Below are 288,358 nucleotides of genomic sequence, written 5' to 3' on the forward strand. Positions count from 1 at the left end.
ATTAACTTTTTGCTTTGTGTGTGAGGCTACAGTTTGGTTGCTACTGGGCAAGTCACCCGCTCTGAACAAGTCTGGACCGCAGAGCACAGGGACCAGGGCACCCCATTATCTCTCTGGCCTTTCCCCCATTATTCAGCCCTTATTATATCAAAATAAAACAAGTCTCCAAGTTGATGGAAAACAGGTTACTGGGGTGGAGTATCACTCTTCATCACTCTAACCTCTACTCCCCTCTTTTCTATTAGGTGACCTCTTATAAGCGATCACACCAATTCAGTGGCACAATGAGAGACTTTCAGTGGCAATCTTTGGGCATTTGAGGGACTTCTTAAGACTGGCTATGTGAATCTCTTCCTCCATTACCACATTAACCCCTCCCTTAAAATCCAGAGACATCTCCAGAATACAAAATTGCCCAGCTAACTTGCAGGTTATGGATTCTCTAATTTCCCCCTATTCCAAATGACTTTGGTCAGAACAGAAGAACCCTCCTGGATGAGAAGCGAATCATTTTCAAGGAAGCCCAAAGGTACTTTTTCAAGAGGCAACTGGATTTTCTTGTTTTTCTTTGAAGACATTTCACTTGTTCTGACTGAAGTCAGAACTGAAGAAGCTTCAGCCAGAACTGAAGAGGCCTCTTGGATCAGAAGTAAAACATCTTCAAAGAAAAATAAAGTCCAGTTGCCTCTTGAAAAGGCACCTTTGGGACAACCTTGACCTGGGTGTCTAGAGAATCTCTATAGACATGTAACTCAAGGTGGTGAATATACCTAATGCTCTCCCCCCTCCTCCCATTTTCTCCATAACAACCCTGTGAGGAGGTTTGGGCTGAGAGTGAGTGAGTCACCCTTTCATGCTTTAAGGTAGAACTAGAACTCAAGTCTCCTGGTTTTTCAGCCAGCACCCTTCCCTACTAGACCAAATTGGCCCACTTATTCCACGGCTCCCGCACCGAATTCCCTCCCTCCCTCCCTCCTCTTTTAGCCAACGGCACCCGAGGGCAGAGGGGCTTTCCCCGAATCCGGTAAATGAAGGGCACGGCGGTTCGTTGGTTGATGGAAACCGCCTACAGAATTAACGACCTCGCGGAAGCTTCGGGGTGGGTGGGAGGGAGGGGAGGCAGCCCTTTTTCTTCCTTCTCCTCAGCGCATTACCAGCATGGCTTTCGGCGGCGCGCGCGCAACGCCACCACAGACGCCGGCTCTAAAGCGGGAGCACGAGACCGCCCCCAGCTTAGCGCGTGCGGAACTGCCCTGTATCCCTCGGAGAGCAAACCTTTCCCTGAAAGATCAATCCCTTAATGCAAGAGGGAGCGCGGGGTTTTCCGCGCTCTGTTAGACTGGGGGAGAGGGAGAGGCTGGCATCCACCACGACCCAATTTCTTTCGGACTGAGAAGTCGGTTTTCCTCCTCTTAGGAGGAAATATGCACAAGTCTTCCCCCCGCCCCCCCCACTACCACCATACACACAAACACCCCGGAGAGATGCAACGTTGTGGTTCCCGCAGCCCCCCCTACCCCCACGACCGTTAAGGAAATCCTAATCCCGTTTGCAAAGCAACCCAGCGAGCAATTGCCCGGCTGTTCTTTCAGATGCAAGAGGAGGAGTGGGCTGCTGCGGCTTTTCGTTTGCAATCCTTCCCGCCACTTACGGAAAAACTGAAAGCGAAGGGCATTTCCCGTGCAACACCCGCACACGAGAGAAACACGGGGCAAGTTACGGTTCGCTTTTTTGTAACTGCCTAATTTAAAATCGTCGGTGAGAATCGTTTCATCAGCGGTCCTGACAAACTGGCAGTTACGCTTCTCGAAATTTGGCAGATTTACGTTGGAAATATGCGGAAGACCACTAGATGGCAGGGACGGCTCCTGTTATCTTTTTCTGGGTGGTCGCTCGGACTTCTGCAATTCAGGCCTGACAGCACTAGTTTCCCATAGGAACGCGTTTCAGTTTCTCTTCTCGGGATTGTTCATCCCTGTTTCTACAAACAACCCGCTTTCTGTTGTTGACCCAACCTCGCATTTCCCCGAGCATTCCCCCCACCCACCCCCATTCACGCCTTCGCAGGCTAAAGCCGTCTTTCCTCTTCCATTTCCGCTTGGTATTTTTCCTCAGTTAGGGAACCCGAGTAAAAAGTGGCCCGAGAAAGGAAATCCCACTTCATTCCCTTTCGTAACAAGCCGCGACGCGGCGCCATCCCACGTGAGGCACGGACGGGGTTCGAACCCGCGATCTTCGGTTTACGAGACCGACGCCTTACCACTTGGCCACCGCGCCTGACGGGCTAGCAGCAGGGAAAAGCAGCCAGTGGAAGGAAGGTTCCGGATTCGCGGTTCCACGCGCCTCGTGCTCGGGATCCAGCGGGTGGGGGGTGGGAGAGATCCAATCTAAACAGGCCGACGTTGTTCTACTTTTGTTTTTCTTCCTCCCCCCCCCGCCGCCCCTAGTTTTGCAACCCCAAAACGAAAAGGAGCAGCGCCCGGCGCCTTCCCCCCGCGAAGCAGCGCGGCGATTTTATTGCACACCCAAGCAGAAGAAACAAGAACGGCAACCCGCGCCATTGCGATCCTCAATTCACTCCGCTCCGTGGCCGCGCATCAGTTCCTTCAATTGGCGCAGAAGCGAATCCCGGGAACCTTTCTCGCTTTCTCCTGAGGATACGGAATAATCCTCCGAGGTGAAGGAGCCCGGGCGGCCGCCTTTCGCGCCGCCGGATTTCCCACCGTGCAAAATGCAAAAGGCAGAAACCGCTTGCGATTTCTCTGGGATACCTGGCTCCGGCTTCCTCCGGCCGCTCGGAGTCGGCGTAGCGAGGCGGATTACAATTTCTGGACCAGGGGAAGCAGCCATTTTTAACCTAGCCATGCAATGGCGGGAGACGGGCTGCAACGCCGGCTTGCAAGCGGGAGCGGCGGAATTGCTACGCTTGCACTTAACGGGAGCGACGCGTTTCCCTCACCGGGCAGGGCAAATGGAAAAAAAAAAAAAAAAAAAAGCTGGTCTTCGTTGCTTCTAGAAGCCGAGCTGGGCTCACTTCAGACGAAATGGTTTCTCCACACGGGAGTCCCGGCACAAAGGCTGTCAAAAAGACGGCTTGATCTCTTCTGGTCACAGCCGCTGGTCGTTCTTTGCATTATCGCTTCAGGGAGACAACATTTCTTCTTCTTTGGATTCGCCACATGCTTTATATGTTTAATTGATTTGGGTTGCAGAGTTTGATTTGCTTCATGGGCAGGAGTTTCAAACAGGAACGCTGCCTTGGATTGGGTGCCACCGAGCATATGCAGAGCGCGCCTTCCCTTTAGAGAAGTCGGTGCTAAATAAAGATGTTTTGTTATTGTGATTTTTTTCTCTTTTCCCCTTCCTCTCACCCTTCTCAATTTATACTGGCCTTTTAATTTTGTTCCATTATAAAGTCTACTCAATTAAAAGCAGTCCTAAAGCATGTTTTGCTGTGGTTGCTTATTGGTTTTCTGAAGAAAATAGCTTAAACTTTTAACCTTAAGTGACAAAGCAGCATATCTGAACAGTTGCAAGCAAATCAGAATTTCTTTTTCCACACCTAGATCGCTAAACACTTCTCTCTTCCCACTTTTAAAAGTTATGAAGGATCCCCCAAAAATATTGTTTGAATGGGTTATATCGATCAATATTTACTATATTAAAATAGATCCGTTTGCTGCTGCCACTGCTCCTCAAGATTGTTGATGGGGTTTTAATACTGTATTATTTTTTCAACATAAGTTGGCAAATAATTTCGATTTCAAGGACCCCTGAAAAGATCTTGGGGAACTCTCAAGGGTCATGGGACCACATTTTAAGAAACATTGCACTAGAACTTGTGGAAAAAGCAGGGCAACTTTGGAAGAGATACCCTTATACTCAAGATTTTTATGTACAGTAATTGGAATATCCATGTTGACATCTAACAGCAAAGATTGCCACTTTGAATAATGAACTGTCTCAAAACAGTTTGTAGCTATTAAAGGTGGCTGATTGGGTTATTGAGTTGATGTCAAATCTTAGCACTACACAGCACAATTGTGTACCAGTTCTTAAAAATAACAGGTAAACAACAAAGTTGCGATAGGTTGTAAGTGTTATTACTGCACTCATTCCCCATCCTATATTCTGGATATGCTGGTTCCCCATTCCCATTACTGCCTACCAATATGCTCAGATGCACAAACAGGCATAGCCAATGTCAACAAGATAGGCTTGCTGAAATGGATGAGCTGTTATAAATGACACCTTCCAAAGTGCCAAATATCTAAAAACAGAAATGCCAAAACATCTTAGGGGGGCATTTACCCACACAAGATTTGAGCAGCTAGGTACAATGATTAAATGAAGTTCATGATAACAAAAATATTTTTATTTGTAGAACTCCAGCAATAGAAGACCTAACATTGTTTTGAGTATCCGATGTATAATAAAGAGAGAGACTGGCATCTTGGATTGCTCATCAGACAAACTATTGAAATCCTTATATTAGAACTACATATTTCATGTGTGGTCAAAACCCCCAAATTGCATACAATGCAACCCTTTCTCTGAATAAAATAGCTGAGATCTACATACTGTATATGGGTCTTATAGAAGTAAGTTGTCAGGAATATTGCTTTCCATATTTATTCTCTAATTTGTTTCCTGTACTTCTCTTTTATATATGATTCTGCTGTTTTAAACATATTTTATGTTTTATTCTGAATATTTTATTGTATATTTTGATATGGCCTATGGACTAATCGGTAACAATAAAGTGACCTACCAGTTTGACCATTATGACAGGCATCATGGAATTGTAGTCCAATACATCTGAAGTTGAAGGAAGTTCTGAGCATTATAAAGAGGGCAGAACCTCATCAAGTTAGATAAGATCAGATTTGGATTGTTAAATGCTTGGAAAGGTGAATAAATAAATGTAGCATTGAAGATGCTCTCCCCTAGTCTTTTTAAATATTTTTTTATTATGGCATAATTTTAATTTTTGCTTCTTTTATGATTTTGTGTTTATGGTATGCTGATCAGAGTCATGTTTATGAGATAGGCAGCTACTGCATATAAATGTAATTGTCAAGATTAAGATAGGCGCTGCTGTGACCTCACTAAGAATTATCTGCATGCCTAAAACAGCAGTAACAGGGATTTAGATGACTTCGGATGACTGGATCCAAACAACCAATTGATGCAAGCATTTCTCTTTGTTTAATAAAGACAGAATGCCTCTCAGATACACTGATAGTGTGTGCTTTTCTAAAATGGGTTTCTAACATTCTCCATTCCTCTTTCAGTTTTCTTTTCCTTGCTTCCCTCTTTTTGGGGAGGGGTAGTAGCTGCTGGTCTGGCTTCCAAGTATGTATGGCATACCAAAATGAATATAGAGAACTGGATGCTGGACTAGTACAGTACTAGTTATTATTTGTTTGGAATGGATGCTGAGCAAATAAATTCAACTCTGTAAAAAACAAGGTGTTTTAGAAACTCTTAAAAGAAAATATCTTCAAATAAATTCTCAAGGTTACAGGGAATATTATTGAACTTAGTAGTGCTGTAGTGTCCTGTCTTTCCTTGTTTAATTTTCTCTCAGGTTCAGCAGCCTCCTTGAGGAATTTCTGTTAAATCCCCGAGGAAGATTTTCATTAGCAGAATTACCTAAACAAAAAAGTTTTGTCCCCGGATAATTCTTGGAGATTATCTTCTTCCTCTGAGAAATTATTCACTTAATTTGACCCTAATTTGCTGGACAATCTCAAAAGGATCCTTCAGGAACTAGTTGTTTTTTTCTTTTTTGGCTGCATATTAAAACTTAGAGGAGGTGTATTAGGCATGTGGCAAATCACTTTAAAGCTTTTTTTGCCATTTTGCCACAACATCCCCTTGAATGGGATTTTGTTATTTTCTTAGATGCTAGCTCCGCTTATACACAATAAAACTTATTTCTGAATAAAGTTAGCCTATTTTGGAACTATATGATTTGTAATATATTGACTATGAACAGAACTATAAGCGGTTAAACTAATTGGCTTAAAAAGAATTAAACTACAGCCGGAGCTAATTTAAATTAATCCCCACTGGAGTGAGGGAATTTATTCCTGGGCAAAAAAGTATGTGTGCAATTGGACTTAAATTTTAATTATTCCACAGAACATAGATTGGACTTTCACAATGAGATGGCTGCAAACTTCACTCCATGATGGTTAATATCTGAAATAAAGACTATGATTACTACAAAACAGATTCTGATGGTTGGCCTATTTGGGGACTGGGATAGATCAATTTGAGGGAGCTGCTGACAATAAAGTTTTTTTTAATTAAAGAAAAAATGTTCCATAAATATGGCAGGTTCCCAAAGGCAGCAGAATTAGATATTGGAGACATTGGAGCTTTGTTTTCTTTAACTATGCTTTTGTGTTACTCCTTCTGTTTGTTGCACAGGCAATTAGGATGACCAAAAGTTCACTGGAAAAAATAAATCAAGAGTTATATCAGTGATAGTGAGAGATGAGCAGTCAATTCAAATAATTCTTATGATTCTGAGCAACAATTTCCAAGGCTTCATTCGGGAGTAACTCAAAAAATTAAAAAGACTCTTTTTGAGACATTGGCTTAGTACTTTCTAACTCATTTCTGGAAATATTTTAAACTCCAGCAGGCTCATTCAAATAGAACCCTGGCATAACAGTGTCACATTAGAAGACACTTAGCTGCCAATTTTATTTCTCTCTTGATGACCTTTTGGCAAATAGACAGATCAAATTATGCTGAGAAAGGGCAGGCTTTTGCAAAAGATGAATGGGTTGTTGGATTCTGTATCCTATTCTCTCTGCAAATGTGGGAATAAAAGTGCACGAACTGCTTGTTTGCCTAATACACTGTGCCTTGGTAAGGTATGCTCTTATTAGCATTTTATTATCAGGAATAATGAAATACAACTTGGGTTTTTGGACTGCTGTAGGATTCTAACTGCTGTGGCCCCTTGGTTCAGGTCAACTCTAATTATGTGAGAATAACTGGGTTCAAACATTGTGCTGGTTCACTCCAATGATGCTTGGCTCAATAAATCCAGCTGTTTGACACTCTAATCCAACTGCATGAACCATGTTTAGGTCCAGTTCAATGCGCGAACCTAGCCAGTGACTACAGTAGTGCAGACAGCAGATAAATCATTTTGCCTCCACAGATTAAGGACTACCTTTTTCTGATACAGAGATTAGTGAGAAGGACTAAATTTGTACCTGGAAAACTGAGAACAAAAGTCAGAATAGAAAATGATGTAGCTTGTTAAATATTTTAAGGATTTCAGCTACAGGCGATAGGATGGATGGTAAAATCACTAAACAGTATTCTGAAAGATTTCAATCTCTTTGGGTCCCCAGGCCCCCTGCCAATATTGCAGATACCACGGTGTAGCTATGTTTCTTAAAAAGAAAGCTCTTATCCTGTAGAACATTGATGCTGGATGAATATGTGTACATGATGTACAAGTAGTCCCCCGTTTACAACTACAATTGAGTCCCAAAATTTCTGTTCTGACCAAGGCTTCCTGAGACTGTAATTAAGCACATGCTCTTGTTTTATTTCAACGCTGGGAATTATGTTGATTCCCAGCCCGTAACAACTCCCAAACAATCCCTCGAGATAAGCACCCACCTTTATCTTCTTTGAATTGCTGTCAACAACTAAAGTGCCAAATTAACTGTAAAAAAAACCATCCAAAGTACAAAGTCCACACAGAACTTCAAGGTTTAATCCGAACAGAGCAAACGACTTTGCTTCCTGAAAAAGTTTATCTACCTTTGTGTCTCCTTTATACCTTAGGGGAGGGGCAATCACCTCCAAGCCTTACTCCCGAGTCGCCCCCTTTGACTTTGCTGCTCTTGCCTTCCAGCAGCTCTGTGCACACGTGCACTGGGAACAGGCTCCCCTTCTTCCTCTGCCTTGTTGCTGCCAGACTCTGGAGGCTCCGGAGTCAGCACACAACTCCCAAATGGTCCTGGCCTCATATCTGCATCGGACGCAGGACCCTCGTCCAAGTCCTCTCCAGACTCCCGGACTGGTCCCCGTTCTTCCCCACTGTCCGATTCCGCTGCTGTCTAGACTGGCTGCTGGCGAACCACAACAATTTCCATGCCTGAGCAAGACTATTGTTAAGTGAGTTTTGCCCCATTTTACAAACTTTCTTGCCACAGTTGTTAAGCGAATCGCTGCAGTTGCTATGTTAACAACATAGTTGTTCAGTGAATCTGGTTTCCCCATTGACTTTGCTTGTCAGAAAGTCTCAAAAGGTGAGCACGTGGCCTGGGATACTGCAACCATCATAAATACATGCCAGTTGCCAAGTGGCTGAATTTTAATCGCATGACCATGGGGATGCTACAACAGGCATATGAAAAACAATCCTCTCTTTTTTTTTTCAGTGCTGTTGTTCTTTTGAATGGCCATTAACTGAATGGTGAATAGATTTTATTTCAGCGGTGGGAAAATAGATTTCACCCAGGAATGGAAAGATTAAATGGGGGTAGTCTGTTGTGGTTCCACTGTCTTGAAAAAGGGCCTAATGACTTTATAAGAAGGATTTCCCTACTGAAGTTCACCAAAGTAAATCTCGGTGAGATTGGAATCCAAAGCCTCTTATTAGCTGCTCAAACATTTTGAACTTTTGGGAAGTAATTTCTGGTGTCATACATGAGTTTAGAGGCACCTGTTTTTTTCCTATAACATGATGCTTGTGGATGGAAGAATTGAATTCTGCTGCTGTCACACATAATTTCATTCAATCTGTGTACTGTACAGTTGCATTTCACACTTTTAAAGGTGGGGGAATATATTATGATGGTGTGTTTCCCAGACTGAAGCATTTTTCTAATAGCCCTTGGTCTTGCATCCACACGTGCTTATGTTCAAATTATGGACATCTTTAGAGTTATGTTATGTTCTAATCCTGGACATCTTTAGAAAGCATTGCTTGGTCAAATGGCAGGTTCCTGGGATGAGGGAGCTCTTCTTCTATAGCAAATGTTGCCACAGAAATTAGAAATCTGTATGAGTATATGTAACATTTTCTTTTGTTTGGGAATTAGTGTGAATCTATTTTCATAAATGGTCGAGTCTTATCTTAATTTGATATCTGTGGGGCCAAAATATTAGTAGGTTCATGGTATAAACCTTGTAAGCATTTTAAAATGCATCTTCAAATTCTCTCCAAGCTCCTGACATCCTAGCTAATCATTGTATAGTTGATCAGCAATGTGGCAATCTAAGATGTGCAGTTTATATTCCAATAGAAATCTCACTGGCATAGGTGATGATGCTTACTGTTTCTACTCATGAAAACAGGAAGGATGGTTTACAGCAGGAGTCTCCAAACTTGGCAACTTTAAGACTTGTGTACTTCAATTTTCAGAATTCCCCAACCAACACGGGGAAGTCCAGTTCAAGTCCACAAATCTTTAAAAAGTTGCCAAATTTGGAGACCACTGGTTTACAGCAGCAACACTCATAATAGGATAAGTTTTTAAAAAGCCAGGATGGGACAGGTTTTTAAAAAGCCAGCAGCCTCTTGGCCTTTTTTGTCCCCTCCCCTTCGCACATTGCTTGATTTCACGCACATAATGCTAAGCCAAACTCTGCCTTGATTATTTATGGAATGGCTTGTATGAACCCCATAAATTGAAGTTTGGAGGTTGTCTTCATCTCAGATGCTGGACACAAGCTGGAGCGTGCTTTTACATTTATGTACCCCTAATGAGTTTTCCAGAGGAATCCTGAGTTAATTTCAAGTTAAGGCAGACCCATAGAGATGTATTTTTAAAAAATCGTGTTAGTAAATTATCAACATACAGTCTTAAAAATGTTGATGAAAATCCCAGAAGTTTCAAAAATTATTCTGAATTGGGGACATATTTGGTGATACCACTGAAGAACATTAACTAATGCAATAATGAGGTCCTAACTCTGAAGTTATGCTCAGCTTGGCAAAGGATTCTGTACTAAACTGGAATATTAAGGTGAAAACATCAGGCAACAGGAAAGCTTTCTCTGCCATTCTAGAAAGCCACTGTCAAGTTAGAAAAAGCTGATTGAGCTTCAGTGAACAAAGTTTGGTATAAGGTAACGTCCCATAATATTCAGAATTGTAATGCAATTTTGTTCCTCACAGACTGGAAAAAAACCACTCCTGAAAGCTGGCAAATATTTAAGTATTTGCAGTATATTTTTCTGGCATTCAACAAGTTTATTAACTCAGCAATCTTACAAGTAAGGCAAGAGAATTATTCCCTTGTGGTGGGATAAATGAAGGGAACTGAAGCTGAGAGAAGGGCAGCGGAACTCAATATTTAATTGAGGGAGATTTTGCTTTAGTTCATCTGACACAAAGCGTAGAAACTTCACAATCCCTCTTAGAATGAAAGAAATAATGTAATTGGGATAAGCATCAATTTAATTTGCTGTAAACTCTAAAATGGGGCAGAAATGATGCAACCCATTATAAATAAAGACAACAAATCAGGAAGGATCATAGCTTGTGTATGTGAGAGTGAATGAATGTGAATTGGATTTTTACAAAAGGGCAAGAGATAATTCCATTTAACACAGCAATGCTAAAAGAAAACAGATCTAACCAGTTATTTCACTATGTGCTCAGGACAAAAAATAGTGCATCTAAGTAAAAGAAAGACATTTTGTACAAAATGAATATGTCTTTTTTTACATTCTAGTGAGGCACATGAAATACAAACTTAGTTCTATTTTATATATACACATTTACAGTAGATTGTTTGGGTAGGGATGACAAAATAAAGACTGAATAAAAATAAAAGACCTCAAACATATAAAACCTGTGGCCAATAGCATGAATTTCAATAGACATGAATCCTGTACACGGTCAAGTAGAAGGCACAAAAATACTAAAATCATGCAAAATATTTTTTTTAAAAAAATCCAATCCTTACACATAACTACATTCTGTGCATTAAAGCGAAACTACAATAGTGGTTCCCACAATAAAAAAATACAACAATTCTCAATTTCTATCAGTACCAAAACACATTGGAAATTGAACATAACTACTGCCTTGTAACATACAGATCAAAGGTCCTTATTTTTTTTCTGCCCTGCTCATCTTGAAAGACCAGCTCACTAAGTTGGGGTGAGCAGCAGTGATAAATCTGCACTCAGGAATTGCGTAATTATAGCTCCGGTCTTTAATGGTGAAGTGTTCCTACCTTTTCCTCTTATAATCTTACTTATGTACATGCATGGGCATTCTGAACAGGCCCTATCTGTAATTTTGAGAAATTGACATGCCACTGCAGAAGTACAAGGATAACACTGGATTAATTTTCCAAAAAAATGAACTCTTAAGATCAGAAAGCAGAAGAGGAACACACTCTTATTTTTCCTATCATCAACAAGGGGAAATCTAGGGTTCCAGGGAAGCTATACCGTTTTTTCTTGCCAGGAATACAATCACAGCCAAAGGGAACTCAACTTGACCCCATTTATCAGCCAAAGAGAGAGCTGCTACAAGGGCCTCACTTTGCCAGAAGCAAAACTCAGCTACAGGTGACCATTGCTTTGGGAACAGAGTGAAGGAAATAATATGTACAGCCAATTCTTTGTCCTAAAGGGTTAAAATCCACCAATGCTATTTAAGCCAAAACACCAGAAGTTCAGATTTATAAAGTACAATTTTTCTTTGGCCTCTCTTTACTTTCTCTTCATATCCCATAACTCAACACTCAAAAGCCAAATAATGGTTGTCAAGGCTTCTATCATTATTTGAAAGCTAAAATTCAGAATCTGAGTTTTGGAATGAAGATTGATTGATCAATTCTTAAAAATTAAATATTTTGATAACATTTTAGTTTTCACTGAGAGATTCAAACTTGTGCCCTACTATACAGACTACTGGGTAGGAAATTTCTAGTTCATTTGTTGCTGAGATGAATAATGCTTTCCTGAAATTCACAATTTTAAATAATGGATATAGGAAAAGTGACTAAACCACCCATATCATAAATTCAAAATAGAACAGTACAAATGTATCCTGTTCAATGTAATATGCAACTGTATTCATGATTTCAATGAAAAATCAAACCTACAACTTTAGTGTAAGATCCATGGTGGTCAGGATGTCTTAAATCGTACTAAACGTTTTGAGAGTTAATTGTTTTAACCTCAGGGATTACTTGTTGTCCAGTGAACACTTGCTGCCTTTAGAGAAGCAGTTATTTTTTGCTTTCACAGAATACAAACTGGATCAAAGGCGCTCCAACAACTAGAAGTCGGGACGAGAACCAATAAGGGAGACAGAGAACCAAGTGTCTCAGGTTCAACCAGCTGTTCATCAACCTTAGCAGAATTTTGAAGTTCTATTAAAGCCTCTGGATCAAGTGAAAGCAAACTATTTTGTTACAACTATGTTTGAATTGTTACCTCAGTGCCTTGCCCCACTGTATAAATACACAAGAAATCCTGGCTCAATAGGCAAGCATACACTAGCATACTTTAATCTAAGCAAGCATAAACGTGTTTTGATGGTGTGATGAGAAATTATCTTGAGAAAACACTACTATTGGTAGGTTCCCATTGGTATATTCCATTTCTTAAAAGTTATTCCTATCTATTTAGCAGCCTCTCATACTCAGGTTTACACATGGATTAGGCTGACCTCCTTACAACATGCACCTTGCACTGGTGATCTACAAGAGCTGACAAATTATTCTGCCCAACAGACAGCAACAGAAATTTACTTAAGGAACCACTGCAAAAAAAAACCTTGCGTTCTTTTGATCGTAGAATGATAACTACTGTTTGAAGCACAACATTGAACTGGTCCCTACTGGGTAATCTCTAAAATATGTGGACTTCCAAAATTCTCAGCAGCTAACGTCTTTAAAAAAAATAAAACTTCCAGTGATGAAGATCCTGCAGTTCAATGGGAACATCTGTAACCCTTAAAATTAGGACACCTTTCCTAGCAAACAAGTGTTGTGCCTACAGATTAAACCCAATTTTAACTAGCAACATTCCTTTTCCTGTCCTGCATGGCATTTTTTTTTTTTTGTATAGCACAAATGTATCCATGCCTATTCAGAAATAGTGACTTTCTCTCAGCTAGAGGCCTATCAGCTATAGTTTCAATGTAATCCAGCAATCCACTCTGCTTCCATTTTCCACTACTAAAGCCACCCAACTCCTGCAGGCTTGACTCAGAGGCATGTAAATGAACCTGTCTCAAAATTTCCCATCATATTCAATCATAAGTAAACAGTTACCCTCTGTTAATGTGCTACAGCCCCTCCTTTTTGGCCTTATTACTGCATTACAACACAATGTTGTACTGCTGTCCAAACACGTTCATCAGAAGAGCTGATCAGCTTTTCAACAACTCCTGATCTGAAGTCATGCTGGAAAACATTACCATTTGTATAAACTTATGTCCAGGGAAATGAATTCTAAACAAGCTATGCTGACAAACAGGCCTCAGGTATCTGCATTTGTTTCTCCCAACCTGTTGTGCTAAAGCAAAGGCAGTCATATAATACAAACAGACAACTGGCTAAAGAAATTGTTGACCCCTAGAAACATCACCAAAACATTGCTTCACATTTCTATGGATCATCTATGAGCAAAGAAGAAAGCAAATGGGCACAAAGACTCATTTGAAGACAACCATGAATACTGTGTGGATTGAGGTTTGGTAGTAAAGAACTAATTTAATACAGTCCCCTGACTTGTAAGGGAATCAGGTTATCTAATCCAGCCGTTCTTGACTTGGTGCTTTTTGGGAGGACTGGAGGATAGCTTACTGCAAGATGCACCGTCCACCTAAGAGGCACCACATTGGGAAGGTTTTTCTCGATGCTTGCTAATCCAAACCAATTGAATCATTTGCAAGCAAGACTGCCTTTCTGCCACCTCTTGGAAACCACTTTACTCTCTTCGGTCAGAATTACTCCCGTGTTTCATATAAAGCCCTTCCTTCAGTTTCTATCCATCCGCCTCTTCACTTCACCTAACTCGTGGAGATTTTTTTTCCCCTCTCTGTCAGAACTTCTCCCCCTCAATCTTCCCCAAAGTCAACATGCCTAATTCTTTCAGCTTTCAAGAACTTTCAGATACATTTTGCTTCCTGCCCTGTCCACTCAACTGACGAAGTCATCAACTCTCACCATTAAAATATCAGCAGCATAAACCAAAAACAAGCTGGAGTAAGTAGCCTTAACCTCACTCTTGAAAGGCAACCTGTCAAAACATAAATTCTCCAGAGGTCTGTGGTTGCTACATAAAGCATCACCTCCCTTTCCAAGCAGAGAAAAGAAGCATTGCTGCAGTTTGCAGTGGGTGGATATTGTAGGGGGGGGAAAGGGTGTGTGTGTGTGTGTGTGTGGTTCCTTCAGGAGCAGGATTCCTTCCAGCCTATGCAAAGGATTGGCAAATCCTGCTGGGAAAAGAATGTGGGATTCTCCTGTATTTGATCATGACTGGACTACTTAAAAAGAAGGTAGTGATGCAATGGATTCAGTTTCATTCTCACCAAACGCAGAAGATCAAAAGCAAAGGAGGCATTAGAAGAAGCTTAAATGTTGAATAAAAAGTAGGCTCTAGCAAGTACCACCTTGCATTAACTATTAGCTCTCTTTGCTACTAATTAGAAAACACAGCCAATAGAGACAAGGCTCTCTGCCTCCCCCTCCCCAGTTTTTCCCCCGATGAGATTCATACTTATGCAGAAACACACTTGCTTGGATGTGAACTACTAAAGCACAACATCATTTTAGAGTTTATATACCATCCTGACACATAATTTGGAAATGGGGTTTCAATGCTTAGAAGCTTCAGCTGTTACAGTAATCTCAGATTCAATCTTTTTATTCTTTGAAGAGACTCTCAAATTTTACTCAGGACACCCCCAGGGGAAAAAAAAAAGACAGCTTCATTTGAAATGTGCTTATGGAAGAAAATACATACGAACCAATAGAGGGTTTGTTTTTTTATGTTACACAGAGCATGCAGTTCCCTTTCGCATGTGATGGGAAAGGCCATCTTGGGGCTTCCTAGATATTTTTAGGCTACAGATCGCATCATACTTGGACACCACCTATATGGAACAGGACGTCTGGAACCGTAATACAGATATCCAGGGAGGATATCTTGTCCCTACCTTTGGTGTGGGAAGACCTTGAAGCCTGCACACAGGTCATTATAGAATAACACACTTCTCTTCTCTCACATGCATGTGACTGCACATATATCCATGCACCTGAATTGTTACTGTAATGCACATAAAGACTTTATCCTGTTTTTTTGTCTTTTTATCAAAACACATCTCAGATGTGGAACAATCTTTAAGTAAAAAGGACAAAACTCATTTTCGCCATGGTCCCTGCACAAACCCTCACTTAACTTTACAGATTTCCTTACAGCTCGCCTAGGTGGCGATATACAAAAGACCAAAAGGTCTTCCCACACCAAAGGTAGGCACAAGATATATCCTCATGAGGATTTGCTCTTAAAATGAATGCCTATGTTACAGAAGCAAAATTGAAAAGAAAAAGGGAGGAGGAGGAGGAGGAGATGGTGACAGTGATGATAACAAGGGCAAGAGACGTGAAGAGCCTGAATCGATGTGAGAATATTTATTGATGGCACAAAGTGAGCTGAGTATTTTCCTGTAAGTGCAGGAAGCTGTGATGCTTGATGAAGTCGTTTCTGGCTTTTCTGCCCTAATCACCCCCCAGTGGAGCAGGCAAAACTTTTCAGTGAAACTCCAACATTGCATCAAATAAATATTAACGTGTATAAACAAACACCTTTTCCCTAAACCTGTAAAAGAACCATTTAAAATGTTGCCTTGCCTCTAAGAACAGGGTGGGGGTCACCCATGAGTGCCTAAAAAAATCTTTCTCCACTTCTTAACTGCTTTAATTAGCAGATGGGGCTTTTGCAAATGCTGACATGAAGCAATATAAAACAAAGTGATTTAAAAACAATTGGTTTCTATTTGTTACAGTGGAAGCCCTGAATTCTCATCAATGAACAAACCCTTTGTGTGGAACCAAATAGCTACCTGAAACCACAACTTTTAATGCTGCTGCTGAAGCTGAAATAGGGCTGGGACTATTTTGTAACCCCGATGCATCTCACATTTACAATCCCAGTTCTCTCACCACTAAGTCCTTGGTGATCTTGCGATAAAATCCAAAGCCAGAAAAAGCACCTCCGGAATAGTCAAGTTCAAGGAAATAAGGAACCTCAAGACCCATTGTTTTCTTGGGTAGCCCAGATTCCCCTGGAATACAACAGACTGGTTATCATCCCAAAAGATTCCTAGCCAATTGGGTTTGAGATGTATAAACTGCTTTCTGATTAAAACAGCTCAGGTTCAAGCAGAAACCTGTAAATTTTCTGGAATACCCATTTTGCATCATACATACATTCCGATCCAAGGAGAGGACTTCAGAAACATAACTTGGGCAAAAGTTAAAACAACACAGCCAGCAGCACCAGTGAGAATTCAACCTGATAATACAAGGTATTTCTGAGATGATGACAGGGAGGCAATTCATAAGACATAAACACTCAGTATTGTTTGTAGGCTAGGAAAAGGCCTGGCACCAGTTAGTTTCCATCGTGTTTTATCTTTTCATCTAGAGGTAGTATCATTTTTTTTTTCTGTCCAGTATCTAAAACAGTGCAAATCCAGTTTCGTGATTTTTCGGTTATAATCCCTAGCATCCCCACAGAGAAAAGGGCATGGAAAATGGATCGATGGAAATTATGAGTCACAAAATATACTAAGCTCATATAAACACGCCCTGTGTATCCACACAAGTTTTTTTTCCTATTTATATATATATATAATATATATATGTGTGTATGTGTGTGTGTGTGTTTGTGTTTTGCATGTCCTGTGTATTGAGAGAGTTATATATATGTATATATTTATAAGTTCATATACACTGGCAAATAGAGATGCTTGAATCTAAAGGCATCTATCTGCCCACCTCCCTTCCCTTCCCAATCTTCAATTCTTTATTTCCAGGATGGACGGATTGTGGTCTAGGATGGCCAGGATGATCTTGTCCATATATTGGCGCAATCTGTAGTTGATCTCCTCCTGTTCTTTGAGGGCTTCCATGAGCTGAAATGAAAAAAAGAACTAGATTAAGACATCCTCTGGAGTCACAACAATAACCGAGATCCTCTGTGTCCATTTTACTAGAGTGCTCCCGAACTTCAAAAGTTGTTTTCAGCATATTTTTCTTTCCAGATTATTTTAATGGTGATTCATTTGGATGGATGGAAGAAGGGTGGCTATTTGTTCACCCTCGTTCTACAAATTGTTGAAGCCCCAATGAATTCAACACTACGTTTTCAATCAGAAGCATCACCTCATCCTTGTGCCTCCGTTAATTTATCCTCTTTTATGAAGAAACTCATTGGACGCCACTGAGAATCAATTTATCCTTTGGTATGAATCTCAGTTCTTGAGCGTGTAAGATGGATACAAACTCAGTCATCTGTCTTCTCACAGGGGGAAAAAAAACACCCTAATGTGCTCTAAATCTTTTGGACAACTCGTAGAATTTTGCCACTGGTCATTGCCTTTGAGCTATTAGGGGTTGGTGCATACATTTATTAAGGTGGAAGCTGTGGCTAGGAGGACCTTTGCTCACTTTGTGACAGTTGTACCCATGCCTAGATCTGCAGATCCTGCTTGTAGTCATGCTTGCCCTAGTCAATTCCAGATTGAACTACTGCAATATGCTCCCCATGGGGTTGTCTTTAAAGAGTGCCCAGCTTCAGTTGGTGCAGAATGCAGGGGTGCAGCAGTTATATGCGTTCCCAGAGTAGCACATATGACACCTCGGCTCCACAAGATGCATTGGTTACCATGAGCTTATCAACATGCTCAACATGGGCTCTGCTCCTCTCCGAGAGTTAAAATGCCAAGGATCGTTCACTTCTTTTAAAATGAGAAACTTCTTTTAAGATGAGAAATTTGATAACATTACTTTCCATACCACACCCAGAGTAGCTTTGGCAAACACAATTTATGCTTTATAAATACACAGTTGCCCAGCAACATCTTCAAACTACAGTATTTGATAACAAATCTCACAATCTTTGCTCAAGATTTACTTACATAACAAAGTCTGAACCAGATTTTTTTTTTAAATAAAGGCATCGGGAATAACTTTCTGAATGTGTAATGGTCTTGCTGCACAAAGGACAGAAAGCTAAATCAAAAAGCTGTGAGCTAAATCAATTGAGACTGGAAATGAAATACTGGGGGAGGAAAAAAAAAGAGGAGACAGGTTGAAGGGAAGGCAGGATAACAGAACTCAATGGTATCTAATTCTCAATTGTTGCATTTTTGTATCTCTTTGCTGCCATCCAGTGGTCATACAGATTTCTACAGCCCAGGTCTGGTAGCCTTAAGATTCAGGAAATTCTCCTGAACAGTTCAATTCCTGTAGTGGTGCCCAGAAACAATTTTCAATGAAAAATAACTTTTGTTGTATAAAAGTACAACAGAAGAGAAATAAAAAAAGTCAAGAATTTTAGCCAATTCTGATGCCTTAGTGCCTCTGTATGCTGATGTCATCCAGGCTAAATGAAAATAAAATATCCCAAAGCAAATATGGCACTTCTAAACCATGATTTTCAAATGTCAGAGTTCCCCACCAAGTTAGGTTTTTAATTGCTGAAAGATATTTTGCCAGCCCAGTCATTTAATTAGTTGTAAAGAGATTGCTACTGGTCCCTTTACCTCATCCCTGGAGGCAGAGTCAATCTCAGCTGCCAGTGACTGGGCTTTTGTCTGCGTTGCGAAAAGGTTCTTAGCTTCATAAAGGCTGAGGCTAAGGATTTGTCCATTGAGGTCATCATTCTGGTCATGGAGTTTTTGATTCTCCTGTTGAGAGAGGAAGGAAAGAATTAAGTGATTAAGGCACCTGATTAGAGCGAGTTCTAGTCCTGCCTGAAGCACAAAGCTAGTTGGGTAATCTTGGGCCAGTTTCTCTCTGGGTCTACGACAACTCACCACAGCCAACTTGCCATGACTAACTTGCCACGGCAAACTCACCGTGGGACAAGAGTTACACTAATATCAAAGAAATAGTGGAATAGAAACATTAAAGAGAGGGTGCCAAAGGAGGGACAAAATGAAATGTGAATGACAAAAATTAAAATATTTTTTTAAAAAAATGATTTTAAATAATTAAATTGAATTGTTGAATTGTCCTGTGGCGAGTTGGACCTAGTGAGCTGGCCATGATAAATTGGCCATGGCGAGTTGTCCCATTCTGCCTTAAGAAGCAGGCAAGCACAAATCACTTCTAAAATCTTGCCAAGGAAGCTGAAGGACCCTGTCCAGGCAATCACCAAGACTGGAAGACTGACTTGAAGGCATTTGCACAGACGCGGGATTCAACCAGTGTAATAGTCGGTTCGGTGAGCGCGCGCTTTGCTATTGCTATTTGTAATCCCAGACTATCAAAAGCTCAAGGGGAGTTGAGGAATCCTTGGGCTTCCTACTGCTTAGCTGCTTTGGAGAGAGAAGGTTGCTCCCTCCTCCTTCAGCCCCAGCTGTACCTCACCTGTTTTAAACGTTTAATTTCATGTTCCATTTCCATTTCTCTCGTCTTGGCGTTGAATTCACTCAAGCTGGAAGAGCTTCTTCCTCGGCCGGGACGCTCACAATCAAGCTTGTACAGCTGAAGGTGTTCCAGCTCCTTTCTCAGATCCTCAATGAGCTGCAGAAAAAGGCAGGACACAATGAGCCGTTGTGGCTAGGAGGACATCAGGATAATCTGGGGTACAAAGCCAATTCTGTCCCTCTGATTAAAATTAAGATCTAATGTAGGGACATGAAGAGTCTTAGGAGTGTTCTCAGCTTCAGTGCTCACCTTTTGTTGAAATACAGGTAGTCCTCAACTCACAACAGTTCATTTCGTGACCATTCAAAGTTACAACGGCACTTAAAAAACTGACTTGACCGTTGTTCACGCTTACAACTATTGCAGCATCCCCATGGTCACATGATCAGAATTTGGATGTTTGGCGACTGGCTCATATTTATACAGTGTCCCGGGGTCAAGTGACCTTCTGTGACAAGCAAATTCAATCAGGAAGCCAGATTCACTTAACAACTGTGTTACTAACTTAGCTGCAGTGATTCACTTAAGAACTGTGGCAAGAAAGGTCGTAAAACAGGGCAAAACTCACTTAACAACTTTCTCACTTAGCAACAGAAATTTGGGGTTCAATTGTGGTTGTAAGTGGAGGACTACCTGTACTAGTTATGATGGTACTAGTTATGACAGTACCTGAACAAAAATTGTAATGGTTGTTCCTATGCTGGCAACCTGTTCAGGCTATTGAAATGACCTGTGTCATGCCCCTGTTGGAATCTGATTCTGAGGGGGAGGTAGAGCAGCTGACAGGGAGTGGCAGTGTGGCTCCAGAGGCTGTAGAAGAAATTGGGGAAGGGCACAGTCTGGCTGCGCCTTCAGAGGAAGACCCAGGGCCACCTCCTTTTCATCCAGATGGACTCGCATCTGGCTGGCAAACTGTACTCAACGAGTAGTCCTTAATGGGTCTAAGTCTGCATGGAGGGAAGTAAGCAGTGAGGTGCCACAAGGTTCCGTCTTAGGCCCAGTACTCTTCAATATCTTCATTAACGATTTAGATGAATAAACGATGAACGATTTAGGGAATAGAAGGGGAACTTACCAAATTTGCAGATGATACTAAGCTGGCAGGAATAGCTAACACCCAAGAAGATAGGCTCAAGATCCAGAGGAATCTTGACAGACTAGAACACTGGGCCATATCTAACAAAATGAAATTCAATGTAGAGAAAAGTAAAGTCCTACACTTAGGCAAGAAAAAACAAAAGTACACATATAGACTGGGTGAAACCAGGCTCAATAGCAGTAACTGTGAGAGGGATCTTGGAGTCTTAGTGGACAACCAGCTAAATATGAGCCAGCAGTGTGCAGCAGCAGCCAAAAAAGCTAATGCAATCCTAAGTTGTATTAACAGAGGGATACAGTCAAGATCAAGGGAAGTACTAATACCACTCTATAAAGCCTTAGTAAGACCACATCTAGAGTACTGCATCCAGTTTTGTTCACCACATTATAAAAAAGATGTTGAGACTCTAGAAAAAGTACAGAGAAGAGCAACCAGGATGATTAGGGGACTGGAGGCTAAAACATACAACGAACAGTTACAGGAACTGGGCTTAGCTAGTCTAGTGAAGAGAAGGACCAGGGGAGACATGATAGCAGTCTTCCAATATTTGAGGGGCTGCCACAGAGAGAAAGGGGTCAAGCTATTTCTAAAGCGCCTGTAGGCCAGACAAGGAATAATGGATGGAAACTGAACAAGGAGAGATTTAACGATAGTGAGAACAATCAACCAATGGAACAGCTTGCCCTCGGAAGTTGTGGGAGCGCTATCACTTGAGACTTTCAAGAAAAGATTGGACTGCCATTTGTCAGAAATGGTGTAGGATCTCCCTCTTGGGTGGGGGGTTGGACTAGATGGCCTACAAGGTCCCTTCCAACTCTGATCTGTTAGATCCAGATGGATCTTGACAGACTAGAACACTGGGCCATATCTAACAAAATGAAACTCAATGTAGAAAAAAGTAAAGTCCTATACTTAGGCAAGAAAAACCAAAAGTACACATATAGACTGGATGAAACCAGGCTCAATAGCAGTAACTGTGAGAGGGATCTTGGAGTCTTAGTGGACAACCAGCTAAATATGAGCCAGCAGTGTGCAGCAGCAGCAGCCAAAAAAGCTAATGCAATCCTAAGTTGTATTAACAGAGGGATACAATCAAGATCAAGGGAAGTACTAATACCACTCTATAAAGCCTTAGTAAGACCACACCTAGAGTACTGCATCCAGTTTTGTTCACCACATTACAAAAAAGATGTTGAGACACTAGAAAAAGTACAGAGAAGAGCAACCAAGATGATTAGGGGACTGGAGACTAAAACATACGAAGAACAGTTACAGGAACTGGGCTTGGCTAGTCTAGTAAAGAGAAGGACCAGGGGAGACATGATAGTGGTCTTCCAATATTTGAGGGGCTGCCACAGAGAGGAAGGGGTCAAGCTATTTTCTAAAGCGCCTGTAGGCCAGACAAGGAATAATGGATGGAAACTGAACAAGGAGAGATTTAACCTGGAAATAAGAAGAAACTTTCTGACAGTGAGAACAATCAAACAATGGAATAGCTTGCCCTCAGAATTTGTGGGAGCGCCATCACTTGAGACTTTCAATAAGAGATTGGACTGTTATTTGTCAGAAATGGTGTAGGGTCTCCCGCTTGGGCGGGGGTTGGACTAGATGACTACAAGGTCCCTTCCAACTCTGATTATCTGTTATCTGTTATCCTAGGACACGCAGGGAGGAACGGAGAAAGGAGCAACGTGAATTACATGGTTTATGGGGGAGGAAAGGGCCCTGACTCCCTTCATTAGCTGCAGCTGAGAAAACAGGATTTAAAAAGGGCGTTTGCGCACAGCACCTTGCTGGAAGCAAAGCGTGAATTATTTTTGTTTGTCAAGTCTAATCTGGGTTCCTGAGTCCTCCCAACTGTGTGTGTGTCGTTATCTGTTGAAGTCTGCAATTCCTTATTCTGACCTGTCTCATTAATTGCCGCAGCATGATTTGTGTTGGTTTTTATTTATAATCTATATGTACTTTGGGTTCAGACTGAATTTCTTCCCTTTAAAAAACTGTTCCTGGGAGTTTTTTCTCCAGCCGATGATAACTGGACATTGGGGGCCAAGTTGGAGGTATTAAAGGGACTTTACCTACTTTTGTGACTTTGTTGCTTTTGTGCCACGCCCCGGGTCATCACAATTTGGAAAATTCAGTTAGTTCAAAACAGGGCACAGCTAGCTTGCTTACAGAGACTAGTTCAGTACTACCATGGAAGTAGCTGTCAGTCTACTTCTAGACCTTCTATAATCTATTCCTATTAACCTTTAAACCCCTAACTGACTTATTGAAGTAAATGTTCTGACTTTAAGTCATTTAGAGGTTTATAGGTTAACATAATCCAGGTTATCTATCTGGAGCCTGGATTTTCTCCTGAGGCCTTTTTTCAGCTTCCTGTGTTCAACGAGGCAAGATGAGTGGCAATCGGTGATGGAGTTTGCATTATGCAGTTTGCATAGTGGAGTTTGCTTTAAGAATCTTTACTGTACAGGTTTTACACCTTTAATGTTTTATGGCTATTTTGTTTTTATTATATGTTCCATTTATTGCCATTGATTTTGCTGCTTCTGATTTTTATCTTATCTCTTGTATCGTTCTCTACATAAGATTTCCCATTTTTATATTGCTTCAGGCAGCTTCTACACAGACTTATTTTGTATTCTTTTTCATCTGCTCTTTTATAGAGGTTGATTTGGTGTATGTTTTAAACAATGGTACATCATTCAGAGGACATCTGCTATTGGACAGTATTAGAAATATTGCCTAATTTTTTTCATTACAGGAAAAGGCATTATAAGACAAGAGAAGTAAAATAGTCACAAAAATCAAGGCTGGAAAGAAAAAAAAACCTCAAGGACAGTATTTTACAGGTCTTTTTCTAAGCCTAAAGGCTGTCTATAGAAACGTCATAACAGAGTGCATACAAGGAACAATTTCAATTTCAATCAATTTCAATTTCAGTCAATTCAAGTTTCAACTTTCCAGATTTATCACCATGAAACCACCATGGCATCCTCTGGGAATAATCACTATAGCACATCTAAAAGGTTTTTAGGAATGCATTTTTGAAAACAGTTGCTAGCCAGCCATTATTCCTAACAACCCCTGCTTCAGTGACACAAGGCAAACCACCATGCAGTTTTTGAAACCACATTTTGTTTTTATTTTGAAAACACGATTTTGTTTAATCTTGGTATAAAACATCAGCATCAAGAAAGGACATGGAAGACGTACTAGTTGTGTGCCACCAAAATTTTTACCAACCTCCTGAGTGGCTTCTCTCTCCTTGTTAAATTCCAGCCGGTTCTGCCTCAATTTGTCCATCATCCTTTTGTACAAATCCATTTCATCTTTCAACCTCAGACTGGTATCTTCTAATCTGTCAGACATTCGCTGCTTCTCCTGATGAATGTGAAAAGAAGGTTACAAACTGCCAGCCATTCTAATGGGAGTTTTCAGGGTATAGGAAACTATCATTTCAGGGACTTGATGGAAGAAATTTGCATAGGCATGTAGAAAACCATCATGGTAGGTTAGAATCTTTCAGGAAAATAGGCTATTTTTTTTTTCAAAAAAAAATAAAAAATCTGGGTATGTTCAACGTTTGGTACTTTATGAAGAGAAACATGATTAAGCCATGCAATCGGTTGCTCAGCCCTCAGATTATCACTTCAGTTCATGGAATAAGTTAGTTTTGGATCTGCAGAACAAGACAGACAATGGTTGGCTGTTTTCTAAATGTCAACGCGACTGCTATATTGCCTTTTGTTTTTTAAACTGTATACCTCTTTCTCTTTGAAGATCTTGCCAGCTCTGTCCAACTATAACTTTTTTACTGTTCCCCTTGTTTTTTCATGTTTTGCAATTTCATCATTCCCTCAAACTACCTGAACATACTATTTACTTTTTTTCTCTATTTCTTCATTCTATGTTCATTCTTGATACTACCTCTTCTAGTTTTACCACACATTCTTCTTAAGTCATTCCCAGTGCAATCAATTCTCAGTTCTGTACAAGGCGAACAGAAATGTTTTTACACATAACCATTTTGGCTTCCTTTGACTGACCTACAGTCATCCCTTGCAAGAAAGACCATATCCTAACTCTTAATGTAAATGTAAAAGTTTCCATACTGCCAATCTGTGTGTCAGTTGCAGCCAATTCAAACAACTGACCAGACAAAAGATAACAATACTATATCTAAGGGCTGCTTCCTCAAGGTATTTCTGATAACCTATTTGTCTCCTATGATTGCTTCTACTTAGAAATCCCCTTTCCTGGTTTTCTGGTCAGACATGTTGGCTCCACTAGCATCAGTCCTGCTCAGGTAACATCATTAAAAAAAAAACATGCAAGATTGAAAGCATTTTAAAAGCCCAGAACCCTACTAAACAACTCTGCCTCATTTTATTATTCTTGTCTTACCCTATCAATGTAGAAGGACTAAAGGCCAAGATTTTTATACTGTTTTGTATACGTTTTGCTTCCACAGCCTGATCACAGCAGTACTGCTGCAATGGAATACTATGTCTTGACCTACAAACCAGTCCACCCAGATAATTAAAAATCAAGCAGGCTAGGCTGAGACTACAGGCTGGCTTGGAATAGGGGGATTATATTAGCAAACATGTGCAAACTCTGTTACCTCGTCCAGTTTCTCAGTGTGTGATTTCAGTCGTAGGACAGTAGTTTTGAGCTCACAGTTTTCCTCTTCCAGTTGCTGAACCCTGAAGGTTAAGGCAGAAGTTTGGTAATTGAATGTCTAAGGAAAAAAAGCTGTTTATCTGTTCTGCTAGGATACATCTCAGTTTGATTCACCATAAGAAAAGTCAATGGTAAAAGCAACCACATATCAATTCTTGAAAGTACTCAAGTTTCTTAATAACTGGTGAATTTTTGAAAACATAATTTTCTCATATTCTAAGATGCATCAAATAATTGAAGAAATCAATCTTCTTAAGGGCTTAGTTTATACTCCCTTTCCCTTGCTTGGGTATGCATTCCCAGCCATCCCCAGAAATATGAATACCCAGAAAAAATGAACATGTGATGATCACACATGTAGCAAACTGAAAAACCCAATGAGAGGCTGTATAGTTTAGGATTATTCAGATGGATAGCATTGGATATAGTTTAGGATTAATAAAATGGGCAGCATTGATAGTGAGATGAGAAACATATAAATTTAATACATAAAGAAAAATTAAGGGGGGGAGGACGGAGTTTCTACTCCGTGTTCCCCTAAAAAAAAAAGGGCGCTTTTTTTTTTTTGGAATTAAAAAAAAGTTAAAGGGCCATTTTGGCCCCAAAACACATTCCCCCTCCCCCCCCCCCTCCCCCCCCCCCCCACCCCCCCCCCCCCCCCCCCCCCCCAACCCCCCCCCCACAACACCACCCCCCCCCACCCACCCCCCCCCCCCCCCCCCCCCCCCCCCCCCCCCCCCCCCCCCCCCCCCCCCCCCCCCCCCCCCCCCCCCCCCCCCCCCCTCCCCCCCGCGCCGCCCCCCCGCCCGCCCCCCCCCCCCTCCCCCGCCCCCCCCCCCCCCGCCGCCCGCCCCCCCGTCAAGCCCCCCCCCCCCCGCCTCCCCCCCCCGCCCCCCCCCCCCCCCCCCCCCCCAACTCCCCCCCCCCCCCCCCCCACCCCCCCCCCCCCCCCAACACCCCCCCCCACACCCAAACCCCACCCCCCACCAAAACCCCCCCCCCCCCCCCCCCCCCCCCCCCCCCCCCCCCCCCCCCCCCCCCCCCCCCCCCCCCCCCCCCCCCCCCCCCCCCCCCCCCCCCCCCCCCCCCCCCCCCCCCCCCCCCCCCCCCCCCCCCCCCCCCCCCCCCCCCCCCCCCCCCCCCCCCCCCCCCCCCCCCCCCCCCCCCACCCCCCCCCCCCCCCCCCCCCCCCCCCCCCCCCCCCCCCCCCCCCCCCCCCCCCCCCCCCCCCCCCCCCCCCCCCCCCCCCCCCCCCCCCCCCCCCCCCCCCCCCCCCCCCCCCCCCCCCCCCCCCCCCCCCCCCCCCCCCCCCCCCCCCCCCCCCCCCCCCCCCCCCCCCCCCCCCCCCCCCCCCCCCCCCCCCCCCCCCCCCCCCCCCCCCCCCCCCCCCCCCCCCCCCCCCCCCCCCCCCCCCCCCCCCCCCCCCCCCCCCCCCCCCCCCCCCCCCCCCCCCCCCCCCCCCCCCCCCCCCACCCCCCCCCCCCCCCCCCCCCCCCCCCCACCCCCCCCCCCCCCCCCCCCCCCCCCCCCCCCCCCCCCCCCCCCCCCCCCCCCCCCCCCCCCCCCCCCCCCCCCCCCCCCCCACCCCCCCCCCCCCCCCCACCCCCCCCCCCCCCCCCCCCTTCATTCAGCCATAAATCTAAAAGCAGTCACTCTTATCTCTGCCTAATCTGGAGTAAAAAAAAAAAATCACCCAATTGATGTTACCAATAGGGATGGCTATCATTATGTGTAGGATGCTTCTCCATTCCCTGTAGTCATATTTATATTTAATTATTTTAATAGTTTTTTAGACTTGATTGTTTTATTGCGCACTGCACAGAATCACCCTTGTGAAGTTGAGTGGCTATGTAAATTTGATAAATTATTGCTCTGAGTATCTGGAAAGGAGTGGGCTTCTTAGCCACTGCATGGTGTAAAACAGTGGTTCCCAACCTTTTTTTCGCCCCGCACCCCTAAAGAAATTTTACTCGAACCTCGCACCCTCTGGAATAAAAATGCCAACACAGAGCCAATATCCTATTATTTACCTGGACTTTTCTCGCACCCCCTGGAATATCGTCTCGCACCCCCAGGGGGTTCGAGCACCCCAGGTTGGGAACCCCTGGTGTAAAAGGAGAAACCATGGCAAGTGTGCATGTCATGGAACCACTCTTAATCTGAGATAGAGGGGGCGGGTGGGAATCAAGAAGCATTCTGGCCACTTCGAGACAAAGCCAAAGGTAGTTTAAAACAGGAGTGGGCTGTTACCGTGTGTTTAGCAGCTCAATCTCCGTGCTCTTCTCTTTCTCATATTTGCTGTAGGCTTCTCTGTGCCTCTTGATCTCTTCTTCCAGGGTCTGCTGAGCTGAAGTCTCCTGGTCTTTCAGCAGTTCTTCCAACTCATGCACTCTGGTGTAATTAAGCCACATAGATTTCACTCAGTTTGGTAGCAGCATATCAGAATGACTTTAGCTATCCCACTGGATTTAGCATTTCCTACGAAGGTGGTTTTCTTCTTTATATGGCCTTCTCCAATTTCCTGCCACAGATACAGCCCCTTGCTGAGCATTCATGACACCCTGTTTACTAACATTTCTGCAAATAATAGGTCCTCCCATTCCCAAGCCTCTGAAACAACAGTCCAAAAACGTTTAGTTCTCTCTCTTCTGATGACATCACTACATCACTTGAGACCTCTTGCAAAGACCTAGAAGGCCCCCAAACTCTAAATTGCCCCACTCCCTCAATGGAAAACACTGACCTGATATGATGTTTTGACACATTAAACTACCAAATACATCTAGAAAATATCCTTCTCTTTCTTGCACGGAAAAAATAAAAATAAAACATTGCTTCTTTTGTCCACCATAATGCATGTTCACTAGCCTTTCTCTCTTGAGAGCACCTTCTCTGTTAATCCAGAGGACCAAAGAAAAACATTATTGAAGAAGACTTTCTCTCCAGTTTATAGGCAGTCCTTGATTTACAACAATTTGTTTAGTAACCATTCAAAATTACAACGGCATTGAAAAAGTGACTTATGGCTGTTTTTCACACTTATGACTGTTGCAGCATCTCCACGGTCACATAATCAAAATTCAGGCACTTGGCAACTGATCCATATTTATGACCGTTGCAGGGTCCTAGGGTCCTGTGATCCCCTTTTGCAACCTTCTGCAAGCAAAGTCAATGGGGAAGCCAGATTCACTTAATATCCACGTTACTAACTTAACTGCAGTGATTCACTGCGACTTAACTGTGGCAAATAAAGTCTTAAAATTCAATTAGCTGTCTCATTTAACATCAGACATTTTGGGCTCAACTTTAGTTGTACATCAAAGACTACCTGTATAACGTTGCCCCGTTTTCAAGCAATCGTGATTCAAGTCAGAAACTTTTTCATTTTCGAAAGCAGATGGGAAATAAGTTAAAACTGGAGAATTCTAATGAGAGCTACCAGTTTCTGCAAACTGGCAAAAGGCCAGGGTGGGTAGCAGATTAAATTACCTGTGAACAAGCTGTGTATTCTCCTGCTTCAATTTGCTCTTCATGTCCCCGTTTGTTACAGTATCATTTTCCAGCTCTGTCACTTTTTTTTCTAAGTAAGTCACCTACAAAAGAAAATAGGATGTGAGCTGGTTAAGCCCCTAGGAAATTAAGGAGAGGAGAATGGTCAGAATGGGTCTCATCCATTCCTTTAGTATCAGACTATCTTTCTAGACAAACTTTGCATAATTCTTGCATTCTTCCATCTTTGATCTAATTAAATCAATTATAAGTTTTCATACAAATTAAGCCTAGATTATACAAGTACAGATTTCCCAGACTTCCTCACCAGATAATTTAATAATTCCTCACCAGATAATTCAATGATTCAAATATGTGCTTGCAACTGCAACTCACAGAGTTTTTGTATTGATCTAGATCAGTGATAGCAATCCTTGGTGTGTCAAAAGTCTGGAAAATGCCTTCATTCTTTCTCTTTTGTACATCAACCAATTCCTCAGTGTTGTTTTTTTCTTAAGTGGGATGCAGGACAGCTTACCTTTTCGGTGATATCATTGTCACACGAATCTATGCTGTCTCTGAATAGATCCTCCGTGCTGCCATTACTACTGCTGAAGTTGCTGTTGTGAAAAAGCTGCCTGTAAAGAAAAGATTAAAGACCCTTTGGAAAACACCTGTTGCAAAAAGGATTCCAGAACATGATTTCATTGGGATTTCTGCCTTTAGAAGGATAGGGTGGTCTGAATGGTCTCAACTCTGTAATTCAGGAGGAGGGGGGAAGCTTCCAGTGTTGACAAACAACTGAAAGTGTCACTAGCATCCAGGGCAAATATTTCATATTATGTAATTCTAAAATGATTTTTTTTTAAATAAGGGCAGGGATGTGAACTTGCAGAGAGTGAATGGTCCAAGGTGACCCAGCTGGCTTTCATGCCTAAGGCGAGACCTGAACTCATAGCCTCCCACTCTCTAGCCTGGTGCCTTAAGCACTAGACCAAGTTGGCTGTCCTGAGAGTAGGGTGTAGGGCCCCCCTCACTGCATTCTGCCCACTTTGTACAGTGCTGAGATATCCTTTATTTTTACAGTGGAAGGAAAGAAAATGCAAATGCAAAATCATGATAATTGAACCACAGCTGTCTTAATTGCTTATCTACTCACTGAGGATTTTTTTTCCCTCAAGGAGAAGATTCTTCCCCCCCTCTCTCTTCCCAGGCAACATCTCATAGAACAGAGGTCGTGCCCAGTCCATGGACCGGCACTGGGCCGCAGCATGCCAGCAACCGGTCTGCGCAAATAAGCAAAGCCCAATCTGCGGGATGCAGGCAGCATGCAAAACCACACCCATCCAGTCCGCAGAAAACCCTCTCTCCTTGGAACCTGTCCCTGGTACCCAAAAAGTTGAGGGCCACTGTCATAAAACACAAAAAACTAAATTTGCTTAGCTTCTGCCATTTTAGTTCTGATATGATGAAGTACCTTGAGACAGAAAAATGTTGCCCTTTACTACAAGTCAAAAAGTGCCCTGATGGCTCTTCCTTCCCCATGGAATTGTCTAAATGTGCTTGCAGCTGTAAATGGTTAGATTTGATAATAATCTACTATGTCTCTTACCTGCCAAAAGCTGTACTAGAGATCTTTCTGTTGGGGCTGGAATAAAAAAAAAATAGATGCAAGAGATTTTAATTGCAATAAATGTTCCCATTCCAATAACTTTGGAATATAGCTGAGTCATTAAAACATAATAAAACTACAACTTCAAACCCTTGTATTAGGACAGCAAGCCCACAGAATTTGATGAGTAGGCTCCTGGATCCGGTATGGAGGCCTGTACCACAGTTATCTGCTCACAATTAGACCCTTTTTACACCAGGCTGGGGTAAGCAGCATTTAAAAGATTGAGAGTTATCACTCAGCTTCCAGACCTTATGAAAGGACAAAGAAGGCCACTTAGTGATGCTTTAATAACACATCAGAAGTGATGTGACCAACCCCTTTTCGGTTCAGTTTTTTTATTTTGGAGGAGTTCAAAATGGGGTGGCAATCTTGAAATCGCTTAAAACCTTTTAAAATGCCCCCAAAATGCAACACTATACTGGGAGTAGGTCCCAATTGGCATGTTGTGGGGAGCTGCACCATGTTCAGTTTCCCCCATTGTCCATTTCTGAGAACAGGTAGCTACTGGGTAACTTCAAGATGTAGTATAGATTGATTGTGCTGTATCTATATAAGAAGGGCCTTGCCTGATCAGTCCAAATGTGTATCTAATCCAGCATCCTGGGCCCTTCCAGTTTTTTCTGGAAGCTGACAAACATCACTTCACTAATATCCTGCCACTCTTGCTTCCCAGATCCTCAAGCACTCGAGTAACTATATTTTTGCTTCTGAAAACATGTTCCCTTATAACTGATTGTCACGGATGATTTTATCCTCCATGATTTTTATTCTCTTTTAAAACTATTCTCATTAATTACCATCATCATAACATATAGCAGTGACTTTGATAATTAATGTGCAAAGCAACTTTTAAAAAAATTATCAACGGAGTAAATACATTCATCATTGAAAAGCACTGAACAACGAGAGCAACTTTTATATGTTAAATCTGTTACATATAGTTCCATGGCGATTAAAAAAACTTGGATTACTGATTTCTGAAATGAAAAGTTAAAACTGCCAAAAGAGATTTGGAATCTTTCTTTAATTTGTGTGTGTGTGGGGAGGGGAGGTTTTGTATATTGAGATGTGCATTTTATCATTGTATTCTTCTTTTATTTTCATTTTCATTTTTGTTATTGTTAGCTACCAAGTTCACTGTCCTTTTGGATGGAAAGATGGGTGCAAGATAAATTCTGAGGAAGAAGGGTAGATAAAAAAAATATGAAATATAAATAAATACATATATAAAAACCAACACTTGGAAGGGTTTTACTTGATGAAACTAAGAATAATGGCAGGAATGGTGCAATTCATAGGCTGGTGGCAAAGTAACCAAAACAGAACCATTCTGAAAATAAATCTCAGTATAAAATGGAAGAAGAAAAAGAGCCAACAAGGCAGGCCCTGTTCCACTATGGGGAGTGGGGAGAAACTAATGTTCTTTCTGTCAGTAAATGATCAGAGTTAATCCATAAATGGGAATCTCAAATAATCAGAATCTTCCAGGCTCAGACTGAGTTCACAGTGGTAACACAGTGGTAATGTATCTTGGGACTGAGCATAAGATAGGTGTAAAAAAAGACAAATGGTGAAGTTATATCAATAATAACAGTCTCATCTTAAGGCACAAAATCTTACACATTTTCCCCTAAACTTGGTCAGGGACTGAACCTGGAATTTCCAGGCAAAAGAGGGGTAGGGAGAAGAAGCACGAATTCTATCACGTTGTCCCTTCTATTAACTATTTAAAAGGCTGTTACATGAATGATGGGAAAAAGGCCAATCACTATATATTCACATAAAGCACAGGGGGAAATACTGTCTTTAGACAGATATAGCAAAGTGACTCATTTTCCAGTGCCACAGTAAACACCAGCCTTTTTAGCATTGTTCCAGCATTAAGACAATACAGTATAAACTGAGCTTCAGCTAAAGTCTTTGGCAGCATTTAGTGTGGGGATAAGAAGCTGAAATCTTACACGGACACAGGAGCTGAGTCGTGTAGCCATCAACACACATATATGTACTGTAGACCAGGGGTCTCCAACCTTGGCAACTTTAAGACTTGTGGACTTCAACTCCCAGCTATGCTGGCTGAGGAATTCTGTGAGTTGAAGTCCACAAGTCTTAAAGTTGCCAAGGTTGGAGACCCCCACTGTAGACTACAGACATTCAGAAACCCCAAAGCTTGAATCAAATCAGCAAGGCCAATTTTTTTTTAAATAAAAGTTTTATTTAAGTTTTCACAAAACATACAAATACAAATAAAATATCTTTTTTTGAGAACAGTGTGCCCCCGGGTTATCATTTCTCCATACAGACATAAACTCAATGCATATTTATCTTACACATTCTAATCCATATCTTATAACTATTTTCACAATTTTTCATTTTTTTCCCTTTCTTTACTTCCTATAGCCTTATTTTAAATTATCTCATTCCTTTCTTAATTCAATTACATATCTTTTTCTAATTTTTAAAATCTTTCTAATCAATGTTTTTATACTTTCGTCTGTCCTGTTTACAATTTCATATTATCTTTTCTCATAAAACAAATTTTCCCCTGTAATTGCTAGAGTGGAATATAACACCTTTGTATCTTTTTTCAAATCTTGTTTAAAAATTTAAGTTACACCTTTACAGTTATAACATTCAATTTCTAACATCTATTTTATAACACATACCTATTTTCAATCGAATTCTGCTTGGTACATTCCCTTAAAAATACACACTAAATTCTTAAAAGAAAAAAGTATATATGTATATATATATCTGTGTATATATGTATAACAATAGTAAATGGAATAATTATTCTATTCAAGTACAGCTCTGCCATTAATATTAATAACAATCTTTTACATTTCTATTTCTTTTAACAAACATTACCTAGTAATATCAGTTGTCTTTCACTTTCATCTATATTTCACATTTTACTTATTTAAATAAGTAAAGTCTTTAAATAAAAAAAACCAAACAATAGTTATTAACAGTAGTCAATAAAGTTATTATTCTTATTCAAGTTCATCTTGTCAACTGATAAGAATCTTCCATGTTTCTTTTCAGTTTTTTTAAATTTTCTTTTTAAATCATTGAGAGCCTTATTATTTTTACAAACAAATATTCCACTACACATCAATATAATTTTTTTCTATCACTTTAATCATCTAAAATATTTTCTAACCCTTTTCTATTTCTAATATAACAATGCTATCCCATGTACCCTTGCAGAATCCTCTCCTTAAGTTAAATTTTAACCATTGTCTCTGTGTCTTTTAAATAGGTTTATACCTTTAATTCTTGTACGCTTTTCCTGTACCTCTATATCTTGTTTCTGTCCTTTGTAGCTTCTTTTCCTTTCCTTCCCTCTCTTCTTCTCCCTCCCCTTTTTATTCCCTTTTCTATCTGATTCTCCCTTCTGTGATCCTCCCTTCTGCTTCTTCCTGATATTATGATTACTTTTCAAATTACTCTTTTTTTTTGGTTGTTGCTTCAATGCTTAAGTTTTTAACTCCCTTTCACCCCTTTCCCTTTTTTACCCCACTTAAAATTGCTTGGTCATTAAAGATGGCTTCTTCGTTGTCCCGCCCTTCTTGTTCTGCCAGCATTTCTTGTTGTTTTTCATAGTTCAAGATCTCCATTTCTAAAAATTGAAATACGAAGCCAAAAAATCCTCTTCCCTCTTGTGCTTCTTCTTTTTGTTCTTTAAGTCTCATTTTTAACTCTTCAAGAAGTGATGCCATTTTAAAAAAAATTTAAACAACCCCCAATTGATTTTATTTTATTTCATTAGGATTCTCCATCCAAAGTTCCAAGAGTCATCCAATAATCCAAAACTGTTTCTTGCTTCTTTTCTCACTTTCTCTTTCCAGGGGCTTTGTTATCTTGTAACAAAGTTTCAGCTACAATGTATCTTTTGCAAGCCTTGTTAAAATTCCATTATCAATTTTTTTTAAGTTCCAGGTGGTCTCCTCCATTTTCCAGATTCCACCCTCTTTTTTCCTTTTTCCCTCCACTTTCTTTCTTTTTTTAAAGAAAAATTTTAAATTATCCAAGAATCTTTATCCCTTTGACACTTTGTTTTCAGCTAGAAATAGCCTGTTAATGTCAAAGTGGATTAATATCAATTTCTTATTCAAATCTCTTCTTCTTAGCGTTCCAAGTCAATTAAAACTGTCAATGTGAGAGGAAAAAAAGCCAATTCCGTTTCCTTTCCCTTTCTCTTTTGCTGCTTAAAATCTTTTTTAGGAATAGTATTAGTCTTTAAAATTCAGGTTCCAGGTACCTTAAATAGATGTTCTCCGTTCAACCCGGTCAGTCAAACTTTCTCCTTTAAACTTTCTCCTGCACAATCTTGTCCGGTCAGGTTCTTTTTTGAGATGGCCATTTCTGACCACCACTGCAACCGCCTTTGGGAAAGGGAGTAATGGCCAGCCGAGGAGGAGAGATGCGGCTCTCCTCAACCCCGCTAGTGGCTCCCACTTCTTCACTACCTCTACGGGGTGGCTTCAGCCCCGAATCCGGGCGGCTCGGGGCACTCCAGCGGCGAGCACAGATCAAAACCGCGCACAATTGCGATTTCGGTCCGTTGCCGAAGAAGCCCAAACTGGAAGTCCAGCAAGGGCAATTTTTGATCGGCGAGACATGCTGGCTTATTTCACAAAACTGTTGAGGCACTAGTGCTTTCCTCGATGATTAAAAAATGTATCCTTTCAAGAGAGCCCATCCTTCTAACAACAAGAAATAGATTTTGCTTACTAAATTATAAATTGAATAACCAACTTCTACTGAGTATCTCTCAAAAGGGATTTGCAAATGCAAAAAGCATTCAGTTAAAAGGCTAAATTCACTCTACAAGTTTACTTAGAAGCAAGGACAACTAGATTCAATAGGACTAACTATCATGAAAGTGCACGTAGCCCTGTAACAACAAAATAATTGGTTAACTACCACCAATATAAAGGGTCTTACCCTGGCAAAGCTTGTTTCACTAAAGAAAACAAACAAACAAACAAACCAGAGATAGCTGAATATACTCATTCCCAACATTCTTTTCAGCAGATTCTTAGTGAAGCTTCATTGGGCTTACATACCTGTTGCCTTTTAGGTTTTTCAGCCTGGCTTCCAAATCATTAAGGAGGTTGATTTTCTTGCAGCACTGGGTGCAGTAGACATCTAAGAGCTCACTGTTATAGATATGCCTCATTTTCCGTGGGGTTTGACCAGCACTGTTGGTAGAAAGACAATGAGTTACTAAATTAGATCCTATAGGCATTATGAGCTCAAGCTAAGTTTTGGTTGTTTTTGTTTTATTTTCACATGAAACTCTGTACTGCTCCTTATGGCCATAAATACAGTAGTTGCTTTTTAAAATCCCATTATTCAAAGATTTACAGGCATTTCCTTACTCTCAGAATGCCCCTGATATGTCTATATATACCTTCCACTTTTTTTTTAATCCAAAGGGGAGACTTGCAACCAAAATGTCTCTCTTCAAGCATTTAGTGACTATAAATTAACACTTATTATTTATATCATTTTTTTTAATGTGGACTTCAGAATTAATAGCGGTGATATTCTCAGCCATGTTCCTTTAAGGAAGATTATTCAGGTAGCCAGCCTCTGGGAACAACCCACTTCCTTCACTACATCAATTCTCTCTCAGGAGGAAAACCAGGAAGAAACAAAATTGTGAGAATTTTCCTCCAGAGGGAAGGAGGAAGAATGAATTTGACTTTCCACTATTTTTCTCAATGTCAGTTCTGCTCATAGGCATAAGTAGAGCTCTCTAGATCAGTCTTTCTCAACCAGGACAACTTTAAGATATCTTAAAGTTGTCGTGGTGGAGAAAGACTGTTCTAGATCAAGGGTGTCACACTCACTGCATCACGTTGCCATCACATGATGTTTCATGACATTTTACCCTTTCACGGAGCTGGGGTGGACATGGCCGGTGTATGATGCATCCAACCTACAGGCTGCCAGTTTGACACCCCTGTTCTAGATCATCAGATAAACCCCATCAGATGCCCCCCTCCCCCAGCCTCTAATAATGAGAGAGATCTGGTGTTAAGCACTTCCATCACCCAGCACCAACTGAGGGCAGCTGGAATAAAAGGGGGGAATTAAGAGTTGCCTCTTTTGTTTTATACTTGAAGGATCTGAAGTGGCTCTCCTGTTTTGACTACCCATACATTGTTACATCAATTTATTTGGTGAAGTTGGGGAAAAAAATACTGTAGAAACTTCCAGTCCACATAAGCAATAACAATTCCCAATACTTTAACAAGACTAAAGATTTCACACTGAATTATCTTGCTATTCAGACTTTCCATTAGTCTTTCAGTTCTGATATTAAAAATCACACATATGAAAGTATTTTCCAGGTCAACCTGCAATATTGTTGTTATGGTTATTGTTATTATTATTTATTTATTTATTATTTATTATTTATTGTTATTAAATAAGATGACATGTTGCATTTCCAATTCACTGTCTTGGGGTTTGAACAAGATAATTGCAAGGTTTCTGCCAAAAGAGGACAGAGGCAAAAGGTGGAATTAGTATTCATGAACACCAAAGCAACTAATTGAGTCGTGGTTATCTTCCTAAGTCCTTTCTCCACCTCCAACATAAAGTGAGGCATAGCATGTATTAAAGTAGCCAACCTGGAAGAAACAGATGAGCCAAGGTCAGAATATGCATGTGTCCTGCTTTCATCATCAAGACAAGGACTGCTGGGGGTGAAGTCTACATCATCTCCTTCTCCATAATCTTCAAACTGTTCTTCATTACTGATCAGAGAGGCAGTGGAATAGGTGGAAAGATCAGAAGATGCAGGATTCAGCAGACTTGATCTTGGAGAAAAAGATAGGACACATCATGACACAATCCCAACAATAAGCTTTCTACCTTCAAAACACAAAATGCTTCCAAAACTCGGAGGACGTCACTTTGAGAAGGTGGGCTAAAACTGGCAGAGAAATGTTAAAACAGCCAGCTAAAAGACAAGACAATTCAGTTCTTGAATTCAAAAAGAAGGAGACATGTAGTTAAAACTCATTCCTTGTCTAATGCAGAGTGACATTGCTACAAACAATTTTTATACCATAAATATATAGTCTCCTCTCATTATCTTTCTAGACACATCCATGTAATTTTCTTGGCAATAATACAGAAGTAGTTTGCCATTGACTGAATGTTTAAACTCACTTGAGAAGGCTGTATAATTACAAATACACATTCCTAATATATACCACATTGTGATTCATATACACATAATTATGAGTTCCTAGAACTTGCTGAAATTTATTCTTCCCTTCCAATCTCTCCTTCATCCCACAAGTGCTTCACATTTTCCTTAGCAATTGTCTCCACCTTCATGGGGAAGCTCACATCATTCTTATAAAATGAGTTCGAGACTGGGGTAGGCAGCCTTTGGCGTGTGTGGGATTCACTGGCCCACAATGAACAGTTCAGCAAATGCACAAATGCCAGGCTATAAATATACTGATTAAACATACATAACATCTCATGCACACAAAGATGCCCCAGCAATTTTTCCTGTCAGAGGAAGAAGATAGACTCTAAATATGTACTCCCCTTTAGATAGACCAATTCAGCTTTTGACCCTAACATACTTAATTGCATCCAGCTATCAAATACTATTTGGTTCTTTTAAATCAGAAGTATCAAACTGGATTTCTTCAAGGGCTGAAAGCCCTTTCTTCAGCATTGTTAGTTCTCTTCCGCGGGCCGGCTTGGGGGGAGGGGGAGACGGGACAGAAGCCTCCTGCAGCACCCTGCTGGTCAAATGGGGTTCGGAGAGGTGCGTGAGGCCCCTCCAATGCCCCGTTTTCAGCCTGGACGGCTTCCTGCAACACCCTGCTGGCCAAAAGGGGGCATGTGGGGGCCTCATGTGGGCCCCCCGCACCCCATTGTGGCCAGCAGAGTGCTGCAGGAGGATGTTTTAGCTGCCAGAGGCACTGCATTCTGGTCCTTTGCTATTTCCAGGCCGGCTCCACTGACCATATTTAAGCACCCCGCAAGCCGAATCCGGCCCACGGGCCTTGAATTTGACACTCCTGTTTTAAATGATAGAGAAATGCAAGGAAAGATTTATACAACACATATTTACATAAGGTAGAAGACTTCGCAGTTTGCATGTTGAACTAGGTCTTGAAAGAGCTAGATTTATATTCTTATTTAGATGTGACACGTATGGAGTGACTTTAGGCTAATTAACTGAGTTCAGGAATGGTGTGAAGCTGGAAGAAAATTACCTATGATGCCCTGACCAACTTGATGAAAAGGTGACTTAGAAATAAGGTACAAGTAGAAGACAGGTCTGAGGAGAATTCAAAATCTGACCTGGGAAACCGTGCCCCCAAGACAGGTCAGGAATAAATTTAATTCTGGAATAGGCTAGGATTGATGGGCTATAGATCCTTTATAAAGGATCAGACTTCAAGATCACAATTAACTTTTCTTAAGAAAAGCCCATAGCAGTTTGTAGTACTATATATGAAATTAATGATAATATAAGTACACTATTATATTAAAAACTATATACCATAAAAACAAATATATAAAATAAGCCATGTGGTGAAGACAAAAGAGAAAGAAAAAAGGTAAAAACCTTAACCGTCTCAACTTCCTTGAGAAAAAAATATATCTAGAAAATAGGAAAATAAAAAAGAATTATAAGCAACTAAGCAAATTAAAAGTTCTCTAAAAATCCCTACACTGTAGCTAATGTTTGTGTGTATGTTTGTCTATCCTCATTTAATGAATATATCTATTTATGTCTATCAGACTATTAAATTAAATATGTTCCTTTGTCTTTTCTCCAACATTTTTATTCTATTTTAAACAGACTCAATACATTTTGAATTGTATGGTCTGGTTTCTCCTTTCAAGATAAAGCCAAATGCTGAAAATTGACACATTTCATTAAGGCAGCTTTCGGAGCACAGGACACAAACATCCTTCCATTTAGTACATAATCACTTTTGGGGCAACAGTCCAAAGCTGCATATATTTTAATGTTCTTCATAGATGGAAAAATTCCAGATTTGGAGAATGGAACAAAACATTGATATATTTAACCTTTAACTGCTTTTAAAAATTAGTGCACTATAAACAAAAAAGTCCAACCAAGAAAGAACGTCAAGCAGATCTTTCTCATTGTCTACCTCCTTATGTTACTTTAGACATAAATCATTTCCAAACCGGAAAAGAGGTTTAGTGATGGCAGCAGAGCAAAAACAAACAGTACCTACAACAAGGAAGGGTATACAACAGAAACTATCTATGTGGAGGTTGTCCAGGCTAGTTGAGTAGCAATCTAGGAGCTGCCACTTTGGAAGCATTTTAACCAGGGATGAGAAATAAAGAGTGATGGGAAACTGTCTCCTTCAACTTTGATCTGATACAGTTCAAAGCTTTCCAAATTGCTTCAACAAGATGAACTGGGTGGCCTTTCTGATTCAGTGAACCAAATCAGGTCACCTCCACAGCTTTGTCAAAGCAGATTTCAGTTGCTTTGCACTGGCTTATGGTGCATATCACTACAGCTCTGGGATACTCACACAAAGAGTCTTTTGACATCATGCCAACACAGCTACGAGTGTTAGGCAACTATATTAGTAACATTATTTTGTACATGCTGGTGTACAAGTACCAGTGGAAGAACATGTTATACTGTACAGATGTATATTTGTACAAGAACTATTGGTTACCTCAATTCCTGGACCCATTATTTGCTGTCCTAGAACTAGTTTGGTTTAGTAGTTAAGAGTGGTGCAGAGAAGAAAGAATTCCTAGAATATTTAACATGCCAGGCTAGAAAGCAGTAGTTCTAGTTCTACCTTAGGCATGAAAGCCAGATGAGTGAACTTTGGGCCAGTCACTCAATAATCTCACAGGGATGTTGTTGTGGGGAAAATAGGAGTAGGAAAGAATGTTAGGTATATTTGCCACCTTGAGTTATTGATAAAAAATACTAAAAGGTGTGATTAAAAATAAAATACCGCATCATGTTGCCGTCACGTGATGTTTTGTGACAATTTTCCCTTTTGCGGAGCTGCAGTGGGCGTGGCCTGTACATGACGCATCTGGCCTGCGGGCTGCCAGTTTGACACCCCTGCCCTAATTCTATCCCAACCAACTGCTTTTCCTCTTGCATCACCTTTATTTAGTGCTGCCTTTCTCTACTTCCAGCCAGTGTGCTGTGCAACCCTGCCCCAAACATCAGAAGAACAATTCCAGGTGAGCGCTATTCAACCTCCTATTACCATTTTTCCACCACAGAAATCAGCCAGGGTTGCTTTAGTGCTGCACCTTGTTGCCTGGCATGAGAAAAGCTGGAGAATTAATAGCAAGGAGAATGTAAAGACAGAGCAAAAGAAAGAGGATGAGTAGACTGGCATATTTTGCATTTAGCAACTGCAGGAATTGGATCAAACTGGTTAGCTAACATCCTTATTGCTCTTACTTTCCACTCACTTCTTCCGTTCTAATATATCAAATCTAGAGCCCTAGTGATCATTAAGAATAAGTCACAGATCGTATGCTTTCACTTTTGTTCTACGAGGCCTCTATGAACATTAGGCCTTATAGCAGCTGAAAAGCCCCCAAATCACAGAGCTCACTGTACAATATCTAGTATGTGATTCTTTTTTGTATTTGATTTGTTAACTGAGAAGACTCTAGAACATGGGTATCAAACTCACCGCATCATGTTGCCATTACGTGATATGTCATGACATTTTCCCCTTTGCAGAGCTGAGGTGGGCGTGGCCTGCATGTGACATACCTGATCGCAAGCTGCCAGTTTGACACCCCTGCTCTAGAGCAATGTTTCTCAACCTTGGCAACTTTTAAGATGGATGAACTTCATTTCCTGAATTCCCAAGCTGGCAATGGGGAAATCACTGGGTTAGATTATTGTAGGATTTAAATTAGGATGAAGTGGGTGAGGGAAAGGTTGTTGAAGATTTCCATGTAAGCTGCCTTAAGCTTGAAGTCCACCACCTTAAAGTTGGCATGGTTGAAAAACACTGCTAGAGCAGGGGTGTCAAACTTGCGGCATCATGTTGTCGTCACGTGACGTAACACACCTTTTTCCCCTTCGCTAAACCAACACATGGTGCATCTGGCTAGTGGCCACGAATTTGACACCCCTCCTCTAGAGGGATAGATTTTTCAAGAAATCAGTAGAAGCAGCAACCATCATCATTTTTGCCAGGGGGCACTGGATCAGGAAGACAACAAGCAGGGAAGTTGTGGGTAGCTGAAGGACCGAAGGCATCTGAAAAGCAGGAAGTTATCCAATTATATTTACAGTGCTTCTGCCAATCTGCAGCCTCTATCTGTACAACTGTGTTGTGCTTCCAATTACTAGCCACTTTTAGTTTTGTCCTCCATGTTAGTCTAGCAGAGCTTCTTCTATATTTATCTCAGTTTCTCTGTTAAATCACAGGCGGAACACTATCCACAAAATATCTGGACTAGTCCTTTGACAACTCCTACAAAGGCTTTGATTCCTTATTTAAGAGCCTGAAAACAAAGGCCAAGCAGAATGATTGATCCTCTCAAGAGTAATGCAAAAAGTTAGCAAAAATTAAAGACTGGAAGTTAGTAAATTGATAACTCTCACATATCTGTCTGTCTGTCTGTCTGTCTATCAGTCTGTCTATCTATCTATCTATTGATCTGTCTGTCTGTCTATCTATCTATCTATTGATCTGTCTATCTGTCTGTCTGTCTGTCTGTCTATCTACCTATCCTGCCCCCTTTATATATGCTGTAACTGAGAGATATTTTCCTCAGCTGTGCTGCCATTGGTAGACAACGATGTGGAAGCAATGCATCCATCAATACCTATCACAGGGAAGGGACCTGGCCTATAGCTGAAGGCATTTTAAAAGAATTTAAAAAAAACACAAACCAATAACTTTTCTAACAGTATTTGTACTCACTTATCTCCAGGCAGGAAGAGGCCATTCAACACACCATCCTTCTCAACCTTGCACACAACTGATGCTTCTGAACCATGGTTACTTTCAATGGCACTGTCCATATCAGACTCATGATGGAGTTCTTGCTGGGCCAGGGTCATGGTGTCTTCATCTGGAAAGAGATCTGATTCCCTGAAGGCACTTTCACGGTCCCCGTAGCTACTCTCTGGAGTTTCAGTGCCCTAGTAAAGGAAAATAAATGAGAAAGGGAAGAGTCAGCAAGCACGTGGGATTGCTCAAGGACTGAGTACTTAGTAATCATGACAGGGATAGAAGCTACTTTTTGCAACCCTCTGGTTTCTTACACCTTGTAAATCCAGGATGACACAAGAAGGGTCAATTCCCAAGTTCTTCAGAAAGGCAAGGTTACTGTACTCCCCGATCACTTCAAGTCATATGTCAAAGAAAGAGCCTATGGGCCTGATTTTGAATCTGTTACTTGTAAAACCTGCCTAGCAGAACTGCCAACTCTCCAGTTTGCTGATCTCCATCTTTTAAAAGCTTTACAGAGCTATATTTCAGGATGAAAAGTATGCCTCTCCCCCCTCATTCAACCTCATGTAGGTCTAGCACTCTTTTCTCTTGTGCTTTTAGGTCTGAGCAGCAAGATGGGTTCACTGAGCCTTGTATGGACTTGAGAAAACACTAACATGTTTCAAATCTGAGGTTGATATTTCCCCCCCCCTTTTTTTAGACAGCAAGATATTTTAAAGGTTACAATAAGTCCTTCTGCCCTCAAAATCCAACAAATCTTCCCAAAACGGATCAACGGGGACTTCCCTTTTTATTTACTTTTCTATTCAGAAAGGGAGTGAAGAAAAGATATGCAGTGACAGCATTTTCCCATTCTTTATTAGTCAATTAGGTATCATCAAGTCAGGCTTTGGGTAGAAGGTTGCAAGCCTTTAAATCTTATTAATTGAAACTCCCACTGGAGTTTTACCAGGCTTATTTCTGCGTAAACTATATAGGACTGTATTGTTCAGCTCTTTTTCTCTCACTTCTGATATTGAAAGTATGCACTAAGAAATGATTCTGCCAGCCTGATATCCTCAGATATTAGGCTACGTTATTCCCACGGTATGCCAAATCTGTACTCAGATAATGAATGAAGTTCTTGTTTAGTGATCACTTTTGGGACCAATAACTCAGTTGTTAAGCGAAGCGGCCACTAAGTGAAATCCTGGCTGCCCTTACAATCTTCTACTTTACTAGTTTGCAAAAGCCGTAAATGTGGGGATTGATTGCAACTTTTCATCACTGTCATAAATGCAAGCAATTGCTATCCAATACAGTCAGTAAACAAGGACTATCTGTAAGTACAGATGTGTGTATTTGTCTATGTGTGTCTATATAAATCTACATCGATCTAACCTTACTACTAAAAGCTTTTCATTTCAGATTTCACATGCTTCAGAATGCACTTAAGTCTAGTTAATTTCCCACACAAGTGAAACATGATACAATGAGCATCGCTTGTATTTAAGTTTCAAAACATACTGTAACAAACTGCTTGACAGCAAGTTCTTATCTGCCCATTTCCCGGGCAGACTATCAACAAAACCATTAAATGTGAGGTCACATCTAAAACATTAAAATAAGCAAAACTGGATGAAGGAATAAACACATTTTTATTCAAGTTCAAATGTATGCCAAAGATTAGAAAAAATACTGTCAATCTTAGAGGTTGATAGAATTGTAAGAAAAAGTATGAAGCTTTTCGGGGGGGTGACAGCAAGGCAATAAAAAAGAAACACACAAGAACAGCCTTGCTGGATATCATGCCAAAGGCCAAAGATGCTTTTCACCAGATGCTTCTGAGGCACTTCCCCACAAAAAAAGATATAATAAGTGCAGTACAGTTTTTAAAGGGGAAAATATTTGATATAAAATAGTAATCAGAAGCAATTTTAATGTTTATAAATACAGGTAATTTCCAGTTGGGTACAATGCGAGGGAATCTGGAAGCTGATACTGTTTTTACCCATGGTTTTTGGTATTTATTTTTCATCTTTTTTATAAGATGTATGTTTCTTGATTTGTTTTATCATACTTAAGAACTGCCCATCTCCCTCACAGGGGAATTCTGAGTGGTATAGACTTTATTGTAGGTAATGATAAATAGTGGTGACATCCATACAATTATTAATGTTCAGGGTTTTGTAGTGTTTTTCAATGTGTAAAGATGAGGAATCTAGTTTTACATATGTTCAATTTAATTATTTAATCAATGAAATAAGGACATAATTTTTAAATTTTATGACAATTGTAAATTCTGTACTTATTTATGATATTTTGTTTTCCTTCCATTATGCCCTTATTCCAGAGGTCTCCAAACTTGGTACTTTAAGACTTGTGGACTTCAACTCCCAGAATTCTCCAGCCAACTGGCTAAGTTTGGGGACCCCTGCCTTATTCATTTTCTTCTTATGTTGAAAGGCTGTCAAAATGCCTTTCTTCTGAGGATTCGATTTTCCCACTGGGAGAGCTCCGGTGCAAGGATACAGACAACTGCTTGAAAGCTGGATCTTTTTATTTTTCAGGAAGGCAAGAGATAGCAAGAAGTCTGCGTTCCTGGGCTAGCTAGCTTTGTATGATAAGTCCCTGATTTTTTATACCTTTTCTCCTTTTGTGTGTGTGTGCTTGTGTTTGTATTTCTTAATGTTTTAAATCCTGTCAGGGGTTGTCTTCATTTCCGCCGGAGGGTAAACTCCGTGGGGTGCAAAAGGCAAACTTTGCAGGGTGGTTTGATTGGATTATCGGTTTCGTCCTAATCTTTTTTTTGCTTAATGGTTTCTTATATTTGTTTTGTGGCAATCTCCTGTCTGTCTCCTTTGCAATATATTTTGTGTCTTTTGTCTGTTTGTTTTGCTGATTTGGCATGTCCTGTGTTTGTAAGGGTTTTCTTTTCTTGTTTCCTTAGTTTTCTTAATTATTTGGGCTTTTGTCTAAGGGGCTTCTTTAATGCCTTTTATTTGATTCCTTTTCCTATGCAAGTTTGTTTTATGGCTGGCTTGATGTTCCCTTTGGGCTTTTCCTGCTTGGGTGACACCACTGTCCTCATGAAGTTCCCTTTCCACACTTATATGCAGTTATTTTATTCCTTAAATGTTACAAAAATTAAAATCTTCATTTAAAAAAAGGAGTTGCAGACATACTTATCTCCTCCAATTTTCCCTCTGAAACTAGTATTTGGAGGCACACTTTCTCCAACCTAGAGGTACTGTCTCCCTAAATTTCTCCAGTCCTGGGTTAAGTCATCCAAGTAAGTAGCAGGGGCAATGTTAATTATATGCTCTGAGAAGGATTATGGTTTATTTGTTTTTGTCAAATCAACATTGGATTATTCCCCTCCTGGTAATCAAGGAGGAAGAACATAATTTACTCAAGAACCTTTGGTGAGAAAGTTTGATGAAGAGCCCTAATTTGCTTAGAAGAAACAAAAGACAAAATAAATTTTAACAAAGATTGGGAGGTGCATATGAATCAGGCTAAGACCCAAGAGAGAAAAGGGTAATTATGATTGAACCACTAGAAATAGAAGTGTCATAAAAGAGGGTAAGTAATAAGTGGATAAGTCAAGATAAGTGGACTTCAGTTCTCAGAATTCCCCAGCCAGTATGCTAGCTAGAATTCAGGAAATTGAAGTTCACATCTCTTCAAGTTGTCAAGATTGAGAAACACAGATCTAGAATTAATAATGAAATGGCCCGATTGTCCCCAAACAGCAAATTTTTAGGGTTATTAAAGAAGATGGAAGAACTCCAAAATTTGCTATCCAAGAGAACGGATATTAAATCAGCAATTGCATTTAGTATCCAACAGCATAAAATGATACAATGCACATATGGGCATGTAGAATCCTAGTTTAACGCTAATGGTTCTTATCTGTAGTGATGATCAAGTTGCATTTTGGAGGGTACTGGAAACTTAACAAAACTCCGGTCAAGTGTGGGAATGCTGTAAAGATAAGAATTCTACCCTGGGAATTATTGGAAAGGAATTGTAAATAAAATTACTAATACTGTAACATTTTGTGTAAATAAATTTATTATTATATAAACATCCAACATTAAAAATCCAGTTTTAACACAATAGGTAAAGCACTAGAAAGCATTATATAAGTCTGAGTGCTATTCCTTAAAGGGCAAGTTTTCTTTTTTCCTTTCTTCATTAGGATGTGTGGACTTCAAGAATTCTCCAGGCAGCAATTAGGGAGTTCAGGGAATTGGGGGATTCTGGGAGCTGAAGTCTGCACATGTTGACATTGCCAAGTTTGAAAAAGATTGCAGTAGATTATACACTAGTCTCCCATAAGTGATATTTGTAATACTTAATACCTTGCCTCTGGTTCACTTCAAGGTGAAAAAGTAATGCAAAACGTTGGCAAATCTCTACTAAGGACACATTAATATTCAGGTAGTTCTCAAGTTATGGCTGTAATGGAGCCCGTCATCATGATCATAACTTGTGACGGTCATACAGAGTCATGGGACTAACCTGCTTTTACAGCCTTTACAGCAGTGGTCGTTAAGTGAATACAACAATTATAAAGCTGCTCCTGTGGTCATTAAAAATTGCTGTGGTCATTAAGCAAACCAACAGCTTCTGGTTTAGCTGAAAACTGAAAGTAAATGCCAGTTTTTGACAAAACCATCATAAAACTCAAGTCATGTGACTGCAGGATGTTGCAAATGGCCATAAATACAGCCCATTTGCCAAGCATCCAAAGCTGGTGATCAAAGTACAGTTACACAACTATACACAACACAGTCACACAACCCCCAACTGCTGGAATGTCAAATCCAGATCACCAGTACCCTCCCCAGGTAGGTCTGTCGGATCAGAAGTCAAGGATTACCTACTTTCAACTCCAGATACCAGAATAGACAGAAGACAATCAAGTTCACTGTATTACTGCAAAGGAACCTGTTTTTCAGGGGTATCCCGAGATCTCTTTGCTTTCACAGAGGAAAAATGTGGGGCAGAGGGCAAAAAATGAAAAGTGGCTTTGTGTTCCTCTTAGCAGTTTTAAACTGAGACAGACTATGAGTTTCTGGTGCCAGAGAGGGAAAAGCCAAAACAGGACTGATCTGGAATCCGGAAATAGGTCAGGGACCACAGGAATGTTTGCATTTGCCCAACCTGTTGTTTTGATGGGGGAGGGGGAGACTGTTTTAACATGCAAGTTGCCATTCAAAGCAACTATTGGAGGCAAGTTTCTTTGAATAAACTATAGGAATCTCAAATCAGAAAGAAAAAAAAACAACCTTATGTGACACTGGAAAAAAAAAGACCGGGCAGCTTATATTCAGGTTAAATAGGTAATTTATTATTTATAGGGTGCGGTGGCGATATGACAAAATTGTTCTAAACAAGGGAATGCAAAGTATACCTAGCCAAATGTGTGTTGTTGTTGTTTTAATTGGTACATTTCTTTTTCAAGGGTCATGCAGGATCCTCAGTTTAACACACAACTATCCCGAGCTTTGACAAATGCACAGAGATGTGTTCATTATTAAACTCTGCAGAGCCTTCTGATAATTCCTAAAAACAACTCTACACTTTGATAACATTGTGTGGCATGCAACTACAACTCACCATTCCAAAATTCTCCCACGCCCCCCACACTTTTTTGTGTGTTTCCAGTTCTGCTAGAGACTGTTTTATAAAACCAAATTAATAGAAGTTATTTTTGGATCAAGTCATCCTCATGATCTAATAAAGAACCTGGGTGGGTGGAGGCTTAGAAAGATTTTACATAAACTCTAAGAAAGCAAGAGTCTATTGGGTTTGGGCCAAAGGAGTCTCCTGTCCCCACTTCCTCTCACCCCCAATCACAAGTGTTCTCCCAGCATTGATAATCTGTGGCAAGATAGAAAGCAAAACAAATGTTGTAAGAGCTATTTTACAAAGAACACATCTCCTATCCTAAAAAGAATAGTTGGATCTATCAACACTTTCTCCTTCCTCGCTTTTCCTTTGAATTTTCCAGACAGTTGCAGCCAAATTATTTTAGAAACTTGTTTTACTTCATATCAGTAATCCCTCTTTCTTCTGCAGTAGGCAGTATTTTTCAGTTTTCAAAGAATGATTTAAAAAAATCTAGGAAATATCTGGGATTGAACCTGGAAACTTTTCTAATTTAAAAGCTGAAGCCTTCCTCAAGTCAAGCTTGACTCCTGATGACTCCCTGAGCACTTCTCGGTAGTTTCCTTGGCAGTAGTAAGAAAGCAAGTCTCTATGAGGATTTATTTCCAGGTTTTCAGCCTAGCCCACAGCCTCGGTACACCTAAAAGTCCTGCAGACAAATACTAACTAAGGTTTGACTCTTCTTAACTCGCAACTTCAGGCCCAGGCTAAGCAGACCCTGCAAAACATCCCAAGCTTAAAACATGTTTCCTAATATTTCAAGCTCTGACCAAAACACCCATGCTCCAAGTATTTTATTTCAAAACACTTGTGTTATTCCAAGCTCTAGGGCTAAAGAGGACCATTCTGAGTGGCACTATTCAAACAATCTAAGAGTCACAATGCTTGGGTTTTTTTTTTTTTTTTAAAAAAGTTTTCTAGCATAGCTTGTAGAGGGGGACAGTTTATCACTGCCTACATGTTAATTAGGGACACATCACAGCATCTGAGTATCTTTCACTGCCTTCTACCTAGCAAGCACTCTCCTGTAGCACAACTCTTGACTTTTGGTTCCTCAACAATTGATAATTAATCCTAAAATGATAACACTATCCATCAGTACAATGTCTTCATTGTAAATTCTGAGGCCAGTTGCTGGATCTGTTGTACTTTTGGTCTTCTTTGCAGTTAATCATAGTTCTATTTCTTCCCCCATGCTCTTTGGCTTTCATTATTCACCCTTGAAGAACATATTTGCATTTCTGGCTAGCACAGTAGTGTCATTGGCGCACTGATGATTCTTCCTCTAGTTATGCTCATCTTTTCCCATCTAGCTTCCCTCAATATATATATTCAGCTACTCCCTCTGCGTAGTTTATCAGGAGAAAAATATATGTGTCATAGCACATTGCTGCTCATTTTGCTCACATAATAAGCTGCATCTTTGCTGGCTTAGGCTATGTTGCTATTTTCATTTAACCAGAGTCAATAATTCCTTGACTGTTGCACTGAAAATACAATCAATTTTTTTTTATCAGAGTAGTGTATTCAACATACCGCAAATTACTGATGTTACTTCCTCCAATTTTAAACACTCATCTTTTTCCAATCTAACCAATCTATGGAGAATAAGGAAGATGACCATAACAAAGACAGGTGAGATCCATCACCAAAGCAATAAGGGGGAAAACATATCTTAGTTTGATAGTCAGAGAAGGCTCCCCCCAAAACTCCTTCTGTGTTTTTTTTTTGTTTTTTTTTTGCACCATAGATTAATATGGCTCTCCTACATTGTAAAAAAAAAAAAATGAGTATCCTTTAAGGCACATTGCCATCATGTGACGTTTTGTGACCCATTCACGGTGCTGGGGTAGCTGTGGGCTGAGCGTGACGCATCTGGCCCGCCGGCTGCCAGTTTGATAACCCTGTTTTAAGGTATCTTGCATATTGGCATATTTACTCTATAGAATTTCAACTTCTTTCATCAATGATTGATCCTGTGAATCAGATCCACTGACATCCTTTAGCATACTAATCTGAGATTGGAATCTCCTTCTGAGTTTGGAAGTCTTGTTTTCCCATGTCCATTTCCATTTTTGGTATCTTTACTGATATTGTTATACTATTGCTCCATATAAGCAGTTCTCTGAAATAGTTTGTTAAGTTCCTTCCAATTTTTTTTTATTTTTATACAGCCATGGTGATGCAGTGGTTAGAATGCAGTACCGCAGGGCTAACTCACTGCTCACTCCAAGAGTTCAATTCTGAGCGGTTCAAGATTGACTCCATCCTTCCAAGCCTGGTAAAATGAGGACCCAGATTGTTGGGAGCAATATGCTGACCCTTTAAACCACTTAGAGAGGGCTGTAAAGGCACTGTAAAGCAGTATATAAGTGCTATTACTATTGCTATTTTCTCGACTTTGGCTTCTCTTCTCTTCCTGGCAATTTCCACCCTGTTGTTTTAATATCCAATTTGGGTTCTTCAGTTTCTTGGCCATTGGCAGTTTGTTTTCACCTTCATTGTTAACAACTTCTTTTTTATTCCATATTTTCTTGCATTCCCTATCAATGAGAGTCAATACTTCAAAGTAATTCCTGATCTTCTCCTTGAAAATGGGGTGGGTGTGTTCAAGATCATATTGTGGACACTGGGTAATTGTTTTCTTCCACTGTAGTTCAATTTGGGACTTGCACATTATGTGTTCCACAATCAACCTATGGCCGTATGTATGTTGTTAAAAAGGAGCTCTTCCACTCCTTGTTATAAGTCATATTGTCAGCTTGATTTCTGGGTGCTCCCTCTGATGATATCCATGTATGCAGGCATCATTTTCTTTGCTTGAAGAACGTGTTAGCAAAGTAGCCATTAGACAATGGAATATGTGTCCTATACACATTACACAAACATTCCTAATAATGCTCCTGAAATCTGTAGGCTCTAAGTTATAAAATGCAAAACTATACTGCTTTTGTTTTATTGTTGTGCTTTGGCATGTGGACTTTGTTCATACTTTGGGGCTTTCATACCTTCGCTTGCTAAGTGCTGCTGTCAAACTACTAAATGCAGACATATATTCTATAAATGTGTATTAGGAAGGAGAAGAAGCTTCAAGCAAATAGCCTGATAAGTGTATTTTTGTTAACATGTTTATGGGCTCTGCTGAAATGAATCATACTGGAGGCTGCAGTTTCCTAGGTTTGTGGTCATCTGTGCGTACAGAATAAGAGGGGGGAACTGTACTTAAAAAATTGCTTTGTTTTCTATGAGAATTTTTAAAAAATATTTTCATTAAAAACAAAAACAGAACAGCTTCCCTGGAGTTCAACCAGTAAGTAACAATTGATTACCTTGCAAACTGTTTCTGTGTCCTTAAAATAAAAACAAAGAACAAGGCCATTCTTTTAAAGATTTCAGAACATTCAAGGTGTTCAGTTACATTCCATTAAAACTCTGCCAATTCTGAACATTCCAAAGAAGCATTCTGAACGTTTTCTCCCAGGCTTGAAATAATGTTTTTATATTTCGTGCACATTCTTATAAATCATATATTTTACCTCTCAGTTCTGTATCTACTCCTAAATTAAAGCTAATGCTTTTTAGCTTCTAAGCTAATTTATGTTTGTATCCTGCATTTAGTTCAGGGAAAACAAGAATTCCAAATAAAACTGAGATAGCAATACTGTTTTGTTTATTAATAAGTGGAATTAGATTAGATTGTTCCAACCATTCCCTGGCTCAGGAAAACAAAGTGTGGCATACTAATTTATACTATTAAACATAAGGAGAGAACACTTTGTGCGGATCCAGTATAATATCTCTGTACTTGATGTCACTGCACTAGTTAATTCTTTTTTAAAAGGAGGAGGAGGAAGAGGAGGAGGAGCGGGGGAATCTCGGCCTCTTAAAATATTTCATTTTCATTAGGAAAGTACTCCATATTCTCTCATGGCTCACGGGAATACATAAAGGTGTTTTTTTTTTTTTCATTTCTGTAAGATATTTAGGTTCATTGACTAAACTATGTATACCTTTCAACCCCACCTTTCCCATTTAAAAATGATGCAAATATTTTCTAAACAATACTAATAAATGCCATAATCTCAATTAAGGACAGGGGATCTAATTCAGATGCTGCTGAGTTATATCTCCAGTCTATCTGATGACTGGCCATGCACTGGAGCTGCTGAGAAATAAATTCACTGGCATCGAGTAGCCACAGATTCTCCAGCTCCGATATACACTGGTGCTTCAGTGCATTTGGGACAACTTCTTAAATTTCAGCAGGGAGCTGAATATGCCATTGCTCTGTACTTAGTAAACTGAAAATGGGTGAGAAATCCACACTTTTTTCTTTCACACCTACGCTAAACCTGTAGATGTTTTTTCCTCCAGCAAGAAGTAACCTTAGTAACAGTTGTGAAAAATGCCTAAGGTACAAAACAGCCATTATAGCACAGAACTATCTTCCCACTGCAATCCTAAAAATATCCAATATTCTAGACAGATCAACCCTCAGCAATAGTCACCCTGAATACTGGCAAGGGAGAATAGGCAGCAGAGATTGAAGAGCTTTCCAAAAGGGAGACAAAAATTGTTAACAGGAAGAATAAAAAAATCTGCATCTAATATGTAGAAAAATTCGCACAGAAAAATGCACAAAAATGCATAATGGGAAGAAAGAAGTGATAGGGAGACTCACATAATTGGATAGGAGGATCCCACCTGGTTTTGACAAAAAGTAAAAAGAATCAAGAAGGATGACAAGAATGCTGTTTGAAGTGATACAGAGAGAGTACACTCGAAGTATAATAGACTAGCAGAATAAAATCTACAGGACTTGTAAATTTTTTGCTGTTGTTCATAGGGCCACGATTTCTTTGCTGGTAGCCTCAGTTTGCTAGTGGAAGGATAGTTCTGAAAAGTAGCTGGAGTAGATTTATTAATGAACTTTACTTAATTCATTTGAAAAAATAATATATTCAAAATATAAATCAAAGACCATAACTATGGTTGTGTTGAAAAGATTCACAATGACGGAATCAAGCTGGTACTGTGTCCATTATGTCTGTTAAGCCATTTTCAGAGGGTGTTTTTTTAATTGCTTATTTAACTGAAACAAAAATGCAATTTGTTTCAAAATATATCCTGTATCCTTTGTACTCACTCACCAAATATAAGGCAAGATAAATGGAAGGAAGACAAATGATTTGCTTGATTTTATAAATCATTAGGAAATTTGCTTTGGTGCTATGGAAAAGGATGGATAAAGCGGTGTATTCTTTCTTTTCCTTGAGAAACCCCAGGGTTGAAGAACTACAATCAGCACTGTTCACCTGCTGCAAAGCAAGGACATGGCAAGTCCTATGGTATAAAGAAGGCATTGAGAGAGGAAATTTATTGATTTAGAAAGCCTAAATATGTGGAGAAAGACATATCAAAAGTATCTGTGTGCATGAGTCAAAACGTGACGATTCCATCACCTTGTCTAACTGTCCATATATAAGCATATATAGATATGATATCTAAATAGGAGGGAGGCGTGTTGGATATGTTTGCCACCTTGAGTTATTTGTAAAAATAATAAAGGTGGGATATCAATAAATGAAATGAAATTTAAATATATACTGAAAAGAACTATGATGCTGAGGTAATTTAGCAAGCTGCATTGGTTGCCTTCCCCATCCAATTCAAGATGCTGGTTTTAGCATTTAAAGCCCTTCATATCATAGGACTGGGCTATTTGAGGGATCATCTCTCTTTGATCCCATCAGCCCACCCAATTCAATCTGGCAGAAAGGGCATACTGTGGGATCTACATTTGAGGGGGTCCCTGGGGATGTTTCTTCTCTGCCAGAGTGTCCATCTTATGGAACATTCTTCCCCCCAAAATTCGACTGGCTCCATCCATTTTGACATCCCGGAAGCCCCTCAAGACCTGGTTATGTTATCAGGCCTGGTGCTGCCAGCAAACTGGAGACATGTTTAGTTGGCTCCATTGTTGAGGTAGCCATTTTTATTGTCCCTTTGCCCAGGGTTTGTGTATTTCTTTTTATAATCTTTATTTTTTTAATCTGGACTTTGCATTTTCTACATTTCTTGTTTTTATGTGCCTTGGGTTCAGTTGTATACTACCCAGAGCCACGTTCTGTAAGATAGTTAGCTCTACAAATTTGGCTCATAAATAATAATTATGGCTAATTAAATCCAGAGGGTTTGAGGGAAGGAGTCCAAAATATCATAGTCTACTCCATCAAAGTTGTTCTGACTGACTGTGAGAATAACTGAGATGCTTCTATTATTAAACCAATTTTTTTTTTAAAATCTATTATTAAACTAAAGCTTTTAAAGATCTTCCTAAAGTTTCCACAATTTTTTTAAGTGGTGTCCCCCGAGTTTGCTCCAGAGCGGCATAAAACATTCCCAGTTAACAGAGGACAAGTCTCTTTGTAACACAATGAGACTGTCTAAGTTTTACTTGATTTAGAGCAATTAGTGGGAAAGCATTTGCTATTATGTGAGATCATGCAGATTACACAATGGTGCTCTGGGGCCTGAAAAGATTACCAGTCTTTGCTATAAACAGGTCGTTCAGATCCCCCCAAATCCCAAAGGATGTCAACAATACTTCTGATGCTTAAAGGTTTTCACACAGATTGTTTCTCTCTCTCTCTCTCTTCTGCCCATGATCAGATGAGTATCACCACAATCCAGATTTCTGTACTTGTGGGAGAGGAGAAAACATGGGCTTGGCATGTGATCAGAGCCACAACAAAGAAAGAGTCTGATTAAGTGGCTATGACACAGCCTTCTACTTTTCCCTTCAGATGGTTGATCAAAAGCCAGGTACACGTATGGTAAACTTTTTGTTTGGTCTGCTGCTCTTAGTAGATTATGGTATTGGATTTCCCACAGGAAAATTCCACTCCCCAAGTCAAAATTCACAGGCAGAGGTCTGTTATCTAGTTTTCATCCCACCAGCTAAAGCACCCAGCTTTGTTTTGCAACAAATGCTTCTGAAGAGGCATTTACTGTGGCATTTACCGGTACCAGTTTTTTCTCCATTTGCTCCCACTCAACCACCGCTCAAAACAGCTCACACCTCACTCCACTTTGCAAACATCAAGAAAAGAACTTGATAAATCATAGCGGAATGAAAGAGTTTGAAGAGGAAGCCCAGGGGGGGGGGGCTTTCCCCCCAACACTTGTTAAGAGAACTCCCTTGCTTCCCACATTACAAAAGAGCCCTTTCAACTCAGGAAGCTTAATCTGGATCCATCCCCATGACAGACTACAGGAATACCTCACCTGGGCAAGCTGTAAGTACTGTGACATCACCTTAGCTTAGCTTCAATAAGAGTCTGAGTGCTATACAAGAAAAAGTGAACGTCTATATTTGGTAGGTAAATATTGTGAAGACAAGTTTGACTCCTGATGACTCTATGGAAACAACAATCAAGTTTCTTGGCAACAATATGGAAATTGTTTGGAGATTACCTTCTTCCAATAACCAACATACGTTTCCAAGTCCTAATCAGGCACTGATTCTGCTTTCCAGATAAGGTCAATCTGGTGATACCATCTGATATCATGTGTGTTTTAGTTTTTTGCAATTATATATAGACAAGTTGCTTAAAGGATAGGAATTTAAATATCAAACCTATGATGATTTTTAACTCAACACAAGCAAGATGATACAAATACCACAAATACTTTTGATATGGGTTGACTTATTCATACAGGCTACAATCATAACTGTAACAGTGCATGCACATAAACCAGTTTCAAACTGCGTATAGATGGACATATTTTCACTGGACATATTTTCATTGAAAAAAATCTACCTATCCTGACTTAAGACTTAAAATTACAGCAATATGCCCCAGTGATCAAAAATTTGTTTAACACATTTTTTGCACCTTCACAAAAGTTAACAAGTCACTTAACTTTTGGAACTTATTTAAATGTTTAATTATAGCTTTCTGCCTTGACACAAAGGATGGAACTATGCACTTTTAAGATTCACAGAATCTATCACATAATTTGCATCTTATTCACACACTGCAAGGTGACATTTGTAAAAGTACTATAATAAAGTGTGAATATTGACAAAGTATGTTTGGAAGGATTGGAAACTATTCAGACTGCAAGATGAAGAGAATGTCAATGTGAGCAATCTTGGGTGCCCTAGACAGTGCAGGAAACACCTCTACTGCCAGAACTGCATTGGGGCTGGGTTTTTTCCAAATCCAATTCAAGGTATTCATTAGAGCAATAGCACATAGACTTACATACCTCTTCACAGTGCTTTTACAGCCCTCTCTAAGCAGTTTAGAGAGTCAGCATATGCCCCCCAACAATCTGGATCCTCATTTTACCGACCTCGGAAGGATGGAAGGCTGAGTCAATCTTGAGCCTGGTGTGATTCGAACTGCCAAATTGCAGGCAGCAGAAGTAGCCTGCAGTACTGCATTTTAACCACTGAACCACCACAGCTCTTTTTTTTTTTTAATCATTTTTAAAGCCCCTACATTGCAGGGGCCTAAGCTACCTACGGAACCATCTTTGCCCCCATTACATCAGCCCATCCCATTCAGTCAGGCAGCAAAGGTATGATGTGCAGCCCACCAGATAAAAAATCCCAACTGGCATGGTCTTAAAAGGCAGCCTTCCTTCTCTGCCATTGCCTCCCCATTTGGAGCCTTCTCCTGCCTGAGGTGAGGTGGGCCCCCACTCTCCTGGCCCTTCGGAAATGTTTGAAGATCCAGATCTATTGACTGGCTAGAGCTCATAGAGCTGTGGAACAGGTTGGCACTTCAAAGCCCCCCACACTGCCTTTTTAACTTAATTTTAATTATTCCATTCTTGTTTAAATTGCCCCCTAATATAATTGCCTCCTAATGTAATTGTACATTGCCGAGTGTCGCGCTGGGAGTGAGATAGGCAGTCTCTAGTTTTGATATATAAATAAACAGAAAAAAGCAGCAAAACACAAATATAATTCCTCCCATATTTAATTATAACTTTTTTTTTCTTCAATATACTTTGCATCGGATAGGCACAGGAAAGGGAGGGACAGAACACTAGTATGTAAAAGGAGAGAAATACATTTCCATGTTTCCCACTTCTAACAGTAAGTCAACTATCTTTCAACCACCTACAGCCATATGAATATATCATGCGTGACTTTGAAAGGGAAAAATTCGCAATGGACACCCAGACCATCAAAGGGGTGACTGGCTATGTGAAGGAGTAGTCATTGTTTCTCAAACCCCAAATAGGAACAACCTTGATTGGAGCAACTCTATCCCTCCAGGAAGCATTACTGAAGGCCAGCTCTTCTTTGCAGAACTAACAAGAGCAATCCCTCCCACATTCACAGCCTCTTGTGAAATTTAGTATTTTCAGTAGAAAAAAGAGGAAGGCAGCAGAATGGTTCCAATTTTCAGTCTGGTGTGTTCATTTACTTTACTAATTCAACAGGAAGCTGAACAAGAGATGTAGCATAACATGGAGTTCAGTTCAGTTCAGTTCATAGGCAGAGAGATATGAAGCTCTCAAAGTATTGGGCAGAAGAGACCATCTCTGACCCACCAAGCCTAATATTCACTCTTCCTTTTGTATTTCCACATGAAGATTAGCTTAACAGAAAAGTCTGGAAAAAGGGGGAGGGTTCAATAAGTGCACTGGCCAGATTTTTTTTTTTTGCCTTTTTAATTTAAATCCTCAAAAAGTTACTTATCAAATTTGAAAAATGCAATAGAACATAGAACAACAACAGATTTGGAAGGGACCTTGAAGGTCATTTAGTGTTCAAGCAGGAGAGTCTATTTCAAATATTAGCCTATACCTAGGATCGAACTCACAGCTTCCTGGTTGTGAGGCAAGAGCTCCACCTCTAGGCCATTGCACTGGACTTATAGCCCTACAATAGCCATACCAGGAAATCCAACAAAAATTATTGTTTCTTATGGCACTAAACTCCAGCTCCAGGCTCAATTTCAAATCATCCATTAAACACCACTATTACCACATTCAACAACTGTCATGATTTAAGCCAATTGCCTTTATCTTACACTTTCTCCAAATCAACCATCATCAATACCTTTTCTTGTTGCTTTCATGTATTTCCCAATGACCTGTGGAAAAGTGAGTATCTGCTTCACACATCCCTTGCTTGGCATGAAGCCACATTACATTTCCCAAATTTTGCTGACTGTCTTGTCTCTTAGCTTTTCAATGAAATTCCTGCCAAACTCTTTCCTGAGCACTTTCACCAATCCTTCTGTAATTAGAGACCGATTCTAATGGAAATAACATGTTTGGTAAGTGGGCAAAGATAGTTAAACAAGTCCTCAGAAGAGTGAATGGAATTAAAATTATTTGCAATCAAACTGAAGTGGGAGAATATTCAAATAAATATTTTAGGAATATTTATGGGAACAGTGATCAAAAAGTGGAATTGAAACAATTAGTTTAAGTTTTTGTGTCAATGATGGGAAGGAAATAATAAATATGATAATGTTTGAAAATGGTGAGACTGCTGGCAGAGATTGTAAAAGCTGAAGCAAAGAATACTTTTGTCCTGTGAGGTTCCAGTGTAGCTTAATATAAGTTTGTATCTGGAGGTTCAATCTGTGCCTGATAATCGGAAGAAAGTTTTCTCCCATATGAAAGGCAAAGTAACAAAGGCAAATGCAAAATTTTCTGTGTTTTTAACCTTAACAATACCTTACCCTGCTTGAGTATGTTCTTTGCAACTATATTTTTAAATCCCCTTTCCCCCATTTTTCCTATTCATAGCCTCTTTCCCTTCATTGCTGCATCTCATCCTTCTCTAATCCTATCATTCTTCCATCCATAAATAACTGATTCAATGAGCTTTTAGATTAATATTTTTCTCTTTTCTAAGCAGATTGTCACCAGTCACATTTTTATTCATTCTTGAATCTGCATTTTTTCTACTCATCTTCTTCCTACCTATCACTTTGTGTTTGTTACCTAGCATAATTTTCCATTCAGTCCCAATCAAATTAAAATGTAGCACAATTTTTCCCCAAACCAAGTGCTGATTACTTCTATTATCACCATTTACTGAAATATATAACATTCAATTATCACCAACCTACAGAATCTTATTTTCCTATGCCCTCAAAATCTACTTGGCATAAATCCTTGTGTTCTAGCACATATTTTAGATCTATATCTTTTCTTTAATTTCATTTTTTTAATTTTAGCATTTACATCTCTTATATTTAACATGCCATGTCCATTACAAATGGATACTGACCTCCAACTGGCATCATAACTAGTTAATCAAGTTAATCAGTCAATTTCATATAATGCCTTGTAGTAATATAGAGAAGCGATCATTTAAGCTACCAACCTTAGTTACACTGTTGCTATATTCAGCATTCCTTGCTAAAACATGGATAGCATCAATTAGATTTGTCACATTTTGGCATGTACATCAAAATGTACCAAATAACCCAACTCCACCCTAATCCCATTCCGCTGCTTTTGTAAGCCGAATCAACCACTACCTTGCAGGACAATTATTGTCCATAACTCAACAATACAAGCAGCACACTGGCACACACTCACTGCCAAACATTGACATACAAAATAAGATCAAGCTAATTTAAATTAGGCACGCTAAACTAACATCCCCAGCAAGTCATCTAATATTTTTTAAATGCCAATAGAATTTACAGTCACACAGAAAATGACTAAACCTCCCAATTGGGTAGAAATGTAACCTTTATGTTGTGAGACAGGTTCACCGTTTTCTTAGAAGCACTTCCCACCAACCAGAAGTCAAACATTAAGCTATACTGTAGTTTCATGTTTCATTTTTAGACGGTTACAGAAATGACAACCCTACATAAGCCAACTAGGCTTTCAAAATCTCTTGGCTGAAAATCTAAAATGGAAGCCCAGGAAGTGAGAATCCCTGCGTTCTCAAGTCTAGTCAAACAGCCCTTGCAAACACAGGGGGTACGGTTAAATACATCAATCTTTTGCAGAATATATACCCAACAAAAATGCTTTACCACCCACCCAGTCTGTTTCACTTTTGATTATTATGTGGTTACAATCCACTTTCTTACTTTATTCCCCCCACAACTGGTTTATTGATAGGTATGATAAAATTATAATCTATTAAACTGGAAAGCCAATCAACTACCATAAGGATCATCCTGGCATCGGGCTACTGAAGGCTCAAATAATGTATCAGTCATGCTCAATAAGAATGCACCTGACTAATACTGAGCAGACATACCTCACACAGCTGATGTGAAAAATTTATAATTTTTAAAGCATTGTGAGTATTGCTACAAAAATAGATGACTGCACACACAGCCTCAAAGCAATGTTTTTGAGAACACATTCTTGCTGAAAACTATCAGGTTATTTCTATAGAGTATTTCTTACCATTTTAACCGTAAGCACTAACAAACCCCAGTGCCATAAGGACAAAATGCTTTGTTTAACTGTTACCAGGTTTGGCAACAAACCCCAATGATATATATATAGGAATGTTTTTGATTTCTCACAGCATATGCATAAAACATGCCTGCCCATAGCACAAACATAAATTAATGCAGCACCCTTCCAACATACAGCATACATACCAGCATAGATTTATTTTTACCATCCGATGAGAGCAACTAAGGCAATTTCCACCTTATTCGGCTAAGAGTGAGTCTAGAGTAGTCATTAAATTAAAAGAAATCAATCCTGCATTGTCAAGAAAGTATTTGTCCTAGTACAGTAGAGAGATGCAAAGCCTCCGCATTCTTAGATCTACCGAATTTTAAATTTTTCTTTCCGGAATCGTTCCAAAGCCACTGTAGGGGGAATCTTTATAAAAGTTCTATTCGATTCACACATACAACTTTGCCCATTCAGCCACGATCAAAATGCAGATGGGAGAGGCTATTATGCGTCTCTTCAATGCCTGGACGCTTTCCTCCTCCCCAAAGGGGGTCCCAACAACAGAAAACCTCACACTCGGCAAAAGCAACCCCCCCAAAGGTCACGGATCAGGGCTCTCGCTCCCTTCCCCACCCAGGCTGCGCTCTCAGCCTTTCTCTTCCAAACCAACTCGGGTCGCAATTTCAGAAATAAAAAAATAATGCAACCCCCCCCCAAAAAAACCCCATTCCGATATTCAGCTTTGCACGATGAGCTGCCGCCGCATTGGGTTTTCGACCATTCTCTGCCCCCAACCCCACCCCCACCCCTCGTCCCGCTCCCTCGAGTCAGAAAACTAACCAAGCGCTAACAAAAGAGGGTTTTTAAAAACCCTTTTCAGTGTTTTTTTTTTTATTCCCCCGATGCCTTGAGGTACCCAGCAGAACAATTTCTCTCACGGCCGACAGAACAGGCTGCAGCGAAAGGTGGTGGCGTTGAACGGGCTAGCCCCTCCAGCCCGCCGCCCTCCAGATCGGGAGGGCTAAAACTCGCCCGGACAGTCGGTGCAGTCCTGGACGCTTGCCCGGGACCAGATGCGTCGGAAAGAGGGATGGCGCGAAGCCATCCCCGATCGCCCTCAAACTTCCCAGCAGGTCCGAGTAGAAGAAGGGAGCGTTTCTCTTCCCCCCCTCATTCTTCCGCCTGTCCGTAACTCCGCCTCTCCTTCGCCCCATTCATGCCGGCCGGCCTGCCTGCCTTCTCTTCTTGCCCTCCATCCTTTTTTCTTACCTGGCTCGGCGTCCGCCTTCTCCCAGCCGCTCGGAGAGCGAGACGAGGCTCAAGCCCGCAGCGCCGGCGAAAGCCGACAGTCTCTCTCTCTCTCTCTCTCTCTCTCTCTCGCCCGCCTCGCTCCTCGACCCGCTCGTCTCTCCACCTTGGGCAACAGTTGGTAGTTGCACGAAAGCCACGCCCCCCGCGGGTTCCTGTTGCTAAGCGCCCCGAGCGCTTCATTGTATCCGTCCGGTGAGCTCACAATGGCGGGGTTTGCGAAGATTCCAAAAAGGGGCGGAGCCAGGAGTCGAGAGGTAATAATCACTTGAAAAAGAGGTCAAGGCCGGCCGACCACCCGGCGTTGCTTGCGGCCGGCGGGGAACCGGTGTCTTAGCTGTAATGCTAACCGGCCGACCCTTGGGGAAAAAGCGGTCGAAATCTTTCGCTGCTTTTAAAAAGGGATAAATGTCGAAGCTGGGTCTTTTTGGGGCTGCGGTGCCGGGCAGTCGCGTTAAAGGGGGAGGTCCGGCTTACCTCATAAGGGTTGAGTGTTGAATAGTAGCGCAGGTCCAAAACGTTTCATTTATACTTTGCCTCTTCATTCCTCGGACGGAGTAAAAGATAAGAGGGCAGTTTACGGACAGCTAAATTCAACCCGGTTTGCAAGCTTGCGATGGAAGAGGAAAATTCTGAAGAATTGTTTTTTTTTAAAAAATCTCTTTTCTTTCTCAAGACCTTCTCCTTTGGACTTCCCTGCAGTAAAGTTCTTAATAATTCGGATTTGAATTCATAATTGGGAGCCTTTGTTTCAGCGGGATGCAACATTTACTTTACTTGGGTGATAAGAAACAGCCTGATATCTTACAGCGTCTTGGTGTTTGATTTTAAGTTTGCATACTGTGTAAATTCGGTCAACTGTAGTTTACTCAGAAAATCATATTTAGCAGTCTGAGTAAACCAGTTAAATGAGCCATTTTTTCCTCTCTTTTTTATTATATTGTTATACATCTCAATGAGAGCACGTTTGGTTAAGGCATCAGTCTAGAAACAAGAAGATGCTGAGTTCTAGTTCCACCTTGGGCAGAAAGCCAACTGGATGACCTTGGGCCAGTCACTTTCTCTCAGATTTAGGAAAGAGTTAATGGCAAATCACTACTGAAAAACCTTCCCAAGAAAGCTGCAGGGTGTTCTCCAGAGTCTCCAACAACCCAATACAATTGAATGGAAGAAAAAAAAATGTCAGAGTAATTGTAGATTTGAAGATTACTAACACTCCAATGTTAAATTGTTGAGGATAAGAAAAGTACTTCAATATTAATTACAATTTGGAATGTGAGTGTTGTGGGTGCTCCATCACTGCAGCTTTTCAAAAATAGACAGGATAACTCTTGACTTTTTCATCCAGAATTGAACATAATGTTAAAAACAGATTATGTCAAAGTATTTGTTATATAATAAATTTTGATCTTAAACCAATATAGTAACACCCCCATTGTATTGTTACTTGATGTTTTTGCACATATCAGTAAAAGAATAAAGTGGATAAACAAGTTTGAGAGCAGTTAAACTGCCAAAAAATATGGAATAGAAAAGAAGAAAAACTTGGTTTTTTAACATACCTCTTTTCGTACATCAATATATACAATCTTTGTAAACATTTCAACCCTCTTAAAAACCAGTCTAAATCAGGGGTCTCCAACCTTGGCAACTTTAAGACCAGTGGTGGGATTCAATTTTTTTTACTACTAGTTCTGTGGGCGTGGCCTGGTGGGCGTGGCAGAGGAAGGATACTGTAAAATCTTCAGTCACAGGTGGTATTTGCCGGTTCTCCAGAACTGGTCAGAACCTGCTGAATACCACCTCTGTTTAAGACCTGTGGACTTCAACTCCCAGAATTCTGGGAATTAAAGTCCACAAGGCTTAAAGTTGCCAAGATTGGAGACCCCTGGTCTAAATGATATTTTTGCCATGCTATTTATGCTAAATGAGCCACATTGTTGACAGTCCTTTATATATTAATTGGCAGCAGCCAATAGTAATTCTACCTCAATTCTGACTTGGCATCTTATTTAGTCTCACCTGGAGGTGGTGGAATTTGAATCTGGTCAGAACTTGGCATGCAAATCATTTGCTCTGTCATTCAGCTGCTCTTCTTTCTCTCTTGGGTTTCTTTGTTGCCGGGAGCCTGATCTTGTGGAAACTACTGTTTTAAAAAGTCATGGGGAGCTGGCAGCACAACAGCCTTTTCTTTGAAGGCTGACACTGAGTATGCCACCTTCATTTTAAAATTTGTATGGCATCATTTTCAAATCTTTTGGCCACCTAATGAGAAGGAAGGACTCAGTGGAGAAGAACCTAATGCTGGGGACGACTGAGGGCAAAAGAAGAACAGAATGACAGAGAATGAGGTGGTTGGATGGAGTCACTGAAGCAGTCAGTGGGAGCTTAAATGGACTCCGGGGGATGGTAGAAGACAGGAAGGTCTGGAGGGACGTTGTCCATGGGGTTGCGATGGGTCAGATACGACTTCGCAACTAACAACAACAACAAATGGCATCATTTGAACGGAGAAGGTAATGGGCATGGTTAATAATGGGTTGGATGGAACAGCTCCAGTGAACCCCAGAACTGAAGGCTAGCTTGGCATGTTGAAAAGCTACTCAGGAAGAAAGCATAGACTTGAAACCTATTTCCATATGGCTGCCAAGAAGGCTACCAACTGAACTAGTTTGGCCTAGTGGTCAAGGCTCCAGGTTCTCACGTGTCTTAAATCAGGGGTGTCCAACCTTGGCAACTTTAAGACTTGTGGACTTCAACTCCCAGAATTCCTCAGCCAGCTTTGCTGGCTGAGGAATTCTGGGAGTTGAAGTCCACAAGTCTTAAAGTTGCCAAGGTTGGACACCCCTGTCTTAAATCTTGGTTTACCATTTATGCATAATATACATTATAATACTCTTCTAAATGTTCTTTAAATACAGTATTTTCTTAAATATCTGACTCCCACCAAAACAGCTTAATCCAGTATCTTTAAACTTTAAACCTTTGATTTGTTGCATATATGAATCGGTATTCACAATCCTGATGCTTTTATTTTTGCTTGAGACCCTTATCTGAAAATGAAAAATTAAGCAGCAATGAAGTTATAGCCAGTAAACAGGTATTTAGAATCTCTTCACATTCTATCAGTCCACATATTGCATATTTGGATGTATGACAGAGTTAGGTTTTAAGAAAAATGTATTGCATTTTGAGTATAGCAATTCAAGGTTTACTGTTTACTCCAATATTTACAGCGTTCACTCTTTTTCTTCAGAACAGTAGGGGAAATAACTTATTTCTATAAAATGCCTTGCTAAATTAAGAAAAAAGTGCCTCATTGAGACAGATCAACTATCCACCACACTGGAGATCCTTTCATTCAGCTCATATTCCTTATTCAGATGAAATGCAACAAGTTTTTTTTTCTCCAAAAGAATAATGTCAACCTTCCTAGGTACACCAGACAGTAAACCCAACCAATGAGATAATTCTACTTTATTGTAAGGCTATATTAACAGAATCTTGCAAGTCCAAAAATACAAATCTCCCACCACCATCTCCTTTAGACCCTTAGGGAGGGTTTCTGTCCATTATGAAACTGTCAGCTATGCCCTCTCTCATCTAATGGCAGTATCTCTTTGCCCTGGTCTTTCTCACATATCATTCCATTCTGGGAGATAGGGTGGGCTAAAAGAAAAACTAGCCCCAAATAATTCAACGAACCTCTGTAAGGGAGGGTGGATTTGATTCTGGCTCTTCCCACTCCTAGCCCAACACCTTAATATTTATGCTACATTAACAGATGCCATTGAAATCCACATGATAGCCTTAATCAAAATCACATTAAGTTTAAGCATGGCTTTTTAACTACAATTGGCTGTATTTGGACAGTATATTAAGCCATATGTTATGGTCTAGAAATCCCAGAAGTTGAGTTTACAGAGCAGGCTAAACCAAACTAAAAAAAACACATCACATTAATGTTTGTTCATAACATGTGAGCTCATTCAGTGATCACTGATAACTGATCAGTTTTACCATACAAATATATGATAAAACTCACTCCTTATGAAGTTCATCACTTTATTGGAATACATCTAGTCAACACTCCATAAAACTATCCAAATGTGCTATACTTAAACCCCAGATCCTTAGACCTGAAGCCAAGCAAGTTCTCTGTTAAATGCAATTTTACTTGAAATATTTGGTTCTTGAGTGGAAGCATGGATTCAAAGCTAAAACATATTTTACAGCAGGCTTGAATATGCATGTTCTACAGAGGAATTATTGAGTCTGTCATCTGCACCTCTATAACTGTCTGGTTTGGTTCTGCAACAAGACACAGACTCCAGAGAGTAATTAGGACTGCAGAAAAAACAATTACTACCCACCTGCCTTCAATCGAGGACCTGTATACTTCACGAGTCAAAAAGAGGGCTGTGAAAATATTTACAGACCCCTCACATCTCGGACATAAACTGTTTCAACTCCTTCCCTCAAAACGACGCTATAGAGCACTGCACACCAGAACAACTAGACACAAGGACAGTTTTTTTCCCAAAAGCCATCACTCTGCTAAACAAATAATTTCCTCAACACTGTCCAACTATTTACAAAGTCTGCACTACTATTACTATTAATCTTCTCATCACTCCTTATCACCCATCCCCTCCCACTTATGACTGTATGACTGTAACCTTGCTGCTTGTATCCTAACGATTTATATTGACTGTTTTCTAGTATGATTTGATTGCTTATTGTACCCTATGACTATCAGTAAGTGTTGTCTTGACTCTTGATGAATGTATCTTTTCTTTTATGTACACTGAGAGCATTTGCACCAAGACAAATTCCTTGTGTGTCCAATCATACTTGGCCAATAAAGAATTCTATTCTATTCTGCTCTGCTCTGCTCTGCTCTGCTCTACTCTACTCCTATTCCTATTCTATGCTCCACCTGATAAGGCATTTGGAAGAAGGCTGATTCTCTTTACTTAGCCACACGATCCTAGGAAAATACACATTGAATGAAAGAGCCACCAGCAAGGCACCCTCACCTGTTCTGAACCTGTTACTGAATCATGTTGTTACCTCTAAGTCAAATATGTATTTTCCTGGAATTGCATAACTACTATGCAAACAGGAAATGTAGCTTTTAAGGAGGCATAAACAGGTATGCTGTGTGCACCCGTGCCTCCTCTTCCTTTTCAACTTTGGAACCAAAGTCCTGCTGATCCCTATTTCTGATCATTTTTCTGAGCTTTGGAGTACTAGGCTATCAAAAGTTACATGAAAGACGACCTGCTGTGTGAAACAAAGGTGATTGGTTCTCAGGGCATGCCTCTAGAGGTAGTCCTTGATTTACAACTGGTCACTTAGCGACCATTTGAAGTTAAGATGGACACCCCAAAAACCACTTGTTCCAAAGTTCCACTGACTATCCTCCCCCCTAGTCACATGACTGCATTTGGGGCACTTGGCAACCAGTCTGAATTATGGACATATGTAGTATCTTAGGGTCACGTGACCACAATTTATAATGTTTTTGCCAAAAACAAATGTTTACTTATGGTTTTTGACAAAAATGCCCCATGGCAAACAATGGGTTTGCTTAACGACTGCAGTGTTTAATGAACACTGATTCATTTAGCAACCATGGTGATTTGCTTAATCACTGTCACAAAAAAGCTGTAAAATTGGTTACATGATAACCTGCTTTACGCCTATAAATTGGCAAACTCCATTATCAGTGTAAGTTTTTATCACTGTATTTCTCAGTGCTGATGCACAACCAGGGCTGCCTCACTTTATTCTTCTGCTTTCAGTAACTTCCTTTTTTTGGGTAGCATTTCTCAAACTCTGGCTTCTGTTGTGTAAACCATTAATTTGCTTGTCTACAAAAACATATTTGAAAGGAAGTGAAAATAAAATGAAAATGAGAGAAACAGAAATTTTCTGATAAAGTTTTATCCTTCAAAGCATCTTCCTAACTGCAATCCCTTCATGATGATCATCTCTTATCTCCTTGGCAATGGACTCAAAAGGGAAGGTGCTCTGTCCTTCACTCTTTTCCTGAATTTTTTCTCCAGAAAATACCAAGTTATAACTGTAGTACAAAGGCCACAGTTTCTTAATTTAATAAACCCACAATGGACCGAACCATGTTTTGCTGAATTACACCAATTGGCTCACATAACACACGGAGATATAAAATACAGTAATCCCAATAACTAAGTTTGTTCAACGCTTCAAGAATACAACTGAAATTTAGCTCTTTGTGTCTCACCAAAGAAGCCATTCAGTGTCTTTCTTGCAGAATTTTTCAATGAGGGCTGTGAAAAAAAAAATATGATAATTGTATTCTGTAGTAATCAAAGCAATCGATTTATTGTTGCTGTTGATATAAAACTATTTTTTTCTAATACAATTGTGAATGTGGTTTTGGAGACTTTGCTTCTTTCAGCATGAGTAAGCATGGACTGCATTTCCATAGTACTGCTGTTTCATCCCCGCTTCCTTTTGATTTCACATTTTGACTGCACTGAGGCTATCCTGAAGCTGCATCCAGTTATTATCTTCCCATGGAACACAATTTGAGATGCAAAGGGGGGAAATGCCAGGGAGATGGGAATTACACCTCTTGGTTAAATTGGTGGAAGCTGTTTCATCAGTAGAAGAGGGTACTTTCTGTATATTCATTATATACTCTTCACCACCTTTTATAACTTGTTAGAAATGAAGCTAATAAATAATCAAAATAGATAAACATAGAAAACGTGACAGATGTGTTGAGACTTCAATTCCCAGACTAATTATTTATAGGTTGCCGTTCCAAAAATTTCATTTTATTTTGCAACTGTAAGCTTTTGAGGCATTTCCACTGTTCAAATATATATATGAAATTCGAGATCCATGCAAAGAGCAGAGAAGAATAAAAACAATTCGTTTTCCTCATCCACTTTAATTGGATTTATTTTTTAAAAAAAAATCCTAGATCTAACATATTTTGTTCCCTAGATTATTAAAGAGGGTTTCCCCCCCCCCTGAAATATTTGGCAATGTTATAAATAAACAAACCATAAATTACATTTTCTATTTAAGAAAATGCATTTACATGTGAAACATCTCAAGATGTTTGATAAGCTAACATTATTTTAAATCCTGCTAGATTATGAAAGTCAGAACAAAGCAAAATGTTTCAATGACTTGAGTTGCATGCTAAAATGTATAAGTAATAAATATTGAGAACCTGACTGAAAATATGTTTTATTTGTGAAAGATTCATAGATATTCTGTATCAGTGTATAATGCATGAATTGCTCAGATCAGGTTATACAATTTATTATGTCAACTGCATAATTAAGAATGTATAGACATTCATGGTTGTTAGAAATCTATCCAGCTTATTACAAAAATATAACTCTCAATCCATTATAGCCTCTATGTATTGATGTTTATGAATGTGATGAAACTGTAGACATTGGAAACCTATTTTCCCTTAGATTGCACCAAAGCCCTGATTACTCCTTCATTTTTACTAAGTAACATTTCAAAAATCTCATTGGTCACTATAATATAAATTCCCAAAATACAATTCTCATTCTTATGATTTATTTGCAATCTATACAGAAACTCCATTGGTTTGATACACTGAATTAAAAATCAGGATGTGAATAAGTATCATGCATTCCGCTTTTCATTTCTCTTTATGTGGGTGAGACATCTAGCTATGACTCAGCACTTAAACATATTTTCTCATAAGGCATAATGGTAGGTTTATGTTCTTGCAAACAAACTCTGATTTCAAAGTGAATATGTTCTGGTATAAAGCCAGTTTCCTGTTCTAGCTTTCTTTTTTAAACCCTCAAGCTCAGTTCATACATTGTGCATATTTAAACCATGATTACAAGGTGCCTAAATTTACAAACTATAGATAAATTCATTATGAACTTAACATCATATTGCTTAGGATTTACAGGAATTGGCATTCAACAATAGCTAGAAGGCTGCCTTTTGCCAAGCTTTGATTGATTGGTTTGATGTACCAGCATGGTTGAAGAATTAGTTATTACAAAACAGAGGAACCCATTTGAAATGACATTGGGGAGGACAGTTATCTTAGAAAAAAATATAAGGGAAAAGGAGATGATGCACATAGCAAGTTATTGTAAGATGTCGCACAGTATCAAGAATGTGCTAAATAATAAATATTTGCTGCAGAGGGCACTTCCAAACAACAGCTCTATTCTGATTAGTACTCACCATAAACAATCACAGATCAGATAACTGCACAAATGACACCTCTGATACCCTTCTCCCCCCCTCCAATTTGGGAGAAAGCAGTAGCAATAAAAAGAAAGCTATTTCTTAACAAGTTTTGATTGTTCAAACTGCTAGTACTAGGAATGTTGGCCTGTGCCTTAACTAAAGGAGAATACAGCTCAGTTGCTTCTTAGTGAATCATTCATGCTGTATCACAGTATGACAATCTGCAGAGAAATCCAAATGAGCATTGTGAGCATGCCAACCTCAGCAGCTGCACATGGTATGAGTAGAGAAACACAGCAGAATGCAACAAAAATGTGCTGCCTTTTTTTTCTTTGAAGATGAGGAAAGACGATGTGGAGTTCCTGGTGCTTTCTGAATTTGGTTGTTTGCTTACATTATCTTTCATGACCCAAATAGATATCATCGGTGTGATGGTGGGGTTATCTGCCAATTTACACATAGAATTTGCCCTGCAAGATTTGCTGGGGTTATGCTTACCTCTTTAGTGGTTCCTTATTTAGAATATTGTTTTCTATCTGTTTGGTGTTGAGTCTGGCTTGTTGGCTGTGGGAAGTGAGGGGTTCTATTCTTTTTGTTTCCTTCCTATGTTTTTTTTATTGCTTACTTTGAATGGTATGTAAATGTGGTTTATTTCTATGTGTCTATGGATGGATGATTTGTCTGAATTCCAAGCTTCTACAGATTCCAGATGGATGGATGGAGAATATTTATCTATCTATCTATCTATCTATCTATCTATCTATCTATCTATCTATCATCTATCTACCTATCTACCTACCTACCTACCTACCTACCTACCTACCTACCTATCTATCTACAATATCTATCTATCATACACCTATGTCTTGGGGGAGATTTATACAAGAAAGTTTTCAGATTGACATAACAATCCTGGAGTGGTTTTAGGTGTACCAATGTTGAACATCCCCTTTTCTCAAAAATATGTTGGAGGAAAAGGCTATTAGACATAAGTACCTTTGAAAGTGCTCACAGAACTCCTTTTAATTGTTCAGGCAACACTGTTTCTCCTTAGAACCCAGTTTGCTTAGTTAAGGGTCTCAACAAGTGAGATGTTCTTTTGTGCCACTGCCAATGGGAAGAAAATGTCATAGCAGTCAAGGATTGGGCTAGCATAGGACATCTGCTTCACCTTGGCACCTATAATAGAGCCATGCTAGGGCCATGAGGAGCATTGGAAGGAACAAGACAATGGGCATGCATGTGCTTAGCTAGCAATTGCAGAATCTTATGGCCTGATTGCTCCCCGAAGAATGGATGTCATTAGGAGACAAGCTGTTATAATGTAGCATTCAAACAAGACAATGGCAATCTTCTTTTTAATGGAGATGTCACTGCAGTGAAACATGCTTCAGGGATCATCTTCTTGAGACAATTTCAAAGCTCCAATAGGACTGTGGACTTTCAGATTTAAAATTGGCTTCACCAGCCAGTGTGGACATGGAAAAGACCAATGATACAGAGATGTGGTACATGTGAAAAAGTGTTATTTTTGGAGAGGTATACAAAAATAATTCCCAGATAATATGCATTAGCTTTTCTACTTCTGTACCCTTATGGAATCTTCAGTAAAGTTATATTTTTGGTAAAAAGAGATCCCAGGAGCTTCCTCTGCTGGTTTAGCCAGTGGGACGGTTGACATAAACCATCACATAAATATGCATGCCTATCCCTGAAACCTACACAATCTGATAGCGAAAGTGTCACAGAACATTGTCACTTTGGTAGCTGAATACTAGAAGAAGTTTGTTATCCAAAGTCAAAGCAGCCTTCCCCAATTTTATATCTTCCAGGTGTGTTAGGATAATGTTTCTCAAGATTCTCAACCAGCCTACTTAGAAAAGACTTTGTGGAGTCTGACTTAAGGTGGGGTGGTGGTAGGGTGTGATGCATGCAGGACTGTTGGAGGAATGCTGAAGGGAGAGTAGCTGAAGCAGCAGGACCGATCCTGCAAACATCCATATCCTCTTCATAAACCATTCCTCCTTTGTGAGTAACACTGACACTTTCCGTCTTTATATACACAATAATCTTGCTGCAGTTATCATGCACAAAAACAAAGTTGCATAACTTTTTCCAACTGTTTGCCCAACAATCCCAAAAGAAAAACCTTTGGTCTCAATTGATCTTTAAATTCCTCTGGTTTTTTTCATTTATTCATCAAATTTCAACACAGCCCATCTCACCTAAGTGACTGGATGGCTAATAAATAAAAACTGTAAAAAGCTACATAATGAAAAACAGTACTAAAACACAGCTAAAAAGTTAAGAACTACAATGGTTGAAAAAATTATAAAAGACGGAGGGAACACCCTGAAGCCACCAACTATGCCCTAGGTTGTATGCCACCTCATGCCAGTTGGCGGAGCCAGATCCTGGCACTTTTCCAAGGCCTTCCATGAGGCAGGGGCAACAGCAGAGAAGGCTTTCTTCGGTGTATGTATTTGAATCCAGAATTTGCTAGGTTTTTATTTTTACACAACTACCAAACATGATAAAATGCCCCTTCTTGTTTTTTACATTTCCCTCATGAGTTACAGGTAGTCCTCAACTTACAACAGTTCATTTAGTGACCGTTCAAAGTTACAACAGAACTGAAAAAAAAAGTAACTTATGACTGTTTTTCACAGTTGTGACCTTTGCAGCATCCCCTGATCACGTGATCAAAATTCAGGTGCTTGGCAACTGGTTCATATTTATGAGGGTTGCAGTGTCCCAAAATTAACCTTTTGCAACCTTCTGACAAGCAAAGTCATTGGAGAAGCCAGAATTACTTAACAATTGGGTTACTAACTTATCAACTGCAGTGATTTACTTCACAACTGGGGCAAGGAAGGTCGTAAGATGGGGCAGAACTTACTTAACAAATGTCTCACTTAACAACAGAGATTTTGGGCTCAAATGTGGTCGTAAGTCTACCCAGGGGTGGGATTCTACCAGTTCACACCTATTCGCTAGAACCGGTTGTTAACATTCTAAGCAGTTCTGAGAACTGGTTGTTAGAAGAAATTACTGGCCTAATCCTGTAAGGAAGGCAGGAAGGAAACATTCTGGTGTTGCTTACAGAAACTGCCTCTCCATTAACCCTTATTACATTCTTGGCAGGACTAGACTTCCTGTCTCAGGAACGTCTCTGGAGTTATTTTTCCTCTCCTTTGCTGGTACTTTGCTTGTGTGGAGTGACCATTCAAAGTTACAATGGCACTGAAAAAAGTGACTTATGACCATTTTTCACACTTACAACTGTTGCAGCATCCCCACAGTCATGAGAGGCCAGGCGAGGAGATGCGTGCCCCGATATGAGTGATATTGAGTTCGCCACACCCAGCCAATAACATGACCACCAAGCCACGCCCACCAACTTAGCCACGCCCACAGAACCGGTTGTTAAAAAATTTGAATCCCACCCCTGAGTCTACCTGTATATCATAGTATAAATTTCAACCTTTCAGTCCCGTATTTTCCCATTTCTCCATCTGTACATTATAACCCAAAAAAATTAGCCCCCTTTATCATATATTCTTTCACTTGTTCTGTTTTAAATTTCAATAAAAATGTATACATTTTAGCAGTTACGTGGTCATCATTTGTACACATTTCTGAAAATAAAGGAGCGACATTACACATTTCTGAAAAGAAAGGAGTGACATTATGACCTAACGTGATGTGATGTATAAATCCAACATCAGGTCTGATTTTAGCCCTAAGGTGTTTTGGCTGCAGAATAATCTCCAAGTGAGACATTTCTTTCTTTTGGCTGAACCCTCTTCTCTCCCCAGGCAGGAATTGCAGATTTCAGAAGCAATAGAAACTTTGCAAAATCTGTTTGGCCGAAGATTGATTGATCCTGGTTGGATCCTATGTTAGCTAACCACAGTAAAAATATATGAACCTTTCCCAAGCTTGGATTGGACAGGAAATGCAGTTTATTGAAACCCCAAAATAGAAGCTTTCAACCAACTCCTCTTCTTCTGTCTGGAGGAAGAGAGGGAGGAGAAACTATAGACAAGCTGAGATTTATCACCATGTGCTGACATCTTTGAACTGGGCTACAGAGTAAAAAGACCCCCTTATCTGACACACTCTGTATTTTTCTTATAGCTGCTCTTACTAAGACAGAAAACAAAGCACTAAGTTGCCCAGTTTTCCATTTTGCTTCTAAAATAAATATTGCATGCCAATGTGTAAGGATGTATCGTATATGCAGAATTCAATAAAACACAAAACTGCCCCCAGCTTAGATTAGCTTTTTACCAGCATTAACAATGTTTTATTGGATTTGCCTGAAATATGAATCAAATGGGCTAAAGAAAATCCCCACTGAGTACTTTATTTCACACCAAAATCATATTTAGGAGGCAAATATACTGTACTTCAGGTCTATTAAATGGCTTTACACAGCAGTCTTACTATACTACTTCTGGACTGCCTCCACAGACATGCAGTAAAATATACAATATGGTCACCAGGAGGATAAAATAAAGTAAAAAAGGGGGGGGAGGGGATAAAATGTATCATCTTTTAAAAAGAGTGCCTTAATTATTTTTACAAATGATTCATCTGAAGTTGCAAGAACAGAAAAAGAAGGCAGTGATGTGTTTCAGACAGCTGTTTCATTTATTTAGATGAATAAATTAAAGTAGAAACACATACTCAGAAGGACGATACCATTTCTGTCTTTGCTTTTATATCCATGTTCCTTATTTAATGTTGGGTTGAATGCAGCAGGCTGAATTTAGTTTCCAGTGACAGTTGTCTGAAATTGGAGGCTTTTGTAACAAGAAACTAAATGAGAACCTACATACCAGGTTAGATGAAAGTGAGCATTTGATGGACTCATATAAAAAAAATATATCTACCAAATGGTCTCTGGAACAATCTTTGGACAATAGGGCACTAGGAATGGTAAATGTTTAATTTTTTTCTTTGCACACTTGTCTCCTGACAATCCATCTTTCCCCTGGGACATTATAGTAACAGCAATAGCACATAGACTTATATGCCGCTTTACAGCCCTCTCTAAGCAGTTTACAGAGTCAGCATATTGCCCCCAACAATCTGGCTCCTCTTTTTACCGGCTTCAGAAGGATGGACAGCTGAGTCAACCTTGAGCCTGTCAGAATCGAACTCCAGGCTGTGGGCAGAATCAACCTGCAATACAGCACTGCATTCTAACCACTGCTCCACCATGGCTCTTATGAGATACCTTTCTTCAAAGCTCTCTGTCTACAGCTTTACCTACTATTTTTCTTGCTGCTATGGTGGCTGTAGAACCAGGGCCACCCACAACTTGGAAATCTTTATGGTATTTCACCCAGAAGATTTGAGACAGCACACATACACACACACCCAAAACCAAGCCTTCAAGTCCAGTAGACATTTCTGTAGTGATGGTTTCCTCCTTGTGGCAACCTTCATCCCAGTGAGGAAGAAGCTGCCTCTAGAGTGGGCTTCTAAAGCAGAGCTGCATGACCCATGCTGCAATAATTTGGAAACCATCTCCGGTCTTGATGACTGTTGCGTTTTGCAACCCAGATCTGATCACCTTATTCTACAATTTTTGTTTTAACCCTTTTGTGCTGAGCCTCTTCTGAGCTTATGCTCCGTGCTTCACTCTTCAGAATAGGCAATGTGCCTGTCAGGAGCCCTAGACACTCTCTTCTGGCCATTGAGTATTATGTGTGGCCAGAGGGCTGCCAACTCACATTCAGCCCAAAGTCTTCAAAGTACAAGAATAGCTGTGCACAATTAGGATTAGTCTGGGATGAGAACAATTTATTTAGCATGATGAAATTGCTCTTGGCTAAAGCAGACCTCTTAAAGAATATAACTTTGGGTAAAATGTACTTGGCACTTGCAAACAAAAAAAAGGGGGGTATTGTAGTATATGTAAAGGATTGGTTGCAACATAAACAAATATACAAAGATCAAGAAGGGAGAATGCTCTTTATAGAAATAAATGTAAAACAGGAAAAGATGTTATTAGTCACAATATATGCCCCGAATACAAACCAAAAAGACTTTTATATAGGCTTCACCATAAGATAATAGAATTTGAGTGTGTTAATGTATGCATTGTAGGAGACTATAATGCAGTCCCAGACAAAGATAAAGATTATAGAACTTCAAAAACAAAAAAAAAAAGGAGAATACTCCCTTCGTCTTTTTATAATATGGTCAGAGAACTTAACTTGAAAGATGTGTGGAGAGAATTAAATCCAAATAAAAAACAATATACCTTTTTTTTGAACCCCCACCACTCTTGGTCCAGAATAGATCAGATATGGATGGACCCTGGGTTAATGGAGAATATTGAAAGGATCGAGATTTTGCCAAATCTATGGGCTGACCATAATCCTATTCAAATTAAATGGAAAGGAAAGAGAAAAATTGGAAGATGTACATTTAACAATACCATATTAAGAGATAAAGAATATATTGAAATGATAAAGAAAGAATTGAACGTATTTTTTGAAATAAACAAAAGAGAACATACCTCTCTACAGAATCTTTGGGATATGGCCAAAGCCTATGTGAAAGGTCTAACTATTGCTTATAGTATTAAAAAGAATAAAGAAAAAAGACAGCAACAAAACATATGGAGGGAGAAACTGAAAGATTTGGAAATAAGTAGACAAAAGGACCCAAACAATTCAAACATTAAGAAAGAAATTGATCTGGTAAAACATAAAATAAATTTAAATGTACAGGAAGATTTGGCCGAAAAATTAAATTAGCAAAACAAAATTATTTTGAAAACGCAAATAAGCCGGGGAGGTGGTTAGCCCGTAAAATTAAAAAAGAACAAGAAAATAGAACGATCGTAGCTCTCCAAGATCAGGAAGGGAAATTATGCACGCAGACCCAAGAAAAGAAAGAAATTGCTAAGGAGTTTTTTATGAAATTGTATAAACAGGAAGAAATACCAGAAGAATCTATTGATCAATATTTGAATGAAAAGAACTTGCCCGAAATTACTGATGAAGAGAAACAAAATTTGAATAATAAAATATCTATAGAAGACATTAGGAAGGCAATTGGAACACAAAAAGCAAATAAGACCCCTGGCCCAGATGGAATTCCTTCGGAATTCTATAAGGAATTCCAAGAAACAATAGAGGAGATTTTGGTGGATTTGTACAATGAAGCCCTGGAGAATGCTAACATGCCTAAATCATGGTTGGAAGCATATATTACCCTTATTTATAAAGAACAATCAGACCCACAAAAAATTCAAAACTATAGACCAATATCACTTTTAAATGTAGATTACAAAATAATGGCTACAATATTGGCGGAAAGATTAAAGAGAGTATTAAGTAGAATTATCCACACTGATCAGAATGGCTTCCTCCCCCATAGGCAAATAAAAACAAATACAAGAACCATTATGGATATATTAGAATATTATGAAGTACACTCAACCAAGACAATGGCATTGATATTTTTAGATGCCCAGAAGGCTTTTGACAACCTGAATTGGAACTTCCTTATTAAACAACTGATAGGCATGAAATTTGGTGAAAATTTTATAGGATTTATTAAGACAATTTATAACATGCAAACCGCAAAAATATTAATAAATGGGGAAAATACAGAAGCCATAAAGATAAATAAGGGAGTAAGACAAGGCTGCCCCCTAGCTCCTCTACTGTACATATTGGCAGAAGAGACTCTCTTAGCACAAATTAGGCAAAATCAAGAGATTAGAGGACTAAAAATTAAAAAAGAGGAATATAAACTCCAGGCATATGCCGATGATATGGCATTTACATTAGAAGAATCCTTAGAAACGAGCCCTATACTACTAAGAGAAATAGAAGAATATGGAAAGGTGGCAGGGTTAAAAATTAACAAAGAAAAAACAAAAGTGTTAACAAAAAACTGTACAAAGGAGCAGAAGGAAGAACTAGCAAATAAATTAGGTATGCAGGTGGTAAATAAAGTAAAATACTTAGGGATCTGGTTGAGTGCTGGATGTTCGTTGATTAAAAAAGATAACTATGATAAGTTAATAATGCAAATAAAGATTTAGATAATTGGGCCAAATTGCAGTTATCGCTATTGGGACGTATTTTGACAGTAAAAATGAATATTTTGCCAAAACTGTTGTTCCTGTTTCAGACAGTGCCAGTCAAGTTGGAAAAGAATTTTTTTGTAGAATTAAACAAATGTATATCTAAATTTATATGGCAGAGGAAAAAACCCAGAGTGAAATATAAGTTATTACAGGATGCCAAGAAAAAAGGAGGATTTGGCCTTCCAGATTTTGAATTATATTATGATGCTGCTATAGTAAACTGGCTTAAGGATTGGGTTAAATTAGAAAATAGAAGGTTATTGGTATTAGAAGGTTTTGATCTCCAACTTGGCTGGCACGCCTTCATGTGGGATGGAAAATCTAAACAACATTCATATTTCCAAAGGCACCATGTAAGAAATGTGTTCTTCAATATCTGGGGAAAGATTAAAAAAAACCACTACCCAAAGGTCCCATTGTGGCTATCTACATTGGAAGCAGTCACATATCCAAATCTATTGGATTATGAAAATATTGTCAGGTATAAAGATTTACTATATAATACTGGAGAGCTTAAAAATAGGAACCAAATACAAATTCAAGGAAAGGAGATAGCATGGTGGCCCTTTGCACAAATACAAACCCACTATAAAAAAAGATAGAGAACAATTTGGCTTTAATATGACCCCACAAGAATTAGATAAAATATGGCTAGGAGAGGAAAAGAAAACAATTAGTAAAACATATAAATATCTTTTGGATTACAAATTAAAAGAAGAAATAGTCACAGAATCTATGATAATTTGGGCTAAAAACGTAAGTCATAGTATTGAATTAGATAAGTGGGAACACATCTGGCAAACAAATTACAAATTAACCATGTCAGTCTCGTATAAAGAAAACTTATATAAAATGGTTCATTGCTGGCACTTACCTCCTGCGAGACTGGCTAAGATGTTCCCCAACCTATCACCCAACTGTTGGAAATGTAACTACGCACAAGGAATATATTTTCACATGTGGTGGACTTGCCCATGTGCTCAGAAGTTTTGGAGAAATATTAGAAATTGGATTTTAAACATAACAAAACAAAATTTAAAACTTGAACCCAAAACCTTTCTGCTAAGTATGATAGATTTAAACATGGACAAAAAATATCAATATTTAATTTTGCACATCATAACTGCGGCCAGAATAACCTACACACAAAACTGGAAACTGTCTTTCATTCCTTCAGAGGATATGGTAATTAAAAAAAATACATGAATGTGCTGAGACGGATAGCCTAACCAAATTGTTAAAAAATAAACAAGATAGTGACTATTATGAAATATGGAACATTTGGTATGATTGGTTAAAGAAAAGGTAATATTTGATATTTGGATAAGTTATGGAAATGACAGAAGACGTGCATTTAATTATAAACTATATAGAGAAATTACAACATTAAAAGAATGAAGGAGTTATTGTAACAAGGCAGATCACGTCAATGATAAAGATAAAGATTTTTTTTTTAACCATTGCTCAATATACGCTGTAAAATGTATATATGTATATGTGTGTGTGTGTGTGTGTGTGTGTGTGTGTGTGTATATATATATATATATATATATATATATATATATATATATATATATATATATATATATATATATATATATATATATATATATATTCGTAGATTTTCACGGGTACAGGTATGTAGGTCTAGGTGTGTTGGTCTTTTCCCGTGTAAGATTAAGAGTATTTTGGCGACATTTCGGCGAGGTTGCCGAAACGTCGCCAAGATACCCTTAATCTTACACGGGAAAAGACCCGAACACACCTAGACCTACATATATATATATATATTTGTCTGTTTTAAATGTATGTCAAATAAATGGTTTTTTCTAGAATAAAAATTGAAAAAAATTTTAAAAAAAAGAAAAGAAATTGCTCTTGGCTTTTTTCCTGTCCAACAAATCTGATATTGCATTTCGTTGTGGCTGCCATTGCAGTGCCCAGTATTTTCAATCATTCTTGGCTGCTTCCTATCTAAATCATGAACAATACTCACATTTGTGTTAAGCTATATCAAGCACTGCATTAGTGAAAATTGGGGGGGGGGGATTGGATATGTGATGCTTGAGAAAAGAGTTATGTGCCAAACCAGACTGACACAGCCAAAGCCTTTATTTGCCGTGATCTGGTAAACATCCCCCCCCCCCATATTAGTCCTTTGAAAGTTGAAGCATGGGCACAATTATGCCAATTTTTTTCTCATTCACTCAACCCAGCAGTTTGTTGCACACCTCGGGAAAAAAAAAGGAGTTAAAGTGAAAGCTTCTCCTTACCATCTTCACAAACTAATATCCAGTATATAATAACCCGGGATGACTCTGAAAAAATACTATGATAGGAATGATATAACATTTACATCCCTTCATATCTAGGTATTTGGTGGGGCAAATGAATATCGATAGAAATACCTGATTATCCCATCCCTCAAACTTGTGATGACCTGGGGCATGGCACAAAGGCAACACAGTCAAATAAGCAAGAAGAGTCCCTTTATTATCTCCAACTTTGCCCCCATTGTCCAGGTTACCTTCGGCTGGAGAAAATTCAGTCCAAAACAAAATACATACAGACTGTAACTAAAAATCCAAACAAACTAAGCTGCAATAATTAACTTGACAGGGCAGGAGAAGGAATTTCAAACTTGAAAGCACGGCAAAACTCACACAGTTGGGAAAATGCCAGGAACACAGATAAGCCACAACAAGACCAGATAAACTCATGATTTGCTCCCAACAGTTTGCTGTGCGCAGCTTCCCCTTTTAAACACTGTGTTCCCAGCTGCAGCTAATGAAAGGAATCAGGGCTCTTTCCTCCCCCGTAAGCCACACAATTCACTTTGCTCCATTCTCCATTCCTCCCTGTGTGCCCTAGGATGAAGAGGGGGTGGGCCTGGGTCTTCCTCTGAATTCTCTCTCTCTTGCTCTACCTCTCTCCTGCTCTGCCGAGCCAGACTTTGCCCTTCCCCAGTTTCTTCTACAGCCAAAGGAACCACACTCCCACTCCCTATCAGCTGTTCGGCTTCCCCCTCTGAATCAGATTCTGACAGGGGCATGAAAAATCTAATGTATAATCAGTTTATATTTGATTTCCTGAAACTTCAACAGCTGGTGACTGGTACATGTAACTTAAATATTTCATAAAGTCATCACACAGAAGAATTTAAAATTTTCCCCTAATAGGTTTCTGGCATGCAACAATATATCACAAGAGGCATCAGTTATAACAAATAGTTTGGGGTTACTTTGATCAATCATCATGAATTGTAATTTAAATGGGAAAATGCCTCTTAGGCAAGTGCATTTGTGAGCCATATTGTGTGACAAATTTCTGATCAAGCATTTGTATCAAGCTATTAAGATTTCCCAGAGCACAGATCCTATGTTTATCTGTTGTCGTTATTTAAAATATGGCAGGGCAAAGTAAGGCAGTAATGACTAATTACATTGACACAACATGACATTTCTTGACAGCGGATTAAAGAAAATGGAATACATCGCTTTGTTGCAGGATTCATTATGCAACCCACAAGAGGCAACACTTGCAGTGAATTTTTGTTTTTGTTGCTGTAAACAAGAACACAAACATGCACCCCTTCTGCAATTGTGTTGTAAATTAAGAGATTATCCCAAGAAACCATTGTTCTACAAAGCACAGCAGTTGTCATGCTATCTTTTTAAACAGCTAAATCACATCGATCTGGCAAATAAAAAGATTCAATTCATAATTTGCCATCGCCCTAACCAGAGAAGGTGTGAAAAGTGCCATACCTCCTTCCCTTTGAACGTGATCCTTTCGATAGCCACTTAAGGCATACAACTCTAGATAAATTTTGCTGATGATATGCAAAAATGCTTAAATCATTATTACCATATAATTCTTCAAGTAAATGATAACTTACTTAAAGAATTCAATACCATATGATGAGTGATGGCCACTAACTTGGATGACGTTAAAAGGGGATTGGATACATTCACAAACCACAGTTTTACTAAAGGCATTTAGAATTACCTATGTAATTCAATGTTAGCTCTGAACTGGGGGGAAATTTATAAATACATTTATAATTTTATAAAATTGCAGAAGAACAGTGGTAGTAACTGTAACCCCACCCATGATTTTCAGAACTCCAGAGTTGTCAGGTTGATCATTAGAGGAAATAGAATACTGGGTTAAGGTAATCTTTGTTCTAACAGAGCAAAGTCAGTCTTTCATTCTTGTGAAGATATTCCAATACAGGAATACTATAGTAGAAAGTGGTGGGAAGTGTATGGAAACAAGTGCTTCACACATAATTCTCTAGTCTAGGACAATCCACATAAGAATGGATTCAATAAGTAAAATCTGAGAAGTAGGAGCTGAGTCTCTCCCTGTCCCCCCCCTTCTCTCTCTTTTCTTCCCTCCCTCCCTCGGTGTTATAATTGTCTCTCTTGACATTCCCCAATTCCTATCATCAGTGGATTTGGGCTATACATGTCAACAGCTGTAAATGCAAATTGCTTTGGAGATGAACTAATTTTCAGTGTTTAATTGGCAATGATAATGATTTAATGTCTTTGATTTTATTAGTCTCTCTGGACTTCCAAAGCTGACATGCTATGATAAAGGGGCTTTGTTGTTCCATTAACACATGTGCAAACTAAGCTCCCATACCGAAGGCACATAAACATTTTCCAGAAGTTGATAATGATCCCAGTTTAAAAATTCAATATGAAACACTAATGTAGAAGTTATTATCTATATTATAGGAACAATAATTTGGAATTTGGAATGCATTTTGATCCTCTCTTAATAGCACTGATTAGAAAGCATTCCTTACTCAAGGGAAGCCAAAAGAATTACAGGCATTTCCCCTAAATTTGAATGGATCACTATAACAACAAACTAGTTGGAGCAGAGTAGAAATGCAATGGGAAGCTTGACAACAGCAGATGAAAAAAACAACTGGCATCCTTCCCTCCCTTACACCCCCTTCTATGATTTTATATTCTTTTTATATTGTGCAAACGGAGTAACGTGGTTATTTGAAGAAGAAGAGCAGCACATAGTGTCATTTTTATTCTAGCCAGTTAGTAACTTCTGAGAAGCCTAGCTTTTATATATGGGAAAAATATTTCTAGCTGTGAAAATATATCCTGATGACTCAGAAGCTGAGGTTAATAAGAAAGATCCCACACAATTGTATGAAGAATTGAATGAATATGGCAAAAAGGATTCTAACTTCCTGTAAAATAATTAGTATAATCCCAGCTCTTTTATTTTTCAGTGTCATTTAAAATCCCTTACACTTTATTAGCCTTTTCACGATGAAGGCATTGTCATCAGATGTTTGCAGCTATATTTTCTTTTTTATGATTTCAGATTTCCTTCAAGAGGATTCAGGAAAGTATTTTGAGAATAGATAAGAACTTGATGTTAGCCTATAACTATTCCTGTCTTTAAAATGGCCAACGGTTAGGTTTGGCCAAAAATGATGCAAAACACAATGATCTGGTAAGTGACTATAGCCTTCTATGTCAACAAACATATATTTATTATTGTCTTCTTCAGATTTTTGGCTCAAGATAAGGACAACTTTCCTGAGCTTAGTGCCTCAATATTGAATGAATAATACTATATTCCCAGCCAGGGGAGCTGGGATTCTGTGAATTATAATCTCAATGCATTTGAGGAAACTACCTGAGGAAGATTCTAGCAAATAAGCATCAACACACTACAAATTATTATAGTCTTTGATAAGCCAAAGGCTCCAATTTCTTTTTCTTTTTCAGTTGTACTTAATGAGACAATATCTCCAGTCTTTATATCTTTATATTTATTGAGATTTTATTCCATAAATTAAAAAAAAATGTTTTAAAAAAAGAAAAGGGGGGCGGGGGAATGAAACCAAAAATATGAAAGAAAGAAACTAAAGGAACATATAGGTAACTTCCAACATTTTCAACATACTTATTGTCCTTCATCTCTCTTAATGTCCCTTCAGTGCCTCATTTAATCCACATCTGTGTTAATCTTCAGATCAGTTCAGATGTTATTTCCTTTTTCTTTCAGCAAAAAAAGTTTATATACAGTTTTTGTTGTTTTTTCTCTCTGACCAAACAGGTCAGTTTTGTTATTTCTGTGATTCTGACATTTTCACAATCTGTTACTCCACTGTAAGGATTTCATTCTTTCATTGTTGTGCATACAATACTGTAATCTCATTGCAGTACCATATAGAAAACATTAATTTTTAAATTAAGTCTATCATGCATCTTTTTAATTCATTGTCCATAAGTCCCAATAAAAAGAGTTCTGGTTTCTTTGCAATGTTAATCTTTAAAATCCTTTGCATCATTGTGTGAATTTGTATCCAAAATTCCTTAGCTTTCTCAAAATTCTACCAAGGATAACAAAATATTGTCATGTCTTTTCACATTTCCAACACTGGTTTGTATTACTTGCCACATCTCTGGTTTTAACACATGTAGAGTTGTAATTGCAGGAAAGTCATTATCTTGATGGCAAACCTCAGATAAGGACAAAAGCAAATACAACTCAGGCAGACAAAATCACTAATGCAAAGAAGGATTAGAGAGAGGAAGTAAACATGTGTTAGACTTTAACTAGAGATAATTAATTGTGTTAATTATTATGCTAAACAGTAACAAAAGTTGAGCAACAACCAAAGTTAACCAATGTTAGAGGATTACTAAAAATGTGTATATATGTAAGACTAGACTCCAATAAAGTTCATCATGATTCAGTTGATCATGATCAAACACCTCGACTGCCTCGTCATTGCAACAAACACAGTCATACATCTCTCATATTTACCACAATACTCCCTGAATTCACTGACTTTTCATAAAACATATGTGCAACAATGCTCCTTCTGTTTCACATTGGTTGATTAAAGCTGGAAGATACTAATAACAAGACATTGTGATAAAACATCCGCAGTATAGCCCCAATTTCCCTTATACACACCTGCTTATAAAATAATACTTAAGCTAAGGTTTTATAAAATGTAGGAATGCTGTGCTTATGGTTAATGAACCAAATGCAATATGGAATTATTTTACAGACTTCCAGCATCTTCACCTACCACAGTTAATTAAAAGAAATATTAAGAGATGCAATTCAACAATATATGGAATGATCCTGTTTGCCTATTCTGTTCTAGTCTCTTTCAAGTGATTGAATTGGCGCCCAGCCCGTCAGTACCTTAGTGAATTCACAACCCAGTTTAACATACAGTTTAAGACTTTAAGTAATGTGAAATCCCCCTCCTCCCCCTGCCCCCACTTCTTCCCCTTGCCTGCTTTCTAGGCCTTACAGCTGGCTTTGTGTCTAAGGAGGGGCTAGAAACACTTCCAGTTTCTAGCCTGAGGCCTTAACCACTACACCAAACTGACTTCCTTTTAAGTACTCTAAATTTCTTGTCTTTCACTGAATAATGGAAAGGGGGAGGGATATGTTGAGAGTCAACCACACAGCAAAACATCAACCTCCTGTGGCTCACAGTTAACCATTAACTTTTAAGAATAAATGAATTTCAAAGGTGTCATTGAAATACATTTATCAAAAGGATCAGTTCTAAGTCCTGTGGCTCAAACTGTGCTAAGTAGCTTACCAAATGCCAGGATGTTTGCTATTAATTATTTTGCAAATGGCCCTCTCTTGGGTTTTCCCATGCCCCAATATAGTATCTAACAGGTCTTTCTCAAGTTTCTATTCCATGCAACTAGTAGCTTATATTAAATTTGTCTGTAAAGTACCACAAAACTCTGTTGCTTTTGCTGCAGTAGACTTCACTCAGTGACCTTTTGGCAAACAATTGAGCTGGGTTTGTACATGCCAGGTCATGTAAACATAGCTTTGCATTCATGCCTCATGCTAAGCTTGCTTAGTTTGAATTGTGCTTTTTGTTGTAATCAACATGGGCTTTTAATTCTACATATCAAAGTTGTTTCAAGAACAAACCTAGTACTACCTCTGCTTTTCAATCCTTTTTGTGGGAAGTATACCCCAAAAGGACAGTGCCAGAAACATCATACAACCAGAAACCTCAGAAAACAGTGCCAAGAGACTCAAGCCAGCACTTCCCCCTTTAAGAAAACCAAGAAGCACCAGCTTAAAGGTAAAACTCAGAGCAGCCCTACTAATGGCTGTTACAAAAGTAACAGAGCTGACAACAGAAACATTTAACTGGAGCCATTAAGATAAGGAAATCAGGCTAAAAATAACTCACCTGGAACTTCCCTTTTCCTCTTTCCTGGCAGAATTAACCCCCAGGATAGGAAAGACAAAGCCTCAGGAATAGGATTAACCCATTAAAGCAGGAAGACAGAATTCAGAGCAATCACCTTAAATAAAGGCACACACAAAATCTCATCAAACCACACAAACTTCAAAGGGAAAATGGGTATAAAAATCCATAAACTTATCATGCCACACTGCTTGCAAGCCAGGAATCCTCCAGCTGTGTCACTACTTTTCTTGCCTTCCTACATTTAAAAAAAATCCACTTTCTGGCAGCTGCTTCTGTATCCATTTCTTCTTAGCGTCTGCGGTGTGTCCTAGCTGGGAGTGAACCAGGGAAATTTCTTCCAACAATTTGGACTTCCCTCCACCCCCAACATTATCTATGTAGTGTATAGCTATTATAGCAACCCAGGTTATAGGGCATAAGATGGTGATCATATATGTCTGTTAAATAAAAGAATGGTCAGGATACCATTTTATTTATCTGACAAGATGGGTTCTGCTTTATTGAAAGCAGATGTAATTCATAGTAAAGGTATTTCAGCAGTTCTTAGGCTGTTCCTTGTCCCTATTGTAGTTATATAAAGAAAGGCTCCTCAGTTAATTTCAATTGGCCATAATAGTTAACCTGTTTGATGTGCAATTGCCCCCCCCCCAAAAAAAACAACAAAAAACAACTGGCCAGAAATAGAACCTGATCTTCCCTTCTTTCACTCAAGGGAAATGTAAGGAAAGGCACTCCAGGAACAAGCAACTCATGGTTCTTCATGCAAAACCAGAAGTAGAAGAAGAGGGCGGGGGATCACAAGTAGCAGTTTAGAGAGCCAGTTTGATCTAGTGATGAAGGCACCAGGCTAGAAACAAGGAGGCAGTGGTTCTAGTTCTTCTTGGGCACTAACCACCTGGGTGACCTTGGGACAGTTGTCTCGGCCCTAGGAAGGATGCAACGGTAAACCACTTCTGAAAAACCTTGACAAGAAAACTGCAGGGACTTATGCAGGCAATCCCTTCAGTTGCCAGGTGTCAAGATTGACTCAAAGGCACCCAAGCAAAGAAACAGACAAAAACCAGATTAGATATAGTAGACAATTGTTTTCCACTTTTACTAATGAAGAACAACAGTAATGTAGTTCAGCTAAACAGAAACAGCATGCTTGTTGTTATAAGTTCAGTCAATTCTTTTTTTACACAGTAGAGCACACAGTTACAGTTCCCATACTTCCTGAAATGTTCTTTTATCCATCTGTTGAACTCATAGCACTTTTATATTTGACATAGATAATTTGAGATAATACTGTTTCCAGGGTAATTCTGATCAGTGGTGGGATTCAAATTTTTGTACTACCTGTTCTGTGGGCGTGGCAGGGGAAGGATACTGTAAAATCTCCAGTCAGAGGTGGTATTTGCCGGTTCTCCGAACTACTCAAAATGTCCACTACCGGTTCTCCAGAACTGGTCAGAACCTGCTGAATACCACCTCTGATTCTGATGCAACAAAAAAAAAGCAAAGCAACTTGTTGCATCTTCTAGATCAGGGGTGTCAAACTGGCGGCCTGCGGGCTGGTTGCATCACATGGAGGCCATGCCCACCCCAGCACCACAGAGAGGAAAAAGTTGTGATATGTCATGTGACAGCAAGGTGACATGGCAAGTTTGACACCCATGTTCTAGATTTATACCATAAACTTTAATGACATAGAGTTCATCAGATATAAAAACAAATCACCTTTTGGAGTAAACAATAGTATATCTGCTGTGGTTACCAGCCTCAGCAGTACCCATGTCACATTTGACATTCCTTGGTTATAATAAAGGCAATTAAAAAAATTGTTTTTATTAATTTTCTATTAGTTAGTTAGTTCTATTACTTAATGCTTAATAAACATCATGTTGTCTGGGTATTTAATTTGCTTAATAATACAAATGCCATTCTTACTCTCCATTCCTTTTTTTCTAACCATTGGTAAAATAAATTCCAAGTTTGATAATATTCTATGTCTTTCTGTTTGGTTTTCAATGTAAGCCTGTCCATTTTTGCACAGTCTAATATCTTCTTAATTTGCTCTTCATCTTGAGGTGTTTCTTCATCTTTCCAATAGTGTGCAAAAATAATCCTCACTGCTGTAAAACATGTAATACTAAATACATATTTCCAGGGGTGGGATTCAACCGGTGTTACTACCGGTTCGATGATTACGATTCTAGAGAGGGTAGTTTTAAAAAATCACTAAGATTAATGTAGTTAAAAGAAAATTAAAATTGTAGAATTTCAAAGAAGAATCTCATCATCTCTGCAGGTTTTGTGACCATCTGACTTTGTAAGAATACATATTCGGAGGCAAATGTGCTGGCGTTGATTATTAAGGGACTTGTTTTCTTTATTCATGAGAATAAAGAATAAATGTTCAAACGCAGACAAGGAGAAATAAGAAACAAGCAGCTTCAACTAAATGAAATAAGTAGAAAATCCTCTTGAGGCATTTTCAAGATGAAGCAATAAACAACCCAGTTAGGTGACACTTGCTGGGGAAAAAATGGGAGTGGGTGGAAAGGAAGAGGGGAAGGAAAAGCAACTAAGAAAGGCCCTCAATATTCATCAGCCCAGTCCCAACTGGCATTATCCAAGGGTAATGCTTTATTTAGCAAATGCAAGAATGTGCATTGAAGCATAATGGTGAAGAGAAAGAAGAAACGGGGCTTGTCCTGGGCCTTCTGAATAATCATCTCACTAAATATATTCAGGGAGGGAAAAAAACAATGCATGAACCTGGAGAAAAAAATGAGGTTATAATAGCAGCATTGCTGTTTTGGCTGCTGAAACAGACCATGCAAAGACTCATACTTGCTCAAGATCAGCGCTCATAACAACACCATACTGCACCATACAATAGGAGCACAGCAGTTTTGGGTCCGAGGCAAAGGTGGTATTCAGCAGGTTCTGACCAGTTCTGGAAAACCGGTAACGGAAATTTTGAGTAGTTCAGAGATCCGGCAAATACCACTTCTGACTGGTCCCGCCCCCATCTATTCTCTGCCTCCCGAGTCCCAGCTGATCAGCTGGGTCTTCTTTGGTTGCCCTGCACAGGAGAACAGAGCTGGAAAGCAGGTTAGTGAGGTGGTGAGGGAATGGGATTTTGCAGTATCCTTCCCCTGCCATGCCCACCAAACCAAACCACACCCACCAAGCCACACCACGCCCACCAAGCCATGCCCACAGAACCGGTAGTAAAAAAAATTGAATCCCACCATTGGCCTTAGGGTCCCATTTGACTTTTGAGTATCCTGCTGGGAACTACAGTCCAAAATGTGAGTTGGTCCATGACAAAATCAAATTTGATTCAAAATTAATGAAAAGTAACTATGGTGCAATCAGTAACATGATTGCCTACTATTAATTCCCTTATCGGTTACATTAAAAATCAGTGGCAGTGTATCTTAAGGTTATACATGAAATAATTTGGGGCAGGAGAGTGTACATGTCCAACTTAAAAAAGTGCTAGCTTGGCAATAAAAATTATGGTCCGCTATACTGTGTCAATCCAACTACTCTCTCCCTCACTCTCGCTGCCTCTCTCTTTTCTTTTTCTTTCCTTGTGTTCTTTCCTTCCTCTTCCTGTGTTCTGTTCAGGATTAGGGCAAGCTGGTTATGCCACACACAAGGAAGCCTGCCTTTGATTGAAGGAAATCACCAACCTAGGCTGACCAACTGGCTGTTGCCTGTACAAAAGGTGTGTTGTTTACTGCTGTGTCTTCTTGAATAGCAACTTTGATTCATTATTTCTGTCGTGAGCCTGTCCCTTGTGGGGTGAGGAAAGGGGGACCAAGAGGAAGAAAACTGTTTACAATGCTTCTGTCCTAATAAAGTGAAGTACTTCTTACTTACTTACCTAATTGCCAATTCAATCATCCAACTAAGTCTAGGGCAGATTACATACTTCTCATACTGCAAACCAAAGTATCACACACACACACACACACAAAAACAGTCACCAACTTGGATAGTATATAAAAAGAGCCAGGTTACCTTCACGGAGTTCACAGAGTCTTTGCATATCAACTGCCCTGTTTGGCGACCATTTGAAGTTATGGGGAAAAAAAATTATGACCAGTCCTTGTATTTAAAGCCATCGCATCCTCCCCACAGTCACATGATCGAAATCTGGACATTTTGCAACCAGTGGCATTTATGACCATTGCAGCGTCTCATGGTCATGCAATCACCATTTGCATGCTTCAACTTCCAGCAAGCAGAGTTAAAAGGAGAAGCCAGCAATGAAATTGCAAGCCATGATTGTATGATGTCTCACTTAATGACCTGTGGATGCCTGACTTAATGATCTGTGGGGCTTTTGCTTAACAACACAGTGGGAGTGATGGTGTAAGTCTGGCATGGTCACATAATTTTTTGCTCAACTGGACCATTTAGTGGCAATCCCAACTGTGAGGACAGGCTGAATATACAGGTAGTCCTCTACTTATGACCACAATTGAGCCCAAAAATTCTGTTGCTAAACGTGACAGTTGTTGCATGCCCCATTTTATTTGCCATAGTTGTTAAATAAATCATTATAGATGTTAAGTTAGTAACAGGTTGTTAAGTGAATCTGACTTCCCCATTGACTTTGCTTGTCAAAAGGTTGCAAAAGGGGATCACATGACCGCGGAACTCTGAAACAGTTATAAATATGAACTGGTTGCCAACCAGTTCAATCACGTGACCATGGGGATGCTGCAACAGTCATAAGTGTGAAAAACGGTGTGGTAATATATTTTATTAATCATTTTATCATTTTCTGTAAGGCCTTTGTATAACTAGCAGTAAGTCTAGGAGATGTGGGCATTCTTGGTGGGGGTAGGAGTATCTTTGCTCAGAGTGCCTCATTCTGTTTTGATTCTGCCAGTTTAGAAGGAATAGGAAAATGGGTGAAAGTTCAAGGTACAAGATACACAGTTGTGCTTTCTCATGGGACTTTCCAAACTTTCCCATGAGACTTTCTGTGGCTGTATGTATGATCTCATCCTAGCAAGGTAACATCTGGGACTTTCCAAGATTGTGTGTTCTCATGCTGGTGAAGTAATCTCCTGTTGAGGTCATTGTTTTCTGAATATGCATACTGTATTTTGCTTGTGTTTTTCTCAATAAATACTGCTACCTGAGTTCTCTCAGGGTTGGCATTTTTCTCAGAGACAGTTCCCTGTGTCTCATTTCAATGTCAAACCACCATAAATGGTGACCCCGACGTGATAGCTTGAAGGCTATACGCTTCCCGCATCCTATACTCATCGTCGCGGACGTCGACTGGGCCCTCATCTTCTTCGCTGGACGAAGATAGATTCTTTTCGTGAGTATGGGGGAGATCTCTCGAAGGCTCAGAAAGAGCACATCAGGGAATTGAGAGGGATCATTGGGAATAGTTTTGGGTTTGGAATTGGCAGTAGGGGTTGTGCTGTAGGAAAGAAAGAAATTGAGGACTTACTACAGTATGTTTGGAAAAATATTAAGTCATATCCGGAGGGAGGTAGTATTAAAGTAGAGTCCTGGAAAAGATAGGGAAATTTTTGCACGAGGAGCCTCGTGCCCCTTCTTCAATTTTGTTAACCTGGAGAGTGATTATGGATGCATTAGCTACTTATGAACAACCGCTCCTATCACCCCCGAAGAAGGTTTGCCGCTTTACCATGCGGTACGTTTGTTGCCGCTTAACGGCACCTCCAGATAAATCTGGGGGACTGTCTGGCGCTAGAAATACTTTGTCAGAAGATAAGAGTTTACCTTTAAGGGTTCAGGTGGATGCAGTTACTGCAGCTATTCAAGAAGCAAAGAATAGAGGGGAATTATCAGGAGATGATTTGGTGGAGTTTGGAGTAGAAGTTCAACTTAATCCAGTAGAAATTGTCATGGATGCTGCATTAAATCCGCAGCGGGAGTGGAAGCCTTTACAGCTCAGAATTTTGAGGGAAGTTAAGCAAGCAGCAAAAGAATATGGTGTTAGAACGCCATATACTCAGGCATTGTTAGAAGCAGTTGGTTATGGAAATAAAATGATTCCGGCTGACTGGAAAGCTCTGTTGAATATGATTTTAACTCCAGCTCAATATTTGGTGTTAGATCAGAAATGGAGACAGCTGGCAGTCCAGAGGGGAACAGCAAATGTTACCCCAGATCAGCTTTACGGAGCTGGTAATTTTACAACAGTGGAACAACAGAGAGATGGTATGCCTGAGGAAGGGTTCATTCTTCTCCCACAAATAATTTTTCAAGCCATAGGGTCTCTCCTGACGGCGAAGGTGGTGAGAAGACCTTTACTAACATCAAACAAGGGAACAATGAACCCTATGAAAATTTCATTAGCAGACTGAAATTGGCTATTGAAAGACAAATTGATAATCAATTCGCCCAGAAAGAGTTGCTTTTTAAGTTAGCAGTAGAACAAGCTAACACAGATTGCAAAAAGATTTTAAATCCACTGGTAGCAAGTGGAGAGAGAGAAATCGCAGATTTGATTAATGCATGTAGAAAGGTAGGGAGTCAGTCTTTTAACATGGAAACTTTAGCTCTGGCTTTACAAACAGGACATGCTCAGAAGGGAATTGTTTCAATTGTGGGAAGCTTGGACATTTTAAAGCACAATGTCGGGCTCCTGGAGGAGGTCAAAGTCAGCAGAATAAGAGATCAATGGGACAGGGTGTTCGTCCTAAATCAGTGTGCCCAAAATGTAAGAAAGGATACCATTGGGCAAATCAGTGCAGACTTCATTCGGAGGGAAAAAACTAGGAAGCAGGGATCAGGGCATTCTCCCTACTCTGAAGAGTGAAGTAATGTCCGAAGGGTTGGAGCCACCAGAGAGAGGTACAGCTACTAAAGGTTCAGCAGGAATTGATCTTCCATTAGCCGAGGATTTGGAATTGGGGTTTCCGCATGTAGTTTGTTTGGGGTCAACAGATTTCTATGGACCGTTGCCTCCGGCTTCTGTGGGTCTTCTTCTTCCTAGATCATCGGCTCATAGGCGTCAATTGTTTGTGGTTCCTGGGGTTATTGATTCGGATTATGAGGGTCAGATCAAAATTCAGGTTCACTCACCTGTCCCTCAATCTTTGAAAAAAGGGGATTGTTTTGCACAGCTTATAGTTTTGCCAAATATGTCTTTGGGAGAGTCAGATGGAATTCATCAGGGTGGATTTGGATCTATGGATAGGGAGTCTAGTGTGTTTTCTATTATGCAAGGTATTAGGCAAAATGACAAACCAAAATTAACTCTTTTGGTTGAAGGCAGAAAGTTTACTGGAGTGCTGGACACTGGAGCAGATGTCTCTGTGATCAGTGAAAGTGAGTGGCCTAGGGAGTGGCCGACAGATCCTACACACCGTCTGTTCGAGGAGTCGGAGGACTTCAAGACGCACGGGTTAGTAGGAAGATTCTTAGAGTTAAAACACAGCAGGGAGGGGCTGTTGCATTTGTTCAACCGATTGTTCTGCGCCTTCACGTTAACTTGTGGGGCAGAGATTTGATGCAACAGTTTGATACAAGGGTTGTCATTCATGATGACTGAACACCCACCTGTGGAGTTATTAAAATTACAACTACTCCAACAGGAGCCAGTGTGGATAGACCAATGGCCTTTGACTAGTGAGAAATTAGTTCATTTACATGAATTGGTTCAACAACAATTAGAAAAAGGACATATAGTGCCTACCACTAGTCCTTATAATTCTCCAGTTTTTGTTATCAAAAAGAAATCTGGAAAATACAGATTTTTACATGATCTGAGGAGTATAAATTCTATATTAAAGCCAATGGGTCCACTTCAGTGTGGAACGCCTAATCCTAATTTAATACCTGATGGATGGAATATAAGAGTGTTAGATTTGCAAGATGCTTTCTTCTCCATTCCTTTGCACCCTGAAGATGTAGATTTGTTTGCTTTTACTATTTTGAGTATAAATCAGGGGCAGCCCGCTAAGCGATATGCATGGACTGTCCTTCCGCAGGGAATGTTAAATAGTCCTACAATGTGTCAAATGTTTGTGGATTGGGCTTTACAACCTTTTCGGAGTAAATTCCCGGATTGGAAGATTTATCATTATATGGATGATATTTTGATAGCTGCTAATATTTCTGATGATGCCATGAATTCTGCTGTCATTCTTTTAACTGCTATACTAAAGGAGAAAGGCCTAATAGTTAGTCCTGAAAAATTGCAAAAAGAATATCCTTTTGCCTATTTAGGTCATAAATTATTCCTGAGTCACATTACACCCTTGAAATTGGAATTTGTTCTTCCTAATCCTTTAACCTTAGTGGGTTTACAACAATTTTTGGGTCATATAAATTGGATCAGACCGTATTTGGGTTTAACTACTCTTCAATTAAGTCCTTTGTTTCAAGCTTTGGCTAGTGCTAAACAAGCATCTGACATAATAACCTTAAATGAAGAACAAAAAGGATTTTGTCATTGATTGAACAAGTTTTAAGCCATAGATGGACAGATAGATGTTTGCTAGATTGTCCATTATCAGTAATTTTAATCTCAGAACGAAGGGCTACCGCATTGATAGTTCAGGTAAAAGAAAAAACTGCTTTAAGGATTTTGGAATGGATTCATTTGTCTCATACACCATCGAAATCCATAAATTGTATCACAGAACAGCTTGCTGATATTTTTAATCGTGCTCGTCAGCGCTGCAAGGCTATTGCTGGTATGGAACCAGTAACATGTTATGTTCCTTTGCTTTAGCTACCTGGGAACAGATGATTTGCAATAGTGAGTTTTTGCAGGTTTTGGTACATTCTTGGCCAGGAAGTTTTCTTGTCATCCTCCAGCCGATCCTAGACTATCTTTGTATAAATCAGTCAGAATTAATTTAGCAAGTCTTTTTTGTAACTCAGCCTATATCAGATGCTCCTACAGTTTTTACTGATGGAGGGAAAGTTTTTGGTGCTTGTGTTTGGAAAGATAAATCTGAATTTGGCATACAAAAGTGACTTCAGAACAGAAGTCTGCCCAGCAGGCAGAACTTGCTGCTGTAGTTTTGGCTTTTCAAAATTTTCACAATCAGGATTTTAATTTAATAGTGGATTCATTGTATGTGTATAATTTGTTACCCTTTGTAGCAGGTTCTTATTTGTCTCCTGGAATATCACCTGATATTTTAAGATTGCTTTTGTTGTTACAAGGATGTTTGGAGCAGCGTGTGAATGTGTGTTTTGTTGCTCATATTCGTAGTCATAGTAATTTGCCTGGAATTTTATCACAAGGTAATGCCAAAGCTGACAGTGCTGTAACTTCAGTCCTCACTGTCCAGCCATGGGACAGTCATAATTATTTTCATCAAAACGCTAAAGCATTGGCACAGCAATTTAAACTTACTACTGCAGAAGCTGCTGCCATAATTCAACAATGTCCAACTTGTTCAAAGCAGGGCACGAATATCCCTATGGGAGTTAACCCCAGAGGGTTGAAACCTTCAATGATTTGGCAAATGGATGTTACTCAATATCCGCCATTTGCGCCTGGAAATATATACATGTGACTGTGGATACTTACTCAGGATTTTTAATGGCTACCCCTCAAAGAGGTGAGATGGTTAAACATGTCATCAATCATTGCATTAAGACTTTTTCAGTTGCTGGAACACCTAAAACTTTAAAAACTGATAATGGTGCGTTTATCGGAGCACCGGTTTTGATCAGTTTTGCAAACAATGGTCCGTGGAACATAAATTTGGCATTCCATACAATTCTACTGGGCAGGCTATTGTAGAACGTCATAATTCTACGCCAAGACCATGTTGACTAAATTAAATAAAAAGGAGGGAAGCTCCTGGGGCTTCCGGCGATTCAAGATCAATTAAATCTAGCTTTATATACTTTAAATTTTTTAAATTTGTCTGGTAACCCCCTGGCGCGTGCCAGCAGGCATTTTCTTCTCCTTCTACAGATGCGGTGAGACCTCGGGTGTTGGTGCGGTTTCTTCCAGATCCAGCATGGGTTCCTGCTGAGCTGATAACGTGGGGACGTGGTTATGCAGCAGTTGAACATCTTGGTCAAATTCGTTGGGTTCCTGGTCGGTGTGTTCGGCCTGATCATTCGCAGAGCACCTGTGAAGGAAGATTCGGAGGAGCAGGATGGTGCATCTGTGGTTCCTGATCCTGCTGATTCTGCCTAATCTGTCCTGGGCTGCTCGGGTGCGGAGAGAGCAGCGACAGCATGTTCAGCGTGCCGGAGATTTGGGCGATGATTTGTGGACAGATAATAATTACATTAAAGATTTTGCGCACAACTGCCAAAAACTTGAACATCACCAATTGTTGGTTGTGTATGCACCTTCCTGGGAGAGTGGGAGAAGGACTAACATTGCATGGAGTGCCTTTTGAGGAAAAAGATTTAATAAAGAATGCAACCTGGAGAAAACAGTTGTCTTGTGCTACAACAGAGCAATTCCAGATGTTCAAAAAGAAAAATGCACACATTATAATCGAATGTGACGGCTAAGGTCAAGGTGTCTTTAAAGGGAAGGGCGATGTATGCTTCACCGAAATGACTTTGGAGGAACTTTCCTAGGGAATTGGTCCAGGTGTAATGTCACTTTTCAAATGCCAACCATCTGTTATAATAGCAGTGTGCAGAACTATACCTGTCTCCTCAGTTCAATTCTCCTCAGTGCTATATGTGTCAATATCTTGAGAAGATGAAGAATGGTTCTGAGGTAGCCCGGGGAGCCTTGGGCTATGGGGAATGATGTGTGGTTCCTATGTGGGGAGTATGGGTATCGAGAGGTTCCTGGGAATTGGTCTGGGATATGCACATTGGGGTATGTAATACCTGTAATTTATAAACTGGATCAGTTGCCGGAAGGCAGAATCCGCAACAAGCGTGAGCTGGAATCAGGTCTAACCAGGGAGGTAATCTATGGACACAAATTTCTCGAGGTCTTATCCCGCCTTGGGAATTGCTATGAACTATAGGGATATTCATATTTTAAATAATTTTACTGTTGCTATGTTTAATGATACTATAAAGAATATTAAGATGATTAATGTAGAAATGTCTGAAATTCGTACAGTTACTTTGCAAAATCGATATGCTTTAGATATTATGTTAGCTGCTCAAGGAGGAGTTTGTGCTTTAATTCATTCACATTGCTGTGTTTTTATACATAATTATGAGCCAAACATTACAAAAACTGTTCAGGACATGGAAGATCGTATTGCTCAGCATCAATCTGGAGCCGATGGGTTTAATGCATCATTCTGGGACAGTCTGTGGTCCTGGCTTCCTGATGGATCATGGTTTCGCTCCTTATTGCAAGGGGTTGTTATTATTATTGCTATATGTATCTTATTATGTTGTTTTATTCAATGTATTCCTAATCTATTACAAATGTGTACCTCAGTCTTCCGGCGTGAGGATCAGGTCATGAGGGAACTGTGTACTATGCCACTAAAACACCCCTATCTTTGAATAAATAAAAAGGAGGGAATGTGGTAATATATTTTATTAATCATTTTATCATTTTCTGTAAGGCCTTTGTATAACTAGCAGTAAGTCTAGAGATGTGGGCATTCTTGGTGGGGGTAGGAGTATCTTTGCTCAGAGTGCCTCATTCTGTTTTGATTCTGCCAGTTTAGAAGGAATAGGAAAATGGGTGAAAGTTCAAGGTACAAGATACACAGTTGTGCTTTCTCATGGGACTTTCCAAACTTTCCCATGAGACTTTCTGTGGCTGTATGTATGATCTCATCCTAGCAAGGTAACATCTGGGACTTTCCAAGATTGTGTGTTCTCATGCTGGTGAAGTAATCTCCTGTTGAGGTCATTGTTTTCTGAATATGCATACTGTATTTTGCTTGTGTTTTTTCTCAATAAATACTGCTACCTGAGTTCTCTCAGGGTTGGCATTTTTCTCAGAGACAGTTCCCTGTGTCTCATTTCAATGTCAAACCACCATAAACGGTGGTAAGTTACTTTTTTCAGTGCCATTGTAACTTGCTGCAAATCAAGGACTACCTGTATATGGTATGCATCTTAACCTGTTGCAGGAGCATGAAACAAAGGGAAGCGCCAAGATGGCAAGCAGAACGATGAATTGAAGCCTCATTCTTTCTACCTAGTTGATGCATCTACATATGATGTTGATGCACCTGGAAATGGGGGCAGAGTCTGAGATCACACCTGCCATCTTGACTGTTCCACTGCAGGTGCCTGAAGCAAATTAGAGGTTATAAATATGCCACAGGCTAGAGATAAGCTTAGGCCCTACCGCAGCTTCTGGAAATAAAACAGAGAAATCCTTTCTTCTCTACTCATGATCCAACGAATGAGCAGGGATCAAGACCAGTGAGCTATCCATCAGCAACAAACTCAAATGAGAAATAAGCGATGAGATCAGAGGAAATCCAAAGTCCAAATGGTAGGAACTCAGAATAGTCACAGAAAAGAGCTGAGCGTTGGATTTCTTCTCAGCACCGTCCAAAGGTCATGCACACAATAAATAAGCCATACTGAAGCTCTATGCAGCCAGGATTCCACAAATAGTCAACCAAGAGTCTGCTCTCGTGTTAGCTCTTCCACGCCTTTTGCGTAGTCTCTCGCATCTGCAAAGTTCAGCTGCCTCAACCTGGATCTTCATTAAATATCTCTGGCTGAACTAACTGGCTGAGTCCAAGTTAGTGTCAGTAGACATGTGGACTTCACAAGATGTCCTGTGAACTTGCTGAGTCTTTCAAAGCAAGAATGGGGTCACGGGCTCATTGGCCACCGGGATCTCCAGTGATAGAACTACTGCTTGATGGTTCTGGCCCCACATTTTCCCTTCCTTCCTCACTCGAAGACCTGGCTCAAGGAAAACCATGGCATTTTACTGTGTGGAAAAGAATGCCACCAACCCAGATTTCAAAGTTATGTTACTGAATGCTATAAAGCTCTAAACAGCTTTCACCCAAGTTACATAAGAGTATCTTTACGTCAGTCTCTTGGCAAAGATGATCCTTGGTGGAGATGCTATGTTGTAGCAATGCCAAGAGAGGCTTTTACTGGCTCTGGGGTATCAGCCCTTTGGAAGGACTTCTCCTGTGCCTCAACATGGATGCTTTTTTGGGGTCCTTTGAAGATCTATCTTTATAGGAAGCCTTCCCCCAGAGCCTTGGAAAAAGAGTAATTATTAAGAAATGCTATACAGTATTTAGAAATAAGCACAAATCATTTATCTAAAAACACTGTGGCAATAAGCATCACTATAATTTAAAGAAGGACTACACAACTGAGTCATATATGTGTGTTTGGAAGAAGAGCTTTTTTTGCTCCTACCCTCTGATATCCCTTGTAACTATTTTATAAGACCCGTTCTCATTCTGTTGTTTTTAAATACCTTTCAACCATATGCTTTTATAATGGCTATACATTATTTATTTTTTTGCTCATGGGCTGAATGTGTTCCTTTCAACCTCTCTTCCCTATCATCTTCTCCAGATGGAGTATGAGAGAAATATAGTGAACAGTAGATAGTTTAATATGATGAGAAGGAGGAAATATATTCACTTGCTTCCATATTTGCCCAGAGTTCAAAGTCATGCCTGATATGTGGGACACAATTCCTGTAAAGTAGTTTAAGCTAAGAAACAATTAAACTGATCCAGTTATTCAAATAAAATTGGGGGCAATGCTTGTGCATAATTTAAAGTCCTGTATGGTATCCCAAAGGTGCTTTCCAAAAAGCAACTGGGCTTTCTTTGTTTTTTCTTTGAAAACATTTTGCTTCTCATCTAAGAAGCTTTTTTCAGTTCCAACTGAATGATGGGGAATGGAAGGATTTATAATTTTTTCAGTCATCTGGTCAATAGCACTTTGAAGGTAGCTAGCTTTCTGAAGGATATAAAAGCTTCCATTCTCCACCATTCCGTCAGAACTGAAGAAAAAATGTTTTCAAAGAAAAAACAAAGTCCAGTTGCCTTTTGAAAAAAAGCACTTTTCGGACAACTATGACCTGGATGATTGAGAATCTCCCTAGACTTCCACTGTGGCGTTCGGTTTTGAAGGAAAGACGCGGGACTTTCTTTTTCCTGAAAGGAAAGAGAACTTATCTAAAATAAAGTTTTTCAAATTCCACAAGAACTTTAATAGGGTTCTGTGAAAAGCTAAGGATTAAAATAAAGTTTACTCAAACACAGCCAATCTTCTATCATTAGCACTTCGCCTCTTGATTGGGGTTTCGCAAATTTATTTTGCCTAACACTTCCGTGGCCTGAAAAAGTTTGAAAACCTCTGATCTAAAAAATAAAAAAAGTTCTAGGTTAAGAAGGCAGCTATTTCCATGCTGTATTTTTTGCTGGAGGGAAACTAACACTACTCCTCTTCCCAGAATTCGGGGTGACCCCAACTTTCTGGAGGGCAAATGTTTGAAGAAAACAGGGGCACTCCTCCCACCTCAAGTTGAATCACTTAGTTGAAAATATTAAGTTTTATCTAGTGTTATGCAAAACATAAGCTTCAACTCCCCCTTCCCTCCCCTCCTCCATATTTCAACATGGCATTCCAAATGGAAATAAATGCCTGCATTTACAGTTCTTCCCCCCCCGCCCAAATGCCATCACTCTGCTAAACAACTAATTCCCACAACACTGTCACCTTATTTACTAAGACCGTATTACTATTATTCCTTTCATCCTTCCTAATACCTATCTTTTCCCACTTCTGACTATAACCATATTGCTTGTATCTTTACAATTTATATTGTTTTATTTGTTTCCTAGTATGATTTGATTGCTTATTAGTAACCTATAACTATCACTAAGTGTTGTACCTTATGATTCTTGATGAATGTATTTTGTTCCCTTTATGTACACTGAGAGCATATGCACCAAAGACAAATTCCTTGTGTGTCCAATCACACTTGGCCAATAAAGAATTCTATTCTATTCTATTTGCAGCATCCTGTGGTCTCATAACCTTGTTTCAAGCTTTTGCTAAAAACTGAAATTTACTAAAATATCCCATAATGAACGCTGGGTTCACTTTATGATCACAGCGTTTCCTTTATGACAATCACAAAAAAGATAAAATCAAGTCAGTCACACGAGTGACCCATTTTACGGCCATCACATCTTACAACCATAATGGGCAGGCTCCATTACAGTCATAATCAAGGATTACCTGTCCTTGTTTAAGGACAACTCTGTTTCTTCTTATTTTGTAAATCACGGAGATGCGCACTTTTGCAATAACAATATTTTGAGGATATTTGCTTTGCTGGAGAACTCAACTGAACTGTTGTCATGATTTTCCCCACTCAAAAATTCATATGCACATGTGGTAAAAGCAAAATAATGGGGACTTTGGATTCCCTGCCCCCTCTCATTCCTGAAATGTACTTCAAATAAAATGTTTTCATATGGGTAAAGTCACGTGGAAATAACCCCATCCTAATAACTGCCACAGATCAGGCATATTTTACATATGCTTTGCAAGAAAAAACCATGAAGGCTGTTTACTAGAGGTAATCAGAAAGAATTAAGGATTATAGTGGACAAGATCCATTAATGCAGAATGGAGAAAAACATTTTAATTCTGGAAGAATTTAAGGGCATTTGGTAATAATGTGCTCAGAACCTTTTTTGATTATTTAAAATGGATTCAAAAGAGGAGAAGGAAGAGAATATAATTAAGAATCAGGTTGTTTGGATATGGATTTAAAATTGACAGAATACAAGAATGATATTGACAAAGACGTTATACAGAAGTTACAAATGAAATGGCTGATGTTTTAATAGCTAAAAGTGACAGTAAAAATCAGAAGAGTGATTTGAATGTGTGGATTTCAACTCAAAAGAATGACTTGGACAAGTTTCTTATTTTGGATTTACCAAAGATATGCATTATGAAGCAGTTCCTGAGGAAAGATAAAGAATTCAGTTTTGGAGACATTACAGTACTTAAAAGGAGTAAACATCAAGACTTAATATGTATATGATTTTTTCTAGCAGCTTTTTATATATATTTTAAATCAGCACTGAAAGATGAGGCTTTAAAGATTTTTTTATAGATTAGACATGGAAAGAACATTATTTTTGTTGCATTTTTAGAGAAAATGATCAGCTACAGAATTAAAATTGAAGGAAAGTGTTGAACCTGTTGTGTTGAAGAAGTTTCTGAGATAAAGAGATGATAATAAATTAATTATAGGACATTATTTGAAGAGATTAAATATGTTCATTCTGGTAACTCTTAATTGATTTTTTTCTTGATTAAACTTAGATGATGGGGCTTTAAAGATTTATTTATACATATTAGGCATGATAAGAGATTGGGAAGAAGATATTTTGTTAATGAAATTGTATTTGTCCTGATGAAGGGGGTTATTCTTCATATATCTTTCCTTTTTTCTTTTAATATTATTTCTCTCCTCTTCCCTTTTTTCTCTTTGCACTTTTTTCTTTTTTATGTTCTTCTTAGTTCAGATTAGTTTTTTAATCTTTGTATTTTAAACTTCAATAAAAGTACTATACAGAATAATAAATAAACTCCTACAATTCAGATATATTTTAGTTGGGCTTTGCAACAATCCCGCACAATCAGTGGAATTCTAAGTTTATTATAAATTACACACACACTGATTTGAAGTAATTAATCTGTAGCATAAGCATAGGCAATCACTGATAGCTTTGGTCTTTTTCTTATGTCAAGAAAAGTTTGGGCAATACTAGGCCATTATCATTCCAGACTAAAAGATATAATTTAGAGGTGACATTTTCTTCCATTGTTGGACCTGAGTTTTTTATATGATAATCATTTTACAGTACACTACTGTACGTGGAAATTATGCAGAAACCTATGAACCAAGTTTTTCAAATAGGCACATTTATTCAATTAAATATGCCTATTTAAGAAACTGAATATATTAAACTAAAATTAGGTATTGCCATAGTAAAAGGTATAATTTACAAATAGAAGCAATTAACATCTGTAGAATAATAATCATATACAAGGTGTACCAGTGCACAAAAAGGAATGTATAACAGATCAGTGCAATCATCCATACCAATTTATAAGAATGCATACAACCAAAACCTCTCATGTTGAACAGAATAAAACAAATCCAAAATATTCCAGTATATATTGCTATCAGAATTAAACCCAATATGAATGGATTTTTTCCATAAAAGACCCCCACAATTGGTTACAGCCCACAATGAATTTTTTTCCCCTCTTAAGAATATAACTAGTGGCTTTTGTTAGTTTTGTTTAGCAAGGTATCTCTTATGCTTTGAAGCCTGTAAAGTACTCTCTTTGCTAACCCGCAGGAACATGGCAAAAATTTCAGCTCTGGGTTCGGCAAGCTGGTTTTTACCTTTTGCTGTCTCCGATCACTCTCCAGCCAAGTTTCAATTATTGTTTTAAGCCGCTACATTTGTCAGGTAGTTTACGAGGGAAAGAGTCAGCCAACCCTTCTACCCTCATTTCACACATGGTTTAATGGATGAAAGGAAAAAGACAGCAAGTGAAGTGCCTACTAAAATGTGCACAGGGGGGTTGGGACATGTGACTCTGCCAGATGGCCACTGATGAAGTGCCAAAGTTGTTTTATTCCATAGGGGTTCCTAAGAAGGAAAGAAACAGCATGGAAATGTTGCAGGGTTGGGAAATTAAAAGGTTCTTGATTCCTTAGGATGTAGATGTTGCTTGGGCTTAAATAAATTGAGGTGGACAACTTTTTTTTGTCTTTTAATGTAATGACCCCTTGCATCTGGGTGGAGTCCAGGCAACTGAATGGAGCTGAGTGTTTAATGGCCAGATGTCCTTCCTGTCACCTATGTGGGGTTCGCTGCAGATATTTTATCATTGTGCTCAGAGAAAGAAATATCTGCCGCTACCTAGGATCAAACTCACAGTCTCCTGATTGTGAGACGAGAGCTCCATCTCTAGGCCACTGCACCACTCCAGGTGGACAACTGGGTGCCTACGAGTAATATGACCCTTTCATGACATTGCCAGGTGGGCAAATATAAAATGGCATCTACCCTACAGTTGAAACAAAGTCATCATCTTCAAGTCTGTTCCTCAAGAGACAGGGAAAGAGTCCTGCTGTGGAGAAGACCTTCATGGGTTAGAATAGAGAGACCACGTCATTCCCAACTTGATGTTCTCCAGATTTCTCCGAGTGACCTTTTCCAGAATTCAGCATGACCAAAGACAACCCAGATCTATGCCTTCCCTTCTGCCAGTTTTATATTCAATGATATTTTGGTTATTCTCCATCCAGCCCACCGTCAGCATCTGTCTTGGGGAAAATCTTTCAAAGTCAATTCCTGCAGCAATGTCAGTGGCCACTAAATATTGATTTGGTAGGGATAAATATTCAGAGGTGAAAATGCTACCAGTAGTACAGGTAGTCATTGCTTAATGACCCTAATTGAGACAGGCAAGTCCATCATTAAGCAATGCGGTTGTTAAGCATCACCTGACTGCACTGATTTATGAAGGCAGTCTCAGCAGTCTTGGATGAGGTCCTTTAGTAGACATTAAGCAAATCACCTGTAATTGTTAAGTGAGACATCTAAGACAGTGGTCCCCAACCTTTTTGTACCAGGGACCGGTTTCAAGCAGAAACATTTTTCAAGGACCGGGGGAGGGGGAAGGAGAGAATCCGACTTTGGTAGTTTGCTTGCAGACGTTTCATTACCTGACTAGGTAACATCTGATGTTGTTACCTAGTCGGGTAATAAAACGTCTGCCAGCAAACCACCAAGTTCAGGGAGCGCCTTGGTCCTGCCTCCCTCAGCCCCATCCCTCAGGTGTCTCCCTCCTCAGGTGTCTGCCTCGTTCCTCTCTCAGTCACTCTATCGCTCCTCCAGCAGCCCAAGAAGCGGGGGTGGCTTTTCCTGTCGCCACAGCTTCCCGGCGCGCCGTTTCACCACCCCGCCCGCCGCCCGCTCGCAGTTCAATCCACAGTGCTCCGTTCTACCTGCCTGCCTGCCTGCCTTCTTGCGTTTTGGAGCAGCTTCGGCTGATAAAAAGAGGCGAATAGTTATTATTCTCAGCGAAGCTGCTCCCAAACAACCAGACAGGCAGGCAGGCAGAACGGAGCACTGTGGATTGAACCGCGAGCGGGCGGGCGGGTGGGGTGGGGTGAAACGGCGCTTCGGGAAGCTGCGGCGACAGGAAAAGCCCCGGCTTCTTTGAAGCAGTTTCTTCCTGGGCTGGTGGAGGAGCGAGCGAAAGCGACTGAGAGAGCTGAGCCAGAGAGCAGGACAGGCTTGGTTGCTTCCTCCCTCCCCTTCTTTCATTTGTGTCCTTGATCCCCGATCCCAGCAGCATTCACCGAAGGCGAAGAAAGCCGCCATTTTTTTAAATTTTTTTTCTTTGCAGCCCGGTAAAGAGTGCTCCACGGCCCGGTACCAGTCCGCGGCCCGGTGGTTGGGGACCCCTGATCTAAGACATCTAAGTGGAGATCACATGGCTGTGGGATGCTGCAACCATTGTATGTGTGCTAAGCATCCAAATTATGATCATGTGACTTTTTTCAGTGTCCCTCATAACTTCAAACAGTTGCCAAGGAAATGGTTATTAAATGAGGTACTGTACTGTATTCCAGACTGTTAAGAGATTGGTTTCCTTAATTCATGAGAAGTAACTGCCAATGTTCAACTGCATACACAGAATAAATACAAAGCATCTGAATTTAAAAAAAAAACAGCTAGAAAAGACTTCTCCAGATGCTTTCAGGATGAAACATTATAATTAGGTGACACTATCTTTAGAGAAAGGGGGAAAACAGAGAGGAGAAAAGAATAGGGAAGAAGAATCTAAAAATATCTAAGTGTGGAAAGCTACTCCATGGGACAGAGTGAATTTTACTTTACCCACTAGAAACCCTCAACAAAGTAGCATTTGATGTTGAGCAGCACCCTAATAAATTCCCCAACAGATACTGCATTTACATTTTAACAGATAACAGATAATCAGAGTTTGAAGGGACCTTGTAGGTCATCTAGTCCAACCCCCCACCCAAGTGGGAGACCCTACACCATTTGTGACAGATGGGAGTCCAATCTCTTCTTGAAAGTCTCAAGTGATGGCGCTCCCACAACTTCTGAGGGCAAGCTGTTCCATTGGTTAATTGTTCTCACTGTCAGAAAGTTTCTCCTTATTTCCAGGTCGAATCGCTCCTTGTTCAGTTTCCATCCATTATTCCTTGTCTGGCCTACAGGTGCTTTAGAAAATAGCTTGATCCCTTCCTCCCTGTGGCAGCCCCTTAAATATTGTTAGACCGCTATCATGTCTCCCCTGGTCCTTCTCTTTACTAGACTAGCCAAGCCCAGTTCCTGCAACCGTTCATTGTATGTTTTAGCCTCCAGTCCACTAAAACACTTCTGAGTAATTGCAGGAATTATTTTGGAAGCCCCATAAGAAAGGGAAGATTCTCACAGTGTGATTTTCCAGTACCTGTTGTATGGAATCCCATTGGCAGGCCATGTAAGGTTGCCTTTCATAAAATCATTTCAAAAGTACAAAAGAGAGGCAAACTAAATGTTGCTTGACAGCCACCCCACGTTTAAGCATTAACTCACAAGTATCTGTGGCAAACTCTAAGCTCCTTCTTGAAATAGCTAACAAGAAATTGGTGAACTCTTAACAATCAGCAGCTCAGAGAGATACGTCATGTTCTCCTGGTGAACCATAAATTACTCAAGGATCAATAGGGACAGCTCTGTCCAAGTGTGATTAGTGTAAAGCTTAGACCAACAACAGAAGCAGCTGGTAATATTTATGTCTAACAAAAAAATGGGATTTTTTTTCTTCTTCTTCTCTACAAATTTCTGATTAATCTATTGATTCAAATGTCAGGAACCCAGCAGATAAGAAGGAACAGTCTCATTTATTGTTCATTAGGGTACCAGCTGGATAAAGTTGATCTTTGTTTGTTTATTCATGTCAGAAGCATTACAGTTAATTTAAAGCAAGCTAGATGACATGAAATTTAAAATATAAAATACATGATTAAAATATGCACAAGTTAAACAGATCTTGCACAGGAACTAGCAATACCAATTGCATTGTTGCGTTGCCATGAGGTCTTCAAGTATACACTGATCAGGTTACAAAGGGCAGGTACACATATGTGTTGTCTGCATGTTTGATCTTATAACATAAACTGAATCAGTAAAGGGGGAATTAAGTACTATGAAACCAGGAAAATAATGTAGAAGGAGTGTTTGGAGAAAGTAGTCCGTGGGTGAATTAGAATTTGTTACTGGATCCATTCAAGAGCCGAATAACACACACACACACACACACACACACACACACACACACATGCAAATTATGTTGAGGAGAACAATCCTTTGTGGATATTAAGCTACATTTCTAATGATGAGCTATGCTTCAATAAGGCTTCATCAGTCGACAAATTCAGGATGACTTTATGTTAGATGATAGAGGTATACAAAAGAACTCCTATTTAAGCCCATGGAGCTTGTGCAGAGGAGAATAACTACAGGCAGATTAGAACATGGCTTGCATTAAATAATAAAGGAAGACATGCCTCAGAGTTACATTTCAGCCTACCTCTGTGGATCTGCTTCTGATAGCACAACTGTCTCATGATACAGAAGTATTTTCAAGTGCCATGGTTAGAACTCACTGTTTGAAAATTCTGAGGACTTAGTACCATTTAAAAGAGAAATCAAGCAATACTACTCCAGCAAAACCATCTCCCACAAGTCTATTCTGAACTCTGGATGTAGTTAAACCTTGTGATGGTGTCCTCCTTGAGGACATGCTATCCAAACATTTTCATGAATAAGAAAATAGATGAAATGATGGCTGGTTTCAGAAGAATTTAGCTACGTCCTCAAAGATGCATAATCACCAATGTTCTTGTTTGATTCTTGAGGGTGTTGTATTTATGTATTTATTAGAATTGAAGGCTAGCCTTTGAGAACTTTCCCATTATCCCAGACTTGGATGGCAGCCAATCGTTGAAGGCCGTAGAGCAGAACAAGATTTGCTTTTGCAAAGCTGAGACTCGCCAATAGCCATATTTGCCTTCTGGGACCCCACTGTATAACAGCTTGAGGTCCACTGTGGAGGGAAGGCCAGATCTAAAAATAAATAAATACTGCAGTGGAACGATAGCATCTCAATGCGGTCAGCTTTTGCTGGATCTTTAGTGCATGAATGTGAAACTAGTGCTATTACAAGAGGCAATGAACTGTAGTCAAAAACAATTATAGTCCTTCTATACATGAGTAAAATTGACATATCCAACTTGTTTATGCTGTCCTCATTGCAACTGCCCCTTAAGAATTATTAAAAAGTACCTTGGCTTTCTAAAGGTCAAAAATAGAAAGATAAAATGATCATGGACTCCTTTAGTGATAAAATACCATCACTATCAGTCACAATGCAGTATGTTTTTTCTTACTAAAAAAACCCCAGAGTTTTAATTGCGGGATGAATCACTTCCGATTAAAAAAAAACTTATAAGGAAACGCTAATAAAATTAACAGATGGGTCTAGTTAGTCAGTTAGATGCCATTGAACTGGGATTGACTCCTAGTCATTGCAGAGACAGATGGGAGATTAATAAGGGTTGATCATGAAATGTTTTGAGGCCATCAGAATGGCTGAAGATGCTCTTAGACCAGAAGTTCAAAGTTTTAGGATGAAAACTGTGTAGGTCAGAGCTGTCAAACACGTCATGCACTGACCATGCCCATATCCGGTTTAGCAAAGGGGGGAACAGTCACAATATGTCATGTGATGCTGCCATGACGATATGAGTTTGAAACCCCTAGTGTAGGTAGTAAAGAAGTGGTGGTGGGGAAGTTAAAAGTTACATTAACATTAGAATCTCTTAGGAAAGATAAACTCATTAAATCTATATAATATTATTAAAACACAAGTGTTCCTCCTTAATCCAAGCAAAATAATATAATATGTGGTGTTCTCGTTGCTGATTTCTGAGAAAAGCATAACACTGCCAAATTATGGTGGCTTTAATAGAAGAGAGTATTTGTAGCTCAGGGTACATTCTGTAAAGGTCCTTGGTGCTCTCTGAGATTGCTCAGACATTTTGTTACCCAACTAGGTAGCATCATCAGTGCAGTGAAATAGAAATAGAATAACAGAGTTGGAAGGGACCTTGGAAGTCTTCTAGTCCAACCCCCTGCTTAGGCAGGAAACCCTACACTTCTTCAGACAAATGGTTGTCCAATCTCTTCTTTAAAACTTCCAGTGTTGGAACATTCACAGCTTCTGAAGGCAAGTTGTTCCATTGATTAATCGTTCTGACTGTCAGGAAATTTCTCCTTAGTTCTAAGTTGCTTCTTGATTAGTTTCCACCCATTGCTTCTTGTTCTGCCTTCAGGTGCTTTGGAGAATAGCTTGACTCCCTCTTCTTTGTGGCAGCCCCTGAGATATTGGAAGGCTGCTATCACATCACCCCATGTCCTTCTTTTCATCAGACTGGACATACCCAGTTCCTGCAACCGTTCTTCATATACTTTAGCCTCCAGTCCTCTAATTATCTTTGTTGCTCTTCTCTGCACTCTTTCTAGAGTTTGAACCTCTTTTTTTACATTGTGGCGACCAAAACTGGATGCAATATTCCAAGTGTGGCCTTACCAAGGCATTATAAAGTGGTATTAACACTTCACATGATCTTGTGGCTTGATTTACTGTGCAGACAGCACATTAAAGGAAAGGAAATTGGATTTGTTCCTTTCCTAAGAATCCTCGTTCTTCCTAGATCAGCCTCTACATCTCAACTGGAGGAAGAAGGGAATGGATTTCCCTCCAGAAGAGATGAAAACCCAGATCTTGGCACTATGTGGAAAGCCTGCTCAGCAAATTCCACAGGCTGTAGGCAGAGTCAGTTTGGAATTAGCATCTAATTTGTCTCTAATAAGCAGCCAATAGTTCTGTAGAATCCTCTACTGTCCCTGAACAATCAATAAAACTGCTCCAGGTTAATTAGCTTCTAGAAGAGAGGAAAATCCTGCAAGCAAGTCAGATTCCATATGATATGCAGTGGCTGACACAAAAGCCCCTTTTCTCTATCATTTTGCAACAGGCCAAGAAGAAAAAAACTGCCGAGGCTGTTCAGTTCCATTCAGATGTTTTCAAAAACAGGAAAGGACTGCCTTGTTTTTCCTTCTTAAAAAAGAAAAAAAAAACACCACCCAACCATCTGCTCAAGTCACCCCAATGATCACTTTCTTTTCTATGTTCAGGAGCTGAATGGCTCACAATGGTGACTGCTAACTTCTAATGAAAGGCAGCAGTGCCAAACCATCCGCTGGGCTTGTTAATGGTCCCTTTTTGCTGCATGGACACTGGGGGGGAGAGGAGAAAAGCTACTAAAGGGTCTCCCCCCCCCTTTTCTTCTCCTCCCTCTGCAGCAGCTGCAGCAAGATCAGTGGCAGCCACCCTAGAACAGGGATGCAGAAGAAAAGGGTGGGAACTGCTATGATATTTGGCAGCTCCACAGAAGAGATGCGTGTGTGACGTGAATCCTGATCAGCTCAAGAATTTCAGCCGAAGAAACAAGAAGCTAAAGCAGAAATGGAAAAATAAGAAAGAGGTAATAAGAAGGGCTTGGTGAACATGGGGGCAATACCATTGTAGGGTTGGTAGATTTAGGAATACAGGTAGTCCTTGACTTACAATTGTTCGTTTAGTGACCGCTTGACGTTACAGTGGCACTAGAAAAAAAGACTTATGATCATTTTTCACACTTATGACCTCTGCAGCATCTCCATGGTCACGTGATCAAAATTCAGAAGCTTGGCAACTGACTCATATTTATGACGGTTGCAGTGTCCCTGGGTCATGTGATCCCCTTTGGCAACCTTCTGACAAGCAGAGTCAATGGGGAAGCCAGATTCACCTCCCCACCCCCCTGAGGTCAAATACAACCCTGATGCGGCCCTCAATGAAATCAAGTTTGACACCCCTGCTTTAAATGGACAGTCCTAGGCATGAAGTCATTGCTTCTCAGTCAGCTCCTTTGGATTCCTATATGTGGTGCCATCTAGAAACTAAATTCAGTGAGATTAAATCTTGTTGAAAGTACAGCAATTGTGCTGCTGTCCCTTTGGTACAACAGCACAACACTAACTCCAGACACTCAATGCTTTCAGTACATGAGACAGGGAAGGCCAAAAAGTCATGATGGCAGTCACCACAGAGCAACTGATGCTCCACCTGGTTTTCACATGGATTGCACACACTATATACATTTAAAAACAACAACAAATGGACCTTCAATCACATGGTCATGGCCATCACCTTGATTTGTCTTTTTTTATCACATCTGTGGAGATCCCTTCATGGGAGGTTACCTTGCTTTGAGCTCGTAGGTCCAGATTACAATGGACCTTCTGTCTATGCCATTCACTGCTGAATACCTTGCTCCAGCATGGAGGACCAAATGGATAAGCACCAGAACCATGTGGCTTTCCAGATTAACCATTTGACCCAGCAGTGAGCCAAATGACAGGACAAGCGGCTAATTCACTAAGTACCAGCTGCAGCATTAGGCTGCTCTGCTCTCCAGATTCTTTGTTGAATAAATATGATGGAGAGAGAGAGAGAGAGAGAGAGAGAGAGAGAGAGAGAGAGAGAGAGAGAGAGAGAGAGAGAGAGAGAGAGAGAGAGAGAGAGAGAGAGAGAGAGTATGTATTTGGGCTCAATTGCAATTATAAGTCAAGGACTACTTGTTATAGAACAATTATAAGAGCTCTGATGGTTTGAGATAAGAACCCCATCCAGTCCAGAATTCTGTATCATACACTAGACAATGATGTGGTATCCAAGACAGATTGCCTATAATTCAGGGGAAAGAAAACAGGGACCCACTAATGGGCTAACCCTCTGTGAATTGATTAAATCTCTTTTTAAAATCTCCTATACCAGTACCTATGACATATGATACAATAATACTGAAGTTTTACTTAAAGCTGCTATAGAGATTCTCCCATCCCTCTAGTCAACTGTATTTGTGTGTGTGTACTCTACTCGTGCATTTCTGTGTTCACTCTCTGGTTCAGTATCTGGGGGCAAAATGACCCTCTAATATTTTAGTGATTCACCATAAGGCATAATTTAAACCACAAAAGAGAAAGATAGAATGGCTTTCTCCCTTTAGAGTTAAAAAAATGAAATAATATAGGGAACTCTTTTAATATAAATTATGATAAGGATTAATGAGTAAACAGAAGCATTATTCCCCACAGCAAGGAGAAGCAGAGGTGGTCAAATTGATTCTTTTATTCAAAGAAGGGAATATACTTAACTTTGTTTCTATTTGGAAATTGCTTCTGGATGTTGTGCTTGCAATTAAAAAAATAAGAAACTTTGATTTTGTTTTTGCCAATTACCGTAGATATGTTTGTTGTTATAGAAATGGCTACTATATACTGTTTGTAAAACTATAAAGTTGAGGTTGTAGTGTTGTTATCTTCCATTGTGCTGAAGAGAGTTGGAAGTCAATGCCTTCTTCGTTCTCTATTCACCATCTTTTTTCCTCCCTCCCTCCTAGTTTTCTATTGCTTTTTAGAATTTCTCTTTGTATTTTGATAAACTAATAAAAATGTGTAACCAGGACTACCTGTACTAGGGCAGTAAAAAAAGAGAGGGAGAAAGAAAGAGGTTCTTCTAGCTCAGGGGTGGGCAAACTTTTTGGCTCAGGGGCCTCGTTGACTTTTAAAATTTGACAGACAGGCCGGGTCAGCACAAGATTTTTTGCCCCCCCTTTGCCCCCTTCCCCCTTCTTCTCCTCCTTCCCCTCCCTCGGAGGTCCCCTGAGTCAGGAGTTGCTACCGCCGGCGCAGCTCGCGCGGCTCCAGTCCCGCGTTGTCTCGGGAAGGAAAGGCAAAAAGGAAGAGCCGCGGCGGTGCTTTGCAACAGCAGCAGCGGCACCGGAGGCTCAGGCTCAGCGGCTCCTGGTTTTGCCTTTCCCTTCCCAAGGCAACGCGGGACTGGAGCCGCGCGGAGCTGCGCCGGCGGTAGCAACTCCTGACTCAGGGGCCTCCGAGGGGGGAAGGAGGAGGAGAAGGGGGAAGGGGGCAAAAGGGGGCAAAAATCTTGTGCTGACGCACCCGACAAGCCACTCACCACGACGGTGGCTCCTAGCACCGAGCAACTTCCCAGCAACTTGCGGCTTGCTTTTCCTCTCGGGCGCTCGCGCCTGGCCACGAGCCGCGCGGCAGAGGGGAAACCCGGAGTGCCGCGGGTCGCCTCCTCCAAGCAGCCCGCCCACCCGCCGGGTGGAACACTTCCCACTCCTCGGTGGAGGAAGCCCGGCGGGCGGGCGGGCTGCTTGGAGGAGGCGACCCGGCAGCGCTCCGGGCTTCCCTCCACCACGCGGCTTGGGGCCAGGTGCGTGCGCCCACGAGTTAAAAGGAAGCCAAAGTTGCTGGGAAGTTGCTCGGGTTTCCGGGCTTCTAGGCTTAAACTTTCACAGCGCGGCGGAGGGAAGCCCGGAGCACCGCCGGTCGCCTCCTCCAAGCAGCCCACCCGCCCGCCGGGCTTTCCCTCCACTGCACGGCTCTGGGCCAGGCGCGAGCGCCCGCAAGGAAAAAGGAAGGCGCAAGTTGCTGGGAAGTTGCTCGGGTGCTGGGAGCAGGCTTTTAAAGTGCCGCCTGAGCAGGACCGCTGAGCCGGGAAACAGGGCACCAAGGCAGGGCAAGGCTCCACCAGCAGCGGCCTAGCTTTAGGTGGCTCCAAGCAGCCCGCCCGCCCGCCGGGCGGAACCCTTCCCGCTCCTCGGCGGGAAGACGCTCCCTCCTGCAAACTTTGCCTTTGCAAAGTTTAAGCCTGAAGCCCGGAAAAAAAAGGGGGATCGGCGGGGACTCACCTTCGGAGAGGTCGCACTCGAAGGCGATTTCAAACTCCCAGCCGAGGCCTTTGCAAAGTTCTTTTCTTTCCTACCCCGAGAGCTCTCCGCACTGTTTTGCAGCTTTGGGGGCCATGTGGCGCAGGGCAATACGATTTTTTTTCAGGGGCCCAGCGATTTTTTTTCAGGGGCGGGCCAGATTGGACAGACCAACGGGCCGGATGTGGCCCGCGGGCCGTAGTTTGCCCACCCCTGTAGCTGCATATTGCTGTGCCCATTCCCCTTCATCCTGTATTCTGTTTCTGAACTACTTGTTTTTTTTGACATGAATTTATCAGTCTTCCACAAGCATATTAAGAAACAGTCCAAATGACAAGCCATCAGCACAGAGTATGACTATGATTTCGATCTGTCATTTGGGCAGTTTAAAATTTGGCTAATCAAAATTTACCAATCCGCATTAGTCCAACCCTGCCCCACATGAAGGAGGGTAAGTGATGATTCTTTTTCCCAGAAGTAAATGACATCAGTGGGACAGGAAATAAAACCCAGGAAATACTCCAATTGCCACTCAGAACTAAGCCTATAAGGAAAACTCCCACCCACCAGTATCATCATTAAGGAAGTGGGGAGGGGGAATCAGCTACCTGGGCAACACAAATTTTTGGCCAGTAAACTTTTCTAGTAACTCTAGGACTAAAGAATGCATAAGTCAGCTGAACCACAAGAGGGGCAGCAAATAAATTTGATAAATAAATTAATTTGCTCTCTGTCAACCTTAATTAATAAATTAAAATAAAATGAAGGAGGAAGAATCCTTGCACATTTTACTTGATACTGATATCAATTTTTCTATATAGAAAAACTAAGGCACATGAAAACCTCACGACCAGCTTCTAATTCTACCACCAGTATATACAGGAGTTATTTTCAGGAGCCTCTTGTATCAACTTGCATCAAATGGGAAGTATTTTTGACATAGTTTTCTTTGTTCAGTGCAGACCTTCTGCAGCCCCATTAAAAGAAGGTCAAATCATTTGTATCACATTTTAATTTTTAATTGATATTTCACAGTCAGGGGTGGGATTCTACCAGTTCGCACCTATTCGCTAGAACCGGTTGTTAACATTCTAAGCAGTTCGGAGAACCGGTTGTTAGAAGAAATTACTGGCCTAATCCTGTAAGGAAGGCAGGAAGGAAACATTCTGGTGTTGCTTTCAGAAACTGCCTCTCCATTAACTCTTATTACATTCTTGGCAGGACTAGACTTCCTGTCTCAGGAACCTCTCTGGAGTTTTTTTCCCCTCCTTTGCTGGTACTTTGCTTTTGTGGAGTGACCATTCAAAGTTACAATGGCACTGAAAAAAGTGACTTATGACCATTTTTCACACTTATGACTGTTGCAGCATCCACACAGTCAGGAGAGGCCAGGCGAGGAGATGCGTGCCTCAATGTGAGTGATGTTGAGTTGGCCACACCCAGTCAATAACATGACCACCAAGCCACGCTCACCAACTAAGCCACGCCCACAGAACCGGTTGTTAAAAAATTTGAATCCCACCCCTGTTCACAGTGTTATCTCAGCAACTGTCCACAGGGTCACTTGGGACCCCTAAGAGCACTCTCTTGCAATTGCTTTCAAAAACAATTTTCTCCTCCTGGTTTTTCATTATGCCATCATTCACCTCACCCCATCAGGGTAGTGAAATTGCAAAAACTTTCTCTGTTCCATTTAGACGGGGTGTCCAAGAGGGCAGAAATTGTTTCGGAGTATACAAAACAACATAGTACTTTCTCTTTCAGTGGAGAAACCTGTTTCCACCTATTTTTTCCAACTCTTATGAACTGGGTGTGTGTATGTTGGATATGACCAATACTTATTAAAGTTTTTTCATACTTGAGCCTGAATATACCAATCTATAATATCAGGTTTTAATTGTATAACAGCATGTTCCTATGTATACTTTCCCCATGCTCAAGTCTCACTGAGTTCAAAGAAGATTTTTTTCCCCCTCATTATGTGTGGGTAGAATTCAACTTTGTGCAACAAACTGAGATGGCATCTATCCTCTGAGTAAAAGACTCTGTCCATCAATGGACAACTTTCTGCTGGGGTTTCTGGAGGCAATGCCTGATTCCACTTGCTCCTTCACCAGCTCTGTCTGCTCTCAAATATTTTCCTACCTGGTATATAACATTCAAGAAATTCAGAGATCTCTTCTTTTCTATCTTCTTCCAGTATAATAGAACTCTGGGCTTCCGGTTTGAGTCTCTTCGGTGACAGACCAAAATCCACAATCGTGCGTGGTTTCAATCTGTGCTCGCCGCCAGAGCACCCCGAGCTGGTTGGTTTTGGGGCTAAGCCACCCCGTAGAGGTGGTGAAGAAGGGAGAGACTGCCAGCAGGGTCAAGGAGAGCCACATCTCTCTTCCCCAGCTGGCCATTACTCCCTTTCCCGAAGGCAGTTGCAGCGGTGGTCAGAAATGGCCACCTCAAAGAAGAACTGAACTGGAAAAGAATGTGCAGGAGGAAGATAAGAAGAGAAAGTTTTGGTTGACCGGGTTAAACCAAAAAAGCAACAACATAAGGTACCCTGGAATTTAAATTAAATAACATTGTTCCCAAAGAAGATTTTGAAGCTGCGAAGGAGAGAGAGAAGGGAAAGGATTAGGTTTTTTTTCTCTTCCCTTCCTTATACTGACAGCTAAGAGACTTAAGCAAGAAATTGAAAAAAATCCACTTTGACATTAATAGGCATCTAAGCTGAAAATAAAAGTCAAAGGGATAATAAAGATTTCTGGATATTTAAAAGTTTTTAAAAGTAGGAAAGGGAGAAAAAAAAGAATAAAAGGTCAGGATCTGGAAAAATGGAGGAGACTGCCTGGAACTAAGGAATGGAACTGTACCTAAAAGGAACTTACAGTGAAATCTTAACAAGATTCCTCAAAGATACATTTTAATGGAAACTTAGTAACAAAATAATAGAACCCCAGGAAGAGAAAGTGGAAAAAAGAAGCAAGAAGAAACAGCCTTGGATTATTTGGATTACTTGGTGATTTTTGGTTTTTGCATCTAGATGACTAAAATTAACCGGGTGGTTGTTTAAAAGTCTTTAAAATGGTATCACTCTTAGAAGAACTGAAAATAGAACTTAAAAAATGGAAAGAAGATGCACAAGAAGGGAGAGATTCCTTTGGCTTCGTATTTCAATTCTTAGAAATGGAGATCTGGAGCTATGAGAAACAACAAGAAACGCTTGTAGAACAAGAAGATTGGGACAAAGAGGAAGCCATCTTTAATGATCAAATAATTTTAAGTGAGGGGAAAAAAGAAAAGGGGGGAAAGAGAGTGAAAGGTTTAAGACTAGAAAAAACATCCAAAAAGAAGAACAATTTGAAAGATAAGTATAATATTAGAAAGCAACAGAAGGGGGGATTACAGATGAGAGAGTTAGAAGTAGAGAGATGAGGGGGGAAAGGGGAGGGAGAAGAAGAGGGTGAAGAAGGCAAGGAAAAGAAGTTGTAAAAGACAGAAACAAGAAATGGAGAAACAGGGAAAAGATATAAGGATTGTAACCATAAGCTTGTTTAGAGATAATGGGTGAAAATTTAATTGTAAAAGGAATTCTGCAAAGGTACATAAGATAGCATTGTTATATTACAAACAGAAATAATTTTAGAAAATATGACTAAAATGATGGATAAAATATTTACTGTAATGTAGTGGAATGTTTGTTAATAAATAAATGAATTAAAGTGATTGAGAGAATTAAATGGGAACATTTTAATTATTAGTAATGATTTATAAAAATATAAGTGAGAAATATGGGAAAAAAAGAATTAACTATGGAAAGTTTATAAGTGTTCCCAAGAAAGTATGATATTTAATTGAAAAGAAATGTTAAAGATGTTAAGATTTTAAGAAATATTAATGATAGAATTGAATTGGAATGGAATGTGTGTTTTATTTATATATATATATATATATATATTATATATATATATATATATATATATATATATATATATATAAGAATATAGTGTGTTTTAAGAATGTACCAAGCAGAATTCAATTGGAAGTTATGTATTATATTGAATGCTGTAATCTTAAAGGTATACACTGAAGCTTAAATAAGAGTTTGAATGGATAAAATTAAAAGATATAAAGGTGTCATACTCCAATTGGTAACTACAGGGAAAAATGTGTTTAATAAGAAAAGATAATATGAAATTGAAACAGTACAGACAAAAGTATAAATATAATGATTTGAATTGAGATGAGATAATTAAAATAAAGTTGAGAAAATTAAAAGAGGGGAAAAACTATGTAGAAAATATAAAACGGTAATAAGATATGGAATAGAATATAAAAATGAGCATGAAAGTGAGTTTTGTGTCTGTATGAAGAAGTGACAACCTGGGACCATGCTATTTTCAAAAAAAGATGTTTTATTTGTATTTTGTTTTTGTAAAAACCCAAATAAAATTTTCAAAAAAAAAACCTCCCAAGGTTTTTCCACCTTATAAAGTGTTAGCACAGTGTTAGCACAAAGTTGCCAACATCACGCCAATCTATTCCATCTTCCCCAATATTCCTGCAGTGCTCTCATTGGTAGATGGGTTTACCTGTCAGCTGAGAAAGTTTTCTCCTTTAACACAAGAGCCACCAAGTGGTTAAGATGCTGTCACTTTGCTACTATTAAAATTCTAACATCATCATTCTGTATAACTGGAAATTTTAAAATGTTTTCTAGGGGAGATTCAAGGGACTAATAGCCAAATTTGGAAAAACAGACAGTCCTTCAAGGTGTCTTTTAAACAGAGAGATATATATATAATAATTGATATATCACTGATCATTTTTATTTTATTTATTTATTTGATTTGTCATTCGCTTACAAGATAATAGGTAAAAGTATAAACATGAGTAAGAATACAGGAAATAGGTACAAATAAATGGGACCAGGACAGGAGGCACGATGGTGCATCATCATCTCCTTCAGGAACTGGAAACCTGAATTTGGGAACAAGTGGTAAAACATCTTGAAGACTCAGTGCCATGTGAAAATTCCTGGGGTATGGCTAGAAAAAAAATGGCAGGAGAGGGAAAACACAGTTATATGGATCTATTTGGATCTATCTAACTACGCACTCTGAAGGACAAAGAAACCTGCTTAATTGATGCTATTGGTGGAAGAAAAGCCAAGAGGAGATTGGCTCCAACATGTTCTTCAAGTACTGGACCCAGCTACTACCCTTGACTTTTATAGAATGTTGTTGTATCTGTTTCCGACAGTTTTTCTCATAGACTATGATCACTTGATACTTTTACTTTTGAAAAATGAATGCTAAAACACACATCTCTCTCTCCTGCCAAATATTGGATACTCCATCTTCAATCACAGAAACCTGATTACTCTACTTGCAAAAATATGTAATTTAATGGGTTCATAGTTTGGGTTAAATCATGATTTCTGTAACCACGGTTGACTTAATAAACCATAATTGGCAGGATCACACAATACGTTACACTAAGCCATAAACCTTGGTTTACAAACAACCCCTGGCTGAGTTCATACTACATACTATTCTAAACCAATCATATGATGACTAGGAACTATATATAAAGATCTATAGTTGCAGGATCATTCAAGATTCCATCCTGGTTCCACTGAAAGACCCAATTCATGTTTTTTCTTCAACACAAAATATTTGTTTGGATGTCTACCATGCGAATGAATATTATTCCTGTACCTAAAGCTCGAGCAGGCTGATTATGCTTATGCAAAAATGTTATATACTAGAAAGGGGGAAGCAATGCCTCTTAGCATGTGGCTGTTCAAATTCAGCATATAATTCAGCTGACTGTCAGGGGAACACAGGCAATTTCCATTTAAATTAGTCCCAACCAGGTGGCACATTACTCTTTTGCCATGCAGGGTAATTGTCCACCGGGGGTTTCTTGGAAATCCTAGCTACGACGCTTTCAACTTGCCAGGATTTGGAGTGAGGGGTGCGAAGATGGCAGAGACGAATTGCGGACAGGGTGCATTTAATAGGGGCAGTCAGATTAGAGTCAGAACAGGAAATATGTGGCTAATCCATTGACAGAATGATCTGACCTCATTTTTAAATAGGACCTGCAAATGTAAACAAAGGGCAGCGTGTTCACTGCTGAACTATATTCACTATATATATTAAGGCTTTAAATCAGGAATACTCAGCCTACAGCTGCAGGATGATATGCAGAGGCTGCTTAGAAGAACTGAGTTGAAGAATTCCATGTCTAAGACTGTCAGGTCTCCACTCAATCATCCATGGACAAAATCTAACATATGCAAGAACAAGTGTAAATATGATGGGGTGGTATGATGCTAGTTCGTCTCCTCATGGTCCACCCTGAATAGCACTGTAGGGTGAATTAAACGACTAGCAACAATTGGCAGCCAGACTACATTGAAGAAATGGCAGTTAATGACAGTTGGCAGTTAGACATCTTTGTAGAATTCCTGGCTCTCTAAATACATGATAATGGACGGAGTGGTTAAGGTGCTGGATAAAAAGTGGGAAGATTCAAGTACAAGTTAAATCTGGATGAATGTTGGCCAGTCCACGGTTGACTTTGGGAGACGGAGGGGCAAATTATGACACATGAATTAAATATCTTCTTGTAAATGGCATGATTGCCATCCTTGAAGCAGACATTGTGGCTCAGGTATATACGGAATGCCTTGAATCTGAAGAAAATATGGGATATAAATCAAAGTCTAATATGACGTTGGAAGGGGCGCACTATTCAATACAAACTCAGCAGGAATTCTTGACCTATTCTTGGTTTCGCCTTTAATTTTAAACTTCTGCAATGGGATATGGCATTGACTTCCGATTATTGCCTTGCTGAGTTTATCAGGTTTAGGATTATTAATGCTGGCCAGGAGGACATAAAAGCCAACCTCTTCGTTCCTAGTGATTAGAAACATACATTGAGCTGTTTCTTCTCATGATGCACTGCAGGAGTAGGAAGGAAGTGGGGAATGTTGACTTCAGATGCAAGATAAAAATGCCACACATCTGGAAATACATGCACTTACTGTTTCTGTCTACGTCACCACAACAAAGTCCTCAGGCCATCTGTTTTTATTTTGACAAAAGCCCTGCAAATTTAATAGACAATTTCTCCAGCATTCCTGACATCTGAAGGTTTTGCTAATGTAGACTCTGTCACATACTGAGTGCTATGTCCTGCCCTCCTTTGATTTATCCTTTCACAGAAAAAAAATGCATAAAATATAGGGGGAGAGAATTGTTTCTTTAAAGCAATGCCAAGAAGTTTTCTATTTCACACCACTTTAAAACTGAGCATTAGGGAGAATTTTCTGTTTAAAAATGTTAATTTTTATTGAAAGGATTCATTGGAACACAATGGAGTACACAAAAGAGTGTCAGGCTGCTAGTATGATTTATTATTTTATTTTTTTATTACATCAATATTTATAACTTTTTACATCAAGGGTCATAGTTTAAACTGATGCAGTAGTAATAAGAATAATTCTCAGAAAACAAAATATTCCTCAGAAACTTTAAATGTTGCTCACAACTATTTATCCCTTCTAAAATAAAAAATAACAACATGATGCTGTTTCCCATCCCCATCTGCAATAAGGCAGAGATTTCATAGGATAACACACACCCAGTTCTAGTTAATATAAAAGATTTCACTTATCACAATAAATCAAAAACAACCAAACCACATTATGGTTTAGAATAATGTGTATGTGTGTGATTTGTGAATCATCCATCACGGTGTAGACTATGTTTTCATTTTAACTTCTTGTTTTTATTAACTGAATACAAAAATCAAATAAAAATAAGCATTACCCAGAACATATGTTCATGGACACATATGCATATGTAAAAGTTCTCAGTGTTTAGCGATATACAGTAGGTGAACTCATTATGACTTTAGCCAAGGGTAAAACAATTAATAAATTAATCATTAATAAATACCCTGAGTTAAGGCTATCAAAATAACAGAATAACAGAATTGGAAGGGTCCTTGGAGGTTTTCTAGTCCAACCCCCTGCTGAGGCAGAAAACCCTATAACATTTCAGACAAATGGTTATCCAATCTCTTCTTAAAAATTTCCAGTGTTGGAGCATTCATAACTTCTGGAGGCAAGTTGTTCCACTGATTAATCAGGAAATTTCTCCTTAGTTCTAGGTTGCTTCTCTCCTTGATTAGTTTCCATCCATTATTTCTTGTACTGCCTTTTTCACTGCTTTGGAAAATAAGTTGACTTGACCCTCTCTTCTTTGTGGCAGACCCTTAGATATTGGAACACTGCTATCATGTCACCTGTAGTCCTTCTTTTCATTAAACTAGACATACCCAATCCCAGCAAATGTTCTCTGTATGTTTTATCCTGCAGTCCCCTAACTGTTTTAAATCAAAGGTTTAAGTTGTGCTTATTCTACATTATAGTAACACATTATAGCTTTCGCTTAAGAGCCATGATGGCACCGTGGTTAGAATCCAGGATTACAGGCTAACTCACTGTCCACAGTCAGCAATTCGATTCTGAACAGCTTAAGGTTGACTCCATCCTTCTGAGGTTGGTAAAATGAGGACCCAGATTTAGTCCAGAGAGTGCTGTAAAGATCTATGGAGAGGTATATAAATCTAAGTGCTATTGCTACTGCTATTGCTATTATATCAATCAAGGATTGGACCTATGCTGGGTAGAGATCAGTGTGATAATCCAGTGTGAATTAGGATATAATGTAGAAGCTTAGAAATCTTTGTGATTTGGACAAATTGTTACACAATTCATAGGTAACTAATTATTATATAATCTATAAACGTTGTCCCCTGTGAACATATAATTGGTATGTATTTTTTCTTGTCTAGAGCAAAGAAGATATGAGGAACATATTGGGGGCACTAAGACATAATAAAATAATCTGAATACTCACCACTGTAAAGCTGAGTGCTGCCTCTTTTCCATTCTTTGCTTAAGTTAAGAGCATTGTGAGAAGAGGTAAAGGGCATCATGATGACATAACTTGAATTTAAACCATTAAATTTATTCCAGAAAGGACTGGTAGTTTTTGAAGACTGACCGATTGATACTTTTTCCTCTATCTCTAAAATGTAAATTTGACTCCATATGCAATTTTTATTTGGACCATGAATAAAAATACCAGTTCTCTCCTGAAATAAGTAGAGTGAGCAGTTTTGTGTAATATAAAGCAATCAAATAGAAAAGAACACATGTATCTCAGGATTCAACTTTGGAGTCCTTGCTGTTTTCTTGTTCAATTGCACTTTTCTGTTCTTTTATGTATTTAACAGAATAGCGGAAGGGACCTTGGAGGTCTTCTAGTCCTGCTCAGGCAGGAAGCCCTAAACCACCTCAGTCCAATCTCTTCCTAAAAAACCTCCACTGGTTAATTGTTCTGATGGTCAGGAAATTTCTCCTTAGTTCTAAGTTGCTTCTCTCCTTGATTAGTTTCCATCCACTGCTTCTTGCCCTGCCCTCAGGTGCTTTGGAGAATAGCTTGACTCCCTCTTCTTTGTGGCAACCCCTTAGATATTGGAACATGTTACTCCTGGCTCTTCTTTTCACAAAACTCTTTTGCTTTGTCTTTTATTATATGAAAATTCTTAATAAAATATAAATAAAAAAAGAACTTGAGAAGTAAAGGACATACAAAGTTGAGATGGAAGAAGAAAGGCAAATAGTTTTATCCACAATGGCTCCTTAGTAGAAGCTTCTTCACTGAACATCTTCAAGAGTTAATGCTATGCTTTGTCTTGCTCCTTCCCAGGGGTTTCTGCCAGTCCTTGAGAATTGTTAATGCAGAAAGCTCACGCTTAAATGAGATTGACATGCACCAAGAGGTAAAAAGGGGAAAAAAGGAGCCAGGTATATAATTAATTGGCTGCTTCAGAGACACCTGGAGCCTAAGAGGCTGTGCAGCCAAGAACCGTTCCGCAATTTCACATTAAATTAACACCAGCAATATGCTAGATCACATTACAAGGCCCTCTTGATGTTGTTGAGATATCTCAATCCCCAAGGTCACTTAAAATAACATATTTTCTTTCTTCAGTTCTTTGGGGAGAGGAAAGATTAAGACCCCAAGATTTACCAGCAGCTGGCTGTTCCTTAAAGCAAATACTGGAAGTCAGAAACAATGTTTTATTTTACCTTACACTGACACCCTGTGGCCCTTTCTCACCATCACATGTTAACACTTTCAAGATCACAGAAATTTTCAAGAGAATAATGATAGGGAAAGACAGGCACTGATTCTCAGATGCAGGGCTGTCTGGTCTTCTGCAGGGTTCAGCTTCCAAAATGTCATTGTAAAGTTATGAAAACTGCTATGTATCAAAAGCTAATATTTCAGTATGAAAAAACAAAAGTTTCCCCATCAGTCATGTCCAACTCTAAGGCATATGATGATCATTTATTTATTTTATTTATTTGATTTGCCAATTGTTTACAAGATAATAAGTATAAGTGTATACATAGTTGTGAATACATGAAATGGGTACATATAAGAAAAATAAAAGAAGAATAAGAGAAACAATAGGACAGGGACGGTAGGCACGTTGGTGCGCTTATGCACGCCCCCTACAGACCTCTTAGGAAAGGAGTGAGGTCAATAGTAGACAATCTAAGGTTAAAGTTTTTGGGGTTTGGGGAAGAAACTACAGAGTCGGGTAGAGTATTCCAGACATTGACCACTCTATTGCTGAAGTCATATTTCCTGCAATCAAGTTTGGTGCGGTTAACATTGAGTTTGTATCTATTGTGTGCTCTTGTGTTGTTATGGTTGAAGCTGAAGTATTCATTGACAGGTAGGACATTGCAATGTATGATTTTATATACCATGCTTAAATCAGACCGAAGACGGCGTAATTCAAGGTTTTCTAGTTCTAGAATTTCAAGTCTGGTGGCATAAGGTATTCTACAACGAGTAGCGGAGTGGAGAACTCTTCTTGTGAAATATTTCTGGACTTTCTCAATTGTGCTAATATCAGATATGTAATGTGGGTTCCAGACTGATGAACTGTATTCGAGTATTGGTCTAGCAAATGTTTTGTATGCTCTGGTTAGTAGTGTGATATTACCAGAGAAAAAGCTACGTAGGATTAGGTTAACAACTCTTAATGCCTTTTTGGCTATGTAGTTGCAGTGGGCTCTAGCACTTAGATCATTAGAGGTGAGTATTCCAAGGTCCTTTACAGAGCTTGGGTCATCAACAAGATCTTGACTATTCAGCTTGTATTTTATTTTCTGATTTTTTTTGCCAATATGTAAGACAGAGCATTTATTTGTTGAGATTTGAAGTTGCCATTTGTTTGACCATTCTGATACATAGTCGAGATCTTTTTGTAGGGTAGCAGTATTGTCTGTGGTATTGAACAGCTTTACATCATCAGCGAAAAGAACGCAATTGCTCTTAATATGATCACAGAGGTCATTTATGTAGAGTATGAAGAGAGTTGGTCCTAGAACACTGCCTTGGGGGACACCACTATTGACAGGTACAGAATTTGATAGGACGCTCCCAATTTTGACCATTTGTTGTCTGTTTGCCAGGAATGCTTCTATCCAGTTATTCAGTTGTCCAGAGATACCATAGGATTTTATTTTTAGGAGTAGTTTGTCGTGTACCACTGAATCAAAGGCTTTACAGAAGTCTATGTAGATTGCGTCTATTGCTTTGCCCTGGTCGAGTTGTGTAGTCCATATGTTTTTGCAGTGTAAGAGTTGCAGATTACAGGATAGTTTTTTTCTGAAACCAAATTGTTTATTGGAGAGTAGGTTGTTTGTCTCTAAGTGGAGGATGATGGATTGGTTAATAATTGATTCCATGACTTTACAGGTGACGCAGCATAAGGAGATTGGTCTGTAATTTTCAACTAGGCTTGGGTCTCCTTTTGAAGATGGGGATGACTGTGGCTTGTGACCATAGGTTAGGCAAGGAGCTGGTCCTGAAGGATTTTTCAAAGATTATGCTTAGAGGTTTGGCTATGGCAGTGGATAGCTTTTTTAAGAAGTAGGCACATATTCCATCCGGTCCAATAGATAGAGATGGTTTTAGATTGCGTAGTGCTTTTTCAACATTGTCTTCTGTAAAATCGATATGTATTAGATCATTGTTGTTATCTGTGGTACGGCTAGGAAATACTGGGCATGATCCATTGCTGTTTACAAATACTGAGCCGAAGAATGTGTTAAAGAGGTTGGCTTTAATGGTGTCGTCGTTGCAGTCTTTACCATCAGGTCCTATCAAGGGTGGGATGGACCTTGAGTCTTTTAGTTTGTTGTTTACAAAATTGTAAAAAGCACTGGTGGAATTGGTGCTTAGAAGGTTTTCCTCTTGTTTAATGTGATAATTGGTCCATTCGGTCTTTATCTGGTGGCATAAATTTTTGTATCGGCTTTTGAAATTGGCAACGTGACCAGATTTGTTTTTCCGCCAGAGTGATCTCTTTTTGGATTGAAGTTTCCTTATTGTTATGGGTAATCTGCTTTTTTTGTTTTGTTTTGGGAGTTGTTGTTGGTACATATAGTTTGATGACTCTTTTGACTTCAAGTAAAAATATGTTGTAATGGTCTTCAACAGTATTGCATCCAGTGAATAGAGATTGCCAATCAAGGGATGAGAGATCGTTGTCTATAAGATCATAGTTGCCTTTTTTGAAGTTACAATTGGGGATTACATCATTGTGGTGATTTTTGTGTGGGCGTATGTTGAGAAAAAAGTCAATCATATTGTGGTCACTGCTGGAAAAGGGTTCTTTAGTTTGTATTCCGTAAATTAAATTCAAACTATTGCAGAAGATGAGATCGAGGCAGTTGTTTAGTCTAGTGTTGTTGGTTACTAGTTGTTCCAGTCCCAGATTTGTAATAGCATTGTAGAAGGTTGTGTGTATGATTTCAGTTGTACATTCATTTAGGGTCCAGTCAATATGAGGTAGATTGAAATCACCAAGAAAGATAAAAGGGTATGGGCAGGATGCAGCCCATGTTAGTAATGTATTTAGCTTGTTTACATGTTCGATGTCATAATCAGGTGCTCTGTAACATAGTAAGAATCGAATTGTGATATTTAAGGATAGTTCACAGATGATGGTCTCAGGAAGAGCAAGCTCCTGGGTAAATCTCTGTTTCCTGGCTGAGGCGGGGCCAGGATTGTCCGAAGACAATTTTCATGGTCATCTGGTTAGCATACACACAGGCACACAGAATGCTGTTACCTTCCCACCATAGTGGTACCTATTTATCTATTTGCATTTGCATCAGAGGTGTTATTCAGCAGGCTCTGACTAGTTCTGGAGAATCAGTAGCGAAAATTTTGAGTAGTTTGGAGAACTGGCAAATACTACCTCTGACTGATGATTTTACAGTATCCTTCCCCTGCCACGCCCACCAAGCCACACCCACAGATCCGGTAGCAAAAAAAAATGAATCCCAGCAATGATTTGCATGCTGCTAGGTGGACAGGATTTTAGCATTAGTTTATTATTTTCTTTTAAAGACAATTCTGCAGGAGATAGGATTATTTAATTTTCAGAAAGATTGTGAAAGTATTCGCACAAAAATTTCCTGATATGTCAACCCACCAATTTTTGTGCTGGCATATCTCTCTCTCTCTCCTCTCTCTCTCTCTCTTCCTCTCTCTTGTCTCTCTCTCCCTCTCTCTCTCGGCACAAACAAGGCCTTATATCCTACTTTGGGCACGTTATGGAAGACTTAGCTCTTTGGAACAAGCAATATTCCTGAGAAAGAAAGAGAAGAAGAGGACCACTCATCAGTTATAACAATGATCATGTACCATTAGAAGATCTGAAAGACCAGTTTAGGCACAGATCATCATGAAGAAAAACTGTGGTCTCTAAGATAAGTCATCAAACATACATACATACATACATACATACATACATACATACATACATACATACATACATGCCAGAGGTGGTTCTGACCAGTTCTGGAGAACCGGTAGCAGAAATTTTGAGTAGTTTGGAGAACCAGCAAATACCACCTCTAACTGGAGATTTTACAATATCCTTCGCCTGCCATGCCCACTAAGCCACGTCCACAGAACCGGTAGTAAAAAAAAAATTTAATCCCACCATTGATGCATCCATATATACATATATATATATACATACATACATACATACATACATACATACATACACACACACACACACACACACACACACACATATACATATACATATACATATACACACACATAATTTCTAAATATGATATATTTCTATGTTTCATAGGGCTTCCATCTTAAATACATAACTCTGGGTGGTTAACAACAGTCCAGAAATAAATCAATCGTAAAATCTCAGGATAAAAATATAAACAAAATAGGAAAGAACAACCATAGTGACAGCAGCTGAGGCACCATAACAGAGTCAAAACACAGCTATACCTGCAATATATCAAGGTCAACTAACATTCTGGCCCAATCAGCCAGGTCTTCACAGCCTTGCAGAAGGTGAAGACGGTTGGGAACCTCCAAATTTCAGAGAAAAGCCTTTTCCCCATATTCTAAAATAAACGTCTATTGTTGCCAGAAAACTCCAGTTGCAAAAATCTGGGGAAGGGTCAAATCCAAATAATAATTTCCTTAACAATCTGCACACAAGTTATGGATCCCTTCAGTGAACTATCATATTTCTGAAAGATTTTAGTCCTTGAAACATTTCAAATTGATGGTGTTATGAAAGATGATGCTACCATTAATGAATAGTGTAAAACATCACTTTTCAGTTGTACTGAATCGTCATTCTTCATAATTAGTATTTTTCTGTATTTCAGAAGGGTACAAGGTCTAAAGAGGCTTATCACTCCAGAAGTGCCACTCACTTACTGAAGAAAAAAAGGAAGAATAAAATCCTCCCCATCTCTCTATGTCTTCACAGAATTACAGCTGGAAGAAATTGGTTTAATAGCAATAGCACTTAGATTTATATACTGTTCCTTCTTTTCTTCTTCTTCTTTTTCTTCAGCGTTTGTCTCGGCTCTGGCGAGGTCCGCTAATGTCCTTGAGTACTGCTTCCACGCCTCTCTGTCTGCCACGTATGTCGGGTCTGCCTTCGCGGTCTCTAGATCGGCCTTGATCGTGTCCATCCAGCGTTGCTTAGGTCTACCACGCGGTCTCGCTCCTCCGACAATCACCTTCATCGTAGATTTGATGATGGATTCTTCCTTGGCGCGACTCACATGGCCGAACCATCTTAGCCGGGACTGCCTCATGACCGTGGGGATGGGCACGACGTTGAACCGTCTGCGCACTTCTTCATTCCTGACGCGATCGAGTAGGGTGAGGCCTACCGACCATCGGAGCATTCGCATCTCCATTGCCTGGAGTCTGCTTTCGACTTCTTTGGTCGTCGGCCAGCACTCTGCGCCGTATATGGCCACGGGCGCACCACAGAGTTATAGATTTTCGCCTTCAGGCGCATCGGCATCTTCTTGTCACAGAGGACGCCCGTGACGGACTTCCATTTGCCCCACGCTGCGTTGATCCTGGCTGCCACCTCAGTTTGTAGTAGGCCTTCTTCCCCAAGAGTAGTTCCCAGGTACTTGAAGGTGGAGGCGCGCGGTAGCTCCTGCCCGTTCACGTGGATGGAGCCTGTCGTTTCGTTGTCAGTGGTCAGGTATTCGGACTTCTTTAGGTTCAACCGAGCCCGAACTGCTCAAGGCGGTCGTGCCACTGTTGGACTAGGTGCTCGAGTTCAGCCTTGCGCAGGTTGGCCAGGAACACATCATCGGCGTAGAGCAGCGTCCATGGGGCGGGCGTGTGCAGGTCGTGTGTAATTGTGTCCATCACCAGAATGAACAGCAGTGGTGAGAGCAGAGCCCTGGTGTACGCCGACGGTGATATTGAACTCCTCTGATATCCCAGCTGCCGCTTTTACACGGCTTTTGTGACATCTGTATAGGAGTTGGACCCATTGTACGAGTAGCTCGGGCACGCCGTGATCTCGCAGTGCGTACCAGATGAGATCGTGCGGGACTCGGTCGAAGGCCTTTTCCAAGTCCAAGAAGGCGGTGTGGAGCGGGATTTTCTTCTCTTCTGTGAGCCTCCATCAGCATCCGCACACCGAAGATGGCATCGGTGGTGCCGCAGTTCTTGATGAATCCGGCCTGGTTGACGCTGATGTCGGCGATGTCCCGAATGCGCTTATCGAGGACGCGTTCGAAGATCTTCATAGTGTGTGACAGTAACCTGACCGGTCTGTAGTTGGAGCAGTCCGCTGGGCTGCCCTTTCCCTTCCAGATCGGAACAGTGGTGCTGCGGTACCAGTCGTGTGGCACTATTCCCGTGGAGCGATGTTGTTGAACAGCTCGCACAGCCACAATGCCGAGCCCGGTAGTGCCTTTTTCCAGAAGTCGGCAGGGATGTCGTCTGGTCCTGTTGCCTTACCGTTTTCATGGCCTTGATGGCGCCGGTGACCTCGCTGGCGTGAATGCCTGAGACTGGGCCTTCGACGGGGTCACCTCGCGGGGTTCGTGGGTGTGGGAACTCCTCGGTGGAGATCTTCTCGAAGTATTGCCGCCACCTCTCGGCGGCGTCTCTGGGGTTGACGATCAAATTTCCCCTTTCGTCGTTGATCCCATGAAACTGGTCAATGTCCAGGGTCTTCCTGTGTCTGCTTTTGGCTAGGCGGTAGATCTCATTCTCGCCTTCTCGCGTGTTCAGCTTCTCGTAGATATCGTCGTAGTGGGAGCTTCTGGCTGTCGCTACTGCTTTCTTGGCTGCCTTTTTGGCCGCCTTGTACTGCAGAGCTTCTCGCTGGTCTTGTCCTGAAGAAAGGCCTTGTAGAGCCGTTTCTTCAGGTGCACGGCATCTTGTACTTCCGGTGTCCAGAGCCATGTATCTCGTTCGATGCGTCTCCGTCCTGGCTTGGTACAACCAAGCTGTTGGCAGCCGGCAGTGTGAACAGTGCTCTTCAGCATGGACCACGCTTCCTGTGGCCCGTCGACCATCTGCAGGAACTGCTCCGGTTTGATGAGGGGTCCCGCCATCTTCTTCTGGTTCCACCACTTGATTCGTGGCTGGTCTGCATTCTTTTGTCAATCTTGGTCTTGGGCTTGCTGATCCTGATCTTCGCCATCAGCGGCCTGTGCTGACTGCTCGATTAATGCGGGTACACCTTGGCGTTGAGCACGTTTTTAGCGGCTCTTCGTCGTTCGATGATGTAGTCGATCTGTGTGTGGTGGTTCCCATTTCTGCTATGGTAGGTGAGGAGTTGGGGTTCTCGCCTAATGAAGCAGGTGTTCGTGATGGTCATATCATGGGAGTCGGCAAAGTCCAGGATCCTCTGGCCATTCTCATTCATATCGCCTGTGCCGTGCCCACCGTGGCACTGGTGTCCGTTTTGTCCCGCCCTACATGACCATTCAGGTCGCCAGAGATGATGATGTCGTCTTCATATGGGATCTGCCTGAGTTGGATGTCGAGCAATTCCCAGAAGGTGTCCTTCTCCTCCTCGTGACATCCGGTCTGAGGGGCGTAGGCGGACAAGATGTGTAGGCGCTTTATATTTATATACTGTTCCATAGTGCTTTATAGCAGTGACCCCAAACCTTTTGATCACTAGGAACCGGTTCCATGGAAAGAGGTTTTTCCGTGCTCCAGAGGGGGCATAGTTTTACATGCTGCCTGCATCCCTCAAATGGGGCTTTGCTTGTTTGCATAACCTGGTTTCTGGCATGCCGCGGTCCAGTGCCGGACCATGAACCAAGTTGGGGACCCCTGCTTTATAGCACTCTCTGAGTGGTTTACAGCATCAGCATATTACCCCCAACAATCTGGGTCTTAATTTTAGTGACCTCAGAAAGTTGGAAGGCTGAGTCAACCTTGAGCTCTGACAGAATCGAACTCCAGACTTCGGGCAGAGTTAGTCTGAAATACTGCATTCTAACCACTGCATCACTGGGGCTCTTATGGGGTAGGAATCCAGATTAAACTATCTCTCTAAAGTTAAAGACTGGGAAGAGAAGCCACCTCCAACTTCACCAGATTCGACTGGAAGAAGAGTGTCTCAAAGTTGAGTTGCTACTTCACTGTGGAATCAAAGGGATTGAAAAAAGCTCTACAAAAGTCAGTGCCCTGTGCTGTAGCTTTCTATGTGTGTGTGTGAGAGAGAGAGAGTGAGTGAGTTTTAGGAGAAGAGATCTGAGCTATGAGCTATGGTTACATTAAATGCACTTCACCTTACCACCATTTTAAACCACGAATGTATTTTAAGATAAGATATGAAGAAAACACTATTTATCATATTTGTAAGTTAGAATTCAATTATGCAGAGATGAGAAAAACATTGCATAGCCTTTACCAACCCTGCTTATAGCCTTTGCCCAGGAAAAGCCTGAATAGCAAAGATAAGAAATTCTCCCTTGCAAAAGGTCTAAATTTCACAAAGAGGTATGGATGATCACATCAAATGTTGGTCACACTAGTCTTTTCCTCATGACTTTTCAGTAACCAGTAACACAATTGTATCTGAAAGAAGCACATGGTGGCCATCGCTTTTTCAGCCATATCCGCATAAATGCTCCCATCTTGCCTCAAGCTACCTGTCAGTCCACCTTAAGTCATCTTTAGCCCACTAGTGTTACAGTAGATTTACATGATCATCCACTACCTTGAAGAGAAGGCAAACACTGTGGGGATCTGCAACAGCAGCAGGATAGAGATCAGCAACAAGGACAACAATTTTATTTATGTATTTAATTAACCAAAGTAAAACTAACCATGTATTTCCAAAAGAAACCAACAATATACTAAATAGACCACTAACAGGGACTTTGTACCCACCTTACCTCAAGGCCTGATCTTTAAAAAATTGGCGAATGTCATCAAGATGGGAACCACATGAATCTCTTGGGGGTTGTTCCAAAAAGCAGTGACAAAGGAGGTGAGCTTCCCTGATCTAGGCAGGAGATGCTGTTTAATCAAAAAGACCTGGAGTGTGTACCTACTCTTCCCAATCTATCTTGGATACACAGAAGCTATTAGAGAGAGGAGCTTCTTCAAATACCCAGGCACTAAGCCGTATTATGATTGGAACATAATGTGATGATTGTAGGATCTCTTAAAGGTGAGAGGAATAGCACTTCAGCTCAGCAGTGGAGAAAGGCAATGTGCATAGTAGTTTTGACACGGAACAACTTAGTTTTCAACTTTGAAGCCAGTTGCCAAGCCAATGTCTTAGTCAAAGAAATTTCCCTGCATAGCATACCACTAGAGCACAAGATTCTCCAAAAGTAGAATGGGACATGTGACTCTCATGTCTCATTCTACTTTTGGAAAAAGGACTACAATGCAAGGGAATCTAGAAATAGGCCCCTGGCAAAAACAGAGCTCCCTGAAAATTCTTCATTGTCTATGTGCATGCTATGCCCAAAGAAAATGAAAATACAAAATTGTTTATTTAATCCTTACCAAAGAAGCTCTTTTTCAACATCCAAAGGAAAAAAAAATGCATGCCAGTTTAAGACTATGTAACAACAATCAACAGAATGCTTATTCTTTAAGGCAGGGGCATCAAATACAAGGCCCACAGGCCGGATCTGGCCTGCAATGTGGTCGGACCTGGCCCGTAGGACTGCCCTGGAAAATGTAAAGGGCTGGCTGGAGACACTTTGGCCCGGTCTACCCAATGGAAATAGAAAACATCAGGCCAGCATGGCTTCAGCCCGGTCTACCCAATGCAAAGAGGAAACATGCCAGCCATTTGGGGAGTGGTGTCAAGCTGGCCATGCCCACCCATCATCCACACACACCCCTGAAGTCAACCACAGCCCTGATGCAGACCGAAATTGAGTTTGACACCCCCACTTTAAGGACTTTCCAGCGAGCTCTGTGATCTCTAATTGTCAAAAAAAAAAAAAAAAAGCTTACTCAGCTTTGCTCTATTTTTTAAAAGGCAATTTTTCAAATATGTTTTCCATATAATCATTTGTGTTTCAACTAGGGGTAGGATTCTACCGGTTAGCACCGGTTCAGTAGAACTGGTTGTTACGATTCCTGGTAGTTTGGAGAACCGATAAATCAGGCCTGTGGCTGGCCCCGCCCCTCTCCACCCACTTCTCCACTCCCTACCCAGTCAGTCCCTATCACCCATGCACAACATCGTGCGCATGTGCGACATGCCTGCAGCCTGCTTTTGCCCACCTGCCAAGCCAGCCATTGCTGCCTGCCTTTCACTGAGGTAGAGCGAAAAGCTTGCAAGTCCCCCTCCCTTTGGGAAATGGCTCCTGTCTCTTCACAGGTAAGCCTGCAAGTCATGCTAGCCCCTCCCCCACTGTCCCTGGGCCTCTCTCAGTCATCTCTGGGGCTCCCTGGGCCTCGCCCAGACTACCTACCTGTCCCCACATCCCTGGGCTTGGCTGGCTGGCTTCCCTACCAGCACGGCCCCATTCTGCTGGTGGCACTGGCTGGGACCTACCTACCTGTCCCCCCATCCCCGGGCTCGGCTGGCTGGCTAAACCTCCATGCGGCATTTTCCCACCTCTCCCTACCATGTGGTGGCTGTGGCACAGTGAGCTGTGGGGCCTTGAGCAGCCCTCCCGGACCTCCCCAAATACCTTCATGTGCAGTGGCAGTGGTGGACCCGGCTGTCTCCTGTAAGCAGGGCCGTTGCCGCAGTGCCTCCACCGCCTCTGCCTGCTTCTCCTGGGGGCAAAACGAAAGGAAGCAGACAGAGGCGCTGTGGCGACGGCACTGCTTATAGGAGGCAGCCAGGGCCGCTGCCGCCGCTGCACATGGAGGTACTTTGGGAGGGCTGGGGGGGTGCTCAAGGCCTCGCTGCAGCCGCCGCCATTGCCGCCACACATGCCTTTCAGAGAACTGGGGCAGGGGGTGCTCAATGCCCCACACGCCACCTTCCCCCTTTTCTTTTTCCCGCCACCTGCTGCTGACTGCATCTTGCCAGATCATTCAGTTCATCCCAAACCAGGGGTGTGTGTGTGTGTGTGTGTGTGTGTGTGTGTGAGAGAGAGAGAGAGAGAGAAAGAGAGAGAGAGAGCAAGAAAGAAAGAGGAAGGGAAAGAAAGAAAGAGAGAAAGAAAGAGCAAGAAAAAAAGAAAGAGAAAGTGGAGAGAGAGAGAGAGAGAGAGAGAAAGAAAGAAAGAAAGAAAGAAAGAAAGAAAGAAAGAAAGAAAGAAAGAAAGAAAGAAAGAAAGAAAGAAAGAAAGAGGGAGAGCAAGAAAGAAAGAGAAAGGGAGAGAAAAAAGAGAGCAAGAAAGAAAGAGCAAAAAAGAAAGGATGGGATAGAAAGAGAAAGGAAGAAACAAAGAAAAAGAAATAGGAAGGAAGGAAGGAAGGAAGAAGGAAAGAAAGAAAGAAAAGAAGAAGGAAGGGGGGGAGAGAGAAAACTCTGTGCTATTATTTTTAATTGTTCCATTATTTATCATATATTAATATTTTATACTGTCCCTACACCTAGAGTGATTTTACTGCCTTTCTTTTGCCCAGGTATTTTTCAGGGTTTACAATACATGCATTCAATTTCTATAGTCCAGAGCATAAATACGTGTGTTTAATAGAATTGAAAGGGACTTTGGAAGTCTTATAGTCCAACCCCCTGCTCAAGCAGGAAAACTGAGGATGCCAAACTCTGAGTAGAGGTCCTGGGAAGGTGTCAGAATAACAGAATAACACTTAGAAGGGACCTTGGGGGGAACCCAAGACCATTTCAGAGAAATGGCTGTCCAGTCTTTTCTTAAAAATCTCCAGTGTTGGCGCACCCAAAACTTCTGGTAACAAGCAGTTCCACTGGTTAATTGTTCTCACTGTCAGGAAGTTTCTCCTTAGTCTTAGGTTGCTTCTCTCTTTGTTCAGTTTCCATGCATTGCTTCTTGTTTGCCTTCTGGTGTTTTGGAAAATACATTGCCCCCCCTCTTTCTGGCAGCCCCTTAAAAGCCTGTTGCCTATCACACTCTTGGACAAAGCATTTGCCCAAGTGGCCCATGAAAGCACATCTATAGTATGTAGGTAATAAAGTCAAAAAAGTTGAACAACATTCTTACAGAACTATAGATACGTTGAGGCTGGGTGTGACAAGGAATGGCTGGGAGGGGAGGGGCCTGGCGAGGCACCTCTTGATGTGAGTGACATTGAGTTGGTCACGCCCAGTCACATGACCATCAAGCCACGCCCAGCCAGTCATGTGACCAAGCCACACCCAACCAGCAAGCCACACCCAGCCAGTCACATGACCACCAAGCCACACCCACACATTAAGTCACGTCCACAGAAGCGGTTGTTAAGAAATTTGAATCTCACCCCTGGTTGCAGTCAAAAGAACAAAAGTATTTCTTTGAAACCTAACAAATCTCTCAATCAGTCCATTCATTAGCATTTCTAAAAGGACTACCCAACACAAAAGAATGTTCAGCTGTGTAAATTCAGTTGTTCTGGATGTTTCCCCAATCATGTCTTGACAACGTTGTGCCTTCATATTTCTGGTTTGTGGCATAAACTGCAGAAACTGGAAATTTCAAATAATCATGGCCTTTGAAACACTGCCCAAGTTTCAAGCACTTCAATCTTGCAGTGACTTTGTTTTGATGTTGTGAATTCCATGTTCACCAAATTGCAATTTGATAATGTGAATAAAAGTGGGGAAAGTGGAGAAAGAATATGGAATAATAGAAGGAGTTTTGGCTTTATTCAAAAAGTCATAATTTTTTTACCTGATAGTAGTAATCCACATACTCCGTCTCACAGTGCCGAAGCCCAAGACTTTCAACAGATAAAGCATCTTTCAATAACTCTTCACAGCCTAGGAAAAAAAAGGGGGGGGGATGGAACAAGTTTTCAGTACCTCCTCATTAGAATAAGTTAGATAGACAACACTTTGAAGAACAGAGGCAAATCATGACTAGTATAATAATATGTGTTGCTTTGTACTGAGCCTCCACACTAAGCCAATGTTTGATTGGGCGCAGTTTTAAGAAGCTGTAGCATACAAATCAGTGCTTATTTCCTGAAGGTGTAATAGATGAAAGAATCTCACACATGAGATTCCCACTGTGTGGTTTATAAATAAATGCGTGTTTATTCTATATTTTCCATTCTAAAACAAACCTTCAGTACAAGGCCATATAACAATAAAACAGAAAAAATAAAGCAGTTTTAAAAATAAATAAGAAAGGGGGAAAATAAAGCAATCTTGCAATATTTTATAAAATGGATATCTGAAAGAACTGACTTGATCTCTAAACTATGAAATAACCAAATCTCATGAGGCAAGCTGTTCCATACTCTGGTTCCAATAAAAGAAAGACTCCTTCCTGTGTTTATAGCTGTCACACAGCAGAAGGAAAAGCTTCCCAAGTGTCTAACCTTGTCAACTTTAAGACTTGTGAACTTCAACTCCCAGAATTCCACAGCCAACCAATTCTGAGAACTGAAGTCCACCTGTTTTAAAGTTCACAAGGTTGGACATCCCTGGACTATAAAGGTTTGCTCAATATCAATTTCAATGTTGATTAAAATCCAGTTTGTCTGCAAAGTTGCTCTCGCTATCTATGTCTATAGACATCTATCAAATTCATGAGTATCATATTTCCTTTACTCACCAGAATGTTTAAAAGAACTATACTTTACAATGATATACTAATCATAATTAATAGATAATTTATTTTTCATACTGCTTCAAACTATTTTATGGAGGGTTTTAATTGGGCTAATATCCAAAGTCTTAAATTCCCTGGACAATATCTAATCAATATTTCTTAATCTTGGAATGTTGGCAAAATAATTTTGCCCAAGTTCCAGTAGCCATAAAGCACATTTGTATTTCAAATGTGCAATTCCTGCAAGGATTTGCAGGATGTCATATTTTATTTTGTATTTTGTTTTAGGACACAACACAAAGAATTGTTTGGCTTGTACATAAATACTTCCATTTCCTCTTTACATTAAATTCTCATTCCTTCTTTTACTGATTCATTCACATTTCAAACCACATCTCTCTGAAGATAATATTTTCAATTTGTCTAGGATTACAGCTTGGTTCCAGGCCATGATATTTTTAAAAATGTAACTGGAACTAAAAAGCTCCACAAAAAGAACTCAATTCTTTTTTTAAAAAAAAACCTCAATATTTTCTTGGTAAGAAAATATGTTTTTTAAAAATGAACACTTCAAGTACAATAAATGGAATAAATATTACTAACAAGAGTTAGTATTACTAGAACTAGTTTGGCATAATGGTGAAGACAATACAGCAGGGCTAGAAATGGAGGGACTGGGAGTTCAAGTCCCACCTTTCACATTAAAGCAGGCTGGCTTTGGACCAGTCCCTTTCTGTCAGCACAATCTACCTCACAGGATTGTTATTGTGGGGAAAATAGGAGGAGGAGGAAGTATATGTTAAGTTCCCTGCCTTGAGTTATTAATAAAAATAATAAAGGTGGCATAATAAATAAATACATAATTAATAACAAAAATACATAAGTAATAAATTACAACAAGGGTTCTGAAGCTGCAGCTGATGGACAAAGCAGAAGCTGACAAAGATAAATAGAAGGGCAAAAATGAGTGAAATAATTTTCACATGAAGAGCACTGAAGGGAAGTAGGCAGTGTTTTGCCTGTGGCAAGGAGGGGCATTTTGCGAGGGGTCCATAGTGCTCTCTGAGCTTGCTGGACTAGCACTGATGATGTTACCTAGTTTGGGTAATGAAACATCTGCAAGAAAACAAGCAAGTTCAGAGAGCACCAAGGACCTCCTCATGTCAACCCTGAGCTTCAAATATTCTCCTTTATTAGAAGAGTACATAGGTTTAAGGGAGTGTCTTCGTTACTTTTTTTTTTTTCATTTTACCCTCCTACTCCTCTTATGATTGGGTGAGGTGAAAACCAAAGCAGACACAAATACAGAATGCCTAAAGAGGTCCCATTTTCATGGGGCATCTCTAGGACTGTATCACATCTCACAGAAAGATTACATCACAAACTGGATGAAAAGATGAAGGGAGTTTAATGATGTTCAGGCTCAATTAATCTCATGCTGGAGTCTCCATCACACAAAGTATAGTTTTTTTAAAAAAAGAATCCATGCCCCCCGCCAGGATGAGTGTATCATAGAAAATGATTATAACTAGTCCTTGACCTACAACCACAATCTAGCCCCAAATTTCTATTGCTAAGTGAGGGTTAAGTGAGTTTTGCCCCATTTTATGACCTTTCTTGTTATAATTGTTAACTGAATTGCTGTGGTTGTTAAGTTAGTAACACGGTTCTTTTTTTAAAAAAATATACTTTATTGATTTTAAAATTAAAATAGACCAACAACACACACATAAATGCAAGAGAGAAAAGGAAGACAAGAAAGAGAAAAAAAAAATAGAAAGAAAAAGAGAAAACAGTGAAAAACATTTTCATCTTCAGCAGTTTGTGAGGCCTCCTTTTTATCCTTATTTTATACCACATACATAATTAATCCTTACATATATCTGTATATCACTACTATGATTCTAACATGGTTCTTAAGTGAATCTGGCTCCCCCATTGACTTTGTCAGAAGGTCACAAAAGATCCTGTCATAAATATGAATCAGTTGTCAAGCGCCTGAATGTTGATCACATGACCTTAGGGATACTGCAATGGTTTTAAGTGTGAAAAATGGTCATAAATTACTTTTTTCAGTGACGTAAATTTGAACGGTCTCTAAATGAATGGCTATAAGTTGAGGACTATCTATATATTGTTGCTAAATTATGGAACTTTTTAATGTTTTACAGGTCTCACTTTTTTTTATTCATTAAAAAATACCCAACAGTAACTTGAAGCGAAGCACTGCTGCCTCTATGGAGTGCCTACCTCTTTTGGCTATTTCTTAGTTTCCCTGAGAAAAAGCATTTTACAAATAAATTCAGCCTTTGCTCTCTTTTTTAAAAAAAAAGAAAACCCAATGGCTATGTCTCAGTTTCAAGTTAAATATAGTTGCTTAATTCCCTGGTCCCTCAGAAAGAAAAATAATTATGTTTTCACACTGAGCAGAAGAAAGGGCATAAAAAGGGCAGGTTACATTAAAAGCAGTGGGTAACATTCCTGTTGTGTAAAATGTGAAATTCTTTCTCCAGGAGAACTGATAAAATGGAGAAGGTGCAGGAATAAAACTGCTTTTATATTGCAATGTTTTTCAGTCTATTTCTCCCCCTAAGCAGCAGCACATATATTTGTTTATAAATTTATTGTCCTGTTATTGCCGCTTGCAAAATAGGTAACAACTTTTTTTAAAAAAAAATCAGAATAGAGATGTCAGGAAAAATGAACCCTGACTATTTCTCCCTACAGAAAGAAGAAAAAGAATGGCAGTGTAGGGGGACTTACAGCAAACCCCACTAGAAATGAAACAGATTAAAAGATTTTAATAAACCCGAGTTTTTACGAAACAATAACTCTGGAGCAGTGATTGATTGATTGATTGATTAGATTTTTATCCCAGCTTTATTATTTTATAAGTAACTCAAGGCAGTGAACATACCTAACATCCCTTCCTCCTCCTTTATTCCCAACAACAACCCTGTAAAGTGGGTTGGGTGGAGAGAGAGTGACTGGCCCAAGATCACCCAGCTGGCTTTCATGCCTAAGGTGGGACTTGAACTCACGATCTCATGGTTTCTGGCCTGGTGCCTTAACAACTATATTGAATTGGATGTCCTCGAAATAGCAATGGGCAGCTGTTCAGTTTCAGAACATAAATGGTTCTCCAGAGAGCACATGGGCATGTTCACTAGACTGCCAACGCCATTTTAAAGGAGCCCCTTGTTCTCTTGAGATTTCATTGTAGCCTAGCCCTACCTGTTCAACTGCCATAAATTAGTGCCATTTCTTTCCATTCTTTAATTTGTACTGCAACACCATTCCGTTGTGGCGCAGTGGTTAGAAGTATTGCAGGCTGACTCTGCCCACTGCCAAGAGTTCGATCCTAACTGGCTCAAGGTTGACTCAGCCTTTCATCCTTCCGATGTCAGTAAAATAAGGACTGATATTGTTGGGGGCAATATGCTGATTCTCTACTTTGCTTAGAGAGGGCTGTAAAGCATTGTGAAGCGGTATATACACGTCTAAATGCTATTTCTATTGCTCTTTATCTGGGTAACAAGTAACACATGCCAATGTCTATATTTCTCCATGTTCTATCTGGAAAGTACATGTAGTCCTCAACTTACCACAATTTGTCTAGTGACCATTCAAAATTACAATTGCCATGAAAAAAGTTATTTATGACCATTTTTCACACTTACGACCATTGTGGCATCTCTAAGGTCACGTGATCAAAATTCAGACGCTTGGCAACTGACTCATATTTATGTCGGTTGCAGGGTCCCAGGGCCATGTGATCCACTTTTGTGCCCCTCTGACAAGCGAAGTCAGTGGGGAATCCAGATTCACTTAACAACCGTGTTACTAATTTTACAACTGCAGCGATTCACTTAACAAATGTGGCAAGGAAGGCCGTAAAATGGAGCAAAAGTCACTTAAGAAAAGTTTTTGTTTTTTCTGTTTTCTGTTGTTAGCAATAGAACTTTTGGGCTGAATGGCAGTCTTAAGTCGATGACTACCTGTATTGGGAATGAAGGGACAGAGGTCCCAATATTCTGCTATTATGCCATTTCAAGCCTTTATAAGTAATTTCTTTTGCAGTTTACACACATTGTATTCATATATATCAGGAGAAATACAGTAAACAAGACTGACTGGAGGAAGTGAGTGTAGTCACATGACACTGAAACAGCCAATAAGCATTACATCAATCCCATTTGCCTCTGGTCACCTAAATGTCAGCGTTCCAGCAAACCTCCATTCCAATCAGTAATTCTGAGCTTTGGAAGCCATATTCCGTGCTGCCACTAACTTCACCTCTGATGCAAAGGATGGCCAAATTTAGCTGGTTTTATATACCTTGGGACTGCCACTGGATGCAGTAAAGGAGGGAAAATTACTTAAACACTCGTACAGAGAAGGATGACTTATGTCTATCTTACTCATAGGCTAAGAATGAGATTAAAGCAACATCACGTGGACCCCGATGGGAAAACACGTTGCCGATCCTTGTTTGTATCACAATAAATGCTAGCTTTGACATTCAAAGCTTGATGAACTGTGAACTGGGTAAAATATCGGAAATGTTGCATTAGGGAAAAGTCTCCATGTGTATAATCCGGTGAGTATTAAATTAGTTCTACACACATGAGCTCTTTGGGTTGCATGGAAATTATCATTACAAATTGAATGATGGTTCTCCTCACTCTTCCCCCCCTCCCTTCTCTACAGTAGATTTCCCGTGCTTCTGTGGCAGGAGGTAATTTATTTTTCTGTTTATACTCTTTAGATGTTAAAAACAAAAGCTCATTAGTCACACAGCTGTCTCCTGCCACTGTATCTCAGGAGAGTCGTTAAAGCATAAATGAGCTCAGTATAAGCTGCCACGCTCACTGCAAGGGAGAATTGGGGGAGGGAAGGAAGCACATTTATTAATGTGAGTTATCAGAAAAAGGAGAAAAAAAACCCAACAAGCATCTAATAACATGTGTAAACAGAATAAATGGAGTGCGTCCATTGCTATCATTCATCATTGCTAGAATAATCCCAGCCATCAGTCAAACTCTTCTTTGCATAAGATATTAAAGGAACCATGCGGCCATAATAAAGCAATTCAATTGTCCAAAGTCTTATATGATGGTTTAATTTCCATCTATCCCGTTCCAGGGAAGAAAAATGAGTGATTTGTATCTGAACATTTGTTTCTCCTTCATGAGTTTTCTCCAGCTTGACTCCCTCTAGATAGGTTGAAATCAATGCCCATGATCCCCACCCAACATAGTACTTTGCCTGTAGAGCCAGTTTGGTCAAGGTGCTGGTCTAGAAATCTGGAGGTGGTGAATTCTAGTTCCACTTTAGGCATGAAAACAGGCTGGGTGACTTTGGGCAATCTCTCTCTCAACCAAAGCCACCTCACAAGGGTTGTTGTTTTGGGGACAATGGGAGGAGGAAGGAGTATGGTGTACTTTTGCTACCCTGAATTACCTATAAACTAAGGAAGGATAAAAATCCAATAAATAAGTGTGTATGTGTGTGTGTGTGTGTGTGTGTGTGTGTATGGTATTCAGCTTTGTTCGGGTATTTTCCCACATCCTTATAGTTGTGCTTTTAAAGTTGTAGCAATGTTTCAGCAGAATCTCATCTGCTATCATCAGGCTTCACAGACGAACACAATACAGAAGCCTGATGATGGCAGATGAGACGTTGCTACAACTTTAAAAGCACAACTACAATGACGTGGGAAAATACCCGAACAAAGCTGAATACCATACATACACACACACACACACACACACACACATATATATATATATACATATACATATACGTATACGTATACGTATACGTATACATACATACATACATATAATTTGTTTTCTGAGGTTTTCGCGGGTATTTGTATGTGGATCTTTGGTTATTCGGGTTTTCTCCCGTGTAAAATTGGAAGTATCTAGGCGACGTTTCGATGAAGTCTCATTCATCATCTTCAGGCTTCTGTCTTCGGCTTTGTGCTTCTCAGAGTAATGTGAGCTTGCAGCTGCTTCTTCCTTTTAACTGCTAGTGGGGGTGTGACTTGATTGGGTGGGGGCTTGGCTGTGTTCTGATTGGGTGGGGGTGTGTTCTCATTGGTTGGGGGTTTGGCTGTGTTCTGATTGGCTGGGGGTGTGTTCTGTTCAGGTGGGGGTTTGGTTGTGCTCAGGTTAGTCTTAGTTGCTGGGGGATTTGAGCTGGTGAGCTGTGATCCTGCTGTTTGGCTTCACGTTCGTGGTTGTGCCACATCTTCATGGTGGGCGTCAGTTCGCTTCATGTCAGTTCGCATCAGTTCGCTTCACAGGACATGAGATTGACTTTAAAAATACCAGAACTATCGCCAAAACCAAACACTTCAACAACAGAATAATCAGAGAAACCATAGAGATAGAAAAATGCCCACACAGCATGAATAAACGAGATGATACCTCCCGCCTACCAGCCATTTGGAAACCCGCCCTCATGAACAAACGAATACCTAACATGAAGAATGACACCAGACCCGCACGCACAAGGGCCACACAAGATGCTACCACCACACTTCCACGTAGAAAGCAGACTCACACCCACACAGAAGATGAGACACAACCACGGACCAGAAGCCATACTGCAGCTGCATCACTACCCGCTTCAAACCCCTCCGACCCATACATGAAGCGAACTGACGCCCACCATGAAGATGTGGCACGACCACGAAGATGATGAATGAGCCTGAAGATGATGAATAAGACTTCATCGAAACGTTGCCTAGATACTTCCAATTTTACGCGGGAGAAAACCCGAATAACGAAAGATCCACATATATATATACATTGTTTCTCCAACAATATGGCCTCCCCCAATAGGAAGTCCCAGCATGTTTTATAGGCATGAAATGAAATTAAGCCCCTCCCCCCAAATTAAGGCCTATATTAAAACATGCGAAATGGGGGGGAATGGTGGGGGGGCTTGCCGTTAGGAAGTACTTTTGTTGCACACCCAGATATGGTGCTGCCTGCGTTGATCCCAATATGAAGTGCCCCGCCAACGCCGAGGTCAACATCCAAGCCATCACTGCTCGCCCACCCGAAGATGCAAGGGGGGGAATTAAGTCACCCCCAAAAAGACGGCCTAGTCATTTTTTCGGGGCTCAAAAAAAAATAAGACCCGGCCTTATTATATGAGAAACACAGTGTGTGTATATATATATATATATATATATATATAATTTTGGCCATTTGTTATCTGTTTGACAGGAATGCTTCTATCCAGTTATGTAGGTGTCCAGAGATACCGTAAGATTTTAGTTTTAGGAGTAGTTTGTCGTGTACCACTGAGTCAAAGGCTTTACAGAAGTCTATGTAGATTGCGTCTGTTGCTTTGCCCTGATCGAGTTGTGTAGTCCATATGTTTTTGCAGTATAAGAGTTGTAGATTACATGATAATCTTCAGCACTGTGGGGAATGGATCCATCCAGAAAGCCCAGTTGCTTCTTGAAAAAGCATCTTTGGGACAAGGATCTGGATTGTTGAAAACTGCTGAAGGGCCATGTATTCAATTAAAACATCTATTGATTTCTCAATTTGCATTTTATTAAATCATCAAATCAACCTGCAGTTTTGGGAAATGTTTTAGAAGAATCTAAGTCTATGATTTACTGGATTTAAAATCTGTATTGAAGAAATTTGCCACACTTGTCACTCTTTGAACTGGCTCTTTATCAAAGAAATGAAAAGATCGATCGCTATCATTCCATGAGAGAAAGATTTTAAGTCACCATTACACTAAGTCAAGTCACTTTTGAATTTCTATTATTGCATATATGTCTAATAGGTTTCATTGAGGAAAGGCACATGTGCCAACTTCTTCAAGGGAAGGGTGGAGCATAAATGAAATAGTTCTCGAATACTTGTCACAAGATGATTAGCAGTTAATACATGATTACATATAGATAAAACATAACAGGAGAGGTAACTAAGTTTGCCACATAAGTATACTGCTAGAGAGGCAGGATTGGCTGCAACGTCCTCCCAGGTTCACACCTGACTGCACACCTGGACTTGCTTCTCTATAATATGGAAATGGTTCTTAGAATATGTGACTATGCAGTCGCAGGAAAGAAAGAATTTCACTTATACTAAAATACTTATTTTTTTCCGATGGAAGAATCAGAAGCTGTGGGGAATGAATATTCATTCATTTGGCTTTCTAAGCCTCAGATGATAGGGAGGGAGTTTCAAAAGAAAGGGAAGCTAATGTTTGCAAACTACATTGCCCAGTCAGCAAATGATGCAAATTTATCATGTTAAAAATCCTAACTGCTCTTTCCCTTCATAGGAGGAGAGAGGATAAACTTGGCCACTAGAGGGAGAATGTGTTTTGTTTTATACCTTACTTTGTCTAAGAAACCTAAAGGCAGGGTAAGGGTGAAATTGGGAGATCAAGGGTTACTAGTTTGGCAAATTCTTTAGCATAATCTGAGACAGAATATGGTAAGAGACTGCATTATCTCTTTATTGGTGGTAGGTACATGTCACAGTGCCTTGGCTTGAATTTTATTGCTAGATTGCAGAGCCATAGAATAGATAATATAAGCATCCTTGGATTATATATTTATTTATTTACTTATTATTTACATTTCATATTTTTAACTGTCTATCTCCCTCAAAAGTAAGCTGGCTATGGTTGCTGCATCCTAGACAAAATGAGCAAACCTGACTCCTTATCAGGGATTGTGGCATGTAGTTTGGGTACCATAAAGACTGGTTACCTTATCTAGTCTTTCCTTTGGTGGTTTAGACATTAACTGTGGTTTAGACATGAAAATAAAGTGGTTTAGACATGAACTAATTAATTATAAGGGGAAAAAGGAAAATAAATATATTGTATATTTGGGAAAGGCAAGCATATAATTTGAACGAAGATAGTCTGAATTTATGGAGTTGATGAATACCTTTGCAGAAGTGAAGAAGTAGGTTGAGGTACGAATAAAACAGCAAAAATTTATACAAATGAAATATCAATTGGTATACATTCTTGTGAGTGTGCATAAAAGTCAAAATTCATAGGTTGGCACTAGTTGCCTGTTAGGTAAAGATAAGGTAAAGGTTTCCCCTATCCAGTGGCATCCAACTCTGTGGAACAGTGCTCATTTCCATTTCTTAGCTGAGAGAGCCAACGTTGTCCAAAGACATTTTCTGTGGTTATGACTATGCACAAGCATGGCTATACACCAAAGGCACACAGAATGCTGTTACCTTCCCACCAAAGTGGTACCTATTTATCTACTCACATTTGCATGCTTTCAAACTGTTAGGTGGGCAGGAACTGGGGCAAGTAATGGGAACTCCTCCCATCATATGGTGCTTGGGTCTCAAACCCAGCTAACTAGTTCAGCGTCTTCAACTGCTGAGCCATCATGGCCCCCTAGTTGCCTGTTATGGCCCATTAAAGAGTGATAATGGAAAAATCAAGGATGAGTTTGGAGAAAAAATGTGCAACATACTGAACAAATGCAATCTGGGGGTGGGGGTGGAAAGTTAACTGACACGAATGAATGAATTGGTGGGAACAAGCTATACACGTACAGAAGAGGAGACTCAGCCATTTTGAGGCCCAAGAATCAATCAGATTGTGCTCAGAAGCTGTTGAGTATAAACTCAGAAATAGGTTGGTTTATTTCAAATATATATATAAAACAGGAGCACTCTGATTGTTTATGATGAAGTACTGGGACAATCAGTGGAACATACACAACTGTTAAAAGATTCTGAGCAGGAGACAGACAATTATCTGGTTGTGTCAACTCTGGGTTTTAAGAAAAAATGAACACTGACGAAGAAATTAGAAAATTCAAATCCCAACTACTGGTGATCCTTGACTTACAACTGAACATTTCATGATGGTTCAAAAGTACAAGAGCCTCAGAAAAAGGGACTTAGAACCCATTCTCAAAGTAACAATTATCACAATGATCACACTACCCCCTTATGGTCATATAATCGCAACTCAGGTGCTTGGCAACCAGCTCACTTTTACGATGGTTGAAAGTATCTTTCCATCCCAGGATCACATTTGCGATCTTCTCAACTGCCTTCTGACAAGCAAAATCAATTGAGGAAGCCAGCTTCACTTAATGACCCTGTGATTCACTTAACAACCATGCGATTCACTTAAGGACCATGGGAAAATGGTCATAGACTCAGATCAAGTAATAACTCGCTAAATGACTGCATCCTTTAGCTACTGAAATTCTGGGTCCAGTTGTGATTGTGAGTCAAGGACCACTTGTAAATTAGTGGAAACCAAGTGCCAGGAAAGAGGATATGAGAGCTGCATAAAACAGAGGGAAAATAATTATGGTACAATGTACAAAACTTCATGTACAAAACAAAAAATGATGACTCTTAGAATAATGAAGTTGTAGGCTTAATTATTTTCCCTCCAACTCTCCTTTGAGGCCTTCAGCATCAAATATTATATCAGATGTACATACAATATTGATGTACGTTTGATTCCATGCCCACAAAAAATTTTTTTTTTACCTCAGTTTTCGTTTATTTTTCATCTCTCAGCATATGCATCTTTTTTTTAGAAATCAGCTTTATTCATCAGATGCAGCGAATTTTTGTCCTAGTTCCCGTACAAAAGTACTGAAGAGTACACATGCGGCAGTTTCCTGTCCCTTGTGCTTTATTTTTCTGTCCCCAGCAAAATAAAACAAGGCAAACAAATAACAACAAAAACATTTAGAACAAGAGTTGTGAGTAATGGTGCCAAGTTTTGCTCTGAACCCTGGATGTTGACTTTCAGGCTTCACTGATTGTGTACACTAAAATGCCAAATCACTTTGCAGGGATGAGAAAAGATTCTTCCCTAGGTTCAGGACAAAGGGGGTGTAACACAGATTTATTTCTGAAGCTAAAGAAGTGCTGTGCAAGCTCTAACAGATCATTTTGGCCTCATGCAGACAGCAGGGGGTTGATCTCCAGTAATAATTGAATTACAATAAGTCAGTGTAGTAGAATCAAAAAGGACCTTTTTAAAAAAACTTTCCAAACCCCCAATCCAAAAAACCCAACAACCAAAAAACCCCCCCCCCACACAAAAAAAACCCCCACCCCCCCACCCCCCCCCAAAACCCCCAAAAAAAAAAGGATTCTTGGGCAACAAGTAGAGATTCAGGTTCCCTCTGGACCAGGGGTGTCAAACTCTTGTCATCACGGCAGCACCCTGTGACGTATTGGGACTTTTTCCCCCTTCACTAAACAGGGCATGGGCGTAGCCAGCATGTGACGCATCTGGCCACAGGCCAGGAGTTTGATAGCCCTGCTTTGGATCAAGGAATTTACTGGATCAGGTTTTTTTTTGCAGACCATCTTACATGACAGGATTGATTTAAGGATAGTACGAAGGGAGACTCACCCATCTACACCAGCTTGATCTCCAAAAGATAGGTAGGAAGTAAGCATGAAGAAGGAATTGAAGAACAACGGGATAGTCAGCTTATATCTTAACCTTTAACTGAAGAACCTTAGCATTCCTTTCCTTAATCTGATAACAATAATAGCACAACTAGATGTGTTTTCCCAGTGGGAGAAACCATGCTTGAGTTTCATGTCTATGGAGATTCTCAGTCACGCAGGTCATGGTTGTCCCAAAGATGCCCTTTCAAGAGGCAACTGGACTTTTTTGTTTTTTCCTTGAAGGCGTTTTGCTCCTCATCCAAGAAGCTTCTTCAGTTCTGATTGAATGTTGAAGAATGGAAGGATTTGTATTCCTTAGCACTCCTTCTGAGAGTTATCGAGGCCACCTGGAGGTTTATCCGTGCCCTCAGGGTCACCTGAAGAGTGCAACTTTATGGAACTGCTGAAAGGACGGTGTTGTGGAGTGTCATTTTTCAAATTTTCTTAATGTAATTCTTTTTGTGACTCTCATGTTCAATACTACCACAATTCTTGATAAATAGTAACATTTCAAAGAATAATTGTAAAAACAATGTTTACCTTTGATGGCAAATACTCCATGACAGAAATCTTTGAAGCTGATCTTGCCCAGATCATTTGGATCCAAGTATTTGGCAAATTTTTCCACCTTTGGGGAAAAAAAATGAAATATGTTAAAAGCATGGGCCACATCTTTTCTCCTAGAATGACAGGTGGGAAATACAGGGCTTTCTTTTCTCTCTCAAGTAAGAAATTTAAATTAGGAGGAGGAAAGTAATGCACAAATCAACTTTATCTGCCTCTACTCCATCTTTCTAAACAATAATGTTCAAATTTATTTTATGACCATTTTTTTTTTAAAAAAAACACCATTTTGGAAATGATGATAATGATGATGATGATGATTAATGTTGATAAATGTATTTGCTGCCAGATTCCCAGTAGCCATGATCAGGTCTTTTGAACATGTGAAAAGAATGATATGCTACTTAAACATTGAAGGAAAAGAGCCATGTTACTTTATCATAGCCAAATATAAGTAGTTTTCGACATACGGCCACAATTGAGCCACAAATTTCACTTGCTAAGTGAGACATTTGTTAAGTGATTTTTGCCACCTTTTACAATCTTTCTTGCTACAGTTGTTAAATGAATCACTGCAGGTGTTAAGTTAGTAACATGGTTGTTAACCAAATCTGGTTTCCCCACTGATTTTGCTTGTGAGAAGGTCACAGAACGGATCACATGACCCCGGGACACTGCAACCATCATAAACATGAGACAATTGCCAAGTGTCTGAACTTTGATCACATGGCCATGGGGACATTGCAACGGTTATAAATGTGAAAAACAGCTATAGGTCACTTTTTTCAGTGCCACTATAAATTCAAACAGTCACTAAAGGCACTTTTGTAAGTGAAGGACTGCCTGCATCTGGTCTATTAGCACATTTTCAGAGTAATAAATGTGATTTAAAAATCAAATTAAAATGCTATAAATTTTTAAATATCTCACAATATTTTAAAATATCTCACAAAAGCTAATGCCTTTTAATGTAAAAGGATGCCATCAGACCCTCCTGGTTTTATGCTACTGGTAATATGCTACTGATATAGGTCTATTGAGACCTGTTTCTTGCATTTGCAGTGAGCACTGAAGTAGACAACCAGTACTGAATGTTTTCCCCTTTTACATGTTATATCAAGAGCCTGATTCTGGTCAATACATTTCTTCTGGTGGCTGACCATTAAAAAGAAGAATACTGAGTACCATCTCCAATTTTTTCTCTCTAAGATACTATTCTCATGCTGATGTATCATTCTGGAGGGTTTGCCCACTAATACAAAAATCACACCATCATCATAAAGCTCGAGTGTAAAATAACAAACATAGGAAGAATCTACATGGTCAGATGAAAATGTTTAGCTGCTGAGCTTTCAAAAATCAGTTAGAATTGTGGAAAAAGTCTTTAACCTGCCAGAGAAGAAATTCAGACATGGCACTCCCTGAAATTTGGAGTTCTAATCTCCAGCCTATCAGTGTAGAGTTGCCAGGAATCTGCATGAAGATGGCAGATAGAAATACTATAAATAAATCAAGTAAATTGCAGGTGTTTTGTTTCAGATAGCTATATATAACCAAGCTCACAGTGACAGGATTGTGGTAGCAGAATAAATAGCAGAAGAAGCTAGCTAAAGACAACATAAGAAAATCTACATGCAATTACTGAAGTTCCAATTCAAGAGCCTAAGTAGGGCTTCTTCTCCAGATGCAAGGCAAGGGAGAAGTTGATGCACAAGAAGGATGCCTTTTACATAACCTAGATACAAATCACTTAGATCAATTAAAACATCATCAATAATTCAAATTATGATCAAAGACAAATCATTGAGCAGGATTGTCTGATGGATACTCATTCTCATTCCTGAAACCTCAATATTATCATCATGAAGTTCCTTCATAGGAATCCTTTCATAGTTATATTTGTATTATATCTGGCAAAACTCTAACCTAAATGTACTAAGGTGTGTGAACCAAGCTTATTTATTCACATGGAAAAAAATAATTATTTTCTTAAAAAAATAATTTTGGTAAGTAATCACAAGCATGTCAGAGTCCAATGATATCTAACTCAAGGTGCAACTTCAAGACAAGGAGTGGAAAACAAGCCAGTTGTTCAGCACCATGGACAGCTGTCATTTTCAAATAGTGGTGCTTGCTTAAGAAAGGCATTCTATTAGAAATACCACCACCTACGTTTGCTGCCTGTAAACTGCAGTCCTGCTCAGCAGATACACATAACTTTTCCTCTCTCTGACATTTCAACCCATTTCATTCTATTTGAAGAATTACCTTCTGTTCCACCTAGAATTCCTCTCAAAAACACCCAGGGAACTGACTGTGACAAATACAGTGGTAAACCTTATGATATGCAGTTCTGTTAAAGGATAACAAAAAAACTGTTTTACACAAACACAAACACAAACACACATACAGAGAGAAAGAGAGAGAGAAAATATAATGACTGCCTTTATATGTTGCATTGTATCCAAATGTGATTAATCTGCCTTTAGCATGTTTTGTGTTTTCAAGAATTACAGTATGTTGAAGATTATGATTTATGGCTTCATTTATGAGAACCAAAAGAATTGTAAAAGGGGAAAAAGTGATATATTCTGGGGAGGAGAGACAAGATATATAAAAAAAATTTTTTAAAAAAAAAACCATCCCCCACCTAGAAATACATTAGCAAATGCCAACACAATTATCTCATCTGTTTTATTTGCTTATAAATTTAACTTAAGGGAAAATGTTAGCACCTGTGACTTAAGGACCTGAAGACCGTTGCCATTATCCACAACAGGATGCTTTGATTTCTCTTTTGCTCTCTACTAAAATGACCTAGGGCTAGCTAGGCTAATCTGAAAAGGCTAGGCAGGCCCAGGCCCGGTGGTTATACTTGGTTAAGTAAACCATCAAAAAATCCCAGGATCATAGACTAAACAGGGAAGTCAAAGAAACATCCTGAAAGAAGGCAATGACCACTTCCATAGTGGTCCAGGAGTCAATTTCAGGTTAAGAACACTGTTGGGACAAAATTGGGACAGACAGTTTCCAACAAGAACAAAGAACAACTCATGTTTGAAGGAGGGAAATGGTGTGGTTAATTTCTGTTCTGCTGCCTTGGAACTTTCACATCTGCAAGCAAAGGCTTCAGATCAGAACCTGGCACTTAGGCTACCCATTTACTTCTCCTATCCTGCTGTCAGGCCATCAGATCTTCTCTCTCCCTATCCTTCCTGACTGCTCATTCTCTTGCCTGAAGACTTGTTCATAGGGCCCATATTGGCCATGTCACAAAAAGACTTCTTTCCAGTCCTGGTTTCTACTACTTTACATTCTTCCTCCTTCCTCTGCTGAAGAGTTGCAATTGAGGATTACAAAGAGGGACTGAGAACCATATTTCAAAGAGGAACAAGTGGACCTTGTTTCTAATTATTTGATGGAACCAAGAGAACCCGTGACTAGGCATTCCAAGTTTCTACCTAACTAGACAAACTCTTTCTCAAAATATTTTCTTGCATTCCCCTCTTAATCTCCCCCCACCCTCATCTAATATTTCATGTTGACTGAGCATGCTCAGCCTCCATGAACTACTTTTCCATTTACTTTCTTCTCCCCTCCTTAGAGATGTCTCTTTTCAAGTTGCTGGGATCTCTTCAAGCCTTTGAGTTCTCCCAAGCTTGCTGGTAATTCTGTTTGTAAATAGCTGGCGCCATTTTGGGTCTCCAAGAATTATAATTGGTCCACTCTCTTGCAGGGAGTTGGCACATGTAATTCTCTAGAGGTTGCCAATTTAAAATTCCCAGAAGTACCCATCAGCATGGCCAATCATAAGGATTGTTGAGAGTAATCACATCTGGGGGTCTACCAGTTCCCCATTCTGTTTATATAGGATGAAAAGTTAGCAAGATATTTTCTAAGGTTGCTTTTCCTCCTTTTTCATCTCCAGTCGAGAGATAAAAGGCAAATGACTGCTCCCATGGCATTATCTGCAATTGCCCTTTTGCCCTGCCATAGTGGAGATTGGGAAGCAGAAGTGCCAAACCAGTAGCAGAGCTAATTGGTCACGGACCCAGTCTTGGTCCATTCAGACACTTGGCATTTAAGATTATCAATATAACATGGAACCCGGTTTTACCGAAACAAGGTACCAGCACAGATGATATGCTCACCCTGAGACCAAGTTGACTCTACAAGGTTTACACTAACTTACTCTCATTTGTATGCATTGTGTTTGTTTGTTTTTTAAAAAATGTTTTCATCTCCCTCCTCCACCTGGATATGAGGATGCAGCTCAGAACAAGACTGCTGGACAAGTTATTCTGGAACTTAAAGCAGATAACTCTTGATCTAAGGCTTTGCTGCATCAGTTTGTCTCAACTTTAGAAAGAAATGGCCAGTATTTCTTCTTACTGCTTGGTGGAGCATGTTAGGAACAATTAATCAGACTTTGAGGAAAGACCAAACACTATCAGGGCTACCAGAATTATTTATGGGAGACTAAAAGGTTAGCAGCTTGTCACCTGAATAATCGGGATTCATGACATGGAAACTCTTCTATTCCCAAAGACATAATCTACTTTAACACACTGGAATGCTATACTATATTTTAAAATAAATACAGATAACCTGCTTGCCTACTCAAGCTTGTGATTCGAAGAGGAAGAACAGGTCCTTGGCATATATTGACCAGCTCAAAGATTTTCCAATCTGGGGACAACCAATTATGGATCAGAGTTGAGGAATAGACATTATACTTTGCTTACAAAAACTCCTTTCCTTTCACTAGTACCTTCAGTTAAAAGGCTTCACATCATGTGCAAAGAGGTATTCACATTTGCAACATCAGGCCAAATTTCTACCTGAGGCTGTTTTGGTACACAACCTAAGGATTTAGGTGTTCATGAACACCTCATCCAAACCAGAGTTGAGGTCTTCATGCCCTCCAGGAATTCTCATTTAATTGTAATTTTAAATGTGACCAATGGGGGAAAAATAAAAATGCATGATTAGTAATCATAATAGTGAACTAATTTAACTTAATATTGAATTAAATTATCAAAAGTAGCTTTTATTCTAGCCTTACATATCCCTTCTATCTCTCTCCCGCCCTCCCTCTCCCTCTCTCTTTCTTTTCTGTCTTTCTGTCTGTCTTTCATTCATTCAATTTCTGTAGCTGCCCATCTTAGCCGCTTGACTCTAGACGGCCTACAATTCTCATTGTAGCTATGATCTAACATCAAGCAAGATGGCAATTAGTCAATAAAACTGGAATCCAGGTACAGGTAGCTGGATTCCTCGACATATGACAACGGAGCCCAACATTTCAGTTGCTAAGGAAGACAATTGTTAGGTGAATTTTACATCATTTTACAACCATTCTTGCACCAGTTGTCAAGTGAATCAGTACAGTTGTTCAGTTATTAACAAGATTGTTAAGTGAATCTGGCTTCCCTGTTGAGTTTGCTTGTCAGAAGGTCACAAAAGATGATCACGTAACCCCAGGACACTGCAACCATTATAAATACAGTTGTCGAGTGTCCCAATTTTGATCATGTGACCACAAGAATGCTGCAACAGTCATGTGTGTGAAAAGCGGTCATAAGTCACTTTTTTCAGTGCCATTGTAACTTCAAACAGTCACTAAGTGAATGATTGTAAGTTGAGAATTATTTGCATAGCTAAAAAACATGTTTGTCCTCCCTCTCTGCACACTCTACTGTAAGGTGTACTGTCAACCAGAATAGGCAAAATGAAGCTGAGTAGCCAAAACCTCACTTCCAGTCTTTTTCAGATCGTTTCAGTGTTTGGATTCACATATAATGCTAAGCTTGTTTAAACATGATTTGTTGAATAAGCCACAAATTATTGGAATTGCACAATGTGCTATGCAGAATGTCTTGGTTGATAAACCACAAGGGGAAGCTACATAAAATACATTAAACTAAAATACAGTATTATGGTTTAGCACAGTCTGTGACCTCCAACCCATATATGGGTAGACAGAATATGATAGACCACTGCTGTTGATCTCTTCTTCTCTTTCCTTGGATTTATATGGCCTGTCCCACATTTTGTCTATAAATCACACTGCTTTTGCACGAGGACTAATCTTTTAGTGCGCCAGAGAGAATCAGCCAAATATTGCAGCTAAAAGGCACAACTATATAATTGGCAATTCCATTAATATCGCTAAAGGAAATTCTCACATGTTGGATGTGTGTGTATGTTAGCTGGAATTTCCTGTGACATAAAATCAAATACATAAAGCTTTCCCCTAGATGGTTGTTTGAACAACTCTTGCATCATTTATAAGAGAAACTGCAGATCTCTGACATTTTGTATTTAACAGAGAATGCATACGTTTGAAAGATACAAGGTGTTGGAAAATAGTTGGGCTAAAAATAAAAGTATCATGAGAAGGTGAGAGGTAATAGATGAGATTGCCTTTTTGAAGTGAAATATTTTGAGTTTGTGCCTCTGATATCTTGACTCTAAAAAGCCCAAAATTCAAAAGTTGCATCTCCTTTGACATGTCTTGAGATTCTTTTGTTTGACATACAAGTTTGCAATAGGCTATGACCATAATGCAAACTGGCATGTGGCAGGTTTGAGTCCACTGGTGATAACGTTTGAGTTCAAACAGTACTTTAAGTGATGATTTGTCTTAAATGTAAGTTGTTGAATAACTCAGAACAGCCATGCTCACACAATGCATGAATAATAAACCATGGTTTGTGGTATACAATGGTTGGATTCACAATCCTATCAGGAAGAAAACAGTTACATTGTGGTTGACTGCCTTGTATGAAGCCAAACAGTCAAACAACAATTTACTGCCTAAAAATAAAATATTAGGAATTAGCAATAGACCAAAGAATTCAATATGTGCTAAAATATAACAACCATTGTGCATCCCATATGCAGAATTGGACATAAGGAAGACTTAAAGAGTGTCTATTTTCATATGCCCAATACATGGAATGCTGTAAATGTATTTTGAAAATACATTCAGCAAGGTAAGAATTAAATCAGCTATTGTTGTCTTCTAAGGTGGAGTTAAAGTAGAACATGCTCCAGTTATGCCCTCACCTAAGAAAATCATCCTTTCTCTTCCACTGGCTCTTTGATTTAACCATCTTCCTTTTAAAAAAAGAGAAATTCTTTCTGGAACAGGTCTAACTGAAGATAATGCTTGTAATGCTTCCCCCTTCACCAACTCCAGGGGATCAAATCAAGAGGAGGCCATCATTCACCCTTCCTCCACCCTTCCTCCTCGTGATATGGCAGGATTATTTCACTCTTGGTTCAAGGAAGGTTAAGTCACCCCTTTCTTTGTGTGTGTGTGTGTGTGTGTGTGTGTGTGTGTTTCTCTCTCTCTGTGTGTGTAAATTATATGCCATCAAACTGGTGTCAACTCTTAGTGACCACATGGATTTTCTCCACAATGACTAGTCTTTCAACAGTGCACCCATTGCTCCTGTAATTGAGACCATCCACCTTGCTGTAAATTGCCATGTTCTCTTTCTTTCTTCTGCATAGATTACATCATATTCCCTTCCCCGCTTTTCCAGTATGGGCTGCAGCATCCTCAATGGATGGGGGGGGGGGCTTGTTCCCATAGAGACCAAGGCAAGTGGTGATAATCTCTTCTTTGGTACCAGACTTTCAACTCTACGCCTAGCTAGGACTTTCCCTTATGTTCCTCTCTGCAAGCGCTACTTGTATATTATTTATTGTGTACTTATTATATTCTTTTGGATTTTTTTTAGATGACGGGTGGGTAGGAGATTTGGAGTTTATCAAATCATGTCATCTTAAAGATCAACAGTCTTATACATCCTCTTTCTTCCTCATCCACTTTTCCTTCTTTGTTATGCGTTTTAGATTAAAATCCAGCGAGCAGAGAAATTACTTTGGGTAGAAAGTGGTATAAATTGCTGCAAATAAGTAAGTCAATTTCTTTCAACTAATGCCAACTAATTGCTTGCTGCAAGCAGTTCTATTAGTTTGTGACAACCATTCAGAAGCCCAGCATAAATATAATAAAATGGTTCCTTAGCAGATTCTTATTTAGAAATTGGAACTCTCGCCATAACTGGATGACAGGCCTGCGTGCTGAAAAGGGTTATTATTAAAGAAGCAGCCCTCCTATTAGTACCAGAAGAAGTGGTTTAACCTTTCAAGAGCCTTGGTCTTTTCTCCCCTTTCTTAACATCATCACAAAACCTCAGAAAGGAAGCAGGCTGTGAGCGCCATTAGGCTTGATAGGGATAATTACAAGGCACAAAATGGTTCTGCCTGAAGAGCAAAGGCAGGTTAACTTCCCTTATTCCAAGAAAAGGATGCGAATCAGGGAACTGTGGCAGCTGGCTTGAAGGCTCAAACAAGCAGCATGGTGAATTCATTTATTGATATATTAGATTTGTATCTTTAAGGGGCAGAAGGAATAGGCTCGGGGAACAGGAAAAAGAGAGGCAACAAGGCAGGTTATAATATAGGCGGATAAAAGAAACCTGAGTTGGAACTGAAATGTAATTTGAGAAAGCATCTCAGACTTTCAATCTTTTCTTCTCAAAGCTAAGCTGTCTCATTTCCATAGTCCCAATAAATCATTCTTTGCTTCTAGAGCCATGAAAAATTTTTATCTTTGATTTATATATGGTTTTACTGAGTTTCCTGTAACAGAAGAATACACAGCTACTCAGGGAGATACATCACTAAAAAATGGGTCTTAATCTAGCTGGGGACTAGCATCAACTCAGAATTAATTGCAATTCTCTTCCCTCATTAAGGAACAAGAAGATATCTTAGTTTAGGCTAGTTATAAAGCCACTAGAAAGCAAAATAATCATAAGGTCACTGCAGTCCAATTATCCCCTTTTCTTCTAAAAGTATTGCTAATAATGTTGATCCTTCACTTTGTCTCTAACAATTCGCACACTCCGTAAGATTTAAGCAACCCTAATAGGATTTCTACCACTAGGATGGGGAACATGGGAACAGTAATGTCCAATGGTATCCTCCTTGGGGAACCTTCCAGAAGCATTATCCTCTCTGTTTTAAAAGATGCTTTTAGTTAGTCCAAATTAAAAGGGAAGCTAATATGCAGGAAAGCCAAAGGTTGGCCTGCAGGATTGCTTTTTCTATATTAAAAACAAAACAAAACACTGAGTCACGTCGGTATTTTTAAACATGTAAAATGGTGAGTGGATGGGTCAACTCATCCATGTGTTTATCCAATTTTAAAAAAAGGGGGGGGGAACTGGGGCAATAAGCAGCCAGAGTATCCTAGGTTGTTGATCAGGAGCAACCTGGCTTTTTTGTCTTCTGCTGCGTTGGTGCATGGTGATGAAATAGACCTTCCTGGCAGCTGTTTTGTGAATGGGGAATTCCCCCCCAGCACATGCTCTCAAATGTCCCGATGTATCTACTGCCTTACAAACATATGCCTTGCCCAGATCTAAAGATCTTCAAGTGTTTTAAGGTTTCCTGGAGAAGTCCAGTCTAAAAGCCCCCACATGACCAGATGTCTTAAAAAACCCTAACATCTCCAGGCCTGTAGGTTTGCTTAAAGGTCTCTCTCTCTCTCTCTCTCTCTCTCTCTCTCTCTCTCTCACACACACACACACACACACACACACTTGCTTCCATTGTCCTTTTCTCATTTTTGCAGAGCAATTTGCAGAGAGACCATTGGAACTTTGAATCCAGTTCGTAAGTACCCCAGGGAAGTGTGTCATAACTTCAAATGGTTGCAAAGCGATTAGTTCTTAGTCAAGGACTATGTCAGGGTTCCGACCAATGCCCTAATAAAGTCAGGAGCCACAAGCCATTTTTTTTAAAAAAAAAATCCAACTGTTTATTAGGAGCGCCATGTCAACACGACCTAAGTGAAACCAGCTCTGACTTCACCCAGTTCGCGTCTTGTCTCTGACCCTGTTGCCCCCTCCCCCCAAGGTGTGTCACCAGTCACATTCCCCAACGAAACAGCGGGTAGTAGAAGTCACCCCCTCTGGCTGTTGCGGGTCTCCGTGGAGATGGCCTTGACTTCAGCTGGCTAGGATGTTTTGTTTTGGCTGAGGTGTGAATTCCTTGGTGTAGCTGGAGGCACGATTTCCCATCCCCCTGCTTATGGCAACTCGGCAGCAGGTCTGGAAAGCTTCACAAGTTGACATACTACCTGTACTGCTGATGCATATTACCAGATAGATAGACAGACAGATGTGTGTTTCTGCATATACAATGCATGAAAATAATAAAATACAGTATACAAACGCTTTTTATAAAAAAAGATAACTGATACCTGGTTGTGTTCTGCACTCCTGTATGTTAATAGGAAAATGCAGCATTCGAACAGGCCATTTATTAGCACAAAATTGAATAGGTTTAGGTGACTATTCAGTCAACGTCACAATTAAACCATGGGAGATTTGGCCAGAGCTTCCATTGGAAACTGTACCTGCCCCTTCTTGCTGCCTCCACTCACAGTTAGTCATGGTCTTCATACAGCTATACTATATAAATACAGTCAATAATCTTATTCGTTCAAAAACTATTCAGTCCTGTGACAGCACTTGCAAACTCTAGTTCTTGACAAATGTTGATATAATAATGCCAGCTCACAACAAGCATATAACCTCTTACCCACTGTGTGTTTACAAGCTTCTGCTGTACAGAATTTGCAAAAAGCAGAAATAATGGAATGGCGACATTTGTGGGGAGTGCTGGCAAGATTCAAAGGGCTGTTTCCAATTCTTTGGCCTAAGTTCAACTCCAAGCAAGCAGAAAGAACGGAAAGCAAAGAAATATTATTTTTATGCGAGCACCACCATCGGAATGTTTTTAAAGGATTTTTTTCACACAGTCACTTGCCAAGGGCTGCGTGCTGTGGTTTTCCCGGCCCTGGCTCATCTGTTTCCAAGGCAGCCTGTGCCAGTTGTCATCTAAGCAGGGATCCCCAACCTTTTCGGCCTTGGCCCGGTTCGGCGTCAGCTGAAAGCGCCGCCATCTTTTTTGGCGAAAAATCACTTCCGGTGGCGTCACGGAAGTGATTTTCGTCAAAATGAGTGGCGCCTAGCCTTGCGGTGAGCTTTTTCGGTAGAAATGGCTTTCTACCCGAAAAGCTCTGCGCTGGCGCCGCTCATCTTTTGACGAAAAATTGCTTTTTGCAAAAAGATGGCGGCAGCAACCAGCGCCCGGTAAGGCTTGTTCTGCGGCCCGGTACCGGTCCATGAACCGGCGTGTTAGGGACCCCTGATCTAAAGGGCCCAGGGTAAGAGAAAGTGTAAAACATAAATTAACTGCTTTTAGTCAGTTGTAAAAATGTATAATGCTATATAAAGTTTTGAAGCCATAGAGCCAGAAACTGCATTCATCTTTCCTTGTATCAAAACAGGGACTGGCACAAATCTTCCCCAAACCAACCATTCCTTCTAACCTTATATCTATGTCTAACTTATCTATTTCTGGCTCAGCTCTGTTTAGCCAAATCCGCACAATAAGCTCTTTCCATTTTCAGTGATGAAGCTCTTCAGAGCTTGTAAGCTATCTGTTTTCTAATCAAGAAGGTATCCTGCCTTACCTCACCTCTTGGCTACTGAGTTTCAGATAATATCGCATTCTGTTCAGAGGTCTTTAAAGTGGAAGGGTGGCTCGATGATACTTTTAAGATCCCTCTCACAGCAACCACTTAGATCAGGGGTCTTCATACTTGACAGCTTTAAGACTTGTGGACTTCAACTTCCAGAATTCCTCCTCCCGTGATGTTAGCTCAGGAATTCTGGAAGTCCAAGTTGAAACTTGCCAAGTTTGACCCTTGACTTAGATTTTTATTTTGCTCATGACCAAATACACACGGCCCTTTTACTTTGATTTTGAAATGCAATCAGGATTTATCAAAGCTCTTCTGTTTGCAGATTCATACAATCTTTTCCTAGTACATGCTAGAAAGGAGTGGAAGTAAATTTCACAAGGTTTCTGTTTATTTCTCTTTTCTTTTTTGACACAATCAAGCCCTGAAGAGCACTATGCTGTTTCAGTTCTCCCCTTTTTTGAGGGACTTCCCAATACAAGCCACTTGCCAAGCACCTGCATTTTGACAGCATGGCCAAGAGGAGACTGCTGTTGGAAGAAATATCCATCTGATTCAGTTCCAAGCTGGGAGAAAAACACTGGAAACACGGAGGCTGACTGGAAAGATGGTTTAATGATGAAGCAGAGCCACATGGGTTTGAGGTCCTGGGAAGCTGACCAAATGGAGTTAAGAGTGGGGGGTATCTCTTGGGCTTTGCACTTGAGCTTCCTATTCCTGTACAAGAACATGTATTCTACTGGCAAATCCTAGGACTTTGTCTGAGCTAAGTTTGGTTGAGGTTTGGCTGGGGGTGTGTGTGTGTGATGCAATGAAGGGGTATTGGACAATTCCTATTGTGGCTGCGGGCTAATCCTACCTTTGTTGGCTCTTTGGTGAGGGTAATTGTTTATGAATAGAGCTAGCTATCTTTTTACCTCTTGAATGCTGACATCTGCTGAGAGTTATTAAGGAAGGTGGGGGCTGCTTTCCAAGAGCACGTTTCTCCATTTCTCATCCAGAGAAGTATAATATTCTGCCTTTTTAACATTTCTCAAAATATTTCATTCTTCTAGGAGATGGGTGGGTGCTAAGCTTCTACACTGCAATGGTTGTAAGTGTAAAGACTGGTTGTAAGTCCTTTTTTTTAGTGACTTACCAAAGCCTTTGTAGCTTCAGTCATAAACAAATGTTGTAAGTCTATTGTAACTGCTCAGAGCTATTCTATTGGTGGGGGTGAAAGAGTGTAAAGAACCAAGCACTTGTTATTTATGGTATTTCCTTTCTGCATGGCAAGGGGAAGAAGAGACAGACAGATGGATCTGAATTTTGATCACCTGATCACAGGGATGCTACAAAGGTCACAACTGTGAAAAACGGTCATAATTCAGTGCCGTTCAGTGCCACAGTAGCTTTGAACGGTCACTAAATGAACAGTTGTAAGTTGAGGATTACCTGTACTTGTTGTCCAAAACCTGCCAGTATTTGAGTAGAGACTGACCAAATTAAATGAGGGGAGGGGAACACTCTAATTGGATAGTTGGGTGAAGAGCACTGATTGGTTCATAGTAGTGATCACCACATTTCAAGATCTACAGATGTGAAGGTGACTGAGTCTTGGCCTCCAGCTGGTTACTGAAAGATTCAGGAGTCGAAACACCACTACATGGAAGTACCTTAACCATCTTTCTAGGTTTGCTGTACACATTGAACTACAACTTACCCAAACCCATTTTGTGTAAACCCAGCTTAAAGTCTTAAAAGTCCAAAATAGAGGTTGGAGCTCAATATAGTACAGGGAAGGAGGTCTGCTTGGCTTTTTATGAGATGCATGTATAATGGTATGTGGGAATAAGACAGAGCCACAGCTAGGGCAACAATTCAATAAGCAGCAAGTCAGCCTATAAAAGGAATGAAGTTGTGGCAAATGTTTCAGAAATGACCTGCTGTCATTTCCTGGGTTGCAGAAAGGGGAGAAATTGACTTTCAGACTTGAATGTAACCTTACAATAAAGTTCAAGCTAATATTCCTGGGTGTGCTTCTTGTCTGGATTCCCTCACAAAGCTGAGAGCACACACCGTATGCAGTTGGGTAGCATAGCTCTCAATCTGCTTGATCTATTTACTATTTAGGTTAAGTCTGTTTTACTTTTGGCCCAAGAAAAAGTGAGCAAGTTTCAGTAAGGTTATTTTAAACACTTCTGCTATATCCTTGCAGCCACCTCTGAGTGTTTTCTAGCACTTCTTCAGAAGCTGGCACTTCCTTTTCGGCTTTTACAAGTACAATACCAGTAGGTGTTGCCTTGTAGCCTTTACATAGCACTTTTTGATATTTGCAAAAAAAGAAGTGCTACGAAAGGCTGAGAAGGGATTGGAAAACTGTAGGACTGCCTCTCTTCACCTTCAGAAATGAAGGTCCCGGGTAGTTTTTAAATGGGTATAAAACAATGGCTTGTTGTTGTTGTTGTTAGTTGTGAAGTCGTGTCCGACCCATCGCACGGGGGAGCATGGGGTAGTTGCACGTGCATGTGTGGGGGAGCGAGGGAACACAGGGGGGTCATGTGTGCATGCGCAGGGGGGTGGGGGAGCACAGGTGAGGTCGTGCGTGCCTTGCATTATGGGTGCATTGCATTATGGGTGCATTGCACACACTTGGCATGCAATGACAAAAAGGTTAGCCATCATAGGACTATGCTAAAGCCTTTGATTGTGTGGATCACAACAAATTGTGGCAAGTTCTTCAAGAGATGGGAGTACCAGACCATCTTATTTGTCTCTTGAGAAACCTATATGCGGGTCAAGAAGCAACAGTGAGAACTGGACACAGAACCACTGATCAGTTCAAAATTGGGAAAAGAGTCCGGCAAGGCTGTATCCTGTCGCCCTGCCTATTTAACTTATATGCAGAGCACATCATGAGAAAGGCAGGGCTAGATGAATCACAAGTTGGAATTAAGATCGCCAGGAGAAATATCAACAACCTCAGATATGCAAATTATACCACTCTAATGATAGAAAGTGAAGACGAACTGTTTTATACCAGACCAAATACTGGAATGATTTTTGTTTTATTTTGATAGCAACGAACAGGATGACAAATTACAATGTTGCCAAAAGATGGAGTGCTAAAATTTATTGTCAACAATTGATGGATAGAATCAAGACTCCTAAATAACTAACCACAAATTTAAACAGATAACCACTTCTGAGTAAAGGACCTCATCCAGAACCAGTTGGATCCCATGTCAGCATTAAGAATAACACTGAAAAGAGAAGTTGAAATTCTGACTGGCTGACACCTATCACTTCACCCACCATGGTTTCTAAACAAATCTTGATGAGGGAAGCAAATGTCAGAGGCTCCTGTGCACTTAAGAGGCAGCTCAATGCTTCAATTCATTCTTATCCCAGAATTAAGCTAAGCAGGCCAAGAACTCATCCACGGAGGCTTGCTGGAGCTTATAAGAATTAAAGAGAGTGCAGTGCTACACAGAATTTGTAATGCAAAGCAAACCCTGAACTTACATGTCATCACGCTTTTTGCCTGGCATTGGAAAGAAGTGCATAAATAATATTCCCTAGTCTGGGCAAGATGCCTCATAAAAGATACATAAACATAAGACGCCAAAGGGAATTCATTTCCACATTAGCATAGGTTCAGCATGAGAGAGCCGGTTCTCCACCAGGATTTATATAGCTGTGCAAAGCTTGCAGAGAAGTGGTTTTATTTCTCAAGCAACAGAAGAGCCTTTCTTGTGATGGATTATATGCAGTAATATTTTTGGCATTTGACATGTTGTGGCAACTAGGACAAAGGCAATCCAAAAAGACAGGGTAGCCATTTGTAATATAGCCTTCCTCCCGAAAGGAAAATCACACAGAAAAGACGGTATGAAGAAAATGATGTGGATTTGCTAAAGATTTGCAAAATAGTTTACAAGTGAGATGCAAGTTTAGAATTGCTATAACTCAAATAGAAATCTAACACAGATCTAACTGGGGAGATTGTGAATAGGCGACCTCTGTGTCAGTGAAGTCAAAATGTGAGGTGTTCATGTACAACAGCAGTGCTGATGTGAGTGTGCCTTCCTCGTGGTACTTTATTTTTAAGACATTCAAGTACAGCATGCCTTCAAACAAAGCATTGTCTCCTGTACTAAGACAAAACACCATTTTCCATAGCAGGGATATCTGCAGCTGTTGTTCAGTTTAAATTGATGGGCACAACCAGATGAACAAAGCTCAGCCTCCTTTAAGCATGCAACGTATACATTCACACAGTAAAATGGGTCAGGGTTTCATTTACATAATCACGCTCAACATTTTAAGGTCAGTGAATGCCCCTGCTTCAGGGTAGTGAGCGAAGTCATCGAAAAAGTCTCTAAACATAGCAGCCTGTTTCACCTGTCATGATAAACCAGCGTGTGGTGCAAGAACCCCTAAATATTACAGCTTAATGGTGTGCAAGCCAAGTTCATTAAGTCTTGTTCAATAAATCATGGATAAAAAAAACTAGCTTAATATGCTTTGCATACCACCAGCTGTGTGGCATGCAGGGTAAGTATAACTTCCAGTGGAAGGTTGGTGGAGCATATGTGGAAATTTGTGAGAGGTTCTAAGTATTAATAATGTAATAAATTCACCCCAGTGTCTAGCCTAGTATTTCCCAACCTTGGCATTTCTTATACGTGTGGACTTCAACTCCCAGAATTCTCATCAATGTCCATATTGGTCTAGACCAGGGTTGTCAAACTTGTGGCCCGTGGGACAAATATGTCACGCACTGGCCATGCTCACACCCAGTTGAGTGAAGGGGAAAAAAGTCACTATGGGTCACGTGATGACACCACTGGTCTAGACAATTCTTCAGAGTGGTGAATTCTTCTCACTTACTATTTCTGATGAGTCACAAATGAGGAAATAATAGAAAATGGATACAGGAAGGAGAAGATGGGACTACCATTATTTTGCCAATATTTTGGGATGAAACTAAAGTTCTTCTTTATTTAGCTACTAGCCGATAACCCGGCGTTGCCCGGGTATTTATTTATCCCAATCCTGTGTTACACAGGAAAATCCTGTAATCAAGACTCACACTGTTGTATTGTCTGTTGTGCAATTCTTCTATTCCTCCACAAAAGGGAGCCCTGTGAAGCCGTTACTATGGCAGAAGCCATTTTAAGGCATTCTCCTCCCACAAGGGGTGTTAGGGAAGTCTAACCTCTCACAGTATTTGTTTCCAGAGGGTAAGTCATCTGTGTACCAAATTTGGTTGAAATTGCTCTAGGTGTTAGGTAGATAGATAGATTAGATATTAGATTAGATTAGAAGAAGAAGAAGATAGAAGAGAAGATGTTCATTGGTTGTACTACCATTTTTATGGGTATCCTACAAAAAAAAATGGTGCAAAGTAGATTGATGGTTTTAGGAATGCTGCTGGATTTTGAAGAGTCCTAAAAGCCATTAAAAAGTGGTTTGGATGCCCTCTGGGAGCATATACAGTATCTACACAAACTGGACTAATCTTTTCTACTCATTTCCCAAAACACGCGTGCCTAGGGATAACCCAGGACCTTTCATATTTACTGAATGTATTCTGCCTATGGGTTTTTGTGCTAGTCCCACAAATGTGTGGAAAACAAAACTTATAGGAAAGAATGACACCTGCCAAATTCTAAAATGAGACAAGGAGAGCCTGCAGATCATGTCTGAAGGTTGAGTCATGGCAACTGGACTTATTTTCTTGTTAGTTTGAGATACGCTGCTGCTCAGTCAAGCAGCTTTTCATCAGTCAGAACAAGTTAGTTATGCAGAGTCATTGAAATGTACCAACTAGCACCAATCTCAGGGGTTTCTTCCCCAAAGTACCGCTTGGATGGGTAGCGAAATATCTCAAGCTAACAAGAAAGTAAATCCAGTTGCCATGATTCAACCTTCAAACATCTTTACCTGGATGACTGAGAATCTTTATCAATATACCACAGATATGGTTTCTTGGACAATGATTTGTCTAGGGTTTCCTGCTTCAGCAGCGGGTTGGATTAGAAGACCTCCAAGGTCCCACTCTGTTATTCTGAATTCCCTCCATTAAAACTCAACTCTGGGTCATATAACTAGGGAAAGAAAGAGACAGGCAAGGAATTGGTAACTTTGAGGTCCATTACCCATTTTCTTTCTACACAGTCCCTGGCTGGAGGTGGCCCATTTATGAACCCCAGATAGAAAGTCTATTTAATATTACACGAGTACATTCTTTCACAGTTGACCCTCACAATTGACTCAGATAATCTGAGAGTGCACACCATTTAGCCCACCCTGAAGCCCTACAATTGTCTGGTGTCAAGGCTGTCCTTATCATGAGGAAATCCCCAAATTTTGCTAAACAACAACTTACCAGACCACAGTTTATTGGATAAATAATCACTGGGCTGCTTTAAACATGTAACATCTAAACCAAAGATGCCGGTATAGAGCAGGGTAAAGCAAAAACCTGCCATGTTTCTACAGTTTTCCCTCAGAGTGGGGCTGGTTGTCTCAAAAGGGGAACAATTCATATGTGGAAGAGCTTCATCAGATGGGCTTTCCTCCCACCAAGTGTTATAAGACCTGGGAGATATTTATTGGGTGCCTTGGCAGACATACATGGGATTTTAAGTGGCTTTTTTATGATGCAGGAAAGGAAGAAATGTCTTGCCATAATTCAGAAAAGTGCCTCAGGTTGGTTCTGCCTGCTGCCCTCAAGCATGACTGGGGTGACAAACTGATCCTTCCCTGAAGCTATCCCTGCAGGTCCCAGCATTCAGTGGTGGGATTCAAATTTTTTTACTACCGGTTCTGTGGGAGTGGCTGGGTGGGCGCGGCTTGGTGGACATGCAGGGGAAAGATACTGTAAAATCTCTATTCCCTCCCCACTCCTGGGGGAAGGTTACTGCAAAATCTCCATTCCCTCCTCACCCCACTAACCTGCTTTCCAGTTCCGCTCCCCTGTACAGGGCAACAAAAGAAGACCCAACCAACCAGCCGGTACTCGGGAAGCAGAGAATAGATGGGGGCAGGGCCAGTCAGAGGTGGTATTTGCCAGTTCTCCAAAATACTCAACATTTCTGCTACCATTTCTCCAGAACTGGTTAGAACCTGCTGAATACCACCGCCAGCACTGTCGCCAAATTCAGGAAAGCAGACAGTTAAAAACACCACATGTGAAAAAGGTAGAGGAAAAGTCCTTAGGACTCTTCTTTCATATTTGCCATAAAAGGTTGGGGGACACCTGAGATCTCTATGCTGTTTCCCCACCAATGGCAATGACAGCTGAGTATCGTTTGGCTTTTTTCATTTAATTATTAGCCATTGCTTTTCTGAAGCTTCCCACTCGATGCTCCCAGCAGTTTGAGTCAAAATGCTTATCTTATTTTTCCCCTGTCAAGGTAATATCAAGAGGCTGTTCTATTTTTAACTCCTGTCAAATTTTAAAAATCTGACTCTTAAACCACCACAGCCTAACAGAAAGAACTTTAATGAGATTATCACAAACCTTATACCCCCCCATTTCTTGTTTATCCCACTGTCTCTCTCAGCCCAACTCATCTGACAGGGCTGCTGTTGTGAGGAAAATAGGAGGAGGAAAAAGTACAGGTAATCCTTCACTTACAACCAACCACTCGTTTAGTCACTGAAGGTACAGTGACACTGAAAAAAGTGACTTGTGACTGGTTTTCACACAACTGTTGCAGCATCTCCATGGTTACGTGCTCAATATTTGGGTACTTGGCAACTGGCATGTGTTCATGACAGTTGCACTGTCCCATGGTCATGTGATCACCATCTGTGACCATCCTAGTCAGTTTCCAACAAGCAAAGTTGATGAGGGAAGGCAGACTCACTGAACAACTGTATGATTCATTTAACAACAGCAGTGATTCACTTAAAGCCTGGGGCAAAAAAGGTCATAAAATGGGGTGTAACACACTTAACAACTGTCTTGCTTAGCAATGGAAATGTCGGACTCTATTGTGGCCATAGGTTGAGGACTCTCTGTATTAGGTATGTTTGCTGCTTTGTTTATTGATACAAATAATAAAAGGTGGAATATAAATAGGGATAAATAATTAAAAGAATAACTAAATAACACCAGAAGCTCCATCAGAAGACAACAAGCAGGCTTGGATTGCAAACCAATTGACTAAATTAATTTAAGACTGAGCCGGAGAAAAGGATCAATATTTGCAACTATTGTTTTGCCTGGTTGCCTGAAGATTGCTTCTTCTTTGATTTTTCATATATCTGGACTAAGTCCTACCATGCTCAGTTTTTAATACATGACCACTTTTACTTTGAAAACAAAAAGTAAAATAAAGGAGAAATAAAGGAGAAAAATGTGAACAGGGCCAGGACTGCATTAAACTCTGAAGGAAGATCTACCTGAGGCCAGAGAAACATGAGTCCTTTTGAAAGCATGGACTAAAAATGTGATCATTAAATAGTTTCCTATTAAAACTTAGCAGATGATCCAATTTTCTGATGAACCCTTCTGAAAGATCACAGGCAATTACAAAAATGTAATCCACATGAACAGCTTATATTAATAAAAATGGAAAGGAGCTGTCATTGGTGCTATTTACCTCACTTTAAAAAAAAATTCCCCCATAATTTTTATTGATGTTTAAAAATATAAAAATAGAACACTAATACATACTAAGGAAAATATAAAAAAAATCAAAGTGGAAAATACAAAAAGAAAAAGGGAGGGGGAAAGGAAATATATATATATATAAAAGAAATATAGAAAGAAATGACTTCTCTCTTTATCAAGACAAGTTCAAATATGTTCACTAATTTCTCTTTCAACCAAAAATCTTTTCATTCTCTTCAATCTATATCTCATCTTTTTATTGGCAAATAATAAATCTTCACATTTCAATCTTAATCAGCTATAAGAGGTACCAAAAATAACTATTAACCTCAAACAATTAATTTCATATTTCTTTCCTTTACACAATACTTTGTTATTTTCTTTACAAATACAAAGAAAGAAGCTTTTCTTTCTGTGTCTTACAAACAAATTTTTAAAACTTCATCTATCAAATTTAACCAAGAAAAATTCATTAGGAGCAACTAAAAATAATGTATTAAAATATTAATCTTTAATCCCAACAAATGATTTCCTACAAATTGATTTATTATCTTCTTTTCTTCTTAATTTTAATACCATAGCTTATCCTTTCTCAGAACATACAACAAAAAATCTCTTATCTTATGGATATCTTATCTATAAACAAATCTTTAAAACCTCATCATTCAATCCCAGTCAAGGAAAAAAAAAACATTGAAAGCTATTATATAAAAAAGAATCATGTACACTTTGATCAAATAAGCCAACTTTGTAAATCTTTGTTTTACTTTTAAATGTGTTTTTTATTCCTTTCAGGTAATGCACCAAAGCTGATTTCTTTTCCTTTTCTCAGGAATTTCTTCATAAGTATAACACATCTCTTTTGTAAATCCAAAATAAAAGAATTCTCACTTTCCTCAGCTAAAATCCACACATCCAAATCACTTATCTGGTTTATTATTTGTGCGTCCCCTTTTCATTATGAAAACCTCAGATGATTTCATTTGTAAGTCCTGTATAGCATCTTTGTTGGTATCATTCTTGTATCCTGTCAATTTTAAATCTATATCCTAAACAGCCTAATTTTCTATTATTTCCTCTTTTCTTTTAAGCCTTTTTAAAAAATTGTATCAGATAGTCTAAAAGAGTATGTTCTGAGTACACTGTTGTCAAACATATTGGAATTCTCCAGAGTTAAAATATTTTTCTCTGTTCTGTATTGATGGGTCTTCTCCTTTAACTATGATCTTTAATTCTTTCTGGTTATCTCTAGTAAACTTATTATGTTTTTCTCTCATCCAGAACATTTTCCCAGGAAAAGACTTCTTCCACCTAAACTCAAAATCTTCATATATTTCAATAAGATTTTAAACAAACTACAGGAAGCATTTTTAGAATTTTTCAAAGTTTTGTTTAAGCATCTGTTTAGTCTGCTTAAAAACATTCCAAAATCAACATTCCAATTACCCTTGTCCTGCTTATTTCCAAATTAGAAGGCTTTTCTTTACGTTTTAAATGTATATAAATTATCTTTCCCTGCAGGTTAGAGGAAAATCATCCACCGTAATAAAACTTGTCCTTATAAAGTTTCTTAATCTCAAAAGGCAATTTGTAAGCCATTTCCAACAAAAGTAATTAAAAGAGTAAGTGAAACCTCTGATCTCGTCCTGACCTAACCTTACAGAAATGTGCCCGCTCCCGTATACTATGCACAGAACTCAAAAATTGTCTAGACAATGGAGAGAAGGACCTGTACATTGATTACCGTGCAGACTGTATCAAAAGAAAGTCACACAACCCACAACTCAGCATCCAAACTTTCTTCAACCAATCCACCATCACCCAAGACTAGGCACGCACACCCCCAACTACCTCAATTCAAACTAAAACTGGCCTTAAATGCAAGCTACTCAATGCAAGAAGCCTTGTAAATAAAATACCTGGATTTCTCCTCTTTGTAAATACAGCTAAATTCGGCATATTTGTCTGTGAAACATGGCTCAATGCATCTCTCCCTGACTCCATTACCTCAGTAAGAGACTATCATGTTTACCGATCCGATCGTGAAATCCGTAGAGGAGGTGGTGTTGCTATCTTCTAAAGAAAGTCCTTACATCTAAAAAACATCCAAGTTACCCAAGAGCTTGCTCTTCCTGAGACCATTATCTGTGAACTGACCTTAAATATCACATTTTGGTTCTTACTATGTTACAGAGCCCCTGATTATGACATCGAACATGTAAACAAGCTAAATACACTACTAACATGGGCATCATCCTGCCCACACACTTTTATCTTTCTTGGTGACTTCAATCTACCTCATATTAACTGGACCCTAAACGAATGTACAACTGAAACCATACACACAACCTTCTACAATGCTGTAACAAATCTGGGACTGGAACAACTAGTAACCAACAATACTAGGCTTAACAACTGCCTCGATCTCATCTTCTGCAATAGTTTGAATTCAATTTATGGAATACAAATTAAAGAACCCTTTTCCAACAGTGACCACAACATGATTGACTTTTGTCTCAACATATGTCCACACAAAAATCATCAAATGACGGAGGGCGGAGCTGGCGTTGCGACAATACGGCATGCGATCTTGGAGGTCTGAGATCACTGCCGATATCTTTGCTCCTGGACGGTCCTATCGGATCTAAACCGTCCTGAAGAGACGGTGAAAGTGCAGAGCACATCCTGTCGATCCCAGGGATACCGCAAAGTCCCTGGTAGATCCAGGAGAAGCTCTTCTTGCCAGCGGCAAAGAGGCAGCCATCAAAGCTACTGAACTTGGGACAGCTCCGAAACGGAAGAGAATAGAAAGAGAGAGTGTACCGGTTTGGTGAGAACTTTTTTTTTATTCTAAGATCTGAAAGCACCCCCTAAGGAAAAGAAAGAATCTGTAAAAGTTTTGACAGAAGTGATTAAGTGGTGATTTTAAACAGGAATGTCAAAGTAATGTTTTTTTTCCTCATTGCTGGATTTTCTATACACGATCTTGTATTTTGGAACTGGACTGGTTTTTTCGTTTACATCTATTTTTTTCTCCTTTTTGATTTTGTAATATTTTAGGCTAGAGGCTCCCTTTAGTTATTTCTTTTTTCTAAATATCTTTTTCTTTTTTTTATTAATTCTTATTATATCTTGCTGGGAAAAGGAGGGGGAAAGTGAGAGCAAAGAAAGTTTGTAACACTGCCAACTAGAGGCTTGAAAATATTCTATTTCCCTGTGACCAGACAAAGCTGAGAAAGAAAGAACTGAGACTATTTTTCAAGGACATTGCTATTTGATAAGATAGAGGGAAGACCATGGGAGAGTATTATTGCAGGTGCTCTTCTGGGTTTCTATCAACAGCTGGAGTCTGGTGTTGAAATCTAGGGGGGGGAAAGGTAATAGGTTTTTGGAGAAGAGAGCTATAATAAGAGCCTTGGATAAATAAACAAAGTGCAGTGTGCCCTTTTTACTTTTTCTAAATTGTGCTATTCCTCCCCACCAGCTTTATTGTATTTCATTTTATCTTTTTTTCTTGTAATAACTATATGGGTTTTTGGCTTTGTTGGAGCTTGTCTTTGTTTTTCTTTTTTTCTTTGGAAGTCCAATCTCTACGTTTGCTTTTTATTTTAAAGGGAAAGCCTTAAAAGCCTTTTTTTTCCCTTTCCTGGTATTTTTGTTTTTTCATCTACCTTTCTGGTTTATTCTCATGCAGTCTTTTTTATTTGAGACCTTTCAATTGGATTAAGGTGTTGAAGAACCTGAAGAATTTTTCCTTTTCCTCGCCCCCCCTTTTTTTTCCTTAAGCCTTTTTCTTCATCTAACTATTGATTGGATTAAGGTATACAAGAACCTGAAGAAATTTTGTCCTCCCTTTTTTTTTTTATCATTATTACTGGGCTTCTTTTTTCTACTATTTTTATTTTGAACTATAATTGGTTACTTCACAATTGGATTAAGGTTTAGAAGAACCTGAAGATTTTGAATTGCTTAAAATGAGTAGGAAATTTACAGCTCCTGGTTCTTCAACTTCTACTTCTCCACCATCCAGAGGACAACGTTCAATACAGACAATGTTAAAGCAAGAAAAAGAACAAGAAAAAGTGACTCTGCAGATGATTATGCAAGGAATTCAAAATATTCAAGCAAGATCAGAGAATATTGAAAAGAGAATAGAGAACATTGAACAAAGAACAGAGAACATTGAACAAAGAACAGAGAACATTGAACAAAGAACAGGGAAAACCGATGAAAAAGTGGAGAACATCCAACAAATGATGTTGAAGTATGATGAGAGATTCAAAAAAAATTGAAGAAGAAGATAAACAAAGAGATAAGAAGATTGGAGATATTGATAATAGATTAATGGTGGTTGAACAAGATAAAAGTGGTATGTTGAGATGGGAGATGGATAGATCAGAATTTTATCTTAGATTCCAAAATGTAGAGGAAGAAAAAGGACAAAACTTAGCTGAGATAATGATAGAAATACTGGCTGAAGCTTTGGAAATAACTCAAGAGAAGATGATGGATGGAATAAATGAGATTTATCGAGTTTTCACAAGATATGCAATGAGAAATAGCTTACCAAGAGAAGTTCACATTAGATTTACAAAGAAAGCCATTAAAACGCAAATATTGCAAGTGGCAAAAGAGAAAACATTTAAATATAAAGACAAGGAGATTGTGGTCTTGAAACAAATACCCAGAAGAGTGAGAAGAGAATACCGATTCCTGACTAAAATGCTACTTTAAAAAGAGGTGAATTATAGATGGCTGATTCCAGAAGGTTTAATGTTCACATGGCAAGAACAGAGACATAGAATTGACTCAATTGAGAAAGCGGAATTATTTTATACAGAATTTTTTGGAGGGAAAGAGGAAGAGGCAGAAAAACAGATCTCACTAATTGAATTCCAAGAGGACTGCCAAATGGCGACTGAAAAAGAAGAAGGTGCAGTAGGTGGAAAGGTGGAAGCCAAAGAACAACGTGAACTAAGATCTACGAGAGCTGCTAAACCTAACTATAAAATATAACCATGCAAGAGAAAAAATTGATTACAATTAATACAAATGGACTTAACTCAGCCGTTAAAAGAAGGAAAACCTTTCACAAATTAGAGAAATTAAAATTTGATATAATTTGTCTACAAGAAGTACATATTAAAAAACAATATGAACAATTGTTGGTACAGCCAAAATTAGGGAAAATATTTACCTCCTTGACACAATGCAAGAAAAGAGGAGTGGTTTTATATATTAAAGAGACCACCCCAGCAAAATTGATTTATACCGATGATGATGATGGAAGAATACTAATGGTGGAAATAATGGACAATAATACGAAAACACTCCTGATTGCAATTTATGCTTCGAATGACAAACAAGAAGAATTCTACAAAAAATTACACATGAAAATAATTGAACTGGACTATGTTAATATAGTTATGATGGGAGATTTTAATGGAATTGTAGACAATAAATTGGACTATACAGCACAGAAAACAATAAAGCAAAACAGAAAGACTCTCCCTAAATCTTTTTTTAAAATGGTAGATGAAATAAACTTAAAAGATACATGGAGAGAAAGAAATGCTAAAACTAAACAATACACCTTCTATTCAAATAGACACTTATCATGGTCCAGAATAGATATGATATGGATGTCAACAGAATTAATAACTAATACTCAAGAAATAAATATTGAAACAAGTTACTTGGGCAGATCACAATCCAATGACAATTAAATGGAAAGGACAAAAAAGAAGATCTAGATGGACGTTAAATAATACTATTTTAAAGGAAAAAGACTTCACACAGTGGATGGAGAAAGAATTGGCTTTTTTCTTTAGAGAAAACAAAAAAGAAGATACATCAATTCAGAATGTATGGGATACAATGAAGGCATATGTTAGAGGCTTGATAATAGACTATACAAGGAAAAGGAATACTATGAAAAGACTAGCCTCTAAAGCCCTAGAGGATGAGCATAAAAGACTTGAAAAAGAGCTACAGAAAATGCCACAGAAAAAGGACATCAAGCTAAAAATTGATATAATTAAACATAAAATGGGTCAAATAGAAAAAGAAGAATTAGCACAGAAAATTAGAGGTGCTAAACAGAACTACTTTGAAGACTCAAACAAACCAGGTAGATGGTTAGCATACAAATTGAGAAAGGAGAAAAAACCAAGGAAAATATTGCAATTAATAGATGATCAAGGCCAAGTTTGCCATGGTAGTAAAGAGAAGAAGGAAATCATTCAAGACTTCTATGGGAAATTATATATGCAAGAGAATATTGATGAGGAAAGAGTTAAACAGTACTTACAGAATGCTAATTTACCTCAGATACCTAAAGAGACTGAAAAAATGTTAGAAAGCAATATAACGATGATGGAGTTAACTGAAGCACTCAAGAAGCAAAATAATGGAAAGGCACCAGGCCCAGATGGACTTCCGGCAGAATGATAATGTGAATTGGCGATTCATGTTATTACTGTTGGAACAGATGGGTTTTGCTAGAAAATTTATTCAAGCAATAGAAGCTATATACTATAAGCAGACAGCAAAGGTAATGAAAGAGGGAGAACTGACAGACTCTATCAATATAAGAAAAGGAACAAGACAAGGGTGCCCACTATCACCTTTATTGTTTGTGTTAACTTTGGAAGTGTTAAACAGAAATATTAGAGATGAAAAGCATATAAAAGGAATGAAAATCAAAAAGGAAGAAATTAAGCTGCAAGCATTTGCAGATTATCTGGTTTTCATCTTAGAAGACCCTTTAGAAACAGCATCAAAATTGATAGAAAAGATAGAGACATATGGAAAGGTGGCTGGTTTGAAAATAAATAAAGATAAGACAAAGATATTGACAAAGAATATGCTATTAAGACAAAAGGAAGAACTGGCAGACCTATTGAAAATTCAGGTCACGAATAAGATCAAGTACTTGGGGATATATTTGACAGCAAGATGTAGTACATTAAAAAAGAATAATTATATCAAACTTAAACAGCAGATAGCGCTAGATCTGGTGAAATGGGAAAATTTACAACTGTCACTAATAGGGAGAATTTCAACAATCAAGATGAATATATTACCCAGAATTTTATATTTGTTTCAAACAATTCCAATTAGGCTTGGAAAAGACTACTTTGAAGATCTAAATAAAATTCTGTTGAAATATATATGGCAAGGTAAGAAAGCGAGAATAAAGTTAAAACTTTTGCACGATGCTAGAATTAGAGGAGGATTTGGTTTGCCTAATTGGGAGTTGTACTATCAAGTTACAAATCTGATGTGGGTTAAGGAATGGATAACACTAAGAAACACTAGATTGTTGACATTAGAAGGATATGATTTGTTGTTGGGGTGGCATGCTTTTTTATGGTATAAAGGAACTAAAGCACAGGGGTATTTTAGAAGACACTATATAAGGGAGTCTCTGTGGTTAAACTGGGAGAAGATTAAAAGACAATGTTATTTGAAAATTCCAGTCTGGTTATCGACTATTGAAGCATTTTCTTATCCTATAATATACAAAAAGGAACAAACAGTTAGATATAGTGAAATATTGAATGAAAAGGGTGAACTTAAATCTATACAAAAACTAGAGGAACAAGGTATAAAGATGAATTGGTTTTCATATGCCCAAATACATTCAAGATATGATAAAGATTCTAAAATGGAAGGTTTCTATGATAAATTGACTGATTTAGATAAGATTTTGACAGGTACTGATGAAAAGGTGATTAAAAAACTGTATGGATGTTTATTAGAAATTAAATTAGAAGAAGAACAAGTTAAAGAAACTATGATTGCTTGGGGAAAGAATTTTGGATATGGGATCGATTTAGAGAAATGGCAAAAATTCTGATCTCAAAATTATAAAATGATAATGTCAACAGCATATAAAGAAAATTTGTATAAGATGTCTTACAGGTGGCATTTTCCCCCAACAAGAATAGCAAGAATGTTCAAGAATAAATCCAAAAAATGTTGGAAATGTCATCAGACACCTGGCTCATATTACCATATGTGGTGGACTTGTGCGGATGCTAAAAAATACTGGACTAAAATCCACATGTGGTTGGAAAAAATGACCAAAAAAAATAGATTTAAAACCAGAGACATTTTTATTGGGAATTTTACCTGAAATATATAGTAAAGACTTGAAATACCTGATTGTAAACGTGTTGACAGCGGCTAGGATTGTATTTGCTAAAAACTGGAAAAATGAGAAAATACCATCACAGGAGGAAATCATTAAGAAAATATTGGAATGTGCTGAAATGAGTAGATTGACATTTGAAATTAGAGAACAAGAGGATAAACAATTTTATAAAATTTGGGATCTTTTCTATCAATGGTTAGATAATAAAATACAGTAATGAAATATGTAGACTTTTAGAAAATAATAAATATATAAAGATGTACTTCTTTCTTATTATATCTACAAAATGATTTTAGGATAGATTTGGGATGATAATATGAACTGTTATAAAATAAACTAAGTAAATTATGATTATCTTGTAAAACATGAATGAATTAAAGTATAGTCAAATGATTAATAATGATACTAAGGTACTTAATTTTTGATTGAAAATATGAGATTATATGCAATGCAATTGTAATTGAAGACTACGAAATGGAAGCACAAAACAATTTGTACATAATTTGTACAACCGGCACACTGTATGTACACATATGGAAGATAGCTTGATGTTTTTATGTTTTGTTTGTTTATGTTTGTTTTTAAAAACTAATAAAAATTAAAAAAATAATCATCAAATGACAAAATCCCCAATTATAACTTCAAAAAAGGCAGCTATGATCTTGTAATCAACAATCTCTCTTCCCTTGATTGGAAATTTCTATTCACTGGAAATCAAAAGAGCCATCAAACTATATGTACCAATAACAACTCCCAAAACCAGGAAAAACAGATTACCCATAACAATAAGGAAGCTTCAATCCCAAAAGAGATCACTTTGGCGAAAAAACAAATCTGGTCATGTTGCCAACTTCAAAAGCCGATACAAAAATCTATGCCACCAGATAAAAACTGAATGCACTAATTAGCACATTAAACAAGAGGAAAACCTTTTATGCACAAATTCCACCCGTGCTTTCTACAATTTTGTAAACAACAAACTAAAAGACTCAAGGTCCATCCCACCCCTGAAAGGACCTAATGGCAAAGACTGCAACTACGACACCATCAAAGCAAACCTCTTTAACACATTCTTTGGCTCAGTATTTGTAAACAGCAATGGATCAAGCCCAGTACTTCCTAGTCAAACCACAGACAACTACAATGATCTAATACATATCGATTTTACAGAAGACATTCTTGAAAAAGCACTGCGCAATCTAAAACCATCCCTATCTATTGGACTGGATGGAATATGTGCCTGCTTCTTAAAAAAGCTATCCACTGTGACAGCCGAACCTCTAAGCATAATCTTTGAAAAATCTTTCAGGAACAGCTCCTTGCCAAAACTATGATCACAAGCCATTGTCATCCCCATCTTCAAAAAAGGGAGACCCCAGCCTAGTTGAAAATTACAGACCAATCTCTGTAAAGTCATGGAATCAATTATTAACCAATCCATTATCCTCCACATAGAGACAAACAACCTACTCTCTAATAAACAATTTGGTTTCAGAAAAAAACCTATCCTGTAATCTGCAACTCTTACATTGCAAAAACATATGGACTACACAACTCGATCAGGGCAAAATAAACTTCTGTAAAGCCTTTGATTCAGTGGTACACGACAAACTACTACCAAAACTAAAATCTTATGGTATCTCTGGACACCTACATAACTGGATAGAAGCATTCCTGTCAAACAGACAACAAATGGTCAAAATTGGGAGCGTCCTATCAAATTCTGTACCTGTCAACAGTGGTGTCTCGCAAGGCAGTGGTTTAGGACCAACTCTCTTCATACCTCTGTGATCATATTAAGAGCAACTGCGTTCTCTTCGCTGATGATGTAAAGCTATTCAACACCACAGACAATACTACTACCCTCCAAAAAGACCTTGACTATGTATCAGAATGGTCAATCAAATGGCAACTTCAAATCTCAACAAATAAATGCTCTGTCTTACATACTGGCAGAAAAAATCAGAAAATAAAATACAAGCTAAATAGTCAAGAGCTTGTTGAAGATCCAAACTTTGTCAAGGACCTTGGAGTACTTATCTCAAATGATCTAAGTGCTAGAGCCCACTGTAACTACATAGCCAAAAAGGCATTAAGAGTTGTTAATCTAATCCTACGTAGCTTCTTCTCTGGTAATATCACACTCTTAACTAGAGCATACAAAACTTTTGCTACACCTATACTTGAATACAGCTCATCAGTCTGGAACCCATATCATGTATCTGATATTAAGACAATTGAAAAAATCCAGAAATATTTCACAAGAAGAGTTCTCCACTCATCTACTCATTGCAGAATACCTTATGCCACCAGACTTGAAACTCTAGACCTAGAAAACCTAGAACTACACTGCCTCCGGTCCGATCTAAATATAGTATATAAAATCATACATTGCAATGTCCTACCTGCAAATGAATAATTCAGCTTTAATCATAACAATACAAGAGCACACAATAGATACAAACTCAAGGTTAACTGCACCAAACTTGATTGCAGAAAATACGACTTCAGCAACAGAGTGGTCAATGTCTGGAATACTCCACCTGACTCTGTGGTTTCTTCCCCAAACCCCATAAACTTTAACCTTAGACTGTCTACTATTGACCTCACCCCCTTCCTAAGAGTTCTGTAGGGGGCGTGCATAAGCGCACCAATCGTGCCTTCCGTCCCTGTCCTATTGTTTTTTATTTTTCTTATAAGTATCTATCTCGTGTATTCAAAACTATATTTATTCTTATACCTGTATCTTGTAAGCAATTGACAAATCAAAGAAATACTAAAATACTGAGGGAACCCAGCACCCTTTTTGAAGACTCTGAAACACGGCTTGGGCAAAACGGACTCTCTCGTCAGCTCCCAGAGCAATAAAACCCAGCAGAAACTATTGTTTTACAGTCTCGTCATAGTGAGCATCTGAAAGGAAAACTGTGGGTCATCTCAGGTCTTCTCCTTCATCCATAGAGGAGATCAAAGTGCCAATTCCTTTGCTAGCTTTATTTTTGGCCTCAATCATTTGGTATGAAAATAGCAAAGCTGCCTTTACTGTGTCATTGCTGGACGTCTGCATCTTAATTGCATTCAGGGAATGGGAGTTACTATTACAGGTAGTCCTCGACTTACAACAATTCATTTAGTGATCAAAGTTACAACGGCACCAAAAAAACTTTTTCACACGACCATTGCAATATCCCCATAGTCACCTGATTGTGAGAATAAAATGAGAGAAAGACCCTGAAACACTGTGTCATTCTTAGAGAACCTGTGGAATGTAAATGTTAACAACTGAACAAATCTGTGGTATTTCGTTGTTTGACTTTTGCTTCTTGCCTATTGGTGGCAGGGGTCTTCAAACTGGACAGCTTTAAGACTTGTGGACTTCAATTCCCAGAATTCCTCCTCCAGTCATGTTAGCTCAGGAATTCTGGGAGTTGAAGTCCACAAGTCTTAAACTTGACAAGTTTGAAGACCTTTGTTCTATGATAAACATTTTCATTAGGTTTGAAAACTCTGATTGGTGTAAATCACTAGGTTAATCAGGTAAAATTTCAACATTACCCATTTAAATAACATAATGCAATTTCAGTACATATAGGTAGTCCTCAACTTATGACTACAGCTGGGCCCAGAATTTATGTTGCTAAGAGTTTTGCCCCATTTTATGACTTCTCTTGACACATTTGTTAAGTGAATCATTGCAGTTGTTAAATTAGTAACATGGTTGTTAAGTGAATCTGGATTCCTTATTGACTTTCCTTGTCAGAAGGTCGCAAAAGGTGATCAATTCCTTAGGCATGACAGCCTAAGGTGCCAGTTTCTCTCTCTCTCAGCCTAACTAGCCCCACAGGGGAAAAGTAGGAAGAGGAAGGAATATTAGTTAAGTTCATCACCTTGAGTAATAGCGTATATATTTAAAAAGTGAGATAAAAATCTAACAACAGCTTTGGGCAACATTTCCCAGTTTGTGAAGCATTTGGTGAGCAAATTAAAGAAAAGAGCAAATGATGCTTCAACAGAGTTAAAAGTTACATTTGATGGGCAGAATCACCTAAGGAGGCAAATGTCTAATCAAATCAGTTGATCTGAAGCTGTTTGTTTTCTTTCTGATGTCTGTCTGATTCGAAGAGAAATGGAATCTTCTGATTCAGGTGCCCAAAATTTAATCCTGAATATTATCACCCTCTAGATTAAATCCTAAAATAGGTATAGCACAGGGATGTCAAACTCCCAGCCTGCGGGCCAGATGCGTCACACACTGGTCATGCTCACGCCCAGTTTAGTGAAGGGGGAAAAAGTCCTGATACGTCACGCGATGCCTCCGTGATGACACGAGTTTGACACCCCTGGTATAGCACATCCACATATTCAAGGAGCTGAGCTGCATTAATTTACACATCCAGATGACCTAAATCTCCACACCCCAAAGGAAAGGCTGTTTCATAACAGCAGTGAAATGAGAGAAAGATGAGGTGAAAAGAAGGCATTGTTTAAGTCAATAGCTAGTGGAGTTTTCCTCTACCTGTCAGTGCACATCTGGATCCTTGCCAGATAAAGCTCCTCGGAAGCTCCTGGAAGCTCCTGGAAAAGACTTGAGATTGCGAGGTGACCCATTTACCAGAAGTTTCTGCAGGAATTACAGAATCTCTTTATTCAAAACTCTGATGATGCCAAGCAGCAAAAACGCCTCAGATTGCACGTTTAGCATGCAAAAAACAATTTTGAAAAAAGAGTAAAAAGAGAATGCACACCCAGGGGGGGAAATTGCAATGTTCTCAGTCAAAAATGACTATACGGTTTATTTCCAGATAAGCCAATAGAAGACTGAAACAACTCGCCTAACCCACCTCACAGGGTTGTTGTTGTTGTGAGGAAAATAGGAGGAGGTACGTGCATTAGGTACGTTCATTGCCTGAGTTATTTATGAAAATAATAAAAGAAGGATTAAAGTGCAATAAATACATAAAATTATAGTCAAGGACTCTAGGCCAAAACATAGACGAACAAGTGAGATGACAAGTAGATGCTGAAAATGATCTAAAGACCCTTCCTTGGCAATAAGCATCATCTTGTGGTGAGAAAGAGTAGGGTTTTGTTTTTTTTAGTAGAAAGAATTTGGAGCCATGTAAATATTCGGTTTATTGCCTCGATTACAGATATCCTTGACTTTCAACAGCTCATCTAGCGAACTCTTCAAAGTTACAACATCTCTGAAAAATGACATCACAGTTTTTCACACTTATGACTATGGCAGTATCCCCACTTATGACCATGGCAGTATCAAAATTCAGATGTTTGCCAATTGACTCATATTTTTGACGGTTGGTTGCAGCATATAGGGGGTCTTTTGCAACCTTCTGACAAGCAAAGTCAATGGGGAAGCCAGATTCACTTCATAATCGTGTTACTAACTGAACAGTTGCAGTGATTCCCTTAACAACTGTCTTGTTTAGCAACTTAATTTTTTGGGCTCCAAAAAATGTTTGTGGTCATAAGTTGAGGACTACCTGTATTAAGTTTTAGGAAATCAAGAAGCAAGTGAGACTGAAGTGAGCATTTCCTTGTCTCACGGCATACTCACTTTAACCCAGGAATTTCAGCACCAACTTTTGATTTTCACACGTAATATTTCTCTGCTCCTTTTGCATTTATCCTACTGGTTAAAGAGATGACTATTGCTTTGAGAAATTTTCCCTTATTTCAGTACATGTGAGGTCTTGATAACTCAAAAATGGAAACCTTTCAGTTTTGTAACCTGACATCATTTCCAATGAAGTTTGGCCAATTACTCCTTTAATAATGCTCTAACTTCTGCTTTGGATGGAAATGGGAAAAAAACCCTGTTCTGGATCTAGTCAAAAGATGGGCCTTGCCAACTTGACCTATTTTCCAAGCTCTGGTTCAGACCAAAATTAGAATGTGAGGTTGTTATACCATATTTATTGTGCTCCGCTGCAGAATAATATTCCATTTTCTCCCTAGAAGTTTTTGCTGGTTATTTCAACTCTTATAATGCTTAGCCCAGTTAAAGCCAAAAAGCCTCAACATTGTGCAACGCATTGATCACTGTTAATTGTTCCAAATGTTCCCTATATTTAAGGGAAAAGAGAGAGAAAAACCATAGAGGAGCCCAGTATTTAGAAAACTACACTTCAGTTGGACTTATTAACTGAGATAGAAGGAAAGCAAATTGATCAGACAGCTTGAAAAAAAATATTAAAAGCAATTTGCAATAGCATTATTGTCTCTGTCAATGCAATTGAATTGGGCTGCTGTTGGAACAGTTGCATAAATCATATTGATTTCCATCTGAAATAACTCTGATAAAGCTGAAACCTTGTACCCAAAACAACTAATCTGATCCACAAATTATTACTGTGTACATACTGAAGTTAATGGGGAGAAAAATTAGGTCAACTAGGTGGAAAATCAGCAACAAGCCACCCACTCCTATGAATACTTCTGGCTGTAAAAAGAAGGGGAGGAAGGGAGTGGGGAAGGGGGAATTGTTGATTGTGCTCTATGTTGGGATGAAATGTTTTGCCTATAATGCTTGGCACTCACCTTCTTGGAATTTCAACAACTTGTGGTGTTTTTTTCCCCAAGCATATAACACCCCTGTATATTAGAAATCATAGTTTATTTTTCTATAGGAGAGAGGAGTTTTTGCTGTTGATTTAGCTTCCTATTCTACACTCACGGGCATTGAGTGTACTGTTTATAATGAGATGCTGAGATTTCTAATCTTTGATGGTTATGATTAGTGATTCTAAATCATTAATTATATAAGTTTAAATTTATACAGTAAGCTATTGTGGAATATTCAGTTCCAGGTCCACAATTCTCAAACTCAAGAAAGAAGGAGTAGAAACATCCAAGCCTCTTTTCTGGGTATCAGTTAATCTTCACAGAGTGTTGGACAAATAACTTGCAGACTAAAAGAAGTTTTCCTTCTATAATTTTCATTCTTGCTTGTGCCAAACTAAACAGAGCAAGTATATATGGATCAGTACAGGATTAATAAGGGATCAACTACTACCATTTCAGTGCAACACTTCCCTCGAACTTTTATGAGTGCTGTTTCATTTCTACAAGGATCATTGTGGTTTCTATCACCAATTTTAACAATGTATGCCTCACAATCAAAGGCAGATTCATTAACACAATCATTTTTCCAATTGCTACTTATGGTGGCGAAACTTGGGCTCTGAAAAAAGCAGGTAGGAGAAGGGTGGACACCTTTGAAGTGTAGTCCTGGAAGTGACAATTATACTATACATCCCATGGAATGCAAAAATAGCAAAGAAGCCCCAGACCAGGGGTATCAAACTTGATTTCATTGAGGGCTGTATCAGGGTTGCGATGGACCTCAGGCGGCTGGGGTGGGTTTGACGAAGGTGGGCATGGCCAGCTTTACATCACTTGTATCGGGGGCTCCTGTGGTGGCCCAAGCACTATGCTAGCGAAAATGGGATCCCAAGCTCCTTTTTCGGCCGCAATGGCCTCCTGCAGCCCTCTGCCAGTGAAAACAAAGCATCCCCCAAGCTCCATTTTTGCTGGCAGAGGGATGCAGGAGGCCATCACAGCTGAAAACAGAGCCTGGGAGTACCGTGTGTGCCCCCCACCAGCTCAATTTTTGCTGGGAGGGGCCAGTCCTTCGCTATTTCCAGGGTGGCCTCATGGGCCAGATCTAAGCAACCCTTGAGCTGAATCCGGCCCATGGGCCTTGAGTTTGACACCTCTGCCCTGTTGGCTGACTGTAAATGAAATAAATTCACATTAACGTACAGTAATAAAAGAGGTTTTTTCCGGGACTCAGGATTGACTCAGTGCTTTTTGAGGAGGCCTAGGACAGAACAGGAACCTACAACATGCCTCTTCTGCTGGATCAAATAGGAAGCAAAAATTGGAGAGAGGTGATCTCACAAATAGCCCAGCCATGTGCCAAGGAAGGCTTTATAGATGACAATGAACATCTTGAATATCATGCAGACACATCTTGGTCACAGAGCAGAGATGCTCAACTTTCCACTTCCCAGGAAAAGTTAACTGCAGACTGATGATTTTTGCAAGAAGTTTACAAACCGAGCTCTTCTAGACAGCATTCCAGATGTTTCTTCCACGCTTGGTCTTTTATTCTTGTTTTGTTCTTTTCTTACGCAGCTAATCCTTGACTTACAACCACAATTGAGCTCAAAATTTCAATTGCTAAGCCAGACAGTTGTCAAGTGAGTTTTTCCCTCATTTTATGACCTTTCTTGCCACAGTTGTTAAGTGAATCACTGCAGTTATTAAGTTAGTAGCACAGTTGTTAAATGAAGCTGGCTTCCCCATTGACTTTGTCAGATGTTCGCAAAAGGTGATCACATGACCCAGGGAGAGACTGCAGCCGTCATAAATACATGCTAATTGCCAAGGGTCTGAGTTTTGGTCATGTGATCATGGGGATGCTGCAGCATTTGAAAAACGTCTATAAGTCACTTTTTTCAATGCTGTTGTAACTTCTAATAGTCACTAAACAAATGGTTGTAAGTTGAGGACTACCTGTATCTCATTTCTGGGATACTGTTGAAATTAGCTAGGTTTTAGGTTTCAATTTAATTTTAATGTTTGCAGTGTATGCCTTATAGGTACAAGTAATTGAGTTCAGAATTACAGCCATAAGTCAATGGAGTCAAGGCATCTCATGACTGGACTCAGTTTTTTTGACATTTTTGTGGATGTACATTTAGTAAATGAACATTGCACTCATTAAGCAAATCAATTTTCACCAATAGGCTTTTTGTGTGTGTGTGTATGCTAGAAATAGGAAGTAAATGTTGGAAACTGGCCAAAAAAAAAACCCCTCCACAAATCAGTCAGTGATTACAGGGCTTTGCAAATACCCTGTTTCTCCAACAATATGGCTTCCCCCAATAGGATGTCCCAGCATATTTTATAGGCATGAAATGAAATTAAGCCCCTCCGCCCAAATTAAGGCCTATATTAAAACATGCGAAATGGGGGGAAATTGCCGTTAGGAAGTACTTTTGTTGCACAACCGGATATGGTGCTGCCTGCGTTGACCCCGATACGAAGTGCCCCACCAACGCCGAGGTCAACATCCAAGCCGTCGCCGCCTGCCTGAAGATGAATTAAGTCACCCCCGAACAGACGGCCTAGCCATTTTTCCGGGGCTCAAAAAAAAATAAGACCCGGCCTTATTATATGAGAAACACGGTAGCTACCAAACATGAGCGGATTGCCAAGTGCCCAAAATGTGATCGTGACCATGGGGAAGGGTGCATCATAAGTTTGTAAACAGATCATAAGTAAGTAGCTTTTTGGGGGGGGTTGTCTTAACTTCAAACAGTAATTAAGCAATTAATTGTAAGTGAAGGACTTCCTGTAACGAGGTTTTCCAATCAGCTCTTGGATACCAGTGGGATAGAAATGCAATAAATTAATTAATAACTAAGCCGCTGTTGCAAGAAATGCTGGGAAAGCAGTGTCATTTCCCTCAAAGGTAACTTGGCTACTTTTTTCCTAGCTCCCCAGTATGTTTCTCCTCCACAGTTACCAAAGGAGGATGATAGAGGTCCTGATTAGAAAACCAGGGCTTACCCCTCCCATTGGCTAGCTGGATGCTGCTTCTCTGCCTGTCCTTTCTTATCTGCCCCAGATGCAAGGAACACAGAGGAGATCCTTGTGGGGGCATCAATAAGCACGTCCAGGAGATGCAATGGATTGTGGGAATGACCTTGGGAGACAGTAGGAAGAGCCACAGATCGTACAACAGTCAGACAAGAGGCAGCTGAGTCCTCAGAAGCAATGAGGATAGTAGGTAAACATCTTGGAAGGGACCTTCCTTAGTTTATTGGACTGTAAAAGTGAGGTGGGGAGAGATGGACTTTCAGACTTGCAAGATTCTTGTCAATGTAACCTTACAATAAAAATAGAACTCGTGCTTCTGGTTGTGCTTCTTGTCTGACTGTTGTAGAAGCTGTGGCTCTTCCTACTGTCTCCCAAGGTCATTCCCACAGTCCATTGCATCTCCTGAACATGCTTATTGATGCTCTCAACTTTGCAAGGTGAACATCAGTCTTAAAGTACCTCTCTCTTCCCTTTCTTTTACTCCCTTTTTTTTCAACATAGACCACCCTGTCCTTGAATGGCTGTGTGGGCTGGACATTAACATTTGAACTACTGTAAGTCCATTTATTTGCTGTACACTAAATAAATAAACTCCCTTGAAAACTAGGGAGGATCCATTATTTCACCATCCTTCCTCTTTCGGACTCAAATTTCATTCATTAGACTGTTGTCTCTAGTTTGTGCCTCTTCTTACTGTCTCTCAAGATCTCTCTCACTTACCAGTAGAGGAGATTACCATGTGTCTTCTCTTTTCTTCAGTTACAGGCTGAACACCAAGGGCCACATTAAATAACTCAAAGGAGCATCTAAGACAGTGAGGGGGATTTAAAACACCTTGGGCTCAAGGTGATGGGTGTTGTAGTCTAGGCTAGCATATGTAAAAAGCACCAGGTCGGGGGAAGCTGCCATCTGGTGCAATTAGGTAAAGCAATTTAGTGTTTAAACATGGAAATCAGCAGTGTTGTCTAACAGACTTTTCTTAAGTATATTAATAATGTTGCAAACATATGCACATTATTGTTTGCATATGCAACTCAGCAGGAGAATAAATGTGAAAGAATAATCAGTTTCAAAGTGGCATATGGGTTGTGCTTGGAACAGTTTATCTTCTTCTATAGTTTTATCTAGTCATTGGGATTGAAACCCATGACCCCAAATCCTCTGGATAGATGTAAACACTTGAAGCAGTATATTATAAGCAAAACTCTAGACTTGCTGAATTGCATGCCATGGCTCAACTATTTTTCAGCATCCTCCCTACCATACACACACCCAAAAAGTTTGAGAAACATTCTGAAGCATTTGGGAACAGAATTCCAGTGCATAAGTATTGTCTGTGATGCAGCCAAATAAATTTTTAAAAACCCTATAAACTACATATGGAATGATGAAATGACAAGGAATAGGAAGCTAGACAGAGTTGTGATTCACAGCTGTTCCAGTAGTCTACCAATGCCTAGCAATTACATTTCTCTTTAAACTGAAGACAAATGAAATCTCATTCATGGATTGTTTCTGGAGCTTGCACATCACAATGACATTATGTTGTTGGGAGTGTAGAGTCCCAGAAGTTTCATCCATGTTAGACAGGTCATAGATGAGCTATAAGATTAAATAAGATTCAGTAGAAAACAAAGTGGCAGCTTATTCCCTAATACCAAATGTTTCCATGGCAAAATACTGTCAAGAATGTTGACAATGATACAGGTGAGAATGTAACCAATAAGCTACTGGGAAACTGTAGAAAACAAGTAATTGTTTACATATGGTGGAAGAAAGGAACATCCAGCTGTTGTATGAAAATTATTGATACGTGGAATGTTGTATGCAAAGGCAAACCTGGTATCATCACAGCAGAAATTTCAAGAGTTAACACTGGTGTTCTAGAAATTAAAGAACTGAAACAGGCAGGATTAGGTCATTTTGCATCAAAGGAACATCAGATCTTCTACACAAGGCAGAAAATCATAGAAGAAATGGCATACCTCTCATTACTAGCAAGAGTGACCAAATCGGTGCCTGAGTATCAGATGATAGGCTCCATTTGAATCCAAGGCAAGGTGAATCAATATTACAATGATTCAAGCCTGTGCTTGAAATAATCCAAAGCTGAACTGTACTGATCAGTGGTGGGATTCAAATTTTTTTACTATCGGTTCTGTCTGCGTGGCTTGGTGGGTGTGGTGTGGCTTGGTGGGCATGGCAGGGGAAGGATACTGCAAAATCCCCATTCCCTCCCCACTCTTGGGGGAAGGTTACTGCAAAATCCCCATTCCCTCCCACCCCACTAAGCTGCTTTCCAGCTGCATTCTCCTGTGCAGGGCAACCAAAGAAGACCCATCCAATCAGCTGGGACTCGGGAGGCAGAGAATAGATGGGGCCAGGGCCAGTCAAAGGTGGCATTTTCCGGTTCTCTGAACTACTGAAAATTTCTGCTACCATTTCTCCAGAACTGGTTAGAACCTCTGATACTGATGCTTATTTTGAATATTTTGTCAACATAATAACAAAAACAACACACAAACTATTGGCAACTTGAATGCTGAAATCAAAAGGACAGTAGCATTTGAAATAACAGGAAAATGGCCTTGTTGTTTGAAACAAAGCAGGAGACAGAGTAATAGAATTTACCACGAAAATTTATAGCAAAAATGAAGCATATAAAATATTATTTTGCAAAAAGCAGAAGAAAATGAAATATCTGCTTCCTGATATGTTAAAAGCAAAAGACAAGTGATGGGGGAAAGTTACCCAACTTAATGTGAGTTCCAAAGAAGAACATGAAGAGAGAAGGAGTTATATTTAAATTAGCGATGCAAAAAAAAAATGAAGATAATACCTTGGAGTGAGAAAGACATTAATTTAGGAAGATCACAAAAAAACAAGGGAAACTACTGTATGCAAATATGGGCATAATAAAAGATAGAGGATGCAAAGATCTCCTGGAGGAAAAAAAAAGATATAAATCAGAGATGGCATGATTATGCAGAAAAACTGCAAAAATATCTCAAAACTAATGGTATATACAGTATGAGGGTTTAATCATTGAACTAGAGCCAAACAATCTGGAAAATGGAGTTAAATGAGCCATAAGCAATATTGCTAAGAACAAACCTGTGATAAATTGATGAAATAGCAACAAAACCATTTAAACTCTTACGAGATGCTGCAGTTAAAGCACTACTTACAACTTGTAAACAAGTATGGGAAAAACAGCAGTAGCTAAGGACTTGAAAATATCAATGTACAGTATATTCCAATACTAAAAAAAGGCAACAATAAACTTATTGGCCAATTGCACTTATCTCTCATGTGAATGCTCAAGGTTTTACAGTCTTCAACAGTAACATGGAGCAGGAACTGCTAAATTTCAAGATGGATTCAGAAAAATAAAAGAATCCATTGACCAGGAATCTAATGTTTCTATTGAAAGTCTTGAGGGAGGAGATGTGCCAATGTCACCATTGCTTCAAGGTCATCGAAAGTTCCTCAGGAAATACCCAAAGTCCCTGAGATGACACCCAATGTCTTTGGAGGACCTCCAAGGGTGATGGATAGATATTTCTGTGCTTCTTTAATCTTATCTGGAGTGTGCCAGCTTGTCTGGGTGGAATGTGCCAGTGTTTCTGGGTGGAGAAGTGGACAATATAGCAAACATATAAATATGAGCATCAAAGTGTGTTCTGGGGTCTTCCTTGTTACAGGAGGCCCATCTTTATTCAGCTGAATAAACCTGTAAAGCTTAAATACCTGGACTCTTTCTTTATACTAACCCACATCTAAAACTGGCAAAACAATCCTGACAGCACAGTGCTAACATCTAGTGAATTCAAGTAATCCTTGGGTTACAACAGCAATTGAGACTGGAATTTCCATCCCTATGTGATACGGTTGTAAAATGCAATGTGATGTGACCACATGGTTTTGCAATGGCAATCCTAGCAGTTTCTGTTGCTGTCATAACATCAGCAACAACATGGGTTGTTAAGTGAGAAAAGGATGGAATCTCAGGTACCGAAAATGAGGGGGTACCTAGATGCCCTGTGGGAGGCTGCCACAAGTGGGTACTAATGAGCACGAGCAAGTTGGCAGAGTGGGTAGGTTGGTGGGGACCATGGGATAAAAATGGGATCTTGTAACACTATAGCAGGGCTTGAGAAGAAAAGAAAGTGGGGTGACATATAGAAGTAACTTAAAACAGTGGTCCTCAACCTTTCTGCTCCACTGACTGGAGGCTGTGGTTTTGTGTGCATAACCTAGATCCTGCGCATGTGCAAATGATCTTCCTGCCTCAGTCTGTCTTATTGGGATCTATAAATGCCGAGGCATGAGCCTAGGGCCAGATCTGGCTATCAGGATTGCCAAACACCCGAATCCCCATCAAATGACTGCAAGGTTGCTACAATGGCCAGACATTCAAGGGCCAATCGTAAGTCCCTTTGTTCAGGGCCATCATAACTTTGAATAATTGCTGAATGAGTTGTATAGGGCTACCTGTTATGGAAAAGGAAGAGGCTCCAAAAATATGTCTACCATTGCTTTTATTATTATAAAGGCTTCCATCTGGATAGATCACAACAAATTATCAACAGATCTTTGGACCTATGCTGGACCAAATCATCAGCCTGTTGTAGAATGTGTATGGTGACCAGGGAGCCACAGTTAGAAAGCAATACAGTGCCAATAAATGGCTCAGAACTGAGTATGAAGTGTTGCAAGATTGTGCACTGTTCTATGTTGTGAAATCTGGACCCTCAGAAAGACTGAACAGTGAACTATGGAGAGAGTTGAACTGTCATTCTGGAACAAGTGTTGAGACTGCAAGAAAAATTCAGTACCAGATGAGGTTGCATGCTGGGAGCATTAATAACGTAGTTTAGACATTTCAACACATAATGAGCAGACAAGGGTCATTCGAAGCCCCCCTGATGCTTGGGAAAACAAAGCAATTGAAAAAGAAATCAACAAAAGACCAGATGGGTAGATACTGTCACGAGATGATAAATATCCAAAGAAGCAGTTATGGGCTGAGAATTTTGGCCAGATAATGCCATTGGGTTATGAATAGTTGGCAACAAATGAAGAGCAACAAAGACGCTCCAGTAATTATTAACTCTTGAAAGTGCCAAACAAAACTGCAATGTATGTACAGCATTCAAAGATCTCCTCTGCTTGATTACAAACCATTTAGTTTCTCCTATCCCAAGATAATTAATTTTGGTAACTATTTTTTATTCATGCAACAATGTCATCCCATTTCAAATTTGTGCTAGAATTCAGTATCTCAAATTCTCTGCTCAGAAAGAATTTTAGTCCTTATTTCTCAGTGCCCATTTGGGGATAGGGATTACATGCTCTAGTTAGCTTTTATCATCTATTCTAAGGTTAAACAAGCTGTTGTTTTCCAATTTTTTAAAATTCCCTTTTGGGCCAGTTCTCACAGTCCCTTGCTCCTGGCTAAACTGGCTTAAATTGATGGGAATAAGAGTTCAAAAACAGAGAAGTCATCAAGCTAATTGGCAGTTTGAAAGGAATTGATCATGATTATATGATTTTATAGAAAGCTAGTTTGGTGTAGTGGTTAAAGCAGAAGGTTAGAAATTGGGAGGTCATGAGTTCTAGTCCTACCTTACACACAAAGTCAGCAGAGTGATCTTGGGCCAGTCACTTGCTCTCAACCCAAGGAAGAAAACAATAGCAAACCACTTCTGGGGGGAAAATCTTGCCAAGAAAACTTAGAATAGAATAGAGCTGGAAAGGACCTTGGAGGTCTTCTAGTCCAGCCCCCTGCTCAAGCAGGAGAACCTATTATAGTTCAGAGAAGTGGCTCTCTAGTTTCTTCTTAAAAACCTCCAATGATAGAGTGCCCACGATTTCTGAAGGCTGGTTAATTGTCCTCACTGTTAGGAAGGTTCTCCTTAATTCCAAAAGAGGTTGCTTCTCTCTTTGGTTAGTTTCCAACCATTGTTTCTTATCCTGCCCTCTGGTTCTTTGGAGAGTAATTTGACGCCCTCTTCTCTGTGGCAGTTCCTCAACTACTGGAACACTGCTATCACGTCACTCCTAATTCTTCTTTAGACTAGCCAAATTGTCCAAGCAGTTTCCAAGAACTGGAAATGATTGAATCAATGTAAAAAAAAAAAAGACTTTATAGATAAAATCCTCCTACATGAAGGAAAATGGAGTTGGGCATTTCTGACTTTTATTGAATTGCAGAGATATGAGCCAAACAGAAAATGGAGCTGGGGGGGGGGGCGGGGGGAACAGGAGTTCTTATCCTTATGTAGGGACATGATTCACACATCCCTTTAAAATCTCCAAGTACAGTAGTATATTCATGCTGTACCTAATATCACAACCTTCCAATTCAAGTTTGGCTCTAAACCTAAAATACGTTGTATAGCACCCATATTATGGAATCTACATCAAGGATACTCTGTTCAAGAAAATGGAATTTGTGCTCTAAAAAAGTGCAGAAGTTAGAGTTTAGAAATTTTCCTGTACTTTAAAAGAAGCTGAGACAAAAATCTGTGGAGGAAACAGTCTACGTATCTCAAGAGGGGGGCTTTAATTACATATGGAACAGAAAATAAGAGAGAGAAGTCTGTTAGTGTAAATTCCTTATTTATAGTCGCATTTCTCTGGTGGGCAATTGTTTCTGCTATGTTGTGTTACCATTCATCGCTTTAATCATCCCCTCTTCCATTTAAATGAAGACACCACCATCACCCCCGTAGTATGAACAAATTGAAATGATACTGAAATAGCAATATTGAAATTATCCAGTTAAGAAGCACCCTATATTCTTTACAAAACATAACATATTATAGTTTAATACCATGCAGCCATTTTGGACACTGCAAACCCTGTAATCAGGGGTGTGATACGACAGGGTTAACTACCGGTTTGGGATTTATGAGCTTCCCTGCAGGCTGTGAGCCACGTCATCATCAGCATGCTGTGTGCAGAGAAGCAGCCTTTGAAACAGCCCTCTTTTCCTGCTTTTTTAACTGCAGCTGTGGCTCATTTGGCAGCTGAAGTTGAAAAATCAGGAAATAAAGATCAGGTAAGAGCCCAGGTGGGCAGGTGGGCAAAAACATCAGCAGACATAGAACCGGTTCTATGTCCGCTGCTCTTCAGAGCTAGCGGTTCTACAGAGGTGGACAGAACCGGTAGAAACCCACCCCTGCCTGTAATCCATGCTGTGGGGGAGCTAATAGGAACTAAAATCCAAACATAAAGTTCTGGATATTATTAATATTTGTAATTATTAATGAGTTAAGAAGTTATGAAAATTAAGGCACAGAAGTGGCTAAGATTTCCAAATCAGACTCCAAAAGTACCTACTGGCTGTTGTCTATAGGAGTTTTAGTCTAGCACACCTGTGGTTGGAGATGGTTGAGCTAAAAATCACCAACCAACATGGAAGTATCTAAATGTATGCAAAGCTTTTGTAGAAGAACAGAGCATAGAGGTTCATGAAAGATTATCTAACTGAATACTGCAGTTAATCATTTCTTTAAAATATTACAGCCAGCCTTCTGGTCTTTTTTACTTGTTCCACCTCTATGCACCATGGTTTGATTCATTTGCTATGGTTACATAACATGTTCGCCCGTGGCTTTTCCTTTTTTAAAGTCTGTGGTTCCACCCCTCCCCCCCCAAAAAAAAGAGAAAGAAGAGATAAAACGTATATGTGTATACCCTAATTTTAACTTTTTTTTATTTGAGCCTGTTTATCTAAGTTGCACTCAAATATTATTTTTTTTGGTTCTGCCCAATGCACTAAACTAAAACTGAACCAAGTTCACACAGTATGTGGTGTAGTTGCATAATATGTATAGTGTATAATATGGGGTGTGTGAATACAAATACTGTAATGTGCTGTTTTTCAACTACAGGTAGTCCTCGATATACAACCACAATTGGGTCCAGAATTTTCATTGCTAAGCAGGGCAGTTGTTTAAGTGAGTTGTGCATCATTATGCTACCCTTTTTGCCATGGTTGTTAAGTGAATCAACAATTAAGTGAATCGTAAGCTTCTTAAGCAAAAACAGCTTTCCCCATTGTCAGAAGCTGGCTGGGAACGTCACAAACGACAGTCACGTAACCCTGGGACACTGCAACTGCCACCTGAATTTTGATCATGTGAATGTGAGGGATGCTATGATGTAAGTGCGAGGACTAATTGTGAGTCGCTTTTTTCAGTGCCATTGTAATTTTGAATGGTCACTACATGACTGGTTGTAAGTCAAGGACTGCCCGCATAAGATTGCCCTTATTGTACTGAGAAATTGAAAACAAAGGGCTAACAGTTTCCATGGGAGAGGTCAAGGAACTTAGATGTAATATTTCAGGTATTCTAACAAAAATAATAAATGCTTGCCACTGTACCAAAAGACTAGAAGATAACCATGCCCTTAGCAGATAATTTTTTTTAAATGATTCCAGATAATTTTCCTCAGTGGACTAAAAACAATAGGTCAGTTGGCTGAGGAATTCTGGGAACTGAAGTCCCAGAATTTGTTATGTGAGTTTTGCCAAATTTTGCGACATTTCTTGCCACGGTTGGTAAGCGAATCACTGAAGTTGTTAAATTAATAACCCAGCCGTTGAGTGAAGCTAGCTTCCCCATTGACTTTGCATGTCAGAAGGCCGCAAAAGTTGATCACGTGACACACACACACCCTCCCGGGACAGTCAGTGCAACCGTCTTAAAATGTGAATCAGTTGCGAAGCATCTGAATTTTGATCACATGACCTTGGGGAGGCTGCAGAGGTTGTAACTGTGAAAAATTGTCAAGTCATTTTATTCAGTACCATTGTACCTTTGAGCGGTCATTAAATGAACTGTTGTACTTCGAGGCCTACCTGTAATTGATCATCAGGGAAGGATGCATTTTTATTATTTCACTCGCTGGAATAATCTTTGCAAGGAAGAAAACATGCTGTATGTTGGATCTTGCCCAGAGTTCTGTTAGAATGTGCTACGCATATTAAATGCTATAATAAATAGAGAAAACGTCCTATGAAATGGAAACAGGATTATTTGTTTCTATTGCGTTGCTGGTAATTGTGGAGCCAGTTTCCAATTTGTGTTACAGACAAAAAACAATCTGTTAATTTTAAAAAATGCATGATTTTCTCACCCCTTCAATTGTGCAGACATTACTCTATTGCAAATATGAGCTTTCTTGCCTAGAAATTGATACAATCTTTAATCCGCTTTAAATTACAAAACACAGATCGCCTGATTGTGAGTCAGCAAGGCAGCATCACGACTGCGTTTAACACAGCTAGAAAGGAGGAAAGATTCCCCCAGCACCAACCACCCTGCTTATTATTGTGGTTAAGTGTGCTGTGTAAAGCTGATGAAGCAGCTCTGAACAATATGCCTTTCCTAGCACCACTGAAGTGTTAATTGTACAGCGCTACCCATTTTGGTGTAGATCGTCTACATAACACGATTCCCAGAGCTTCATGACAATAGAGAAGAGAAAGGAAGCCATCGTGCAATTGTTGGAACAAATGTTCTGAATGTCTCCTAGGCACAACGCAGCCATGAAACCCAACACTATTAGGATAAAATGTGCAGGCAACCATGCAATTTATTTATTTCACGCTCTGTCTTCAAAAAAATACAGCCTTCCAAGAGAGGGAAAGCTCTTCTATGCCAACAGATAACACCAGAATTCAGTACAGTAGATGCTTGGAAACTTATACCCACACTCACACTCACACCCAAACCCCACACCCACATATCATAAAACACAGGTAATCCTCGAATTATGACCACAGTTGAGCCCCAAATTCCTGCTGCTAAGCAAAACAGTTCACTGAGTTTTGCCCCATTTTACAACCTTTCTTGCCACAGTTGTTAAATGAATCGCTGCGATTGTTAAGTTAGTAACACGGTTGTTAAGTAAAGCTGGCTTCCCCACTGACTTTGTTCGAAGGTCAGGACATTGCAGCCGTCACAAATACATGCCAGTTGCCATGTGGCAGAATTTTGATCATTATTGCTGTTGTAAGTGTGAAAAATGGTCATAAGTTATTTTTTTTTTAAGAGAGAGCGAGAACTGTTTCAATAAAAGGCTAAGATCATTACAGGTTGCTGCATTTACCATGGTTGGTGTATTTACAAATTGCTGGAAGAATACAAAGTGCTCTCAAGAAAGAAAGAGGGACTTTGAGGAATATATAACAAAAATTGAAACACCCCAAACCAAGATCACCTATCAGAATATATATGTAAATTGTAATCCAAATATATTACAGAGATGGAAAAATAAAAACTTGCATGGTAAAGTGAATGAAAAACTTCAACTAAACAATCAGAGTTGAACAATGGGAAATGCTATGAGAAAAAAAAATCAGATTTAACAGATAATCAGAGTTGGAAGGGACCTTGTAGGTCATCTAGTAAATCAATAAATTTACTCCAAGTTATAACTTAAGGGCGAAATATATAAAATGTTTTAGAGACTGTATTCTCACAATCCCTTGCTCCTGGCTAAGCTGGCTTAAATTGATGGGGATAAGAGTTCAAAAGACAGAGAAGTCATCAAGCCACTTGGCAGTTTGAAAGGAATTGATCATGATTATACAATTTTATAGAAAGCTAGTTTGGTGTAGTGGTTAAGGCAGAAGGTTAGAAATTGGGAGGCCATGAGTTCTAATCCTACCTTACGCACAAAGTCAGCTGGGTGACCTTGGGCCAGTCCCTTGCTCTCAACCCAAGGAAGAAAACAACTGCAAACCACTTCTGGAAAAAAAAACTTGCCAAGAAAACATAGAATGGAATGGAATGGAATAGAATAGAATAGAAAACAGAGTTGGAAGGGACCTTGGAGGTCTTCTAGTCCAGCCTCCTGCTCAAGCAGGAGAACCTATAATATTTCAGAGAAGTGGCTGTCTAGTTTCTTCTTAAAAACCTCCAATGATAGAGTGCCTATGATTTCTGAAGGCTGGTTAATTGTCCTCACTGTTAGGAAGTTTCTCCTTAATTCCAAAAGAGGTTGCTTCTCTCTTTGGTTAGTTTCCAACCATTGTTTCTTGTCCTGCCCTCTGGTGCTTTGGAGAATAATTGGACCCCCTCTTCTCTGTGGCAGCCCCTCAAATATTGGAATATTGCAATCACATCACTCCTAATTCTTCTTTTCTTTAGACTAGCGAATGATATTAGGAAGGGTCCAGTTACCCTAATTTCTGAGCTGCCATTATCCCATTAAGAAGATTCTTCAGGAATAAAAGTAGCTGCTAAAATCCTAGCATCCACATTTATCAAGGGAATATACAGAATGCAGAGTAGGAACCTTGCTCGGCTTGTTAGTAATTAGGAGATCTGCTTCATTAAAACTGAAAGGGAGGATTGTATTTGAGGAAGCTTCACTATATATCGCTAATAAAACAGGAAAGAGAAAGCCAACATATTTTTGTATTATTTCAAGTGAAAAACCATCAAGGCTGGCCAGTAGCTTTGTTTGATTTAAAGAGTTTAATTCTAGTGACAATTTGTTGAAGGGAAATAATCAAAAAAGGTTGGCAACTTGAGTAGGTGGTACTAGGAATTTCTTAATGATTGTTTAGACTTGCTGATCACTTTAGAATAGAGCCAGAAGGGATCTTGGAGATCTTCTAGTCCATCCCCCTGCTCAAGCAGGAGAACCTATATCATTTCAGATAAGTGACTGCCTGGTCTCATCTTAAAAACCTCCAGGGATGGAGCACCCATGATTTCGGAAGGCAAGCTGTTCCACTGCTTAATTGTCCTCACTATTAGCAAGTTTCTCCTTAATTCCAGGTTGCTTCTCTGTTTGGTTAGTTTCCATCCATTGTTTCTTGTCCTGGTCACAGGTGCTTTGGAGAAATATTTGACTCCTTCTTCTTTGTGGCAGCCCCTCAAATACTGGAATACTGTTAACATGTCACCTCTAATTCTTCTTTTCTTTAGACTAGCCAAACCCAGATTCTGCAGTCGTTCTTCACATGCTTTAGACAGTTACGAAATAGAGGTCGATATATTCCCCTTCATAGGGTAATTATGTCTGATGTGTTTTGGAGCAGGGGTTTCCAACCTTGACAACTTTAAGACTTGTGGACTTCAACTCCCAGAATTCCTCAGTCAGAGCTTTGCCAGCTTTGCTGGCTGAGGAATTCTGGGAGTTGAAGTCCACAAATCTTAAAGTTGCCAAGGTTGGAGACCCCTGTTTTAGAGGAACATGTTGGGAACAGGGGGATTTGTATCAGTTCAGCCATTAGCCTGTTGAGAATATCAAAGAAAAAAGTTGAACCCTAAATAGTTCTTCAATATTTTCTAACAATGTTACACCTAGGATGTGCATAGGGGTTCTTCCTTATGGTTTCATGTGTCTGCTTACAATCACTCATTTATGACCATTCAAAGTTACAACAGCACTGAAAAAAGTGATACTCCTTGCATTTATAACCATTGTAGCATCCCCACATCATCAACATTTGGACACTTGGCAACCAGCCGGGCATAGATTTACAAAAGCTACAGAGTCGTAGGGTTCATGCACATTTCCATTTGTGACTTTCCCAGCTGGTCAATGAGCAAAGTCAATGAGGGAAGCCAGATTCACTTAATGACATGATGCACTTAGCAACAGTGTTGATTTGCTTAACAATCATAGCAAACAAAGATCATAAAATTGAGTGCGACTGATTTAACAACCTCCTTGCTTAACAGCAGAAATTCTGGTCCCTAAGCGTGGTCATAAGTTGAAGACTACTTGTATGCTTTCTTTATAGCCATCTTTGTTAATATTTTAATAACTGTTTATATTGCCAAGTTTTGGCTGATCTGTAATAAATACACAATAAAGCAACAAGAAGTTATTGACCATCAGTTGTTGTTTTGCTTCAATGTGGTATAGTCTTCTATTCTTTTTTTTAAAAAGATATTTAAATAAAATAAACCTTTGTGGATCATTCTGATTAAAAGTGATCTATGCATAAATGATAAAAAAAAATCTTATTGTTCTACATTCCTATCTAATGCTTATTCATTTCATTTTGCTCTATGGATCCCCTCCCCCCCGAAAATGGTAAAAGAGATGTTTTAGCTAACTCTTCCAAATTCCAATTCTATTGGAAGCATTGTGTAAACAGGGCTTAAACAGAAAATAAACAACAAATACAACAGCAGGTTCATAAAACAAACAAACAAAATAATGATAAGAACTTTACTTGTTAAAACTGTAATTCTCCATTTCTGTATTTTTACCAGACCTGATAAAGCATGATCTTCAGGACCAGACTATATAAAAACCAGCATCATATTGCAAAAATATTAAAAGCCATCATGCAGCTTATGATGAAGCAAGCAAGGTAAAACCAGAACTCTCAAAACATTATTAAAGTGACATCACAACATAGGAGATGCTATGACCTCCCTGGGGAACTAATGACAATGTTTTTATTATTTTTAAAGGATGGTCAAAGCGGTTTCACTGTACCTAATAATTCAGTTCAACTAGGATGTAAACTATGATCCACAATAAGGTTTCAGATTTGCTTTACCATCTGATGATTGTAACTGAATGCTCCATTCTTCAAACTACTTACTACAGAAGTCATCCCTCTAGTGATGAGTTCAGTGTTATGACTCAGTCTCACAGCTTTACTCTTTTTCTTTATAGTATATTCATTTCATGTTCTTATAAAGCAATGGGTCTTAATGAAGCTGCTACTCCCAGATCAGATCCTTCAACTAAGCCCATCTTACATCCTCTGTAGACGCACAGCAAGAGACATCTTCAGTTAAACCAATACTGAAACAGCACATAAGCACTCCTTCTGAATCTGCTGTACTCTCTAAGGCTGATTTCTAGGAAGTGAACAGAATTTTAATGCCCGTGAGCAAACAGAGATAATGTCAATGAGACCTTTGTCCACAGATGTTGATATATGAGAGAAAAACACTTAACGAAATGAGTGAAGAGCTGTTGAGATTAAGCAAGAGAAAAAGTAGGTGATAAGAGGACCTACCTACCTACCTTCCTTCTTTTCTTTCTCATAGTCTGCAAAATTGCTTCTTGTTTCTTATTTCAGCAGCTTTTTTAGGGGCGGGGGAAACAATTTTGATTCAAGCACTCTTCACAAGATTTTATGCTAGCATTTAAGAAAAGATTCTCCTTCTTTCATTATTAGGATAGAACTTCTTGCCCCATTATTTTGCAGCATAGTTTGGAGAGTTCTTTTGTTTCTTGGGAAGAAGCCATGTAAACATCAGAAGCTTCAAGGTGCATAAGTTCTTGATGACATAAAGAGCAGCTAAAAGAACAAAAATGTTATTATTTATCAGAAAGACAAAAACTGTGAAATCAGGAGTCCTTTGAGCACTTGGTTAAGATTATGGCTATCAAACCTGCACTGCTAACTTCAAGTAACTCACTGCTAGATAGCTGCAAGCCATTAGTGGTTTCTATATCTCTTGGCATCATCTAATGATCATCCAGATTTTTGTTGCTCTGATCTGATACCCTTAGGAAGAATCCATCAGGCAATGAGACTCCAGCTAAATGCCAGTTCCCTTACTAATGTTACTTTCCAATAACAGTGTTAAAATATAATCCTCTGGCAGATATGCTAATAAATCATCCAGAATTTGGGTTCAAAAATTTGACATTTAGTATTAGTAGGGCTCTGTAGCAGAAGAAATTTGTGTGGAAACCAGATCAAGACAGGTAAGAGGTGCTAAAAAGAAAAATACTCAAAGAAAACATGAAGGAATTTGCCAATAGTACCTCTTCTCAGTATCTCTGAGAATGAATGAAGTATCAAGTCACTGGAGGAAAGGAAATGTCTCTAACTTTGAAAAGAGAGGAAAAAATGACATGAGGAAATCCAGATTAGTTAGTATGACAAGGATAACTATGAATATTCAAGACTAGATCATACAGAGATTTGGTCTAGTGGTTAAAGTACCAACTAGAAAGTGGGAGAGGGTGAGTTCTAGTTATAAAAACCAGCTGCATGACTTTGAGCCAGTTACTCTCTCTCCACCCAACCTATCTCACAGGATTGTTGGTGTGGGGAAAATAGGATATGTTCACCACCTTGAGTTATTTGTAAAAATAACAAAGGCAGTATACAAATAAACAAATAAATAAATAACTCTTGAAAAGAACATCTTGAAAAGTAAGGATTTGTCAGACTAATTATATTTCAAATTTTATGACTTAATAGATTGAAGGAATGCTATGAGCATAATATATCTTGATTTCAGCAGTGTTTGATAAAATGCTATTGCATTATGATGACATTATTAGTTAAATCCGAGCTAGATGGAATATGTGATCTAAAGCTACCTTGAAAACAATACTTAAAAGATTGCTCATCAAGTATTCTTCATCAACTAGAGTACCATGAAGTTTGATTTTGAGCCTAACACTCTTGACATTTTCATTAATAAATTTGAAGAGGTGAGCAGAATTATCTAATTTGCAAATAACACAGAAATGGATGGAAGATAACATTTTATGAAAGACCAAAATGATATTTAAAATGATGCTGACAGGTTAGAGAAATTGACTGAAAACAAAAGAATGAAACTAATAGAGAGAAATGCAAAGCTTTTCCCTTAAGAAGTCAAACGCGCAGGGTAGGATGAGAGGTAATAATTTGATAATTGTACATGTGAAAATGATCTTGGAACTTATCACAAGCTGAATATGAGTCAGCACCATGATGGGGCTGCTAAAACAACAAACAAACTTAGGCTGCATCAGTCCAGGTAATAAAGTCATAATTTCATATTATTCTGCACTTCAAGTACCATATCCACCTCCAAACACCAAAATTGTGAACAAATACCCAAGAGGTGAACTTCTTTCTCTGGATGTGTTCAAGCAGACACTACTCAGATTTAAATTTGGATTCTTGCACTGAGCATGGGGCTGATGACCTAAATAGTCTCCATGATTCTCTGACATTTAGAAAATTAGGACTTGGGGTATCAGGGATACTGCAATTGTTGGGGAGTGGGGGGGCGGGGGGGTTTCCTGAAAAACCAGCCCGTTTATTCCACAGAGCTGTATGCAAGGTCTTTCAACAATCCACAACGCTGGGACACATCTTCTCCTTTTGGGCTTCAGGCACGCCAGCATGGTAGGGAACTTGCCACTAGTTATTTTCTCCTGTAGGTTTCTGCTTCATGAGTGTCCATTGCATGGGGTAGACCGATGCAGTGATGAAATATTTGTGAGGGAGCTGGGTGGCTACCCAAGGGTGACTATCCTACTCCCCAAGCAAGACAGTGCTTATAGTCTAAAGGGGGAATTGGTGAAAGTTAAATTCCACATCCCTCCCCTCAAAAATGGGACGACACAGGCACGACTTTAAGGGGGGGAGAGCTCTCTGCACATGCCCACAAATTTGCACCGGTTTCACATGATTCGGGTAGAAGAACCTATGTCTTATGAGCTTCAGATCAGTCCAATCCAATGTTGGAGGGCTGAGGGAAATAGCGAGGGAGAGGAAAGGGGGCTTTACAAAACGGGCCTCTGGGGCATGGGGATAGCTCAAGGTAGTCCAAATCATGGCTCTCCTCTAAAGAAGAGCAGGAATCCGGCTTCCTCAGCAGGCGGTCGGGAAGGGCCCCTGGCCTTTCGGCGGGCCCCCACTTTCTCGCCCCACCTGGCGACCGTGTCCCGCCCAAGCCACTCCTTCCTTACCTCATCCCCTTGGCCGAACTGCAGCCCGAGGGCTACGAAGTGTTCCACCCGGATAAAGCCGTCAGCGTCTTCGTCACACACATCGAAGACCTCCTTGAGTTTCCGCAGTAACTGCAGGAGACGCGGGGGCTCTTCGGGGCCGCCGGGCTCCATCGCGCCCTTGGGGGATTAGCTGGGAGCCGCGGGCGAGAGGCTCTGCCGCCCCACCGTAGCAGCCATGATCGCGGGCGGGCGTACGACCTGGTGGGTCCTACTCGCTGCTCTCGCCGATGCCTTCAGCCAGAACTGGCAGCGGATGACATCAGCAAAGGGAGGAGAAAGACGCGGAGGATGGGTTGGGGAGGTGGCGGCGGTGCGGGAGAAGGGAACAATGAAGGAGGCAGGGAGAGAAAAGGCAAGAGGTCAGGCGATGGATGGGAGCGGCGGAAGGATGCACATCAAAGGGAAGATGGCATCAGGATGCCGAAAGAGAATGATTGGAGGGGGGGGGGGACGACCACCAGCACACAAAGCTTCCCATCTCAGGCGCTCGCTGACCCTCTGTATGAATTCGGCCAGAAAACAAACATTGCATGGCTGACGATCCAGATTACAGCTTTAAACCTGAGGTATATAAGGAAATGGGAGGAAAAGCACATATAAGGTCACATGCAACGTATTTCTTGTATATGTTTATTTAGATTTCTATCCTTTTTTTTTTTCATATAAAACGCAAGGCAGAGAGCATACCAATGCTCCTTTCCTGCTCATTTCCAACAACAACCCCATGAAGTGAGCTGGGTTAAGAGAGAATAATTGGCCCAAAGTTATGAGGCAAGCTTTCATGCCTAAAGTGGGACTAGAACTCCCAGTCTCCTCGTTTCTAGACCAATCACTATCTTATATGGCTTTTTAAAACACCCTTTTAAAATGTTTAACACCCTTCCAAACAAGAATAGGGAATCATTGGACTACGACTCCCATTGGCCACCATTGTGGTCAGTACTCAGGGATTGGGGGAATTGTAGTTAAACCATATCTGGAAAGCCACCAGGTTTGGAAAGCCACCTCTGTTCTATGGAACATTCACTGTCACATAACTAGTGTCTGGTACATCCCTCACCCCCTCCTTTTTGAACTGTCAAAGAGAAGTGAGGATTTTAATTAATTTTAGTGAGAGCTGGATGTGTTAAATACATTAATATTCAAAAGGGTAGCTTTTATGGATAGTCCTGAGAAAATCCTCTAGTTATCATCTTAATTGTGAATAAAACAATACAGTTAAAGCTGTATTAACTATAGTTCAATTGACTAGTCATCAGAATATTGAATTAACTAGACTGGCTCCAATGAATCTTGGTTCCTGATGGTTTCATGGACATGCGGGCCAGAGGATGGCAAGACAATGCCACTGCTGCCTTGTGGGTTATGTTTTTTTATTTCCTTGGAACAGGTCTACAGTTTCTATGTGCTTTTCCATCTAGGTCCTAACTTGATTACACTATTTTTTCCAAAAAACGTCAGTTAGATCCTAAAAGTAGTTGTGATGCACATTGTTCTTCCATGGCTAGGAATTATACAAATTAGTCAAGTTTCAGAATTTAGGATCTCACCAGAAAAACCTCACAAAGACTGTTCATAAATCAACTTCATCAAATTGAGTGGGATTTACTCCTACTCAATTTACTCCTAATTTACTTACCTAATTTACTCCTAGGTAAGTGTTTGGAATGTTCCTCAATATTCTTTGGAAAAAAAAGAACCAGTACTGAGAAACTAGTTCTCAGGTCATGTACATTTGTATGTCATCACTCAAAGCAAATGTTGGGAAAGAAAATCTAGGTATTTAAGGAGTTGGAATAATGCCAGGATTTTGACAACTTGCTAGCAGGGATTGCTTGTTAATGACTTCATGTGGCCCTTACAACCATTTTCTGTCCCTTGTGATTTTTGTGGGTGATGTTTCAAAGCGCATTTGGGGGGATCAGAGAAGGCTTTTGAGTGTTCTTTTTCTTTCCTTGAAAAACTAATGTTTATCATAAGGTTTGGAATCAGCCTAGATTCTGATAGCAAAATGATTCTGCATGCCTATGATGACACTGGAAATGCCAAACAAGAGAGAAATAAAAGCTTAAATCCATCCTCCCAACACATGGCTCTCCTCAAAGTCCTATCAAAGATCAAGCTGTTTTTCTTTAAACTTTTTCCAATTTCAAGGGATCTTTCTTGTTAATGTGAAAATGTGCAGGAGGAAGATAGCTATTTTGCATATTTTTCTAGGTCTCTTTTGTGCCTTTTTTATAAAAAAGGATAGGAATATGTTATATAATTTAAAAAAAAACTTGTTCAAACACGTCATACTTCTATTACAAGAGACATTCCATGCTTACATAATCCTATCCTGGCAATAAATTTTGCGGCAAGGAAAAAGGAGATGAAATATTTTGCTTCTTGAAAATCAGAATTTGTTGACCTCCTTTACATTCATAGAATCTTATGCAAAAGGGCTCGACTTGAGCTTCTCCTAGAAAATTGATACAGGGACTCCAAAGATCTTTAGATGCAGTTTTCATCACATCCTTCAAAAATTATCAAGTTCTGTCTTTAAGTGTGACAAGAAGGAAAACATAATTAAATACAGGACTGAAGACTATCCTATTAGCTACAGTTATTTGTAACTAATTGGATATAAAATAAAGAGAGTTGTAGGTTTTCCTGCCTACTCTTTTTTTTTTTTTTTGAAGGGGGGAAACAACACTTAAAGGTTGATTGCCGCCCTTGACCCAAAAAGAACTGTGTATCCTTGAATGAATGTTGAAATATCACTACTTGAAATGAATGGTCTGCTCTGGATATTTTGCAGGAATTATGGTTCTGTCTGGATTATCGCTTTTTCTTTCACAGCACTGCCCTGGAAGAGTTTTATTTTGGACATTGTTACTTTAATGACATTCTTAATAATGCTCCTCCCTGCCTCATTAAACTGGTTTCACACATCCCATTAAGCCATTTGTTTGATTTTTGCTTATTACATTGTATGAACTAACCATTTATCTTATTTAATAAGCGCAGTTCCAAAAAAAACCCTTATGATTCTGAAATCGGCAACCAGGAGTTTTCAATCTCATTTATGATTAACATATTCAGTGGAGCCAAAAGAAATTGTCTCTTATTCAAAATACAATGACTAAGACAAACTATGGCTTGGTGCCAGTATCTTACTATCAATTGAGCTGGTAAAAGAAGGCGTTTGCATATAAAAAGATATAAACTGCTCTTTATCTCAATTAATGAGCTCATGCAGCCTTCCCCATGCTGATTTCTTCCAGGTGTGCTGCATTGCAACCCACATCCTCTTTACACAATAAGGCCTGTTAGTTGGAGGTGATGGAGGCTACAGTCTAAAACAGGGGTGTCAAATTCACGTCATCATGGAGTCAGTCATGTGATGTATTGTGAATTTTTCCTTTGTTGAACCAGGCGTGGGCGTGGCCAGCATGTGACACATCCTGCCCGCAAGTTTGACACCCCTGGTCTAAAACATCATAAGGACATCAGCTTGAGGAAGGCTAGGATAAATGAGTATTGACAGAGCCTAAGATACCCAAATCTGTAAAGGAGGATGGATCCTAAGAATGTGATATTCATGAAGTTGGATTACCTCATCAGGTTCACATTGAGTATAGAAAGAAGCTCCTAGTTTTTCCTTTTTCTCTACATCAGTTAAACCTGATCCAACCTTATCAAGGAGACCAGTCTACATTGGGAGAAATAGCTGGGCCAAACAAACGTAGCATTTGCATATAACTTTTATGCCCAAGAATTAATTGGGGCACGTTTCCTGCAGCAGTCAGTGAGCTACAGCTGAATGAGATTGTTAGTGGCAGCCTTTCCCTCTCTGGTTCCTCTCTGGATGGAGATGATGAACAGCTGTCAGCTGCTTCCTGAATGTGAACTCAGGGAAAGGAGATCATGCAGAAAGTGAGGATGGCACTGTTGAAATTGCTGGAGGTTGCAGCGGAGGATGTTGGATTTGGATCTGAGCCTCCAAGGAAGGAGAAAAAACAAATTAAGCGGAGATCGGAGAGCAAGGAACAGTTTTCACAAAAAGCCTCCATACATAGAACCACAAAACACGGAAAGCCTTTTTGGTCCCCTGGGAGAAAACTCCCCCAGTATTTGGAACATGACCACTAATGTCACCACCAGTGACCAAGCTTTGGAGGCCGTTAGGGTAGAGAGTAAGGAAGATGACTTTGGTGGAGATAGGGAGTTGTTGCTTAGAAAAAGGGGCTGAAGCAGTTTTAAATTTTACAGCAACAAGGTAACATTCAGAAGTAGCTCAGACAAATGCCTCCACTGAAGTATAAAAACAGGAAAGAGGTACAGCACAATCGGATTGTGTTATTATAGCCATGCACAATAAAAGTCTTCATAACCTTCCTGTGGAGTTGATTTCCTGTTCTGGTCCATCTAGTTGGGTTGACAGCTAGAATGCAGCTCTCTCGAACTCTTCTGTTGTTTAAAACCAGAGGTGGTATTTGGAAATTTTGAGTAGTTTGAAGAACTGGCAAATACCACCTCTGACTGGCCCTGCCCCCATCTATTCTCTGCCTCCCGAGTCCCAGCTGATCGGCTGGGTCTTCTTTTGTTGCCCTGCACAGGAGAATGGAGCTGGAAAGCAGGTTAGTGGAGTAGGGAGAGAATGGGATTTTGCAGTATCCTTTCCCTGCTATGCCCAAGCCATGCCCACCAAGCCACACCACACCCACCAAGCCATGGTAATTTTTTTTAATCCCACCACTGTTTAAAACACATGCCAAGGGGAAAGGGAGGACTGCTGTAGCAACTTCAGAAAGGCTCGACTATTCAAACTAATTACTGAAGTTGCCAGAGAAATAAAATGTATGGGAAAATTGGCTTTCCTGGGATCAGAGTTTGCTCAAAGTGGTGAATGCAGCCCAGAAATAAAATGTCAAATTGCACTGGATCACACAGCAATAACAAACAGAAGCCAGGACAATTTTAATTCTTAAAATTGGTTTGGTGTCTAGTACTACTTTCAGATAGCCTTGATACTTATCATGATGCATCAGGCAATGTCAGGTCTCCAAAAATCTCTTCCTTAAAAGTATTCACCTCATGGCATCTATAATCAAGTGACTTTTATTCTCTTAGAGCCAGGGTAATTTTCCCTGCCACAGTGCAAATTTGAAGTTTCTGATAAATTGCAAAAAGTCAGAACTGTTGCAGAAAAACGTAATCATGACTAGAAGCAACAGCTGCCAGGTGAGATAATTGAAAACAGGCTCAACATGACATAATGCAATGGCTAATTTCAAAATGGCAAATTCTAAAACTTCTTATAAAGGTTCACCTACAACCAGTGCTGAAAACTCAAAAGGAAAATCTTTTTAAGTGTGCTGTCTTTTTTATTCAAAAGATTAGGGAAATGATAGGATTTATAACAAATGATGCCTTTAGGAAAAGTAACATGACTTCAGTGAAATAATACTAAAAAAGCTACAGGGAGATCTGTAGGTCAACAAGGAATTAGTGCCCTGCTTTATCATTTTTTTCCCTTAAGAGTTATGGACTCTTCAGCCCACAAATCCTTTGAAAAAATGAGGAGCAATATTTAATGATAGCACACTTCTCAGCAAAGTTTCCAGAGAAGAAACTTAACTCAAATAAACCCTTTTGAGGACAACATTAAAAGTGCCCCAATGGGAGACCCTGGCTGAGTTTGTAATAAGTTGTAATGTAGTTGCTTGATTTTGGCTAAGTGTTCCATGAATCAGATATTGTAATTTGCAAATCTTAGTTCTTGGCTTGACACAATGCAGGAATACAACCAATTATGGCTTATTCAAAAAAAAAAATGGAAACCAGGGCTTGGTGCAATGTTTGAACCAAAAGGATTTGAATCCTAGCCAAATGGAATTCCTCTCTAGTTTAAAATATTTTGCTTTGTTCAGAAAACATGACCGCTTGTGGATAGTTCTTTGTTTTGGTTTGTGCTGCTTTTCCCAACAGGCTTCCTTCCAACTGTCTTGCAACTTCAGTTGTGAGAGTTGCATTTCCAATGCATCTGAAGAATGCCAGTTGAAAAGACACGATGAAAAGCTAGAGAGGCTTTTGAATTTAATCTTCCTCTTTCTGTCTGGCTTAAAATATGTTAACAATTACTAACATGTTGTAAGCATTGAATCTCCCCCCCCCCCCAATAAATAATGTTGGCTTAAATAAGGTCCTGAGTAGATCATTCATTTATCTGAGCCATAAAGAGATGAGTTGCTGGTTGCATGGGAAGCAGCAATTTCCAAATAGGCTCTAAAATTCAGGGTGTGTCTCCATTTGAGCTCTAACCATGGGATCAACACGGCCTGGCATCATTTGCTGTGCCCTTATGATGATACTCTCTTCTCACCTACAGCCCAGGAGTGAGAAGACATTAAGTTGTTCTTGATTGTACCTGTATTAAAACAGTGTTTTCCAGCTTTGAGGGGGGGAAAGAAAAAGAAGAAGCTGTATTGGGGCGCCACAGAGCCAATCTACCTTCATTCTTTAAGGTTCTCTGTTTTGTTTTCCTGGGATTCTGCTTCTCAGAAAAAGACATCGCTGCTTTAAAGAATTGTAGGCAAAACGAAAATGGAACACAAACTACCTTCCATTGTTAGTATCACTTCTGCCTATTTTGATCACAGGCTTTAGGGACAAAGAATGTAGATTATTTAAGATATGCTGTAACTCTTGAAATATCACTCCGACAGGCTGTCATTTTCAACTTGTTAAAGGTCAGTGCTCAAGAAAGATACTTTTGCAGCTAATCCACTTTCAGCTCAGTTTTGCTTAGTGCATTCTCCTGGGATAGATGCCTTTCCGTCAGAGGCTTCCCAACTGAGTAATTATAAAGCCGGCTTGTCACAATTGCTGAGACAGAAAACACAAAACTGTGAGACTTTGTCTGGATTGCTTTCCCATGTGTAGGAAGAACGCCTCTGCTTTCGCGTAAGCCACAGATCCTCTTAACACACGACACTCTCAACAGGAAAACAAAAATGAGGTTCTCCGCGTGAGCTTAATTATAAAACCTACCAAATCTCTGGACCCAAGGACTTTTATTAAGGGCTGATGAATTATGGAAGGTAACTGGATAGGGAAGCTTGGGTGGTAAGAAGTTACATTTCATATTTTGGGGAGGGTTAGGATTGCAGTGTGTGGGACAAAGATAATGGAAGTCAACTTTTCTTCCTTCCAGTTCTGAGTTCCTTTATTTACTTTAAAGGCCTATCTTGGGTTGTACACTACTTTTTCAATGAGTTTTCTTGGATAATTGGTTGTTTCCTCCAAGCAATTTGGATGATTGAAGGGCACAGAGAGGGGTTAAGTCAAGCATGGCTCTTAGTATCTACACAGACACATGTGCCACACTGCACATCAATATTTTCAAAGACACCTGATATTTGCGATATGGAACAAAATTAAACAGCAAAATTATATGGAAACCCGTTTGGTTATCTACCTTAGAGGAGTTGGTACACCCAAACCTTATTAATCAGGGAAAATTATTGCATATAAGGATATTATAAATGAGAAAGTGGAATTGAAATCTAGACAAGAATTAAAAGAACAGGGTGGAATTGGAGTGGTGGGCGTATTTACAAATCCAATCACATTATGAGAAAGACATGAAAAGAGTGGGGAATTAGCAGAGAACCTAATGACACTAGATGCAATCTTAATGGGAACAGATGTCCATTCCTAAGATCAAGCAACTAGTTCTTAGATGCTATTGTAATTCATTCCCAGAATTTGCCTTTTCCAAGTATGAAATCTTAGCTTGTGTTCTACCAGCTCCTCTGGGATTTTGACATTTTCCACCTTTGCCTTCAGACCTTGTAAGCAGGTATGCCTTCCTTCCTGAACTAAAATCACTGTAGGTGATTGTAGATAATCTGAGACACAGCCTTTGGCAGTAATAGACTACTGTCATGCCCTGCTGGAGACTGACTCTGAGGGAGAGGAGGAACAGCTGATAGGGAGTGGAAGTGTGGCTCTGGAGGTTGTGGAGGAGGCTGGGGAAGGGCAGAGGCCAGCTGGGCAGTCAAAGGAGGACTCAGGCCCATCCCTCCTCTCCATCCTAGGGCATGCAGGGAGGAGAGGATAAGGGAGAGACATGGTCTATAGGGGGAGGAGAGGGCATTGATCCTCTTCATGGGTTGCAGCTATGACAACTGGGTAAGAGGAAGGACATGCATATAGGCCAGTGCTGGAAACAAAAAGCGTGGAAATATCTCTAGTTTGTTGTTCCTCTCTGAGTTTGGTGTCCTTCCCAGTGTGTGTTCTAATATCTGGACGCCTTTCAAGCCCTTATCTTGTCTGGTTTGTGTTGTTTTTTTACTCTTTATAATTTAAACGGCATTTCCTCCTTGTAATTGCTTGTGTGGGAGTTTTTGTCTCCAGTTAAGGATATTTGGAGCTTGGAAGCAGCAAAGTGAAGGAATAAAAGGGGCTTCACCTGTTTTTTGTGATTGTGTTTCTTTTGTATCCCACTCTGGGTCATCACAGACTGCAGTGTTCTGTAGCCAGAGAAGTAGACTGAGAAGATTGAAAAGACAAGACAACTATTCACTATAAAGGACCAATCTTGCTTCTCTAGGACCTTCAAGTTGATATTCAGAAACCAAGAAAGAGACTTTACAACAGAGATCTCCAAACTTGGCAACTTTAAGACTTGTGGACTTCAACTGCCAGAATTCTCCAGCCAGCATAGCTGAAGTTCACAAGTTGAAGTCCACAAGTCTTAAAGTTGCTAAGTTTGGGGACCCCTGCTTTACACAGTGGAGATGAGCATGATTCCTTATTAACATCCAAGCATTAAATTGCTCTAAAACAAAAAGTCAAAAGTTTCAATGCCACATTCAACAGCTGGAAAGCTTGCTCGAGTCCCACAGGTCACGCCGTGATTTTAAGAAGTTTAGAAAGTGAACAAGCCAGGAGAAATTTGGGGGTGGGGGGAGATGGCAACTAAACAGCTAAGCAGTACATAATTCAGAGCTAGTAAAATTGAAGGGTCAAGGAATATCTGGGTTCACACATTGTACTAAGGTTGGTTTATTGATTTGGCTTAGCATGGTATGAAGTCAACCTATACAGGTTGAATGCAATGGTTTATAGCTTTATATTATTTATAATTAGAAAACAGGCTTTAGGGACAAAGAATGTAGATTATTTAAGATATGCTGTAACTCTTGAAATATCACTTCCGACAGGCTGTCATTTTCAACTTGTTAAAGGTCAGTGCTCAAGAAAGATACTTTTTGCAGCTAATCCACTTTCAGCTCAGTTTTGCTTAGTGCATTCTCCTGGGATAGATGCCTTTCCGTCAGAGGCTTCCCAACTGAGTAATTATAAAGCCGGCTTGTCACAATTGCTGAGACAGAAAACACAAAACTGTGAGACTTTGTCTGGATTGCTTTCCCATGTGTAGGAAGAACGTCTCTGCTTTCGCAAGCCACAGATCCTCTTAACACACGACACTCTCAACAGGAAAACAAAAATGAGGTTCTCCGCGTGAGCTTAATTATAAAACCTACCAAATCTCTGGACCCAAGGACTTTTATTAAGGGCTGATGAATTATGGAAGGTAACTGGATAGGGAAGCTTGGGTGGTAAGAAGTTACATTTCATATTTTGGGGGAGGGCTAGGATTGCAGTGTGTGGGACAAAGATAATGGAAGTCAACTTTTCTTCCTTCCAGTTCTGAGTTCCTTTATTTACTTTAAAGGCCTATCTTGGGTTGTACACTACTTTTTTCAATGGGTTTTCTCTTGGATAATTGGTTGTTTCCTCCAAGCAATTTGGATGATTGAAGGGCACAGAGAGAGGGGTTAAGTCAAGCATGGCTCTTAGTATCTACACAGACACATGTGCCACACTGCACATCAATATTTTCAAAGACACCTGATATTTGCGATATGGAACAAAATTAAACAGCAAAATTATATGGAAACCCGTTTGGTTATCTACCTTAGAGGAGTTGGTACACCCAAACCTTATTAATCAGGGAAAAATTATTGCATATAAGGATATTATAAATGAGAAAGTGGAATTGAAATCTAGACAAGAATTAAAAGAACAGGGTGGAATTGGAGTGGTGGGCGTATTTACAAATCCAATCACATTATGAGAAAGACATGAAAGAGTGGGGAATTAGCAGAGAACCTAATGACACTAGATGCAATCTTAATGGGAACAGATGTCCATTCCTAAGATCAAGCAACTAGTTCTTAGATGCTATTGTAATTCATTCCCAGAATTTGCCTTTTCCAAGTATGAAATCTTAGCTTGTGTTCTACCAGCTCCTCTGGGATTTTGACATTTTCCACCTTTGCCTTCAGACCTTGTAAGCAGGTATGCCTTCCTTCCCTGAACTAAAATCACTGTAGGTGATTGTAGATAATCTGAGACACAGCCTTTGGCAGTAATAGACTACTGTCATGCCCCTGCTGGAGACTGACTCTGAGGGAGAGGAGGAACAGCTGATAGGGAGTGGAAGTGTGGCTCTGGAGGTTCTGGAGGAGGCTGGGGAAGGGCAGAGGCCAGCTGGGCAGTCAAAGGAGGACTCAGGCCCATCCCCTCTCAATCCTAGGGCATGCAGGGAGGAGAGGATAAGGGAGAGACATGGTCTATAGGGGAGGAGAGGGCATTGATCCTCTTCATGGGTTGCAGCTATGACAACTGGGTAAGAGGAAGGACATGCATATAGGCCAGTGCTGGAAACAAAGCGTGGAAATATCTCTAGTTTGTTGTTCCTCTCTGAGTTTGGTGTCCTTCCCAGTGTGTGTTCTAATATCTGGACGTCTTCAAGCCCTTATCTTGTCTGGTTTGTGTTGTTTTTTTACTCTTTATAATTTAAACGGCATTTCCTCCTTCTTGTAATTGCTTGTGTGGGAGTTTTTTGTCTCCAGTCAAGGATATTTGGAGCTTGGAAGCAAAGTGAAGGAATAAAAGGGGCTTCACCTGTTTTTTGTGATTGTGTTTCTTTTGTATCCCACTCTGGGTCATCACAGACTGCAGTGTTCTGTAGCCAGAGAAGTAGACTGAGAAGATTGAAAATACAAGACAACTATTCACTATAAAGGACCAATCTTGCTTCTCTAGGACCTTCAGATTGATATTCAGAAACCAAGAAAGAGACTTTACAACAGAGATCTCCAAACTTGGCAACTTTAAGACTTGTGGACTTCAACTGCCAGAATTCTCCAGCCAGCATAGCTGAAGTTCACAAGTTGAAGTCCACAAGTCTTAAAGTTGCCAAGTTTGGGGACCCCTGCTTTACACAGTGGAGATGAGCATGATTCCTTATTAACATCCAAGCATTAAATTGCTCTAAAACAAAAAGTCAAAAGTTTCAATGCCACATTCAACAGCTGGAAAGCTTGCTCGAGTCCCACAGGTCACGCCGTGATTTTAAGAAGTTTAGAAAGTGAACAAGCCAGGGAGAAATTTGGGGGGTGGGGGAGATGGCAACTAAACAGCTAAGCAGTACATAATTCAGAGCTAGTAAAATTGAAGGGTCAAGGAATATCTGGGTTCACACATTGTACTAAGGTTGGTTTATTGATTTGGCTTAGCATGGTATGAAGTCAACCTATACAGGTTGAATGCAATGGTTTATAGCTTTATATTATTTATAATTAGAAAGCAGCATTCAGATCATTAGCTATAGGCCTCAAGCTAAAAAGTCACACAGCCTGCCATGAACTGACAGTGGTTATTTCCCCTTGCAGTGTGTGCAAGCAATAGAGAGAGAACAGCTGAGCCTTCCTATTTGCAGGATAATTAAGCACACTAGGAACTGGCCAAGCCTCAGGAACAGGATATGAGTTCCCTTGACTGAAAGCCATAGACTCAGCAGAAGGGGCAAATGCTGCCACAATTGATTTATGTGCTTGCCTTTTTCCCCCGTTGTGGTTGTCTCATCAAAGAGCTGTGGAATCCCACTGTTTGAAGACCAGGGTTGTGCCTTCAGAATCTCTGTGGGGTGGCATTTTGTACATGTTTCATGTTCCTCCCTCTGGTGCATTAGCTGAAAGAACAATGTGGGGCAATATTGCAGTAGGGACCTCATAGGGCAACTCTAGACAAAGTGGAAGATTTTTTGTTTCAGGTATTTCAAAACAAATGCTTGGCCAATCGCTTCTAAGATCTCTATTAAGAGCACTGAGCTCAAATCAAGATACAGCATCAGAACCTCTCTCACTTTGCTGTGCTATTGCTCTTTGTTCCAACTCCTGATTTCATTCCATTGCAAACAGGCAAGGAAAAGCAAATTCAAAACCCATGTCACAACACTTAGTGACTGCTTTTATTTTTATTTATATCCCACCTTCATTTTTTATAAATAACTCAAGGTGGCAACTGTACCTACTATGCCTTCCTCCTGTTTGCCTCACAACCATCTTGTGAGGTTGCGGAGTGTCCTCACACATTCCTGCCTTCCCCTGGGGGGTGGGGGGTGAGAGGGTAATTCTTCACAAAGTAGCCCACAGCTTTCTTAATCCAGTTCAGGCTGCAGCTTATTGGTATAGATCCTACCCTGCATGATCTCAGTTGCCAAAGCTTGGCATTACCAAGTCAGGGTGGTAAACTTTCTGCCTGAAACTCAGGAGGTCCACCAGTTCACGAAACACATCAAGCTTATACAGCAGGGATTTATTGAGTGAACCCATAGTTCATGGCTTAACACAGATGTGTCCAAGCTTGGCAACTTTAAAAGTTGTGGACATTAACAACCAGAATTCCTCAGCCAACATGGCTGGGGAATTCTGGGAGTTGAAGTCCACAAGTCTTAAAGCTATCAAGGTTGGCCACACCGGCTTAGTATGTTGTGCAAACTCCAGTCAATTGTATTTTATTTAATAAATCATGTACCCAAGCCAATGATAACAATACTGGACTAGGCAGATCAGTGGTATTCCAGGCCCAGTCCTATTTAAAGATCTCTTCCCCCACCAGGTGGCCTAATAGTTAATTGCACTTTAGGAGGGATCATTGAAAAGTCTTCTTAACATGCAAGCCCAGGCAAGATTAAAAGAACAGAGCTGTATGCTACGTTCAGGGGAAGAGAGGTTGAGGCAGAGAAACTTAAATTTCTGCCACAGCTCTCAAATGGGCGGATGAGGGGGAAGAGAACACTACATAATCCTTTAAAAAAAAAATCTCAGCTCCATTACCCAGATATATTTGTAGATACACCCAGATTCATCATCAGCTGATGAAGTATGAGGGAAATCAGTCTTTATTAAGGCCACGTCTTTGGCTTTCAGATTTCACGTACATATATATAATACACGTAAAAGGCAATTTCACCACCATGGAATGAATTTCTTTAGACAGACATTGAACTGTGTATAAAGGATGTCAGTTTCATTTCCAACAGTTGGCAACTTTAAGGAAGACACAGTGCTTTCCCGGTTCAAGAGATGTACTTCAGTACCAATATTAGAAGCCTCCATAGCGACTCCTCACACAGAATGACAAGTGGGACAGCCAGAGGAGGATAATTCTGAACTAAGTTTGTGTATTTGCTTTTTCTCAGCATTAGAGACAGACAAGTCCATCCACCTACCTCATGGAATTTTGCCATTATTATCCACACATAGGCTTTGGCACTTCCTGACTCAGCATTTTACTTCATTTTATCGGTAAGTATGTAAACAATGCAAATGAAACAAATGCTCTGCAAAGCCCCCTCAGTTGGTTATATCGCCTGAACAGAGAACTTAAATCATGAGTCAAAAGAAAGAAATACAAAACAAAACACCTGCGTTGGATTTCTGAACAACAGAACTAGCTATCCCAAACGGGCAAGTCACTTAAAAGGTAATTAAGGTAATTATGTCCCCCTAAATCATAGAATGTATGCTTGTCAAAAAAGAACAGAGAGGATCATGTTAGGTCCATATTTGGACCTAACCTTTGCTCCAGGTTGCTGTTATTCCTATATTTCCTCCTCACTGGACGCCAAGAAAAACAACTGCTTCTACTTTAGAAATGAGGCCTTGTATGCTGACGGACTTATGCCTGTCAATCCTGAATATACTTTCCTGGAAGCAAATCTCATTTAAATAAGACCTGAATGCAACCTTGTTTTCAATCAAGCTGCAAAGGCCGATAGAAAAAAGGGTGATGGCTTTGGGCATGAGGTCTGGGGCAACCACTGGGAAGTGTATTGCCTGAGCAGGTACAAAAGTGCTTGAGCTGAAAAATACTCTGGCTTCCCATGCCCAGGACAAAAATCAATCCAAAGGAAACGTTGCCATTGAGAAAACATTACTTCAAGAGTGGGAAACCACTCTTGTCCTGGGAGCTACCCCAGACTATTTGGAGGCTAGGACAATGATCTCTGCAGGAGGATGGGGTTCAGCCTGGATGGGGGACATTTTTGGGCTATTTGGGAGTGTTTAGAAGTTGCAAATTGATGCATTTTGACTCTGGGAATTTGATCGGTCCATCTCTACTACCTTTTGGCAAAACCTATCCCAAAAGGATATTGCTGATATCTCACCAACTTTGCCAGATGTTGCAGGACAAAAAGAGGATCTTCCAAGGCTACAACATAGAGGCCACACATAGCCTACAAATCCCTGATTTACTCACACCTTCTGTTACCAGCATTTAAGGATTATGCTAACCAGAAGTGGATCAAGAGATCTTCACATTTTACAAAAAAAGTTACCACAGGAAGAAAGTGAATTATTTCCATCTTTGTCTCCTTCAAGTGCCTTACATAATACCTGAGAAAATCAAAACACAATGGTATAATTATTCCTTCAGCTTTTGAGGTGCCACAAAAAGATTCCAAACAGGAGCCAAGCCAGCTGGCTCTAATTTAGTCATTGCTTTTGTTGGGTGACCATCCTAAGCATCTTCAATGCCATGTCACCTTGGTCAGCCGGGACCTGAGAACAAAAAAACATCAGTGGTTAGCCAACGGCAGGGGATTTTCCAGAAAGCCACAAGAACAGGAGTAGCCATTTTAAAAAAAAGGGTGCTCCTTAAGTTTTGTAATATTATTCATTTACTGTTTTCATTGTTCAATGAGGCCAGAGAAAAAATAAAATAAAAAAGGAAATAGAATGTCTTGCTCATTCCAGTAAAACTACAAGATATTTTTAGACTCCATTATCTCAAATATAGATAGTTAACCATAGTCCTTTAGGACAGGGGCCCCCAACCCCCAGGCCGTGGCCTACTACCAGGCCTTAGCCTTTTGGAAATGGGGCACAGAAGTGGTGGGCGAACTCGTGTAAGCATCCCATGAGCAGCGGGCAAGCGCATGTGCAAAATCATCCCCTCCCGACGGTCCGCAAAGCTGAAAAGGTTGGGGAACTCTGCCTCAGGATCTTCATCTGAGTGAAGGAACAACTGGGTGAGGGAATGGGCTGCCCCACTCACTCACACTGGCACGTCAGTGTGGTTTATGGAGGGTTTTATTTGTCTTCCCCCAGTAGTTCTCTTCACCCAGCTTTAGAATTGTACCAACCAAAGCCAGCCAAGAGCAAACCTAGATTAATTCCCCAGGCAATGGCCAATCAGTCCATAACACAAATAGCAAGCTGCTCAAACAGCGAGTCCAATAAACGAACATAAAGCACTCCTAGGCAAAACTTAAAGTACATCCACATTAGCTCATGGGTTACAGAAATTCAGAGTCTCAGGAAAAACAAACAAGCACACAGTCACAACACACACACACATTGCTCCCAGCAATGCCTCCCTCTGCCTGCCATGCTAAATAGCTCCTGATCAGCCCATCAAGAGGGGTGAGGCCTGTTGCCAAGCAATCTGGAAAACCTGTTTCTCTCCCCTGTGTGCTCTGAGATCTACCATGATAGGCAGCTTCTCCCCCTCTTCTTCGCTGGCCTGCAAATTATCTCCAGCCGAAGCCTGTTCTGCTGGCAGTTCCTGATGTGCCAGGAATGATCTCCTTCTCCCTCGAGCCAGCCTCTGAGGAAGAGTTGGGGGAGTTATCCAAAGGAGACACCACAGGGAATGGCAAACTAGATGTCTCTGATGGAATGGAGGTGAGAATGTGACCAAGACCGACAAGCTCAGTCAACAGAGCCTCTCCAGATAAGGAGAGGACGAGAGATCGCTCCAGGCAGCCACTCCTCATGAAGGGACTGCAGGACAGGGGTCGACCCACAGGTCGGAGCACTGGGAGATAAGGGAAGCCATCAAGTTATCAACCACCATGGAGTCTTTAAGGACATTGGGTTCATCCATCCTCACTTATTAGCCATTTTTGGATTTATAGTGATTTTAAAGTTAGTAAAGGTCTTCCAAGCAACAAGTCTGGTGAATAAAACTTCATCCCAAAGTAAAGGTAATACTAGCTACTGGCCTAAAAAAATGTGAAGAACATAAATGTAATTCAAGAAAGTTATAAATGAATTAAGAGAACAAGCAAATTTGAAATATTAGGCCTTTTGCTAAGGTTCTTGAAATAACTCAATAAAAAAAATTCTTGTAGAAACATAAATTGTTTAATCTATCTGGAACCAACCAAAATGATTGGTTGAAATTTGAAAATAAGGAAACAAAGAAATCTGAGACTTTATGATTAGGGAAATGGGACCCTAAAGAAGGCTAAAGTTCCAGACAGGAATAGTTTAAAAAAAAAAAATCAATAGGGAGAACCTGGCTTCTATTTTTGAACTGAAAGAAGAGCTGTGAAATTTATAAAGTGACAAAGTTATGATGCTTGAGATACTTCAAAGGATTTTTTTTAAGAACTGTGAGAGAAACATAAAACTAAATTGGCAGAAATAATTTCTGCACCTGCAAATGCATTTTTGAAGACTGTAAGGAAGAAAGACATGGAAGAGACTATAATGGAGGGAATTCTAAACTGTCAGGATGAAGAGGCAAAACAAATCCCAGCTGATGTATAAATGTTTTAAGTAAAAAATTGTTTCTTTAGAAGAGAAAGAAAAATAAGACAGAAATGACAAAGTGAAAACACAAATGATAAGCCAGGAGATGAAAAATGACCTGGAATAATTTTGAGACTGAGAAAAAGATAATTCAATTAAAGATTCAACCCTATGATAGCAACTTGATGAATTGAAGAGCAAGATCGTTAGAAACGAAACAATGGAACATTCAATTGACTTCTTTCATTGGGGTTAAAATAAAAAAACATTTCTATAAAATTCTGGAAACCCTTTATGAACTTTATGGCACCACTTGGTTCGAAATGACAATGATCTTTGGAATTAAGGTAGGATTATGGGAAAACCACTTTCACTTTTTAGCATTGTTAAATTCTTTAATAAAAAGTATTTGAAAAAATAATCTCCATGTGTTATGATCAAATGAAAAAGCCTTGCTTATGGCAATCTTTCTCCTCTCTTTCTTTTTTGCAAAATTTTTATTTTATTGGTAGCCTCTCTCTTTCATGGAAAGGGATGTAAGTATCATCATACCTGCCCTATTCTTTTGTCTTTGGGCTATGCAGAGTTGTTTCTACAAAATGTTTTAATTCTTACAACATACAAAGCAGAAGATGTCCTCTGCTTACTCTGAAGGCATGGAAAGGACTTACCATGTGGCCAGCCTTGAGGATCCAGAAGAAGCTCAGATTACAGTAAGATTTATAAAAAGCAGCCGTCTCTGTGCATTCTGGGCAGGTGTACAAAGGTTGCCACTTCAGTGCATTGAATTCTTTCAGTTTGGGCCATTTTAGCTTCCGGAGCCAAGCTTCTTGCCCTAAACAGAGAACGGTGATCAGTAACTCTACCATAAAAAAATCCTGCAACAAACTGCTCGTTTGAACAGATGATCCCCTACCTACCAGGCTGGAGAGCCATGGTAGCACAGTGGTTAGAATGCAGTATCGCAGATTGACTCTGCTCATTGTCAGATGTTCAATCCTGACCTGCTCGAGGTTGACTCAGCCTTCTGTCCTTCCGAGGTTGGCAAATGAGGACCCAGATTTTGGGGGGGGCAATAATGCTGACATTGTAAACTACTCAGAGAATACTGTAAAGCACTATGGGGCAGTATATAGATCTAAGTACTGTTGCTAGCCGTCAAAATAAAATAAAGCAATAAAAAGTCCTGGAAAGAGCAGGATGCGGATTTGTAAAACAAATAAATAAAAGGGGAAAAAATCTTTCAATGCAAGATGAATCACCTAAGAGAGTTATTAAAAATCTTGGTTGCAATTACCCACAATGACCCACTGTAGAATTAGTAAAGCACTAAAAACATACACATCTTAGCAATGTGTGCATGTATGTGTATAACATATAGCCAGGCACCTGCTGTCATGTTGGCTATCTCAATCATTGTTATCATTCCCCAGGAACTCATCTTTGAAATCATCATGGTTTAACTGGCTGATGCTGATTTACCATTGCCAGACAGACCCTGATGAAGTTATCTTATCCCAATGTCAGGGCTCTGGAATCAATATTGTCACTGAATAGAAAAGAACAGTATAAACATGGAAAATGGTGTGAAGTCACTGGTACACTGCTTTGGATCCCTTGGGAGTAGGGAATGAATACATTTTATACATAAATAAATATGCTTATTTGTATTACTGAAGGATTTAATTTAGCCAAGAAGATCGTCTAATTGTAATCTAAATAAGCATACTGTCTTTGCCCAGTTCTAGGAGATTGAATTACTCCATAACTTAGTCTATGTCTACCGACATTGATGTGAATGCCTTTGATCAAACAGACCTGAAAGCTCCAGTCATTTTTGCTCAAAAGGACCAACACAGCCTTCCATCACAAGAACTTAGACTAAATTCAGCTGAGTGGGCAGATAATACAGGCTTCATTCATACCCATTACTCAGCCTAGATTTGTTTACCTAGATTTGTTGACCATACTACAAGGGCCTGGTTTACATATCTCATTAAAGAAAGAAAAACCCAGCATACTGCTTGCCTAGATTAATGTTATACTGTATGTTAATCATTTAACCTGGGTTAATAAACTGTAATTGAAAAGAAGAAGAATTTATTAGAGTTCAGCATATGCCTGCAAAGACTGATGAAATCTCAAAATGGAGCAAAGTAGAAATGTAGAGGGCTTAGAAAATAAACCCAGCACTTTGACTTCAGCTAAGGAGCATTTCATCATTAAAAGCAAAAAGCAATCCAAATAACTACTCACCTGAAGGAATTCCATTTTAAGATGAATGGGAATGTATAAACTCTACAAGCTTATGCCAGTTACTTCTTATTTATTCGCAAGACAATGCCTTGATCCTATCTCCTAGCAAAATATCCCTCCTATACAAAAGGTTTAGCCTCCGATACCATTTATGTCTCACTGTATTTCTCTCTTCAACACTCTCTTCTAACCCAGCTCATTTCTTTCCACTATTTCTGGGTTCTGTAGTCCCCATTTCCTTCTAGAACTATGCTATCTACCATCCTTCCATCATCCTTCTACCATCATGCCGTTTTTGGCATTTACTTCCAGTTTTCAACAAAAACACACCCATTGAAAACCATTGGTTTGCTTAAGTGAAGATTCATTTAATGAACACCGCAAAGAAAAGACTATAAAATCAGGTCAGTCACATAAGTGACCCATTTTAGGATCTTCACGAGTTACGATCATGGCGGGCGGGCTCCATGATGGTAGTAAGTTGAGGACTATTTGTATACAGTTGCACCTAACAATAATGACCTGCTTTGCTGTCTCCACCAAGCTCATTCCCATGGGGAAAAAACCCTTACCTATTGTAGGAACAATGAGATCTAGCTGCCCATTGTATACAGTTACATTCACATTGGCCTCGAGCAAGCTGTCTACAATATCAATTGCATTTTTCATAAAGTCTTCAGCCATATTCATAAATACACCAGCTGATTGCCCTGCAGAGTGATAAGAAAAGAGTAAGAAGAGGTAAATAACCTTTTGCCAGTTGAAGGTCATATACAGTGTTATTGATAAAGGAAAGGGCCATGTGTGTATGTGTGTGAGAGGAAGGGAGGGAGGGAGGGAGGGAGAGAGAGGGGGGGTGCAAAAAAGACACATTTGCCTCATTGCCAGGATCTGGCATCTCCATTTCTTTCTGCAGCTGTGGGTTGGGATAAAGTATTTTTTTTTCCTTTTCATTTTAATCTGCAAAAAAATATTTTTCATGTATTTCCAGTTTCTAAATTAGAGGAAACTATGATCCACTACTGAATTTTGGAGCCAGCATTAAAAAGTGGGGTCGGGGGAAGGAGCTTGGGGTTTATAACCTGAATCTCAGAGCTACCCAGAAATTCTAACAACTTCATAGTTGCAAATAGAATTTGAAATAGTAATTAACTTCAGTCAGGTTTAGAACCCAATTGGCTTTTAATCTGGGGAATCCCCCCCCCCCATACCTGATTGTGACTGGAAATGAGACAAGTTAACACCATTTTAAAAATATAAGAGGAGCATGCACAGATGTTTTTGGCCAATTCTACAACTATGATTTAATAGTTTTGTATCTGTCTGTACGGTATATCTGTACATGGAATTTCTATTTATTTTGTGCCAGTTTAACAATTGCTGTAGTGTTCTCCAAAGAATTTGGGGAGTTGTCATTTGATGAAAAGATTCTTAACCTAGAGATGAAAAAAATCTTCACATGTACAGAGAACTAGAATTGCAGTTTCCCCTAAAAAATAGGGAGTTATTACTACAAATACATAGTGTAGAATATCCAAACATTCTAAAGCAGAGGTCTCCAGCCTTGGCAGCTTTATGGCTTGTGGACTTCAACTCCCAGAATTCCTCAGTCAGCAAGTTGAAGTCCACAAGTTGTCAGGTTGTCACTCTTGGAGACTCCTGTTCTGAGGGACGATTTTGAATAGCATGCCAGTCTGAGTCATTCTTCCAATCTTCTGTAACACTCCCATCCAGATTCAACTCCCAGAATTTCCCAAATGACATGGCCATTGCTAAGAGTTTTTGATATCTACATGTCTGGTCAGTGCCAGATTCGGAAGGCTGTCTAGATAGTTCCCATGTTAAGAGAAAGGTGATGACTGGTATGTTAGTAATTCTAGAGGGAAACTGATATCCTTATTTCCTAAAAACCTTGCTCCATCATCATCTCTTATTAAATAAATGATATTATTCAGATTTATAGCTTTGCATTGATTTCCTCCAGATGTTCAAGGCAACACAGTTAGCATTCCTGCCTCCATTTTTTCTCGGCAACATTAACTCTGCAATATAAGTCCAGCTGACATCAAACAACCTCCAGGGCTGAGGCCTGACTCAAGAGATCCAAGTTCAACATTTTAACTTCTATTATTGCTGCTGATGTTGCTTTTGTACATGTACATGTAACTGTACAACAGTTCTCTTGATGTAATTTTTATAGGTTAAAGCAGGGGTGTCAAACTGGATTTCTTTGAAGACCGGATTAGCATTGTAGTTCTTGTCTATGGGCCAGCCAGGGTAAGGGGTTGGCGAGTAGGGGGTTTTGGCCGTTATCAGCCTGATTTTTGTCCTGTTTTGGGCCCATTTTTCAGGCCATTTTGGGGTGGCAGATTGCTGTAGGAAGCCATGGAGGGTGAAAACTAGGTGCTGGGGGGCATACACGACCCATTTTAGCCACCCAAGGCACCGCGGGCTGGTCCTTTCATATTTCCAGGCTGGCCCCACGGGCTGGATTTAAGCACCCTGTGGGCCGGATATGATCTGTAGGCCTTGAGTTTGACGCCCCTGGGTTAAAGTGTAAAAAAGTAAAAGTAAAATAACTCTTTTCTAGTTAAATTCATGAGAACCATCACTTTGGAAGTTATTGTAAGCCACTCAGAGTTGTTATCAATGAGATGAGTGGCCCAATAAATAAATAAATACATATCCCCAGTTCCCCTTAAAGACAGCATATCAGATAAGTTACTGAAGATTGATAAAACACATTTTGCCACTGAAGTTCAATCATAACTAATATAATCTAAATATATAGTTTCCTAAGATAAGAGCTTCTTCACCAAGTTCTTAATTCTCCTGTGAAGTATGATATACAAGAAACTATATGAGTATTAGATGGAGTCAGTAGATATTAAATACCTCCCCATTTAACGTAGTCTGGAATTATTTTCAGCTTCTTTCGGATGGGCCCATTCATCAGGTCATTCAGCTTGTCTTTAATTTGATTTTTCACATGACGCTGGAACAATTTTACTGAAGAAAGAAGAGAAAGAAGACTGCGTTTGATGTTTACCTGTATTTTTTATTTTATTTTAAAAAGATGAATTCCCTAATCTTTGCTGCAGAAACTCCAAAATAATTTCTTTCTCTCTTTGTGGGTATTCCATCAGTAGAGATTTTAAACAAGAGACTGAGTACCTTTGTCTAAAATAGTATAGGGTCTCCTGCTTCAGCGGAGGTTGGAGCAGAAGACCTCCAAGGTCACTTCCAATGCTAATATTCTATCTTCTGTGTATTCTCTCTCTCCCTCCCTCCCACCCACCCTCTCCCTCCCCCACCCTCTCTCTCACACACAATCAATTGCAACAACCAAATCATAAATACACAAAATAAAACAAACCAAAAAAAAAATCCTCCTGCCCCTCCCAAGCCCCAATAAGGCAGCAGTTCAATGTGTAATTAAATTAAATTAAAATTAAATTACAGAAATATGGCTCCAGTCATGTCAAGGACCATCAGTTCAAGGGCCTCTGAACAGTAAATCAGTGGCAGCCTACCAAAATGTAATCAGATCCATTCAGAAGTAGGGAACACTAGATTCTGTCTAGCACTCCTTTGTCAAACCCCAAATCTTTTATATACATTATGGCTCTAAATTGCAAACGCTTATCCCATTCATCAAGCAAAAAAATAAAATTGCTGACATGACTTTAATGCCATGCTTTCTACTAAAAAATATCTTTACCCTGATTTTTTTAATGTATTAATTTTGTAATGCTCAGCTGAAGCATTTTGTGTAATTTGGAAGTTGGCAGTCTGTAGTGCTTGGGACTTATATGGAGATCCAATATAACAATAACAAAACAATTGCTTTTTTAGATAATCAGAACCGTAGTCTTTTCATGCAAGATTCCATTGCTGAGTTCCTGAAACTTTCTTTACTTCAGCAACTTCATTTAGAGCACTGGAGCAGGGAATGGGAATTTGAAGGTTGCTACTTCCTATTTGGCTCTGATCTCCATTGCACAGTTGCAATAGGTATATCACGTAACCCACCAGATGCTGGGAAATATATATATATATTGAGAGGGCTAGTGTGTGGTGAGTTCAGACATTATAAACTGGAGTTTCAAATATTTTCTGTGAAAAAGATAACAACTGCTAAACCCATTTTAGCATCTGTAAAGGGGCTACACCAGGGCTCTCCAAACTTGGCAACTTTAAGACTTGTGGACCAATTTTGGAGATCCTGGACTATATTTTGATCTTCTAAAAAACTACTATGTCTTGCTAAAAAGAGGTTTCTGGCATTGCAGAGTTCTCACTCAACTTACAAAATGGGATGGTTTCAGTGGCAGCAGATGAAAGAGCGGTGTCCTTTGTAGAGTCATGGGTTAGAATGTTATAGAAGTTCACACCATTTGTGTTCTAGACAAGAAAAGAAATGACATTAAAAATAGAGATCCTCCAGCAAAAGGCATGATTTGCTCTAAACTTTGAAAAAGACTCCTGAGAATACCTTAGATAGCCAAGAAAAGAAACAAATGGATCTTAGAAGAAATCCATCCAAAGTTTTCAGTCAAGACTCTAGTAACTAGGCTTTACATTAAGTGAAGACCTAGCTCTCTTAGAAGTGTAAAATGCTGGGAAAATGGAAAGGAAAGAAGATAAGAGGTGGATGGACTCAGTTACAGTGATGATCAGTGCACCATGGGGAGACCCTGAAGACCAAGCTGGAGACAAATTGTCAGAAGCAAAATCTGTCTGTCTAGTCCAGGGGTGGGCAAACTTTTTGGCTCGGGGGCCACATTGACTTTTAAAATTTGACAGACGGGCCGGGTCAGCACAAGATTTTTTGGGAATCGCCCCCCCCACCCTTTCCCCCCCTCTTCTCCTCCTTCCCCTCCCCTCGGAGGCCCCCTGAGTCAGGAGTTGCTACCGCTGGCGCAGCTCCGTGTGGCTCCAGTCCTGCGTTGCCTCGGGAAGGGAAAGGCAAAAAGGAAGAGCCGCGGTGGTGCTTTGCAACGGCAGCAGCGGCACCGGAGGCTCAGGCTCAGCGGCTCCTGGTTTTGCCTTTTCCTTCCCAAGGCAACGCGGGACTGGAGCCGCGCGGAGCTGTGCTGGCGGTAGCAACTCCTGACAGCCCCAGCCGGACACCTGAGCGGAGCCCGGGCGGAACTGCCTGTTGCTGCTGCCGGAGTACCGCCGGGTCGCCTCCAAGCAGCCCGCCCGCCTGCCGGGCTTCCCCTCCGCCGCGCAGCTCGGGGCCAGGCACGAGCGCCCGTGAGGAAAGAGGAAGCCGCAAGTTGCTGGGAAGTTGCTCGGGTGCTGGGAGCAGGCTTTTAAAGTGCCGCCCGAGCAGGACTGCCAAGCCGGGAAATGGGGCACCAAGGCAGGGCAAGGCTCCACCAGCAGCGGCCTAGCTTTAGGTGGCTCCAAGCAGCCCGCTGCAAGCAGCCCGCCCGCCTGCCGGGCGGAACCCTTCCCGCTCCTCGGCCGGAAGACGCTCCCGCCTGCAAACTTTGCCTTTGCAAAGTTTAAGCCTGGAAGCCCCGGAAAAAAAGGGGATCGGCGGGACTCACCTTCGGAGAGGTCACACTCGAAGGTGATTTCAATCTCCCAGCCGAGGCCTTTGCAAAGTTCTTCTTTTCTTTCCTACCCCCAGAGCGCTCCGCACTGTTTTGCAGCTTTGGGGGCCACGCGGCGCAGGGCAAAAATCGCCCAGCGATTTTTTTTCAGGGGCGGGCCGGATTGGACAGACCAACGGGCCGGATGTGGCCTGCGGGCCATAGTTTGCCCACCCCTGGTCTAGTCCCTAGAAGCTGCCATCAAGTTGATGGCACACAATCAATTAAATCAATCTCTTTACCTTTTCTATGATATCCTCTGCTTTATCCCAAAGCAGTGTAGCAAACTTAAATGCCCCTGTATTTATTGCATTCAGGATCTTCTTGGCAGCTGTAGTGACTTCCTTCAAGCCTTGATCATCTAGGAAAGACTGCAGTACAAGGAGTGGGATGGGGATGCAGCAGTAAGGGGAAAAAAAGAAATCCGGAACCAACGTTGCATAAAATGCCTCAAGTACTTTCAAAGTAATATAAGCTGGGCAGTAAACCGCCCCAATGTCAATGTGTATTTTAACAAGATATTATTTGCAATGGCTTCGAAGAAAATGTAGAGGCTACCTGGAACGATATATTAGAAGACTAATAAAATGGTTTTATTAATCTGAACAAAGTCAACAAACACAAACTATTGAAAGTCCTTGGTAAAGAGAATTGTCATGCTCTAAAGGGTTTGTATTTACCACCGATGCTTTATATAGTTTCTTTTTAAGTGGGTTTTACCTTATGGCCTGTTTGCAGGGTAGATAAATCTCAGGACACTTGAGACTCTGCTACTGAAGCCAAGTTTAATGCCAAAGCCATTAGGTGGTTTCTTCAGGATCAAAAACAGCTAAAGACAGCTGGAGGAGCTGTACAGAAAGTGGGGCACTGGAGAATATGTGCTTGCATGCATGAACACATAAGTAGATCCCAAGTATGCACTGAAAGCAGATGTAGCTTTTGAGGTCCAAGAGTTTACTTCCTTCTAGCCTCTGTTTCTAAGCAATCAATGTTGATCATAACATTCTATAAACCTGCTGACTTCAATCCCATCTTTGGAGTTCTCCAGAAGCACAGCATGCAGGCTTTGCCTCTAGGAACTGGAATAGAGGGACATTTCTGGTCTGATCCAACATGACAAATCTCATGAAGTCAAAAATCAGAGAAGAACAAAAAAAAAAGGAAAGCATTTAGCACGTGCTTCAAGCTAAACTCCCAGGCTTGAGTTGACTGTTTATTGGCAGCAAAACAGATCCATTAGATGTTGCATGGCTAAGGATTAAATTGTGCTTTAACAACAATCTTGCATGAATTTTGATATAAAGGTAATTATCATATCTGCATAATAACGTTTATTACCCTATTTATTAAAGTAGAATAGTTCAAGTTATTTTTCTTTTTCTCTTTCTCCCCTTCTTTTATTAGTTTTATGTTTTGTACAAACTGTGTTGCAACTTTGAGTTTTTCTACCATGTTTCTCATAAAATAAGGCCGGGTCTTTTTTTTTTTTTTAGCCCCGGAAAAACAGCTAAGACGTCTTTTCGGGAATGACTTAATTTCCTCCCCACACACACCCCAACCTAGAGCGCCCCCTGAGCACTCACCTCTCCATGAGGTTGCGTCTATCGGCCGATGGAAGCTCCCCAAAGGCAGAGTCACCAGCCGCTTCTATCGGCTGGTAGAAACAGCCTCATGGAGAGGTGAGTGAGCATGGGGTGCTCTAGGTGGGGGTGTGCGTGGGGGAGGAAATCTATCGGCCGGTAGAAGCGGCCTCGGGCGAGCACCCACACACACTCCCTCGCCACGAGCCTTTTCTATCGGCCGATAGCTCCCAAAGGCAGAGTCACCAGCCGCTCTATCGGACAGTAGAGCGGCTCAGGCAGCGCCACGCACACCCTCGCCACGAGCCTTTCTATCGGCCGATGGAAGCTCCCAAAGGCAGAGTCACCAGCCGCTTCTATCGGACGGTAGAAGCGGCCTCAGGGTGAGCGCCCCACGCACACTCTCCTCGCCACGAAGTCGCTTCTACCGGCTGATAGAAGTGGCTGGTGACTCTACCTTTGGGGAGCTTCCATCGGCAGATAGAAACGGCTTTGTGGCGAGGGGAGTGTGCATGGGGTGCTCTTGTCAGGAGCGCTCCGTGGGCAGCCACGCCTCGCCCCGAAGTAGCTGGTGACTCTGCCTTCGGGGAGCTTCCATCGGCCGATAGAAACAGCTTCGTGGAAAGGGGAGTGCATGTGGGCGCTCACCCCAAGGCCGCTTCTACCAGCCGATAGAAGCAGCTGGTGACTCTGCCTTTGGGGAGCTTCCATCGGCCAACAGAAATGGCTTTGTGGGGAGGGGAGGGGAGTGTGCATGGGGCGCTCGCCCCGAGGCTGCTTCTACCAGCCGATAGAAGCGGCTGGCCTTTGGGGAGCTTCCATCGGCTGATAGAAACGGCTTCGAGGCGAGGGGAGTGTGCATGGTCGCTCGCCCCGAGGCCGCTTCTACCGGCTGATAGAAGCAGCTGGTGACTCTGCCTTTGGGGGCTTCTATCAGACAATGTTCTATCAGTAGTAGATTGGGGTATTCTAGCCTAGGCTACCTGCAGGGCGCTCCTAAATTCAAGTTTTCTCCCCCTCCATTTCTTTTCACCTCGTGTAGTTTTAACGAATGATGTGAGAAATGGTGGGGAAACACATGGATTAAATAGGCCTAAATTTTGGGGGTGGGGCTTAATTTCACCTCATGCCTAGAAATCATGCTGGGCCTTCCTATTGGTGGAGGCCATATTGTTGGAGAAACACGGTATTCTTCCTTGTAGTTGTAAAAACATTAATAATTTTTTTAAAGATATGGAATATATACTTACAGTGCTATACAGGTAAGGCCCCCAAGCAAGCACAGAATCTAAAAGAAACAAACATTGATTGGCTTTTTAAAAAATAAAACAGAATAGTGGGCATAAACTTTAGTATCTTTCCCATATTTCTCTGTTTAAAGCAGGCAGTAACTTTTTAAGTTCCTGAGCATTTTCTGCATCAAGACAAAATAAGAACAGAAATAAAATCAATCCTAGCTATTTTAAAATTGGCAGCTTTTCAAAAAGAGGAGAAGGAAGAGGAGGCAGCAGTATAAATGCACAGAAATAACTCCTAGTTTTTAAAGTGGAGCCTCACAAAATCTCTAAATCAATGGCAATCTAATTTAGCACCAAACTGTTTATTATTTATTCCAAGGTATCAAAATCTGGTGCTTTCCAGAAGCATTGATACAAGATTTCCATCATCCCCACATTGCAGTGATAGCCATGCTGGCTGGGTGCTGAAAGCCTGTACTCTAACTAATGTATCTTGATGCTATCAGGCTGAGGAAAATGACATTAAACTATTCACATTTTTAAAAAGATCTTATTCATGTTGCTATTCTGAAGAACAGCCAAGATTTTGAGGGGGGAGTAAACCCCCTGGACTATTTCCAAATCACATGGGAAGCCCAACCCAGATTCTTACTGACAACTGCCATTGTGTATCTAGTAACAACATTCTTTTTACAGTAATCAGGAACATGTGTTGGCTCTCCTATTCGAACATGCAATACCTTTTTTCCTTTAAGATAAAAAGTGCCCAGTTTAATCATACTTAAAATAACCAACCAGAAAGCCATATATAATTAAATATATAATTCTCAGTGGCTGGAATATTAAACTTCCAATAGAAGAGAATATCTATAGCTCAGGGTTGAACTGCAGAGTCCATGGTGTTCTCTGAACTTAGTTGTTTGCTTGCAGACATTTCAGTACTTAACTAGGTAATATCATCAGTATTATTTAGTTATGTAATAAAACATCTGCAAGCAAACAACTAAACTCAGAGAGCATCAAGTCCACCATTGTAAACTTCCTCAGATTCCAAAAACTATCTGACAGAAAAGCAGAACAGAATAATTTCAATATACAGATAAAATGGAGGGAAGAGATTTTAATCCTGAGGCACCTGAAGTCAAGCTGGGATAAAACCAAGCCTCCACAATTTCACTTGAACCTGGTTGCTGGTACTGAATATCAAATTGTCTTTATTTTTTCTTCAGATTTTGCCAAAAAAAGGCAAGAAATACATTGGAAGATGCACAACAGCACAGATGTACTTAGTTCCACATGAATGTACCTAGAGGAGAAATCCATGAATCACCAAGGGCTACTCCACGAAAATTGCACTTGATTGTTCCAGCTTGAATAGCCTTAAAAAAATAGAATTAAGGTTTAATTAAAACCTAATTATTCTGAGGTAAATGTATCATATACTTTCAAGCACCTTCCCTTAAGGGCAGGAAGAAAGCAAACAAGAACTGCAAGTTATTAACTTAGGTCGATTTCTTAGCCGATTCTATAGCTAAGGAAAGTGCTTTTTTTGGCTGAAAGCAATAAAATCTCTAGCAATATCTTACACATGTGGGCCTATGTGTGTGTCAAGATCAGAAAGATGGTGGATGAAGCGTAAGACTCGCCCCTCTGAAACCTTGTACAATGACGAATGCGCAAAAGGGGCAGGGTTTGCCTTGTGATGGACTACTCACCATCTTGTCTATTTTAACACACCTCTGTGGACTCTGCTGCCTATGCACAGTTTATTTTAGCTCAGCGATAACATCTTTTGCCTCCATTGTTCTAGTTATCAAATCCATGCCAGGAATCAAGTCTAGAAGAGACAATTATCTGGAGAGCTTGGTCCTCCCAAGATATACAGATAAATATACTTGATATTATGTAATTTGTACATTACATTTTCCTTCCTTCCTTCCTTCCTTCCCTCCCTTTGTCCCTCCTTCCCTCCCACCTCAACTTTCTTCACATTTTTTGATAATAGTTAGAGAAAAGTAAGAGTAGCTGCTCAATCCCTTGCTAACCCATGGCTCCTACTGCCGGTGTGCACTTACACAACTGATTGCAGCAGGGATGTACAATATCTTTTGGCCTTAGGACCGCACCTGGTGCCTGAGTCACATGCAAGATCTACATATCTACATGAGAGGGAGGAAAGGGCAAAGAACTAGATAGAATTGGGTCAAAAAGCAAGATTTAATTGAATTTAAATTGTATCATTAACATTAAAATAAACTGTTCAACAGCTGTGATTATTCTCTAGATATCAGATACAACAATAAGTTGTCTGTAGACAGTTTTGGAGATGCCACTGGAGGGGGAATAACCAAGGCTTTCTCGGGGTTCCTGTGGCCAACTGAGTGGAAATTCCAAATTCAGATGACTGGGTGAAAAACATATTGGGACGTGGGAGAAGGACTGGAAGAACCTGGGGGTGGGGTAAAAGAGAGATTAGACTCGAATCCCTACGTGGCCACAAGCTGACCACATCCAATATACGCTAAGTTCCATTGACTCTCATATAAATCTAAGCAGGTGCTGTTAGTTGAGAAAATTCTGGTGCATAGTCTATAGCAGTGGTTCTCAACCTGTGATCCACAGATCACTGTGGGGCCGCAATGTTGTCACAGGCTTGAAGAAATATTGTGATTTAAATCTTGAGTTAAGTCTTGGTGGTCCATGGCCATGGTCCATGACCACAAAAGGTATATAAAGCGGGTCTATGGAGAAGAAAAGGTTGAGAACCACTAGGCTAGGCTATAGCAATAAATCAGTTAACTGAACCACTTGTAGACCTGATCTTTCACACCTGACATGGGAACACATATATATTTCACCTCAGAGGTAACAGCACCTAGCCAGTTTTGACTGATCTGAAAAAAACAAAGGCAGTCAAATTTAGTTAACCCTGGGAAAGGAGAGCATCAGAAAGCCCAGGGTCATAGAGTAGTCTGAGAGGTGAGGAATCTATCCCAGAAGCAGTAGCAAAACACTTTCATCTTAACACTTAATCAAGAATCAACCTTGATTCGAGGAGGATTTTATATGCCTCATTTATTAAGAGAGATTTAAGAGAGATTCTTCTTCCCTCCGGATCTTGCAGAAGAAATCCAAGTTACCTTGATGAGAATACCATATTCTCTGACAGGGAAAAATCAACTTTACCTTATGAACTTCCAGAGCAATGGCAGCTGCCATTTTTCCTCCATAAGATTCAGAAAAGATGTAGAAGGGGATTGTCTGAAAGGAAAAAATGCATTAAAAAAAAAGATATTGAGCGACTGAACCCTTTATACACCTTCCACAAAAATAAAAGAATTACTCAATACATCAATAAACCTTCACTCTTTTCTTTTTCCTGCTTGATGCCCATAAACACCAAAGGGAAATCTTTTCTCAGAAGAGCAAGACAAAATGGTCTCCATCTGCAGCTATCCAGCCAAGTAAAAGACACCCCCTTGGATTTCTGTCCTGTCCCATTCCACAGACATGGGATTCATTACATTGCAAAGCAGATTATGGTAGCCCGCAACTTCCGAATGTAATTGAGCCCAGAATTACAGTTGCACCATGCCAAGCACTGTGCCAAGCAGGTCACATGACCAGACTCAATGTTATGTTTTTCACTCCAATTGCCAGAGTCACTAAGCAAAGCCTGGTTTCTGGCAAAAAGCACTGTAAATCACATAAATGCTGTTTGCCGAGTGCCCAAAATGCAATTATGTGACCACTGGGAGTGGGGGAAGCAGTTGTCAGAACTTTGAATGATGGTCATAAGTATAGGTACCTTTTGGGGGGGGGGGGGTTGTAATGCTAAGCACCTGTCATAATTCGAGAATTACCTATATACCAAATGAAGTCATTTACACAGTAACTAGGACATTTCATTCCAAAAATTAAAAAAAAATATTTCTCCTGAAGTTAGAGAATCCACTCCATTTTAATGACAGGGCAACCCAATGAATATACAGGGATCCTTCATATCTCCCTTTGAGCATAATAAAAACCTACTTCCCAGGACTGATCCTATGCCCGAAGTCTTTCTGGCTGAAATTAGGCCTTGTGTGTCACACCAGAACACACAGAGAGACTGAAATTAGGCCTAGGGTTATAAATCATTCCATTAAAGGGCTAATTTTCAGGAGGGAGCAATCTCTACACTGCAGGAATGAGGAACCTTTGAATACACCATCATTTGTCCCATGTTCTGAGATAACTTTGAAGTGGGGAAGGGGGAGCTTAAATCTAGCCTTCAGGCAATTCCTGCTATGTCAGCACTCTCAACAGGCCTTGCCCTCTAGCACAAACTGTTCGGGGTAACAGTCTACAGGAGCCTTTGCAAGCATAACTATTAGTGGACTGGCTTTGACATGAACAAGGATGCCAATTGTTCAAGATGCTAATTTGCAAGGAAGTCAGCACATGTGCAATTTTAAGCAAATTTAAGCAAGGTTTCCTTCTGTAAACATCCATCCCCAAAGCCATTTGATAAATGTCAGCAGAGCTTAAAGAAAAGGCTTGTGTGATGAGTACTTCCGTTCTGCAATGCCTGAATAGGGTTAATGTGTAGTTTAGGGATTTCATACAGTGGTAGTGGACAGTAAGACATTCCATGGGCTGTTCCGGCTGTACTTGCCTGGAATTCCGCCTTTGATTTAAAGAACTCTCGGAGAACCACCATCATATCCGAAGCGACCATGCTGAGATCAGTGGCGTAGGCAAGGGTGTCATTAACATAACTGTATCCGGTGCCAACAGGATTGTCAACAAAGAGAAGACTTGCTGCCTGCAGCTACACCACCCAAAGAAAACACTGACATCAGCAACACACACAGAGGGAGGGCAGCATACTTAAAAGGGATGACAAAGAAGGAAAGACTCTTTCAAAGATTCCCGCAAAGGCACATGAGAGCTTATTTTGCATTGAAAGGATAATGCACTACTCATTATCGCTATATTTTCAGCCTAGAGGCATTTATTAAATATGTCTTAGCATTAGCTATTCTCATTCATAGGCAACCTCAGCCATAGAAGTCTCTTACTTTCAGTTGTTAATACTTGCAACAGAGTCAAACCTTCCACAGTTTGTGGTTCAAAGCTTTTCCCCAATTTTAAGTTTATTCTTTTAAAAATTTTAATTTTCCTTATATGTCTGTCTGTGTGTTTATGTGTATGTTGTTGTGCACATGTGCATATATATGCTTGTAAGCTATCTTTTTAATATACATGTTTTTGTTTTTGGCTTTCAGGATAGTGGAAGAGCAGTCTTATGACTACTGGTAAAATTCATTTCTTTAAATATGAATCCTAAAGTCTTACTTGGTTTGTTTAACACAAGGACAATATAGAAAAATAGAGCAAATAAAGATTTCCTGCCATGAAGACAAATAATCTATTAGGCTGCTGGATGAGGTGTAGGAGTAAAATCTCTTTAAATAACTGATAGCTTCAGAAGCATACGGTATATGGGCTCCTAGAGGAAAATGAGCAAGAAAGATCTCAAAGTCTGCATCTCAAACAAAAACCAACATATTGCAAAAAGCATCCTTTTTTAAACATAGCCTGCCAGAGCATGCCCAATTTTCCCACTATAACTTAACACAGTTACCCAAGTTGTCTTTCTTGGTTTTAGATCAGAATCTAAGGGACCAATCTCTTCAAAATTTCCATATCCGCAACCTGAAGCTCCTGGGCCTCCCTATGGAAACACAGAGATGAGAAATGGAGAGGAAAATCATCAACCATTTTTCTTGCTATCTTTTTTTTTCATTTATCTCTCAAGAAAAGGAGGTGTGATGAACAGAATGGTTTCATTCCAAGGCTGTTAATGCAAATCTACAAATAGAATCATGTAGAACTTTTTCTTAGAAACGGCTTCCGAGTGCTATGTTAGTCCACGTGGGAAAGAAAATGCAGGCCTTTCCAAGAGATGCTCAGCAGGCAGAATTTCTGAATTTTCCCAGCTAAACTTAATTCCTGTTTGTTACAGGTAGTCCTTGACTTACGACCACAATTGAGTCCAAAATCTCTGTTGCTAAGCAAGACAGCTGTTAAATGAGTTTGCCCCATTTTACGACCTCTCTTGCCACGGTTCTTATGTGAATCACTACCGTTGTTGTTAGTAACACGGTTGTTAAGTGAATCTGGTTTCCCCATTGACTTTGCTGGTCATAAGGTCCCCAAAAATGATCAAATGACCCCGGGACACTGCAACTGTCATAAATGCAAGCCAATTACCAAACTCTGATCATGTGAACATGGGGATGCTGCAGCAGTTATAAGTGTAAAAAACAGTCATAAATATCTTTTTTCAGTGCTGCTGTAATTTTAAACGATCACTAAATGAATGGTTGTAAGTTGAGAGTTACCTGTATAGGCATAGGAATGCCACAATGAAATTCTATAGCTCATTTATGTTATGCCATAATTTAATTTTTGCCCTTGCAATTTGCATTACTGTTCCCGTGCCTTCCAAGCAACTTACAAATCCAAACAATTTACACTACAGCTTCGTGTGGGGCATCAGAAATAACATTTCTGATTTTTCAACTGCTTTTAATAACTTGATTTAGAATAATTAAGGCAATGAGGTATAATTAATATACAATGAGAGCTAGTTTGGTGTAGTGGTCGAGGCATTAGCTAAAACCCCCGAAACTGACAATTCTAGTTCCACCCTAGGCATGAGGCTACCTGAGTTATCTTGGGACAGCCCCATCTTCTCAGTCCTAGGAATTAAGCAAGGGAAAACCGCCTCTGAAATCTTACCAAAAAACTGCAGGACATTTCCAGTCACCAGGAATTAACAATGACTCAATCCCTCCAATCCCACCCGCCAAATGCAATCAGTTTATGTTATAGGGCTGAATCTCCATTTAAACTTTATTCTTCTCCTCTGAAGGATTCGTTCAGAGTTTTAGAAACCTTCTATTACAAGGTATTACAGGATTCTGATGCTATTGTCCTTCCATTACAGCTCACACCAAAGCCTTACCCCCAACTTACCTGCAGCCATAAGATAAGAGGAAGTTGTGTGAAATTCTGAGTGGGACTGTCTGCATAGTATAACCACCAGAACATGCTTGCATTGCTTCTGACAGGAACATACCCCCACGCCTGTTTCGCTTCTTTAGGTTCCTTTATTGAAAAAGCTAAAAGGGGAGGGGGGAAAATAAGCAATTACTATGCTTTACAAAGCTAAGACACAAGAGGACTTGGCATTCTTCTATCATTCTGAGAATTTCAGGAGAAGAATCTCTTCCTTCCAGACTAGGAGTCTTCAGCCTTGGCAACTTTATGACTTGTGGAATTCTGGAGATTGAAGTCCACAAGTCTTAAAATTGCCAAGGTTGGAGATCCCTGTTCTACACTACCACATCAAATCTGTAATTACTCCACACTTCCATGTACAATTGGCCTTGTACAATATGTGGTTCTTTCAAAGAACAGAGATAGTAGAGATAGCAATGCTACTTTCGGTGCCAGAAATACCCTTGGTTTTACAGGGTACTACACAAACGTAATCGTCAAGGCCCAGATTAGATTTTGAGCACCAAGTGTTCCATCAACAATGACAATGGAAGAGTGAGGTAGTCTATGAATCTTTTCTGCTCAGTAGACGGCCCTGAGGTCACATTTACCCCAGAGCTATGATGAATCAGAGAGTAAGATCTACCTATCAAAATGTCTCATAATATGACTCAGAAACATTAACAAGATTTTTTGGGGGGGTCACTATCAAGGAGTCTGCAGATCATCTGCCATCCGAATATACTCTACTTTCGAGATAAGCTCTGCCCACTTCAACAGGACAAACTGTCGGTATCTGTGCATTAAGCTCATTCCTTTTTGGGGGGTGTGTATGAATACAGATTGTAATCTACCTTGGTCTACTTATACAACAAAACAGATACTGTCAGTTCGGAGACCAAACAGATGGCAACATTTTAGGACTGTGGAAAACCACCACAGTTTATTTGAAAACAACCTGTTCAGCTTCCTTCCTACATTCCATCTTTCTTTTGTCCCTTTTCCTGGATGTTTCCAAATGAAGCTCAGCACATGAAGCTCATGGGCATGCTTGGAAATAAAAAAAAAAACAGACATGCTAGCCTTATCTAAAAAGTATTTTTTTTTTAAGAAAAGAAGAGCAGGTAGGAATATTGGACAGTGCCAATTGTCCAATCCCATGGGATGATACCAGAAAGTGCCTTTTCCCCTTTCTTAAGCCCTAGCACTTTTTCTCCAATCCCACAGACCCCCCCTGGAATCAAAGAACTGGCAGTAGAAAACCCACCACCTCACTCCAGTGGGTGCAATTTCGTTGAAGCTCTTCAGTAGACAGGATTCAACCTTGCAAGACATTCCAAGGTCCACAGGTTAAGAAACAGGACTGTGCAGTACAACCAAATCCAGTGCCAAGTAGATTGCCAAGATAGCCTCCTACCTCTTTTTCTCGTCTTCCATCAAGAGGACACATTCCTACAGCAGCTTACATCATATCAGTCCTACTGACTCCAATGCAATTGCTTATCCATAGGTGTAGACTTCATGCAAAATACTGCCACCTTCTTTTCCCACAGTAGCTATTAACAGTACTTGTTTAAAGGCAGTGTCAAAATAGAGTTTAGATCATAGACTACTTTAACTAACAACTGTAACCTCTCTCTGCAGTGCAAATGGCTACTCCTAATTACACTGATGCTTGATAGACAACTCATTATTAAAAGCAGGGGAGAGGAGAGAAATAAAATAAAATGAAGTACCATGATTCTCAGAGTGCCATAGGCACAATCTCACATAGAGTTGGTGGTTAAAAGTCAACTGCTCAGTAGGATTTACTTCCATAATAAGCAGCTGTGAGTGTAAATCACATTATTATCTCTGCCTCAAAGACAATGTTCTGCAAACACAGAGAACTTCCAAGAACAAGGGTTAGTATCCTTTATTAGGGCTTCCCAATCCCTCACCGTGGCCCACTACCAGGCCATGGCCTATTCACAACTGGGCAGCGGGCTGGTACACACGTGCACTGCACACACATGATGTACACATGCGCACCAGTCCACTGCTAATATGGTCCGGTTCCCCTCCACCCCACCTGTGCCGCCAAGCTGCAAAGATTGTGGACTGCTGTCCTATAGTGATTTACCTACAAGTAAATCCCATTCAAATCAGTGGGACTCACCAGAATAGACTTTTATAGGACTGCATTCCTCTCCTCTTTAGTGTTCAAATTTAATAGCTCAGGGTTAGGTAGAAAGGATTTCTACAAGTTTAACACTATTGATCTGAATAGACTGGCATTATGAAATATTTAACCTGTTTTTTAAAAAGAACCATACATGCAGGCCTATTACATATCATCTGGAAAAATCCAGATCACTTGATAGGAGCAAATTAGACTGTTCTATAGCTCCCCGATTACATGTAGTGGTCATCTAGATTTTTTTTTTTGCCCTGATATGATAGCCTTAACATCTGGCTCTCTTCCTTATTGCCACCCGATTGAAAAGTAGAATAATCCCACAAACAGTTGCTCTGAAATAGCATCCATAGTGAGATGGGCATATACATTTAATAAATAAATATTTTCTGCTTTACTGGGGTTTGCTCTCATACCATGTTGATGAAGCATGGAGAGATTTGGTTACAACTAAAGACTCCCAATTCCAGATGTACCCTCAGTCATGGAAACTCAATAAGGAATTTGGGTAGGTTACTATTCCTCTATCATTATTTCATTTTTTCCCCTTTGTCTATGAAAATGCCTGCTGCACCATATATAGGTAATCCCCGACTTACGATCACAATTGAGCCCAGAATTTCTGTTGCTGTGAAACATTCGTTAAGTGAGTTTTGCCTCATTTTATAACCTTTCTTGCCACATTTATTAAGTAAATCGGGCTTCCGCATTGACTTTGGGTGTCAGGTCGCAAAAGGTGGTCACATGACCATCCATCATAAATATGAATCAGTTGCCAAGTGTCTGAATTTAATTACATGACCATGGAGATGCTGCAATGGTTATAAGTATGAAAAAAAGTCATAAGTCACTTTTTCAGTGCCAATGTAACTTTCAACAGTCACTAAATGAATTGTAAGTAGAGGACTACCTATATATACTTTGTCTCTGAAGAAATATTTCCACCTTTGGGAGCATAAGTTGTACAATTTAAATTTAAGTTATATAGTAGTTCTTCCTCAAGTGTCTAGTTTTAAAATGTTAGCTTTAAAAAAGGAGTGACTGCTTACATGGGATGTTTCCTTTAAGGCAAATTTAAAAACTTGTTTTAAATAACTACCAATTAAAGGAGTAAATATTTTACACTCGCTTTCCAAGCAAGCCTGCTTGGCTGAATACCGGGAATCAAAGTGTTTTCCTCACAGTTGCTCATATCTTCTAGCTCTGTGCCAGGCCGTCACTAGAGATCAGAGAAGTATGTGGATGACAAACACAAATCAAATACAAAAAGAAAAAAAAAGAACAAGGAAGGAAGGAAGGAGTGCCTAAAGCAGGGGTCCCTAAACTTGTACTGCTTGCATCTGCAGATTGCAGCAGCAATCTGCAGATGTACTGCAGTTTACTGTAGAAGACTAAAACCCCACAAAAAAAATTCCCCAAAAGGACACGAGAAATTCCCCCCCCCACCTCCACACAAATTAGATCACACTGGCTGAAGCTGCTGGGAGTTGCAGTTCACCAACAACCCAAAATGGGGGCTGACTCTAAAAAGAGGATCTAAGAGATTTCCGCAGAGATTTCAGCCCATGATTACTCATTCAGATTCTGCCACTTTCATAATATTCTTCCACGGAAGGAGGCTTGCATAGCTGGCAGGACGAGAAAGCTCAGCAGCACAAGGCAAGCTTTTAAAATCTCAACAGAAATACAAACAACAAATACAATCATTTTACGCTCGGGTTAGTAGCTTCGAGATGCGGTCAGTTTTAAATTCAGCACCACGAAAGGAGTACCGTTCTCCGATCGTGTTTCACCTTCCGTAAACTTGTGTGTGGGCTTGTGAGCTGTTACTAACCAGACACGATTGGGGGGCGGTGGGGGGAGAAGAAGTCGTCGCCTTCTTTCCAAGCTTACCCGAACTTAGAGTCTCCAGCGACAATATTAGAATAATACTTTCCGTCAGCAACATCTTGACAATCTTCAGAGCAACAACCGTAAGGCTCGAACTCCCCGCCAGCCGCTTCTGAAGAAGGGGTAGTGGCGAGCCGAGTTTAAAAGCGAGCCTACAGATCCTCAAAACCCGACCCAACTCGGGAACCGCGGATGTTTTTCCTTTCCTCAAAGCTTCCCACACGTGATCTCTTTGGTCCTGCCCGACCTTTGCGCGCTTCGAATTGGACCAGCCGCGTCCGACCAGCTTTCACCGCGCGACGAGAGCGCGTGATTCAAAACGCGGTCTCTCGATTCTGGCTCTGTCCCGGCGGGGCGGATTTCGCCTCTGCGGTTCTTTTGCTCCGTTCTGGAAGAACCGCCAAGTCCCTCTAACTCCGGTTCCCTCTGGTTCGTTTCTTGGCCCAGGTTTGGCTGCCAGGGGGATTAGACTAGTGGGGAAAAAAATGAATTTAAAGTATTTTAGTATTTACAAGATACAGGTATAAGAATAAATATACTTTTGAATACATGAGATAGATACTTATAAGAAAAATAAAAAAACAATAGGACAGGGACGGTAGGCACGATTGGGGCGCTTATGCACGCCCCCTACAGGCCTCTTAGGGGTCAATAGTAGACAGTCTAAGGTTAAAGTTTTTGGGGTTTGGGGAAGAAACCACAAAGTTTAAGTAGTTTAAGCCTGTATGTTGTAACCTGTAATCTGGTTGGACTTTGCTTCCATCCAATGTGTTTCTTGCTGGCAACTGTAACCAGTATGGACCTCTGGCTGAATTCCCCCACCCCATGCCCTTGCCTACCTTACGGAACAGTCTTCCCCTACATAGTCACACACACACACACACACACACACCTATCTTATGAAACATTCTTCCTACACACACACACACACACACCTCCTATTCCTGGGGTGAGATCAGCTCCACTCCTACTTATTTTCTGGAAGTCACTCAAAACCTATGTCACCAGGCCTGGGAATCTCAGGGGGCCTGTGAAATCTTGAGGTGCTCCCTTGATCTTGAGTGTTTTGTGCTTTTAAAACTTTAGTTTGATTACTTTTGACATATTTATTGTGTTCAGATCTTTTTCTGTACAGTCCTGAATCACTTCTTGTGAAATGGGTGGCCATAGAAATTGGATGGATGGGTGGATAGACGGACAGAAGACGGACAAGATGGATGTAATTTCCTTTTTTTTTCATTTACTTGTATATGCAAACCTAGCAATAGGGTTAAATAAACCACAAGCAATACGGAAAGTTGTCTGATTTGGGAACTAAGTATTTGCTTCCACAACTTCCTCCTTATAAAGAAAAAGAGTTCCTGAATACAAGCTCGCTCAAGCAAGCAGAATTCAGGATTAGTGAGTGTGGCTTGTTTGCTTTTGGCTTAGTGTGTTGGATGCATCCAGTCAATTGTGGTTTATTCAATCAAATAGGACTTAAAAATTAACTTAAAAGTGTTACATCTTTAGCCTATCACAGCAGCCAATCTTTCTTCCAGCTTGGTTCCCATTTTATTAAGTTGAATCTGAACTGGACCGCTTCAGACTGCAAGAATATGTCTTCTGCTTTTCCACATAAAAATAACCCCATAAAAATCTGGCTTATGAACTTCTCATTTTCTCTGACATTCATGTTTCCATATTATTCTTGTTTTAAAATTAAAGGATATTTCTTGGAGCCATTTATTTATTATTTATTTATTGGCTACCCATCTTAAAACAGGATAATTCTGGAGGGTTTATAATATTAAAAGGATAAAATTATATAAAACCTACTGTATATACCATGTGAATAAATCATTACAATTGCAATTATAATCATAGCACAAAGCGAACATTTGCTAATGTACAAATAATCTCCACGTTAGCCTCCTCCAAATTCAAAACAGTTATTATGATCAAAGCCAAGGAAAGAATACAGACTTGACTTACTTTAACATATGGTACTTCTATTTTAGTGAAAACTTATTTATATAAAGAGGGGGGGGGAGCACCCTGAACCTATATAGAAGGCTATTAGCTATCACAATGGCAGGGAGAATAAAAGTACTGGGCATGTATTTCCAGAAAATTCACATGGAGAATTCAGTAAAGGAAAACTGAAAAGTGAGCATGTATCCCCACCTAAAATTAACACAGGTTTATTTAGACCTTTAACAGTATTAATGACTTTCGAGTCTTTTACACATTTGTAGACAAGCATGTTTAGTTTCCTACTATATCCTATTTTTACGCTTTATTTGCATACCTTTATGATAAAAAAAATATCACTATTTTTCTTTGGTAGGTGATATGCTGCCATTAGCAAGTTGACTAATCCCTCATTCCTCCGCACACATTTTTTAAAAAACAAAGTTCTCCTGCTTTTATATGCCGTTTTATGTGCAGTCTCTTGGCTCGGTGATTTCCGAGAGATGTTAAACTATTCAGAGTGAATAAGGAAGTGGAATTTGGTTTTTTTTCTCTCTCTCCAGAACTCCAACATATCCAGAAATATTGAAAACTTCCAACCTAACTTGATTTTTTTTTTTTTTGTTATGATTGTTTTAATTTAAAAGCATTCAAATAAAAAAAATGGACATTTTTTTGTTTTTGTTTTTTTTAATGGGGCAAAAGCAAGAAATTGCCGTGCTGGAAAAGAACCCTCAGCTTCTCGCGCTTTCTCTTTCCCCGTAGCGTTTCCAAGCAGCTCACGGCCAGCCCCGCCCGCTCTCGCTCTTGCTCTCGCGCTTTCGTTTCGCTTTGTCCCTCGTGGCACGCCGTAGCTCTTGGCTCTCGGAAACATGGCTGCGGCCATAGGCAGTGGATGCGAGGCTCCGGTGCGCCTCCGCCTGCTCTTCGATTACCCGCCGCCGGTTAGTCCGGCGTGCGGACTGTGTTGGCTGTTGGTGGAGCCTAACCAAGTGCGCCTCATCACTGACCTGATCAGCCTCATTCGGGAGAAGTTCGGCTTTAGCCGCCACGCCAGGCTCAACCTCTTCCTCGACGGGGCGCTCCTGCCGCCCACCGAGAGCGCGCGGCTGGTGCGGGACAACGATTCTCTTCGGTGGGAGCCTTGCAAAAGGAAAAAGGGCCCCGGGGCGGGGGGGGGAGCTCCTTGTATACTACACAGCCCTGGGCTACGGTGGTGGGGGGAAACGGGCTCTCTGAGTGGCTGCCTGCTTTGGAGTGAACAGAGATTTTGGCTATTTGGTTTGCATGTTGGCAAATTTACTTTATTTTATTTTTTTGAATGTTAGCTTGATCCTGTTCAGATTTGGGCAGGAAGATGCCTTCCAAATACTTCGAATTGCATCTTCCATTCGATTCACATAATGATGGGGTTTCTGATGCTAAATACAGGCTGTCCTCGAGTTACAACCACAATTGGGCCCAAAATTTCTGTGGTTGTGAGACATTTGTTAAGTGAGTTTTGCCCCATTTTACGACTTTTCTTGCTTGCCATGGTTGCTAAGTGAATCACTGCCATTGATAGGTTAGTAACCTGGTTAAGTGAATCTGGATTCCCCATTGACTTTGCTTGTCAGAAGGTCTCAAAAAGTGATCACACGACCCTGGGACAACACAGGTCATAAATATGAACCAGTTGTCAAGCACCTGAATTTTGATCACATGATCATGGGGATGCTGAAAAGGTCAAAATTAGGAAAAACAGTCATAAGTCACATTTTCCAGTTCCATTATTACTTTCAATGGTCACTAAATGAACTTGTAAGTCGAGGACTACCTGTAATTGGAGGGGGAATGCAGGTGAAAGCCAAGTGCATCATAATTATAGAACTGCAAATATATAACTATTTAACATGTGGCATGTTAAAGTTAGTACATCTAATGTGGAACTAAGCACCCATAAAATTATTTTATTTATCATCTAGAGCAGATGTTCCCAAACTTGAAATTAAAAAAAACAAAACCTACCATGCTTATATTAGCAACAATTGAGGTTTGGTATCTGTTTTGCTTGTGGAAGCTTATAAAATTTGAGGATGCTGTGATGGTTAGATTAAAATGTAATATGGCATAAAAAGCACACACACCCAATATGGTTAGATTAAAATATAATATGGTGTAAAAAGCACACACACCCAATATATATTAAGGTCCACTCATTACCATACCTATGGGGTGCCCCCCAACCCTAAATATGAACTACTTAAAGTACCCTAATAAGAAAACATTCACAGCAAGCTTGACCCTGAGTGGCATCAGACGGAGGAATCATTGGTCAGGAACCTGTGGCCCAGTAAACCCAATTATTTCTAGTCACTTACCATATCTCAGAGATAACATGGGTGCCATGCTGACCTAGTAAGAATGAATGAATAATAAGGTCACATGGGTGCCTTTATCTATCTAAAACATTCCAAGGTCCTGCTGTCCCTTCCCCTTGTCTTCCCAATAAAATAGGCCAAAGGTATGTAAGCTCTAGTTCTGCTTTTGCTCATGGCTGCTTACCAAAGTGCGGAAGTGTTGCTGGGAGCCCAGTGTATACTGTCTTGTTGTTTGCACGCTAATAAAATTATGTGCTATATTCAAAGTGATTTGGTTGCTTTTGGTGAGCCAGGTTTTGGCCACAACAATAATTGTTACAAGTAAGCAAGACACTGACTTGCCCAAACTTGGCTTTAATGATACTCATTTTATTTATGGAAGCTGTCATACAAATTCATTTATCATATTATTGGGTGATGGTAGTGCTCATTTTGAGAAACCCTGACCTAATGATAATTATTTGATCTTCCAGGCTACAATTCTATATACCATTATGAGGCATAAGCTTTTAAATATAGAGAAGGCTTTACACATTATCTAACCTTATGATTTTGTGTGTGGGGGTTAATGTGATATATAAGCAGGAACAAATGTGGCATGCGTAAACTATGATTCAATAAATCATGGCGTTGTGTGATATGATCCCACTCATGTGGCTTACTCTTAAGTATATACATATAGTCTCTTTTTTAGTCTTTATGCCTTAAAGACTGTTAAGGCATAAAGACTAAAAAAGAGACTATTGTACTGAGATTAGTATTCCTAACCTGTGTCTTTGTAGGATTAAAGGCAGCTGGATGGGTTTTATTTTTAGCATAAAATGTGTTGCAACATTGACATTTTATTTTGTTTGTGGATTTGATAGAGTCAGATTGGAGGAGATTGTTGGAGTGAACAGTTACAACACAGTCACCAATGGTTCTAGCAGCTTGTCAAGAAGACAAAGAAAGCGACAGAGGAAATTGGAGGCAAAGGTCTCTGAAAGTGAAGATACGGAGCCAAACAAAAGAAAGAAGAGTAATTGGAATTTTGAGGACCAAGAAGAAAAATCTACAAATATTCAAGATTCTGTGACATTGGGGATAAAGAAAAAAGCAGCACCTGAAAGGAGTCATACGATAGACACTGAATGTGAGGATGATCATTCTCATTCCAAGAAACCTAGGGGGAAAAATGACCAGAGGAAAGAGCAGGATGCAAAGAAAGAGAAAAAGAAGAAAGCAAGTACATTTCCATCAAGGAGCATCTCCCAGAAGACTGAGAAAAGTCTCAGCCAAAAAAGCACAAAGGGAAACACAATAGCACAAACCAACGCAAAGAAATACAGTTCCTCTAGTGAATCCTCTACAACATCTGATAGTGACCATATTACACCAGCCACAAAACAGACCAACATACATGCATCTAAAGGGACATCGCAGCAGATTAACAAACCACAGTTGGTGTCTTTAAAAACTCTTTCCGCTGGGAAACATAAAGACAAAGTTTCCCTTAAAACGGGACAAACTAAGAAAACCAAGAGCCAGTCCTCTAGTTCAGATTCAGATTCTAGTTCGGAGGAAAAGCAGCAGAGCAGTAACCTGAAAAATAAGCGACCATATCAGAAGCAAGGAACTGTAACTGGCCATTCTTCAAAGGCTGAATCTAAAAGCTCCTCATCGGAATCGGATGATAGTTCTGAATCAGAGACTAGTGCTTTAAAGAAACAGAAGGTGAATGCCACAGGCAATCTATCTGTCAGAGGGAATGATGACAAACAACTGTCCGATGTCTCTTGCGGACTAGCTTCAAACTTGAGGGAAAACGGAAAGGGGCGTGGAAGAGGAGAAGCCCCCCTTTGGAGAGGACCTAGAGTTCGCGGATGCCGTGGGGTGACCAGGGATAGGGGAAGGGGAGAACGCATTCATTTTTTCTATAATCACAGTAATGAAAACCAGAAACAAAAACAGTTAAACGAAGCAGCAACGAATGCCTCTGTTGTTATTCAGGTGGGTATGACAGTAACATTCCAGTCTACGATTCCATGGATCAGTGATGAAACGTTCTTAGAAAAATGGAAGCCATTACATACCTGTCTTTACCACCAAACGGTGGAAGTCTGGTTCCTAATTTTGTGAAATGTGGTCTGTGTGAAGACCACAAGGCTAGAAAGGTTTTAATTAAAATAGATACCATGCTCACTATCTCTGTTAAGCTTAATTTTTCATAGATAAAATATTCCAGTGAATGGGTACTGTCATCACTGTCAGGCAGCTAATGCGTTAAAGTAGACCTTAATTGGGCAACTTTGCATTACAATGTCTTAGTACTGTACTTGTTTTGTACTAATGAACTTTTTAACGGTTGTTTTGTAGAATCCTGTGGAAGCTCCAAAAAAGGACTATAGTGGACTACCTCTCTTGGCTGCTCCTCCACAAGTAGGCCAGAAAATTGCCTTTAAGGTATTCTTTCAGCTGTATAATATGAAGCAGGGTGGCGGGGAGGATGAAATGCAAATAGTAACTGTGAGGCAGATGGAGAAGCATATTCTGTTTTGGTGAGTTAGGTTTGTTGAAACGTGAGTGATTAAACTCCCCACACCACAATTGTTGGTTCGCACAAGATACTAAATCGCAAGCAGTGGTTTACAAAATACAGTGATAGGAACAAGCCTCATCATGGTTTAGTATTATACATGTACCTGGTGTATTTTCTCTGTGGGTCCAAAATTGGATTTAAAAGGTGGCTCCTCTGTATGATGGTGGAAGCTTCTTTTTAGAAGAGAAATGCTGCTCTCGTGTATAAAAAAAAAAGGTAAAGTATTTTTAATAAACACTATTATCACTTGAGAATTAGGCTCCATGTTATACAGAAGCCACTCAGCCACCTAACTACTTTAAATGATCTTGAGAAACTATGCAAGATAGAATTTGGTTATTTCTTGGATGAGAGGTCACTATGAAATCTCATGAATATACCTTGGACTGGGAAGTAAAAAAAAAAACCACACATCTTGGAAGGAGCGTATGGCAAACCACCTCTCTGCTGTTGCTTAGAAAACAACATACAGGTGAAACTTGAAACATTAGAATATCGTGCAAAAGTTCATTTATTTCAGTAATGCAACTTAAAAGGTGAAACTAATATATGAGATAGACTCATTCATATGCAAAGCAAGATAGTTCAAGCCGTGATTTGTCATGATTGTGATGATTATGGCTTACAGCTCATGAAAACCCCAAATTTAAGTTGCATTACTGAAATAAATGAACTTTTGCACGATATTCTAATTTGTTGAGTTTCACCTGTAGAGGAATCCATGAAGTCAATGGGAGTTGAGGTTAACCAGAGACTTTATTTCTAGAACTTTTTCTGCAAGTACCTGTATTAGGTAGAGTTCTCTCTCCCCACCAAAGAATTAATTGGTTCACAGGCTGGCCAGCTTGTCTGAAAGATTTGTATATCTTTTTCTCCCATATGTGTTTTCCTGGGATGCTTTATTTGCCTTACTACAGTGACATGTAGATAACAATTCAGAGAGAGTATCGTTTATCATTGGTGCTAATTGCCACAGCCTGCTTGGAATTGTGATTAAATGGTTAACGGACAGCTATAGGTTCTTCTACCTCTCCTGAAGGGTCATTAATTTACTTGTATTATTAGTGGTGCTTTTTAGATGGGGTACAGTGTAAATTATTATTATTATTGTGGGTTGGAAGTTATCAAAAGTAATTGGCTTCAACATTTTTATTTGATAAAGTGATTTTTTTAAAAAAAAAATCAATAAAGCTTTTTGTCAGAGTGCGCACAGTGTGACCAGGTGAGACAACCCAGGAGCAAATACAGTACACAGTATTTACATAAAGTGGTTTATCCCTACAAAGCATCTATACATACAGGTACTTTGAGACAGGCCTTGAACAAACAACAAACAGCAATTTACAGCACAGAAGCATCCCCCCCCTCTAAACTTTTTATTACAGGCTCTTAAAGTCATATTAGCCCAAAAACCTTGCTGACTCATTCCTTGCCTCACATCATAGTAATAGCTGATCAGCTCTTAAATTTTTACTATGGCACTTTTATTACTGATTTCTAGTTTCTATGCTAATTTTAAGTGAACAATATAATTTGTGGAGGCTACACGTGTATCTGGAGCTTAAGAGTTTGGGTTTTCTTTTAACAGCTTTTGGAATTAACCGAAAATTATACTCCTGAAGTATCAGATTACAAGGTATTGCGGTCAACTTTTCAATGTAATTTGATGCTGCTTTTCTATTTATTAAGTATTACTGCTTTGCTTTTTAAAGCAGCCATGTTAGTCTGTGGTAGCAAAAAATCAGAAGGAGCACCTTTTCTGAATAACAAGTTATATTAAAAGGCCTATGTTTTTATGAGTTGCTATTACAAGCTAATTCAGATTTTCTCTTGTAATCTGCATCTGTATAGTCATTCTGCCTTCACTCCACATCCGATACATCATTCCAATTTAAATCCTATGCATCTGATGAAATGAGCAATGTCTTCTAAAAGCCTTTTAATAGAATTGTTCTTTTGAAAAGACACAGTCTTTTTATCTTTTTTTGCTTTATTGCCAGTGTTAATTGTAATATTGAATTAAGCAAGTGAGATGTCCATTGGGGTGGGGTGGCCAATTTGAATCTAATTCTGTGACCACCCCTCCTTGTTGTCTCCATTGATAAAGATGCTAGTCTAATTTACAGATAATTGAAAAGATTCTTGAGATAATGAATACAAAAATCTTTATAGAGCGTAGAACATATTTTTGTTGCCATTTGGGAATTTATCTTTCTTACTCTATTTCTGTGATGGAAAAAACAATCCACAAAAAGACAAACCAAACCTATTGAGATTTAGGGTTTTCTTACTGAAATATAGAAGAGTGATCTGTGGGCTCCCAAACAACTCATCCCAAAGCACTAAAGATAAATTTGTAAAAGATTACCGTGTTTCTCCAACAATACGGCCTCCACCAGTAGGAAGCCCCAGCATAATTTATTGGCATAAAATCAAATTAAGCCTCCCCCAAATTAAGGCCCATATTAAACATGCGAAATGGGGGGAATGGGCGGGGGGGCTTGCCGTTAGGAAATACTTTGTTGCATGCCCGGATATGGTGCTGCCTGCGTTGGTGGAGCACTTCATATCGGAGACCTTCCGCCACCGTTAATTTCCCTTCTCCTTGCTGCCGTAGCTGCGTTACAGCAACGCCGCGGCGCTTGGCGCAGCACATGCAGCCAGTCAGGGCTCCTCCCTGCAACCGGAGCCCTGAGGAGACACTCAGCTTCAGGCGCTCCTGTGGCCGCTTCCCTTTGCCTTCGATGGTAAGTGAATTATTTTAAAACCTCCGCTCATCCTATCAGGGCCGTGCGAGCTGAGCAGAGCCGGGAAAGCAAGCCGCGGGTGTTTCCTGGTTCTGCCCAGCCCGTACAGGTCCGCGGCCCTGGCGGGATGAGCTGAGGTTTAAAATAATTCACTTACCTTCGAAGGCAAAGGAAGGCAGGCCACAGGAGCGCCTGAGCCAATGCATACCAACAACAAAGGCAAATCCTCAAGGTGGGCTGGAGGGAGGTGGCACGTGCCCCCGGGCTGCTTCAATGCAAGGTCCTGACTTGCAGCATCCTGCTTTCGCCGCCGCCTCCCTCTCCGACTGCGAAACTCGTGTGCCCAACGCTCCGAGCGAGGCGAGCTCTTTCATACATAGAGAGAGGGAAAGACGCCGGCATGCTCCGAGAGGCTGGCTCTTTTCTCTAGCCGAGGCTGACATCTGACTGAATCTCTATCCCACTCCTTTATCCTCACGACGGGGTCGGCAGTGACACTCTCTGGTGCGGCCACCTCAGCTTGCCAGCCTTGCCCCGCTATGAGACGATACTGTGACAACCACTGCTGCCGCACTCCCTTCTCTTTCCTCGCGCTCTCCTCCCTTTGCCGGCAGGAGTGTGCGCGCCTGCTGCCACTGCCGCCGCTCCTGAGGCCATCTGGGGCGGGCAGGTGGGAAAGCAAGCAAGGTGGCTGCGCTGTCTTCTTTTTCCCTCAGCAAAGCGCCGCCGCTTGCCGCCACCGCCACCTGCGATGGGCGAGGAGGCGGCGGAGGCACCGAAATGTCACCAAGGCAACGAGTGCCTCCCGCCGGGCCCTCCGCTCATCCCACCAGGGCCGTGGCAGAGCCGTGCGCGCTGGGCAGAACCAGGAAACACCCGCGCTTGCCTGCCACGGCCCTGGAGGCACTTCCTGTAAGCCTCGGCTAGAGAAAAGAGCCAGCCTCTCGGAGCACGCCGGCGTCTTTCCCTCTCTCTATGTATGAAAGAGCTCGCCTCGCTCGGAGCGTTTGGCGAAGCACACAAGTTTTGCAGTCGGAGAGGGAGGCGGCAGCGAAAAGGATGTGGCGGCAACGGCAGGATGCTGCAAGTCAGGACCTTGCATTGAAGCAGCCCGGGGGCACGTAGCCACCTCCCTCCAGCCCACCTTGAGGATTTGCCTTTTGTTGTTGGTATACTTGGCTTCAGGCGCTCCTGTGGCACCTTCCTTTGCCTTGAAGGTAAAGTGAATTATTTTAAAAACCTCAGCTCATCCCGCCAGGGCGCGGCAGCCGTGACGTGGGCTGGGCAGAACCAGGAAACACCCGCGGTTTGCTTTCCCGGCTCTGCTCAGCTCGCATGGCCCTGATAGGATGAGCGGAGGTTTTAAAATAATTCACTTTACCATCGAAGGCAAAGGAAGGCGGCCACAGGAGCGCCTGAAGCAAAAAGTGTCTCCTCAGGGCTCCGGTTGCAGGGAGGAGCCCTGACTGGCTGCACGTGGCTGCGCCTAAACGCCGCGGCGTTGCTGTAACGCTACGGCAGCAAGGAGAAGGGAAATTAACGGTGGCGGAAGGTCTCCCAACATCCAAGCTATCGCCGCCCGCCCACCCGAGGATGCAAGGGGAAATAGTCACCCGAAAAGACGGCCTAGCCGGTTTTTCGGGGTCAAAAATAAGGCCCGGCCTTATTATGTGAGAAACACGGTATATAAAAGAAGATACATGGCCAAAAATGAATAAGTAATGATATTTGCATAGGCAAATATTCTATATCAATTCTATATCAACAAAGAGAGCCAGTTTGGTGCAATGGTGAATGCACCAGGCTAGAAACTGGGAGATTGTGAGTTTTAGCCCCTCCTTAGACAGGAAGCCAGCTGGGAGACATTGGGCCAGTTACTTTTTCTCAGCCTAGGAAGGAGGCAAGGCCAAACCACTTCTGAAATCTTGCTAAAAAACCTGCCAGGAATTGTCCAATGAATTTTCAGAAGTTCACACAGACTCAAAGGCACACACATACACAGAAGAATAAAGCAATCACTCTATTATGTGAGCCTTTTTGCATTACCCTGCATTACATGTTTATGACATAGTTACCTGGCTTCTGTCCAAACAGTGAAGTGTAACCTGGGTCTGATTACTTCCTTGATTTTTCCATATACTTACATTCTCCTGCTAGCAGAGCAATATAATTTTAAACAGAAAAATCCATTCTTAACTAGAAAAATCTACTTTTACAGATGTCTTTTCAACTTTCAAATAGCACAGTCCGTAGTTATGGTTGGGCATAACAGTGGAGTATCATATGAATGTGGTCTCTCTTCTCTTTGGAAATATAGTTGTAAGGAATTTCAGAATTACTAGATAAGTTGTTCACTGGTCAAGTTTTCATTGTTAGTATTGTATGAAATGCTAGGGACCATGAAGAAGAGAAATAATGCATTTTATTGGGAGAACACCATCCTTAGACATCAAACTACACAACACAGGTATTCTTCAACATACAACCACAATTGAGCCCAAAATTTCTGTTGCTAAGTGAGATATTTGTTAAGTGAGTTTTGCCCTATTTTATGACCTTCCTTGCCACAGTTGTTAAATGAATCCTTCAGGTGTTAAGTTAGTAACACAGTTGTTAAGTGAATCTGGCTTCCCTATTGACTTTACTTATCAGAAAGTCACAAAAGGGGGGGGAATCACATGATCCTAGGCCACTGCGGCCGTCATAAATACGAGTCATTTGCCAAGTGTCTGAATTTTGATCACGTGACCATGGGGATGCTTGCAATGGTCATGTGAAAAACAGCCATAAGTCACTTTTTTCATTGCCACTGTAACTTTGAATGGTCATTAAATGACTATCTGTACTTAGAAGAGAGGATGAATTGCTCTCATTTAAACAGTTTCCCCTTCTAATAAAAATCCCTATTGTTCTTAATGCTGTAGGCATTAAGGTATTCATTTTTACAATAACTTTAGTAATAGAACAATTTATGATATGATAAAATACTGATATGTTCTCGAATGCCCTTGCAAATGCTGTTGTTTAATTCTTTCCCATATTTTTAAGGAAGGAAAAATTGTCAGCTGGAATCCTGTTAATAAGCAGCTAGACCTTGAAATCCTTTCTTTTTCTTCAGGTAAGTAATATGCAACATTTTAAATTGTTGTTTTTATGAAGAGGGATCACGGATTATCACCATTTATAACGGAGTTTTGCAAAATTAGTCTGGCTTAAAGATAAAGTCTAGCTATCATGGGAAAAATCTCACCTTGGACGAGCAGAATTTCTTTTTCTTTTGCAGGCCTCTGCTCACACCACTAAGTTGCTCCGGAGGGAGGTTTTCAGGAGCAGATGGGGAGGCAGCTGGACAGGAGGGTGGAATCTGGCCCACGGGCTGCAAGTTTGGCACCCCTGGTTTACACCATCCGTTGACAAGTCCTGCAGTTTCCAATGACGTTACAAACATCCCAATCTAATTTACACTTTGTTGTGGTCTTTTTTTTTAGTAGCAAAAGAGCCAGGAAAATTTGATCTGATTTATCAATCTGAAGATGGAAATAAGACAATTGAATATGCCGTATCTCAAGACAGGAAGGTATGACAGCAGTTTCTTGAAATTGCTTGACCATCTAAGGCTCTCTTTACATATGCTGCAGTGCCTGTACAAGGAGTATTTGTTTTGCTGGTAAAAGTGTGAGTGTGTGTGTGAGAGAGGGGGCGGGGAGAGAGAGAAAGATAGAAATATGAAAGGGGGAAATGGACATTTCTCAATTCAAGTTTTTTTTAGGCAGACCCTTTTGAGGCCACATGTGAGCAACATTTGGAACTGGTGCCAGTATTTTTGGGGGGAGGGGGGTGGGGGGAGACACAGTTCCAAACTTGATCTGGCATGAATCAACTCCTTTCATCCCTTTATTTACACATCTCTGACATCATTTCTCAGTTCTCTCTCTCTGCTGCCCTTATAGTTATTTTCCAACCTCTCTCTCTCTTTTCCATTTATAGTCTTTCTTGTATTTCTCTGTCCTATTTCTTTCCCAGCTGCCCACACTTTGAGGCAACAATATGTATGTATATGTGTGTGTGTGCATATACACATGTGCACATACATATAGTCCTTGACTTACAACCATTTGTTTTGTGACTGATGTTACAACGGCACTGAAAAAAATGACTTACGACTATTTTTCCACACATAGGACTGCAGTATCTCTATGGCTGCATGATCAAAATTTGGGGGCTTGGCAACTGGCATATATTTATGACGGTCGCAATGTCCCGGGGTCAATCCTAACCCCTTTGAAACCTTGTGACAAGCAAAGTCAATAGAGAAGCTAGATTTACTTAATGACTATGTTAACAACTGCAGTAATGCACCTAACTGTGGTAAGAAAGGATGTAAAGATGGGACAAAACTCCATAACAACTGTCTTATTTTGCAACAAATGTTGGGTTCAATTGTGGCTGTAAGTTGGGGATATCTGTATATCAATTAGAGGAGGTGATTAGGTACATCCTTTACCCTAAACCAACTATGTTTAATACAGTTCAACAACTATTGAACAACTTTGTACAATAAATGAAAGGCAGTGGCCACAGCTCGGCTTGATGCTGTCTGTTGGTGTAACTGGAATGACCGGCTTGCATTTTTAGCCTTTGGAAAGGAGTTGTATGTGCTTTGATAAAGGTTTTGCTCATAACGGAACACTTACACTGTCTTGCAGTAATTGAATGTCATTCAGTTGGTATCTGCTGGCTGCCTCAACGTTCAATATTTCATCTTTTTTTCCCCTCTTTTAGATAACTGAGAGTTGGGAGGCACTAATTGAACCCAGATTAATAATTGACTCTCCAAGTAATGAATCTGGGCCCCCAAAAGGAATCCCTTCAGATACGAACTTGCCTGACCCTCAGCTGTGAATACAGTATGCTTGAACTGTGTGCAAATGGTTTTTGAAGGATTTTTCTTCAGTTTCTGAAGACGGCGTATACATATGCTTTTTTTAAATAAAATATTATAACATGAAAATGATGTTGAGGGGATGTATGTCATATATTAATGTCTGGTATGGTGTCTCGGAAACTTGATGCAATCAAGGACCATTAATGAATGCTTGGAAAATGCAGAGACCAGCTAAATAAACTTAAAACTCTCCCTTGTCTTCCTCTTTTAAGCATGTAGGTGTGCACATTTTTTGACAAATAAGTAATAAAAAGAAGCTTCTTGGATGAGAAGCGAAACGTCTTCAAAGAAAAAACAAGAAAGTCCAACTGCCTCCTGAAAAAGCACCTTTGGGACAACCATGACCTGGATGACTGAGAATCTCTACAGACTCTTCGCATTCCTGTTTGTATTAGGAATGAAGCCTCTATTTTCTGTTCTTGTGAGCCAGCCGGCTATCAGAACATAGGTGGGGAGTGGGCGTAGAAAATAGGTTCTCATCAGCTGTTAGTGTACACAAAGAGATGAAGCTGAAGATTTGAGTATTCTCTGGTCTGTTGATGTGAGCAGGTTGCACCAGACCGCCTAAGGGCCCTCTGGGCTCCCCAGTAGGATCATTGGTTAATGTCCTTCTCTTTAGTGGACGGTATAGCAGTCGACAACCATGATCTCAGCGGCCATCTGAAGGAATGCTTGGTTGACTTTGAGAATTGGTCCTTGCCTTTTGAGGTAGCTGCCTTCTCAGTAGCAGCCCCACCCTGATCTGTGCAACACAATTCTCCCTGAGCTCTGTCAAGGAGAACCGTCCTTCTAGCCGAAAAGGTTGGCTTTCCCCCAAGGCATAGGGTGAGGCTAGAGCCCTGTGGTTGTGGGTTTTTTTATGTACTGGGGAGTGTTCGTGTAAAGTACCAGGAGTTGCTCTGATATGAAATGAGTCAGACAAATCGCTATTTGGATAAGAAAAATAACGTGTGTCATAACTCAGTTACTTATCATGAGAGCTCAGTCTCCCTTTAAAAAAAAAAGCATATCAATATGCTTCTGTGTTCAAATGGAGATATAAAAGGAAGCAATCTTCCTGTTCTAGCATGGACTTTGGAAAAAAAAAAAAAGACTCAGAAAAGAAGGTATTCCTATATTATTTAAAACAGTGGTTCCCGACCTTTTCTATGCCACACACCCCTAGGAAATGGTTGTTTGCACTCTCCACAAAAGTTAATAAAGGGACACAAGCCACTAGTTGTCACAAACCCTGAAATTCCATCTTGCACCCCCTAGGGGTGCAGGCACCCCAGTTTGGCAACCACTAATTTAGACAAACGAGACATGTTCATTGCTTTAGCTATGGGGTCCATTTCAGATATTTGATATCTGGTACGTTATATAGATCAGGCATTCCCAGAGTGCCGTCTTTATTATTTTAATTTTTATCCATCCCGTGGATAATTATTATTTTATTATCCATCCCGTCTTTATTATTTTTATAAATAATTAAAGGTAATGAGTCGGTTCTCTCTGAGCTTAATTGGTTCTCTTTGCAGATGCTTCATTACCCAAATTGACATAATGATTTATTATTTTTTTTTGCAAGAAAGCAACCAAGCTCCAGAGAGTGTCCGGGACCTCTTATTTTAACCCCGAGCTACAAATATTCTCCTTTATTCATAATAATACAAATACTAAATATTCCTTCCTCATCCTATTTTCCCCACGACAACAACCCTGTGAGGTGAGCTAGGCTGAGAGAGTGAGCGACTGGTTCAAAGTCACACCCAGCCGGTTTTCATGCCTAAGGTGGGACTAGAACTCACAACGGTGCCTTAACCACTAGACCAGATTGATTCTCCAATCTCTATCTTGGCATCTTTAGGGGGCAGTGGGGGGAAAGTAGACAGCATGGAGGCATCAGAACAGAGGGTAAGAGAAAGGGAAAGTTTTCCCCCCAAAATTACTGCATATGCAAAATCTATGCATAAAAATGTAACCGCTTAAGTAATTACGCAAAAAATTAAGAGTTTTATATATGTGTGTGTGTGTGTGTATGTATGTATGTATAGTATGTGTATGTGTATGTATATGTATGTATATATGTGTGTGTGTGTGTTAAGTTTTTGCGGGTACTTACATGTATGGTATTCAGCTTTGTTCGGGTATTTTCCCACGTCATTGTAGTTGTGCTTTGAAAGTTGTAGCAACTTTCATCTGCCATCATCAGGTTTCTGAATTGTGTTCGTCTGTTACAAACACAACTCACAAACACAATACAGAAGCCTGATGATGGCAGATGAGATTCTGCCGAAACGTTGCTACAACTTTAAAAGCACAACTATAATGACGTGGGAAAATACCCGAACAAAGCTGAATACCATTCATGTAAGTACCCGCGAAAACTTAAGAAAACACACACGCACACACACACACACACACACACACAAGAAAAAAATGGCATTTTATTTTGTGGTCTAAAGTCAAATCAGGACAGATGATGTTCCAGAGAGCGTGTGCCCCAGCAAAAGACCCGCCTCCTACTGTAGATAGAAAATAAATATATTTATAATATATATAAATAATAAATAAATAAATAATAAATAAATATGTAAATAGAATACTTTTGCGGATAGGACTTACAGCCTGCTTGTCCTATTGGACTTGGGGGAAATGGGTAAATGTAATGGAGAAGAGGAAATCCCTCAGATAACCTGGCTCCATCCCACGTAGGGCTTTAAAGGTCAAAACCAAGCACTTGGAATTGCACTCGGAAGCAAACTGTTAACCAAATCAGTTCATAAAGCAGAAATGTAACTGTCCTCATGGGGACACATAATGGCCTTTGCCGCTGCATTTTGCACCAGTTGAAATTTCTGGCTACTCAAGAGTAATTACAGTGGTCTGTGAGAGAAGTGACTGGAGCATGAGTAATTGAGCAGAGCCTGAAGATCTAGAAACTGACACAGATGGCCCTGACTGCCACCTGTTCCTCGGGCAGGAATTATGAGTCAGAAAGGCTCTTAGTTGGGCAGTGCTAGCTATACAGTACCAAAGAAAGAAAATCCCAGATCTGAAGGGCCCTAAAACTCAAAAGCCACTCAGTCTTTCCAGGTCTCGGTTGAAGCCTGTTGTTCCCCCTCTAGACCCTTGCCACCAAGCAACAGGAGAGGACATCCACAGCACTGCTTGGTTTGCCAGGCCTGGAAAAATACAACTGAGTATCATCAGCCTACTGATGGTGATAGATCAGGCCTGTCAAACTTGCGGCTCGCAGACCAGATGCATCTCGCGCTGCCCATGCCTACACCCGATTTAGCAAAGGAGGAAAAAGTCGTGACAGGTCATGTGACAACGCCATGATGATGCAACTTTGACACCCCTGCAATAGATGATCTCCTCCAGCAGCTGCATGTAGATGTAAAACAGGAATGGGAGAACACTAAACCCTGCAGCACCCCAGGTGGTACGGTAGGAGCCAAAGGCAGGATCTCCTGATCAAAATCGACTAGTATCAGTCCTGAAGAAGGAAAAGAACCAGCACAATACTGTGCCACCCACTTCCAATTCTGGGAGCTGATCCAGAAGGATATCATACTTGATGATATCAAAAGATGCTGAGAGGTCAGGTAGAGCTGGAATAGAGGCACTATCCTCTACCTGCTCCTGCCAGAGGCCACCCAAACATGTGACCAATACCATTTCCACCTCATGGAATGAATGAATGAACAAATAAAATAATGAATGGGAGTCAGATAATCTACTTTATACAGGGTCTGCTGAAGCTGTTGATTTCTTACCATCAGCAAGTATGCTTGAAGCAGAAAAAATATGTACACAGGAAGTTCCCTTATTCTGAGTCAGAACCTCGGTCTCTTTAACTGCTTTGTTAACCCCTGGAGGACAGCAACTCTAAGCAGGATTTTTCAAGTTCACCAAGGAAAGACTGCAACCTTCCTAATACAAACTAAGTTCAGCCAATTTGAGAGGGGGGGGGGAGCTCATATCGATTTTGCACATGCAGCATCTTTTCTTTTGGAGTTAGTTGTGGTTCCTAAGTACACACAACGTGACCTAAAATAGACTATCTGGTCAAAGACTCATTAGCGTTCTGCTTCCACGTATGCCCGAGCCCATAAATGAGGCAAGAGCAGACTAGGCACACCGTTTTCCATACAGATTTCCAAGAATTAGTATAAATAGGTTTATTTTCTCCAATTTGGGAAATAATAAATAGCTAACACGTTTAACATGTTGGCTTTTTTTTTTTTTAACAATTCTCATTCTACATCTGGTACCTAACAGGCAGGGATCAGGCCACCCTGATTATTATAAGCTGAATGTGTTGATTGACTTGACCAGGAAATAAGTGGCTCTAAGTATTGTTTATCACATGCGAAGATCCATTACGTAAACTCTCCCCCCTGCGTTTTGCACACCCGGCGTGCACTTAATGCACTTAACCTAGAAAACATGTAACGTTCTCATCCCGTAAGGACAAAGGTCCTTGTTTCCTGATATGGACGGGAGTGAGTTTAATCTTCCGGATTTGCCTTTTATAAATGATCAAGGCGTTTAATGTATTCACACCTCAAAGAGGCATTTGGTACTTTTATCGGTGCTGTTTCCGCCATCCCAGGGATGACGACGCCCCAACAAGATTTTCTTCTGATAAAACATCTCCATCGAGGGCCGGGTGCACTTTCTATGCACTTCTTGGGGGGGGGGGGGCACCGATTTGGGGCCAACGCCGTTGGAAGCAAGCCAATTCGCTCTATATGGCTTGCCTAAGTTTAAAAAAAAGGACGAGGCTGTTTCCCGGGAGAGGTGGGGGGATAACAAAGTCAGCGGTACGGCTTGCTTCTAGGCATGCAGTAAGCAGAGGAGACGGGATCAGTAAATAAGGGCTAGGATCGGCAAGCAGAACCAGCAAGCAAACACACACACACACACCCGCCCTTGATGTTGTGATTAGGCCACTTTCGGGCAATTGGGAGAACCTCCTTCCCACTCCATAAAAGCTTATTCGCCGGCTCCGTGCGATCTGTACAAGCGTCCCCGCCCGCCGGCTCACGTGATTTATAGGAAATCCACTAGACGCCCGTCCAGAAAGTTTCGGTTTCCTTTCCTTTTGTGTATATATATATATAAAGCGGTGACTTCGCTCTGACGCAGCAGTCATGGCTAGCTTGGTCGAGGCTTTGTCTATGTTCGGGCTGGAAGAGGAGCTGACTTGCTCCATCTGCTTATGCCTTTTTCAGACGCCGGTCACTACGCCCTGCGGCCACAATTTTTGCCTGCCATGCCTGGAGATGACCTGGATGGATTGCGAGGAAAAATTCAGCTGCCCCCAGTGCAGAGCTTCTTTCGAAACCCGTCCAGAACTGAAGAAAAACACGGTGCTCTGCAAGGTGGTGGAGCAGTTCCAGATCAGTCAAGAGGGCCTCTCCAAAGGGACGTGTGAGGAGAAGCGGGAGAAGGCGGACAGCAGCCCGACCAAGCCGAGGCCTCCCTCGCCAGTGCCCTGCGACAGCTGCCTGGTGGTCGACGCGGCCAAGACCTGCCTCACCTGCATGGCCTCCTTCTGCCAGGAACACCTGAGGCCCCACCTGGATAGCCCAGCGTTTAAGAGCCACCAGTTGGTTCCACCCGTGGGGGATCTTCAGCAGCAGAAGTGTCAGACCCATTCCAAGCTCCTGGAGTTCTTCTGCCAGGAGCATCGAGTCCCCATCTGCTGTTTTTGCCTGCTTTCTCACAAGACCTGCTCCACTACCCCATTGAAAGAGGCCAAGGAAGCAAAGGAGGTGAGAAAGGAGTGGATGGTGGCTACGTTGTTGCGCTAGGCGTGGGGAGACAGAGGGGCACATTGACTGTGGAGATTCTAGTTATCCAGGTCCGTGGGTTGTCCCAAAGGTGCTTTTTCAAAAGATAACCGGACTTTTGAAAAACGCAGTTCAGTAACCTTTTGAAAAAAAAAAAAAAAACAACGCCTTTGGGACACCGATCGCAGCCCTGAAAGGTTGTTGGAGAAATAAAATGGAGGAGGGAGTGCTGTGTGTGTCTTGAAGAAAATGGGGGATATAAATCTAAAGCGGACCTGTGCATTCTGTGACCCATGGGTCACATCTGACTCCTTGGCTATCCCTGTCTGCCCCAAGACAGCACCACCCCTATTGGTTCAATCCTCCACAAGAGTCCCAGTTTCACATGTGGCCCCTTGGGAAAATTAATTGCCCATCCCTGATTGAAAGAAACAGTTTTGTAGGATCCAATTTGGATTGGTCACTGGGACCAGAGGTTTAATCTTAACTCGTGAAGGAGCCTATCCTCAGGGAATGTGTCTCTATCACAGGGGTCCCCAAACTTGGTAACCTTAAGACTTGTGGACTTCAACTTCCATAATTCTCCAGCTGGCTGGAGAATTCTGGGAGTTGAAGTCCAAAAGTCTTAAAGTTACCAAGTTTGGAGACCTCTGCTCTATCAGAGGACAGGCTCCAACACAAGTCAGAAAGCTCGGAAGACTAAAACTCTGTCCTGGTGACCGGATTGGATCCTACAACATTATTCTGGGACATGTAAATTTTCCTTCATTTGTGAGAAATAGTTTTGACTCCTGGAAGCTACCTGAACAACTTGGGAAGGTTTTTTTGGGAAGTGGTTTGCCCTTGTCTCCTTCCTAGCACAGAGAGTAACTGGCCAAAGGTCATCCAACTGACTATTTGCCTAAGGGGAGACTAGAACTCACCACCTCCTGGTTTTTAGCCTGATGCCATAACTACTACACAAGACTGGCTCTTGCAAATTATCATACAAAGCCAAAGTTGGCTTATTTGGTCTTGTGTGTTATGTGTCCATTCAATCAATACTGTTCAGTAAAACTGGTTGTATTTGTGTTCAACTGTGTTCTGTGTACACACACACACACAGCAGAGGTATATGGAGAGTTATCTTGTTACCATGTACCTAGTAGCTATTGTACACCCAAGAGACAGGTTTGCTGAAACCTGCATTGGCTGCTTGAGGCAAAAAGAGCCTCCTTCTACAGCTGGCAAATGCCAACAGGATAATAACACGTAAGCTTATTTTGCAATGGAGGACAGAATTTGTGTATTTTATAGTGGTCTAGACTCTAGAAGAGACCACCAAATGCAAAGACAATCATCAACTAATCATCTGGCATCTGATGCCGGCTCCCTTTGGTTTTCGTACCAATCCATAGCAAAAATAAATAAATAAAAATATATACAATAATTTACATTTCATTACTTTTTGTGATACCTTTAATGTATTTTCTATAGTCAGGTTGCACCAAACCTGTTATCACTGGAAGTTTATATGTCCCCTGGGGCTATTGATTCCCTATTTTAGTAACCCCTTCTGACTTTTTCTCCTTTTTTAAAAATCATTTTAGCTATTTTAGTATATGGTAGAAAGTCTGTGTTATGTTCTGGACAATACCATTTTTCCAATGCAAATCTTAAATGTGTTAGATTTCATGGAAGTTGTTTTTTTAAAAAAAACAAGTTTTATTAATTTTCAAGGACAAACAAAACATAGAACATCAAACATTAAAACATAAAACCTTTCTGTGTAAATTTTTACAAAGCAAATAAAACATTATTTTATACAGCATAATTCTAATTTGTCCCATTTCCATATCTCATTTCCATATAAACAGATATATTTTTTTAACAAATTTCTCATTATTTCTCCCTTTGCTTTTATTCAATTATATTTCTTTTCTATATCTATTTTATATATTTTTTATTCATTATACTTATATATTCATCTGGCTTGTTTACAATGATTCTCTTCTAACATTCCTCCAAGGTTTTATTAAATAATCAGACATAAACATACAAAACACAAAAAACATAAAACTTCTTTTTGGAAAGTGGCTCAACCCCAGGTTACATCTTTTTGTACAGACTTAAATCAAATTCATGCTCATCTTGTATACCATTACTTATCTTATTTACCATTCTATTTTTTCTATCTAGCTTCCCCCTACTTTTCACTCTCTTAATTCTATTTAGTTTATTTCATCTTAATTCGAATCATTATACTTGTATCTTTTGTCTGTTTTTCCCCAATTTATCTCTCTTTAGCAAAAAAAAAAAAAAAATTCTCCTGTAATCACTAATTGAAGTGTGACGCCTTTATCATTCCCCTATATTTGACATTTAAAACAATACATAATTTCAATTCTGATTCTGCTTGGTACATTCTAAATACTAAATTTTAAAGTAAAAAAAAGATAATAATAATAATAAATCTATAAAATAATTAAATATATAATTTCCATTCTGATTTTTTAATACATTTTCCATACTACATTTTAAAATAAGAGAATAAAAAAAATAGTAATAATAAATTTGTAATAAGCTCTGTCATTAAATCTTAACCATTTTACACATTCTCTTTAGAATCTATCATCAAACTTGAGCATTTTAATATTTTAACATCTTATTAAATCTTGTATTATTCCAATCTATTTCAAAGACAGATACTACAAAACAGTCTTGTATGCTTCAATCTTATTCTACTTAATGTCTTATTTTAAAATAAAAAAAATAAAATAATAAATTTATAATAACATTGACACAATAGCCAATTAAACTCTATAAAACTAGACATTTTACATTTCTAATTTTCTATTTCAAATACAAATACTACAATACTATCTCATGTACTTTTGCAGAATCCACTTTACCCTTTATCTCTGAAAAAAAATTGTTTTTTCCCATCTTGTTTCAAGTTTTTGTGGCTTTTTTTCCTCTTTTCCCTTTCTTTCTTATCCAATCTGGCCTTTTTACCCCTCCATCTCCTAGCCTCCGCCTTTTTAACTTCCCCTCTCTGTTATACTCCTCTTTTCTGTTGCTTTCTAACATTGTATCAATTTTGCACCTTATTTTTCTCTTTCTTGGTTGTTTTTTTAAATCTTAAATTCTTCATTTTCCTTCCCCTCTTCCTCTTTTCTTTCTTAAGATTTTTTGTCCATTAAAGATGGCTTCTTCTTCTTCCCAGTCCTCCTGCTGTTGTAGTTGCTGGTAAGTAGAAATCGCCATTTCTAAAAAGTGACAAACAGCTCCCACTAAGCCCTCACTTTCTTGTTCTTTTTCCTTTATTTTTTCATATTCCATTTTTAAATCATCCACAGATAATGCCATTGTAAAACTTTCCCTTTTTCTTCTTTTTTCTTTTTTTAAGACAACCAAGATGTTTTTAAACTTAAAGCAGTTTCCAAAAGTCATCAAAAAATCCAAACAAACACAAAGTTCTTCCTTTTACACTTTCTCCTCCTGGGGCAATATCAATAACAAAATCCCAAACTGTATTTTGAAGCCTTATTACAATTAATTTCTGATCTTATAATCTTCAAGGCGTCTCCTCCAACAAAGTCTTAATATAGATTTTTTTTTTGTCCTCTCCCTTCCCACTTGTAACAAAGAACTTTGAATTTTTACCTTCTATGCAAAGGCAGGTTTTTTGCTATCTCCGTAGGGAAGGAGAGTGAACTTTCCCTTTCAGCACTCCTATTCGCCGCTTTAAGAAACTCCTTTGGAAACAAAGTATCTTTCAAAAAATCAGAGTTCCAGGATATTTGAGTGTCTTAGTGTCCCGATTCAGCCAAGAAAACTTTCACTTTTCAACACTTCCTCCTGCGCAGCCTTGCCCGGTTGAAGATTTCTTTGTGGCGGCCATTACTGACCGCCGCTCCACCGCCTCCGGAAAAAGGAGTCCAGCCAGCTGGGGAGTGGGGTTGCGATACCCCCAAACCCCAATCCGGATCTCCTCTATCTTCCGCTACCCCTCCGGGGTAGCGACAACCCCCAAATCCAATTAGATCGGGGGTACTTCAGTGGCGAGCGCAGCAGGGACCCGCAGCAAAGCGGATTCCTGCCGCCGCCGAAGCCTTGCAACCGGAAGTTCCAGATTTCATGGAAGTTGTTAATGCTTTGTATTTTATTGAGACTTGTTTAGCCCTTGTTTTGCATATTTGTTTATCGGCTTTCTGTGTTCACAAAAACTCAGTCACTTTAAATCAGTACAGAATATTTTAGTACAGTATGGGGCTGCTGCTGCTGCTGAAATAAATAGTAATGATACCTTCAACACTATCAAACCACCTACTTAACCCAGGTCCTTGGGAAGGACTCAGGTGGGTAAAAATGCCAACTTTAGCCTAAACATCTCGCTGATCCTCCTGGCAACCATAATATAACATTGATGCTCGTGTAAAATAATGTGGGTTTGGATTTGGGGGGACGGAGGTTGATTTCCAAGTCTACAAAAAGAGGTAATTGTGTCAAACAGTTTAAAAACAACTCCCATACGTGCTCCCACATATATGTGTGTGTGTGTGTGTGTGTGTGTGTGTATGTATGTATGTATGTATGTATGTATGTATGTATGTGTTATGTCTCACCTGTACAAACGAGGTGAGAAGTCCAAATTTCCGACTGAATACAAACAGGCAAGCAAGTCCAGTAATTATGGAGTTAACTCCTTTGAGCCGATAATGTTCTTGGCAGTCTCACACACACTGTTTGCCAAGTCCGACCAGATAAGAGGAATATTAAATCACGCAAGCTGCCACAACACAATCTCTGAATAATTAACACATCCTGAACAAGTTCCCAGAGCGAACACACCCACTTTTATTCCCTGTGGGGCGTGTCAGTCCCTCATCTCAGTCTCTGATTCGTCCCTTCTTTCTGCGTTGCAGCTCGCACTTTTGCCTACACCGCTGCCTCGCATCAAGCCAGCATTCCTCTGCTGGATTTTCAGTCAGAGACTCTGATACGCCCTCCTCCTTTTCCTGATTAGCCTCAGGTCTTCCCTCCCGGTTATCTGCCGACACCTGAGGCACAATCAGGGAGGAAGGCATTGCTGAAGAGGAAGGTCCTGGGGAGGAAGGCATTTCCAAAACCTCCTATTCCTCACTGTCCGAGTCTTCGTCTAATAAAGCAGGCTCAAACCTCAGAGCCACAACATGTATGTATGTATGTATGTATGTTGTGGCTCCAATTTCTGAGCCTGCGTTGTTAGAGGAAGAGGACTCGGAAGATGAGGAGGAGGAATTGGGAATGCCTTCCTCCCCAGGAACTTCCTCTTCGGCAATGCCTTCCTCCCTGATAATACCTCAGGTTTCAGCAGATAACCGAGAGGGACAGCCTGAGACTAATCAGGAGAAGGAGGGCATATCAGAGCAGCCTCTGACAGGGAATCAAGTAGACGAATGTTGGCTTGATCCTAGGCAGCGTCGCAGGAAGAAGTGTGAGCTGCAACGTAGGAGGCGTGGGCGAATCAGAGAGTGAGCTGAGTCATTGAGACACACCCCACAGGATAAAAGTGGGTGTGTTTTCTCTGGAAACTCTGCACGGGACAAAGTTTTACTTTTCTGTCAGGCTTTGGTGTGTTTTGTTTCTTGTGGTCTACGTTGGAAGCTTTAGTGATTCTTCTGGTTATCTTGTCGGACTTGGCAGGCAGCGTTTGTTATAATGCCAAGAACATTGTCTGTATAAAGGAATTAACTCTGTAAATACTGAATCTTCTTGCTTGCCTGTATTTGTCGGAGTTTGGACTCTTCATCTTCCTTGGAAAGGTGAGACATAACATATATATATTTGTTTTCTTACATTTTCGTGGGTACTTACATGTATGGTATTCAGCTTTGCTCGGGTATTTTCCCACGTCATTGTAGTTGTGCTTTTAAAGTTGTAGCAACGTTTCGGCAGAATCTCATCTGCCATCATCAGGCTTCTGTATTGTGTTCATCTGTGAGTCAGACTTTTACAGGTCAGACTGCGCCACCATATATGGCATCTGTTATTCTGTATTTCTCAGCTCTCCCTTAACAGCCAAAGGATGCGTATCTTTCCCTTGTTCCTACATGCTCCAAGTCCTTGAATTTTATGTTAACTACCACCCTTCAAATAAGGCAGCTTCTGTCATGCGTTGCTAAGTGGTGGGTCCCTAAACATCTGAAGCTGGATTGATAACAGCTTCTTTTTCATTTTAAAAAAGACTTTTACAGTAATGTTTACACCACTGGTATTGAGTCGTTATTTCATTCTGATTGTTTTTTGTATACCAGTTTTGGCCAGATTGAAATTATTTTTATCTACATAAAGGCCTGTCAAACTGGTGGCCCGTGTTAAGCTAAGGCCACGCCTACCCTGGCTCTACAAAGGCAAAAACCATCACGATACATCGCGATATGTCATATAGCATGATCAACTTTGACACCCATGATCTACATAGTTGTCAGCTCCATCTTTGGTCCACCATTTTTTCCCACTCCACACAATATTAAAAATCCCATTTTTAAAAAATCTCATTTTTTGAAGTTGTGACTGCAGATATGTCCCTTTTAATCAGAATCCTCTGTCAGGATTCCAGCAATTGCCCTAATTATCATAAGCCTCGAGTAAAACTATATCCGTTATCAGAATGATTTTGTTTCCTTAGTATGTTGGGTTCTGAATGTTTTTTATCTGAATAATTTTTTTCCCCTCTCAGTTGCAGCTGAAGAAGAGATTAACAGAACTCTCTGCCTTGAATGACAAGACTGCAAAGTCCTTGGAACAAGTACGAACGCAGCAAAAGCAACTCAGTGTAAGGAAAGAATTATTTTTTAAATGGAAATTCCCTTCTCTTTGCAAGTAGGATCTGGTAATGTAAGTGGGCTGTCTCAGTTTCAATATATGGAGTTACACATTGTGTTTAGTGAGTTGTGTGTGTGTGGTTGTCAGAGAGAGAGGTTTGTGTCAAAATTGCCCATGTTTTCAGACTTGTCAATTCAAATTTTCTAATAGCTGAAAAGTAGTTAACAAGCAATTTTTGAATGTGATTAGAAAAGTAAACACAGGTCCTCAAGTTACGACAGTTTACTGTTAAACTCCACCTTCCCCAAAAGTACTTATGACACAGTCCTGAATGTTATGAATGTTGCAGCACCACAGCCTGCAGAGACACTGCAACATTCCTTTGGCCTATTCTACATGTCCCTCACACACACCTGCACACACAGGGACCTAACAGGCAATGGCCTCCCCACCCCAAAGGCTAACTTACCTTTCGAAGATCCAGGGTTCCAGAACAGGCTGACCCTTCCTCCTCTCACCTCAAGCGAGCTGTCTCCTTTCCAGCCTCTCTGCTGTGGCTGAAACAGAAACCTGTAGCAGCACTGTTTCTTTTTCTGCTCCCTGCTCTCCAAAAGTGGAGCGGTGAGAGCAGAGGAACAGCGGGATATGCTCACCTTGCTCAGCTTGGCTGACTCACCAAGGCTTCCTGTGCAGGACACCCGATCCGCTTTTGGAGTGCCAGGTAACCTCAGTGAAGGTGCGCGAGATTGTGTCCCCAAAATCTTCTGTTCTCCGCACCAAAAGCTTTTGCCAAAGGGCAGGAGGCCTGAAGCAGCGTGAGATCTCTGCTCCGAAGCCCTCCATCCCCCCCGTGCAAAAGCTTTTGCCGGGGAAAACAGAAGCCTTTGGGGGGGAGTGATTTTGCACTGGTTTTTCTCTCTTTTCTGCACAAAAAGGTTTTTGCAAAGAGACAGAGACCTGAAGCAGCATGAGATGGCTGCCCCAATCCCTCCATCCCTTTGCAATACCTTTTGGCATGGTGAACAGAAGCCTTTGGGGACACAATCTCGCGCTCCTTCAGACTCACCGCGGCTGCCCGGCACTTCAAAAGCGGATTGGGTGTTCTGTGCAGGCAGCCTTGGTGAGTCAACCAAGCTGAGCAGGGCACACTCCTCCTGCTCTCACCCGCTCCACTTTTGGAGAGCCAGGAACAGGAGGGGGGAAAAAAGCGACAGAGAGGCTGGAAAAGAGACAGCTTGCTTTGGTCCTCAAGTTCTTTGAAAGCTAAGTGAAGTCTCCACTGGCCCAGTCCCTGTGGAGACCTGGTGGGGCAGGATGGTGTGTGTGTTTGTGTGTGTGGGAAAGCATGAGATATTTCAGTGGGTCAGGGGAGGACTTCGGTGGTCAGAAGCACTAGGCCCACCCCATGGTCTTCCCTCCCCTGAGATTACCTCATGTGCACTTAACGACCTGCACATTCAATTAGCGAATGCATTGGGTAAAGCAGAAAGGGATCACAATGTTCATTTAACATGATCCAATTAACAAATCCTTGGGTTACGAATGCAATCGGCAGTCTCTATTACATTCGTAACTCAAGGATTACCTGCATGTGAACTTGGGATCCTTTTAAAGATGCTAACTATAGCAATAGTACTAAAACTTACATGCCACTTCATAGTGCTTTTCCGGCCCTCTCTTAAGAGGTTTACAGAGTCAGCCTATTGCCCCCAACAATCTGGGTTCTCATTTTACCCACTTCGGAAGGATGGAAGGCTGAATCAACCTTGAGTCTGGTGAGAACTGCCAAATTGCAGGCAGGTAGCAGTCAACAGAATAGCCTGCAGTGATGCATTCTAAGCACTGCACCGCTGCAGCTCTTTTAGTTTAAGCTATAGTTTGAGCAAGATGGCTATTCTCTCATCTCCCCGTGCTTAAAACCTGTAGAAGACTGCTGCCTTGTGGTCTCCTCACCAGAAGTAACAGAGGCAATATTCCATCCTCTCTTTCTCTGGAGTAGTTCATAGAGCTGATCTATATTATTGTTATTTATTTATTATATTTATATTCTGCCCATCTCACTGTCAGGTGACACTGGGCAGTTGTTCACCAGCTGTTCGTTCTTAGTTGTGGTTGTCCGCTCCGTATTCAGTCCACCATTTCTTCCTCCAGAGGTCTCCCAACCCTTTTAAAGTAATGTGGCATTATTTCATTTTCCAAATCATTTTTTATTTTGATTTTATTGTCTTTTCAGAATACCACTAGTCGGAAGCTGGATTTGCTGAAATCAGAATTCCTAGAAATAGTAGCTTTAATTCATGAAGAAGAGCAGAATTCTTGGAAGAAAATCAAATCAGAAGAAAAAAGAGTCCTGGATAAATTTGAATTTGTCCATACAGTCCTGGGTAAGAAGAAGAATGAAATCCAGATGGAAAGAGGTGAAATTGAAGAGATCTTGGCAGAGATGGATGACATCACATTTTTAAAGGTAATTTTCAGTCGGGAGAAAGTCTTCTGAAGGACCCCTTAATTTCTCCAATTAGAGAGGCCCTTTCTCCAGTGAAATCTTCCCTGAGCTGCTTGTCCTATAGATGTATGGGTTGAACTCCCAGAATTCCCCATTGCTGAGAGTTCAAAAAGTTGTCCAGAAAATTACACAGTGTGTTGATGGTTGTTTAGTGTCTTTAGACCAGGGGTGTCAAACTCAAGGCCCGAGGGCCAGATGCAGCCCGCAGGGCACTTAGATCTGGCCCAACAGGGCTGCTGTGGAAATAATTAAGGACCGGCCCGTAGTGCCTCTGTCAGCGAAAATGGGCTCCTGAGTTTCGTTTTTGGCTGCAACGGCCTCCTGCATCCATCTGCCACTAAAAACAGAACTCAGGTGGGTACACGTGGCAGGAGGCCGTTTCAGCCAAAAACAGAGCTCAGGAGCCTGTTTTCGCTGGCAGAGCTCTCGGGCCACCACTGGTGCCCCCAACACGAGTTGACATCGAGCTGGCCATACCCATCCCAGCCTCCCGAGGGCAAACACAACCCTGATGCGTCCCTCAATGAAATCGAGTTTGACACCCCTGCTTTAGACTAAGAATACAGGTGGTAGCAGCGGTCCTAACTTAACCTGCCCAATCTGAGGCTCCCTGGATGTTGTTGGTCTTCAATTCCTAGAATTAATAAATTCCGACAATTAAGAGGAGCATGCCGTTCCCACTTGGGGTCTGTTTAAAAGAGGAAAATGCAGGATGTATGTTTAGTCATTTAATAAATACTCCACTATATAATGTGTGTCAAGCACTGTGGAAAGAAGTAGAGCTCTTTGTTGGTTGGAATTATCGCAAGATCTTCATGCTTTATTTCAGAGAGCAACAAAACTGCGACAGATATCCTTCAGCGATGTATTTGTTCCCAAAATAGAGTTGGATCAAAACCTGCTAGGCGCTGTTTATCAGAAAAGTTGTAACCTCAAAGAAGTTACAAAACGATTTTTGAATATAACTCAGGAAGAGAAACAAAAAGGTGCTTTTATTTATTCATGTACTTACTGGGATGGGTTTTTTTTTCGTATTCACATATGGTTTGCATATTTTATTCCAGCTGTATTGCTAACCTATGGAAGAATAAATTAACTGATTTTAGTTAATAAGATTTGTGGGATAGTATACAGCAGTTCATTTAGTGACTATTCAGAATTAACCACCCAGAATGGGTGGCCCCAGCTGGGGACAAAGTCATTTGTGTACCAGTGTCCACATGACGTCTTCCAAGAGAAGCAAAACTCCTTACTTTCTGCCAAGTTTTTCTTCCTCTCTTTTAATGCATTTATGCTTTTCTAAAGAGGCTCTAAAGGGTGTGATGACTCGGTGGTTAAAGATGTGAGTTTGTCAGCTGGAAAGCTGACAGCCCGAGTTTGAGACCCTAATGCTCTCTGATGGGGGTGCACTCCCATTACCTGCCCCAGCTCCTGCCCACCTAGCAGTTTAAAAGCATACGAACATGAGTAGATAAATAGGTACCACTTTGATGGGAAGGTAACAGTGTTCTGTGCGCCTCAGAGTATAGTCATGCTTGGCCACATGACCTCGAAAATGCCTTTGGACAAAGCTGGTTCCCTCAGCGAGGAAACATAAATTAGCTTGCCTCCTGGAGTCAGAGACCACTGGATAGGGAAACCTTTATCTTTAAAGAGGCTATAGAGGAAGAAGATCCTTCAAAGGGGAAAGATTCTCTGTCAGACTCTTTTTGGAGGTGTTTTTACATGTTTCTAGGTTCAGCTTAGGGTCACTCACTCGCACACATACACTTTGTTGAGGTCTTGTAAGCCCCCCTAACTTTCTATCTGAGTTTTCCAGATCGGGCCTACTGGGGCATACAAGACATACTTGATCAAGAGCAGAGAAATAATAAGGAACACCAGGATCACTTCCAAATGCGTGAAATGCTGAGGAATGTCAAGTTCTTCCGGAATTCACAGAGACCCAATGAATTTAAAGTGCGGGGAGAATTTTATTGGTTGCCATGTACATTTGCTCATTCTCATACTCAAAAGTCATCCCCATTTACCACATCCTTCTCAGCTAAGCTGCCACGAACTAAGTAGAGAGGCAGAAGCCGCCAAGTCCATATCCAGGATAATTCAAAGAATGGTGGGCTCCAGGACCCCTTCTATTCCCTCAAATACCTTGGTTTGTTGATTCACAACTCCAGTAACTGCTGATGAGATTGATGGAATTATCTTATGCTCGGCACCCAGCCTCCTTCCCCTGCTTCTGGCAACATTTCTCCTTTGTTCCTTGTTTCCATCTTACCTACCTATTCAGAGGGATCCTTTTGACAAGATTCCTGACTTTGTCTTTGTTTATGTTCCTTTAGGTAATCCTGGCACTATTGTAATCCCATTGAAGCCACCCATGGCGGAAGGGGTATGCCTAGCAGCTGCAGGAAAAACTAGTGAGTATTTAGAGCAAATCATAGTGATTGATATTTTTTGCACATGGTGGAGTTTTTGAGATCCGAGCAGACTGCAGGAGTCTCTGGTGGAGCATTTAGCTTTCTATCTGAAGAACGCTGTTCTTTAGCTTTCTTGTAAGGAAGAGAAGGCCAGAAGGAGCTTCCCTCATTGTGCCATTAAATGTTGGAAGAATTGGAACTTTATGGATTATTACAACCATTGCATAAAACAGCAGCTAGTGAGGAATACTGGGCATTTTGTTACTTATGATAATCCTCCTTCCCTTGATTCTTCCCCACAACCGTATGAGGCAGTCTAGACCAGGGGTGTCAAACTGGCGGCCTGCAGGCTGGATGCGTCATGCTTAGGCCACACCCACCCCAGCTCCATGAATCGGAAAAACATCGCAAAATGTCATGTGACAGCAATGTGACGCCGCGAGTTTGACACCCCTGGTCTAGACTAACAGCAACTCTCCCAAAAGCAATCAAGCTGAGTTAGGATTTTGGATCACTTCATTGTAACCTGACACACATGTTTTATCACACAAGTTACTTACCCTTTGTTTATGTATTTATCAATTAATATGACCACTTACTTATTCAAAGTAATTCAAAATGGAACATGCCATTAAAACCAAAAGAAACCAAAATGATGTCCTTTTCAACATTTTTTCAATACTAACATTTATATATACATTTCCATATTATTCCTTCACATCTCGCTGTATGCAGATCTCTCCTGCTTTGGTTTTGTCCCTAATCTTTTTATCACATTTATTTTTAATTCCATTCACTCTAGTAGAGGCTGTTTTCCAGTCCTTTTCATCTCTTTCCAAAACACTTTGCTTACATGATTCAGCAAAGTGTCTTCTTCCCCCTTAATCTTAACTGTTCCTCTCTACTGCTGATTGTGTTTTTGTAACTGCCCTTTGTTTCTCTGTTCTTCATGTTTTGCAGTTAATGTTTTTGTTCAGTTCCAGGCACACTCTGGAGGTGAGGCCAGAGTGAATTCTAAAAGCTCTTTATTTAAAACTGCCTGTGAGGCAACTTAAAACTCCCTGGCTGACATAGCTATTTTTATAGGGAGCCAACAGCCAATCAGGAGAGTATTTTCCCCATTCCAACAGAGGACCAGAATTAACCCTTCAACTGACAATTATCTACAATACATAACAGTTCCCTAATACAGGGGTATTAGGGGACCACCAAACTCAATTTTAAATCCCGGGGACCACTTGACTGACCGTTGGTTGTTGACATTGGTGGGAGGGAGGGAGAGGGAGAGAGAGAGAGAGAGAGAGAGAGTGATGCTCATAGAATCACAGATTCATTCAGAGATCTATCTATCTGCCATTGGCTACCTGAGTCTGCACTGACAAATAGAAGCTTCAGTCCTAAGGAAGGTTCCTCTTCTTCCTCTTTAAGCAGAGCCGAAGATCTAAAGATTAGCTAGAAAGCAAGAAATCCAATGATTTCCTGCTTTCTAGCTAATCTAAATCTCCCAACACAGCAGAACAGCTGATGGTCGGGGAGGAGGGGAAAGGAAAAATAGCAAATTTGCCAGGTAAGGAGTGAGTGGATGGGGAGCATTCCCGTGGGCCATGTGGGCGGCGCAGCCTTGTGTTCCCTTGTGGCCTGGATTAATTGCTTTGGGGTGTACTCTGGGGGTGACATTCCTCTGCAGACCACCAAAATTTTCTTGTGGACCACCAGTGGGCTGTGGCCCACCGGTTCACAACCATTGCCCTAATGCACAATTTGTCTCACCTCATAGGTCTTTACACCTATTTTTTTCATACTTCCTATTAAAATCACTCTGCATTTTGTAATATATTGTAATTTATTTCATGTCAAATCTTCACTCATTCTACAGGACCCACTTGGATGGAGGAAGCAAGCAAAATTACCCTTCCCCAACAACCCCCCCCCCCCCCCTAGGGGATCCAGCATTGCTTGGATGCAGGTAATAATTGTGTTAGCTCACAAGTCTTAAGATTACAGTAGAAATCCTAGCTTGCATAGAAAATTAAAAATGAACCTGGAATAAAACTGGGTCTGCTTGCACTTGTGGTAAATGTGCCAAAATTGACTGGCATTCTTCTTTTCCAAGGGAATGTTGTCGATGCCATTGGTGTAACTAAAGGTAATTTAAATTGCTTTTCTTTCTCCCAAAAAACTTCTTTTTCCTTGTTGCAAAATCTCTTGAATTTTTGACTTTATTCTGCCCTCTCTATTTTTCCAAAAGTCTTAGCTTATTATTGGATCCCTGCTTTCTACTATCTGTGCATTCCAAATAATCAATTTGTTCATAGCATTTGATTTTTTTTGTTTCAGAAATCATGTTGAAACGTAAGTAAATTTATTGGTGTGGTAGCGGTAATTTCCACATTGCTAAAACAAATTTTCGAGATAATCAAATCAAATTGGTAACACTTTTTAAAACTTCAAAAAATCCTAATAATCCAGAGGATCTCTTGTTTGCCCATTCTGAGAGAGTTGTTTGTCTTGTTCCCAAATCACTAAATTGGACACATCATTTTTCTTTTCAGAGCATAGAAGTCGGCCTGCCAAGCGCTGTAAGTTCAGTCTTTTAACCAATCTTGTGACTTTCCGTCTGCCAATGAATTCCACTGATTAAAGTTTGAGGAATAGCTGCCTCTGCTGAAATTTCAGGACATTCAACAGGGCATTTGTTGGCATGGAGTAGAAATAATTGTGCTGTGGTCTGGTCATGAGAAAATTGCACCTGTGGCTTTAATCCTATGAAGATACATTTTCTTTGTACAATTAGATACATTCGTTTGCTACCACTGCACTTTCAGTTGTGTCTATCAATTTAATGTACTCAATTCATTTTCAGTGGCAAGATTTAGTCTGCTATATTTGGGTTCTCAGCTTTTAGAAATGTAGTGGATGTCAAAACAGCATTCTAAATATTTAAGGGAGTAATGGTTACGTAGGCCTTCTTAAAATCACAAATATTTATTAGTGGCCTTGGTATAAAGGCCGCTAATGAATATTTCTCTCACGTCTGTTCTTTACGGATGTTAAGTTACTGGTTTCTTGCAAAGGATCCTGTAAAGTTTCTAGAGAAAATGCTACATTTTTTTTTATTCCCCCTCAATCTCTTCCATTCCAGAGGGCAAGAGATATAGCAATAGCAATGGCACTTAGACTTATATACCACTTCACAGTACTTTACAGCCCTTTCTAAGTGGTTTACAGAGTCAGCCTATGGCCCCCAACAATCTGGGCCCTCATTTTACTGACCTCAGAAGGATGGAAGGCTGAGACAATCTTGAGCCAGTCAGGATCGAACTCCTGGCTGTGGGCAGAGTCAGCCTGCAATACTGCATTCTGACCATTGCACCATCACAGTGCCTAGTGAGCTGAAACAGAATAGTTGATAATGCTAAATGGTTACTGCAAGGTTCCCCAGGGAGTGTTAAAGCCAAGAAAACTGAAGTTCATAGACTTACTTGGATTGAGGTTAGATGGGATTGTTGAGACCATCAGAAAAAGTCTTATAAAAAGGAGTCTTTCAAAAGCGTTCTTGTTGGAAAGACAGATTAGCAGCGATGTCATGAACAATAGGCAAACATGACTTCATTTAGGGCCATTGTATATGTTTGCTACTTTTCAGTATGAAATTTTCCTACGCTATAGTTCTAACTTGTACTAATGATTGTTGCAGCCCTACCTCTGCTTTTCTTTAAACAGGATTCTTCTAGGCTCTAGAAATCCGTAATTTAGAGTCCCATGCTTTAGAAAACTAGAGTCTTGTATATCTCACAATGCTAATGCCAGCTCTTGGAAATCTCGGATTGTCTGATGGGTGAATGCAAAATCTCTTACCACAACTTTGTGGCCCCGGAGGTTTGCAGAACAAACAGAAGCAGAAAGGAGAAGAATTCCACTCCTGAAATGCTATTGACCACCAGATCTGAAAGATACATTCAGCGGCTGGTTCAGAATACCAATAGAAGAGGATATTTGTAGCTCAGGATTAAACTCTGAGATCCATGATGCTAGAATTAGAATTTCTTGCACCAATTGACATGGCAGTGGGGGACAAAATGGAGGACAGATTGTTCTGAACCATGGGGCCCTTGGTGCTCTTTGAGCATGGTTGTTTTTTTTTGCAGAACTAGGTAACAAAGTAGAGTTTATTCTCTGTTTAGATACAAGTACAATAACTCATGTCTAGAACTTCTGTTTTGCTGATGGGTTTACCCATTGGATTAAATCACATGTAATCAAAACCAAATGCCAACCACATATGGAATGGTGAACTAAAACTACCGTATATACTCGAGTATAAGTCGACCCGAATATAAGCCGAGGCACCTAATTTTACACAAAAAACTGGGAAAACTTATTGACTCGAGTATAAGCCGAGGGTGGGAAATGCAGCAGCTACTGGTAAATTTCAAAAATAAAAATAATTAATTTGGGAAACGATCTCACTATCATGAAAGGTTTAATTGATTCACTAACCCAAAAGAAGAAGATGATGATGACAGCGGGAGGCAGGAGTCACTCTCTTCCCCTCCCTCGGAGGCCCCTGAGTCAGGAGTCACTACCGCTGGCGCGCCCCAGTCCCGCCGCGCCGGGAAGGGAAAGGCAAAGCGCTTTTTGCCTTTCCTTCCCGGCTGGCTGTTGGGAGTCGCTGCCGCCGGAGGCCGCGACTCCACACCATTTTTTTTTTCAGAGGGATCTGACTCGAGTATAAGCCGGGGGATTTTTTCAGCACAAAAATGGGCTGAAAACTAGGCTTATACTCGAGTATATACAGTATATGTCAACAACTAGTGTTAATTTTTTTGTCTTATAGTATAAAACTTGGCAGCCTTCTCTTTTTAATGTAATATGCGTAATAAGTTTTAATGAGATTGTGAAGGTGTATCTTTTTATCTTGTTTGGTAACTATAGCGGAAAGTCCCAAGCGGAGAGCACAAAGCAGCAGCAAAGCTGAGACAAAGAGTGAAATAACAACTTTAGATACTTTTCTAACAAAACCAAGAGAGGAGATTCTGAAATGTAAGTAACTAGCATGCTGTAAATTTTGGAAATAATGGAACAGTAATGTTAATAATTATGGTTAACATTCATTCTGAGAAAAACATTACTAAAACAAAACCACCCAGCATAAAATAGAGCATATAAAATGATCGGCCTCTAGCTTCATAGTGGGTTGCTCCAAACTATAACTAGTTAATGTTAAAGGTCAGGTGGAAGGTTAAGGCTTTCACCTTTTAAGATTGATAAGCACAAAAAATAGCCTCCAAAATTAACACACCATTATAATCAAAATAAGATATGTTTCCGTGGAAAACATGTTTCTGACTGCTGGCCTATTTCTTTAGGTAAGGCTACAGTATATTGAGTAAGGCTACAATATGTTGCAAAATAATAATTTGCAGAAGAAATAGTAATAAGTCCTTCTAATATTTAAAAGGTTTATCGAATGGCAACTTATATTGATGGCATTGAGAAGTCACTGCTGATTGGACTTCTAAAATGCCATTGCTTTTGGATTCCAGGTAGTCCTCCATTTACAACATGACATTTAGTGACCTTTCAAAGTTACAAGGGCACTGAAAAAAGTGACTTATGACCATTTTTTCACATGAAGACCATTGCAGCATCCCCATGATCACATGATCAAAATTCAGATGCTTGACAATTTTATGACCCTTGCAGCTGCAGTGATTCACTTAACAACGGTGGCAAAAAAGATAGTAAAGTGGGGCAAAACTCACTGAACAGCTTTTCACTTAGCAAGAAAAATTTGGAGATCCATTGTGATCCTAGGTTGAGAACTCCCTTTACTATGATCATGGATTATGTATTTAGTGGATTCTGTATTCTTATGTATCCATAACTTCTTATAGTGTCAGAAATATAATTAGAGTTCTCAAATGAACAAAATGTTCTCAAGAACATTTCCTTTTTATCTTGTTGATAAATGATCTGGAGCTAGAAATGAACAGGAAAATGTTTTTGATGTCACTTAAGTTATTTAGGATGAAGAAATAAAGCGATTGCAAAGGAGTCCAAAAGAATTTTACTACGATTTAGTAAACAGTATTATATGGAAGAAGAATATTTATTTATTTATTAAATTCATATGCCTGGATTTTGTAGAACAGAAAAAAAGTGGTAGAAACATCGCAGTTGAAATGATAACAGGAGCTATGCAATTCCTTTGGTGCCTTTTTGGCGCCTTTTATTTGACTTAAGAGACATGGTGAAAGGGTATATAATGTGGAGAAAAAAGATATATATTTTTCATCCTTTTGCAAAATGTAGAATTCTGGGGTCCTTCGAGATAAAATAAAAGTGAGTATTTTTTCACAGAGTGGATGAATTACATATCTGGTTAGTGCTCATGATGATTATACGTGGACTAGGTGGGAAGCTATTGACACTTGTGCATCTTGAGGGCGTCTTATGGGTATTTGATTAACCCCTTGGAGAAACTGTGTGGTAATCTGTGTAAACCTTGGATTCTTCTCTGAGCTGTAACTGAGAAATGATGCTCAGTCTGAAGCTGTGTGTAGATGGGAATGTGATTAATGCTCAGTGAAAGTGAGCATTTGGGAATGTCCTCTTCTGATATAGTGCTCTTAACATCTTGGTTGAAATGTCTGTTTTAGGATGGTGGCCCTCAGTTCTACACCTCTTTTCTAATTGGCTTTGGGGTTAGGGGAGGAGATACGTTTTAGAAAAAGAAAGCCTACTGCTTATCAGGAGACAACAAAACAGTAAAGCTACCCTTTTCTTTCTTGCTGCCATTTCTGGGTTTCTTTTTAAAGAAAATATATTTTAGTTTATTTATGTATTAATGCTGTAAAATGCAAAAATACAAAAAATAGTAGTAAAGATAGGGGAGAGGGGAGGGAAGGAAAAAGTGTGGGGAAAAGGGGGGAAAAGAAGGGAAAAGGTGTTGACTTCCAACTCACTTTGGTGCAGTAGAATAAAATAATCACATCAAACCTCAAACGTATTTTTACATAATAGTATAAACTAGCCATTTCTGTAACAACAAACCTATCTAATCAGTAAAGCCCCAAATCAAAGTTTCATTTCTTCTACCTCAAAGCACAAAGTCCAGAAGCGACTTTCAAATAGAAAGTCATGTAGTGCTTTACATATTCGTACTCCAAATTCAATAACAATTTATGAACTTTAGCAATAACACGTTCACAATTACCACTCTTTTCCAAGTTTCTTGCTGTTTTCTGATTTCTGATTCTATTTATTCCTAGTTGCTATGCAATTTACTCTGGATCGCAACACGGCTCATAAAAATATTGTATTACTGGAGAAATGTACCAAGATGTTTGTCACGGAAATGGTACAGGATTACAAACAGCACCCTCAGCGATTTTTAAGCTTCTCCCAAGTGCTTTCTTTCCAGTGTTTCAAGAAGGGAATCCATTACTGGGAAGTTGACCTGGAGAACAACAACTTCTGTGCTGTCGGCATCTGCTACGGGAGCATCCCAAGACGGGGCCCGGAAAGCCGCCTAGGACGCAATAGCAGCTCCTGGTGCATTGAATGGGTCAACAATAAGGTCTCAGCTTGGCACAATAATAAAGACATATCTCTCCCCACCAGCAAAGCAACAAAGATTGGTGTCCTTCTAAATTATGATGGGGGTTTTGTTATTTTCTTTGGTGTCACCGAGAAAAAAATCTTCCCGCTCTATAAATTCAAAATAGAATTCACGGAAGCTGTCTATTCTGCATTCTGGGTGTTTTCTAATGGAGCCACCATTTCACTCTGCCAGCTGAAGTCATAACAGGCTGTGCAGAATGGCTTTGGCACCCTCACAAAGACATGCACCCACACTATGCTATGATGTTGCTTTTCCACAGGTTTTCCACTTGCATGATGTCTACAAAAATGTTTTAATGTTAAGCTCTGTGCTTGGTTTTTGAAAAATTCTTGGGTTATTTGATCAATATTTCAGTCCACTAACAGGTCCTTGATAAAATCATTGGGGAAATTTGCCTAGAGGGTTCTTAGTCTTAGTGGACTGAATCCATCAGGCTTAATGTTTGCCTCATACCTCTGAGGTCTTAAGCCATAATGGGATATGGGTGTATAAAGTCTTCTTGGAACAGAGGCTGCCTTCATTTCATCTCCTGCTCTACTTTAGAATAAGAAATGCAGAAAATGAAACTCATGCATTTTCAGGGACCCAGTTGTTAACTTCTTCACAGGCTGCACTGTTCACAGCTTTGATTAGCTTCTCTTTCATGTGGGTACTCTTCGCTTCCCATGGGGTGAAAATTTCAGGGGTGTTCTCTTAATCTGCATAGAATTTGCTATCAGATTTGGCCGTATGAACAGTAACCTCCGAAGGTCTTGTTTTTCAGATGACTGAAAACAAAGCTGTGCTGGGAGGTGATGAGTATTTTTCATTCTTCTACTAAACACCATGAAGAGAAGGGACAAAGTGGTACTTTGGTAGTACTGCTTGGAGGAAAACTGATAATAAAAAGACAATATTTTCATTCCTGGAGCTCTTTTTTTAAGCCCATGTTCCATGGATTCCTTTTCCTCCCTACCCTCTTTTCAGATGCTCTGAATATGTTGGAAAGGCCATTTTGTGCCATCTGATAAATCCCTGTTTGCTTAACCTAGTTCTTCAGAATTATATGTACTTAAACTATGTACTTAATTATATGTTCCTCAATAGCTGTCCCAATAGCTTTGAACAGTGTTCCTCAGGCAAGTTAGGCCCTGAATATACTTGGCCATGCTTGCCAGAAGGAAGTGGTTTTTTTAAAAAAAAAATCATCTGCTTAACCCATCTACCCATGTTGAAAGTTGTTCTTTGATTATGGTTGACTAAGATGATGAGGTTCCTGTTCTTGTTTCTTGAAGGGCTACGTACCTTCACAATGATGTTCTAGTCTAGTGGAAGATTAGGTATAACATTTGCATCTAATCTTTTAGATTTTGTTCCGCTTGCTACTGCTTGTGGTAATTAGATTACTCTAATTTCCTGCATGCTGTTCACTGAGCATAGCCTTTGATCACATTTGGCGGCGGTACCAAGGATTGAAGATCATTTAAAGGACTTCCATTAAGTGTGCAAAACCATTCAGGGTGCCATCTTTAATTTCTGTCTGCAAGCTTCCCAGCTGGCATTTCAACTTCAGTATGCCTTCTGTTTTCTTTTAAAAAAAATAAGCAGTAGACTGGGAAGATCCACAGAAATTGGAAGTGAAATGTTTTAGGAAACCCAGTTTTAGGCTTCTGATAGTTTTCATCCTAGGGCAGGGGAGGCACCTAATGGTACATGGTTATGACAATTGTACATCTAAGCCATTGAGTACTTTGCTGTGCTTCCTCATTCATTATAGGTATTCTAATTGGCATTAGAAGAATCTATAACACAAATGTAGTGGCTTATGGAGGCGTCAGCTTTCAGAAGTATTTCTGCTAAAAAGTGAAAAGAAGTATCCGTATGACAGACATAAATAAACTACAGTTTTGGCAAATCTAGATTTCTGCAGGACATAATTTGAGATAAAAGGGAAATCTGACTAAAGCATTTTGATTCAGTTGTAGGTTTATGATCAAGTAAAGGGCCCAGTTTCAGGACACTAGTTTTCTAAGTATGTCTTTTATGCCACATTGCTTGATTTTGAGAAATGTTTTTAAAAGTTGAATTATAGAGGCATTAGGAAAAAGATGCTCTGGAAGTTACTGAATTGGAATGGACGACTGCAAAAAATAAAATGAGCATTATCCATTCCTTAAGGTAACATGGGGGAAAAGGCTAAGTAGGTAATACAAGGTATGAAGTTAAAAATAAGAACGGAACAGTTCCATGAAGGAAAGACAGTCTATGTTGAGATCATGGCTGCATGAAGGTGAGAAAAATTGGCATGAGAACCTGTGGTTTCTTCTGCAGTGTAACACGTTTCTTGAAGGGTGTGTGTGTACTAGGATTGTCCCTCTGAGTCTTGTATAGTTGATGTTTCTCTTCATGAAAATCAGCTTCCTGGCTTTTGCATTGTTCTTGAGAGCGTGTGTTCCCATAGGAAGTATCAGTGAAGCATTCTTTCAACAAATCATCACTTAAATTAGACATGTATTTGTAATTTTTTTAACAAACCCACAAATCCTAAGGCAGAATGTATCCAACCTCTTGTTATCCAAATATCATGTGGATAGCATTCTCGGTGGTATCTTTGCTGGTATCTAAATGTCTTTAGGTTGTGGTTACAGTAGGTGACTCTAATTAATATTGAAGTCTTAATGATTATATTGGAATCACCTAATGATCTTGAACTATCTCTGGGATTCTTTAAGAATCTCTTTACATAGTTTATTTTTCATTTAAAATGTTTATCCAGGCACAATATTGTCCTTTGGCTAAAAGTTGATTCTTAGCCTTTGATTCTTATATTACAAACCAGGTTTCTTTCAGATCAGCCTCAAATAATGTTTTATCTTAAGTCAAGTCAGCTCTTGGGATAATGTCAGTGGGTAGGATCGAAGCCTCGGGAAGCATATGATTTTCCCCTGGTTTTAACAAAAGATAACCAAATTGCATGTTTTCGCTTTAAAATTGTGTGTCATTTAGTTCTATATCTCCAATGGTCATATTTGCATTATTACATCATTAACTCTTGTAATGTAACCTGTGGCTTAATATTTTTTGCTAAGCTTTTCAGAGATACAGGAGCAATATTATGAGCAATTTTGGCACTATAAAACTTTGGGGAAATGCTTTCTATGAGACCTTTGCAGAAATGTTCAGCTTGCTACATTATGGTGTGTTATCTTGACAGTAACATATACAGATTTGTGAGGCAGCTTGTGTTTTTATTTTAAATTGTAAGGAAAAAAACTTCTGTAGTTTGCATTAACAAATAGTGGCCTCAAAATTTCAAGATAGTGAAGCTGTTTATGATTTCTGCTAAAGTCTTTACCTTGCTTCATTAAGAATCAGCCTGTTGTCTCCCTAACTATAAAAATATAATGTGATGAACCTCATTGCCCTGTCTTTTAATGAATCTGTAGTTTTTAAATTAAAATTAATAAAGTTTATCATGGTTTATCATGGTGTGGTGTTTGTGCTAAACTCAAACCTACTGCTTCTGCATAGAAAGGTTTCCACAAATGAAACAAACATTCCAAAATATATTTATGTAGTTGAAAGGAATTGAACCCAGTAAAGTGCACATTAAAATAAACATGTCACAGCAATATAGGAGCTAAAGTCTTCATTCCAAGCAAATGTACTTGAGAGAAAACTCTTCCAAAACTGATAGCTTCCCACAAATAAACTTCTGTAGGATTCAAGTATACCACAGAAGCAAAAACATTACTTGGAAGCAAAAAATATCCAGCCAAATTACATTGAATTATTTAAAGAAGTTAAAACTCTTGAAAAACAGATTCCCAATCTTTGCTGCCTATTTGGAAACCATCTTTGTCTTTCAAAATCATCTAGCTGGGTTTCTCTGCCGTTTTCTTCTTAAACCACCCCCATTTCTTCACCTCCCTTCGAGGTTCACTGGAGCAGCTGTTCCTTCTCAAAGAATCAGGATGTCAGCATCTATTCACTGTTGTGACTCCTCAGCCAAGTAGAATTGTGAAAAAGTATTTAAAAGGTCAATTAACTGGTGTCTCTTGAAGGTCTTTGTCATTCCCTTTATCCCTTTATTCCCTTTGTCAAGGGCCTGCAGGAGCTTGCTTCCCAGGTTTCTCTCAGAGGCTGTTCATTTTAAATAATGGATTTATTGAGCCTCCTTATTGGATTTTGTGTGGGAGACACATTTGTCTATATTCTTTCACAGTGTAACTGTTGCAGCAATCTTAGTCACCAGTTCAGGACACAAGATCATGAAGGGTTGGAGAAACAGGTTTATTTGCGCAAAGGTTCAGAGCATTTACATGTCAAATTCTGAACCCCGAGTTACTCCCGAGGTGTGACTTTTATTCAGCTTACAACCCCGGACTCACCTAGGGTGTTAATGTTATCTGGCTATACCATGACAGAAAAGGAGAAGTTTTCATACGGCTCTCTTGCTACATTTTCCATATATGGTATTTATCTTATACCATCTGTTACCTCTGGTAGCCACCTCTTGCAATACATTACATAAAATATCTAGTACATAGGTTACGTTACATTCATAGGTCAGGTTACATGTTACATTCAGCAAGTCCCTGTATTTTCTAAAGCTTTCAACATATAAGTCAAATAATTTCTAATAGTATTAATACCTTTTGGTATTTTCTCACACTGCTTCATAACCATCCATTTACATAAAATATAGGCAATTCTATGAATAACTCCCACCCCAAAGGCTGTAAAAAGGAGGAGCCACCATTAAAATAAAAGACAGCCCAATTAATTCAGTTTGAAAATAATTCCTTTTTTTCACAGTTCTAATCGGCTGAAATTTATTCATTGGTGTATTACATTTACATACCGTCTTACCATGATTCCAACATGATTCAAAAATCCCTACATGGGTGCATTCCAAGAAGCTAAGCGATCTTTAAGCCACTTCCTATAAAATATTTTTTGTTGGGGAACTCCAAGTGGAGTCTTGTTTCCGATGATGAGTATTTGTGTAAGGTGACCAACCGCCCTCCTTTAGGGAGGACAGTCCTTTTGTAAGTTCTGTCCTCTCTCGAAAAGTGTCCTCCTACATGTCCTCCTTTTTGATATTTGAAGACTAATCTGTAAATCTCTGCATTTGAGCGATGCCAATCTGATCCATTGTGTGTGATGTTACGTATTTGTATTTGAC

At 40.1% G+C, this 288,358-nt stretch overlaps 4 protein-coding genes and 1 non-coding gene across 10 annotated transcripts; 2 read left to right on the forward strand and 3 right to left on the reverse strand.

Moving 5' to 3' along the window:
* Positions 1-2,205: 2,205 nt before the first annotated feature.
* On the reverse strand, positions 2,206-2,277 carry TRNAT-CGU (transfer RNA threonine (anticodon CGU)). Its single transcript has one exon. It is a non-coding gene; the product is annotated as a tRNA-Thr (tRNA).
* Positions 2,278-10,693: 8,416 nt separating this feature from the next.
* Positions 10,694-205,037, reverse strand: RAB11FIP4 (RAB11 family interacting protein 4). Of its 2 annotated transcripts, XM_026680774.2 has the most exons (15): positions 204,766-205,037; positions 150,076-150,163; positions 137,198-137,286; positions 42,586-42,806; positions 37,273-37,461; positions 35,698-35,832; positions 30,563-30,598; positions 29,489-29,588; positions 28,951-29,054; positions 27,712-27,852; positions 25,403-25,484; positions 24,022-24,159; positions 19,614-19,769; positions 18,785-18,928; positions 10,694-17,152 (listed from the first exon to the last, which is right to left on the reverse strand). In XM_026680774.2, the coding sequence occupies exons 1-15, from the start codon at positions 204,916-204,918 to the stop codon at positions 17,036-17,038; spliced, it is 1,893 nt and encodes a 630-aa protein (XP_026536559.2). In that variant the 5' UTR covers positions 204,919-205,037; the 3' UTR covers positions 10,694-17,035. The 2 variants fall into 2 exon arrangements, with proteins under 2 accessions (XP_026536559.2, XP_087812311.1); XM_087956185.1 differs by lacking the exons at positions 137,198-137,286; positions 150,076-150,163; positions 204,766-205,037 and adding an exon at positions 61,610-61,838.
* A 12,995-nt stretch (positions 205,038-218,032) lies between these two features.
* SCPEP1 (serine carboxypeptidase 1) lies at positions 218,033-243,820 on the reverse strand. Its single transcript, XM_026680790.2, has 13 exons — positions 243,487-243,820; positions 239,394-239,539; positions 237,997-238,086; positions 237,025-237,180; positions 235,554-235,628; positions 233,674-233,746; positions 232,380-232,417; positions 229,792-229,920; positions 228,257-228,350; positions 226,842-226,955; positions 224,519-224,656; positions 222,362-222,525; positions 218,033-219,713 (listed from the first exon to the last, which is right to left on the reverse strand). The coding sequence occupies exons 1-13, from the start codon at positions 243,539-243,541 to the stop codon at positions 219,648-219,650; spliced, it is 1,338 nt and encodes a 445-aa protein (XP_026536575.2). The 5' UTR covers positions 243,542-243,820; the 3' UTR covers positions 218,033-219,647.
* A 2,453-nt stretch (positions 243,821-246,273) lies between these two features.
* On the forward strand, positions 246,274-259,570 carry COIL (coilin). Of its 4 annotated transcripts, none has more exons than XM_087956188.1 (7): positions 246,274-246,571; positions 248,663-249,785; positions 250,152-250,238; positions 251,963-252,010; positions 256,170-256,239; positions 256,610-256,698; positions 258,279-259,570. In XM_087956188.1, exons 1-7 carry the CDS (start codon positions 246,309-246,311, stop codon positions 258,300-258,302), a joined length of 1,704 nt encoding a protein of 567 aa, XP_087812314.1. In that variant the 5' UTR covers positions 246,274-246,308; the 3' UTR covers positions 258,303-259,570. The 4 variants fall into 4 exon arrangements, with proteins under 4 accessions (XP_087812314.1, XP_087812315.1, XP_026536581.1 ...); XM_087956189.1 differs by having other exon boundaries at positions 256,613-256,698; XM_026680796.2 differs by lacking the exon at positions 258,279-259,570 and adding an exon at positions 257,904-258,132.
* A 3,405-nt stretch (positions 259,571-262,975) lies between these two features.
* On the forward strand, positions 262,976-286,651 carry TRIM25 (tripartite motif containing 25). Of its 2 annotated transcripts, XM_026680828.2 has the most exons (9): positions 262,976-263,834; positions 270,556-270,651; positions 272,875-273,108; positions 273,977-274,133; positions 275,487-275,564; positions 277,678-277,710; positions 278,117-278,143; positions 280,500-280,607; positions 282,839-286,651. In XM_026680828.2, the coding sequence occupies exons 1-9, from the start codon at positions 263,211-263,213 to the stop codon at positions 283,372-283,374; spliced, it is 1,893 nt and encodes a 630-aa protein (XP_026536613.2). In that variant the 5' UTR covers positions 262,976-263,210; the 3' UTR covers positions 283,375-286,651. The 2 variants fall into 2 exon arrangements, with proteins under 2 accessions (XP_026536613.2, XP_087812316.1); XM_087956190.1 differs by lacking the exon at positions 277,678-277,710.
* The last annotated feature ends 1,707 nt before the right edge of the window (positions 286,652-288,358 follow it).

Source organism: Notechis scutatus, chromosome 2 (genome assembly GCF_049901735.1).
Source record: "Notechis scutatus isolate UNSWTSFEM ecotype Mainland chromosome 2, rNotScu1.2, whole genome shotgun sequence".
Classification (NCBI taxonomy): domain Eukaryota; kingdom Metazoa; phylum Chordata; class Lepidosauria; order Squamata; family Elapidae; genus Notechis; species Notechis scutatus.

Coding starts and splice junctions, on each gene's coding strand:
- COIL (XM_026680796.2), top strand. CDS start 246,309: ATGGCTGCGGCCATAGGCAGTGGATGCGAGGCTCCGGTGCGCCTCCGC. Junction 246,572..248,662: donor CGGGACAACGATTCTCTTCG/GTGGGAGCCTTG, acceptor TGGATTTGATAG/AGTCAGATTGGAGGAGATTG. Junction 252,011..256,169: donor CTGAAGTATCAGATTACAAG/GTATTGCGGTCA, acceptor CATATTTTTAAG/GAAGGAAAAATTGTCAGCTG.
- TRIM25 (XM_026680828.2), top strand. CDS start 263,211: ATGGCTAGCTTGGTCGAGGCTTTGTCTATGTTCGGGCTGGAAGAGGAG. Junction 270,652..272,874: donor CGCAGCAAAAGCAACTCAGT/GTAAGGAAAGAA, acceptor TTGTCTTTTCAG/AATACCACTAGTCGGAAGCT. Junction 273,109..273,976: donor ATGACATCACATTTTTAAAG/GTAATTTTCAGT, acceptor GCTTTATTTCAG/AGAGCAACAAAACTGCGACA.
- SCPEP1 (XM_026680790.2), bottom strand. CDS start 243,541: ATGTTGCTGACGGAAAGTATTATTCTAATATTGTCGCTGGAGACTCTA. Junction 238,087..239,393: donor CTCTTATCTTATGGCTGCAG/GTAAGTTGGGGG, acceptor GTGTTTCCATAG/GGAGGCCCAGGAGCTTCAGG. Junction 235,629..237,024: donor AATCAAAGGCGGAATTCCAG/GCAAGTACAGCC, acceptor TTTTCCTTTCAG/ACAATCCCCTTCTACATCTT.
- RAB11FIP4 (XM_026680774.2), bottom strand. CDS start 204,918: ATGGAGCCCGGCGGCCCCGAAGAGCCCCCGCGTCTCCTGCAGTTACTG. Junction 29,589..30,562: donor TCTAGTACAGCTTTTGGCAG/GTAAGAGACATA, acceptor TTTTCTTTACAG/GCAGCTTTTTCACAACAGCA. Junction 25,485..27,711: donor ATTGAGCTGCTAAACACACG/GTAACAGCCCAC, acceptor CTTAACCTTCAG/GGTTCAGCAACTGGAAGAGG.